Source organism: Hyperolius riggenbachi, chromosome 6 (assembly GCF_040937935.1).
Source record: "Hyperolius riggenbachi isolate aHypRig1 chromosome 6, aHypRig1.pri, whole genome shotgun sequence".
NCBI lineage: Eukaryota > Metazoa > Chordata > Amphibia > Anura > Hyperoliidae > Hyperolius > Hyperolius riggenbachi.
This window is the reverse complement of record NC_090651.1, coordinates 352025395-352268598: the sequence shown is the minus strand read 5'-3', so window position 1 is coordinate 352268598 and position 243204 is coordinate 352025395. Positions and strand designations below refer to the sequence as shown.

Genomic DNA, 243204 nt, shown 5'->3' with positions numbered 1-243204 from the left:
TGACACAAATAACTAGGCTGTGTTCCTTTTTTTCTTTCTCTGGCCGAAATAGTTAAATATCAGGTATGTAAGTGGATGACTCAGTCCTGACTCAGACAGGAAGTGACTACAGTGTGACCCTCACTGATAAGAAATTCCCCTTTTTACCTCTTTCTTGTTCTCAGAAGCCATTTTCTGCTAGGAAAGTGTTTTATAGTTGGAATTTCTTATCAGTGAGGGTCACACTGTAGTCACTTCCTGTCTGAGTCAGGACTGAGTCAGCCACTTACATACCTGATATCTAACTCTTTCAGGCAGAGAAAGAAAATAAAGAACACAGCATAGTTATTTGTGTGCTAGGCACTGTACATACACATGTCTATCTCATCGTGTCACATGTCACCTCGGGTATCCTTTAATTGCATATGGGCTAGGTGTGAACGTAGCCTGAGTGTCAAACTGATAAGTTCTACTGAAGGGACAGGATTATTATTATTGTGACTGATTTATAAAGCGGCAACATACAGGGCCAGTTCTAGACTTTTTGCTGCCTGAGGCAAACTTGTAAGGATGCCCTCCCTCCTGAATTGGAATGATCACACAGCACCCGACAATTTGCACTGCACGTTATAGCTGCAATGAGCCCTCAGTATAGGTAGGCAGCCAGGTATAGGTGCCCCCAGTATTGGTAGCTAGCTACAGTTGCCCCCAATATAGGTTAGTCAGGTACAGTTGCCCCCAGTATAGGTTAGCCAGGTACAGTTGCCCCCAGTATAGGTTAGCCAGGTACAGTTGCCCCCAGTATAGGTTAGCCAGGTACAGTTGCCCCCAGTATAGGTTAGTCAGGTACAGTTGCCCCCAGTATAGGTTAGCCAGGTACAGTTGCCCCCAGTATAGGTTAGCCAGGTACAGCTGCCCCCAGTATAGGTTAGCCAGGTACAGTTGCCCCCAGTATAGGTTAGTCAGGTACAGTTGCCCCCAGTATAGGTTAGTCAGGTACAGTTGCCCCCAGTATAGGTTAGTCAGGTACAGTTGCCCCCAGAATAGGTTAGCCAGGTACAGTTGCCCCAGTATAGGTTAGTCAGGTACAGTTGCCCCCGGTATAGGTTAGTCAGGTACAGCTGCCCCCGGTATAGGTTAGTCAGGTACAGTTGCCCCCCAGTATAGGTTAGTCAGGTACAGTTGATCCCAGTATAGGTTAGCCAGGTACAGTTGCCCCCAGTATAGGTTAGCCAGGTACAGTTGCCCCCAGTATAGGTTAGCCAGGTACAGTTGCCCCCAGTATAGGTTAGTCAGGTACAGTTGCCCCCAGTATAGGTTAGCCAGGTACAGTTGCCCCGGTATAGGTTAGTCAGGTACAGTTGCCCCCAGAATAGGTTAGCCAGGTACAGTTGCCCCCGGTATAGGTTAGTCAGGTACAGTTGCCCCCGGTATAGGTTAGTCAGGTACAGTTGCCCCGGTATAGGTTAGTCAGGTACAGTTGCCCCCCAGTATAGGTTAGTCAGGCACAGTTGCCCCCAGTATAGGTTAGCTAGGTACAGTTGCCCCCAGTATAGGTTAGCCAGGTACAGTTGCCCCCAGTATAGGTTAGCCAGGTACAGTTGCCCCCAGTATAGGTTAGTCAGGTACAGTTGCCCCCGGTATAGGTTAGTCAGGTACAGTTGCCCCGGTATAGGTTAGTCAGGTACAGTTGCCCCCCAGTATAGGTTAGTCAGGCACAGTTGCCCCCAGTATAGGTTAGCTAGGTACAGTTGCCCCCAGTATAGGTTAGCCAGGTACAGTTGCCCCCAGTATAGGTTAGCCAGGTACAGTTGCCCCCAGTATAGGTTAGCCAGGTACAGTTGCCCCCAGTATAGGTTAGTCAGGTACAGTTGCCCCCAGTATAGGTTAGCCAGGTACAGTTGCCCCGGTATAGGTTAGGCAGGTACAGTTGCCCCGGTATAGGTTAGCCAGGTACAGTTGCCCCGGTATAGGTTAGGCAGGTACAGTTGCCCCGGTATAGGTTAGTCAGGCACAGTTGCCTCCCAGTATAGGTTAGCCAGGTACAGTTGCCCCCAGTATAGGTTAGCCAGGTACAGTTGCCCCCAGTATAGGTTAGCCAGGTACAGTTGCCCCCAGTATAGGTTAGCCAGGTACAGTTGCCCCCAGTATAGGTTAGCCAGGTACAGTTGCCCCCAGTATAGGTTAGCCAGGTACAGTTGCCCCCAGTATAGGTTAGTCAGGTACAGTTGCCCCCAGTATAGGTTAGCCAGGTACAGTTGCCCCGGTATAGGTTAGGCAGGTACAGTTGCCCCGGTATAGGTTAGCCAGGTACAGTTGCCCCGGTATAGGTTAGGCAGGTACAGTTGCCCCGGTATAGGTTAGTCAGGCACAGTTGCCCCCCAGTATAGGTTAGCCAGGTACAGTTGCCCCCAGTATAGGTTAGCCAGGTACAGTTGCCCCCAGTATAGGTTAGCCAGGTACAGTTGCCCCCAGTATAGGTTAGCCAGGTACAGTTGCCCCCAGTATAGGTTAGTCAGGTACAGTTGCCCCCAGTATAGGTTAGCCAGGTACAGTTGCCCCGGTATAGGTTAGGCAGGTACAGTTGCCCCGGTATAGGTTAGTCAGGCACAGTTGCCCCCCAGTATAGGTTAGCCAGGTACAGTTGCCCCCAGTATAGGTTAGCCAGGTACAGTTGCCCCCAGTATAGGTTAGCCAGGTACAGTTGCCCCCAGTATAGGTTAGCCAGGTACAGTTGCCCCCAGTATAGGTTAGTCAGGTACAGTTGCCCCCAGTATAGGTTAGCCAGGTACAGTTGCCCCGGTATAGGTTAGGCAGGTACAGTTGCCCCCAGTATAGATTGGCCAGGCACTCTCTTCACTTTCTTTTTCTGCCTAGTGCTGCCCCCAGACTTCTGCCGCATGAGGAAGACGCCACTCTTGGCATCATGGACGGACCGGGCCTGGCAACATATACCGTGGCACTGTACAGAGTAAGAAACAAACGTGGGATACATAATAATACAATAGTATAAACCAAATATAGACACTGGTACAAAATACACAATTGGTAGATGTAGTAATTACAGTGACAAATGTAACATGATGAATAAAATGTATAACATTCCAAGATGCCCTGGTGAGCTTACAATCTAAAGGAATAGGAAGGAAACAAGAGGATGTGACATAGCACAATAAATGCATGCCTCATGTAATGCAGTGTACTATCCCCGCCCTTCTTCAGCTCCCAGGACTTCCTTTTGGTTGTTACAATGGAAGTTGCTCATTGAGGCCGGTCTCACACTGCAGTTTGGCGGCAGCAGCGGCCCACGCACTACACTGCCAAACCTCCCAACTTTTTGAGATCAGAAAGAGAGACACTTAAAGTGAACCAGAGACGAAGCACCCTAATGTATTTTACCATATATATCAGTGGGAACATTAGAGAAAACACCTACCTTGCTCTTTGTTTAATTCTAATTGTTCAGCTTGCTTCTTATCAGCCCTGATAAGACTCCCCGACTGAGCATTTATTCTGTCTTTGCTCAGGAATCATTATAGCGGAGTCTGTCTTCTCTGATGTCTTTTCAAGCCCAAGCCTGCCCCCTTCTGGCTCTGCTCAGGAATCATTATAGCAAAGCCAGACTGAATGCTCAGTCAGGGATTTTATCGGGGCTGCTAAGAAGCAAGCTGAACAATTAAGAATGAAACAGAGAGCAGGGTAGGTGTTTTCTCTAATGTTCCCACTGATATATATGGTAAATACAAGAGGGTGCTTCGTCTCCCCTGCCACACCTCTAACCACGCCCCTGACACACCCCTTGTCATGCATACTATAAAGATTTCATGAGAAAAATATGTTGTTTTATAATTCAAACCACACTGGCCCTGGTTCATTTCCCTTTGTGTTAACATTGAAAATAAGATATATATCAATTTATAGGATAGGAACAAAGTTTAGTCAATTAAACTATTTTTTCAGTAGAACGATACACAAATCTGTACATGAGTCCTGAAAGAGGGACAAATGAGGAATAAAGAGGGACAGGGTTCCCAAAGAGGGACTGAGGAACAGTTGGGAGCTATGTACTGCACAGGCAAAAACAGGCCTTCAGCGATTACAGCGTTAGTAGGCTGTAATCCCTATCTGGCATTCGGCTAACAGGAAGTGACGCTCACTTCCTGTTGGGTAATCAATGACGTGCGCGGAAGCATATTTCTAAAATTTTCTACCGCGCATGCACAATGTCGAAAATTGCGTTGCATTTTTAAAAGACAGGTGCATTGCCATAGACTTACATGACTTCCGGTTTGACGCAAATCGGCCCAGGGTAAGGTGGGTTTGCACGCGTGTTAGATAGGGCACTTCCGGCGCAGCGTACCACAACGTGGGGAGTGTGAACTCTTCCATAGACTTTCATTCCCTGGGGGTGTGGAGTGGTAAATGTATTGCACCGCAGCGCCCCAGTGTGAAAGGGCGCAGAGGGTGATGAAATGTCTCCAGGAATACACAGGGGTGTTTAGCTGCAGCTGCCTCATTTCTTATTACATCCGTATTGCTGACAGGTGAGCTTAGCACTGGGTCTGAGCCACATAGCGCCTGCTTTGATAGACCGTAATGTTATTACGGCTGCATTAATTACTATTTCTCCTCCAGGTTGCTGTGGAGTAACGCGTAATTTGGCTGCCAGCTGCTGCTGGCGCCAAATTACGCTGTTTTAATTGTAATTTGGGTTCCTTCTCTTCACGGAGCCCAAATTACTGCCTGAACACTGCTATAGCCGTGATGCCTATTACTCATGCGCCCAAATTTCCTGCGCCGTGTTTGACTGACTCGTTTTAGGAATCAGGAATTCTTTATTTCGCCAAGCATGACTAGGTCATGCCCGGAATTGGTTTTGGCACAGTACGTATAGCTCAAGGAGAGAAAGAAGAAAACAGAGGACAAGAAATTACATTTACATTATATCACACTTAACATTTGCGTTACATTACATTAGCAGCAATTTTGCATCACCAGTGACAGTACTGAAAAAGTCCTAGAATGGCCTAAAGTCCTAGAATGGCCTATTATCAATTAGTTTTTGTGTCAATTGATTTGTGTGCTGATGGGAGTATGTGGAGGGAATTAAGGAGGCTGACGGCCGAGGGAAAGAAAGAGTTACTGTGTCTGGCAGTCCTTGTGGAGATGGCCCGAAGTCTCCGTCCTAGTGGGAGCTGGCAGAAGTAGCGATGGTCTGGGTAAGTAGGATCGTTAGCGATCCTCAACGCCCTCGATCTCAGCCTTCTCCTGTGTAGGAGGTCGAGTGAGGGGAGAGGTCTTCCAATGACCCTCTCCGCTGCCCTGATGACCCTCTGAAGTGTGAGCCTGTCGCTGGCGGTGGCGCCGGTGTACCAGACCAGGATGGAAGAGCAGACGATCGATTCAATGGTGGCGGGGTAGAAGCTGATCAGAATCTCTGGTGCCATGCCAAACTTACTTAGCTGACGAAGGAAGTAGAGTCTCTGCTGGGCTTTCCTTTGGATGGCAGTGATGTTAGGTCTCCAGCTAAGGTCACTGGAGATGGTAGTGCCCAGGAGACTGGCACAAGGCACTCTAGCCACTTCTGTACCCTCAATGTGGATTGGTGGTGGGGTGGGTGCGGACTTCCTGAAGTCAATTATTAGCTCTACAGTTTTTGTGGTGTTGAGCACTAGCTTGTTCTCCCTGCACCATTGGGAGATTCTTTCCACCTGCTGACAGTACTCCTGGATGTTGTCCTTGGTGACGAGACCGACAATGGTGGTGTCGTCGGCAAACTTGATGACCTTGACTGAGTCTGCCTTGGATCTGCAATTGTTTGTGTAGAGGGAGAACAGCAGTGGAGACAAGACGCAGCCTTGGGGGGCACCTGTGTTCGTGGTCATGGTTTGTGAATAGATATCACCCAGCCTGACAGTTTGAGAGAAAGTCTGTGATCCAGATGCGTAGGCTTGGGTGAACACCAAGTGTGGCTAGTGCTTCTTGTAGGATGCGTGGACAAATAGTGTTAAATGCCGAGCTTAAGTCCAGGAGTAGTACTCTGGCATACGTGTCTGGTCTGTCAAGATGGTCATAAATGGACTCCAGGCAGATGTTTATAGCATCATCAGTGGACCTGTTTGCCCTATACGCGAACTGGTGGGGGTCCAGAAGGGGCAAGGTGGAGATCTCGAGGTTGGATAGGACCACTCTCTCTAGAGTTTTCATTATGATGGACGTAAGGGCTACCGGCCTGTAGTTGTTCAGGTCAGAGACTCCGTTTCTTAGGGACAGGTATGATGGTCGACCTCTTGAAGCACCCGGGGACTATTCTTTCACTTAGTGATTCGGCGAAGATGGCAGAGATGATGGGAGCGAGTTGCCTGGAGCAGGTTTTTAGGCACTGATACACCCTAGAACCTGCATAACTTAGACATGTCAGTATGTGATTTGGTAACCCTGCTGCTATCTCTGGTTGCCTGAGTGTATTTGTACATTATGTAACCTGTGTGCATTTATCACGCAGCTAGTAGAGGCTGAGGCTCCTCTAATACCTAGTTTCTCAACGTGCGGTACGCGTACCCCAGGGGGTACTTCTGATGGTTCCAGGGGGTACTCAGGCGTGATATACTTAACCAAGAATAACAAATTTAGAGTTTTAGAAAATGATACATCTTATTTAAACAACACCAAATTAGTATATTAGCTATTTAAAAGTAATAGTAAACATTTGGAAATTGTTTAGAACCAATTATCACATACTATGATAAAATATACATTTGTCGAGGGGTACTTGTGATAATGTTTACTATGCTAGGGGGTACTTGGTGAGTACAGGCTTTTAAAAGGGGTACATACCAATAAAATGTTGAGAAACACTGCTCTAATACACACAATACAATCAGGAGGCCGCCATGCCTCAATTCTACAGGGGGCGTGGCTTAGTTTCCTTGGTGGGCCGAAGTCTGGATCTGTTTCCCGAGTCATGGAGTCATGGAGTCATTTCCGGTAGTGTTGTCCGGATCATGAACGATTCGGATCTTTGATCCGAATCTATTTTATGAGTCGATCATCCGAATCATCAAAATGAACGATTCGGATCGCAAAAGGGGCGGGGCCAGGAGCGACACGCCCCCTCTCAGCGGGCAGCGGGGTCCTGGAAGCAGAGCAGAGATGGATCGCTCTGTTGGATGGGAGGCAGCCTTGCAGGGAGACAGGTAGAGAGAGAGGACATCGGTGACACTGCCAGTGCCAGATATGTGTAGAGCACACATACTGGCTGCAATGTGCTGCCTATTATAGGCTGTCTGTTCCGTAGTGCTGCACAGTGAACACATGGGAAGCTTTTGGCTCAGCACAGCTCAGTAACTTTGCAGACACTGTGATTGAAAGGCAATATAATCCTCCTGCACTCGGCACTAAACAGCTGCACTTATCTTTGGGGAATGCTTTCTTTCACTGTGCGACCTTTTCTTTCAAAGTGTACAGATGAGCATATAGGTGAAATATATGTAAAGCATATGACTTCAGCATGTGGGTATTACGTGCAAACATTTCTGCTCTCTGCTCGTCCCTCCTCCGTCCACTGACTCCACTCCCTGCCCTCTGTCCATCTTCTCCCCTTCTCTGTGTGTCCACCCCCCTCCCTCCCCTTCTCCTGTCCACAGACCTGTCCTGCTTGCTGTTCATTTCACCCCCGAATGCTTCTGGTAGTAAAATGATCCGAGATTCGGATCAAAGATCCGGATCTCTTCAATGATCCGATTCGAATCATCCGGATCATTGAAAAGATCCGAACTTCCCATCTCTAATTTCCGGTGCCGCTAGAGGGAGACAGAGCTCCCTCCTCATTCCATCAACCGAAAGAAGCCGAAGCCGCAATCTGGCCACGCCTTCTTCCCAATCAGCGCTTTGCCGGCTAGTCCGTCCCTTTCGTCAGATCTGCCCGCGGTAACCACGCCTCTTTCCGAAGCCTTCCGAGCGTACGCAGGGATGAGGACGATGGTAGCTCCTCCCCCCTGCAGGCCGATGTCTGTCACAGGAATGCTGGTCTGAGCTCTGTCGTGTGATTCGGCGGCGCGGCCGAAGATTGCCGGGTGTATCCGGAGACAGCACCGACTTCAGCCGAAGCTTTCCGGAGGTTGCCGAACGCCGTATCCGAGACGCTCACTCTCTTTGCGAGATCGTTCGGAGATTGCCGAACCCCCTTGTTCTGGACTCCGCCCTCTCCGCGAGCCCGTCCGAGGTTCTCCGGAGATTGCCGAGCGTCCGTCCTGCCGGACTGCTGGAGGCGGACGCAGCGCCATGTTGGATGCTCCGGTCTGTGAGTGAGGAAAAGCTACCGGCGTTCCCCCCCGAGCGGCTCCCATGACGAGCAACCCCTGAGCCCGCTGCGGCAATGAGTCTCCCGCACAAAGCGGCTCTCAAAGCCGCCGCCACCCCCCCACCTCCCCCTCCCGCCAGCGGCCCACCCGCTGCACCAACCGCCCACCCTGCCGGGATCCGGGCCCTGCCGCCCGCCGCGTATCCTTCCTGCTGCCGGGGGGAGCGGGGAGGGGGATGAGACATGTATAGATTATATAGACTGACATCATCAGCAGCACAGAGCTGCACAGCCCATCATACACAGAGTACATTATATACTGTATATTATATGCAGCAGAGAGCTGCACAGCCCATCATACAGAGTACATTATATACTGTATATTATATGCAGCAGAGAGCTGCACAGCCCATCATACAGAGTACATTATATACTGTATATTATATGCTGCAGAGAGCTGCACAGCCCATCATACACAGAGTACATTATATACTGTGTCTGTATATATCCTACTATATGTAATCATATACAGCAGAGAGCTGCACAGCCCATCATACACAGAGTGCATTATATACTGTATATTATATGCAGCAGAGAGCTGCACAGCCCATCATACAGAGTACATTATATACTGTATATTATATGCAGCAGAGAGCTGCACCGCCCATCATACAGAGTACATTATATACTGTATATTATATGCAGCAGAGAGCTGCACAGCCCATCATACACAGAGTACATTATATACTGTATAGTATATGCAGCAGAGAGCTGCATAGCCCATCATACACAGACTGCATTATATACTGTGTCTGTATATATCCTACTATATGTAATTATTATATACAGCAGAGAGCTGCACAGCCCATCATACACAGAGTACATTATATATATACTGTATATTATATGCAGCAGAGAGCTGCACAGCCCTTCATACAGAGTACATTATATACTGTATATTATATGCAGCAGAGAGCTGCACAGCCCATCATACAGAGTACATTATATACTGTATATTATATACAGCAGAGAGCTGCACAGCCCATCATACACAGAGTACATTATATACTGTATATTATATGCAACAGAGAGCTGCACAGCCCATCATACACAGTGCATTATATACTGTGTCTGTATATATCCTACTATATGTAATTATTATATACAGCAGAGAGCTGCACAGCCCATCATACACAGAGTACATTATATACTGTATATTATATGCAGCAGAGAGCTGCACAGCCCATCATACACAGACTGCATTATATACTGTGTCTGTATATATCCTACTGTATGTAATCATTATATACAGCTCAGAGCTGCACAGCCCATCATACAGAGAGTACATTATATACTGTCTGTATATATCCTACTATATGTAATTATTATATACAGCAGAGAGCTGCACAGCCCATCTTACAGAGAGTGCATTATATACTGTGTCTGTATATATCTTACTACATGTAATTATATACAGCAGAGAGCTGCACAGCCTATCATGCAGAGTACATTATATACTGTGTCTATATAGCCTACTATATGTAATCATTATATACAGCAGAGAGCTGCACAGCCCATCATACACAGAGTGCATTATATACTGTGTCTGTATATATCCTACTATATGTAATTATATACAGCAGAGCTGCACAGCCCGTCATACAGATATAATGCATTATATACTGTATACCCACTCAATGTGTATATGCCCCACTACATAATACTTTATCTATCCTACTACATATAATCATTATATACACTGATTCCATCATATACAGCATAGAGGTGCACAGGCCAGTATACAAAGAGTACTTATAATACTTTATATACTGTATACATCCTTCTACATATAATCATACACACAGATTCCATCACACAGACATATACAACAGAGAGGTGCACAGCCCATCTTACAATGAGTACATAGAATACATTATATACTGTATATATCTTACTACATGTAATCATTATATACAGCAGAGAGGTGTGCACAGCCCATCATACACTCAGTATAGAGAATATATACTGTATACCCACACACTGCGTATATCCTACTACATGTAATCATTATATACACCGATTCCATCATATATACAGCATGTAGGTGCAAAGCCCAATACAGAGATTACATATAACATTATATACTGTATATATCCTACTACAATTATATACACTTATTCCATCACACGTAGATATGTACCTCTTATATACAGCTCTGTATCTGTCTGCACATCCCATTATACAGAGATTACACACAATACATTCTATATCCTACTAATATAATAATCATATACACTCATTCCTTCACACACATACAGCATATAGGTCTGCACAGTCCATCATACAGAGAGTACATGTAACATCATATACTATATATCCTACTACATATAATAATTATATACACTGATTACATCACACATCTATCTCTGTATCTACATCTGTCTGCACAGCCCATTATACAGAGTTTACATATTATATTATTATACAGTATAAATTATATACTGTATATATCTTACTACATATAATAATCATATAAACTGATTCCATCACACATACATATTCAGATACACCTGCAACTGTCTGCACAGCCCATTATACAGAGATTACATATAATAAATTATATACTGTATGTATCATGTGGGCAGCACGGTGGCATAGTGGATAACACTCTCGCCTTGCAGCACCGGGTCCCTAGCCGAGGCACTATCTGCACAGAGTTGGTATGTTCTCCCCGTGTCTGTGTGGGTTTCCTCCAGGTACTCCAGTTTCCTCCCACATTCCAAAAGCATACAGATAAGTGAATTAGCTTCCCCCTAAATTGACCCTAGACTACGACACATGCACTACACAATACATATGGATTACCGTAGATTGTGAGCCCCTCTGAGGGATAGTTAAGTAACAAGACAATATACCGCTGTAGAAGATGTTGGCATACATATATAAATACTAAATAATAATATTACATCTAATAATCGTATACACTGATTCCATCACACACAGACATATACAGCATATAGGTGCACAGCCCATCATATATTACCAGTGTTCTCCCCAGGCTCTTTTAGCCGGGTGCTCCACCCCGCTAATTTTGGTGAGCACCCGGCTGTCATCAGCTCACCTCATCTTATGCTGTAAGCAGAGGTGCACCGGCCCTGCATTCCCCCATCGCGCCCCACCCAGCTACTTTTTCATGCCACCTGGCTGGAAAAAAAATTCTGGGGAGAACACTGGAGTATATATAATCAGGGCCGTGGAGTTGGCACAAAATTCATCCAACTCTGACTCTTCAGTTTATGAAATCTCTTACTCCGGGTACCCAAAATTGCTCCGACTCCACAGCCCTGCATATAATGCATTATATACTGTATCCTACTACTGATTCCATCACACATAGATATGTACCTCCTATATACAGCTCTGCATTTTTCTGCACATCCCATACATACAGAGAGAACACACACGTACACACGCACACGTACACACACACGTGTACACACGTACACACGTACACACATACATACACACACACATACACACACACACACACACACACACACACATACATACACACACACACACACACACACACACACACACACACACACACACACACACACACACACACACACACACACAACACACAAACACACACACACACACACACACACACCTATAGCTATATAGCGGATTACGGTACATACAAAATTATAAATACAGACACAGTGTGTATGTATATGTGTACACTCAGTACAAATGATACTCATCCTATCTATATGGTCTGTACAGGCTGTGGACACTTTGCACATACTGTATACTCGCAATGCAGAATGCATACTATCTGTACACTATATACACTAGCAATATGTACCTATTAGGCACAGCACATTTCAGACACTGGCACGCTCTGTATATTATATAGATTATATACACACTTTTTATATAAGGTACAGTCACTGTATGCTGCGCGCATGGATATCAATAATTCTGCTGCATTTTTACTATTTGTTTTTTGTACAAGTTGTGCTACGTGTATGACACTTAAAGGTAAACTGTCTGTGGTTCCCCCAGCAGCCGTTCACATTTGTTGCGGGAGGGAGGGAGAGACTGGGCGCTTTGTAGGTTATGGACCTGTTCACAATAGAAAATGCTTTAGGGTGCGTACACACAGCCAATATTGATTGTCTAGTGACTGACCAATTTTACCACCTCAGTGTCCTCCGTTCACAATGAGTTAGACGTTGTTCACATCTAAAATTGAAATCGCTGATGGCAGCGATTTTTGATTTTTTGCGGGTTTCTTTTTCTCCTCCCGGCGCTTAGCTGCACGCTGTGATTTTGTATGAAGCGCTTATCAAAGTGCAATTTGTTTTTTCACTTCCTGACGCAAGTCAGGAAGTGAACTCTTTGACCCGGAAAAGAATAAATACAATGTATTTATTCTTAAAAGCGCTGGGGAAATCGCTATACCAAGAGCTTTTTCCAGCGCTTTGCGATTTCCCTATACCTTCCATTGAGCAAAAGCGCTCAGAAAATGTTACAGGCATCGCTTTGCTGAGCGGATCGGAAACGAATCGCTCATATGTGAACACTCTCATAGGGAAGCATTGCACAAGCGCTTTTAGGGCGATTTTGAAAATCAACGGCTCTTAAAAGAAACACAAAACGCCCTAGGTGTGAACAATACCTTACCGCATCCAGTAATGAAAATTACCGACTGAAGTACGACCATGTTCACAATGTTTTTCGTCTGAAACTACCGTTTGCAGAGAAAGTGCGGGAAAAAAAAGTGATAAGTGCGCTAACATGTGGGTGAAAAATTATTTTAGACGGAAATTTTGCACACAAAAAAAATGGAATTCATAATGAAAAAAAGTACTCCTTGTCTGATTAATTATTTTTTTTTTATCACCTCTAAGTACCTGGTGCTATTTTTCACTATACATCCAAATACATGCAGTCTAGAGCCTCATTACCTGTGTGTTCTGGAACTTTGGAAGTTTAGAGCAGCAAATGATAGTCCATTCACTTATTCCACATTTTTACAGAACGTTTATCGCATTTTTTTTCACTATTACAGTCGTGTTTTTACCAATATATTTTAACAATCTTTATTCTCACTGCATAACATTTTTGTGAACGTGGAAAAAAATCGGTAACTTACATTAGCTGTAATTTTCCAACTTAAATTTGGTTATCGCACATGATATTGTGAATGGAGGCCAATGTAGTATGGAGCGCTTACCTACAAAATCTGTTCATAGTATTCACAATCTGTTGGTTCTCATAATATATGGATGGGGTAAAATGGGTTAATTATCAGCCAGTTAAAATTGGATGTGGTTAGGCACCCTTAAAGGACAACTAATGAGGGATATGGAGGCTGCCATATTTCCTTTTAACCTGCCTGGGCGTTCTATTAAGATCGCCAGGGAGGCTGCGGGAGGGTTTTTTTTTAATAAAAAAAAAACTATTTCATGCAGCCAACTTAAAGTTGGCTGCATGAAAGCCCACTAGAGGGCGCTCCGGAGGCGTTCTTCCGATCGCCTCCGGCGCCCAGAATAAACAAGGAAGGCCGCAATGAGCGGCCTTCCTTGTTTTGCTTACATCGTCGCCATAGCGACGAGCGGAGTGACGTCATCGACGTCAGCCGCCTCCGATCCAGCCCTTAGCGCTGGCCGGAACTTTTTGTTCCGGCTACGCTTTGCTCAGGCGGCTGGGGGGACCCTCTTTCGCCGCTGCTCGCGGCGGATCGCCGCAGAGCGGCGGCGATCAGGCAGCACACGCGGCTGGCAAAGTGCCGGCTGCGTGTGCTGCTTTTTATTTGAAGAAAATCGGCCCAGCAGGGCCTGAGCGGCAGGCTCCGGCGGTACTGGACGAGCTGAGCTCGTCCAGACCGCCCAGCAGGTTAAACAATACCAGTTGCCTGGCAGCCCTGCTGGTCCTCTGCCTCTAATCTTTTTAGCCATAAACTCTGAACAAGCATAAAGCAGATCAGGTGATCTGACAAGATTAGCTGCATGCTTATTTATTTATTTTAATTATTTTTATTGAATTTTAAAACATACACAGCAAAAAACAAACAAGGTCAGTTGACAGTGGAGACCAACATTATCATATAAAAGTGTTGCCGTACGCATGCTTATTTCTGATGTGATTCAGACACTACTGCAGCCAAATAGATCAGCAGGACTGCCAGGCAAATGGTATTGTTTAAAAGGAAATAAATATGGCACCCTCCATTTTCTCAATTCAGTTGTGGTACACACATCCAATTTTGATTGGCCAATTATTGCCCAATTTTACCACCTAGATGTTTGAGACCTTACTTACACACTCTATTCATAGTATTAAAAATCTGTAGGCCCTCGTACTACATGGAGGTGGTATGATTGGTCCATCAAAATTGGATGTGTGTACTAATCTTTAAGATAGGGACACACCTTCAATTATAATTAGCCAATCACTGATTGATTTTACCACCTCAATGTATTAGGAGGCAGTGTTCTCCCCAGAATTTTTTTTCCAGCCGGGTGGGGCAATACTGAGAGAATGCAGGGCTGGTGCTTCTGTGAGCAACTCTGCTTACAGAATAGGAGGAAGTGAGCCGATGACAGCCGGGTGTCCACCAAAACTAGCCGGGTGGAGCACCCGGCTAAAAGTGCCTGGGGAGTACACTGGGAGGGTTTACCTACACAGCTTGTTCATAGTTTTCAATATCTGTTGACCCTCATAGTAGAGGCCTGAATCTAATCTGGTACCCGCAGATATCCGCGGGTTACCCAAAATGTGAGTCTGGTTCGGGTACCCGTTTTTGTTTTGTGTTCAGTGCAGGTTGGGTTGTGGGTAGATGTGATCGGAAGCCAGAAGAGGATATCTGGAGTGCAGCTAAAAAGCGTTGTTACGGATCGGGTGCGGGTATCGGAATGCCCAGAAAGCAGGTGGGGTGCAGGTAGCAGGGATGCAGGTCTTGAAAAGTAGACCCGCGCAGGCCTGCCACATGGAGGTGGTCTGTGATTGGCCAATTATAATTGAAGGTGGATACCAGGCTTTAGCGATGCATTGGTATACTCGATCGAGGTTTGCGTGTATTTGCATGTATTTTTGCAGTGTATTTGTTTACCACTACTGAAGTGCAACAGCGCATTGCGCCAAAATGTAACATGCTGCACTTTCCATAGCATGTTGCATAACGACGCACAGCGTGACCGACGTCCTGGGATTTCCATACGATTGGGCATATCACTGTGTATAAGTGAAACCAACACATTCGGAAAACCGCGCTGGAGTTCCCATAGTGTGATCAGGCTCAGTGGAGGCAGTCAGGTTCCTGTTTGTATACATAGAAAGTGAATGGCCACACTGGGTACTGGTTTCTGTATCTGGTGACGTACACATCTTATGGTGATGTTCACAGTGGGGTGTCGCGGTTCGTGGCTACGGACGCATTTTAAGGCGCAGTATCGCACTGTAATTGTAAGTCTGTGCAACATTCAGAGAGCATCTGGTGCAATCCAGCAGACTCCAGTATCCCAATGTGGCGCATGCAGTGAGTTCCAGCATAACGGTGAAGCAGAGCTCATGTGCCGGATGCTTCACTGTATGCGGGATATGTAACATGCAGCACCATTTCACCCTTCCAGTGCGTTCCACTTTTTACAGGGACCTTAACCAGCCCTCCCAGTGTGAACTTAGCCTAACAGTATCTGAAGGTTGGGATGAGGATTACCGGTATCTGAGGAACTCCAGTGAAAATAATGTAATAAAAAAGTGCTTCATTTTTACAATAATTATGTATAAATGATTTAGTCAGTGTTTGCCCATTGTAAAATCTTTTAAATCCCTGATTTACATTCTTACATTTATTACATGGTGCCATTTTTACTGTTGGCAGGTGATGTAGCTGCTGCATGTTTTTTGGCAGTTGGAAACAGCTATTTCCCACAATGCAACAAGGTTCACAGACAGGAAACTGCCAGAAGTACCACGGTCCTCAGAGTTTCTTGTGGGAGGGGTTTCACCACAATATCAGTCATACAGCGCACCCTGATGGTCTGTTTGTGAAAAGGAATAGATTTCTCATGTAAAAGGGGGTATCAGCTACTGATTGGGATAAAGTTCAATTCTTGGTCGGAGATTCTCTAAGTTGCACTAGAAAAGCAGCAGGTGATTGGGTGCCGCCGAAACACAGACAGTTCTCCTTTCTGATACTTTCAGGTTTGGAAATCTGATTGGTGCACTGTGCAGATTTTCTGGTTAATAAATGGGAAGACATGGGGAACGGTCCATTAGTTGTACGACAAGACAAATGCCATGATTATCATGCTTTTCTCCTGCTGGACTCAAAGCGCTTGAGCTGCAGCCACTAGGATGTGCTCTGTAGGCAGTAGCAGTGTTAGGGAGTCTTGCCCAAGATCTCCTTACTAAATAGGTGCTGTGTTACTGAACAGGAAGAGCAGAGATTTGAATCCGGGTCTCTTGTTTCAGAGCCAGAGCTCTTAACCAGTACACTATCCAGCCACTGAAAGGGCTGTCAGCATGGAAAACGTGGCATCTGGTTACTATGGGCAATGGCAGCATTTGGGCAACGGCAGAATCTAAGTATATGGTGGTGAATACATCCATGTACACACCATCACCCTCCTACTTCCAACTCCTATTCTACAAGAACTCTCCTCCAGGAGAACTCGCGCAGAGGCGTGTGACTGGGCTGTGTCTTGATTGGCTGGTAACAATCATGTGATCACATCTGACTTGTGCTTCCTGTGTGGGCCAGAACAGGAAGCGGAAGTCAGCTGTCACCAAGAACAGAGATGAGCCAAAAATTTCCTTCTATGCAAATTTACATGTAAGAAGAAACCGATAAATGCAGGGCCTAATCCGAATCACAACTCCATGATCAACTGATCAGTAGCTAATGCGTTTACACTGGCTGCTGGTTAATTGGTGAACAGTACACAGCTCTGATTAATTGCCAGCATAGTTCCATGTTCTTGTTATGTAGAGATTTGCATAGAGCGAGGACCCCGGTCACCCCTCGCTCACTGAGCTGCTGCTTTTCAGGCTGTGAAGAAAGTGGGTTGTTGTTGCTCATAGCAACCAAGCTGTCAGTTTCCGTGAACGAGAAGCTGGCTGTAGTTGTTTGGTTGCCTTGGCAGTGCAGACGCTTCATGTGTGTCATAGCTTAAAGGACTACTGAAGTAAGAGGGATATGGAGGCTGCCATATGTATTTCCTTTTAAGCAATACCAGTTGCCTGGCAACCTGGCTCCTCTGCCTCTAATACTTTCAGCCATAGCCCCTGAACAAGCATGCAGCAGATCAGGTGTTTCTGACATTATTGTCAGATCTGACAAGATTAGCTGCATGCTTGTTTCTAGTGTTATTCAGACACTACTGCAGCCAAATAGATCAGCAGGACTGCCAGGTATTGTTTAACAGGAAAGAATTATTTGGCAGCCTCCATATACCTCTCACTTCAGTTGTCCTTTAAGTGGTGCTCAGGATGGTCAGTGAGGGTAGGAACACACTAGGGAGATTTGAATATCCATTTTCCACTATCTGCAAACTTGGCCCTCCAGCTGTTAAGGAATTACAAGTCCCACAATGCATTTGTCTTTATGAATCATGACTGTGGCTGTCAGACTCCTGCAATGCATTGTGGGACTTGTAGTTCTTTAACAGCTGGAGAGCCAAGTTTGCAGATCACTGTGCTATGGAAAACGCATATGCGATTCTGCCTAGTATGTTCCTACCCTGAGACCTGCATGCAGAATAAGGGCTGGTGCACACCAGAGCAGTTCTGGAGCGTTTTTAAAAACGCTAGCGGTTTAAAAACTGCTTGGGTAACGTATTTCAATGGGCTGGTGCACACCAGAGCTTTTTATTTTTTCCACGAAACTCGGGGGCTGCAGCATTTTTTAGATTTCTGAGGAGTTTCTGCCTCAATGTTAAAGTATAGGAAAGTGGAAAAACGCTCTGAAAAATGCTAGATCAGAGCGAATTTCCAGGCGTTTGTTACAGAAGCTGTTCAGTAACAGCTTTTCTGTAACAATTTGTGAAAACTGCTACACAAAAACGCTCCAAAAACCGCTAGGCATGTTTAGAAAACCTCTCTTAGGGCTGGTTCAGACGGACGTTTGGAGGCGTCGCGTTCATTGGCGTCGCGGCAGCAATGCGTTCGGGCTTTAAGCAGCGTTCGCGTTGCGTTCGGATGCGGTCGCGTTTTTCTTCCCCTAGGGGGACATTACCCATCGCGGTTAACTGCCCCTGGAAGCTACATGTAGCTTCCAGGGGCTCCATGAACGCAAGGGAAAATCGAGACGCAAACGCGCGTGAAAGCTTGGTACAAACGCTCCCATTCACTTGAATGGGAGCGTTTTTAACGCCAAGCCCCGAACGCTGGCGGTAAACGCTCCGCAAGTGTCCGTCTGAACCAGCCCAAACCTGACTAGAATCGCTCTGAAAATCTGCTTCAAAAACCTCTAGCGTTTTGCGGATCTGCCGGCGGTTTTTGGTGTGCACTGGCCTCACTGCAGATGGTTTCAGCCACATCCACTGCTGATTCTCTTTGGCTCATTTGCAAGCTGAATTCAGTTTGCATTATATTTTCATGCAAGTTGGTATAATTCGTTCCTCACTGCCCAACTCTACGCTCTGCAAGGCATCAGGTGCAGAACCGGCTTCACCCGGCGCCACAGAACCTTCCGGAGCCGTTCCGCCCGCCTGTCAACCGCAAGGTAGGAATGTGATTGTAAGCTCTTGGGGCAGATTTACATTCATAGAGAACTTGCTGTGCGTTCTCTCTGAGGACAAGTTTTGCGTTTGTTACATTTCCCTGAAGTTATTTTGTACATGCCTGCTAGGTCTACGTTCTGACGTTGGCTTTTATGATTGTGTATAAATGTGATCGGAATTCCACCAATCAAAATGGACAGGAAGTGCTTGTGATTGGCCAGAGCCCAAGCAGCAGACAATATGCATGGGAGCTGCAATGATTGGGACGTCATTGGCCGCCTCTTCCCCATAGATGGGTGAATTGGTACAATGTTGGGGGTTTCAGTCATTGGTTTGATGTTGTGGATTCTCTTGGGAAGAGTTATAAGTAACATCAGATCAGCACACCGATGTCTCAATGCAGTATTCCATTTATTGTATAAGTCAACACTGAAAGTGTACAATGTATGTCTGCACTTTTGGCCCGAAACAATTGTCAAGTTGGTGTTGACTTATGCAATAAACTGAATACTGCATTGAGACATCAGTGGGCTGACCTGATCTTACGTATGCTTCATTAAGGTGACGTGGCTTAGCAAGGTCAAGCACCCAACGTGTGGGCAAGAAGTGCCATTCCAAAAACTGATTGTTGACTCTTGGGAAGAGTTGTTCTGTGCTGTGGAAAGGTTTCATGTGATCAGAGTTGTGATGTGAGAAGAGGCTGGCAGATCTCTCCATTGAAGCATAGATGGCTCAGTGGAGACAGATTGGAGCAGTCGGTATTAGTGTATTGGCAGTGTGCGTGGGGGTGAACAATGCTGGACCATGGCCTGTAGGTTTGGATCTCATGTACTATGTAAGGTGCGTACCACATCCAATTGTGATCGGCCTTTCACTGGTCAATTTTACCACATCGATGTATTAAGGGGGCCACTAACAATACAATTTGGTGAACAATCGTTTATGAACGATTATTCGTATGAGCGTTTGGGGCCACTAACGGACAAAAATCAGTCCCAAACGTTCATTTCCAATCATGAATATGAATAATCACTCAAACGATTGTTTGGCAAATTGTATCATTAGTGGCCACATTAAAGGACAACTGAAGTGAGAAATATGAGGGCTGCCATATTTATTTCCCTTTATACAATACCAGTTGCCTGGCAGTCCTGCTGGTCAATGCAATAATTTACTGAATAACACCAGAAACAAGCATGCAGCTAATCTTGTCAGATCTGAAAATAATATCTGAAACACCTGATCTGCTGCATGCTTGTTCAGGGGCTATGGCTAAAAGTATTAGAGGCAGAGGAGCAGCAGGAGTGCCAAGCAACTGGTATTATTTAAAAGGGAATAAATATGGCAGGCTCTATATCCCTCTTCCTTCAGTTGCCCTTTAAGAGTTTATTTACACAATTTGTTCATAGTATTAAAGATCTGTTAGCCCTTATACTACATGGCAGTATTAAAATTGGCAAAGAGTTACCCAATTAAAATTGTATGTGTGTACCTGGCTTTAGTCCTACCCATAGTGCTATATCAGTCCATACATTACACTGAGGAAGTAGAACATCAGTCTGCAGGTCCGGTTATGTCTCTGCATAATCCACAGGCTACAGGTGTGATATAAGCCACGCCTCTGCATGCTCATCTGGTTTTTATGATTTGCATATTCTCTTGCTGCCGTGACGTGATGCATTGTGGAAGTGCTCTGCTGATGTAAAGCTGAGTACTTGTAAAGACTGTGTTTTAATCTGGCCATACACAGCGCAACAGTCACATGATCGTTGTCTTCCAACAGGAAATGATTGAATGGGGAACAGTGATCAGATTTGCCACCTTATGCCTTATGATGCACATGCTGGCGCTGCTGTAATGGTCGTAGTACAAAGCTTTGCAGCCGGCGGTTCATTAGCACCAGCATCTTCCACAGCACTTTACAGAGTATATTGTCTTGTTACTAACTCCCCCAGAGGAGCTCGCAGTCTAATCCATACCATAGTCACATGTCTATCATAGTCTAGGGGCCTATTTAGGGGAAGCCAGTTAACTTCTCTGTATGTTTTTCGGGTTGAGGGAGGAAACCCGAGTGCCCGAAGGAAACACATGTAGACACGGGGAGAACATACAACTCTGTGGAGATAGTGCCCTGGCTGGTATTCGAACTGAGGACCCAACACTTCCGCAATTTCAGAGCAATTGCATTCATCGCTTTATTAGTACTGTACCGCGATCGCTCCAGAAACGCTCCAAAAATGCTGCAGGTAATGCGTTTGCGATTGGCGCTAATCCCAAAACGCCCCTGTTTGGTGCCGATCGCGGCAGTGCGATGGGTAGAATAGCACTAGCGCTTTTAAAAAGCACTTTGGCGATTTATCGGGAATCGCCCAAGTGTGAATGGGCCCTGAGGGGCAGTTAATAAACACTCACTCTCTCTCTCTCTCTCTCTCTCTCTCTCTCTCTCTCTCTGTACAGCGCTGCGGAAGATTTTGGCGATATATAATTACTATACAATAATAATTACGGTGCAGCGTGATTGTTCTTCAATCACATGGCAATGTATCTGAACAGTTGCATCGCGTTAGTAGTGCAACCATACAGTGAGGCATACGGTGCAATCAAAGTATGCTTCACTGCCACTGTAAATGCACACGTTACCCTGTAAGCACACAGCATGCAGCGCGTTATCTTGAAGAAACCCCTGTGCATCGCACCGCAATCAGCCCATAGTAATGTCATTACCTCTGCGTTGTGCGATGATATTGTCGGTTGCGGTGTGAAAGGACCCTTAGCTCCCTACAAAGTAGGAAACAAACATGGGGTACATAATAATACAGACAATAGTGTACACCAATATACAAAATAGTTAGTAATAATTACAGTGACAAAAGTAACACGATGAATAAAATGTATAATTAATTCCAAGACACAAAGGGTGAGAGAGCCCTGCCCTTGCGAGCTTACAATATAAAGTTATAGGGGGGAAACTACCAGAACTCTAGTGATTTTGGTTCTTTATGATGTAAATGAGTAAACAAAATAGTGTCTGATATGAAAGCCACACTCCAGTCAGATTTATGGCTGGTGGAATGTGGAAGTTTGCGTGTATGGGTGGGTTGGACGCATGTCCATGGTTGCGTGTATGGGTGGGTGGGACGCACGTGCATGCAATGCCACTGAGAACTTGATGCGGACCGTGGTCTTGTTGAATTGATAGGTTGTAGCTCGTGGTCCTGGGAAAAATGCACCATGTGGTCTTGTCACAGCGTATGGTCTTTTGATACAAGTAATGCATGCAGCATTCAGTCTTGTTGCAGTGTGTGGCCTATAGACGCAAATAATGGATGCAGCGGGTGGTCTATAGTCGCAGGCAATGGATGCAGGGTGTGGTCTATAGTCGCAGGTAACGTATGCAGCGTGTGGCCTGTATTCAAAGGTAATGATGCAGTGTGTGGCCTGTAGTCACAGGTAATGGATGCAGCGTGTGGCCTGTAGTCATAGGTAATGGATGCAGTGTATGGTCTTGTTGCAGTGTGTGGTCTGTAGTCACACATAATGGAAGCAATGTGCGGTCTGTAATCGCATATAATTGATGCTGCATTCGGTCTAGTTGCTGTGTGTGGTCTGTAGTCGCATGTAATGGATGCAGTGTGTTGTCTGTGGTCACACATAATGGAAGCAATGTGTGGTCTGTAATCGCATATAATTGATGCTGCATTCGGTCTAGTTGCAGTGTGTGGTCTAAAATCGCACATGATGCATGTTAGGCCTGAACGATTTTAGGAAAATATTTACTTGAGTGATTTCTGTCCAAAATCGTGATTTCGATTTGATTCACGCTCTGTGTTGCTCTCTGCCCGCTCTGTCTCTCTGTGTGTGTCTCTCTCTCTCTGCCCGCTCTGTCTCTGTGTGTCTTTCTCTGTGCCCGCTCTGTCTCTCTGTGCCCGCTTTGTGTCTCTCTGTGCCTCCTCTGTTCCCCAAGCTGCTGCAGTACTGGACATATCTTCCAGCAAGAGTCTAGCAATGCCTGTCTATCCACTTCACCTCCTGGAAGCTCTAATGCACAGCATACTTCCTGTATGTCATGTGACATACAGGAACCAGGAAGTATGCCAAGTTTTTGCAGTGTGTGGTCGCCGGTAATGGATGCCGCATTCATTAGTGTTGCAGCATGTGGTCTGTAGTTGCAGGTCATTGTTGCAGCATGTGGTCTATAGTCACAGGTAATGGATGCCGCATTCATTAGTGTTGCAGCATGTGGTCTATAGTCACAGGTAATGGATGCCGCATTCATTAGTGTTGCAGCATGTGGTCTATAGTCACAGGTAATGGATGCAGCATTCATTAGTGTTGCAGCATGTGGTCTGTAGTTGCAGGTCATCGTTGCATCATGTGGTCTATAGTCGCAGGTAATGGATTGAGGGTAGGAAACACTATGCAGAAACGATAGTTTTTGCGGAAAATGCACATAATGCAAGTCAATGGGCTGCATGAAAAACGCATGTTTGTGTTCTGCAATGTGTGTTTTTAACCATTTATTGACAATGGCACGTATTAAAACGCCAAGCTTTAGCGTGTTAACAGCAACATGACGTTTTAATACGTCATGTGTTCCCGCCGCCGCTCCACACGTGTGCGCACCGCTACCACCGCTGTTGCCGTCGGGATCCCGTGCTAAGTGATTGGGGAAGAGGACCGCGTGGTCCTCTACCCAATCGCAATGCCTGGAGTGAATGGACGTGACCGCGAACAGTGGCCACATCCATTTACAAAAACAGGAAACTGTCACAGTTTAAAAAAAAAAATAAAAAAAAAATCACTTCCTATAACTGGAGTGTTCACTAGCGCCATCTTGTGACCAAAAAGTACATTACACATATAGGCACATACATACCATGTACATACACAATATTAATAGATTACACTTCCAACACCCCCCCCCCCCCCCCCCCCAAAAAAAAAAAAACTTGTAAAAAAAAGCTTAAAATAAATATAGTCGCCTTAGGGTCTCAGCTTTTTTTATTCCATATTTTATAAGGGAAAATTAGTTTTACTTTATTACATAGGGGCTTATAATTATGGCCTGCACACAAAAAAACAGAAAAATAACACCTATATTTCAAAATAATATATTGTCACCATACATTGTGATAGGGACATAATTTAAATTGTTTAATAATCGGGACAACTGGGCAAATAAAATGTTGGTTTTATCCACAGGAGAATGTTTAATTTTAAAACTATCATGGCTGAAAACCGAGAAATGATGATTTTTGTTCCACTAGTTTTGTATTTTTCCCATTAAAACGCATTTAGAATTAAAAAAATTCTTAGCAAAATGTACTACCCACAGAAAGCCTAATTGGTGGCGAAAAAAACGAGGTATAGATCGTTTTCTTGTGATAAGTAGTAATAAAGTTATTGGGGAATAAAAGGGAGGAGCACTGACAGGTGAAAATTGCTCTGGTCCTTTAGGGTAAAAACCCTTTGGGGTGAACTGGTTAAAAACGCTGGTCTTGCTGCATATTTTTCCAACATGCATCAAAAACGCACATAATGAAAGTCAATGGTGACGCAGAGGTATTGCGTTTTAGTGTGTTTGTTTAAAAAAACAAAAACAAAAAAAAGTTTGCTGTATTTCAGCTTCCTGTTGACTTCCTAGTGATTTGCATAAAAAAGCTTGCAAAACACATATGCGATTTATATACGTGTGCTGTCACAACAGCCTCTCTATGTTATTTAACATTGTTTATATTCCTACAATAGTATGTTCCAGTTTCTCCTGCTAGATGTAGCTAGTTAGGTTATCCCAACTGTCACTCCCTGCTCAGCAGCCATTTCTAGGTCATTCTGTTATGGAGTGGAGTCAGTTGGTGAGGTAATCCTGTATGCACCTTGCAATCGCATCGGCTTTTTTACCTATGAAAAAGCTTTAAAAACCATCCCTGTATGCTTTAACCTCCTTGGCGGTAACCCCGAGCTAGGGTTGGGGCGGAAAACCGCGGCTCAGAGCGGTAATCCCGACCTCTGCTCGGGGTAGCTGCTGGTGGCTCTATGCAGAGCAATGCGCACAGCGGGAGCGTCTCTACATACCTCCCAGGGATCCCGACGTCGGCTGGCATTCTTCTTCCTTTCTCCTGGGGCTCTGCTTCCTCTGAGTGAGATCGCCGGCAATCTCACTTTAGAGTTGCAGCGCCACCTGGAGGATGGAGGCATAACTGCAGCGCTGGAGCCAGGGTGGTAAGTGGGGCTGTGCAGATCTCCCTGGCAGCAGGATTTTTTTCCAGGTTTTAAGGTCTGAGACCTGTTGCACACCAAGCATTTTTGGTAGTGTTTTCAAAACCGCTGCCGCCTGTGAAAACGCTTGGCTAATGCATCTCAATGGGGTGGTGCACACCAGCGGTTTGAGGTTTTTAGCAAACAGCAAACGTGGCTCCTGCAGCATTTTTGCGGTTTTGCAGATGTGTTTCTGCCTTAATATAAAGTAGAGGAAAAGCTCAAACCGCTCTGAAAAAACGCTAGATCAAAGCTGTCCAGGTGTTTTTGTCACAGAAGCTGTTCAGTAACAGCTTTTACTGTAACAATATATGACATCTGCTACACAAACGCTCCAAAAACCGCTAGGTATGTTTAGAAAACGTCTCTAAACCTGCCTAGTATCTCTCTGAAAATCTGCTTCAAAAAGCGCTAGCGTTTTGCGGATCTGCTAGAGGTTTTTGGTGTGCACTGGGCCTCAAAAGGTGGAAAATAAATTGTACCACTTTTAGACCCTAAAATGCGGAAAGAATCATACCGCCAAAGGGGTTAAAAGCAAGTAAAGATACTTCGGATTACACTGGAGTTTTATTTCATCGAGTTAAACTGCCTGTGGAGGTTTCTGAATCAGTGTGGAGTCCTATTCCTAAACAGACTGGGTCTTCTGAAGTGTGCCTCACACATAAAGCGGGAATCGAAACAGAACAGTAAAAACCTAGCAGGGGAAACTGGAATGTACAATTGTAGAAATATAAACAATGTTAAAGAGACTCTAAAGCGATTAAAATTTGCCATTTTTACCTTGTTGTTCACTTCAGTAGTCTCATCAGAAGTAAAGCGCCACATCCCCACCACAAAACGAGGGGTTTAGACCCCCCAAATCCCTGTGCAAAGTCCACGACCAATCTGGTCGTGGATTTTGTTGCACTGAGAGGCAGAGCTTTCAGCTTCAGCTCTGCCTCTCCTGACGTCAATCGCCGCACGGATCTCCGCCTCTCCCCGCCCCTCTCTCTGAAGGAAGACAGAGGGGCGGGGAGAGCCGGCAATCCACCGCGATTGACAGCAGTAGAGGCAGAGCTGAAGCTGAAAGCTCTGCCTCTTTCAGGAAGTGCCGTCCGGATGCCCCCCTCCCCGGGGATTTGGGGGGTCTAAGGCGCTTGTTTTGCGGCAGGGATGCGTCGGTTTACTTCTGATGAGAGTACTGAAGCGAATTATAAGGTAAAAATGTCAAATTTTTTTCGCTTCAGTCTCTCTTTAAATAACATATAGAGAGGCTGTTGTAACAGCACAATACGCAAACCCACAAACTCATTAAAACGTACGTAAAGCACAGGAAAACACAAACAGAAAATGCACGGAAAACACACTAAAAACATATATGCAGCAAAACACTATTTTTTACCGCACTTCCTAGTGTGTTCCCACCCTCAGTCTTTTAGCAGTGTGTGGTGTATAGTCCCAGATAATGGAGTTAGTGTACATTTTTGCAGTGTGTGGTCTTTAGTCACAAGTAATGGATGCATTGTTGGGTCATATTGCAGGTGTGGTTTAAAGTTGCAGGTAATTGGTACAACGTGTGGCCTATCGTTGCATGTAATGGATGCAGTGTTAGGTCTTGTTGCAGCATGTGGTCTGTAGTCGCAGGTAATGGATGTGGCCTGCAGTCTTGTTGCAGTGTGTGGTCTGTAGTCGCAGGTAATGGATGTGGCCTGCAGTCTTGTTGCAGTGTATGGCCTGTAGTTGCAGATAATGGATGTAGCCTGCAGTCTTGTTGCAGTGTGTGGCCTGTAGTTGCAGATAATGGATGCAACCTTCAGTCTTGTTGCAGTGTGCAGTCTATAGTCGCAGGTAATGCATGCAGCATTCAGTCTTGTTGCAGTGTGTGGTCTGTAGTTGCAGATAATGAATGCAACCTTCAGTCTTGTTGCAGTGTGTGGTCTGTAGTTGCAGATAATGGATGCAGCCTTCAGTCTTGTTGCAGTGTGTGGTCTGTAGTTGCAGATATTGGATGCAACCTTCCGTCTTGTTGCAGTGTGCGGTCTATAGTCACAGGTAATGCATGCAGCATTTAGTCTTGTTGCAGTGTGTGGTCTGTAGTTGCAGATAATGGATGCAGCCTTCAGTCTTGTTGCAGTGTGTGGTCTGTAGTTGCAGATATTGGATGCAACCTTCCGTCTTGTTGCAGTGTGCGGTCTATAGTCACAGGTAATGCATGCAGCATTTAGTCTTGTTGCAGTGTGTGGTCTGTAGTTGCAGAGAATGGATGCAACCTTCAGTCTTGTTGCAGTGTGTGGTCTTTAGTTGCAGGTAATGCATGCAGAATTCAGTTTTGTTGCAGTTTGTGTTCTATAGTCGGAGGTAATGCATGCAGCATTTAGTCTTGTTGCAGTGTGTGGTCTATTGCTACGTACACACATGCGACAACGATCGTTCGTTGAGGACGACGAACGAACTTTTAATTGACGAAAGAACGACCGAAGTAAAGTTAGTTGTAAAAAGTGTGTAACGATCACATCGTTAGAACGAACGTTACACCACGTAAAAGCACTTAATGCGCCTGCGCATAAAATTGTAAAGTTCCTTGGAGAAAAAGTGAAGTACGCATGTCCAGCCTGGTACGAACGATCGTTTCCAACGATGTACCACTTTTGCTAACGATCGTCGGTGGTAAAAATCCGCCAAGACAGAACTTTGTTTTGTAGCGATTTGCCTCGTTCATCGTTTGCCTTAATAGTCGTTGGTTCGTTTTTTGTAACGATCGTCGTTGGTAAAGATCGGGGAACGATCGTTACAAACGACTATAGTCGCATGTGTGTACGCACCTTATGGTCGGAGGTAATGGATGCAGAATTCAGTTTTGTTGCAGTTTGTGTTCTATAGTCGGAGGTAATGCATGCAGCATTTAGTCTTGTTGCAGTGTGTGGTCTATGGTCGGAGGTAATGGATGCAGAATTCAGTTTTGTTGCAGTTTGTGGTCTATAGTCGGAGGTAATGCATGCAGCATTTAGTCTTGTTGCAGTGTGTAGCCTATAGTTGCAGGTAATGCATGCAGCATTCAGTCTTGTTGCAGTGTGTGGTCTATAGTCTGAGGTAATGGATGCAGCATTCAGTCTTGTTGCAGTGTGGTCTATAGTTGCAGGTTTTTGCAACCTTTAGTCTTGTTGCAGTGTGTGGTCTATAGTTGCAGGTAATGGATGCAGTGTTGGGTCTTGTTGCAGTGTGTGGTCCATAGTCGCAAGTAATTGATGCAGCATTCAGTCTTTTTGAAGTATGTGGTCTGTAGTTGCAGGTAATGAATGCAGCATTCAGTCTTTTTGCAGCATGTGGTCTATAGTCGCAGGTAATGCATTCAGCTTTGTTGCATTGTGTGGTCTATAGTTGCAGGTAATGGATGCAGTGTTAGGTCTTGTTGCAGTGCGTGGTCTGTAGTCGCAGGTAATGGATGCAGCATTCGGGTTTGTTGCATTGTGTGGTCTATAGTTGCAGGTAATGGATGCAGCAATCAGTTGTGTTGCAGTGTGTGGTTTGCAGTTGCAGGCAATGGATGCAGCCTTCAGTCTTGTTGCAGTGTGTGCTCTATAGTTGGATACTATCGATGTAGTGTTCGGTTTTGTTGCATTGTGTGTCTATAGTCACAGGTAATGAATGCAGTGTTTGTGCTTGTTAGTGTGTGGTCTTAGTTACAGGTAATGGATGTAGCATGCAGTCTTGTTGCAGTGCATGGTCTGTAGTCGCAGGTAATTGATGTAGCATGCAGTCTTGTTGCAGTGTGTGGTCTGTAGTCGCAGATAATTGATGTAGCATGCAGTCTCAGGTAATGGTTGTGGCCTGTAGTCTTGTTACAGTGTGTGGTCTAGATTCAATTCACTTTGTCATTGTGTAACACAACGAAATTACTATAGTCACAGGTAATGGTTGTGGCCTGCAGTCTTGTTGCAGTGTGTGGTCTATAGTCACAGGTAATGGTTGTGGCCTGCAGTCTTGTTGCAGTGTGTGGTCTATAGTCACAGGTAATGGATGTAGCATGCAGTCTTGTTGCAGTGTGTGGTCTATAGTCGCAGGTAATGGTTGTGGCCTGCAGTCTTGTTGCAGTGTGTGGTCTATAGTCGCAGGTAATGGATGTAGCATGCAGTCTTGTTGCAGTGTGGTCTATAGTCACAGGTAATGGATGTAGCATGCAGTCTTGTTGCAGTGTGCGGTCTATAGTCGCAGGCAATGGATGTAGATTGCAGTCTTGTTGCAGTGTGCGGTCTATAGTCGCAGGTAATGGTTGTGGCCTGCAGTCTTGTTGCAGTGTGTGGTCTATAGTCGCAGGTAATGGTTGTGGCCTGCAGTCTTGTTGCAGTGTGTGGTCTATAGTCGCAGGTAATGGATGTAGCATGCAGTCTTGTTGCAGTGTGTGCTCTATAGTCACAGGTAATGGATGTAGCATGCAGTCTTGTTGCAGTGTGTGCTCTATAGTCACAGGTAATGGATGTAGCATGCAGTCTTGTTGCAGTGTGCGGTCTATAGTTGCAGGTAATGGATGTAGCATGCAGTCTTGTTGCAGTGTGCGGTCTATAGTTGCAGGTAATGGATGTAGCATGCAGTCTTGTTGCAGTGTGCGGTCTATAGTTGCAGGTAATGGCTGTGGCCTGCAGTCTTCTTGCAGTGTGTGGTCTATAGTCACAGGTAATGGATGTAGCCTGCAGTCTTGTTGCAGTGTGTGGTCTATAGTCACAGGTAATGGATGTAGCCTGCAGTCTTGTAGTGTGTGGTCTATAGTCGCAAGTAATTGATGCAGCATTCAGCTTTGTTGCATTGTGTTGTCTATAGTCATAGGTAGTGGATGCAGTGTTTGTGCTTGTTGCAGTGCATGGTCTGTAGTCGTAGGTAATTGGTGTAGCATGCAGTTTTGTTGCAGTGTGTGGTCTGTAGTTGCAGGTAATGGATGCAGCATTTATTAGTCTTGTTGCAGTGTGGTCTGTAGTTGCAGGTAATGGATGTAGCATGTAGTCTTGTTGCAGTGTGCGGTCTATAGTCGGAGGTAATGGATGTAGCATACAGTCCTGTTGCAGTGTGTGGTCTGTAGTTGCAGGTAATGGATGTAGCATGTAGTCTTGTTGCAGTGTGCGGTCTATAGTCGGAGGTAATGGATGTAGCATACAGTCTTGTTGCAGTGTGCGGTCTATAGTCGGAGGTAATGGATGTAGCATACAGTCTTGTTGCAGTGTGTGGTCTATAGTGGCCTGCGGTGTGTGGCCTATAGTAGAAAGTAATGTGGATGTAGTGTTCAGTCTTGTTGTAGCATGTGGTGTAGTCGCAGGTAATTAATGCAATGTTTGTGCTTGTTACAGTGTGTGGTCTTAGTTACAGGGAATGGATGCAGCATCTCCTAAGAGGCATTGCCAGCTTATGCCCCCTCATGTTCCCAGCAGTGCCTCCTGAGTGTTGGCTCTGTACTCTGGTTCTGGTGCAGGCAGGCTTGGGGTGATGCAGTGCTGGTTCTGCACTCTGTCATACTCTGGTTGTGGTTATGCAGTGCAGGCTCTGTACTCTGTCATACTGGAGTTGGGTTGTGGTGCTGGCAGTGTTGGGATGATGCAGTGCAGGCTCTGTACTCTGTCATACTGGAGTCTGGTTGTGGTGCTGACAGTGTTGGGGTGATGCAGTGCTGGTGCTGTACTCTGTCATACTGGAGTTGGGTTGTGGTGCTGGCAGTGTTGGGGTGATGCAGTGCTGGCAGTGTTGGGGTGATGCAGTGCTGGTTCTACACTCTGGCATACTGGAGTCTGGTTGTGGTGCTGGCAGTGTTGAGGTGATGCAGTGCTGGTTCTGCACTCTGGCATACTGGAGTTGGGTTGTGGTGCTGGCAGTGTTGGGGTAACACAGTGCTGCTGGCTCTGTACTCTGTCATACTGGAGTCTGGTTGTGGTGCTGGCAGTGTTGGGGTGATGCAGTGCAGGCTCTGTACTCTGTCATACTGGAGTCTGGTTGTGGTGCAGGCAGTGTTGGGGTGATGCAGTGCTGCTTCTGCACTCTGTCATGCTCTGGTTGTGGTGATGCAGTGCTGGCTCTGTACTATTGTCATACTGGAATGGGGTTCTAGTTCTGGTGCTAGCAGTGTTAGGGTGATGCAGTGCTGGTTCTGGCAGCGTTGCAGTGCTGGCCCTGCTGTTTCCTGTATTCCTATTTGTCATGTGGTGTCACTGTGTGTTGATCTGTCACTGTGCGGCTCCTCTTCAGAATAGGCTGACTGTGCAGAGGGGGCTTCTGAGTCTTTGCCCTGAGGGGGGGTCTCAGCCCTGGGTGTGCGAATCTCTGAATGGAAGCTGAGAGGCGCATCATGTGACTGCAGCCAGCTCCACATTAACCCCTCTGTGGCTGCAGGAATACGGCAGACTGGCAGCGTTAGGGATGGTTCCCTGCTGCGGTGGGAAATGTCACTTGCACACCCCCTGGAGGTACGGCCTGCAGGCTGCAGATTACCACGGTGCTCCGTGTAGCAGATGTACAGTGTGCAGCATAGACAGGCCCCCTCTCCTGCTCTGGCCTGGAATGCAGCAGGAAGTGGCGGTGCGCAGACAATGAGCAGCTTGTGTGATGCACTGGAGACCGCCGTGTCACATCCCTTTCATTCCTCCGCCACCTGGTGTATGCAGGAAGGGGGGACTCTGCACCAGGCGACATGTAGAATGCTGGTACTTGTAGTTCCACTACCGCGACATTTCCAGGGGCAAGTGATGTTGCCATATCCTTCTCTTGCTTGACAGCCACCAGTCAGATATTCCAGCCATAGTTCCTGGCTCTGCTTCTGCCCACTTTGGGGTGTCACCTTCCCCCCCCCCCCCCCTCCTCTTCTTGCAGTCTTGACCATAGAATGGCAATAGAAACCATCAGCGGAATGAAGGAGCTGTATGAAATGGACATGGGAAGTGTACAGATCTCAATTTGTACAGCGCTACAGAATATGTAGGCGCTTTATAAATCAATAATAATCTGGGAACTCAGGAGGGCAGAGATAACTGCACCATGCTCCATGAAAGATAGAGGACTCTAGAAGTGTAGAGATTTCTGCAGCACTGTTCCCCTTCTCTCCTCCTGATACAGCCAACACCAATAGTGGATGAAATGCAAAACGCAATGATCTGCCGATCCAAGCCGGTACAGTCGCATGTGACCTGTGGTTTAACTGCGGCTGTGTCGGGGTTTTCCAAATGCTTCACTTTCTACTGTCTTGTTTCTATCACCCCCCCCCCCCCCCCCCAGTAAGCCTCACTGTGTCCTGTCCCCTACCTCCCCCCCCAACGGGCCTCGGTGTGTCCTGTCCCCTTTTTTCTCCTTTTCCCCCCCAGTAAGCCTCACTGTGTCCTGTCCCCTATCTTCTCCTATTACCCCTCCCCCCAACAGGCCTCAGTGGGTCCTGTCCCGTTCTTTTGCCTCCCCCCCCCCCCTTCCCCCAGCAATGTCCGGTTCCCATCTTTCTCCCAGCCCCAAGCGGGCCTCGCTGTGTCCGGTCCCCTTTTTTCTCCTGTTCCCCCAGCAGGCCTCACTGTGTCCGGTCCTGTCTCCCCTTGCGATGGGCTTACATGACAAGGAAGAATTCTCTGTACTCTGCATTAGTGGGATCATGTTAGGTAGTTGCTGAGCTATCAGTAAATGGCACGTTCAGCGTTTCGCCTCTCGGTGGGGGTGGGGGGGGGGGGGGATGGAGACAGCTGGGAGAAGAGGAGGGGGGTGAGTTGGTTCCTGGTGCCTCGCACTGCCTAGGAGGCCTCTTTGTGTGCTGAGCTGTGTTCGCCTGAATGTTGGATCACTGCTGGTGAATTGCAGAGGGCTGCAGGCCTTTCTCCCATCACATACATCCCACAATGCATTGTGCTCTTGCCAGTGGCCTGAGAACCTCATGTGTGGTTCCTCTGGTTGCTGGTGCACCCCTCTGTCCCCCATAACAGCACATGCCTAACAGAGGTAACAGAGGTACACACCTAGCCGCTCACTCCGCTCTTCCAATGAACTCCGCCTAATCGCCCCCCGCATCACCCAGTCTCATGCACGCCTCCAGGACTTCTCAAGAGCTGCTCCAACACTATGGAACTCCCTACCTCCACCCATTAGGGCAGCCCCTCCTTCAACATCTTCAAGAAAGCCCTCAAAACTCACCTTTTCACTCTGGCCTACTAACCCTCACAAGTGCTCTAAACCTACAGCTGAACTCTGGTCCCTTACCATTCGTGTCCTTACCTCTCCCTCTAGGTTGTAAGCCTTTGGGCAGGGTCCTCCTCCTTTTGTGTCCTACCTGATCATGCACCTCCATTACTGTGCACCAATGCTATGCATCTGAGTGAACCTAACTTGCCTAATCTCCATGCTCCATCCAGTGACTGACTAAGCATTACCTTGTACTCATACTGTGCTGTGTGATCTGGTTTTCTTGTATTCCTGTATTGTCATATTGCTGTATGTCACCCCTAAATATTGTCTGTAACCTAAATTAATGTTCAGCGCTGCATAATATGTTGGCGCTTTATAAAAACAATAAATAAATAAATGCCTATGGAGAGGGGGTATAAATGGCATCACTTGTGAACTGACAGAGATAGTCCAGGTATGTTGTCTGTGCTCTAGAATGATATCCTGGGAAGCCAGGCAGCCCCACAATCTCCGGTACTCACAATGGAGAGGAACTGTGCTGCATTACAGCGCAAAGGCATAATGTGCTGCATACATTTCTCTGTCAGTGTGATAAGCACATTGTTGTACATTATTACTCTTTTTTATTTAGATAGTGCCAACATATTCCGTAGTGCTGTACATATAACAAACATTTTGGGAAGCATAGATACATGAGGCTCAAAACTCTGTACACCAGCTCATCCAGCAATATTATTATTTAGTATTAATATAGCCAGGGCTGTGGAGTCGGTACAAAAATCTTCCGACTCCTCAGTTTATGAAACCATGACTCCAACTCTGGGTACCCAAAATAGCTCCGACTCCTCGATTCCGACTCCTTAGTCAAATACTTAACAGGGCTGTGGATTTTGTACAAAAATCATCCGGCTCCGACTCCTCAGTTTATGAAATCACCGACTCCAACTCTGACTCTGGGTGCCCAAAATTACTCCGACTCCTCGACTCCAACTCCACAGCCCTGAATATAGCACCGACATCCTCTGCGGCACTGTACATCGTCTTGTCACTTGACTGTCCCTCAGAAGGACTCACAATCTAATCCCTACCATAGCTATATGTCTATGTACTGTATGTATCGTGTAGTGTATGTATCATAGTCTAGGGCTAATTTAGGGGGGAAGCCAATTCACTTATCTGTATGTTTTTGGGATGTGAGAGGAAACCGGAGTGCCCGGAGGAAACACATGTAGACACGGGGGGAACAAACTCGATGCAGATAGTGCCTTAGCTGGGATTGAACCAGGGACCCAGCGCTGCAAGAGAGTGCTAACCACTACGCGATCGTGCTGCCCTAGTAAATGCATAGTTGTGTGGTTTGAGACATTACCACTTGTAATGTGCGGTCTTTTGGCCTCTGTACCAGCGCAGCGGCGAGTCATATGCGGCAAGAGGGCAGGACCAAGATTCCCAAAACCAGGATTTCCTCTGCTGAAGGGGGTGTGGTAGAAGTCAGCAGAGCAACAAGTCCCAGAACTGATGCCAGGAAGTGGATACTAGGGATGCAGGAAACACAAGATTGGGTGTCTGGGGCACTGTAGTGCCTGGATGATGTAATAGTTAAGGGCTCTGCCTCTGACACAGGAGACCTGGGTTTGAATCTCGGCTCTGCCTGTTCAGTAAGCCAGCACCTATTCAGTAGGAGACGCTAGGCAAGTCTCCCTAAAACACTGCTACTGCCTATAGAGCGCGTCCTAGTGGCTGCAGCTCTGGTGCTTTGAGTCCGTCAGGAGAAAAGCGCAATATAAATGTTATTTGTCTTGTCTTGTGACATAAAGGAGAATGCAGTAAATGATTCAGGATACCCTCTGTTACGTTATTTATCCTGTTCTTAGCATCATAACCACTTCCTATATCTATTTATTCCTGTATATTGGTCTGTAGCCCCGCCCTCCCAGTGATGTTGAGCCTAGGTTAATAAGATATGTGGAATTCCCACCCCAGAGCATTCTGGGAAACCAGGTATATTTTATACAGGTTTCGGAACTCTCCGTAAACAAACATTCCGCAGTGACGCACCTGACAGGACTGAAGATGTTGCCACCTGTGATAAATTTCAGAATGTAGATCAGGATGAGGAAAGATTTGACAATGAGCAAACTCTTAACTAAATAATTTATAAATTAATATTGTAAAAAGAAGAAATTGTATTCATTCTGTTATTTTGACCACAGGTCCTCTTTAATCTCATGCCCATATCCTGCTGTGTAAATGTATCACACCTCAGATCTGCTGGTTGTGTGGCGTGAAGGACAACTGTAACTAGAGGGATGTGGAGGCTGCCATATTTATTTCCTTTTAAAGGAATACTGTAGGGGGGTCAGGGGAAAATGAGTTGAAGTTACCCGGGGCTTCTAACGGTTCCCCACAGTCATCCTGTGCCCGCGCAGCTACTCCCCAATGCTCCGGCCCCGCCTCTGGTTCACTTCTGGAATTTCAGACTTTAAAGTCTGAAAACTACTGCGCCTGCGTTGCCGTGTCCTCGATCCCGCTGATGTCATCAAGAGCGCACAGCGCAGGCCCAGTATGGTCTGTGTCTGCGCAGTACGCTCCTGGTGACATCAGCGGGAGCGAGGACACGGGCGTGCAGGCGCAGTGGTTTTCTGACTTTAAAGTCAGAAATTCCAGAAGTGAACTGGAGGCGGGGCCGGAGCATCGGTGAGTGGCTGCGCCAACACAGGATGTCTGCGGGGGACCATTAGAAGCCCCGGGTAAGTTCAGCTCATTTTCCCCGACCCCCTACAGTATCCCTTTAAGCAACACTAGTTGCCTGGCTATCCTGCTGATCCTCTGCCTCTAATACTTTTAGCTATAGACCCTGAACAAGCATGCAGCAGATCAGGTGTTTCTGACATTGTGAGATGTAACAAGATTAGTTGCATGCTTGTTTCTGGTGTGATTCAGACACTACTGCAGCCAAATAGACCAGCAGCGCTGCCAGGTAACTGGTATTGCCTAAAAGGAAATAAATCTGACAGCCTCCTTATCCCTCTCATTGCAGTTGACCTTTAACTGTGTCATTTCATGTTGCTCTTTGCAGTTGTGTATTATGTCTGTCCTGCATTGTCACTGTATCATGGGGTGTGTGTGACGTGTGTTATATGGTATACTGTTGTCAGTCTTGTAGAATTGTCTGATGACGTTGCAGATTGCTGTAATGCGCCGGTATTCTCTTCTGAGCGGCGTTGTGTTGTTGTTGCTGCGATGGTGCGGTTGTGCAAGGTCTATATATAACACAGGCAGTCATGTTTTCGTTGTGCGCACAGTGTTGGCAGAGGAGCTGCTGTTACCCAATCCCTGTGAGTCACACCACTTACTTTCTGTTTTCCTTTTCCACTCAGTGACCTTTTCCCGAGTTCAGTAGGAAGCTGTTTGTTTTGTGTGCGTGTTGGAGGTGTTATCTCCCAGTTCAGAGGTCAAATGTGTCTGCTACACGTCTGTCTCCCCACTGCTTGTCTGTCACCCCTAGCCTACAGGACAAACGCATGGCAGCTCCTCTGTCTCCCCAGATCTCTCCCAGTGTCCCCAGCCCAGTGGTCAAACTCCTGGCTGCACCCTCATCTCACTGTACTTCACCCAGAAAGTCCCTGAGAGTTTATATAGTCTTCTCTTTACTGCGGTGTCCAATGAAGAGTAGCAGATTGCACCTGCTACATGTATGTTCCTCTGACATACGAAAAACAAAAGTTTGCTTTCCTAAAACAGAAAGAATTTGCGATAATTCAGGTTGGAGTGAGCTTGAGATGTCTCCCAGTGCATCACTGCTGAATATATGCAAATTAACCATTGTACCCTTACGGTAACACATAAGTGACTACAGTGACAACATATAACATTTGTAAAGTGCTTTTCTCCCGCAGGACTCAAAGCGCATAGGCATGGCTCAGACCAGTAATTGGTAAATTGTGGTAGAGAGGAAGACTTCTATAAGTCCACAAATGCCAGCTCGGCATTTCAGTCTGCATTTGAATAACTTCAGGGAAGGGGGCTGTCTTTACTTGGTGTGGTAGGGAATTCCAAGGGGTAGGGGCAGCATGACAGGAAAGCTCTGGCTCCAAAGGTTTTGAGGTGCACTCTGGGAGTGACAAGGTTTATGGATCTTGCTGACCTGAGGTTGTGAGAGGTGTGGTGCAGCTTCAGCAAGTCCTTCATGTATCCAGGGCTCAAATTGTGTAGGGATTAGAATGTCAACAGTCCAATCTTGAAGAGTATTCTCCATTTTGCAGGTTACCAGTGTAGTGAGCGAAGAATCAGTGTAATGTGGTGAGGACACTAGCATGTCTTCATACAATGTCGTCATATAATGAGGGCCCTGTCCTGTCTGATGTAAACTGTTTTGCTTCATTTCTCTGTTCTAGAGGCTTTTCAGGTTCTCCTACGGTCCATTGATCCATTGCCATGCACAAGTGACTTGCTTCTACTGGGCATGTGCAGACCTTACACTTCCTTGCTAAGCACAGGCCCACTCGTCCATGGGCAGGGACACAGCCAGAAGAAACCTATTCAACTCACGCAGAGTCATATAAGTAAAGATAGTCCCTACACTTCAGTGGTGGGCTGCAGGAGGTTAGTATGTTACTACCTCTTTTACACTTCAGGCGTCCTTTAAATATCAGTTAATAGTCTTGGTTCCAGAACATCCTGTTCTGTTGTAATGGCTGGGTAAATAACCGGCAGCAGTTTCCTCTAGAGTTGCATAGCAGCCAGCTGGAGGTACACAACAACGCAGTATGAGTGTGCCCTGGACACATGTTATGCTGTCTGCTACTTTCCTTGCCTTGAAGAAGGAACTTGTCCTGGTTCTGAAAATGCTGAATATTAGAGGACTGAAGCGAGAGGGATATGGAGGCTTCCATATTTATTTCCTTTTTAACAATACCAGTTGCCTGGCAGTCCTGCTGATTCTCTGCCTCCAATACTTTTAGCCATAGCCCCTGAACAAGCATGCAGCAGATCAGGTGTTTCTGACATTGTCAGATCTGACAAGATTAGCTGCATGCTTGTTTTTGAGGTGATACAGACACTACTGCAGCCAAATAGAAGAGCAGAGCTGCCAGGCAACTGGTATTGTTTAAAACTTTGTCCGGCAGACCCGAGAAAATTGAGCATTTCTGCGTCCCACTGGGCGGAACGAATCCCATAGCAGAGCGAGGCGTCCGTACCGGTGCAGAATGATGCTATTGTCGGGCCCCAATGAACTCTGTCAGCCGCGAGGGGTAGCGGGGTGACCCCATAGGCCCAGCGTCACCCAGAGATGTCGGCATTCGTTGTGCTGCAGCATCTCGGCATTGTGGGTAGTGGAGTTTGTGGAATTTTAAGCAATACCAGTTGCCTGGCTGTCCTACTGATTCTCTTCCTCTAATGCTTTTAGCCAGGGCTGTGGAGTCGGTACAAAAATCTTCCAACTCCGACTCCTCAGTTTATGAAACCTCCGACTCCGGGTGCCCAAAATGGCTCCAACTCCTCGACTCCAACTCCTTAGTCTAATACTTAACAGGGCTGTGGACTTTGTACAAAAATCATCCGACTCCTCAGTTTATGGAATCAACGACTCCCACTCCGGGTGCCCAAAATTGCCCCGACTCCGACTCCACAGCCCTGCTTTTAGCCATAGCCCCTGAACAAGCATGCAGCAGATCAGGGGTTTGACATTGTGAGATCTGATGGCATTAGCTGCATGCTTGTTTCTGGTGTGTGATTCAGACACTACTGTAGCCAAAGAGATCAGCAGGGCTGCCAGTCAACTGGTATTATTTAACCATTTAAATATGGCTCACGTCAGTTGTCCGTTAATCATCGTTGACCAGGAAAACAATTTTTATAATCCATTGTGATGGATCGATGGTACAGATTTGTTGATGGGTTTGGGTTCAGGGATTGTGAAAGTACACTGTCCACTTTCAGTACGCAGGAGGCTTATTTCCCCCCTGCAGGGATTCCCCTTCTGAATACTTTATTTCCTGCTGCCATGCTGTGGAATGGAGTCGGTGGTTATTTATACTCTGGTCATGTGGCTGCCCTCGGGGGTCCGGCATCAGAAGCCGTGGCTGTAGATGGTATGCTGTGGAATGGTGTCAGTGGTTATTCATGCTCAGGTCCCGTGGCTGCACTCTGGGTCTGGCATCAGAAGCCGGGGCTGTGGATGGTATGCTGTGGAATGGTGTCAGTGGTTATTCATGCTCTGGTCCCGTGGCTGCACTCGGGGCTCCGGCATCAGAAGCCGTGGCTGTAGATGGTATGCTGTGGAATGGTGTCAGTGGTTATTTATACTCTGTTCCCGTGGCTGCACTCTGGGTCCGGCATCAGAAGCCGTGGCTGTAGATGGTATACTGTGGAATGGTGTCAGTGGTTATTCATGCTCAGGTCCCGTGGCTGCACTCTGGGTCTGGCATCAGAAGCCGGGGCTGTGGATGGTATGCTGTGGAATGGTGTCAGTGGTTATTCATGCTCTGGTCCCGTGGCTGCACTCGGGGCTCCGGCATCAGAAGCCGTGGCTGTAGATGGTATGCTGTGGAATGGTGTCAGTGGTTATTTATACTCTGTTCCCGTGGCTGCACTCTGGGTCCGGCATCAGAAGCCGTGGCTGTAGATGGTATACTGTGGAATGGTGTCAGTGGTTATTCATGCTCAGGTCCCGTGGCTGCACTCGGGGGTCTGGCATCAGAAGCCGGGGCTGTGGATGGTATGCTGTGGAATGGTGTCAGTGGTTATTCATGCTCTGGTCCCGTGGCTGCACTCGGGGGTCTGGCATCAGAAGCCGGGGCTGTGGATGGTATGCTGTGGAATGGTGTCAGTGGTTATTCATGCTCTGGTCCCGTGGCTGCACTCGGGGGTCCGGCATCAGAAGCCGTGACTGTAGATGGTATGCTGTGGAATGGTGTCAGTGGTTATTCATACTCTGGTCACGTGGCTGCCCTCGGGGGTCGGGCATCCGAAGCCGTGGCTGTAGATGGTGTGCTGTGGAATGGTGTCAGTGGTTATTCATGCTCAGGTCCCGTGGCTGCACTCGGAGGTCCGGCATCAGAAGCCGTGGCTGTAGATGGTGTGCTGTGGAATGGTGTCAATGGGTATTTATGCTCTGGTCACGTGGCTGCACTCGGGGGTCCAGCATCAGAAGCCGTGGCTGTAGATATTATGCTATGGAATGGAGTCAGTGGTTATTCGTGCTCTGGTCCCATGGCTGCACTCTGGGGTCCAGCATCAGAAGCCGTGGCTGTAGATGGTATGCTGTGAAATGGTGTTAGTAGTTATTCATGCTGTGGTCACGTGGCTACACACAGCGGTCCAACATCGGAAGCCGTGGCTGTAGGTGTTACACTGCTATGCGGTGGAATGGAGTCGTAATGGAATAAATGTGGTGGCACCCCTTCCCCTTCTTTCTGGCCTCAGATCAGCCAGTCATAGACATGGCACCCCTCACCTGGCATCATGGTCGCACCCCTTCCCCTTCTTTCCAGTCTCCTATCTGCCATTCATAGACTTGGCATCCCCTCTCTGGCATCAGGGTGGCACCCCTTCCCCTTCTTTCCAGTCTCCTATCTGCCATTCATAGACTTGGCATCCCCTCTCTGGCATCAGGGTGGCACCCCTTCCCCTTCTCTCCAGTCTCCTACCTGCCAGTCTTAGACATGGCACCCTCCTCTCTGGAATCAGGGTGGCACCCCTTCCCCTTCTCTCCAGTCTCCTATCTGCCATTCATAGACTTGGCATCCCCCTCTCTTGCATCAGGGTGGCACCCCTTCCCCTTCTCTCCAGCCTCCTATCTGCCAGTCTTAGACATGGCACCTCTCTGGCATCAGGGTGGCACCCTTTCCCCCTCTCTCCAGTCTCCTATCTGCCAGTCTTAGACATGGCACCCTCCTCTCTGGCATCAGGGTGGCACCCCTTCCCCCTCTCTCCAGTCTCCTATCTGCCAGTCTTAGACATGGCACCTCCTTTCTGGCATCAGGGTGGCACCCCTTCCCCCTCTCTCCAGTCTATCTGCCAGTCTTAGACATGGCACCCACCCTCTCTGGCATCAGGGTGGCACCCCTTCCCCCTCTCCAGCCTCCTATCTGCCAGTCATAGACATGGCACCCCCTCTCATGCATCAGGGTGGCACCCCTTCCCCCTCTCTCCAGTCTCCTATCTGCCAGTCATAGACATGGCACCCCCTCTCATGCATCAGGGTGGCACCCCTTCCCCCTCTCTCCAGTCTCCTATCTGCCAGTCATAGACATGGCACCCCCTCTCTGGCATCAGGGTGGCACCCTTTCCCCCTCTCTCCTGTCTCTATCTGCCAGGCAGACATGGCATCCCCTCTTTGGCATCAGGGTGGCACCCCTTCCCCCTCTCTCCAGTCTCCTATCTGCCAGTCATAGACATGGCACCGCCTCTCTGGCATCTGGGTGGCCTGTGCCGTGCTGTCAGGGTTGCTTTGGTGATGGGAACTGTGTGTTCTCCCGGAAGAGCAGAGAAAGAAAAGGGAGTATAGAATGTGCCAGCACAGAACAGGATGTTTGATGTGTGAATCATGGAGGGGGGGGGGGGGGGGGGGGATGATTCAGACGAGAATTGGAGCGTTCGGGGACATTCTGTATTTACAGTCTGTGTATGTGCGAGTACCGTATATAGCAGAGAGTAACCTGGTTCTGTGAATGAGCCTGAGCTGTCATTCATGCTGTCTTCCTAGCCTGATCTCACAGCGACTAGCTCAGCTGCTGGTTGAGAGAAGGACAAAGACCCCATTCAGCAGCTGGTATGTCACCCCCCCTCCCCCCCTTCCACGCTCACTGCCATTGTTCACAGCTCCAGTGCCATAATCTGCAGGAGGCACACGAGTTCAGCCTGACAGACAATCTGCACATTTATTACTGAGTATAATCTATACAATCAATATCCCCTGTGTGCCGGGGTCAGCCAGCGTGCTTGGCTTCCTGCAGGCCCCCCTCTGTATCGCTATCTCGCAGGGCGAAGGTTCTCTTGTGCAATGTATGCTGCTCGTGGCCAATTGCAGGCCAGCCCGTGTGTTGCTATGTGGCTGCGTAGCACCTGACAAGACGGCATGTTCTGACCTCAGGTTACCCGTCCTGTGTGTCTGGATTATGTGTCTCTCTGTAGGCAGTGTTGAGTATACACAGAGCTGTGATTGGTGCTCAGCTTGCCATTCTTCTTCTATGCACAGAGCGAGCGTTGCTCAGTTCTGCAAACAGATTCCAAGAGCTCCCTGATCCTCTCCCTGAAACCACTTTCCTTCTCAAATCGGATTGCAACTTCAGAGTCCTCTGATCCAATCCTTTCAGATCTGACCACAGCTTCCGAGAACTCCCTGATCCCGACAAAGCTCTCAGGTCCTCTCAGATCTGACCACAGCTTCCAAGAACTCCCTGATCCCAGCAAAATTCTCAGGTCCTCAGATCTGACCACAGCTTTCGAGAACCCCCCTCTCAATTCCTTAGATCTGACCACAGCTTCCTAGAACTCCCTGATCCTGACAAAGCTGTCAGGTCCTCTCAGATCTGACCACAGCCTCCAGGGATCCTAGATCTTGACTCCATTTTCCACTTCTCTCTGATCCTACCACAGCTTACAAGGGCTTCCTGATCCTTGCACAACTTCCAGGAAAACAACTTCCGAGTCCTCTTATGTCTGACCACAGCTTAGAACACCTTCCTGATATAGTTTCACAGTCCACTTAGATCAGACCACAGTGTTGAGAGCTCTTTAGAACCTCCTGATCTCGATGCAACCTTCCGGTCATCTCGCGTCTGACCACAGCTTCTGAGACCTCCCCTCCTTACAAATTTTTCCCAGATTTGACCACATTTTCTGAGAGTTCACTGATCTTTATACCCCTTGAGGGATCCCAGATGTGGACAACTTTTGAAAGACCTCTCAAATCTTTCCACAACCTCTTGGAGACCACCTAGATTCGGACACAACTTTTGCCAGCGATCCCTCACCCTGATGCTTTCAGCTTTTTCTGGAGTCTAGAGCCATCACGATTCCACGATGTGAGGAATTGGCCTTTTTTTTAGTGACTTAAGCCTGATCACTCCTACGTTATACTTCATCATTTTGTGGCTGACGAGGACCACAGGATCAAGACTACATTAGGAAGCTCTAATCTGGGTTCCACAGATTATTATAGCTCTGTGTTAATTGATATGGTGTCCATCAAGAAGTCCTCACTCCCCAATGTTGACCATTCGTAACACTCCTGACTTGGACTTTAGTGACCTATTTTTAACACCGGAAACCAGGGTGGAGAGTTGTGGGAATCTGATGGGAAAACCAGGAGTTTACATCCAGGTACGAGGAACAGCACTGGATAGAAATGGCGGTATAGTGTTGTGGTTTGCTAAGTAGAGTTTCTTGTCTGATACCAGTCACGGCATTGATCATTTGTTACATATCTACATATCCTGTCATACATGTTGATCTGCTCTCAACATGATCCTCTCCTAAGGCTGTTGTGTCAGGGAAATGAAGTAACTGAAGAGTGAGGCGCAGGGGGCGTGCATGGACAGTATGGCGGGAGGCACATCTCGTGCCCGTTAACAGAACGGGCATAATGACGAGTAATTTATAAAATCACTGGGGGCGATGGAATTAAATACGCACTTTCTTAGTGTTGCACTTTCATAAAATAAATTTTCTGGTGATTGACATTGGTTTCCAGTTTAATGTTGCTACAGAAAAAGTTAGAGGAACTGCCGCGAAAATCTTAAAACTTAAAACACATAAAAATAAGAAGTACATTTCTTCCAGCGATAAATGAGCCATATATTTCTTTTCTCCTAGGTTGCTGTCTCTTACAGTAGGTAGTAGAAATCTGACATTACCGACAGGTTTTGGACTAGTCCGTCTCTTCATGGGGGATTCTCAGCATGGCCTTTATTCTTTATAAAGACATTCCCTGTAAAAAAAAAAAAACTATACAAAGATGCTGGCCAGCCTCCCTGCTCGCTGCACAGGTTTTTGGCAGTTGGACAGAGCAACTGCCATTCACTAAATGCTTTTAAAATTAAAGAAAAACCTAAGTACCCCCTATGAGAAGATGGGCTAGTCCAAAATCTGTCGGTAATGTCAGCTTTCTACTACCTACTGTAAGTGACAGCAACATAGGAGAAAAGTAATTAATGGCTCATTTAACGCCGGAAGAAACGTACTTCTTATTTGTACATTTGTAATCTTACATTTTAAGATTTTCACAACGGAGGAACGTGATAAATAAAATAGCTTTTTTTAATTACAATATTCAGTTATAAATCATTTAGCTGATGTTTGCCCATTGTAAAAATTTTCCTCACCCTGATTTACTTTCTGACAATTATCACAGGTGGCCCCATCAACTTTACCATCTCCATGTAGTACGAGGGTTTACTTACACAGTGTGTTCATAGTATTCAATATCTGCTGACCCTCATACTAAATGGAGGTGGAAAAAGTGGTCAGTGTTTGGCCAATCATAATTGGAAGTGTGTACTTAGCTTTAGTCCTGTCAGGTGCTGCTCTGCGGCATGTTTGTTTAAGAGCTCTAAAGTTAGTATAAAATACACCTGTTCTCCCAGAATGCTCTGGGAGTGAGAACTTTGCATATCTAATCAGCCTAGGCTATGATATCACTGAGAGGGCGGGTGTTACATAGCAGTATACAGCAATCTATAGATAAAGGAAGTGTTTCTGATGCTGAAACCAGGATATTTCATGTAAGAGTCAGTATCCTGGATAATTTCCTGCATTCTGCCATATGTCACTACAGTTCCTCTTTAAGAAGTAATAAACAGTTGCACCATCCGCCTCTGGTAGACGTCCCAAGTGTTGTGACGGTTTGTTTACCTCCGCGTCCCTGTTGCGCAATCTTTGTCACATGTTGTCCTGAGCTGTGTACCTCGTGTGTTTGTTATCACCTGTTCTGCCTGGCACTGTGAGTTTCCATCACCCACTTCTGATTTATGTATTCTCTACAACGCTGTGATACAGTAACGCTGCATGTACAGTTCATGCTCATTTATCCAGCACTGACTGGGATCGGCTCGGGGATTATTCGTTATGCCACATTGGATGGTGATCTATGTTTGTATGGACAATTGTAACGAGAGGGGATATGGAGGCTGCCATTTTTGTTTCCTTTTAATTAATACCAGTCGCCTGGCAGCCCTGCTCGTCTATTTGGCTGCAGTAGTGTCTGAATTGCACCAGAAACAAGCATGCAGCTAATCTGACAATGTCAAACGCCTGATCTGATGCATGCTTGTTCAGGGTTTATGGCAAAGGATCAGCATGGCTGCCAGGCAACTGGTATTGCTGAAAATGAAATATGGCAGCCTCCATATCCCTCTCACTTCAGGTGTACTTTAAAGTGAACGCAAGGAGGCAGGACAAAAAAAGTTTGATACTTGCCTAGATGGAGGATAGCTCTGGATGGTTCAGGGGCTTCCCTTGTCCTCTCCCCCACCACTGCTACGTACGGACCCTGTGAACATATCAGAGAATAGATTGTTGTACATGATCTAGTGATGGTGATACAAGCCCAGCCATATAGTGTCTCTGCGTTAGTGCCGCCGCGGCTGAGCAGTAAGGAAAACCGCTCCTCCAGAAGTGGCTTGCAAGTGCCAATTTATTTTAGCATATTTTTGTATTTCTTATTTGTTCATTTCCTTGCTACTAATTAGTACTGAGGTAATGTGTATTTTATGTCCACGTGTCACTAGGGGGCAGTGTGAGACAATAATAGAGGACTTCTGCTTTCAGTTTCTGTATTTTCTGTTAACAGGGAGAGATCAAAGCATTCCAAGACATTTACAGCACAAAGCAGTGCACTGATCTCAAACAAGTGAAATGAAGTGGGAGGGATGTGGTGGCTGCCGTGTTTATTTCCTTTTAAACAATACCAGTTGCCTGGCAGTGCTGCTGACCTCTGGCTGATCTCTAAATCACACCTGAAACCAGGGCTGTGGAGTCGTGGAGTCTGAGTCGTGGAGTCGGGCAATTTTGGGTGCCTGGAGTCGGGAAAAAATGCACCCGACTCCGACTCCTTATGAATTTGTAACTGTAATTAAAATAGAAAATATGATAAAATGTTCTATTTCTCAGATAATAGTCATTAAAAATAATGTATATATACAGTATATATACAGTAATAGCTGTGCTTAGTCCACAAAAATGAAATAAACCAATCAAAATTAGTTACTTGTGCTGCTTCAATAAAGCAGTCCCCGTATTTTTAAGGTCAGATATACATATCTGATTGTGACTGTATATATGATGTGTACACAGGAATCTCTTATATATACTAAATAACATCTATGCTGTAAGAATAAAGCCTGATGTGTAGCCGTGTCACTAATAGAGATGGTCAATGAGATGGAAATAATTCTGCATTGATGCTGATTTATGCAAATGTATGCACTCCCTTTGCTGATGAAATCAAATAATTTGATATGTTGTTAAAATTTGGTTTGGTGACTACAAATTAAAGGGTAACTAAGACGGATGAAAAGTAAAGTTTTATACATACCTGGGGCTTCCTCCAGCCCCCTTCAGGCTAATCAGTCCCTCGCTGTCCTCCACCACCCGGATCTTCTGCTATGTGTCCTGGTAATTCAGCCAGTCAGCACTGTCCGGCCGCATGCCGCTCCCACAGCCAGGAACATTCTGCACCTGCGCAATAGTGCTGCACAGGTGTAGTATGCTCCTGGCGGCGGAGTGTGTGCATGCGCACTACGCCCGACTGGCTCAAGTACCTGGACTCATAGCAGAAGATCCAGGTGGTGGAGGAGGACAACGAGGGACTGATTATCCTGAAGGTGGCTGGAGGAAGCCCCAGGTATGTATAAAACTTTAATTTCATCTGTCTCAGGTTTACTTTGTTACACAGTAGTACTATACTCTACATATGCACTCCCCACAGAGCTGCAGGGAATCCAATGAGAATGCTGTGCACATTGAACACAGAGGTGTTGTCTGTTTACAATCTCCTCATTCCCCTGCAGAGTACCTGCACATCATTATTACATGTACCCACACTTACATTGCCTAGGGCCTGATAGATGTTCTTTGTTCCGGTTTGTACCTTTTACAAGTACTCTTACCAAGGACTAGTTTTAGTCTAAAGGGAATAAATATAGTAGTCTACATATCCTTCTCACTTCAATTGTCTTGTAAAATTCCTAAGCGTTGGCAGTTAAGAGACGAATTTCATGTTACATACTTTTAATCAACAAAATTGTAATATGCAAATTAGAGGAGTCGGAGTCTAGGAGTCGGAGTCGGTGAAATCCTAAACTGAGGAGTCGGAGTCGGTGGATTTTTGGACCGACTCCACAGCCCTGCCTGAAACAAGCATGCCGCTAATCCAGTCACACTAAAGGCCCATACACACGTCTGATTTTTTGGAACGACGGGTCGTTTGAACGACCCGTCGTTTAGACGTCTGCCCGCTAAATCGGACGTGTGTACAGACTGTCGTTCGCGTGATAAGGCTGAGTCAAACTCAGTCTTATCACGCCAACGACAGTCTGTACACACGCCCAATTTAGCGGGCAGACGTCTGAACGACGGGTCGTTCAAACGACCCGTCCCAAAAAATCAGACGTGTGTATGGGCCTTTAAAGAGACTAACAAAATTTTCAGCCTTAATTCTTCTATCCTATAAGTTCCTATGCCTGTTCTAATGTGCTCTGGCTTACTGCAGCCTTTCCCTTATTGCACAGTGGCTGTGTTATCTCTGTTATATGATCTAATCTGTTTTCTTCTGTCGGGCTAAGGCTGGAATGTGTGGAATGTCCAGGGCTGCTTGTGATTGGATAGAAGCAATACACACCCTCTTCAGGCCCCCTGCAGGCTTTGTATGACTCACACAATCTGCTTATGTGAGCCTATCACAAGCTGGTTAGTTTGTTTGTAAACACTGCCTAAAACTGTTAATTACAAGCCAGGATTGCAGCAGAGAGTGGCAGAAACAGTACAGAGGAGTCCAGGAGAACATAATGAATAGAATAGTATGCTTTTTGCTATAAAAAATTTAGAGTACAGATTCACTTTAAGGTGGCCATACACTGGTCGATTTGCCATCAGATCGACCTACAGATAGTTCCCTCTCTGATCGAATCTGATCAGAGAGGGATCGTATGGCTGCCTTTACTGCAAACAGATTGTGAATCGATTTCAGCATGAAATCGCTTCACCATCTGTGAAGCTGCCGCCTCTTCCCCCCCCCCCCCCCCCCTCCTTGAAAACATTACCTGATCCGGCCAGCGCGAGTCCCTCGGTCTCTACTGTCTTCTTCTCTGCTCTGGGCTCCATTGCTGCAGCTTCACTGTACTTCCTGTCCGGAGAAGTTTAAACAGTAGAGGGCGCTCTACTGTTTAAACTTCCTGTCGGGACAGGAAGAAGTGAAGCCTGCCGGAGCCCTGCGGAGAAGGAGCAGCGGTGACAGCGGGGATACACGCCGGCCGGATCAGGTAATGTATAGCCGCCAGCGTCGGTCGTCGGACACTCGAAAGCCGCTATCGACGCACTCCCGACCCCCAGCGATCGAGCGAAATCTTCCGCACAGATGGATTAACGGGAGCGATCGATTTCGGACGGAAATCGATCGTTCGGTCAGCATTTGCGCAACGATTTCACAGCAGATTCAATCACAGTGATTGAATCTGCTGTATTTTGGCAGGAAAATCGTTAAGTGTATGGACCCACTTCAGTCAGAGCACCTGATCTGCATGCTTGTTCAGGGTCTATGGCTAAAATGTTAGATGCAAAGGATCAGCAGGACAGCCAGGGAATGTGCATTGTTTAAAAGGAAATAAATATGGCAGCCTCCATATACTGTACCTGTCTTTTAATTTGCCCTTTAAAGTGGACCTGAACTCTTTCACAGGACACTAGGAAAACATAACAGACATGCACCCTGTATGTATTTAAAGCGTTTAGCCTGTGTAATTCCCCCTCATTTGTGTCTAATCACTAGTTGTAATTTGATCCTCCCCTGTGTCACATGACTGCCTATGGCAGATAAGCCCATTTGAAAGCACAGGCTGTAAACAATATGTCTGCTTCCATGAATCAGAACGTAGAAACTGTGCAGATTTATTTTAGGATTTGTATCAGCTGTACAGACATGTTTATTGTTTAAAGGTTATTGTGTTGTTGTGTATCTTTTGGAGCAGAGAGGAGTTCTGAGTTCAGGTCCACTTTAAGCATGGTCGATGAAATGCTAATAATTTTGAGTTGCTGTTTAGGGAGATCACCATTATTAGTTTGAGCATTCAGTAGTTATAACACCAACATCCTTCAGCTGCTTATACTAGTGACGGACTGGTAGGTTGTCTATTTACTTTCACCGACAGCAGTTTTGAGGGTGGTTAAACACCCTCTGCTACAGTCAGACTGAATATTAGACAATTGCCCACACTCTGAGTTGTGGGCCGACGCAGCAGAGAGGAGGTAGATGTTAGCGTCAAGCATGGGCAAACTTGGCCTTCTAGCTGTTGAGGAACTACAAGTTCAACAATGCATTGCAGGAGTCTGACAGCCCGAGTCATGACTCGTAAAGGCAAATGCATTGTGGGATTTGTAGTTTCTTAACAGCTGGAGGGCCAAGTTTGCCCATGCCTGTGTTAGCTGGTGCTGATGGATGAACTCTGCAGCACCGGGGATGAGCAGGACACCTGATAGTAGCCCCCTGTGCCTCTCCCATAATCCTCTGCAGCACCAGTTATGAGCTGGACACCTGATAGTAGCCCTCTGTGCCTGCAGCCCTGTGCCTCTCCCATAATCCTCTGCAGCACCAGTTATGAGCTGGACACCTGATAGTAGCCCTCTGTGCCTGCAGCCCTGTGCCTCTCCCATAATCCTCTGCAGCACCATGGATGAGCTGGACGCCTGATAGTAACCCTCTGTGCCTGCAGCCCTGTGCCTCTCCCATAATCCTCTGCAGCACCAGGGATGAGCTGGGTTCCTGATAGTAGCCCTCTGTGCCTGCAGCCCTGTGCCTCTCCCATAATCCTCTGCAGCACCAGGCATGAGCTGGGTTCCTAATAGTAGCCCTCTATGCCTGCAGCCCTGTGCCTCTCCCATAATCCTCTGCAGCACCAGTGATGAGCTGGACACCTGATAGTAGCCCTCTGTGCCTGCAGCCCTGTGCCTCTCCCATAATCCTCTGCAGCACCATGGATGAGCTGGACGCCTGATAGTAGCCCTCTGTGCCTGCAGCCCTGTGCCTCTCCCATAATCCTCTGCAGCACCAGGGATGAGCTGGGTGCCTGATAGTAACCCTCTTTGCCTGCAGCCCTGTGCCTCTCCCATAATCCTCTGCAGTAGCGGATGGGGACTGACTGGCCTCTCTGTTCCTGCTGAGCTCAGCCAAAAGCCTCCTCAAACAGGCACCCATGTGATGGATATAAAGGATCGGTCCTCTTTGTAATGCCTGACTGCCCCTTCTCCACCCCCCAGGCTGAAAGTGGCATCCCCAGCACGTAGGACAAGTTCTGTCCTGTCCTTCAGTCACTCTGCAGGCCTCACCTCACTCAGCTCTGGGATTTTCCTGAGACACCCCAGAGTGTGGCCAGCCTTCCCTAGCTCTGGGATTTTTCTGAGACACCCCAGAGTGTGGCCAGCCTTCCCTGCAGCTGTGTCTTTATATCTTCCTTGCAGAAACCACACTCCATATCCAGTGAGTTATACCGTAATTATGTATTTATGTAGCAATGACATCTTCTGCAGCACATTACAGAGTACATAGTCATGTCACTGACTGTCCTCACAGGAGCTCACAATCTAATCCTACCATAGTCATATGTCCTACCATATTATTATTATGTATTTATACAGCACTAACATCTTCTGCAGCACATTACAGAGTACATAGTCATGTCGCTGACTGTACTCAGAGGAGCTCACATACTAATCCTACCATAGTCATGGTCTAATATCCTACCATATTATGTATTTATACAGCACTGTGAGGAGCTCACAATCTAATCTTTGCCATAGTCATAATTGAATCTCCTACCAGATTATTATTGTGTATTTATATAGAACTGACATCCTCTGCAGCACTTTACAGAGTACATTGGCCTCAATTCACTAGGATTATCTCCTGTCTTTAAAAACTCTTCTAGAGTTGTTACCATGGAAGGCATGTAGTATTCAGGAAACCTTTTACCTCAGGCAAACCTAAAGTTAACTCTTCTGTCTTTAAGTTAACTCTCCAATCCTTAAAATAACTCCATAGTTAAAGACAGGCTGTTAATTAACTGCATGTGAAAATAACTACAGAGGAGGTAACTTAACTACAGAGGGGGTAAATTAACGACAGAGGAGGTAACTTAAGGAATGAAAAGATAACTCTCTCACTGTGTGGAGGTAAGTTTTCTCTTGCCTTATTATCTCCAGTATGATCTTAGTGAATTGAGGCCATAGTCATGTCACTGACTGTCCCCAGAGGAGCTCACAATCTAATCCCTACCATAGTCATAGTCTAATGTCCTACCATATTATTATTATGTATTTAAAAAGCACTTTACAGAGTACATAGTCATGTCATGCCAAAACGTTGCTGACACAGCTCTAGTGGTTCCCAGGCCTAAAGCAGACTACACTTTTCTCTTGAGTTGGGTACGAAGTCGCTGTACTGTCCAGTAAAGGTAGCCATACATCTACTGATTTTGCTTCAGTTGACAACATGATCAACTTTATTGGGTGATCAACATCAGTATGATTGATAAAGTCGATTGACTAGAGGCACACATACTGTAAGCGATATCCTATGTGTTTCATCTTCACTGATCGATCTGACTGATGTCTCCATGCTCTCAATGCAAAAATCGATTGCGTGGCGATCGAATGATATGAGAACAGCAGATTCCTGTGCAAGCAACATCTTTCATTCTGCTTCATGAACAGAGTTGGCCGATTTGATATATCGGCCATTTTTCATAGATTAGGCCTTCTGGAACACACTATATTCTCTCTACTCGATAAAATCATGAAATGGTCCTTCATACAGCCAAATCGCCAGATGTATGGCCACCATAACTGTGTGAGACTTGCAGGCCGATGCACCTCACAGAGCTGACCCTGCAGGGAAGCCACACGCAGGCTCTTGAAGTCACTGTACAATTTCCGTGAGATCTTCCAGGAGAATTCGTATGTATGTTAGGCCATGCTGGGCTCCAGGGAGGGCTTGTGTGTCTCCGCTGCATCCTCAGTCCCTGATTGGTGGAGCTTGTGTCTCTGCTGCATCCCCAGTCCCTGATTGGTGGAGCTTGTGTGTATCCGCAGCATCCTCAGTCCCTGATTGGTGGAGCTTGTGTGTCTCCACAGCATCCTCAGTCCCTGATTGGTGGAACTTGTGTGTCTGCTGCATCCCCAGTCCCTGATTGGTGGAGCTTGTGTGTCTGCTGCATCCCCAGTCCCTGATTGGTGGAGCTTGTGTGTCTCCGCTGCATCCTCAGTCCCTGATTGGTGGAGCTTGTGTCTCTGCTGCATCCCCAGTCCCTGATTGGTGGAGCTTGTGTGTCTCCGCAGCATCCTCAGTCCCTGATTGGTGGAGCTTGTGTGTCTGTGCTGCATCCCCAGTCCCTGATTGGTGGAGCTTGTGTGTCTCTGCAGCATCCTCAGTCCCTGATTGGTGGAGCTTGTGTCTCCGCAGCATCCTCAGTCCCTGATTAGTGGAGCTTGTGTGTCTCCGCAGCATCCTCAGTCCCTGATTGGTGGAGCTTGTGTGTCTCCGCAGCATCCTCAGTCTCTGATTGGTGGAGCTTGTGTGTCTGTGCTGCATCCCCAGTCCGTGATTGGTGGAGCTTGTGTGTCTCTGCAGCATCCCCAGTCCCTGATTGGTGGAGCTTGTGTGTCTGTGCTGCATCCCCAGTCCCTGATTGGTGGAGCTTGTGTGTCTCTGCAGCATCCCCAGTCACTGATTGGTGGAGCTTGTGTGTCTCTGCAGCATCCCCAGTCCCTGATTGGTGGAGCTTGTGTCTCCGCAGCATCCTCAGTTTCTGATTGATGGAGCTTGTGTCTCCGCAGCATCCTCAGTCTCTGATTGATGGAGCTTGTGTCTCCGCAGCATCCTCAGTCTCTGATTGGTGGAGCTTGTGCATCTCTGCAGCATCCTCAGTCCCTGATTGTTGGAGCTTGTGCATCTCTGCAGCATCCCCAGTCCCTGATTGGTGGAGCTTGTGTGTCTCCGCAGCTTCCTCAGTCCCTGATTGGTGGAGCTTGTGTGTCTCCGCAGCATCCCCAGTCCCTGATTGGTGGAGCTTGTGTGTCTGCAGCATCCTCAGTCCCTGATTGGTGGAGCTTGTGTGTCTCCGCAGCATCCTCAGTCCCTGATTGGTGCAGCTTGTGTGTCTCCGCAGCTTCCTCAGTCCCTGATTGGTGGAGCTTGTGTGTCTGCAGCATCCTCAGTCCCTGATTGGTGGAGCTTGTGTGTCTCCGCAGCATCCCCAGTCCCTGATTGGTGGAGCTTGTGTGTCTGCAGCATCCTCAGTCCCTGATTGGTGGAGCTTGTGTGTCTCCGCAGCATCCCCAGTCCCTGATTGGTGGAGCTTGTGTGTCTGCAACATCCCCAGTCCCTGATTGGTGGAGCTTGTGTGTCTGCAACATCCTCAGTCCCTGTTTGGTGGAGCTTGTGTGTCTCCGCAGCATCCCCAGTCACTGATAGGTGGAGCTTGTGCATCTCTGCAGCATCCCCAGTCTCTGATTGGTGGAGCTTGTGTGTCTCCGCAGCATCCTCAGTCCCTGACTGGTGGAGCTTGTGAGTCTCCGCAGCATCCTCAGTCCCTGATTGGTGGAGCTTGTGTGCTTCTGCAGCATCCCCAGTCTCTGATTGGTGGAGCTTGTGTGTCTCCGCAGCATCCTCAGTCCCGGATTGGTGGGGTGGATTTGGTGACGCTCAGTCAGTGACACTGATAAGTGATTCCGGGATTCATCGGTCGTTGTTCCGTCCTATCCATTGTGAGAGGGTTTCAGTGGCCGGGGACAATGCCAGCTTTGTTTGCCAGGATAAGTTGGCGCCTGGCTCTGCATTGTGTGTGTCTGATTTCCTCCTTTGTGTGCTAGCATCAGGAGTGTTCTGCTCTGGCACCTGGCGCTTGTGAGGGCCCAGTACCAGCCTTCCTGGGGCCTGCCGCCCTGGGCAGCGCATGAGGTGAGTGCAGCATGGGGGGCTTGGGGGGTTTGTTACTCTTGTAGTTGTCAGGACGCTGTGATGTAACACGTAGGCATGTTTGTGGGAATGCAGTGAGCTACAATCTTCATTCTCTCTCCGTTTTAGCAGTTTGTTGCTGGAGCAGGGTCTTCCTCATAGAGGACAGGTCTACCTAGCCACACCTACTTAAAGGGGCCCTGTAGTGACATATAGTAGACTGCAGTTCATTATTCAGGATACCCACTTTTACGGTCATTTTCTGGTTTCAGTATCAGAAACACTTCCTATACCTATATATTGCTGTATATTGATATGTAACCCTCCCTCCCAATGATGTCACAGCCTAGGCCAGGCATGGGCAAACTCGGCCCTCCAGCTGTTACGGAACTACAAGTCCCACAATGCATTTGCCTTTATGAGTCATGACTGTAGCTATCAGACTCCTGCAATGCATTGTGGGACTTGTAGTTTCTTAATACCTGGAGGGCCAGGTTTGCCCATGCCTGGCTTAGGCTGTTTAGCTATGCGGAATTCTCCTCCTCCCGAGCATTCTGGGAGACCATGTGTATATATATTTTCTTTTTTTATAAATACTTTATTTCAGGGTTTTGTTTTGTTTTTTATTTTCTCCGAAGAGAAAAATAAGTAAAACAGTTGACAATATGAAACCTTCACAGTATGTAGTCCTCTAGCCACATCAGACATTTGTAAAGAACATTTTGCTTAGAAAATAACTAAAACACAGGAACCCCCCCTCCCCCCTCCATGCTCCCTTCCCACCCACCCCCATGCCATTGTTTCCTTCTTTATAAAATGCCATTTTACCAATGTATCTGGAAGGCCTGGGAGAGTGTATGTGTTGAACAGAAAGTACGGCCTTTGAAAAGACGTAGAGTTTTTCCTTAAGGTTTTTAGCCTCCCTGGCGGTATGATTATTTCCAGATTTTAGGGTCTTCTCTGAACATTCAGACCCTAAAATCAGGAAACAATCATGCTGCCAGGAAGCCAGCAGCAGCCCCTGCTCTCACTCACCTCCCTGTGCTCCAGCGCTGCAATTTTACCTCCATCCACCAGGTGGCGATGTAACTGTGGTGAGATGAATGACGGTGATCTCACCAGAGTTACTCAGAGCCTCAGAGGACCGGAAATAGAACCGCTATACATCTGGATCGCCCGGGAGGTATGTAAAGGCTCCCTGCTGCCTCCATTCACTTCCATTAAGCCTCCAGTGGCTAGCCTGTGCTCAGCTCGGTATTACCACCAGGGAGGATAGAGTTCCTTGTAGATCCTGTATTGCATACCAGGATGTGTACGGTACTTATTAGGTCAGGTTAGCTATTTCTTGTTGGTTGAAGGTTACAAGTATGAAACGTTGTATATATATATATATTTTCAATGGCTTTAGGACTCTCCGTAAATAAACATTCTGCAGATATCACCTGACAGGACTGAAGATGTCACCACCTGTGATGCATTTTAGAATGTAAATCAGGGTGAGTAAAGATTTTACACCGGGCAAACGCTGGCTAAATCATTTATAAATGACTATTATTAAAAATGACCAGATTTAGGCGTAGTTCACATTATAAATCGCAAGCGCTAAGTGCTTTTCAAAGCAATTTTCAAAGCGATTTCCAGTCGATTTTTTTTTAAAGCAATTAGTGATTTTCTCAAGCATTTTTTTAAGCACTTTTGTTTGGCAATTAGCGGGGTGTTTTTTTTTTTTTTTTTTTTTTACCACAATCAGGAAGTGAACTCTTTGACCTGGAACGGAATCTATTTATAGAGGAACTCCAGCCTAAACAAACATACTGTCATTAAGTTACATTAGTTATGCTAATTAAAATAGGTAATGTCTCTTACCCACCCTGTTTTAAAAGAACAGGCACATGTTTGATTTCATGATGGCAGCCATCTTTTTGGTTGAAAGGAGCTGACAGGGAGCATGAGACACAGTTCCAACTGTCCTGTGTCCTGAGCACCTCTCCCTGTTGCTAGGCAACGTGAATAGCAACATAGGAAATCTTATCATGCTCTGCACAGCATCGGGAAAAAAGCCCGGGCTTTTTTTCTTTGATGGGTGGAGCTTAGGTAAAAATGCAGCTAAAAATGATGCTTTGGTAAGAAAAACAAAGTTCTGATGCTGTGAAACTTTTAAAGAAACATCAAGCCTTTTCAGTTCTGCTGAGTAGATTTTTAGTCCGGAGGTTCACTTTAATGTTTTTTTACAAAAGCGCTCACGAAATCGCTTTTTCAAGCACTTAGCGAATTTCCTATACCTCGCATTGAAGCGCAAACACTCAAGAAATGGAGCAGGACCCGCGTTTGCAATTGGAAAGAAAGCACATCGCTCATGTGAGAACACTCACATGTAAGATCATTGCTCAAGCACTTTTATTGCGCTTTTTAAATCACAAGCTCAAAGCGCTCATAGTGTGAACAAGCCCTTATTGATTATTTTGATTACAGTTCCTCTTTTATTCTTGCGCTGGGCACTCGCACATTGTAGAATTAGACGTTGCTGTCGGCACCAGTAGGGGGCAGTGGTTGGTTCTGACAAGTACTTCAGAGATCGACAGACAGGAAAAGGTAAGTGCCGGTTCAAGAAAACCTTGTGAGGGTCTGCTCTGATCCAAAGTTGGATGGTGTGTTCACGGCTGTCACATATTGATGGCGCAATGGTCGCAAAACTGAAAATAGACTGCTGAGATAATGAATGGGTATGCAGCACTGATGGTAAATAGGACATTGGTAGGATAGAACGGAGTCTCATGGTTTTATTTTCAGTTTAACATATTAATTTTTAAAAGAGTTATCAGGGGAAAAATTATTAAATAAGTGCTACTTACCGGGGGCTTTCTCCAGCCCCAAGCTCCCAGCATGTCCCTCGCCGCAGCTCTCCCCGCAGCCGTTCGCCGCAGCTCGCTCTCGGTCCCAGGCAGTCCGCTCCGGCACACGTTGCGGTGATTGACAGCGCCGCTTGCGCAGGCACAGTACAGGTCGACCTGGAGGTCGGCCTAACGTCATCGCCGGAGACCTGAAGCGAGCTGGGGCGAACGGCTGCGGGGAGAGCTGTGGCGAGGGACATGCTGGGAGCTTGGGGCTGGAGGAAGCCCCCGGTAAGTAGCACTTATTTTATTCATTTTCCCTAATAACTCCTTTAAGACTGAATTCAGCAGCGGCAATGACAGTGTGATTTAAAATCTGTTTCATTCGGCTGCAAAACTGATAGAAATAATGACCCTTTTAACTTTCTAGTACTTAAAAGGGAACCAGAGATGTGAGACCTATGGAAGCTGACATATTTCTTTCCCTTTAAACAACACCAGTTGCCGGTCAGTCCTGTTAATATTTCTGGTCAGTAAGGTCTAAAGGTGCATACACACGCACTACCAGCAGCAAGGGTCTGACGGAGTCGTCGTTGCTGCTGGTAGTGCGTGTGTACGCACCTTAGATCACACACCTGAAACTTGGTCAGGGCCTATGGCTTAAAGTATTAGAGGAAGAGGATCAGCTGGACAGCCAGGCAATTTGCATTGTTTAAAAGGAAACAAACATGTCACCCTTCATATCCCTCTCACCTTCTATTCCCTTTAAAACCTTCTCAGCAGTGTTTCCACAACCAGAAAAAAGTGTTTTGCCTTCTATTTTCTTTTTAAGGCATCTTGTTAAACTCTAAGTTTACTTAACTTGAATAGATAATAAAACTAGCTTTTTAACACTTGCACTGCAGGAATACGGACCGCAGACAGTTTCTTAGTAGGGCTAGCTCTACATGTACCTATGTTTATCTCCTGTCACTTCAGGTATGCTTTAAGCCAAGCAGCGTGGAAACAATATAAAATGTTGCTGCCTGGTAAAGTCAGTAACGAGAGGGCCCTGGAGCATTGGGTCTCTGCAGTGTCCTCTCTCCTATGTAATTTCTGATACATGCACATCACTGGCCCAGGGTCTGGGCACAGATCATAGCTTCAGTGTTACTGTGTCAGTGAAGGCCAGTGCAGCATTGTCCCTGACTTATGTAATGTTTACCTCACAAATCAAGCTTCACTAAATCTTCCTTAACTGCCGAAATTAGACTGTCCCGGGGAGCCCTGCCGCAGAGCCTTGATGATCGAATCTTCCCTTCTGCGGTGTCGGCCGTCTACAGCTCGGTGAGTGCGACCCTTCCCTGGCCTTCCGACTCTGCTGTTCTTTCTGTAGCATCCACTTCCTGTAGAGTCCACTTCCTGTGAGTGCAGCGCTCATGCTGTGTTGCACATAAGGGCCAGCAACAGCCGTATAAAAATGTAACTTTTCCAATGTATCTTTATAATTCTGTTGTTTACTGACCCTGATGATTCCAATTACCGGTAGTACCCAATTTAGGACCACTATCGCAATTTTTTTTTAAAAAAAATACATGTTTAAAACCCATACAAAAAAGAAGTGCACATATTCCAAAGTAAAATGAGCTATAAATTACTTTTCTCCTATGTTGCTGTCACTTACAGTAGGTAGTAGAAATCTGACATTACCGACAGATTATGGGCTAGCCCATCTTCTCATGGGGCCTTTATTCTTTATGAAGACACTCCCTGAAAAGGATTTATACAAAGATGCTGGCCAGCCTTCCTCTTCACTTCACACTTTTTTTTTGGGGCAGTTGGGCTTTTGAAATTAAAGAAAACCCTGACAACCCCCCATAAGAAGATGGGCTACTCCAAAACCTATCCATTCTGTCAGATTTCTACTACCTACTGTAAGTGATGGCAATATAGGAGAAAAGTAATTTATGGCTCATTTTACTCTGGCGGAAATGTACTTCTTATTTAAATGTGTTTACATGTATTTTAAATGTTACGATTTTCGCGTTGGTGGTCCTTTAAAGGGATACTGTAGGGTGGTCGGGGGAAAATGAGCTGAACTTACCCGGGGCTTCTAATGGTCCCCCGCAGACATCCTGTGTTGGCGCAGCCACTCACCGATGCTCCGGCCCCGCCTCGAGTTCACTTCTGGAATTTCTGACTTTAAAGTCAGAAAACCACTCCGCCTGCACGCCCGTGTCCTCGCTCCCGCTGATGTCACCAGGAGTGTACTGCGCAGACACAGACCATACTGGGTCTGTGCTGTGTGCTCTTGATGACATCAGCGGGATCGAGGACACGGCAACGCAGGCGCAGTGGTTTTCAGACTTTAAAGTCTGAAATTCCAGAAGTGAACCGGAGGCAGGGCCGGAGCATCGGTGAGTGGCTGCGCCAACACAGGATGTCTGCGGGGGACCATTAGAAGCCCCGGGTAAGTTTAACTCATTTTCCCCTGACCCCCGTACAGTACCCCTTTAAGGTGTGACACCAGAGTCACTTCAGATCATAGGGAGCGTTTCTAGACGGTGAGTGGAAAAGTGGTTATGTGATTGGTGTAGTGAACAAGCACCCGCAGAGCCGTATTTATGTAATAACTCCAAGGGGTCCCGGATTTACTGGATCACATGGTCACTGTAGGTGGGCTTGCTACTTCAGTTATTTTTCACTCGCCAAAAATCATTCTAAAAACTATGCCTAAAATGAATCTGTGGCAAATAAGAGGGAACCCTCTGTATCCTCCATTGGCTTTTCTCATCCTCCTGGCCACCACCCTTGCTGTGCAATGACCCCCGAAAGAAGTCTGACAAAAGTTTGTCAGAAATGTTATTGTGGTCACACTCCTCTTTATCCATGAGTGTGACTGTGCCTGTGCAGTTAGCAGTACAGCTATGCTTGAGCATGAAGAGAAGCTGGGTCGCACTCATAAAGTGGGCCCCACACAGCGGTGCTGCTCTCCAGGAGGGGCTTACCTCTTCTTAGGCAAGTATCTTTTTATTTTTTTCCCCTGCCTTGAGTTTGTTTAAAAAGCGGTCTGAAATGCTGACATAACATTCAATAAAAATGTGTTTTCCTACTTTTTATTACTCATACAGTTATCATATTTGCCTTTGTGCGTAAGTAATATTGTCTGTTTGCAAATTACACGTTTCCAAAGTGTAGTTTATTGTGCCCTAAAAACTGTCATTGCATTTTATTCAAACTGCTTTTTATTATATATTAACATCTTCTAATTAGCTGTTCTGAGCTGTTTGTGTGCTTGTTACACTGTGTTTACACACATTGTAACAACATTGTAATGTAAACAAAGATACTGTTATCTCCAGTTTGGATGCAAATTTGAAGCTGAATAGCAGGACAAAGTGCTTTGTTTAACCATTTCAGTGATGTTCTGCTAAAAAAAAATATTCTGGCATACTAGCTTTCAAGCTGTGAGGAATTTTTTTAGAGCAAAGTAGAAATGCTGGCTTTCAGACCACTTTAATATGAATTTACCTTTCCAGTCCCTTTGAACCCATTCTAATGTCCTAATGGTTCTGGGTACTGTATAGCTGAAGTCTGAACTATAAATGTTCTCTTTCTAATGCTTTGCAGTACTGTAGGAGGGTGGTGTCAAAAAGTACATACCAGTCATGTGATAATTGGAGTCATGCGATAATTACCTAACCAATAGAATGCTTGTATTTCTGCAGGTGGCGGCACAGGTAGCGAGGCAGTCAGGACCTCCTGCCCCCTCCCCATATTCTGCACACGATTTAAGCAAGGGGCACCCGAACTTGGCAGCAACCCCCCCTGGGCATGCTTCGTCCCCAGGACTGTCACAGGTAGGATCTGCTTGTTCTTCCTATGGCTCTGGGGTTTCCAGGCGGTTCTCATGTGAATGTGTGCATTTTCTGTCGGGACAGCTGTATGTACAGCACAGGCTGAGAGCTGTATATTCTGGCATGCAGGTCAACTGTATAATACCATTTCTCTTTGCTGTGTAATGAGGTTGATGATGGGCAGGACTAACTTATGTTTGCTATATTTTTGTCGGCTAAGCTTTTTATGTGTTGTTGCATTTCACCGTATTGAACTGTTGGCTGACATAGTGCCAGCAGGGAACTGCTTCTGCCTGTCCTCCCCTCTCCATACTACAGAACACACTGTTTGCTAGAAGGGCATACAGTGACCAATGAGGGGGAAGTAGCCGGAGTGGCCAGGCAGCCACAGAGGGGAAGGAGACTGTCAGCAATACAAGGGAAGGAGCCAGGCAGTCGTAGAGGGGGAGGGGCCGGGCAGTCGTAGAGGGGGAGGGACCGGGCAGTCGTAGAGGGGGAGGGGCCGGGCAGTCGTAGAGGGGGAGGGGCCGGGCAGTCGTAGAGGGGGAGGGGCCGGGCAGTCGTAGAGGGGGAGGGGCCGGGCAGTCGTAGAGGGGGAGGGGCCGGGCAGTCGTAGATGGAAAGGGGCCGGGCAGTCGTAGATGGAAAGGGGCCGGGCAGTCGTAGATGGAAAGGGGCTGGGCAGCTGTAAAAGGGAAGGAGCTGGGCAGCCACAAAGGGGGAGGAGGCAGGTAGGCAGAGAGGTGAACACTGTAGAAGGGCTGCTTCATGCACACATAGCACTAAGTAATGAAGCGGATGACATTTCTGTACTGTATATAAGCTGTGCTGGATGCTTCTCCCTGTGAAGCGCAGGCGGTGTTTCGGCTCTTCGCACGGCTCTCAGCGCTCTGTTATGTCTGACGGCTTTACACAGTTCTGTTCTGTAAAACATTTACCAGTGCGGAGACTTTCCCTGCAAGGGTGTGAAATGTCATTAACATTAATTGTGAGCCGGTATCTGTAAACACTCGTCATGAGAGTGCACATTACCTCCCCCCCCCCCCCCCCCCCCCTTTCGTCTTCTCAAGATAGACGGATATATTTAGTCGCGTGGCGGCGATGTTTAGCAAACAGGCAAAGTGCCGAGTCACGGTTCCCGCAGCTCACCTTCCTCATACAGAACATGCTGAGTCATTCCCCAGTGTGTCTCCTGCGTCACTGCCAGCTGATGCGAGACCACCAGAGACCCCACTGCTAGCCTTGTGTGTGTGTCCTGCCAGAACAGCCCCCACATTCACATTACTGCTGCTTCATGCAGACAGTCTGAGACTGAAAGCAGCAGAAGTGCTACTGTGCACTGTGTGTACATACAGAATAACAGCAAATACTGAGAATAACGCCCAGCATAGAGGACAGGAGAAGCCATACTGTGCAGCCTCCATACATACAGAATAACAGCAAATACTGAGAATAACGCCCAGCATAGAGGACAGGAGAAGCCATACTGTGCAGCCTCCATACATACAGAATAACAGCAAATACTGAGAATAACGCCCAGCATAGAGGACAGGAGAAGTAATACTGTGCAGCCTCCATGCATACAGAATAAGAGCAGATACTGAGAATTACACCCAGCATACAGGACGAGAAGTAATACTGTGCAGCCTCCATACATATAGAACGAGCAGATACTGAGAATTACACCCAGCATACAGGACGAGAAGTAATACTGTGCAGCCTCCATGCATACAGAATAAGAGCAGATACTGAGAATTACACCCAGCATACAGGACGAGAAGTAATACTGTGCAGCCTCCATACATATAGAACAAGAGCAGATACTGAGAATTACACCCAGGATACAGGACTAGAGAAGCCATACTGTGCAGCCTCCATACATACAGAATAAGAGCAGATACTGAGAATTACACCCAACATACAGGACAGGAGAAGCCATACTGTGCAGCCTCCATACATACAGAATAAGAGCAGATACTGAGAATTACACCCAACATACAGGACAGGAGAAGCCATACTGTGCAGCCTCCATACATACAGAACAAGAGCAGATACTGAGAATTACACTCGGCATACAGGACAAGAGAAGTCATACTGTGCAGCCTCCATACATACAGAATAAGAGCAGATACTGAGAATTACACCCGGCATACAGGACAAGAGAAGCCATACTGTGCAGCCTCCATACATACAGAATAAAAGCAGATACTGAGACTTACACCCGGCACACAGGACAAGAGAAGCCATACTGTGCAGCCTCCATACATACAGAACAAGAGCAGATACTGAGAATTGCCCCAGCACACTAGGCAGTTGTAGAGGGGGAGGAGCGAGGCAGCCACAGAGGGGGAGGAGCGAGGCAGCCACAGAGGGGGAGGAGCGAGGCAGCCACAGAGGGGGAGGAGCCAGGCAGCCACAGAGGGGGAGGAGCCAGGCAGCCACAGAGGGGGAGGAGCCAGGCAGCCACAGAGGGGGAGGAGCCAGGCAGCCACAGGGGGGGGAGCCAGGCAGCCACAGGGGGGGAGGAGCCAGGCAGCCACAGAGAGGGGAGAGCCAGGCCGCCACAGAGGGGGGGGGGGGGGACGAGCCAGGCCGCCACAGAGGGGGGGGGGGACGAGCCAGGCCGCCACAGAGGGGGGGTGGACGAGCCAGGCCGCCACGTGGGGGAGGGGGGGAATGAGCCAGGCCGCCACAGAGGGTGGGGGGGAACGAGCCAGGCCGCCACAGAGGGGGAGAGCCAGGCCGCCACAGAGGGGGAGAGCCAGGCCGCCACAGAGGGGGAGAGCCAGGCCGCCACAGAGGGGGAGAGCCAGGCCGCCACAGAGGGGGAGAGCCAGGCCGCCACAGAGGGGGAGAGCCAGGCCGCCACAGAGGGGAAGGAGCCAGGCCGCCACAGAGGGAAGGAGCCATGCAGGCATAGGTTGAAGGATCCGGGCAGCCACAGAGGGGGAGCAGTCAGCTAGTTCTATACTGGCAGTTTTATGTTCTCCTTCTCTTGCAGGCCTCTTATGCCACAGGACAGAACGCCAGTGCGCCCACACTGGTGTATCCTCAGCCGCCACAGACTATGACTACCCAGCCTCAGACTCGCTCTCCGGTAAGTAGAAACCATCTTGCTGTATATGGAGAGGTACTTGATAACAACGGATATAGGAGAGATAATAATTGCTGCCATGTGTATAACTGGTACACCGACACACCGAGGGAGAGATCCTAGCCTGCAGCTTATAGCCATTAGGCTTTGTTTTGGATATAATTAATGGATAAACTGTACTTATAAAGTTATAATTAATCAGTGTCCCTTATACTGAGTATTTACAAACTTAATGTACAAAATATATATTCTTGTCACTTATAGGAACACAATATACAGAGTACTGGAGTCATGTCTGTGTTAGTTTATAGTGTAGCCCCATTACACTGTCCTATCTGTGCACTGGTGAGCACACTCTACGCAAACCACTGCAGGGAACTCTCACCATTGTGGGCGGGGACACAGACCACTGCAGGGGAATCTCACTATTGTGGGAGGAGACACAAACCACTGCAGGGAAATCTCACCATTGTGGGCGGGGACACAGACCACTGCAGGGGAATCTCACCATTGTGGGAGGAGACACAGACCACTGCAGGGAAATCTCACCATTGTGGGAGGAGACACAGACCACTGCAGGGAAATCTCACCATTGTGGGCAGGGGACACAGACCACTGCAGGGGAATCTCACCATTGTGGGAGGAGACACAGACCACTGCAGGGAAATCTCACCATTGTGGGCAGGGGACACAGACCACTGCAGGGGAATCTCACCATTGTGGGAGGAGACACAGACCACTGCAGGGGAATCTCACCATTGTGGGAGGAGACACAGACCACTGCAGGGAAATCTCACCATTGTGGGCAGGGGACACAGACCACTGCAGGGGAATCTCACCATTGTGGGAGGAAACACAAACCACTGCAGGGAATTCTTTCCATCGTGGGCGGGGACAGAGACCACTGCAGGGAAATCTCACCATTGTGGGCGGGGACACAGACCACTGCAGGGGAATCTCACCATTGTGGGAGGAGACGCAGACCACTGCAGGAGAATCTCACCATTGTGGGAGGAGACACAGACCACTGCAGGGGAATCTCACCATTGTGGGAGGAAACACAAACCACTGCAGGGGAATCTCACCATTGTGGGAGGAGACACAGACCACTGCAGGGAAATCTCACCATTGTGGGAGGAGACACAGACCACTGCAGGGGAATCTCACCATTGTGAGAGGAAACACAAACCACTGCAGGGAATTCTTTCCATCGTGGGCGGGGACAGAGACCACTGCAGGGGAATCTCACCATTGTGGGAGGAAACACAAACCACTGCAGGGAATTCTTTCCATCGTGGGCGGGGACAGAGACCACTGCAGGGAAATCTCACCATTGTAGGAGGAGACACAAACTACTGCAGGGAAATCTCACCATGGTGGGAGGAGACACAAAACACTGCAAGTAGATATCACCATTGTGGGAGGAGACACAAACCACTGTAGGGAAATCTCACCATGGTGGGAGGAGACACCGACCACTGCAGGGAAACCTCACCAATGTAGAAGACACAAACCACTGCAGGGAAATCTCACCATTGTGTGTGGAGACAAGAAACACTGCAGGGAAATCTCACCATTGTGGGACGGGACACAAACCACTGCAGGGAACTCTCACCATTGTGTGAGGAGACAAGAAACACTGCAGGAAAATCTCACCATTGTGGGAGGAGACACAAACCACTGCAGGGAAATTTCACTATTGTGGGAGGGGCAATAAGACAAACTATTGCATTGACATCTCACCCGGGGACAGAGACATCAGTGGTGATTGATTCGGCCTTCTGATACCCACTCAGAAGTGAATTGGCATATTTGGCATTGCCCACCCCTCTGCATTATATCCAGATGTCTAGTAGAATTCCTGCCATTTGTGCGTTGCTGTATCCTGTCTGCTGGCTTTGTGCAATCTGTCTCGTCTCTCCTTTGTGATTGTCTTCTCGCTCCTTCCTATAGTTTGCTACTGGACCTCGGCCGACTCATCACCAGGTACTGTAACTGTCACCACCCCGTGTCTAACACTCACCTGTCTCCATGCCGCCCACTAACCCTCTGTGTCAGTAGGACCCGCCTCCATGCCACCCACTAACCCTCTTTGCCAGTAGGACCCGCCTCCATGATGCCCGCTAACCCTCTGTCAGTAGGATCCGCCTCCATGCTGCCCACTAACCCTGTCAGTAGGATCCCCCTCCATGCCGCCCACTAACCTTCTGTCAGTAGGATCCGCCTCCATGCCGCCCACTAACCTTCTGTGTCAGTAGGACCCGCCTCTATGATGCCCGCTAACCCTGCCTTCATGCCATCTGCTAACCTTCTGTGTCTCAGTAGGACCCGCCTCCATGATACTCGCTAATCTTTTGTATCAGAGGTCCCAGGTCCGTGCCGCCCACTAACCCTCTGTGTGTTAATAGGACCCGCTTCCATGATGCCTGCTAACCTTCTGTGTGTCAGTACGACCTGCCTCCATGATGTCCACTAACCTTCTGTGTCACTAGGACCCTCACCAGTGCCACCCGCTAACCACCTGAGTGTCAGTACGACCCGCCTCCATTACACCTACTAACTTTATGTATGTCAGTATGACCCACCTCAATGCTGCCCGCTAACCACCTGAGTGTCAGTACGACCCGCCTCCATGCCACCTACCAACTTTATGTATGTCAGTATGACTCACCTCAATGCTGCCCGCTAACCACCTGAGTGTCAGTATGACCCGCTTCAATGCTGCCCGCTAACCACCTGAGTGTCGGTATGACCTTCCACAATGCCACCTACTGACTTTATGTATGTCAGTACGACCCACCTCCATGCTGCCCACTAACCTTCTGTGCCACTAGGACCCTCACCAGTGCCACCCGCTAACCACCTGAGTGTCAGTACGACCCGCCTCCATGCCACCTACTAACTTTATGTATGTCAGTATGACCCACCTCAATGCTGCCCGCTAACCACCTGAGTGTCAGTATGACCCGCCTCAATGCTGCCCGCTAACCACCTGAGTGTCGGTATGACCCGCCACAATGCCACCTACTGACTTTATGTATGTCAGTATGACCCACCTCCATGCTGCCCACTCACTCTCTGTATCAGTAATCCTGCCTACATACCACCTACTAACTGGGACCCACCTCCATGTTGCCCACTAACCTTCAGTGTCAGAAGTACCCAGCTCCATGCCATCCACTACCCCTCTGTGTCAGTAGGACTACCTCAGAGTGCCCAGATCATACCTATTTCACATCAGGAACTGTTTTGAACTGTTAATGAAAATGAAAAGAAAATCTCCCTTTTTACATACACCGGATATTATTACTTATTCTTTTGCTGTCCGGTTGGCTCCCATCTCTGTCATCTATTCAGGGGCATAGGTCTAGGTAATATATACTTCTAGGGTAGATACTTCCAATAAAGTGTACAAAATCATCTCTCAAACAGATCTGAGCTCGCAGTCACTCTTGGATCCTCCTGTCCCCCGCCGCCAGCTACTTTCTTTTTGGCCGACAGGCTTACTGCGCCTGCACATGTCTGGCCACATGTCTCCTATGCGTTTCCATCCACACTAGAACCCTGCACAGGAGCTGGACGCTATTGCGGACGGGAACGCATAGACGGCTAAGTGAAAGTAGCGGGTGACAGGAGGATCCGAGCGAGACTGCATGGGCACAGGGCGGCTGCAGGAGGCTGGTAGAAGCCCCAGGTGAGTAAAACAGTTTTTTTCTTAGGCTTAAAGTGTACCAGAGATGACATGTGACATGATGAAATAGACAGGTGCATATACAGTGGCAAGCATACAGACACTCGTGCTGTGCTCCTTCTCTTTTTTCCCTGCCTGAAAGAGTTTATAATTAGCCATGGAACTGACAGTTTTTTCCAGACAGGACCCATTCGGCTCACTGTTAACATTACAGCTATAAAACACTTTCCTAAGCAGATACCTGGGCTTTTTACTGTGAGAGGAAAATATAAAAAGATCAATAGTTCATGTATTTTTCACTCTGGGACTCTTGAGACACTGCAATTGAGCAGAGACTATGAAACATTAAATCTGCTTTGTACATGTTTATTAATAAAATAAAACCTCGAGATATGTAAAAGAGTTTATTTTCATCTCTGGTTCACTTTAAGTATCCCTTTAACCTCCCCCCTAAGGGAGGCGGATAAATGGTGGGGGGGCAAGCATCAGTTTAGGGGACAGTTCCCTAGCCTCCGTTTATACACTGTCCTCCATTTTCAACGCCCCTGCTGCTGTTTGAAGTACTCACAGTGGTAGCACACAGCCCCGGCTGCTGCAAGGCATGGCGGTAAATGTAGTGCATTCATTTTTCCACCTACATCTCCCAGCTTGCATTGCGAAGGCCGGGGCTGCGTGCTGCCACTGCGGGCACCTCAAACAGCAGCAGCTGGGGCAGGGATTCTGAAGGTGGAGGACAAGTGTGTACACAGCAGCTAGGCAGAAGCCCCCCCCCCCCCCCCCCCCCCGAAGGCAATTATAGCCTCCTGACCCCACCCTCCAACATCCACACCATTTACAAACCTCCTTTAAGGGGTAGATTGTTATGAGAGCGAATAAGATTTGTAACATTGACGGAAGAAAAACATTCTGGGGTGTCATTTTTCATTTTCCGACTAATATTAGGAATAGATGGAGTAACACTTTAATCCTGCAGGCCGTGTAGATTGTAATTGTTGTGTATTATGGCTGAATCCCCTAGGCTGGTGATAAGTTTCCTTATCAGATCAACCGGTGTCTCCTTCCTGCAGCATTATATTCACACTCCCCTCCCCCTCCCCTGCATGCAGCATTATAACCCCACCACTCCTCCCCTTCATGCAGCATTATAATCCCATTTCCCCTCCCCTACCTGCAGCATTATAATCCCCCTCCCCTTCCTGCAGTATTTTCTCAGCCCTTCTCCCCCACCCCACCCCTCCACAGCAGCACTATAATCTCAGCCCCCTCCCTGCAGCAGTATAATCACAACCCCCCTCCCTGCAGCATTATAATCTTACCAATCTTCCCCTTCCTGCAGTATTATAATCCCATTTCCCCTCTCCTTCCTGCAGCATTATAATCCCCTTCCTGCAGCATTATAATCCCACTCCCCCTCCCCTTCCTGCAGCATTATAATCCCCCTCCCCTTCCTGCAGCATTATAATCCCCCTCCCCTTCCTGCAGCATTATAATCCCCTTCCCCTTCCTGCAGCATTATAATCCCCTTCCCCTTCCTGCAGCACTATAATCTCAGCCCCCTCCCTGCAGCAGTATAATCGCAGCCTAGTGACAGCAGCTCTTGAGTGCCCGGGGAGGAGGGGCGGGGAAATTGTCTGTGTGTGTTGTTGTTGTGTTACTGATTACTGTGTAACATCCAATTCGCTTCCCCTTGTCTCCGCTGCCTTCACTCAAGGGAGGATTCAGACCCATCCAGGTAAGATAATCAGCGTTTTCTCAGTGGACTGACAGGGAAAGGCGCTGGGCCGCCACTACAGCTCTGAGCACAGAAAACTGGAGACAGCTTAAAGTGTTTGTGCAGAGATGCCATCCTTTCGCGACCCTTCAGTCAGCAGGAGCAGCAATCCCCTCAAAGCTGGCCGGTCGTGGCCAATCACAGGCTACTGCGCATGTGTGGCACCGAACTTTGCGCATCCTGATTGCGCTCCTGCTGCTGGGAGCATTCTGCGTATGTGCAGTAGCGATTTTCCTGTACTGTGCATGCGCAGAACGCTGCCGTGTACAGGAGCACGTGATAAGGAAGGCGCATGACCGGCTAGCTTTGACTCTGCTGAGGGAGGGTCGCGGAAGAACATTGCTTTATTTTTATTCTTTTTTTTTTACTTAAAGGGACTCTGAGCAGTGCAGAAACTATGGAAAGATGCATATCATTTTAAAGCTCTCTTTCTCCTCTTTCCAATGATATATAAACCGCTGCCCTACGCCTTTTAGTTTTCGCTATTTTCGCGATTGAAATTGCCGCGACCGCGATTTCAATCGCGAAAATAAAGAAAACTAAAAGGCGTAGAGCAACGATTTAGGTGTCGCCAGAAAGAGGAGAAAGAGAGCTTTAAAATGATATCCATCTTTCCATAGTTACTTGTATTACACAGGACGACACTTTCCCCAGTGTCAGCAGCTCCATTCAGCAGAAAAAGTTGGCCTGTGTAATACAATGTAACTATGGAAAGATGGATATCATTTGAAAGCTCTCTTTCTCCTCTTTCTAGCTACACCGAAACCGCCGCCCTACGCCTTGTAGTTTTCTTTTCGCGATTGAAATCGCGGCCGCTGCAATTTCAATCGCGAAAATAGCGAAAACTAAAAGGCGTAGGGCAGCGGTTTATATATCATTGGAAAGAGGAGAAAGAGAGCTTTAAAATGATATGCATCTTTCCATAGTTTCTGCACTGCTCGGAGTCCCTTTAAAGCGGACCCAAACCAAACATTTTTTTAATTCAAAATATTTAGTTGCACAACTTTGACACATACAAAGATAAACACACACTCCTTCAAGCTTATGAGCATTTCAGTGCATGCATTTCACCCTTCTCTTTGCATAACTAGGGTTATACAGGTGGCAGCCATTAGCAATTCCTCCTTTGCTGGACACCTCCTACTCCACCAGACTGCCGGATTATTTGCCGGCAATATGGAAGGGAGGGGTTTCTCCAATAAATGTAAAATGTTTTATATTTGACATCATGAAGCTGAAATAAGGCTGCTATTTATTATTATAATTTAGAAAATAGATGTTATTTCTGAAATCTTGTATTTTTAGTTTGGGTCCACTTTAAGATTTCCTTTAACTTTAACCACTGAAGTCTATCTGGACGACTGTAGTCCAGATAGACTCCGCTCAAGTCTAACTGGATGCGTATGTGTCCAGTGTTTTTTTTTTTTTTTACAGTGGTGGGTGCGCACGCATGCGCGCGACTGCTGCTAATACCTAGTTATACAGTTTAGTTGACCTTAGTATGTCATGAGGGTATATTACTGTTATTTTAGTACATAAGGGCTTGCAATTGACCAGACACAAGAAACCCCAAAACAGAAAAAGTACACCTTTACTTCCAAATATTATACTGCTTTCATACATTGTACTAGGAATGTAATGTAAATGCTGCAATAGCCAGGACTAATGGGCAATTAACCACTTGTGTACCAGCAGTCTCTGCTCCCTTAACCACTTGTGTACCAGCGGTCTCTGCCCCTTAACCACTTGTGTACCCTTCGTTCTCTGCCCCTTAAGGGGCAGAGACTGCTGGTACACAAGTGGTTAAAGGGCAGAGACCGCTTGTACTTAAGTGGTTAAAATGGATAGGTTTTATTTATAGTAGCATTGCTTATTTTAAAACTATAGGGGATAGAATTGGAGAAATAATGTATGTTTTCATTTTTTTTTCTTGTTTTTGCCTATAAAATGCATAAAAAAATAAAGTAATTCCTGAAAACAAGTATTGGCCACAAAAAGCCTAACTTATGGCAAAAAAACAAGATAAAGATCATGCAGGTGTGAGAAGCAGTGATAAAGCTATGGCCAAATGAATGGGAGGAGCGCTGACAGGGGAAAATGGCCTGTAGGCTGAAGTGGTTAATTAGCCTAGCGCTTTTGGAACCAGCTGTGATTCTAATGCATGGCTGAATCTGCTCCTGTGGGCCCCAGGCCTCCAGCAAAGCTGTAGTTGGGAGGACACTAGGGACTTACCTTAGTTATGGGAATCCTGTGAATGGTCAGGAGGCTTCCCCAATCCTTGTAGGTGCAGTGCAGTGTCCCCCTTCATCTTCTGAACGCTCTCCCGGCTGTGAACGATTGCATCTGGACTAAGCATGTGCAAGTAAAGTCCGCACATGCCCAGCCGAACGAAACCGCTCGTACGCAGTGCTTCATCGCACTGAGCATGTGCGGACATTGCTTGTGCATGCCCAAAACAGATGTGCTCATCCGTGCTTGCGCCACAGGAAACCAATTTAATTCATTTTCTAGCGGGACCTGCGCTAGAAGTAGTAGCATAATATGGGGTATTTATGAGAAAGGCAGGAATTTATCCAGTTGACTATTTATGCTGTGTTCTGAAGTATAGGCGAACTAACACTTTAATTCTGACTGTTTGGTGCAAGTAAATATTCCGCCTTTCCTCCAGTTTTCTTTGCAACAATCGTATTGAATGTCCCCAGCAGAGCGCTGCAACCCATAGCGAGCAGCCAGATGTCACCTGCTGTGGTGTACACAGTGGGGGTGATGGACAGAAATGCGAATAATTGTTGTGACCTGCCTGCAAATTCAATGCAAACTGTATGCAGCTGAGAATTGGTTTAATCGGGTGTACCACCTACCGGTTCTGATCGGCACAGTTCCATGTTGCATTAAATTTGCATGCAGATTAGAATGAATTGCATCTCTAGTGAGGAGTCTCGGGGCTTTGCCTTGTTTAGGTGGATTTGCAGCTGTAACAATTGTTTTGACCTTGCATTGGGGCACAGACAGCAATAAACCATCTTCGCTTTAGTATCTGAGTGAGAGCCTCTGCTTGCTTTCTCTGCTCACTCAAGCTTGCTTGCAGTGGCCCCCGGCGATCAGCCTGGCGGATTGCTTCGGCCGAGAGCATTGTTCTCCCTGGTCACCTTGCTGGCCTCTTCTCTTCACTCCCGCTCCACTCTGTCCACCCTCGCATAGCAACAGAACATGCCTCGGCTGTACAATGCCGCCCAAGAGGTCGGTTGCCAATCCTCACCAGGCTATATGCCTTGTACATTTGTATGTGACCTTAAAGGGAACTAAGCACCCTTTCTTTCATTAGAATTTCTCCTGGCATAGAAGCTGCCATGTTTTCCCCTCGCCTTCTCATGCTAGGTACACACGATACAATTTTCCGGCAGATTTGCCTGCCAGATCGCTTTTTTCCAACATGTCCGATCTGAATTGTGATCGATTTTCTGATCGATTTCCATATAAATGAATGAAAATTGATCGAAATTCAGATTGGACATGTTGGAAAAAATCAATCTGGCAGGTAAATCTGCCAGAAAAATGTATGGTGTGTACCTAGCAATTACAGTCCTTAAAGAGAACCAGAGACGAAGCACCCTCATGTATGTTACCATATATATCTCAATGGGAACATGACCGTAAAAACCTACCCTACTCTTTGTTTCATTCTTCTCTGCTAAATCTGCCCGTTAACAGCCCTGATAAGAATCCAGACTAAGCATTCAGTCTAGCTTTCATGGGAATGATTATAGCTGAGTCAGTCTTCTGTGATGTCTTTTTAAGCACAAGTCTGCCCCCTTGTGGCTCTGCTTTCCTGCTATTTATCCTTGAAGCAGCAAAGCAGAGCCACAAGGGGGCAGGCTTGGGCTTGAAAAGACATCACAGAAGACTGACACAGCTATAATCATTCCTGTGAAAGCTAGACTGAATGCTCAGTCAGGGATTCTTATCTGGGCTGATAACAGGCAGATTTAGCAGAGAAGAATGAAACAGAGAGCAGGGTAGGCATTTACTGTCATGTTCCCATTGATATATATGGTAAAATACATGAGGAGGCTTCCTCTCTGGTTCACTTTAATTACAGGAGTCAGAGATGCTATCTTGCCACATTCACGCTAGATGATCTCTTTGAAGAAACTGTCCTAATTACCCACCCCCTTCTGTTGATGGAAAGGTACTGTTTACTCCTTGGTAATGACTACAATAAAACAATTAGCTTCCTGAAATCTCTGTGGCCAGGGATGGACGGGCAGCGCTGCTGAAGTAGGCTAATAAAACATTAATTGCTTAACATTGAATGTAAAATAAAAGGTAGAATTGGAGTTTATTTTAATAATGAGACATATTGTTGGCATGCATTTTTCATGAGCTATTGAGATGCCCTGGGTGCTAAAAATGGTGCTTGGTTCACTTTAAAGGACAACCGAGGTGACATGATGAGATAGACATGGGTATGTACAGTGCCTAGCACACAAATAACTATGCTGTGTTCATTTTGTCTCTCTCTCTCTGCCTGAAAGATTTAAAAATCAGGTATGCAAGTGACTGTTTCTGTCCGGGTCTTACTGGGTCAGACTACAGCATAACCCTCACTGATAAGTAATTACATCCATAAAATACATTTCTGTCATAAATGGCTTCTGAGAGCAGGAGAGAGATAAAAGGGTCAATAGTTTATAAATTTGAGCTCTGTCATACTTCAATTAAGGTGTCATTAAGCAGAGACCATGAAATGGTGAAAGCTTGAAAACTAGATTTAAATATAAAAAAAAACTGGGGTATATCTAAAATAAAAGTCATTTTAAGGAGGAGGAGGATGGATACAATTGTTTCTCTCATCAGTTTATTTTCACCTTTGATGTCCTTTAAGCAACACAAGTCTTTCCCCCCTCCTACTCCCCCCCCCCCCCCCCCTCCTCCCGTTTCCCACGAACAGAAGCAGCAAGCTAAGGTGCGCAGAGAAAGCTAAGCAGAAGATCTCTCATCATGGGAGAATTATCACATGACATTAGGTAATACATCTACCTCTGTGCCCAGAGATGGGCTAAAGGTGGCCATACACTTCTAGATTTGCAGCAGATTTGACCGTCAGATAGATTTCTGTCAGATGCCTGTCAAGTCGAATCTGGCAGGAATCTATCTGATGTGTGCCACACACTAGGAACAGATTTCCAATAGATTTCAGAATGACATCTATTGGAAATCTTTTGAAAATCGATCTAAATGCATTATTGCACCATTAGATCCAATGCAACTCTATGGGCCATTGATTAGCTTAGATTTTCCATCCTGACAGATCAAATTGATTGATTTGGTGATTTGAAAGAATCTATTTCTGATCGATTCTATAGAATCGATCGATGGCTGAAATTGGCCAGTGTATGGGCCCCTTTACAGTCATTTGTTGTTTTCCTGTGTCTTAATTTAGAGAAAAAATGATGAAAAACATCATGACAAATATTTAAAGTCATATGATAACCATCTATGAATGTTTTTATGTAATACAGCACCACCCCAGGTGAGATGCAGAGGAATCATATAGGATAGCCCTACTGCCTCATCCAGCACTCCGTTCACAAAGTCCTCATTGCATCTGATGTCAGCATGGCACACTCGGCATCCCTACAACACTTGTTTGCACCATCGCACACACCCACACACACAACGTCACTACAACACGCATGATGTCTTTACAGCACACCACGTCACTAAAACACACATGGCGTCTTTAAAACACACATGATGTCAATACACCACATCGTCACCACTGCTCGCACGTCACTGAACACGCATGACGTCTTTACAACACGCACGCATGGCATCTGTACAACACGCATGGCGTCTGTACAACACGCATGGCGTCTGTACAGCACGCATGGCGTCTGTACAGCACGCATGGCGTCTGTACAGCACGCATGGCGTCTGTACAGCACGCATGGCGTCTGTACAGCACGCATGGCGTCTGTACAGCACGCATGGCGTCTGTACAGCACGCATGGCGTCTGTACAGCACGCATGGCGTCTGTACAGCACGCATGGCCTCTGTACAGCACGCATGGCCTCTGTACAGCACGCATGGCCTCAGTACAGCACGCATGGCCTCAGTACAGCACGCATGGCCTCAGTACAGCACGCATGGCCTCAGTACAGCACGCATGGCCTCAGTACAGCACGCATGGCCTCAGTACAGCACGCATGGCCTCAGTACAGCACGCATGGCCTCAGTACAGCACGCATGGCATCTGTGTAACATGCATGACATCTTTACAACAGTAATGGCCTCTGTACAACGCGCATGGCGTCTTTACAACTGCACACAGGCCATGACTACAACACACCTGTCGCCGTGGCTCGCTCAACATCATTACTACAGGCATGATGTCACCACGGCACGCTTGACATGACACGGCACACATGGCAACATTACAACATATGCATTGATACCATGGCAGATACGATCTGTTCAAATTGAATCCTATAATGAGATTCCAATGTCTTTTAGGGCTGGTTCAGACGGACGCTTGTAGAGCGTTTACAGCCAGCGTTTAGGGCTTGGTGTTAAACGCTCCCATTCAAGTGTATGGGAGCGTTTGTACCAAGCTTTCAAGCGCGTTTGCACGAACGCAGCGTTCGGGTCCCGATTTTCCCTGGCGTTCAAGGAGCCCCTGGAAGCTACATGTAGCTTCCAGGGGAGGTTAACCGCGACGGCTAATGTCTCCCTAGGGGAAGAAAAAACGCGACCGCATCCAAACGCACACGAACGCTGCTGAACGCGACGCCAGCAAACGCAACGCCTCCAAACGTCCGTCTGAACCAGCCCTTATATAGAGCTGACACATTATACATCACTTACAGAATAAGTGCAGCATTCTCATCATTCCCCATCTACAAAGTGCCCCCTCGCTGTCACTGGCCAGTGGGGATACATCCAGTGTGTATGATCTGGAGATATCAGCAGCTCATAGCCTATCCCATATCCCAGCTTCTGCCTCTAGGTGGTGCTGATTTACATGTTAGGGGGATAGTTTGCTGACCACTTATCCTGACATAAGGAAATGCTGATCAGTCTCTTATTCTCTTGTGATGATGACATTGCTAGTATATGTAGTTCCTCTCCTGCCGTTGGAGAGATTCACCCCTTGTCTCTTTTCTTTTTTTCTTTGTTTTGTGCAGTTTTTCCAAAGGCCTCAGATCCAGCCTCCACGAGCAGCCATACAGAACAGCACCCCCTCCATCCGACCGGGTGCGCAGACCCCCACCGCCGTCTATTCAACCAACCAGCACATCATGATGGTCAACCATCTCCCGATGTCATATGCAATGCCCCAGGGTCCTCAGTACTGTATACCACAGGTATTGCCCCGCCCCCTTCCCTCCTCTGACCCAGATCCCCCTGCTAGCTTTATTTCACTCTGACGCTCCTCCCTCTCTCTCTCCAGTACCGGCACAGTGCGCCCCCTTATGTAGGGCCTCCGCAGCAGTATCCAGTGCAGCCTCCCGGCCCCAGTCCCTTCTATCCCGGCCCTGGGCCCGGCGACTTCCCTGCACCGTACGGTAAGTTCACTGTGCTGTTTGTGGGCAACTCTGCAGAGTATTAAAGGGTGGAATTGTTGTTTGACTTTTGTGGTGTGTGTGTATTAATGCATCTCTGTCCAGCTTCTCCGAAATTGTGTCATTCAAAATATGTGTTCTGTCTGCATTTTACTACTATACATTTTGTGATGAAAATACTGCCATAACAGTGAGCCTCAGAAATGACCCTACTTTGGCCCTGAAACTAAAACACAATATAAAAGGTTGCCTTTAAGCGGACAAGGAAAACAGAAATCCACCCTGTGTGTATTTAGAGAGAACAGCCTGTCTAATTCTCCATTATCTGCATGTAATCACAAGTGTAATTTGAGCTTTCAGCTGTGTCTGATCTGTGCAGACGTGTGTGCCAACTCTGTGCTAATATATAAACACAGGAGGTTAACTCTTTCTGTGCTCGCATGAAACCAGGAAGTAGGCACTGCAGATTTATTGTAGGAGTTCTGTACGCTGTAACAAATGTTTTTCTTTAAAGGCTATTATGTTTTGGCCCGCTTTAAAGGGAACTTGAAGTGAAGGATATGGAAGATGACATATTGATTTTCTTTTAAACAATGCACATTCCCTGGCTGTCTTGCTGATCCTAAGCCTGTAATATTTTTAGCCATAGACGCTGAACATGCATGCAATCAGGTGCTCTGACTGACCTCTGACTGCATTAGCTTGCATGCTTGTATCAGGTGTGTGATTCAGACACTACTGCAGCCAAAAAAGATTATCAGGACAGTCAGGCAACTGGTATTATTTAAAAGGAAATAAATATGGCCACCATCTTTTGCCTCTCACTTTCGGTGTCCTATAAAGTGGACCTATCAACACTGTTACTGAGCACTTACAGGTCCACATTAATGCACCTGGGTCTGGTGGGAATATTTTACATTACAAAATGCATACTTACCTGACCAAACCCATCATCATACCTTATAGCTGCAGCCATGGCAGTAAACAAATGGAGACCGAGAGCCCAATATAGTGTAGTATGTTTTGGACAAAGAAATAATAATGAAACGTAAGTAATATACTTACAAACCTGGGTTACCCTTTAGGCAACCACTGAATATGCAGGTGGGGAGATTAGGCCTGGCAGTGGTTGTGCACCCAGGATCTGCGTCCCCTGGTGCGTTCCACTCTGAATCCTATGCTGTGGCCTCCACCGACACAACGCATTTTCCTGCCTTCCGATTGGTGTAGAGTGTGTTGCGGAAGTGTTGGAACAGTCTGACGCGACATGCTGTTCTTGTGTGACCTGCGCGATGACATCACGCATCAGTGATCTCCCCAAAAATATTTTACAGCCAGGTGGCATGAAAAAGTAGCTGGGCAGGGCGTATTGAGAAAATGCAGGGTCAGTGCTTCCGTGTGCAATTCTGCTTGCAGCATAGGAGGAGGTGAGCTGATAACAGCTGGGTGCTCACCAAAACTAGCCGGGTGGAACACCTGGCTAAAACAGCCTGGGGAGAATACTGCGCATGTAAATTACCGTAGAGACTAGTAGGGCACAGCAAAGGCCCATCCCTGCGGTAGGTGGCTCTGAGTTTTGGTAGTACGGGTGCTCAGGCTGCTGCAGTCTTACTGTCCCTGTATGTTAAATTTGGCTCTTACTAACCCACTTTAGAGCCCAGGCAAACACAAATCCTAAAATATGATTTGTTCATCTGTTGTTAAGTGTATTGTGGATCATTTTATCACGGCTCTCCCAATGCCTACGCTAAGTTACGTCTCGTCAGAGTGCGGTTCCAAGAACATAAGAGAACCATTGAGTCTGGACATGGGTGGATGAGACTAATTAATCGTATTAGAACCGTCTACAATGGTGACACCTCTGTAACGATGGGCATGGGAACGTGTGTGGGAAGGGGTCCCACGGGTGGCAATAAAGATAACCTGCTACTCATGATAGGTGAAACTAAGGCTAGGTTCCCACTTGTGCCAGATCACATACAGCCAGCGGGAGTGGGCAGTGATTGCATTATAATAGGCTACATGGGGGAACGCATCCGCCTGCCCGGATTATTGCAGACTGCCAATAATGTCTGTTCTCAGCTCAAGTGGATACCCGAAGTGACATGTGACATGAGATAGACATGTGTATGTACAGTCCCTAGCACACAAATAACTGCTGTGTTCCTTTTTTTCTTTCTCTGTCTGAAAGAGTTAAATATCAGGTATGTAAGTGACACAGTCCTGACTCAGACAGGAAGTGACTACAGTGTGACCCTCACTGATGAGAAATTCCAACTATAAAACACTTTCCTAGCAGAAAATGGCTTCTGAGAGCAAGAAAGAGATAAAAAGGGGAATTTCTTATCAGGGAGGGTCACACTGTAGTCACTTCCTGTCTGAGTCAGGACTGAGTCAGCCACTTACATACCTGATATTTAACTCTTTCAGGCAGAGAAAGAAAATAAAGAATGCAGCATAGTTATTTGTGTGCTAGGCACTGTACATACCCATGTCTATCTCATCATGTCACATGTCACTTCGGGTATCCTTTAAGGGACACATCCAAGGAAAAAAAAGGATCTACTTACCAGGGGCCCTGTCCCTCGTTGCAGCTCCGGTGTCCCGGGGTCCCCTTTATTGCAGATGCTGACCTCACAAGGACCTCATCTTCTGTGCCTGCTCAAGCGTGCGGCCACGCAACCCGCAAACACGTAGCCTGGAGCGCTCTGCGCAGGCACAGTACCTACCGATCGGCTGCCAGGGGCTGGAGGAAGCTTCAGGTGAGTAGATCTTGTTTTTTCTTCCTTGGATCTGTCCTTTAAAGTGGACCTGAACTCTTGCACAGGACAGAAGAACAACATAGAGGAATGCACCCTGTATATATTTAGCGTTTAGCCTTTAATTCCCCCCCTTTATCTGAGACTAAGCACAAGTTGTAATTTGATCTCTCAGCTGTGTTAGCTAGCTGTCTCGGCAGAGCAGCTAAATCATAAACACAGGATGTTAACTGTCTGCTTCCATGAAAGTATGAAGCAGACAGATTTATTGTAGGGTTTGTATCAGCTGTAACAAAGAAATGTTTTTCTGTAAAGTTTATTATGCTGTTGTTTATCTTTTAGAGCAGAGAGGAAGTTCTGAGTTTAGGTCCGCTTTAAATCCCAGTGTAATTAAGGATTAAATGATGGCGGTGGTTATGATGTGTGCACACTTTCTGAGGTGTTCCTGTTACATCTCGATATTTCCTGGAAGCTGTTTAACGTTAACTGAGCATTATTTATTATTAAAAAAAAAAACTTGTTTAATGAACCCTTCCTAAGGGAGGTACATAAACTGTGTAGGCTTTTAATTGCCTACAAGGGCTGCTCCATAGCCCCCACCCAATATGGACGCATCCATTTTCTATTGATACCAAGCTGTCCACGTCCGCCCGTTTGCCTGGTGCTAATCCAGCGACACTCTGTAAAGTGCTGCAGAAGATGTCAATGCTATATAAATATGTAATAATAATAAGGCAGGACATTAGTCTATGACTATGGAAGGGATTAGATTGTGAGCTCCTCTGAAGGACAGTCAGTGACATGACTACTCTATAAAGTGCTGTAGAAGGTGTCAGTGCTACATAAATATATAATAATAATATGGTAGGACATTACACTATGACTATGGTAAGATTAGTAGCTGGATAGTATACTGGTTAAGGCCTCTGCCTTTGAGATGGGAGACCAAGGTTGGAATCCTGGCTAGGGGCAGTACCTATTCAGTAAGGAGTTCTAGGCACCACTCCCTAACACTGCAGGGTGGCCTCTTGAGCGCACCCCTGGCGGCTATAGCTCTTGAGCGCTTTGGGTCCAACAGGAGAAAAGCACTATAAAAATGTACTTTCTCTTCCTTTTTAGAGTGTGAGCTCCTCTGAGGACAGTCAGCGACATAACTATGTACTCTGTAAAGTGCTGCAGAAGATGTCAGTGCTATATAAATACATAATAATAATATGGTAGGACATTAGACTATGGCTATGGTAGGATTAGATTGTGAGCTCCTCTGAGGACAGTCAGCGACATGACTATGTACTCTGTAAAGTGCTGCAGAAGATGTCAGTGCTATATAAATACATAATAATAATATGGTAGGACATTAGACTATGACTATGGTAGGATTAGATTGTGAGCTCCTCTGAGGACAGTCAGTGACATGACTATGTACTCTGTAAAGTGCTGAAGAATATGTCAGTGCTATATAAATACATAATAAAACGTGTTCTTGATCTGGCAATGTTGTGTTGCAGGAACCCCATTTTACCCCAGTCAGCCGGTGTACCAGTCAGCGCCAATCCCCATAGTGCCTCCACAGCAACCGCAGCAGCCCCCGCCTCCCGCCAAGAGAGAGAAGAAAACGGTGAGGACGGCACGCCAGCCGCTCAGCTCATTGGGGGGGGGGGGGGGGGGGCGTCTCTTAAAGCTCAGCTTGACTCAACATTTCCAGTTCTTTTTCCAGATCCGAATCAGAGACCCCAATCAGGGCGGCAGAGACATCACCGAGGAAATAATGTCTGGTGGGGGCAGCAGGAACCCAACTCCCCCCATCCTCCGCCCCAGCTCCACGCCAACACCCCCTCAGGTAAGAGATGGAGTAGGGGCGTGGCTTTACCCCGGGGGGTGTCATGAGGTCAGAAGTCTGTTAGTGGGGTCCCTGGAAGTTACATGACTGGTGCCTAAAAAGTGAGAAAAGACTGCATGTGATGGGGGCAGGGTAGAGTGCAAGCTCTTCTGCATATTGAAAAAGAAATCGGCATTTGCGATTATTGTAAAAACGACACTATTTGCTGTATTTATGTTCATGGATTCAGAATGACACAGGTGTGTGTACAGGTCCTTCTCAAAAAATTAGCATATTGTGATAAAGTTCATTATTTTCTGTAATGTACTGATAAACATTAGACTTTCATATCATTTTACATTCATTACACACAACTGAAATAGTTCAAGCCTTTTATTGTTTTAATATTGATGATTTTGCCATACAGCTCATGAAAACCCAAAATTATTATCTCAAAAAATTAGCATATTTCATCTGCCCAATAAAAGAAAAGTGTTTTTAAAACAACAAAAGTCAACCTTCAAATAATTATGTTCAGTTATGCACTCAATACTTGGTCAGGAATCATTTTGCAGAAATGACTGCTTCAATGCGGCGTGGCATGGAGGCAATCAGCCTGTGGCACTGCTCAGATGTTATGGAGGCCCAGGATGCTTCGATAGCGGCCTTAAGCACATCCAGAGTGTTGGGTCTTGCATCTCTCAACTTTCTCATCACACTATCCCACAGATTCTCTATGGGGTTCAGGTCAGGAGAGTTGGCAGGCCAATTGAGCACAGTAATACCATGGTCAGTAAACCATTTACTAGTGGTTTTGGCACTGTGAGCAGGTGCCAGTTTGTGCTGAAAAAGGAAATCTTCATCTCCATAAAGCTTTTCAGCAGATGGAAGCATGAAGTGATCCAAAATCTCCTGATAGCTAGCTGCATTGACCCTGCCCTTGATAAAACGCATTGGACCAACACCAGCAGCTTACATGGCACCCCAGACCATCACTGACTGTGGGTTCTTGACACTGGACTTCAGGCATTTTGGCATTTCCCTCTCCCCAGTCTTCCTCCAGACTCTGGCACCTTGATTTCCGAATGACATGTAAAAGTTGCTTTCATCCGAAAAAATTTCTTTCTGTGTCTTACCCTCTTGCTTGAGGGTGTCAATGATGGCCTTCTGGACAGCAGTGAGGTCGGCAGATTGCGGTTTTGAGTAATGAACCAGGCTGGGAGTTTTTAAAACCCTCAGGAATCTTTTGCAGGTGTTTAGAGTTAATTGGTTGATTCAGATGATTAGGTTAATAGCTCGTTTAGAGAACCTTTTCATGATATGCTAATTTTTTGAGATAGGAATTTTGGGTTTGGGTTTTCATGAGCTGGATGCCAAAATCATCAATATTAAAACAATAAAAGGCTTGAACTACCGTACTTCATTTGTGTGTAATGAATCTAAAATATATGAAAGTCTAATGTTTATCAGTACATTACAGAAAATAATGAACTTTATCACAATATGCTAATTTTTTTAGAAGGACCTGTACGTCTGACCTCTACTTCCTGTTGTACACAGGAAGCAGTAGTGAGACCAGCCAATCAGAGACTTGCAGAACAACAAAGTAAAGAGCTGGCACATCCAAAGTAAATCTTTTATGGTTCCATGTAAAAGCACATGGCCAACGTTTCAGAGCCATGTAGGGCCCCTTTACCAAGGCAATATTTGCTCGGAGGCAAAAATCTGGCTGCCACTGCAAATGAGTTCCTGTAAGAGAGGTGGGAGTCAGGCTTCTCTAAACACTCACGTCCAGCAATGTGTCTTCAGCAGGCAGCAGCAAAGATTTGCCAGCTCTTTACTTTGTTGAATACGGCATAGAGGGGTCATCCCTCTTTTCCAGCTGTTGCGCTCCCCCTTGAGACCACGGGTTGGATCCTTTAGTGTGTGCGAGACAACACTACAAATATGAGATTTGCAGAGCAGTCCCATTCACCTCTGTATGTATGTAGAATAGATAGCAGGAGCTGCACTGGATGGAGTCAGCTGGAATGGAGAGTATGAAGGCTGTTGCCCTGTGCAGGCAGATTATTGGGGCAGCAGAAGGTGGGAAGTCCCTCGGGGTGTGGTCTATTTCATGTGTTTACTACATAATGACGAGCCCTTTACTGCTTGAGTGAGGAATGAGTGCAAGCTCTTGTGCCCAGCCTAGATCAGGAAATACTGTGCTTATGTGTGTGAATTTGTTGTTTCTGATTGTAATGTGTCTTTCTTCTCCTTCTTCTGCTTTGTCTTTTTGTTTTTCTTCTCTCACCTTAAATTTACTTAAAATGGATCCTTTTTATTTGTAATTTCTGCTTTTTTGCTCAAATTTCTCCTGCCTTTCACAACATGCTGATTTTCTCTCACCACCTTTTTGTACCTCTGATTTTTCCCCCTGCCCTTTCCTGTCCCGTTTCTACCACTTCCTCTTCTGTCACTGCCCCTCCCTCTTTTGTCCCTGCCTCTCCCTCTTTTGTCCCCATCTCTCCCTCTTTTGTCCCCACCACTTCCTATTCTACCACACTTCTCCCTCTTCTGTAACACCCTTCCTTCTGTCCTTGCCCCTCCCTCTTCTCTCCATGCCACTCCCTCATCTGTCACTGCCCCTCCCGTTTCTGTCCCCACCGCTTCTTCTTTCCCCACCTCTCTCTTCTGTGCCCACCCCTTTCTCTTCTATCCTGCCCCTGCCTCCTCTGTCCTTGCCCCTCCCCTCTTCCCTCCCCTTCTGTTTTGTAATATTTCTGTTGTGCTCTTCGTGCCTCTGTTGCTTTGTTTTTTACACCTTTCTGTTAGTTTTTCTGTTCCCGCGCTCATTATCACCCTCTTTTGTACTTCAAATCCCAGCAGCTACCTAGCCAGGCTCCTGAGCACAGCCCAGTGGTGTATGGGACTGTGGAGAGCCCTCATCTCTCTGCCACCAGGGAACCCAAAATAGGTGGGTATTGTTGTTCATGCGTAGTGTGACATCACCTTCAGAGACCGCCACCCACAGGTTACGGATTACTGCATAAACTTCCTTAGATGACAGACCAGTGTTGGAAGGCACTATGTAGGCTGCTCAGCAATTCCCAAACAGACAAGGATGTTCTGATCTATGAAGACGGGAGAGGAGTAGTTCGTAACCTTCTACTGCTGGGGCATACAGTAGCCACCAGATAAGAAAATCAAAGCAGTAACTGCAAAGCATTGCTGGCAGCAGAAGAGGGAATAAGCCGGCAAAGGCATCAGACTGTCACCTGATCTGATGGCAGAAGGAACATCCCACGTTGCATGGAAATATTATTTCTTAGAATCAGTTTTAAGCCTTTTCTCATGTTGCTTATATCTTCTAAATAATTGTTTAAAGTGTACCCGAGGCGACATGAGATAAACATGGACTGTATGTGCAGTGCAAAACATTAATAACCAGACTGTTTTACTTGCTTTATTTGCTGATTATAGTAAACCTCAATGATGAGCTAATTGCAGCCATAAAAGTTTTCCTGGAAGTATTCAACTTCTGAGGGCAGGAGATAGATAGAAAAAGGTCAATAGTTCCTGTATTTTCACTCTGGGACACTTAATAGTCTGCTAATGATTAGAGACAGTAACATTCAACCTACTTTGTGAATGCTTAAATATAAAAGAAAATCCCTGGGGTACTTAAAGTCATTTTTAGGAGTAGGAGGATAAGTATAAGTGTTTATCTCATCAGTTTTTCACATTGTGTTCAATTTAAAAAAAACAAAATTTTGCCCCTGAAAAGTTTGCATGTCAAGGCCTGAGTTTAAATGGCAGTGGCTGGAAAGTGTACTGGTTAAAGCAGTAGGATCAGCCATACTATGCCAGGGTAAAAAAAAACATAAGTAGATAAATACTTGATCTACTTACATAACACATGTATTGTACTGTCCACGTTTTGATTTCAGTGAATGTTACATAGTAAATGAAAAGAATTCTGTTAGTGGTGGGGGCCATGTCTTTTTGCCCACAGCTTAGGCTAAATCCTGATGACATTTCTGCCCTTTACTTTTTTTTTCTTTTCTCCTCCAATCGCTGAGTCACCTCAGCCTTGCTTGTAAACACAAGTGAGCAGGGGAAGCAAACACAAGTGAGTAGGGGATCGTGTTTCAGATAAGCAGCTAGACAGGGAAATAAATGGAAGAGGAGGAATATATTATAGATACAAAGAACCCCCAGCATGCAACTGTTTGGCACTGACTATTAAAGGGCCAGTGGTCCTTAAGTATGTGATAACTCCAAATCATAACTGCAGAAAAAGTTTTGAAAGTTTTGAGTGCAGGATTAGCATCTTTATCAATTAATACACGCAGACCAGTTGCTGTTAAAGTTTGATTTTTATGGTGACAATCCCGCTTTAAGGACTCCACTCCTGGCTTATGAGACCAGGGCTCGAATCGAATGCTTTTCCTATTCAGTAAGCCTATCTGTCTTCCGCTTCCTCACCCGCTGCTAATGTGATATCACATGTGCAACGTGCTATGCAGCGTGAGGCGCAAATAGAGCAAGACTGATTGCTACATCGGCTGGTGACAGTGGATAGGTAAAGTATAAATGCACGCATTGGGGGCACATTTATACTGGAGCGGGGCAGTAATGGAGTGGCAGATGCGGTGTCATGAGTTCCTGATAGATTTCATGCTGAATCTGCCTGCTGTGTATGGGTAGCCAGCTGATCTCTCTGCAATCGGAGAGAGATTTGTCGCTTAATGGAATCTGCCTATTATCGCTAGATCTGTGAGCACCTTAAAGAGAACCTGTACTGAGTAAAATTATTTAAAATAAACACATGAGGTAACTTCAAATGAACATTACATAGTTACCTTGCCATCAGTTCCTCTCAGAAGCTCTCCGTTTTCTTCTGCCAATAATCCCTTCCAGTTCTGACAACATTTTGTCAGAACTGAAATATATCAGTTGCTGTCATTTACAGCTGAGAGGAGAACTGATGTGTCCATGTTTCCCTATGGCTCAAGTGGGTGATATTACAGTTCAACTGTGTGCTGACCAGAAAGCTGTTATGGTGTAATGGCCATTTTCAAAATGGAGGACGGAGAATTCCATTGATCACAGTGGACAAACAGGACGCAGGAGAGGAAAAAGATTGAGTAGACTACGCGGGAGGTAAGTATGACCTGTGTATGTTTATTTTGACTTTTTTAATTTTCAGTTCAGGTTTTCTTTAAATATCATGTGTTATTGATCAAGGCCCCGTTCAGCATTGTAAGCACACAATGATTACTCTTCCAGCAGCTTTTGGTATTTTGAAAGACATGGAAGACTTTTGGAGGGTGAAATGATAGAAATAGCTCAGCAGTGCTTTAGCCTCTGGCAGAATTGGCGTCTCAGCATGGGCCTAGCCAACTAAGCTCTGTGATTCCTAGTTCTGGCTATAGGCTGCTTTTTGCTTCATAGTCTTAAGGTCCATACACACACTAGATTAAAGTCAACGCGAAACATCGCGCAAGTGTCATTCCCTATGACAAATACAGACGTCTTTCAAACGATGTTGTCCACACACTGACCAGTGGCCTGCAGCCAATTCTGAATGAAGAAAGACCGGGTCTCGACCTGGATTTTAGGCCAATTGGCCAATTTTTTATTTGCAGAACCACAGTGCACTGTGGTTCTGCAAATAAAAAATTGGCCTAAAATCCAGGTCGAGACCCGGTCTTTCTTCATTTGGACTGTTGTTGCACCCTTGGTGGATACGGGTGTGGACTGGTTGACTCCCTGGTGCTGTATTAAGAAGTGGGGTTGCAGCATCAAGGTTATACCTATACCCTGCAGCCAATTCTGGCCAACACAGCTATTAAATTTGGCCTGCAAGTGGTTTCCCTATTTTGCATTGTGTATGGCCCACTCTATACCTCCAGGGAAGCTATATAAGAGATCTAGATCACCAGGGGACCCATATGGGGAGGGAGAAATGACTACGCACCAGGAAACTGCATAAGGGAGAGAGGGGGGCCACTAGACACCAGGAAACTGGATAGGGGAGGGAAAGGGGCCAGTAGACACCAGGGAGCTGTATTGGGAAGAGAGGGGCCATAATGCTGGGCATACACGGCGTCGAGGGAGGCTTATCAATCGAGCCTGATGGCTCGATTGATAATATCCGACGTGTCCGATCACAGCGGGGATCGATTCCGCACTCGATACCCGTGGGCAGACAATAGAGACAAATCGAGCAGAAGATAAGAAGCGCCGGCGTGGACGAGCGGGAATCGATCCGGGCGCACACGCGGACGAGCAGGGACGTGGCGGGAGTCGATCTGGCGGCTAATCGGTCGCGGGATCGACCCGTGTATTCCCAGCATTAGACACCATGGAACTGTATAGGGGAGGGAGAAGGCATTAAAGGGACACTTAAGTCAAACAAAAAAAAATAAGTTTTACTCCCCTAGGGCTTCCAATAGCCCCCTGCAGCTGTCCGGTGCCCTCGCCGTCTTTCTCCGATCCTCCTGGCCCCACCAGCAGCCACTTCCTGTTTCGGTGACAGGAGCTGACGCGAGGGACGCGAGTGATTCTTCGCGTTCCCAGACACATTAGCACCCTCTATGCTGCTATATGGTATATGATATATGCTATAGCAGCATAGATGGCGCTATTGTGGCCAGGAACGCGAAGAATCACTCGCGTCCCCAGCCTGTCAGCTCCTGTCAGCGAAACAGGAAGTGGCTGCCGGCGGGGCCAGGAGGATCGGAGGGAGATGGCGAGGGCACCGGACAGCTGCAGCGGGCTATTGGAAGCCCCAGGTGAGTAAAACTCATTTTTTTTGTTTGACTTAAGTGTCCCTTTAAGCACAAGAGAACTGTATAGGAGAGGGGCCAGTAGACACCAGGGAACTGTATAGGGAAGGGGGGGGCCACTAGACAACATGAAATTTTGTAAGGAAGCCATTAGACATCAGGGAACTTTATAAGTTGGCCACTAGACATTGTGGTTGACCCGCGACTTGGTTCCATTGTTCAATTTCGGCCCACTTTGTATCTGAGTTTGACACCCCTGCTGTAGAACAATGTGGTTTGAACGACATTGTACATACCTGGCCGACTGCACGATAGCTGCCCAACGGTCGTCTGAGGCCATTCGTTAGAAGTTTCCAACGACTTTTGAATTGCGTGTACATAGCTTTACACAAAGAAACTCACAATTACTTAGCAGAAACAGTTTCTTTGGTCTCACAGCGCCCTCTAGCTGTCATACATAGCATAGCATGTGAGGAATTTCCTGGCACTGAATGTGTGACGTACTGGTCCTGTGTTTAACCATAACTCTCCTGTGTTCCCCTAGAGGAGAAGCCAAAATTGGAACCCGTGGTGAAATCATCTCCTCCCGCCCCTCTGCGACCAGAGCCGACCCTCTCCGGAAAGAGCGCAGCACCAGAGCCGATCCCTGAACCCGCCGCCGTCTCACGAGCCAGTCCAGACCTCCTCCCTACGCCAGGAATTTTACCCGGAATTACCGCAGCCACAGCTCCCGTTGTTGCCACTGCACAGGCTTTTCCTTGCCAACTGGGAGACACCAGCGAGGGCGAAAGCACGATAGAGGAGTGCACGTCTCCGGAAGAGGCCGCCACCGAAGACGTGGAGGAGGAGGAGCTATGCAAGGAACCGCTGGGCCCCTCCTTAGCCGCTGACCCCCCAGCCACCGCTCAGGAAGTGAACGGTATAAGCTATGAACATTCTGCCGTGGACATTGCTGTGACTGAGAAAGCTATGCTGGGAGAAGAGACTTCGACAGACGTGCCAGAGGTGGAACTGGCGCCCCCTGTGGATACAAACGTAGAATGCACTTCTCCTCCAAATGTGCCTCAATCATCGCCCGTACAGCCAGACTCACCCCCTCCTCCTCTCATCGCTGCTACTCAATGTACCACTAAGACCTCCTCTCCTGCCACTGTTCTTCCAGCCGTGGTGCCCGACCACGTGGCTGAGCAGGAGGACCCCAGAACTACCATCTTAGATGGGACAGTGGACTCTGCAAACACAAGAGCGGCAGAGGCCGACTCCGAGCTCGAGCCAAGTGTGACTCTCCTCAGCTTCACCTCAAGAAAAAGCCCTGTGGAAGGTAAGAGTGGGGGTGCCACGGGGTAATGAAGGCCAATGTTTGCCAATAGAGCTTTGCCGTGCCAAGGTGAGGCTCCTGTGCTTAAAAAGTGTGTTCTGCAGGAGAATGTATGGATCAATACACCATCAGTTTAATTGGAGGAGCAGTTTGTACTTCACTGATTGGCTGACCACAGTTTTGCTGTCAAATCGTTCACGCTAAACGCTAAATTTCGATCGATTTTGTCCCGAAATAGATCAGTCCCGTCGATTGCTGCGTGCGGGAAATTACCGTTGATCGCCCGCGGGTAGGGAGCGCATCGCTAGTGGCGTACGATCAACGCAGGTATACATTACCTGAAGCTGGCTCCCGGTATCTTCTCCGCATCACCTCCCGGCTGGCATCTTCTCCGCATCACGGCATCCGTGTATAACTTCCTGTGTCACTGCAGTGACAGCGGAAGTACAAATAGGGGGGGGGGGGGGGCGAAAGCGGCAGCTCAGCAGATGGTGAATCGGTTTCAGGCTGAAATCAATTCACAATCTGTTTGCAGTAAAGGCAGCCAAACGATCCCTCTCTGATCAGATTTGATCAGAGAGGGATCTGTCTGTTGGTCGAATCTGATGGCAAATCGACCAGTGTATGGCTACCTTTACTCCAGGCTACGACATCGCTCCATGGAGAGATGATCCTCTGGGCACAGTGGTAAGCAGCCAGTCAGAGAAGTGTGAAAGGATCACCTGTTCTCTTATGCTGGGAATACACGGTTCGTTTTTAAAGCACATAGATCATTTCAGATCTCCCGTTCGATCGTTTGGCCGCTTGATTCCTGATAGAAGTGAATGGAAAAAGATAAGAAAAACGAGCAGAAGATAAGAGAATCAACTGCAGAATCGAGCGGCAAAAATGATCCGTGTATGCCCAGCATTAGGAAAGTGGTTTCTCTGTTCTCTGTACAGTGCGAATCTACACTATTCTGTATGAGATCCAACATGAGTCACATTCTTATGAACAAACAGCTTACGCCTGTGGCATATCCTGATTGGGCGATGCAGAGCTTGCCAGTGTGGGGACACCGAGCTTGCCAGAGGGGGGCGGAGACTGCAAGAGGAGGAGGCGGAGACTGCAAGAGGAGGAGGCGGAGACTGCTGGGGGGGGCGCACGGAGACTGCCAGAGCGGGGACGCAGAGAGGTTCAGAGGGGGGATACAGAGGCTATGGGGGGGGCACAGAGACTGCCAGAAAGGGGGCACAAAAGGGTCTGGGGATGCAGAGACTGCTAGAGGGGCGATGTAGAGAGAGGTGACGGGGACGCAGGGACTGCCAGAGGGTGGGGCACAGAGGCTTCAAGACAGTCAGGCACAGAAACGGTTGGAGGGGTGCAGAGACGGGCATAGGAGTCAGTGCCGTGCTCAGCATTGATCTTCAGTCCACAGACCATGCTGTGAGCATTCCTTGGATGGGGTCCAGCTTAGAATATTGCTGAGTAATTCTGGTTGGCATCTCGTCTTTTCATGCCAGATTTTCTCCCCCCTCAGCAGACTGGATGAGATGCAGCCTCGGTAACATGAAACAATGCGATTTATCTCCAGACTTACTGAGGCTCCTGTTCCTTTATAGATTGCAGAGAGTGAATCCTGTCCTCTGATGATAAGTTACCAAGTCACGCTCTCCCTTTCTCTCAAAATGCCCGGCTGTGTCTTTATCCTGCAGATCCTAAGCCCTGCTGGAGGGAGCAGGGGGCATTCATGTGTGCTGTGTGCCCTGCAATGGTGGGATCAGTGTGTCAGTCATGTGATGCTGTGATGTCACTTCCTCCCTTTCTCGCACGCTCTCTCTCTCTCTAGAAAGCATTTCTTCTGTAACATCTGACTTTTATGCAATATATATAGTAGCTCAGTAAAGTTATCCATGTTGCTGTATAAATAATGTTTTACGGTCAGATACAGTGACCATGTTACAGTCCGATTCAGTGACATGACTATGTACTCCGTGAAGTGCTGCAGAAGATGTCAGTGCTTTATAAATACATAATAATAATATGGTAGGACATTAGACTATGACTATGGGATTGTGAGTAAAAATCTCACAGGTTTTGGACTACGCCATCTCATTTAGGTGTCCTAAGTAGGGATAACGTTATGGCTGATTAAATAGAGACATTGCTAAAATGCTCTGGTCCATAAGCGTAAAAACCAGGTCTAGATGCGAAGTGGTTAAGCAAGTGTGGTCCCAGCCTTATTCTTTACCAACACACTCCTTAGAAAAGATGCCAGACAGCCTCCCTACCGGATGCAGTTGGACTGAGAAACCCTTGCTGTCTCCCCGGGCCACTCTGATCCCCCACAGGATGGCACGGTACATGGCAGAAGCCATGCTTAGCTGCACTTGAGCAGCCGTGCTTCCATGCCTGAGAGTGTTCTGCTCATGTGCAGTACTGTTACACTAGAGCAAATGCTGCTGGACTGCACACTGTAGATTTACCATGCTGCCTAGCGGAAGTTCGAGGCGGCCTGGGAGGATGGCCAGGGAACGATTGGCCTGTAGGGTGCTGGAGGAAGCCCTAGGTATACTGTTGTTTTTTTTCCCCAGATATCAGGTACACTTTAAAGCGGATCCAAAATGAAAAACTAACTACCGTATAACAAGTAACTTGTCTGTATATCTTATCTAAAGTTTAGATAGTTTACACAGCAAATCTAGCTGCAAACAGCTTCAACAGTTTGATTATTTATTCCTGTGATACAATGAGAGCGGCCATGTTCTGTTTGTCACATTACACACAGCCAAGCTGATCTGCATCTCCAGCCATCAGCCTGTGAAAACTTCACCCCCCTCTCCTCCTTCCTCCTCCCCTCTGCCTCTGAAATCTCTGGCTAGTAACACCTCCTTTTTCCTCCTGCCCAGACTGAGCTTCCATAAGCCCATGCTACATGGATCTGAGAGTGCCAAGGCACTCTGGAGAAGCTGTGGGTGAGGCTTGTTTAGTTTATAGGGAATTTGTGTATTAAAACAAACAAGCAAAAAAAGTATTTGGCTTGAGGAATGCCCTTTAAACTATATTAGAAGGAACACAATTCTGCAATGAGTAAAAGTTTATCTCGGATCCACTTTAACCACCCTGCCGTTCTATTAAAATCGCCAAGGTGGCGGCGCAGCTTTTTTTAAAATCATGTAGCTACTAGCCTAGCACTTGCAGGCTGCGCAAGGGGTCGGGGGGGGGGGGCCTGTAACGCGGCGAGTAGCGGCGCATCGGTTGCGAGCGGCGGCGATCGATTACAACATGCAGCTAGCAAAGTGCTAGCTGCGTGTTTTGAAAAAAAATTGTGAAAATTGGCCCACCAGGGCCTGAGCAATCCACCGCGCGGCGGTCATGGACGAGCTGAGCTCGTCCATACTGCTAAGGTGGTTAAGCAGATTGGTTGGGTGACAGGCTGAGTCTGTACAGACACATCACTAGTCTTCCGTCACAATGCAAGGGGATGAAGTCTGACAGCACGGCGCTTGGAGTAGGAGGGGCAATTGAGGGACCCATGGTATTGACCAGCCCTCGGTTGAGTTGATCTGCTAGCTGGATCGAGCAGCCACCTTGCACATGCTAGCTAGATCCTCAGCAGAGGCAGCCCCAATTAGCCACCTCAGCCGGGAGCAGTCTAGCGTATGTACAAGGCTGTACACACAAAACTACACTTCCCATGATTCCTGGCGGTGGCTGTTAGCTGCTGTTACCATGTTCTCAGAGGGGAGTGTCAGAGAGGAATTGGGGATTGGCTGAAAAGTGGGCGTAAAATGTAGGTGGGGATTCCCGATGCTCAGTATTCATTTATTTGCGATCCCACGGGCTGTCTAGAGGAAGTAACTAAATGGCATTGTCATCCCAACACAGAAAGTGCAGCCATGATTATTTCCTCAACGTCTTCTGCAAGGAAACCCAAGCGATAACCTCAAACTTAACACAACAATACCCTCATTTTATAGCACACCTGAAGCGACATAACGATATGAAAATAATTACTGTACATATGATACCAATCCTGCTCACAACTTTCCTATGTTTACGTTAAATGTAATTTTTTTTATTTTTTATTCCAAGGGTTAACAAACTAGTAGTTCACTTATGCAGCCAGAGAAGGCCAGCTATAGCAGCTCTCCTGAATACTAATTAGAGGCCAAAACACTGTCTATCTGCAAATATTCCTGATAACAGGATGGTACTGGTGAGGTCAAAAGGTCACTATTGGGAGCTGAATGAACAGTATTTAATGTCACACTGACATGGCTGCAGTTCACTTATATTGAAACAAAAAAGAAAGCAAGACTCTATGAATGTTCAATTTATCATTACCACTACACATAGAATAAAGAATTAAAGACTACAATAAAGAATTTCAGAAGTTTATTTTCCACCTCAGGGTTGGTTGCAGCAGTGTCTTATTAATCTTGCACAGAGATCCTCTGTAAGGCCGCATTCACACTTAAAAGCGCAGCCGGTGTTTTGCGGGAGCGATTTTTTTTCCGCGATTACACGTGGAAAAATTAGTGGACACTGCGGCGATTTTTCCCGCGATCGCGTTTAGCGCTTCTATAGCACTGAAACGCGATCGCCGGGAAGTCGCCTGAAAATGGTGCAGGCTACGCACTTGTGGACTTGCGATTAACGCAAATCGCCTAAGTAAGAACGGGCCCATAGGGTTTTATATATCGCTTGAGCGTTTTGCCGAAATCTCCGGCAAAACACTCTAGTGTGAATGGGCCCTAAAGGGAACATGAAGTAAGAGGGATATAGAGGTGCCATATGTATTTCCTTTTAAGCAATACCAGTTGCCTGGCGGTCCTGCTGATCTCTCAGGCTGCAGTAGTGTCTGAATCACACACCTAAAGAACCATGTGGATAATCCAGTCAGACTTCAGTCAGAAGCACCTGATCTGCTTGCTTGTTCAGGGTCTATGGCTAAAAGTATTAGGCAGGCTCACTTGAGTCTGGAAATAATGGCAGCACATTTCCGCTGACGAATCTGCAGTGTTGGCTGGCAGCCAGCTGAGACCAGTTGACCGTCGTCAGTAGTGAATCACACACAGTGTTGTGTGGTACAGAGCAGCCGTGCCGGCGGGTTTCCCCTGCAGCCGTGCCGGCGGTTTTCCCCTGCAGCCGTGCCGGCGGTTTTCCCCTGCAGCAGGAAAATGCACATTTCTCCCACTTCTCTGCGATTGTGCATTGAGGGCTTGTTCACACTAGAGGTGTTTTGGGGGCTTTTTTAAGAGCAGGCAATTTTCAAAATCGCCCTAAAAACGCTTGTGCAATGATTCTCCATGAGAGAGTTCACATCTGAGCGGTTTGTTTCCGATCCGCTCAGAAAAGCGATGCCTGGACCTTTTTTGGGGCGATTTTGGCTCAATGGAAGGTATAGGGAAATCGACATACGTTTGTTAAAGCGCTTTGCATAGCGATTTCCCAGCGCATTTAAGAATAAATACATTGCATTTATTATTTTCCGGTTCAAAGAGTTCACTTCCTGAATGACGTCAGGAAGTGGGAAAACGCAATCGCTCTGCAAAAGCGCTTAGAACAGCGTTTTTACAGAAATCGCAAAAAAAGCGGCAAACGGCCAAAGCGATCGGAACGTAATGTGAACGAGGCCTGAGAAAGCATGTGCGTTTTCTCTCTGTGTGTTATCGCTGTGTGTGAAAATGGCTGTCATTTTGGCAAGTGTAGCCCCTTCCTTAGAGGCAGAGGATCAGCAGGACAGCCAGGCAATCTGCATTGTTTGAAAGTAAAATAAGTATGTCCGCCTCCATATCCCTGTCACCTCAGGTCCTGTCCCCCGGTGCTGAGTAAACCCCAGTAAAAGTTTAGCGTGTATTCGGGCTGTGATTAGACAGGAAGTCCACTACAAATCACGTGCTGATCATGTTTTTGCACAGTAATTGGGTCACATGGGGTAGAATAATCAGCGGCTGCCTGGCCCAGATTGCATTAGCGTAGTACAGCCGGACTGGGGGGAGGGACCCGGACTCGCTCAGACTCTGCTTTGAATGCTCTGAATTTTGCATGACCCTGATCCCAGGATAGACCCTGAGCCACCCCTGTGCCGCAGCAGCCTGTGTGTATAAATAAAGGTGATGTCCGGCTGCTGGAATCACAGATTAAATTAGAGCGTCTCGCTATCATGTGCCGCTGCTGTGATCACGGGAAGAGCCTAATTCAGGGCCCTGCGGATGGGAGGGGAGCTCAGAGTATTCACATCACTGTGTCTTCTCTCCACAGCACAGACTGCTGCAGCTGCACCAAAGATGTGGCAGAGACCAAAAGACGAGAGCCCGGAGGAGGTCCTGCCATCGAATGTTGAGGTACGTTCCATATTGGTGCGCACTGGGACCGCTGGGTTTCCAACCGCTGCACTTTCATATGATTATACCCTCTAATAACTCACTCCTCAGTGTGATCAGTGATTTCCTTGTTTTGGACTGTTATCTTGCTGATTGGACTGCAGGGGGGCGGGGCACAGGTGGGATCAGTCTATGAATATTGCAGTGGGGGTGTGTGGTATCTGGGTGGTTGCCATTGCAGGCGGGCGTGTCTCTTCAGTGATTGGCCTCTTGAATTTTCTGTCACAGCTGCAGGGTGAGGGTGACGCCGAGGAGGAGAAGGCTGTGGAGGCGGAGCCAGAGGAAGGAAGCGCTATCAGCACTGAATCGGATCACCTATACCTTAACTGTAAACTCCTGGAGGAGAACGGTGAGACGGAACCCCTGCGCAACGGTGCGGACACCATCTCCGAGGGGGAAGCGGGAGACGCCACGTTAAGCCCAGAGGAGGGGTACCCCTATAAATCAGGTAATGTCGGCACATCCAGCACAGCCCTTTCTATAAGCATTTAAAGGGGTTTCTGTGGAGTGCTGAAATAAACAAAAACTGACACTTACCTGGGGCTTCTATCAGCCCCCCTGCAGCTGTCATGTCCCGTGCTGTCTGTCATGATATAGCAGCTGTTTGTGATATTAGGATAATACAGAAGCATATTTTTCATTTTTCTGTCGGCTGTGTACTATTTCAGGGGTGTATGTGTTCAGAAGCCACCTGGCTTTGGGGTATAGTTGGGCACCAGCCTGAAGGAAGCTGCTAATTGGATTGTCTGCATGGCCATGTAAAGTACATTAGCATTCAGTGTCCTCTGGACACTGCGGCCTCCAGCAAGGAAACAGGTAATTAGGTAACGCCCCTCTATTCTGTCCTGAATCTGCTGAAAAGGTGTTGCATTGCTTTGAACTTTGTGTATATGTAAACAGTCAATATATAGTTAGGCTGACTGAAGTCTGCAAAGTTCAAAAGTGGGACAGGAACCTTTGAAGTTTGCATATCATAGCCAGCAAGGATATGACAAGCGTTCTGTGCAAACAATCTGGAGTCTGTCTCTGGGAGCTTACTGCGCAGGAGCAGTACAAGAAAACCTTAGCTTGCGCAGTAAGCTCCCGGAGACGCGAGCGCACTCTATTCGTCTTGTTAGACGAATTATTGACTGGTGGCGGGAAACGGGTGATCAGAGGAGGACGGCATGGGACATGACAGCTACAGGGGGCTGATAGAAGCCCCAGGTAAGTGTCAGTTTTTGATTATTTCAGCACTCCACGGAACCCCTTTAAAGAGGAACTGTAGCGAAAAGTGAAAAAAAAATAAATCCATACATTGCAAATTGAGAAGTTAAAAAAATAGGCGAGATCAAGAAATTATTGATATTTGCCATGTAATTTGTTCATATTGTCTTATCCACAATCAGCCTGCAAATCGTCATCTTTACTACTGGTAGACATGAAAAAAAAGGCACCAACTGTCATTTTCTATAACCACACCCCTAACAATATGTTAGGCTAAAAGGTTTTTTTTTTTTTAAATAAATAATCATATGCGCAGAGGGAGATACTGATTGCTTGGAAGTTGGAAACAGCTGTTATTTCCCACAATAAAGCAAGGCTCCCACAGTGTGATGTCACTACCATGGTCCTGACATCACACTGGGGGGGGGTTTACTACACTGTCAGCCAATACAGCTCCCTGATGTGAAGCAGAACATTTTGGCGCCAGCAAATTTGGGCGCACCACAGACAGTAATGTGAATTAAAGCTATAGCAGCTCTCAGAAGCTAATTTCGGCACTGGTGAAAGACGGAGGCCAAATTGCTAAAAAAAAAAATAATTAATTTTAAAAAACCCGGTGTAATGATGTCTGTCCCCCACTATTCATGGCGGCCTGGAGGGGAATAATGATAAATACTGCCAGGACTGGTTCAGGACCACATTAAGCCGGTTATCTGCTTCATCCTGCGCCCACATCGGTCGGTGCCGTTTTTACATGTATCCATGTGGTGATCTATTAGAGAAAAGGTGAAGATTTCTCATGGGAAGGGGGTTCTCCGCTATTGATTGGGATGAAGCTCAATTCTTGGTGCAGTTCCTCTTTAAACAAAAAACATTTCTTTGTTACAGCTAAAATAAATCTGCACTGTGTCTACTTCCTGATTCATGGAAGCAGACATATTGTTTACAGCCCGTGCTTTCAAATTGAATTATCTGCTAATCTGCCATAGGCAGTCATGTGACACAGCAGGGAGATCAAATTACAACTTGTGATTAGACACAGATGAGGGGGGAATTACACAGGCTAAACTTTTTAAATACATACAGGGTGCATTTATCTGTTTTTCTTCTGTCCTGTTCAAGAGTTCAGGTCCACTTTAACACACGTCACAGTTTGGTGATGGTAGCATATAAGGGGCTTTGCTATTAAAGTGAACCAGAGACGAAGCACCCTCTTGTATTTTACCATATATATCAGTGGGAACATTAGAGAAAACACCTACCCTGCTCTCTGTTTCATCCTTCACTGCTCAGCTTGCCTTTTATCAGCCCTGGTAAAATCCCCGACTGAGCATTCAGTCTGTCTTTGCTCAGGAATCATTATAGCAGAGTCATTATAGCAGAGCCAGAAGGGGGCAGGCTTGGGCTTGAAAAGACATCAGAGAAGACAGACTCAGCTATAATGATTCCTGAGCAAAGCCAGACTGCATGCTCAGTCAGAGATTTTATCAGGGCTGCTAACAGGCAGGCTGAGCAGTGAAGGATGAAACAGAGAGCAGGGTAGGGGTTTTCTCTAATGTTCCCACAGATACATATGGTAAAATACATGAAGGTGCTTCGTCTCTGGTTCACTTTAACTGCTAAAGTCGGCTCAAAATTAAGCGAAAATTATGCTGAAAGCCACAAATCTATGACCCTGCGGCAGAGTCCTCAGACGGTCATGTATAGCACCTCCCCCCACTCAGTGACGTACTTCCTGCCAGACAGGAAGTGAGTCACTAGGATTCCCGAGTTTCCCTGTCATATTCCCGTCCATGCGCACCACACCGCCAGGGCCATAAGAAATCAGTGGCTGAACTTTGTTTTTCCATTGAGCAGAATGATGTGATGCCCCTCCCCCTTACATGTGGTACAACCTTCTCGATGCTTCCTCATGCAGGCGTGAACCCGACAGAGCCGCCCACAGATGAGTCCGAGGAGGCTCCAGCAACGCCGTCATCCTACGTGCCGCACGATGGAAAGCGCCAGTATGACCGGGACTTCCTGCTGGGCTTCCAATTCATGCCGGCGTGCGTGCAGAAGCCAGAAGGCCTGCCGCCCATCAGCGATGTGGTCCTGGACAAAGTGAGGAGAGAGGGAGGTGTCTAGGTGCAAGTCTGCTCTGTGTTTCAGCTGGTGGTAGAGATGGGCGCATTATTGGGTGTTTGTCATGTGTGTCTCTCCGTGTGTTTTTACAGTCACAGCAGTAGTGTCATGTGATATCTGGGTGCTCTGTGTGTCTTTATAGTCACAGCAGTGGGGTCATGTGATATCTGGGTGCTCCTGTTGTCTTTATAGTCACAGTAGTGGGGTCATGTGATATCTGGGTACTCCTGTTATCTTTATAGTCACAGTAGTGGGGTGTGTTCTCTCCATTGTGTCATCATTTCCTTGTGGCCTCCACGCAGCGTCCCCTCCATCCACTGACTGCCAACATCATGTCACAAATGTCAACATTTCTCTACCCATTTACAGATCAATCAGCCGAAGCTGCCCATAAGGACTCTGGATGCTCGCATGCTGCAGAAGGGGCCGGACTTCACCCCCGCGTACGCAGACTTTGGCCGCTTAGCTCCAGGAGGGCGAGGGGTACCAGTGAGTATATTGGATATTTCTGTGGAGTATTGACTTCAAGGTAGATAGTTAAAGCGGACCTGAACTCAGAACGTCCTCTCTGCTCTAAAAGATACGCAACAGCATAATAACCTTTAAAGAAAAACATTTTTGTTACAGCTGATACAAATCCTAAAATAAATCTGCACAGTTTCTACTTCCTGCTTCATGGAAGCCGACATGTTGTTAACAGCCTGTGCTATCAAATGAGCTTATCTGCCTTCTCTGCTGTGGCAGTCATGTGACATAGGGGAGATCAAATTACAACTTGTGATTAGACACAAAACAGACTAAACTCTAAATACAACATATTATAAATTAAAGGAGCGCTGCACATGAAAAGGATCATAGAATACTGCTCATTTTTATTTAAGCAAAGAATACAAGTTAACCCCCTTGGCGGTATGAAAAATACCGCCAGGGGGCAGCGCAGCAGTTTTTTAAAAAATTTTTTTTTTTTTTAAATCATGTAGCGAGCCCAGGGCTCGCTACATGATAGCCGCTGCTCAGCGGCATCCCCCCAACCCCGCCGATCGCCTCCGGCGATAGGCGATCAGGAAATCCCGTTCAAAGAACGGCATTTCCTGGAGGGCTTCCCCCGTCGCCATGGCGACGGGGCGGAATGACGTCAGCGACGTCGGGACGTCATTGGGAGACCCGATCCACCCCTTGGCGCTGCCTGGCACTGATTGGCCAGGCAGCGCTCGGGGTCTGGGGGGGGGGGCCGCGCGCCGCACCGGATAGCGGCGATCGGGCGCGTGGCGGCGGCGATCGGGGTGCTGGCGCAGCTAGCAAAGTGCTAGCTGCGTCCAGCAAAAAAAAAATTATGTAAATCGGCCTAGCAGGGCCTGAGCGGCACCCTCTGGCGGCTTACCCCGTGTCACACACCAGGTTACCGCTAAGGAGGTTAAAATACAATACCCATACACACAGTTTGCCTTTTCACACCACACACGCTTAAGTTTATAATATATTGTTTTGTCCTAAGATGTAGGGTTCGGGTACCCCCCACCTAATTTTAAGGTAGCAGCAAGAAGTTTTGAATCAGGATGATACAGGAAGACATTTTGGTGGATGCTCTGGCGGATATAGTGTTCGAGTGCAAACAAATTCCCACTTATTGACTAGATTGCTATATATCAGTGCAGCACATCCTTCAGTATAATAAACTCAAAATACATACAGGGTGCATTTCTCTTTGTTTTCATTCTGTCCTGTGTAATAGTCCAGGTCCACTTTAAACTGATTCAGCCAATCACATGGCATCCTCCTCTCTGCAGAGGGAAGTAAAATATGAATGCCAGAATCTGATTGGCTGTCAGTCATGCCTCATCCTTCCATTTATTTATTTAATTTGGGTCATATTCTGGGGATTTCTAATTTAGCTGCCTTCTTTACAGGTCTCCTGCGCACTCCAGTTTAAAAGTGCGCAATTGCTGCTGAAGAAAATAGCAGTAACCATTTCATAAAAGTTAGCTGGAAAAATAAACGTTAAAGTGGCAAGGTTAAAAAAAAAAAATGGTTTCTTTGCCCAGTAAACCCATACTTTCCCTATTAACCCCTTTAATATCTATAATCAGTTTCTACACCTTTAAAGGGGCACTATAGCGAAAAATTGTAAAATATGTGCCAACATAGACAAATAAGAAGTATGTTTTTTCCAGAGTAAAATGAGCCATAAATTACTTTTCTCCTATGTTGCTGTCACTTACAGTAGGTAGTAGAAATCTGACAGGTTTTGGATTAGTCCATCTCTTCATGGGGATCTCGGGGATTTAATTATTTTCCAAATGTAGGGCTCATTTTACTCTGGAAAAAATGTACTTCTTATTTGTCTCTGTTTGCACATATTTTACATTTTAGAATTTTTCGCCATAGTGCCCCTTTAATGACTGCCGCCGGTAGCAGTCGGATGCAATCGCAAGGGTGACAATTCCGGGGGCCCAGTGCTGTACAGATACATAGCTCTGGCATTACCTAGCGGTGCATCTGTACAGCACTGGGGCCCTAGAATCCCAGTCTGATCGCTAGAGATGTGCATGGCTGGGTATAGTGGTCCGTCTCAATTCATTGCTGTAGAGTCTGCACAAAAATACTCCCAACTCGGACTCTGACAGACACAGAACATTTATATTGCGCTTTTTTCCTTGTGGACTGAAAGTGCCAGAGCTGCAGCCACTAGGGCGCGCTGTATAGGCAGTAACAGTGTTAGGGAGACTTGCCCTACTGAATAGGTGCTGGCTTACTGAACAGGCAGAGCCAAGATCTGAACCCAGGTCTCCTGTGTCAGAGGGAGAGCCCTTAACCAATACACTATCCAGCCACTCCTCAGTTTATGATTCCACTTCTCCGACTTTTCTAATTTGCATATACCTATGTCTTGTTGATTGAAAATATGCAACCTAAAAGGCATTTCATCACTGCCAAAACTTAGGAATTTTACAGCTATATTAAGTTGGCATATGCTTTTAGGAACAAGAAACTCCTGGCCAGGAAGCTGACACTGTGCTATGTCAGCCATCTGGTCCAATCGAACTTGTGGGTACATCTAAAGCTCAACACACACCATACAATCTTCGTTGTACAGATTTACCAAATCTATGTTGTATAAGGGCCAGCAGATTGAAAATACCTTGAATGATTGATTGGATAAGCCCTTAAGCCTCCTCTACACGATACGATTCTTTGTGCGATTAGATTACGATTCTATTTACGATCCAATTAAATCCGACCTGTCCGATCGGGATTCGATTCAATTTGCCATTGTTTTGCAATGGCAAATTGAATTGAATCGAATCCTGATCGGACATGTCGGATTGAATCGAATCAATGAATCGAATCAGACAAAAAATTTCATGGTGTAGATGGGGCTTTATACTACATGAAAGTGGTAAGATTGGACAACCAAGATTGTATGGTGTTTGTTGAGCCTTAAAGAGACTCTGAAGTCTCTTAAAAATCCTTTTTTTATTACAAAATCCTGTTTAACATGTTAGCCCTACCTAAACCGCCACATCCCCGTGGCTGTAATCTATCTAAATCCCCCCAAACTTCCCCCTCCCTCTCCCCCGCAAAATCCACGACTTTCTTGGCCGTGGATTTTGCTGCTGTTGGAGGCAGAGCTATGAGCCGCAGCTCTGCCTCCATGCCCGTCTATCAGCGGCGGATCTCCGCCTCTCCCCCGCCCATCTCAGTGAAGGAAGACTGAGAGGGGCAGGGGAGAGGCGGCGATCCTGGCTGACAGACACGCTGAGAGGCAGAGCTGCGGCTCATAGCTCTGCCTCTCACGGAAGTGCTGCCCGGATTGCCCCCCGGGGAGTTTGGGGGATTTAGTTAGATTACAGTGGTGGGGATGCAGCGGTTTAGGTAGGACTATTATGTTAAACAGGATTTTATAATAAAACGAGGATTTTTAAGAGACTTCAGAGTCTCTTTAACCCCCCTGGCAGTATGAAAGATTCCGCCAGGGGGCAGCGCAGCAGTTTTTTTTATTTATTTATTTTTTTAAATCATGTAGCGAACCCAGGGCTCGCTACATGATAGCCGCTGCTCAGCGGCATCCCCCCAGCCCCGCCGATCGACTCCGGCGATAGGCGATCAGGAAATCCCGTTCAAAGAACGGGATTTCCTGGAGGGCTTCCCCCGTCGCCATGGCGACGAGGCGGGATGACGTCACCGACGTCAGCGGCGTCGGGACGTCATTTGGAGTCCCGAACAACACCTCGGCGCTGCCTGGCACTGATTGGCCAGGCAGCGGGGGGGGGGGGGGCGCGCGCCGCATCAGATAGTGGCGATCGGGCGGGGGCCGGCGGCGATCAGAGTGCTGGCGCAGCTAGCAAAGTGCTAGCTGCGTCCAGCAAAAAAAAAATTATGAAAATCGGCCCAGCAGGGCCTGAGCGGCACTCTCCGGCAGCTTACCCCGTGTCCAGCACGGGGTTACCGCTAAGGAGGTTAAGCCCCATCTACACCATACAATTTTTTGTTTGATTCATTGATTTGATTTGATTCAATCCGACATGTCCAATTGGGATTCAATTCAATTTGCCATTGTTTTGCAATGGCAAATTGAATCGAATCCCGATCGGACATGTCTGATTGAATCGAATCAGACAAAAAATGGTATGGTGTAAGATGGGGCTTTAGAGTGATGATCCAGGTCTTGTACAATCTGAACCTGGTTTACAGGTGATAGACAACACCTCTGCGATCAGTGTGCACAACATTCTCAGTGGATTCACAAGAGCTCTGCAGGGAGTGCACATATATATACATATATAGTACTACTGTGTAACTTCATTTGTAGTCGCCAACCTCAAATTTAACAGCATATGAAATTATTTATTTTATGAGCAAAAGGAGTGCATACATTTGCATAAACTTGCAACAGCGCAGAATTATTTGTATCTCATTTACCATCCCTACTAGTGACACAACTACACATCAGGCTTTATTCTTACAGCAGAGATGTTATTTATATGTTATTGCGGTCACAATAGCGACAGTTGTAATGCCAAAATTGTCAGGAACTGGTTGAAGAAGTATCTTCAATCCACAGAGCATCAACCTACCAGCTTGTATAGCTTTGTGATGTGGGGTAACCCGGAGAGCCTGAACCAAACACACAGTGTCCGCACAGATGTGTCCAGGACTGTAGCGCTTGGTGAAGGTGCAGGCCGCTACCCCACCATGCTGCAGCGGTAATGGTCACACATGATGATGGTATCCGTGCAAACGTTTCTGTCTTCCAGCTGCTGAACGTGGGTGTTCCCAGGCGGTCCCAGCCAGGCCAGAGGAGGGAGCCCCGCAAGATCATAATGAACATTTCCGTGACGGACGATGTTCATCTGAAGAAGTCAGAGAATGCCTGGAAGCCGAACGTGAAGAGGGACAGCCTAGTGGAGGACCCGGAGACCATCCGCACCCAGGTGAGTGCAGGCAGCGCGGCAGCCTGACTTACACATATGCGCTGGAGACAGAGAACACTCAATTGATGCAAAGTTATACATTTCCAGAACTAACTGTAAGCCCCAGTTTGTTTTCATATATACTCTGGAATCTGTAGACCGTGCTGCACTGATTTTCAGACAGCCCTGGTGCTTTCACTTTCCTGCGGGTGCAATCAGCTGTACAGTTGTTTCTTGTTTCTCCACACCTGCCCCAAGTGAGTAAGTGTGAGAGAAGAAGCTCCATACATTGTAGAGAATTGTTGTGACAAGCCTAGTTTCAGCGTGCTTACATTAATATAAACAAGAATTTTGGAATTGGGATGATACCATTTATTGGCTAACTTGGAAGTAAATAAAAAGTAAGCTTTTGGCTAATAAGCCTTCTTCAGACTTAGTTCCTGTATATTAACAAGATGTTTAACCCTCTGGGCGATACAATTATATCGCCCAGGAGGTGGCGCAGCACTATTTTTTTAAATTTTTTATTTTTTAAATCATGTAGCGAGCCCAGGGCTCGCTACATGATAGCCGCAGCGCAGCGGCAACCCCCCACCCACTCCGATCGCCTTCGGCGATCAGAGTAAGCAGAACGGGATTTCCTGCTGGGCTTCCCCGGTCGCCATGGCGACGGGGCGGGATGACGTCCTGACGTCAAAGGGAGTCCAGATCCACCCCTCAGCGCTGCCTGTCACTGATTGGCAAGGCTGCGCAAGGGGTCGGGGAGGGGGGGCTGCGCGGCACGGCGAGCGGCCGAGATCGGAAGTTACATGCAGCTAGCAAAGTGCTAGCTGCGTGTAACAAAAAAAAATTATGCAAATCGGCCCACCAGGGCCTGAGAAATCCTCCTGCGCGATATACCCTGAGCTCAGCTCGGGATTATCGCTCAGGAGGTTAAACACAGCTTTTATGCACTGGACATTCAGAGTAGAAACATTCTGTTGTAATCATAAATAGATGTCAGTAGATGTCATCAGGCATCTAATATATATTTATTTTTTGCAAAAGAATGCTTCTCCTCCAAATGTCCATTGCATATTAGCTGTGTGTTTAACCCTTCCCAACCGCCTAACGGCGATTGTCGTCAGGTCCTTTAGGCAGAGATTAGCGGGGATCGCGCACATGGATGTGCGTGCCTCCCCGCTGAAACAGCCTGACAGCTGCGATCGGAGCTGGCAGGCTGTTAGGAGGAAATAAACAATCATTTTCTTTTGTACAGTGCTGCGATCTAGCGCATCGCTGTACTGGGGACAGTCCTGTCACTTGGCTGTCCCCTGGAATGGCTCACAATCTGATCCCTCTCATGGGCATCAGCTCATGAGATCATAATGGTGGATCTCGGGGGGGTCAGTGGAATAAACAAAAACATTTTTTTTTTAATTAATTAAAAAACATTGCAGCAGCAAACAGATCCCACCAACAGAAAGCTGCGCATGCCCATGACATAATTGTGACATCATGGGCATGTGCAGAGCGCTCCTGGCTGCTGTGGGTTGCAAGCAGCCGGTCGACATCTGTGCACTGATGGTGACTCCCGACGACCCGGAAGTGAGCTGCAGGGGGGTGTTTAGGTAAGTAAGAGGGGTGGCAGAGGGGAACAGGGGGGGGAGTGGTGGGCATCATTGTTTAATAAGGTGAGTTGTCTTTGGGGAATCATTTATTGAAAACACTGGAAATCTTCGTCCTGTTTACGATTGGGTGAAGGATGCTGCCTCATTATCACATGACACGTGTCAGCTCTCAGTTTTTCCTCGCAGGCTCTCTTCCGGAAAGTTCGGAGCATCCTGAACAAGCTGACGCCACAGATGTTTAACCAGCTGATGAAGCAGGTGACGGACCTGACGGTGGACACGGAGGAGAGACTGAAGGGCGTCATTGACCTGGTGTTTGAGAAGGCGATCGATGAGCCCAGCTTCTCTGTAGCCTACGCCAACATGTGCCGATGCCTTGCCACAGTGAGTCAGCTCACAGGGAATGTTATTCACAGATATACTGGAGGGAGAAGGGAGGGTCTCTTGTTTTTTGGCACCAGTAGAATCCCTTTATAGTAAACTCCAAGGGACAAGAATGGTCATAATTAAGTGTTTCACTTACCTGGGGCTTCAGCCAGCCCTGTGCAGCCTTCCTTTCCAGCGCCAGTCCTACAAGATCCTCCGTTCTCCCGCCGCCAGCTACTCAGTTCGGGCATACCGTCGACTGCATCTGAGCCATGCGTAGTTTTCTGCGCTCTGCGGCCTACAATAGCGTCCTGCGCAGACGCTATAGAGGGTGGGAACGTGAAGAAAGCTACGTGTGGCCCCGGGGCAAGCAGGTGCAGTTGCCGTTTTGATCGAACCGAAAGTAGCTGGCGGCGGGAGAATGGAGGATCTTGTAGGACCGGCGCTGGACAGGAAGGCTGCACGGGGCTGGCTGAAGCCCCAGGTAAGTGAAACACTTTGTTTTGTTTTCTTTTTTGTTTTTTTACTTTCAGATCCACTTTAAGCACATAAAGTATATATAGTACTGTATCTTTATTTAGTCAGTAATTGGGAGTCATTTTTTCTTTTCAACGCTACATTCGATTTTCCCGATTAGACCAAAATGATCGAATAGAGTGTAAATGGAAAATAATCCTTTTTTTCTAAATTTTTCCGACATGTTGGAAAATTGGGGTGATTGTGAAATTTTATAGTGTATGGTAGGTTGTACCATACAGCGTGCTGTCGTCTATCTGCCAGGGTTTGAAGCGGTTGGCTGTACCGCTGACATGCGAGTTGTTTATCTTATTTTTGTAAGTATAACTTATATTTGCGAATAAAGTCACCCCTTGATAATGCGCTATGGAACGCTCCATTTTTACCTAGATCTACCTCAGCAGAACATACTGGTACTCTGCGCCGCCTCCTGGGCAGAGTGCGTCTACAGAAGGACAAAGCACAATCCCACGGCCGGAGCCTTAGGACCCTATTCCACTGTGAATTGCAATTGCACTACAACGCTATTGCGTTTCACTCCTTTTCCACTACCACGCAGCTCCATTTTTGTGCAGTCTGTCAGGTGTATGGCGCTTTTGTGGTTGTGACGGGATAAAAACAAAAAAGGGAGAGGGGAAACATTTGATTTGCCAGATCACAAAACATTGCGTAGCAACACAATTGCTATGTGATTTTCCTGCGCTACTATACTTTGTACAGGAGCTCAAGTGCACGAAAAATGCAGTAGGGCCGACATTTACATCTGGGAAAAATGATATTGCAAACACATTGGACAGATACAAACATTCCTGCACAATCTCCATTTGTAGAACGTAGAGCTTTGAGATCCGCTAGGAATTGAATCCCAAAATTCTGCTGGTCTAAAAGAGCCTCTACAGCAGCTCTGCAGTGCACACACCCCCTCCCCCCTTCAGTATTCTGCAGAGTAGGTACATGGCTTCACCAACTCCCCCCCTCCCCCCAACACACACCCCATTGCTAATTATGCATAGTGCATAGTTACCTGGCCCTCCCCATTACGCAGGGTAGTTACATGGCTTCCCCCCCCCCTCCCCCAATATTCCGCATAGTATTTATAGAGTAGTTACCTGGCTCTGGTCTCCACCCCCCCTTCCTTTCTGTATTCTGCAGAGTGTCTACAAAGTGGTTACATGGCTGGCCCGCCGCTTCACACCATCATATTCTGCAGAATGCTATAGTTACCTGCTCCCCCCCTTGTATCTGAGAGTTTGGGTTGTCCCGTGCCATTATCTGAAGGTCGGGAAGGTTCTAGTTACAGACCAGATAAGAGCAGCAGATTCTGTGTTAGGTGTCCTCCCATTGGTCTCGCTGTCTCTTGTTGGAGCCTAGCAGTTGGCTGGATAGTGTAATGGTTAAGGGTTCTGCCTCTGACACAGGAAACCTGGGTTTGAATCTCGGCTCTGCCTGTTCAGTAAGCCAGCACTAATTCAGTAGGAGACCTTTGGCAAGTCTCCCCAACACTGCTACTGCCAATAGAGCGCGCCCTAGTGGCTGCTGCTCTGCTCTGGCGCTTTGAGTCTGCAAGGAGAAAAGCTCAATATAAATTATTTGTCTTGTCTTCATACGACTTATCCATCTTCCTTTTCTTCTAGTTAAAAGTGCCGATGACAGATAAGCCCGGGAGCACAGTGAATTTCCGCAAGCTGCTGCTAAACCGCTGCCAGAAGGAGTTTGAGAGGGACAAAGTGGATGACGATGTCTTTGAGAAAAAACAGAAGGATTTAGAGCTGGCAAAGACGGTAATGCTGAAATCTCTGTATTAGAGGGTTGGTTGCCGGTTTCCCGGACGACTGTGGTGGAGCCATCAAAGGAACAGCTCCTCTGCAGCAGAGCGCAGTGTGAGGGAGTGGCTGTGCTGTGGGATATTTGTGTGTCATGCAAATAGCGTCTCCACAGCAACCGCACCCGTGTCTGGTATCAAAACTGCTCCAAGGTGGGGTGACTGGTGCACTGTCATTAGGGACATGGGCCCCTGTGGAGTGATGTACATGACAAGTGAATGGGCACCTGTGGAGTGATGTGTGGGACAACTACTGAAAAGTGTAGCTCCGTTGGGTTTGGAAGTCTTGCTACCAGCTACACTTTTCAGTATTTTCAGTTTTGAGGCCATACTAACAGGAAGTATTGCAGACGAACGAAGCTGCCCCGGAGAATGGCGAGGGAGCCCACGAAGTTCAAGGGGGTGGAAGAAGCCCGAGGTAAGTAATTCTTCTATCCTCTTTCTTTCAGGTTTCTATTAAATTACCCATGAACTGAGGGGTTGTTTGCATTTTATTTATACCACTGTATTTGGGGTGCTGGGACATATGTCCATCCTTTTTGTCTGGTGCCCCCTGTGGTCCCTGCTCTACTCAGTCAAAATGTTCGACTGGTTAAAGGGAACCAGAGACGAAGCACCCTTGTGTATTTTACCATATATATCAGTAAGAACATTAGAGAAAACACTTACCATGCTCTCTGTTTCATCCTCACTGCTAAAAGTGTCTGCTCAGTCCGGGATTCTTATCACAGCTGATAACATTCAGTCTTGCTTTGCATTGAATAATTATAGCTGAGTCATTATAGCACAGCCACAAGGGGGCAGGCTTGGGCTAGAAAAGACACCAGAGAAGACAGACTCAGCTATAATCTTTCCGTAGCAAAGCTAGACTGAGTGCTCAGTCAGGGATTCTTATCAGAGGTGATAACAGTCAGATTAAACAGAGAACAATTAAACAAAGAGCAGATTAGGTGTTTACTGTCATGTTCCCACTGATTTATAAGGTAAAATACAAGAGGCTGCTTCATCTCTGGTTCTCTTTAAGAACATCATATATGCGGGGAGGAAGTGTCAGTTCGTTTCCTAAGAACGCCCCTTCCTCCCCTGACCATGCCCACTTGAATCGCACCTCCTGCTTCATTATTAATAGCCTGTTAAAAAATAAAGCCACTGTATAAAATCACCTACTCCAGGTTCTCATTGCTGCTTCTTCCATCTTGTCAGCTCTGCTGATCCGCCGCAGCATTCTTTTGTAAATGTCGGCATCTTCACAACAAAAAGGCCGCTGACCCGGAAGTGCTTCCGGCATACTTCCTGGTCAGTGCTATTGCTGTGGAGATGCCGGCGTTTACGAAAGGATAGTAAGGTGGAGCTGACAGGATAGAAGAAGGGGTGATGGGAACCCACAATAGGTGTTATGTATGTTTTTTGTTTTGTTTTTCTTTCTTTTAAATGGCCCTGTAAAATAAGAATCAGGAGTACTTTAAGCAACTACATGTGAAATAAAGACTTTTCATTGTGCGCTGTGCAAGAGTTCAGGTCTGCTTTAAAGTGGTATTGTCATCAAATTGTATCTACAGACTGTTTTACAAGGGTTAAAACTCATGCTTATTACACTTCATTTAGCTGCTAATTGATAAGCCTGACATTACCCAGCAGAACAATCCGATTGTGCTGGAAGTGTTATATACTGTGTAAACAAGGTAGAAAAGCTTCTGCTGTATCCAGGGGGGAAACTGAGAACTTTATCTCCTTTGTTTGCTCACCGATTACTTCTCTGTGAGTACATCTGATAATTTGTCCTGCAGCCTGCAACAGATATCGGTTAGCTTCAGCAAGGTGCAAAGAAGCAATCAAAAGACAGCAGAGCAAGTGTTTTATATTCTTTTTTTACTGTTTAATACTTTAGAGGAAAAACAAATTTTGATGACCATTCCACTTTAACCGGTTCTAGTCCGGCTGTAGTAAAAACTATGCTGCAGCTGTGGCTGCCTAAGCCTGATGCCTGATCGTTTTAACGCTGCTCGATTCCATCAGCACAGAACTGAGTTCTGTACATTGGTCAGGAGCCGTTTTCATTGGCTCCTGAGCCCCTGATCACTGAGCCAATCACCGTAATCAGGAAATATCAAAATATAAAAAAGGCTCTTTTTTGGTTGAAAGGAGGTGTCAGGGAGCATGAGACACAGTTCCAACTGTCCTGTGTCCTGATCACCCCTCACAGCTATGCGAGCTAGGCAACGAGAACAACATCAGAAATCCCATCATGCTTTGCACAGCATCAGGGGAATAACGCCCGGGCAGATTTCTTCTGTGCAGCTAAAAACTAGGCTTGGGTAAGAAAAGCAACGTTCTGATGCTGTGAAACTGTTAAAGCGGTATTGTCACCATAAAAATCAAATTTCAACAGCAACTGGCCTGAGTGTATCAAGTGATAAAGATGCTGATCCTGCATTCAAAACGTTCAAAACTTTTTCTGCTGTTATGATTTGGAGTTATCACATACTTAAGGAGCACTGGCCCTTTAGTAGTCGGTGCCAAAGAATTGCATGCTGGGGGTTCTTTTTATCTATAATGTATTCCTCCTCTTTCCTTTATTTCCCTGCCAGCTGCTTATCTGAAACCTAATCCCCTACTGACTTGTATTTATAAGCAAGGCTGAGGCGACTCAGCGATTGGAGGAGACAAGAAAAAAAGTAAAGGGCAGAAATTACATCACGAGTTGGCCTTAACTGTGGGCAAAAGACATGGCCCCCACCAGGAACAGAATTCTCATCATTTACTATATAACATTCACTGAAATCAAAACGTGGACAGTATAATACATGTGTTATGTAAGTAGATCAAGTATTTATCTACTTATATATGGTTTTTTTTCCCTGGCATAGTATGGCTGATCCTACTGCTTTAAAGAAACACCAAGCCTTTTCAGTGCTGCTGAGTAGATTTTTAGTCTGGAGGTTCACTTTAAGGAGGTAGTGTTCTGGTTTGGTTGACCAGTGTACAGGCAGTTACTCTACTGTATTAGCCTTTGCAAATAGAAAGAAACAGGAGGTTGGCACTACATGACAATATGGTAATAAAGTCATATACAAAGCGGGGACAGTAGTCTTCGGCACCCAATGGGTCTGTTCTGCGTGCTCAGGATGTCTACAGGTAATCCAAGTACTCAGAAGAGAAAGTCCGGCACTGCAGTATGCCAGTTGTGTTTATTCCATATAGGACTGCATAGGTTATGCAGTCCTCTACTGTATAATACACATGGTGGTCTTCTCTCACTGACATTCTTGCTCTGTGTCCACAGCCTGAGGAGAAGACCCGTCTTCAGGAAGAGTTAGAGGAATCCAAAGACAAAGCTCGACGGAGGTCTATCGGGAACATTAAGTTCATCGGTGAACTCTTTAAGCTGAAGATGCTGACTGAGGCCATAATGCACGACTGCGTGGTGAAACTGCTGAAGAACCACGATGAGGAGTCCCTGGAGTGCCTCTGCCGGCTGCTCACCACTATCGGTAAAGACCTGGATTTCGAGAAAGCCAAGGTGAGCGCGAATCGCAGGTGGTCACCATTTCCCAGGGATACCGAGTTGCTGTTGGTCCAGCCCGTGGAATTCTGTTCATACAAGCTCTAACTGTTCTGTATTGCAGCCTCGCATGGACCAGTACTTTCACCAGATGGAGAAGATCGTGAAGGAGAGGAAGACCTCATCCAGGATTCGCTTCATGTTGCAGGACGTCATAGACCTGAGAATGGTAGGAAGCATCTCTGCAGTCTCATCCTTCATGTGATAAAACTGTTGTGTCCTTATATAGGATAGGAAGGCTGCTATTGTTGGCTTGTTTGTGCTGGCTCTTTCTTTAGCTTAAAGTGGTCTAAAACTCTACTTTTTATTACTCATACAGTTATCATATTTGCTTTTGTGCGTAAGTAATATTGTCTGTTTACAAATGACAAGTTTCCAAAGTGTAGTTTATCATGCCCTAAAAGCTGTCATTGCATTTTATTCAAACTGCTTTTTATTATATATTAACATCTTATTAGCTATTCTGAACAGTGTGTGTCTCTGGAGCACAGAGTTCCTTTTCACTTGTTACACTGTGTTTGTTTACATTCCAATGTTGTTACAATGTGCGTAAAGATACTGTTATCTCCAGTTTGGATGCGGATTTGAAGCTGAATAGCAGGACAAAGTGCTCTGTTTAACCACTTCAGTCAGTGGCGTAGCTAAGGAGCTGTGGGCCCTATGCAAGTTTTACAATGGGGCCCCCCAAGCACTCTATACATAGCAATTGATACGGCGCACCAATGGCAATTGCAGTGTCAGAGGTACATGAAGGGGATGGGATACAGTTTGTTAGCAATTACCACAATTCAAAGTATCTATAGAAGTGATTATTATGAGCACAGGACCAATAGAGAGCTAATATTGTAGTTGAGGGAGGGCCCCTCTGGCCTAAGGGCCCCGATGTGGTCGCAACCTCTGAACCCCCTGATTTCAGTGATGATCTGCTAAAAAAATGTCTGGGATAGTAGCTTTCAAGCTGTGAGGAATCTATTAGAGATGTATTATTATTATTATTATTATTTATTGTATTTATAAAGCGCCAACATATTACGCAGCGCTGAAGATGTAGAAGAAATGCTGACTTTCAGACCACTTTAAAGTGAATCTGTAGAAAAAAAAAGTTCCCCATGGGGAACTTAACTCGGGAGGGGTAAACCTCAGGATCCTAATGCCTTCCCCTGGCCTCTTGAGCCTCTGAGATCCAGCACTGGCTCCCCCGAAAATCCCCCGACAAGCACCAACAAGCTGTGCGCAGGCACAGTAGCGCGTGGCATTATTTATAATCTTCGCTCCTGTGCAGGCGCAGTATCAGCTTTCCGATCGACTCGGGTGTAAACAACTGAGCCTGATTGGGTCCGCTCTACTGCGCCGACGCAAGAGACCTGCTCAGTATAGCGGATTCGATCGGGCTCGCCTATTTCCGCCTGAGCCGATTGGAAAGCTGCAGCTGCGCAGGAGCGCAAATTGTAAACCATGCCACTCGTGGTGTTCGGGGGCTGACAGCGCTGGATCCTGGAGGACGAAGAGGCTGGGGGAAGCCTCATTCGGATTTAGAGGCTTCCCCCTCCTGAGGTAAGTAACCCCCAGGGGCAGTTTTATTTTATTACAGATTTCATTTAATTCAGCAGAATGAGCCATTCTAGTCTGGGTTAGTCACTATTTGTCAGCCATCAGCTTGTGCGTGTAGTATTAGATCTTTTGTCGCATCAAGAGGTGGTGGCAGTGGCTATGATGGGAGTGGAGTATGTAGTGGTTTCTTACAAGCTCAGAGCTCAAAAGCCAGAATTATGACAAAGTATGCAGCAGCCTAAAAATCCCCCACCCCCTCTCCCCGTTCCGAGCGTGAAGCAGATGCAGGGCTGCTCACATGTGCCCTGCTCCTATGTGTTTGTCATTTGAATGGAAAGCCAGAGGAGCTTTGATCATGTGATCAGTTCAGTAATCCATCAGTATAGATCTGTACCTGCTTTATTATAGCTGAAATGTATGGCAATACATATGGTAATGGTTAGAGATGTGATATGATTCCTAAAGAATGTCAGGTATGTTTGTCATGACTGAATATATCTTTCCATCAGTGCAACTGGGTTTCCCGGAGAGCTGACCAGGGGCCTAAAACCATAGAGCAGATCCACAAAGAGGCCAAGATAGAAGAGCAGGAAGAGCAGAGGAAGGTCCAGCAGCTCATGACCAAAGAGAAGCGAAGACCAGGTAAGACGCTTGCGCCCCCTGTCTGGCAGCTGATATATTGCACCCGACGTGTACCTGTGCTGATGGGCTGTGTGGGGTTTTTCTCAGGAGTCCAGAGGGTGGAGGAAGGAGGCTGGAATACAGTGCAAGGAGCAAAAAATAACCGAGTGCTGGACCCTACCAAGTTCCTCAAGATCACCAAGGTAAGGAACAATTCCTCGGCAGTGTCTCATGTGGACTTCTATGTGGACCCTCGCCAATATGCATTATCATTAAACTTTGTTTGTAAAGCACTACTAACATGTTACGCAGGGCTGTACAATAGATAGGAGAAACATTACCACATTAAAAACTAGCACAAGTAATGTAACAATACACAATGATGCACAGATTGCAATAGGGGTGAATATAGCAGACAAGTCACTGAGTCCATATAGTGGTGGAGAAGAGCACATGGGGTGGAGAGCCCTGCCAGATAGGCTTACAATATAAGGAGGAGGGAAGCGTCTATTATACTTAAAGCGGACCCAAACCAAACATTTTTTTAATTAAAAATATTTAGTTTGCACCACTCTGACACATACAAAGATAGATAAACACTCCTTCAAACCTATTATCATTTCAGTGCATGCTTTTCACCCTTCTCTTTTCATAGCTAGGATTATACTGGGGGCAGCCATTAGCAATTTCTCCATTGCCAGACACCATCTACTCCACCAGTTTGCCGGAAAAATTTCGGCAATTTGAAAGGAAGGGAGGGGTTCCTCCAATAAATGTAAAATATTTTATATTAGTCATCATGCAGCTGAAAAAGGCTGCTATTTATTATTATAATTTAGAAAATAGATTTTATTTCTGAAATCTTGTATTTTTAATTTGGGTCCACTTTAAATAGGTGTTCCTATTGGTCGCTCTTTGTATACCGTCACATGGTCTTAAAATGCAAGTTATGGTAAAGAGACCTAAAGCTTCACTGAATATATAGGCCCTGCCCGTTCCTGACCTTCACAACCAATAGGCACACTCTGACCCGAGGAGCCCTCGCCAGATGCAAGTTGGTGGAAAATAGGGCAGAGCTTATTTTTTTTATCTTTGTAAATTTCACCTTCTTAGCCCTTTAATTATGTTTTTTTTTTACATAAAGAAAAAATTATATATGAATGCGATGCAGCTACTAGTCGAAAATCACCAATGAGGCTGATGGCTGCATAGTGTACTAGCTAAGGGCACCGCCGTTGACACAGGAGACCTGTGTTCAAATCCCTTCCTGTTCATTAAAGTGTAACTGTCGGGCATAAAATCAAAAATCAATTCTTTATTTTTATCTGGTAAATAAATGATATGGATGCGCACCAGGCAATCCAAAAGTTAAAATCTCTATTACTTTTCTTGTTTATAAATGATCATTCCCCAATTTACCTGACTCTTATTTGGTACGTTGCCGCACAAAGGAAGTTGCAGGGCATGCTGGGTTGTCTTTTTTTTTTTGCTTCTGTACATTAGTTAAGTCTGAGGGGAAATAAAGAAGCAAAAATAGACAACCCAGCATGCCCTGCAACTTCCTTTGTGCGGCAACGCACCAAATAAGAGTCAGGTAAACTGGGGAATGATCATTTATAAAAAAAAGAAAAGTAATAGAGATGTTAACTTTTGGATTGCCTGATTAGTATCCTCATTACTTGTTTACCAGATAAAAATAAAAACTTGATTTTTTTATTTTATGCCCGACAGTTACACTTTAAGTCTGTACCTATTTAGTAAGGAGTCCTTGGTTTAGACTCCTTAACACTGCTACTTTCTGCAGAGCGCGTCCTAGTGGCTGCAGCTCTCGAAGAAAAGTGCTATGCAAATGTTGGAATTATTATAATTTGCCTGATTTTTATCTTCATATACACAAATCAGATTAGGGCGTAAGAAGGTGAAATTTACAAACCTAAAAAAATAAGCTCCACCCTAATTGTGGGGCAATGAAAGAAACAGAGGCGCCAACAGGATAAAAATGATGCCAATTAAAACCAAATAAAATGTAGGCGGCACTGGTGGATTCGCCTCCCCTACAAAAACAGTCAACCACTGTATATGGTAAAAGATATAAATTTTTAATCAATTTCAAGCTCCCAAAGATAATTAATCTGCAACGCGTTTCACGGGACACAAGCCCGCTTCATCAGGCAAAACACATAAAAAGCAGGAGCAACTGAAAATAAAAGACAATAAAAAAACACACATGTAATAATAAATAAAAACCTAAAAAAAAGGGGGGGGGGAAGGGGAATGCATAAAAACAAGTGCAAATGACAATGTGCAAAGAGCAATGACCAATCATGATCAGACACAAGAACACTAGTTCGAGTTGACAACATAATCTAACCGCATCATGTTGGCATCTTGGTAGCCAAAAACGGCCATGGGTAGTAGCTTTGCGCCCAGCTACGCCAATCTGGGGCCTACTTGAAACCATCTACATTTACAATAACAATCCCTTTCGAGAACACCTTGTGCTTTACAAACGGTACATTGATGATTTGGTATTTATTTGGCAGGGCGATACATCACTCATCCCAGACTTCCTCAATTATCTTAACTCTAACAGGGCTAAACTTTCCTTCACCTCACAATCTAGCAATATATCTCTGGAATTTCTGGACCTAATCCTATTTCATGATAAAGGAAAAATCAAGACCAAAACACATTTTAAACAGGTCGATTCCAACAGCTATATTCATTTCAATAGCTTTCATTACAAACCATGGACTATCAATACTCCATACAACCAATTCAAACGGATACGTAAAAACTGCACGGATATACAGGACTATGACATACAATCGAAAATCCTAGTTGAAAAATTCAAAGAAAAGAAATACCCCAAAAAACTTATACAGAACGCAAGATTTAGAGCTAAACACCCCTGGACTCCAAAAGCTCAGGATACCACACTGTCAAATAGCTCAGAAAATACACTGCGATTTATCACCAAATACAACGCCCAACACACAAGTATAAAAAACATTCTAAACAATAGATGGGAAATATTACAACAAGATCCATATTTGCGGGAATGTATTCCCAATAGACCCATTATGACTTTTCGCAGAGCCCCCAACCTTTGCAGTCTAATAGCACCCAGCAAAATTAGGGGTGACACCAAGACACCACCTTTACCAGCAGGATCGGGTGCATGCAATAAAACACGCTGCCTAGCCTGTACATTCATAATGAATACAGATCACCTGATAGCTTTTAGCAACAAGATTCTCCACCCAATTAGAAAACACATCAACTGTGACTCGAAATTGGTTATTTACGTAGCCACCTGCCCCTGTGGGCTACAATATGTAGGACGTACTAGCCAACAATTACGAGAGAGAATTGGTCAACACAAACGCAATATTCTGAAGGGCCTTGCCACACATGGCCTATCTAGGCACTTCGATTTATTCCATAATAGAGATCCGACAGGGGTCTCTTTTATAGCTTTAGAACACATCAACCCCCTGACACCTAATGCGATCCAGACACTCAAAAATAGAGAGATGTTCTGGATCCAGACCCTGAAAACCCTGGTTCCCTTAGGCCTAAACGAACAACTGGAGAAAACGTTTTAGGAGGATCCTTATCGGTCATCCTATAGCTATCATCAGTCAAATGCAATACTCCATACTGCATTTCTGATCACAGCTCTTCTGAGCCCCGATACAATAGAGGGTCACCTAGTTCTATCTCAGAGATTTAGAGATGAGTGTTGCACAGACACTGATTGGCAATTGTGCACACTCTGTATATTGGCACAGTTTTCTTCAGGGCAGGTCTCTCTTTTTTATTTTTTCACCCAGTTGCTCTCTTTTTATCTTTTTTTATTATTATTATATATTTATTTTCTATATATATTTTTATTTTATTTTTTAGGCTTCTATTGATCTAGCCTATACTGTGTGTATGTTCATATACTGTATGTATGTTCATTGTATTTCCTATCTCCTATCTCCTACCCATCTGTGTCCCCCTTTTTTTACATAAATGGTTATTATTCCCTCCGTACCCACTATGCACTTATCTAGCCCCACACGGGCGAGCATAGAGGGATGTGTTCTATATTCCACACATTAATTATCCTATATTATTGTATTTAGATCCAATTCAGTAGCATATTGCATAGAAAGTAGCAATATTTAATTTGACCACTAGATGGGGTTACATGGAATATATTACACACACCGTCATACTTAAATCTTTTTAACTTCATAATTTCATCATTTAATTTATATGTATGATTTAAGGCTCCCCTTGTCAAAAAATTCTATAAAAGGTTCCTTGAACCTGCAATTATTTAACATCATGGGCTCTACAACATGCCGTTCAGGCATTAGCCCTTGTGTGACGTCCTTTCCGCCCATATGCGGAATAACAGCCTCAACTGACATGGCTGCTTGAGGCACATGCCCTTAGATGACATACATCCGCCCAGAGCCAGGAGCCAATGGCTGGGCGGATGTCAGCGTCCATTTCCGCATACGGCGGTGCACACCCACTTGTGGCTGCCGCCATCCTCCGCAATTGAAAGGGTATTTAGAAGCTAGCATGCCGCCCGTTCGTAATAGAGGCGCCACGCTAGTGCTGACAACTACTTGGGTAAGCCAATCATCTTCATTGTTCCCTACTTGCTGCTCATAATATAGCTTACATCTACCACACTTATGGCAGCTCCCTAGCCACGACTAATTTGCCCTCCCTACAACGCAGGACTTCTCTTTGTTGCAATCTTCACCTTTCTTCCCCAGGAGCTAATCCTCCCCTCCTCTTTCTAGTCTCAGTCTCCTTCCCTTCTGAGCCCATAAATACTTTCCTCATAAGCCAATTGACATTTACTATTTAGTTATGAAATGGCATACAATATAATGGATATTATGTTGTCACCTATTGTTATTTTAACCTCTATGTGTATGTGGACATATAATTGGTCTCTCTTATTCACCTAGCCAAAACAACCTTTCCCTTATGTTAATGATTGATTCTCCAAGAACTAAGTAAATGTAAAGTATTATTTACTTTATGACATGAAAGAAGGTATACCAGTCGTCAACTAATTTAGATAAAAGGATTGACCAGCTGTATTTTTTTTTTATATATATATATATATATATATATATATATATATATATATATATATATATATATATATATATATATATAGTTTTTGGCTACCAAGATGCCAACATGATGCGGTTAGATTATGTTGTCAACTCGAACTAGTGTTCTTGTGTCTGATCATGATTGGTCATTGCTCTTTGCACATTGTCATTTGCACTTGTTTTTATGCATTCCCCTTCCCCCCCCCCCCCCCCCCCCCTTTTTTTGTCTTTTATTTTCAGTTGCTCTTGCTTTTTATGTGTTTTGCCTGATGAAGCGGGCTTGTGTCCCGTGAAACGCGTTGCAGATTAATTATCTTTGGGAGCTTGAAATTGATTAAAAATTTATATCTTTTACCATATACAGTGGTTGACTGTTTTTGTAGGGGAGGCGAATCCACCAGTGCCGCCTACATTTTATTTGGTTTTAATTGGCATCATTTTTATCCTGTTGGCGCCTCTGTTTCTTTCATTACGTGATCATCCACCTGGTGGATAGGTGTGGACACCTTTTCTTCTTCTATACAGAGAGCGACTTTTCAGCCTGAGCGGGGACAGGCCTAATCTCCCCGTCTGTGCTATAAGTGGTTGCCTGAACGTGGCAACCCACACTTGTGAGTATATTTCTACTTTTTTCATTTGACGTCAACTGTTTTACAATATTACACTATCGGGGGCTCTCGATTGTTCTTTTCTTCTCTCCCTAATTGTGGGGCGGGTATATGGAGCTTTTTAACCTCCTTGCCGGTTTTCCCGACCTGAGCTCGGGGTAGAAAAAAGAAGCTGTTAGCGGTGATCCCGAGCTCAGGTCGGGGTAGGCATTGCAGAGCTTTACCTGTAGTTTTGGAGTCCCGCGCGCGATCTCGCTGCACAGCGGGACTCCAGCCTCTCTCCCCGGCAGTGTGGGGTCTTTCCCTGGCCGCCGGGATCCCCCATGTCCCCGCTATTCTTCCGGGGACCCGGCAGCCAGTTGGAGCAGCGCAGCCGTGGTGGCAGCAGCAGAGCGGTGGTGGCAGCGTGACGTCATCGGGGGCGGGGCTAATATTAAAAACGAACTTCTCTATATTAGAGAAATATAGAGAAGTTCGTTTATATGTATATTAGCGCCATCTTGTGGGCAAAGAGAAAACTGCAGCACAGAAGCCCAGGAAGGTACTTTTTTTTTTTTTTTTTTTTTTTTTGCTGCAGATCTCCCTGCCAGAATGATTTTTTTCAGGTTTTAGGGTCTGAAAGAGTGGAAAAAAATTGCACCGCTTTTAGACCCTAAAATCTGGAAAGAATCAGACCGCCAAGGAGGTTAATAGATACCAGTGGGTAACATTTATTGCTACTTGTACAGTACTTTCTCTTTACAAATGCTGCCAGTGAAACCTCATCATAGTCAGCACACAGTCCTGCACTAAGTACTTTTTCCTATGTTGCTGTCACTTACAGTATTTAGTATATATTTAGGTTTTCAACTAGTCCATCTCCTTATGGGGGGACTCTCAGATATTTATTTATTTAGAAAAGCACTTTTGCAATTGCTCAGTCCAACTGCCAAACCAGTGTGCAGCAAGTGGGTAAGCTGGCCCGCCATCTTTATATAGATCGTTTCCAGGGAGTGCTTTTATACAGAATAAAGTTAATTCTGAGAATCCCCCATGAGAAGATAGACTTGTCCAAAACCTGTCAGATCTTTTGCCACTTCCGCCGCCGCCTGCCTGGCCGCTCCTCCCAATGTAAAATGTCAGTTCCCGTAGGCTTGCAGTGGTTCCGCCGGCATTACCATCATTTGTGGGATCCAGAACAATCTCGCCAGTCGCGGTTGTGAGTTCCGCTCCTGGATCCATTTCTACATACGTTTCCCTCCCAATGGATCGGAGCGTTTATTTGACAAGTGTGAATGGGACGTTATGTAATAACAATGTACATTTTGTGTTCCTCCTCAGCCCACCATTGATGAAAAGATTCAGCTGGTCCCCAAGGCTCAGCCAGGCAGTTGGGGGAAGGGGAGCAGCGGAGGAGCCAAAACCACTGAGACAGGTGATGCGTCTTTTCCCAGCATTCAGGAACAAATGGACAAACGCTGGCGGCTTCCTGTGACGTCATCCTCTGACCATTGTCCGCAGATAAACACCTAGAGAAAGCCCATTCCTCATCTCTTGTATTTTCTGTTACAGAGTCATTGCGGCCCGGCGTCCCCAGCCTGAATCGCTTCTCAGCCCTCCAGTCGTCTGTCTCATCGCCTGTTACTTCCTCTCCGTCTGAGCTGGAAAGCCGCAGGATACTGCCAAGGTAGGAAACGGTTCTCTGAGGTGATGGACGGAAGGCACCTGGGATGTCTCTCTCCTTCTGACCTCTTTGCGTTGGTTTCCCCAGCCATGGAAACGTGGGACGCGAGAAGAACGACAAGCCTGCTCCGCCTTCCACCTCTGCAGCCCGGCCAACCAGCTTCCTGAGGGGCAGCAGTGCCAAGGAGCTCATAGACAATCAAGAAGATCAACGGCGAGAGGCTCTGCACACGGCCAAACAGCTGAGCTCCTCCACCGAGCAAGAGAAGGCCTCAAGCCTGGAGCGGAAAAGCAGAGAACCTGGTGAGGGACTGTGTGTGTGTGTGTGTGCATGCGTGCCCCTATCATAACAATTTATGTGTGTGCGTGCGCATGCCTATCATAACAATCTACTTTTACATGAGCCAGTAGACCGCATTTCAGTAGTCCAAAAAATTGTCAACATTGAAGTAAACCCGAAGTGAGATTTTAAAGAGAATCTGTGCTCTAATATTCTTACACTAAAAAGCATACCATTCTATTCCTTATTTTCTCCTGGGCCCCTCTGTGCTGTTTCTGCCACTCTCTGCTGCAATCCTGGCTTGTAATTAACAGTTTTAAGCAGTGTTTACAAACAAACTAACCAACTTGTGATAGGCTCACATAAACAGAGTGTGTGAGCCATACAGAGTGTGCAGGGGGCCTGCAGAAGGTGTGTATCGCTTCTATCCAATCACAAGCAGCCCTGCACATTCCACACATTCAAGCCTTAGCCCAACAGACACGACAGAGGAAAGGAGATAAGATTTATTACAGAGACAGTGCAATTAGGAAAGGCTGCAGTAAGCCAGAGCACATTAGAACAGGCAGAAACGAATAGGATAGAACAACTAAGGCTGAAAAATTTGTTACAGAGTCTCTTTAAAGCTAGATGCTCACCTATTTAGAGGGAAGGCTCTGGAGGCCATAGAGCAGGGGTCTCAAACTCTCGGCCCGTGGGCCATTTGCGGCCCTCGATACAATATTTTGTGGCCCCCACCGGCAAAAGCAAAAGAGACACGGAAGCGAACTATTTTTTGCCTATTTTACCTTATAGTTCGCTTCAGTGCTCCCAAGTAATCCGGCACATCCATCCCTGCCGCTAAACGAGGGCTGCAGAGCCCCCAATTCCCCCGGGCAAACATCCACGACTGCGCTGAGGGGCAGAGCTTTCAGCAGTAGCCCTGCCCCTCCTGACGTCAATCACCGCACGGATCGCCGCCTCTCCCCGCCCCTCTCTGTGAAGGAAGAGTGAGAGGGGCGGGCAGAGGCGACGATCCGCCGCGATTGATGTCAGGAGGGGCAGAGCTGAAGCTGAAAGCTCTGCCCCTTCCAGGAAATGCTGGTGGGTTGCCCCCCGGGCGATTTGGGGGCTCTGCAGCCCTCGTTTTGCGGCGGGGACACGTGAAATCCCTTATGCGGCCCAGCCTCATCCTGACTTTGCCTCCTGCGGCCCCCAGGTAATTGAGTTTGAGACCCCTGCCATAGAGTCTTCCCAGTTCTTACTCCGTGTCCCTTGTTCAAAATTCAAACTTCTTGGAAGCATCCTGCAGTGCTTCCGAAGATGGGTTGCCAAAGGAATTTAGGGTTAATCCTACAAGAACGTAAAGAGTCCAAATGCCAATGCCAGATGTGTGTATTTTTAACACGCGTGGAATTCTGATACCCGTATCACATGAGTGACTTATCCCAAGCTTAACCGATTCCAGAATTGAAGAATCTATTGTCTGCGTTGATTATTATAATCCAGATGACATCTCCTTTGGGTGTGGTCTCCGGATTCTGTCATCTGACCTGTGTAGACCAATCATCTCATCACATCCTATGCTACGGTCTACATTACTTCCTATGGTTCCACCTTTCTGCAGTAGGTCCTTGTCCTATTCAAATATTCGTTTCGTTCTCTGCACACGTCTCCCTGTTTGCACTCTGCTCTAAGTGTGCACACGATTCTTTCTGCAGACATCTTGAGTTTCTGTATGATATCATCATATTGGTATTTCCTATGAAGAGATAATGCTCTGACCAGTAACCAGCCCTAATAAATGTTACACAGTATCTGTTTTGGCTTCATACTAAATTAATGTATAATTCTTAAAGCTATAGCATTATATAGGTAAAAACTTCCACAGGGCACATCCATAATGCGCATAGCACACAGCATGGATCCACTCGTCATCGGAAGTACTCTGGGACACAAGTACTTCCGAACGCGGCCCAGGGGGGAAGGGGAGGTTGGGGCGGCAGCAGGGAAGTAATTTTTGTTTGTAAAGCTCCCTTCAGGTTCACTGTAATTAATGGACTCTGTTGTCCTCAGTGCCTGGCATTCCAGGTGTATACTATAACATACTATACTTACTATAACAAGTAACGTGTCTATATATCTTATCTAAAGTTTAGACAGTTTACACAGCAAATCTAGCTACAGACAGCTTCAATAGAATATGATTATTTCTTCCTGTGATACAATGACAGCAGCCATGTTGTTTGTAAACATTACACAGAGGCAGGCTTATCTGCATCTTGAGCACTCAGCTTGTGAAAAAAAACTAATTCCCCCTCCTCCCCTCTGCCTCTGAAATTAATGGCTAGTAACACCTCCTCCTCCTCCTGCCCAGACTGAGCTCCCATGAGCCCTTGCTACTGCCAAGGCTCTCTGAAACCTGTGGGCGTGGTTTATTTAGTTTATAGGGAATTAGAGTATTAAAACAAAAACAAAAAAGTATTTGGCTTGAGGAATGCCCTATAAACAATTGGAAAGGAACACAATTATGCAATGAGTAAAAGTTCACCTCGGATCCACCCAAGTACAGTATCCTAACTGAAGCTGGAATTCATGCAGTGAAATTAATTCCTCCCAGATTTTTTGTCTGTGGCCTCAATTCACTAATGGCAGTTTGGTAAAATAATTTAGGGCGGTAAAATACCACATTTGATATTTTACATGTGGGTTGTTTTTTTTTTTTTTTCAAAATTCACTAAAATTTCCAGCATGCTGTAGAAGTTTGGTAAAATAAAGAAAAACATGCTTCTCTTACAAGTCTGTGCATTAGCCGTACTATTTTCTATCCAGTGCAGCCTCCGGTATCCTTTGTGCATCTGTGCTAACTAGAGAGAGCTCTTCTGTGTATCAGTATACAGATATGCACAACTAACCAGATACAGAAAAGCCTTTTTCAATGTCTCCTGCTCTGCCTTTCTAAAGTCCCGCCCGCCACAGTATCAGATCAAGCGGGGTGAGAAGCAGGGCTGTGTGGCTCTCCCTATTGGCTGTCCGCCACATCTGTCAATGTTACCGCATTGATATTGTGAGTTACCGGCTGGTCAGAGCTGGAGATAAATACTGAATACTTTTCCTTGATTTACCGAATGCTTTAAAGGGACTCTGAGCAGTGCAGAAACTATGGAAAGATGCATATCATTTTAAAGCTCTCTTTCTCCTCTTTCCAATGATATATAAACCGTTGCCCTATGCCTTTTAGTTTTCGCTATTTTCGCGATCGAAATTGCAGTGCTGCAAAAAAAAAAGCTAAAAGGCGTAGAGCGACGATTTAGGTGTCGTCAGAAAGAGGAGAAAGAGCGCTTTAAAATGATATCCATATTTCCATAGTTACATTGTATTACACAGGGCGACTTTTTCTACTGAATGGAGCTGCTGACACTGGGGAAAGTGTCGTCCTGTGTAATACAAGTAACTATGGAAAGATGGATATCATTTTAAAGCTCTCTTTCTCCTCTTTCTGACGACACCTAAATCGTCGCCCTACGCTTTTTAGTTTTCTCTATTTTCGCGATCGAAATCGCGGCCGCAGCAATTTCGATCGCGAAAATAGCGAAAACTAAAAGGCGTAGGTCGGCGGTTTACATATCATTGGAAAGAGGAGAAAGAGAGCTTTAAAATGATATCCATCTTTCCATAGTTTCTGCACTGCTCGGAGTCCCTTTAATCTGAATGTCAATTTCTTGAGGTATTTCCCGCACAAGTCGGTCATTTTACATTTCAGTGCGGTTATAGGTTTAGTGAATTGGCATTTGGCACGGTGATTGATAATAACGGCTGTTTTCTGCATTACTGAATGGGGTAATGCTTGGAGAATTGAGGCCTAAGTGTCTTTATATCACTCCCGTCTTCCTGATATTCATGTCCTTGGCGCTTTCCTTTGTCCTTCCATATCTATCAGTGACTTTTCTTCAGTCTTATCACCTTTGGAGCTCTGATAGCTGTAAACCAGTCATTTCTTTCCTTGCAGCCAAGAGTGAGACGACAGAACCTGACAAGTCTCCGGTGTCAGAAGAAGAGCTGGAGAGGAAGTCTAAGGCCATTATTGACGAGTTTCTCCATATAAACGACTATAAGGTGAGAGGAGTTTCTCCGGGCCTCGGGCATCGTGCTGTAATGAGGTGTAACGTGTTTCCTCCTCTCTCCCGGGTCTCCAGGAAGCCATGCAGTGCGTGGAGGAGCTCGGAGCTCAGGGTACGCTATCTGTCTTCGTACGGGTGGGAGTGGAATCCACGCTAGAGAGAAGTCAGATCACCCGAGATCACATGGGGCAGCTGCTCTACCATCTGGTGCAAAATGGGAAGCTCAGCAAGCAGGACTTCTTCACAGGGTGAGAACTGGGGACCCACCAGAGGGAGGAGCAAGGAAGGGAACCACCAGAGAGAGGAGCAAGGAAGGGAGTCACCAGAGGGAGAAGGAAGAAAGGGAACCACGAGAGGGAGGAGCAAGGGAGGGACCCACCAGAGGGAGGAGCAAGGAAGGGACCCACCAGAGGGAGGAGCAAGGAAGGGACCCACCAGAGGGAGGAGCAAGGAACGGACCCACCAGAGGGAGGAGCCAGGAAGAGAGCCACCAGAGGGAGGAACAAGGGAGGGACCCACCAGAGGGAGGAGCAAGGAAGACACCCACCAGAGGAAGGAGCATGGAAGGGAGCCACCAGAGGAAGGAGCATGGAAGGGAGCCACCAGAGGGAGGAGCAAGGAAGGGAGCCACCAGAGGGAGGAGCAAGGGAGGGACCCACCAGAGGGAGGAGCAAGGGAGGGACCCACCAGAGGGAGGAGCAAGGAAGGGACCCACCAGAGGGAGGAGCAGGGAAGGGAGCCACCAGAGGGAGGAGCAGGGAAGGGAGCCACCAGAGGGAGGAGCAAGGAAGGGAGCCACCAGGAGGAGCAAGGAAGGGACCCACCAGGAGGAGCAAGGAAGGGACCCACCAGAGGGAGGAGCAAGGAAGACACCCACCAGAGGGCGGAGCAAAGAGGTTACCCGCCAGAGGGAGGAGCAAGGAGGGGACCTGCCAGAGGGAGGAGCAAGGAAAGTTAAAGCCTCATCACACGTGTACGGGGCATGTTGCCTGGCTGGGATCTGCACCTGATCCCTCGGGCGACATGCAGGGCTGAGGCTGTACAGGAGCAGTACAGACATCACATGGCGGGTAGGGTAAGCCGTGAAAACAATTCTCTCTGCAGGCAGTTTGCTGGGTGAGAGGGGGGGGGGGGGGGGGGGGGCGAGGCTTCCGTACAAGCTGGATTCTCTGCAGAGACATGTGACCAGCGCCTAGAGAAAAAGGAGGGAAGGCTTTTCAGCTTTTTGTTACAAAAGAAAAAATGCTTTTTCAATGTTGTTTTCTGCTAAAGGAAGCACAGGAGTTTTAGAAATAAGTCCGTGTGGCCACTCTAGATGGCCAACGATGTGCAAATAATTCTGGCTGGCATGCAAATGTTATGCAGCTTGGAATTGGGCCAATCAGGGGCCTTCCTTGCTAAATTTGGCTGGCCTGGTTCCCATCTGCCTGTAATATGCATGTATGCTGAACATGATCTGCTTTATTCCGAATTTCAGGCTTTTAGGGTCGGTTCTCACTTGTAAATTGGTAAAAATCACTGTACACTCTTGTGATTTCTGAGGGATTGCAATCAGCGCTTTTTTAGCATTGCAATCACTCTTAAAATCATGAGAAAATGCTGCGGTATCGTGTTTTGCTACCACCGTGAATTGCCTGCAATCTCGGCGTGACATCACTGCCATATAGTTACTATTGTGCTTTAAAACGCTCTAGCAATCGCTGGCGTTATCGGTAAATGCCCACTAATTGCCCAGGTGAGAATAAGCCCTTAGGCCTCGTTCAAATCATTTAGCGGAGATGGCTGTGCAATCGGAACGCAACACGTACGATCGCACGTCATCTGCGCTACTATGCACTGCGCTGCAGATCCCATTCACTACAGTGATTGGATTTGCGCTGTGATTCCCCAAAAAATGCAGGAGTGCGATAACGCGTTGCACTGATGTGCAGCGCATATGATGGGAGCGGTAGAAGGGCTTTCTATGCCCTTTTACCATTCTTGTGTGTCGCACACTATACTGTACAGCGTTATCACTGGCTGCCTGGAGGGGGCGCTCTTCAGATAATCCTTGTACAGCAGTCATGTACCTCTCTGCTGGGTGTGCCAAGCTCTGTGCTTATCCCAGGATTGGCTCATTGGATAGATCCGCCATGATTGCCTCAGAGTAACCGCTCTGTCGTGTTCAGGTTTTCAGAGACGCTGGAGCTGGCGGATGATATGGCGATTGATATACCGCACATCTGGCTGTACCTGGCGGAGCTGGTCACCCCCATGCTGAAGGAAGGAGGTCTCTCGCTGAAGGAGCTGATCACGTGAGTCTTAAGAACAGGAAGCAGGAATACCGCTAGCACTTTTCTAGTCTTTGTCCCCACTGAGGGATCTCTTCCTTCCTGTTGTATGACTGAGGTCACAGGGCAGTGGTTTATGTGAATCCTTACAGATAAGAGTTGGGGTTCCTCCCTCCCCTTAAAGTGGACCCAAATTAAAAATTCAAGATTTCAGAAATAAAATCTATTTTCTAAATTATAATAATAAATAGCAGCCTTTTTTTAGCTGCATGATGACAAATAAAAAATAATTAACATTTATTGGAGGAACCCCTCCCTTCCTTTCATATTCCCGGGACAGAATCCGGCAAACTGGTGGAGTAGGAGGTGTCCGGCAAAGAAGAAATTGCTAATGGCTGCCACCTGTATAACCCTAGTTATGAAGAGAGATGAAAAGCATGCACTGAAATGCTCATAGGCTTTAAGGAGTGTTAATTTATCTTTGTATGTGTCAGATTGGTGCAACTAAATATTTTGAATTAAAAAAAAAAAAGTTTGGTTTGGGTCCGCTTTAAAAGGAACCTATACTGAAAGCAAAAAAAAAAGGGTTTCACTTACCTGGGGCTTCTACCAGCCCCCTGAAGCCGTCCTGTGCCGTTCTGGAACTATCCTCCAGTCTCCGTAGCGGCTCAGTTTCGTTTTCGGCAATTGGGGCAGTCGATGGCCCACTGTGTCTGCACGGCCCTTGCTGCCTCCTTGCTTACGCTCCAGTCACCGGGAGTGTCCTGCGCATGCGCAGTAAGAGATTTGCGCAGAGGGCTTCCAGCAGCGGGAGTGTGGCAAAGTACACACACGGCCAGGGCTGTGCAGGCACAGTAGGCCATCAACTGGCCCAGTCGCTGAAAACTGAACTCAGCCGCTGTGGGGGACCGGAGGATTGTTCCAGAAAAGCAGGGGCACAGGGCGGCTGCAGGGGGCTGGCAGCAGCCCTAGGTAAGTGAAACGCTTCCAATAAAAATAACTTTTTTAATACTGTATATCAGGGTACACAGTACCACCAGCAGTAGAATCAATTTCTTTCTCCCCTTCTGCTTTCAAATCATCCTTCACTCCTCAACCTGCTTACAAAGTCATTACCCTTGTGACTGAATCATTTCCTTCTCACATTTTTACTGTTGTGGGAAAGGAATAAAGATTTGGAACAAAGTGAAATGTATAGCCCTGACTGCAGGCAAGCTTATAGTGTGGCGCAGGCTGCAACTGTGCATTATTACCATATTTTGTAGAGGATGACCAGTCCAGGAGATGTCCTGCCACAGCCCATGGCGGTAATTACGATAGCGGTGGGCCGAGTAAGATCTAACTCAGCTGTTTGCTGAGGGGAAGACCCCCGATATCAGAGGATATCCGTACTAGATTTTCACCCAGAATGCTTGAGTGATCAGTTGTGATAAAAATATATGCATAGCTTTGGAGCGGTTGAGTTGAGGGCTGCATATTACCATGTGTTTTCTGAGCCATTTTATGGTTTTGTCCCTCTCTGATGATGTCACTGCAAGGGGGGAGTGTTTGTCACCAGTTCTTATGTATTGACCTCTGGCTTCTTTTTTTTTTTCACCAGAGAGTTTAACAAGCCTCTCATCTCTGTGGGAAGCGGAGGAGGAGTGTTACTGTCAGAAATATTGCACCTTCTATGCAAACAAATGGTACGTGACGCTTTTCCGTACAGCTGTTGTAAATGTGGCTGAATATTAACCGCCGGGTACACAAATAACTTTTCCGTCTCTCCTGACCTATTTCAGAGCCATAAGAAAGTGGCGGCATTGTGGAGAGAGACTGGACTGCGATGGAGAGATTTATTACCAGAAGGGGAAGATGTACAGAGCTTCGTGAGTGAAAAGGTGAGCAGGAGGCGGTCGTGTGACCTTTACGTCACGCGCTTGGCGTGCTGCCAGACTGTCTGCGACCTCCGAAGCCACAGCTAAGACAGATTGCGTTTTCTTCCATCAGAATTTAGACTTCACTTTATCGGACAGCTCCAGCCCTACTGAGAGTCTTTCCAGGAAAGAGATGACGGCGGAGGAGCTAAATAAGCGACTGGAACAGCTCATCATTGAGGAGAACGCTAGCGACGAACACATATTTGATTGGGTAGAAGTATGTACCGCTCTGTTATAACTACATATCTTATTCAATTCCAGGTTAAGAAGGAGCACCACAGTGAGAGTAGCGGTGTGCGACGACCCCAGCTGCTGTCCCTGGGGCTTTCAAGTAGTCAGAACACAGATAGGTCGGCACCACTAAGTAGTATAAATAGATGTTTTATTCCATCACACAGGTTACAGTGACAGACTGCTGTTTCGGGAGGAAATGCCTTTTTCTGCCCGAAACAGCAGATTCACTGTAACCTCTGTGTGATGCAATAAAAGAGCTATTTATACCACTTGGCGGGTGCCGATCCATCTGTGCTCTGACCTACATGTCTTATTTCCTTACCGGCGATGTATTTACATCTTCAGCTTGCGATTCAGACGACAAACCTGGTGTGATAGATGATGCTGACTCGCCTACTTGTCCTTGTCTTCCAGGCCAATCTAGACGAAAGCCAGATGACTTCTCCTACATTCCTTAGAGCTTTAATGACGGCAGTGTGCAAGGCGGCGATTATAGGTGAGCGCTAACAACCGGCCAGCCGTACTACCTCTGCCCAGAGTATGACGGAATGTCACATGTCCCTCTTCCTCTCTCCAGGGGACTGTTCTTCATGCCGTGTGGACACTACCTTTCTCAAACAGAAGGTTTCAGTCTTACAAAAATACATGGACACCAATGTAGAGAGGGAACTACAAGCACTTTATGCACTTCAGGCATTGATAGTAAAACTTGATCAACCTCCCAGTAAGTATGACCTCATGATGTCACCTGACTCCGCCCTATGACCCAGTGACCTCCAGTACCTGGAGACGTGATGAGTGTTGTCATTCTGGGGGATAGCTTATTGCAGCGCTCACGCCAACGCCTTGAGTGTTACTTCAACTCACAGCAGGGGCAGGAAGTAGGCTGAATATCCTCAGACCTGCCAGAAGAGGCGCTCCAGCGCTAACGGTCGTCACAGGAGCTGCGGAACGAAACTCACAGAATTAACTTTCTGTTATTGAACAACATCCATCAGCAAGAAAGGTTTTTTTTCATTAGCACCGTATTCAGTCATTGTCACTGAGGACACTGCTTTGTAAAACATTTGCCTTTTATTCCCTAAAATTTGAGTCCGTTTCTATATTCGGTGGAAATACGACTGTGCCATTAGCAGCAGGGGAGACTTGTGGTGATTATAATTTTTAATTTTTTACATCTGTAGAGCCATTTGTAAAAAAAATGTAATAACAGAAAACTGGAAAAACACTGATGGAGTGTATGTCTTACCTTCTCAGAAGAACAAACCAAGAGAGGATTCTGAGGTGCTGGAGATGGTTACATTTCAGCACTTGTATTGACCTGAGGAAGCAGGGAAGGGCCTGTGAAACGCTTTGTCCTAACATGCATGAATAAATATTCTTTTCCATTACACTTGGTTTGTTCCACTGAGAAGGTAAGACATACACTTCTCACCTATACTCCAGCATATAGTTAGTAATTCATGAAGGGTACCTCCATCAGTGCTTTTTCCAGTTTAGCTTATACTCTTCGAGGCTTTGTTGTGCCTCTAAACTATCTAAGGAGAGCGACCAACCAGCATCTGCCGCAACAAACCTGGGATACTGAACGGGAGACGGTTTAATTTTCTCACCCACCTTTGCGAGTATATACACATACACTTATCTCACATACCAACCTATCCAGCGATACTGCACCATCCGGCTCCTGGTTTCTCTCATCTTACAGATACTTGGTGGTTATGGGTGTCCATCAAGAATCAAAAATCCTAGCTTATAACAGCTTTTGTTAGTGCCTATATAAAATACTACCTCAACTAAAGAGGCACTGTAGTGACGTATAGGAGAAATATATGCAGTAAATTATTCAGGATAACCACTTTAACAGTCATGCAACTGTGGAGAATACTAAACTCAATTAAAGGGGCACTATAGCGAAAAAGTGTAACATTTAAAATATGTGCAAACATAAACAAATAAGAAGTACTTTTTTCCAGATTAAAATGAGCCATAAATTACTTTTCTCCTATGTTGCTGTCACTTACAGTAGGTAGTAGAAATCGGACAGAAGCGACAGGTTTTGGACTAGTAATTTATGGCTCCTTTTACTCTGGAATGTTTGCACATATTTTAAATTTTACAATTTTTCGCCATAGTTGAGTTTAGTATTCTCCACAGTTGCAGGGCTGCGGAGTCGGTAGAAAACTCATCCGATCCTCAGTTTATTAAACCACCGACTCCGACAACAGGTATCCAAAAATTGCTTCCGACTCCACAGCCCTGCATAGTTGGTTCACCTATATTATATAGGCACTAACCAATTTGTTTCCTTTCATATAAAAAAGGATTCTTGTATGTACTGTAAATACAAAAATTACATAGAACAGGGCTATAACAAGTATTCAAATAACTTAAAAAAATAAATCATAAAACAGCTTTGATCATGTGAAGAAATTAAAGTCATACTTTGCCACCATCTCCTGGTGAAAGGGAACTGTAGTGACAATAATGTAAAAAAAATTTTTTGCAATCGGTTTTTATAAATTATTTTAGTCAGTGTTCGCACACCCTGCTTTACATGCTGACATTTTTCCCAGGTGGTGACATTTTTAGTCCTGTTTGGTTACTCAAAATTCCAAGTCCAGTACAAAATATACCAGGTCTCCCAGCATGCTCATGGAGAGAATTCAGAATAGCTAATTAGCCTAGGCTAAACATCACTGGGAAGGCGGGGCCACATACATTAATACAGCAATATATAGATATGGGAAGGGATTATAATGCTGAAACCAGGATCATTACCATAAAAGTGGGTATCCTGGATAATTTCCTGCATTCTATTATGTCACTACAGGGCCTCTTTAAGTGGAGGCATACAATAAAGGATGCTTATGTGTGTGTCTATGGAGCTTATTGAGCTTATATTTATACACAGGGGTTTCTTATTTGTGTGACATTCACATGAGTCTCTGACGTCCACATTGGGAAGACGCGTGCTTCCCAGCTGCAGACGTGCTTGTCTATGAATTAGCGCATACATGTCAAACTCCGGCCCGCGGGCCAAATCTGGCCCTCAAGGGGTTTCCCCACTTTGCATTATGTTTGGCCCACTCTACACCACCAGAGAAGCTATATTGGAAGTGAAGCCCTAGATCACCAGGTAAGCCATATGGGGAGGAAGGGGAAAGCACTAAACACCAAGGAAGTGTATAGTGGAGGGAGGAGGGCCACTAGACACCAGGGAACTGTATAGAGGAGAACCACTAGACACCAGGGAAGTGTATAGGGGAGGAAGGAGGGCCACTAGAAACCAGGGCGCTATATAGAGGAGGGAGGAGAACCACTAGACCCCAGGGAACTGTATAGAGGAGGGAGGAGAACCACTAGACACCAGGGAATTGTATATTGGAGGGCGGAGGGCCACTAGACACCAGGGAGCTGTATAGAGGAGGGAAGAGAACCACTAGATTCCAGGGAACTGTATAGAGGAGGGAGGAGAACCACTAGACACCAGGGAGCTGTATAGAGGGAAGAGAACCACTAGACACTAGGGAACTGTATAGGGGAGGGAGGGGAAGTCACTAGACACCAGGGAACTGTATAGTGGAGGGAAGAGGGCCACTAGACACTAGGGAACTGTATAGGAGTTGGAGGGGGCCACTAGACACCAGGGAACTGTATAGTTGAGGGAAGAGGGCCACTAGACACCATGGAACTGTATAGAGGAGAACCACTAGACACCAGGGAAGTGTATAGTGGAGGGAGGAGGGCCACTAGACACCAAGTAACTGTATAGAGGAGAACCACTAGACACCAGGGAAGTATATAGTGGAGGGAGGAAAGCCACTAGACACCAGGGAGCTGTAAAGAGGAGGGAGGAGAACCACTAGACACCAAGGAACTGTATAGTGGAGGGAAGAGAACCACTAGACACCAAGGAACTGTATAGTGGAGGGAAGAGGGCCACTAGAGATTAGGGAACTGTATAGGAGTTGGAGGGGGCAATTAGACACCAGGGAACTTTATAAGGTGGCCAGTAGACATTGAGGTTGGCCGGCGATTAGGTCCCAGTGTTCAATTTCGGCCCACTTTGTATTTGAGTTTGACAGCCCTGAATTAGAGCCGACACTGGGCACACAAGCTACAAGATATGCCATGTCTAGATTACAGGTGCAGACATCCTCTAAAAACTTACCTTGATTCAAGAGAGCGCTACATAAGGATTCTGGAGTCCATGAGACATTTGTGTACACAGTCAATGCAAACAGTCACCGGGGTTATGAACCACACTAGAACGAAATACTTGTATGTGATTATAATACTTGAGGCTTATATACACACTCAGGTAATGTTGCCTGATGGGGGTTGGGACCCATTCGCCCGGACGATATTTCAGGGCTGAGGCTAGGCAGATGTGTCGCTCTCTTGCATAGAGGTATAAAGTGGAGGAGAGCAATGCCGTCGTTCATTGCTCGGCCGAAGTGATCCGCTAGGGTAGATTGCTGGCCGAGGGGTCCAGGGCTGCCGTACACAAACTGAATTCTCGGCAGAGGCGGTCGTTATCAACCACCCTGGCCCGAGTTTCATCTGGCGGGTGTATGGGCCTTTAGTTTCTTGAGATAATGTAAAAACAATGACATTAGATAATAAAGAGATACTAATGCAGCTTGTCTACACCTAGCAACAGGTGGGCAGGAAATTGTTACCAAACTCTACAACTGCAGCTCTGTGATCCCTACCACTTGTTGTCCTTTTCATCTGTCCCCCCCTCCCTGCTAATGGTACATCCCCTTTTATACTTATGTCTTTGCGTAGGAAAAGCGACTGAAAGATTTTAGAGCATAAAGGCATATATTTAACAAAGCTGTGTCCTCTGTGATTGTGATGGTAACAGTATACTGAACTAATGGAAAGAACATTTTTTTTTTTATTTTTTGCAATAAATGTCCTTTAACCTCCTTGGCGGTCTGATTCTTTCCAGATTTTAGGGTCTAAAAGCGGTGCAATTTTTTTCCACTCTTTCAGACCCTAAAACCTGAAAAAAATCATTCTGGCAGGGACATCTGCAGCAAAAAAAAAAAAAAAAAGTACCTTCCTGGGCTCCTGTGCTGCAGTTTTCTCTTTGCCCACAAGATGGCGCTAATATACATATAAACGAACTTCTCTATATTTCTCTAATATAGAGAAGTTCGTTTTCAATATTAGCCCCGCCCCCGATGACGTCACGCTGCCACCACCGCTCTGCTGCTGCCACCACGGCTGCGCTGCTCTAACTGGCTGCCGGGTCCCCAGAAGAATAGCGGGGACATGGGGGATCCCGGCGGCCAGGGAAAGACCCCACACTGCCGGGGAGAGAGGCTGGAGTCCCGCTGCGCAGCGAGATCGCGCACGGGACTCCAAAACTACAGGTAAAGCTCTGCAATGCCTACCCCGACCTGAGCTCGGGATCACCGCTAATAGCTTCTTTTTTCTACCCCGAGCTCAGGTCGGGAAAACCGGCAAGGAGGTTAAAGAGTAACTGTCAGGCTGCAGAAGCTAATTTAAACCTCTATTCTCCTGTGTTAAACAGTTTAGAAGGAAGCCCAAAAGCCATTAGTGAAGATAAAAATCTCAGTTACCTTTGATGTGTGCTTATCTTAAAGGCTGTTATAGACCCATAAGGACGCAAGCCGCATACTAAACTGCAAAGCATTCTGGGGCCCTCCCCTCGGCTGCTAATGAGACGTTACAGCAGCTTCTAATCAGTCCAGCGCGTAGCACTGATAAATCTCCGGGCTGGGTACACTGCAGGAGTCAGCTATTGTTCCTAGCCACATGGCTCATTAATATTCACTGCACACTGTGTTGTTCAAGTACCAGCTTTTCTGTGATCAGGAAGCAGGCAGGACACGATGACACATTTGACAGAAAAACATGGAGCCTGCCATGAGCTGTCAGGAGCATCTATCTCTGCATATACTATATACAAATTCTGTGAAATCCAAACGTAGACAGTGAAATGCATATGTAATGTAAGTACAGCCAATCTTTAGCTACTGATATATGTGTTTATTTTCTCTGAGACCTTATACCTAACAGCTCCTCTTTAAAGGGAACCTAAACTGAGAGGGATATGGATGTTTCCTTTAAAGCAATACCAGTTGCTTGTCAGTCCTGCTGATCTCTTTGGCTGCAGTAGTGTCTGAATTGCGCACCTGAAACAAGCATGCAGCTAATCCAGTCTGACTTCAGTCAGAGCACCTGATCTGTATGCTTGTTCAGGGGCTGTGACTAAAAGTATTAGAGGCAGAGGATCAACAAGACTGCCAGGCAACTGGTATTATTTTAAAAGGAAAAATCCTTAGCCTTCTCAGTTTAGGTTTCCTTTAAGATCTGTGAGGCTGGGTTCACTCTCACGACGTATCCGACCGGTGGACATTCACAGCAGATCTGCTGTACAATGCGCTATCCATCATTCTCATTATGCCTGTTGTTATGCTCATGTCATACCCGGCATACTATATGACACGGCACATATCCGCCTGGCATCCGGCAAGGTCGGGCAGGATAGGACTTTGCACTCTGGCACTGCAGCACACGTTTATGTACAGCTCTGTCGTGGTCGTTGCAGCAAGTGGTCCAACAACAGGCATAGTGTGATCTTAGCCTCTGGGTGCAATACAGTGGAGGAAATAATTATTTGACCCCTCACTGATTTTGTAAGTTTGTCCAATGACAAAGAAATGAAAAGTCTCAGAACAGTATCATTTCAATGGTAGGTTTATTTTAACAGTGGCAGATAGCACATCAAAAGGAAAATCGAAAAAATAACCTTAAATAAAAGATAGCAACTGATTTGCATCTCATTAAGTGAAATAAGTTTTTGAACCCTCTAACAATAAAAGACTTAATACTTAGTGGAAAAACCAGAAAGGTAGACAGGAGTACCGCTACACCGTACTGGGTGGGACAGTGCATTTTTATCCGCTGACTGCTAGGACGTCTCCTGTAGAGATCTTTCAAGACTTAGTAGAGAGGGAACTTATTGAGCTGGCTGGCACTGCCAATCAACGGCAGAAGCCCAATTTGTCTAAAGCGGAGTTTGGGGCCATTAAGAGTCTGCAGAATAATAGGGAAGTGGTTATACGCAATGCGGATAAGGGGGGTGCAGTGGTTATCCTCAATATTACAGATTACAAGGCAGAAGCCTTGCGGCAGGTAGGGGACCCCCTGACATATCTCAAGCTACCCAGGAACCCCACTTGTGAATATCAGAAACAGCTTTCTGACCTTCTTAGCTATGGCAGGAGTCTGGGGGTGCTGGACCATAGACTGGCGGTCTACTTGAGAGTTGATCGTCCTATAATCCCAGTTTTCCATCATCTCCCCAAGATTCATAAGCCGGGGGCTCCCCCGAAGGGCAGACCTATTGTTGCGGGTATCGGCTCTCTGGGTGAGCGCCTTAGCGAGTGGGTGGATTCCATGCTGCAGCCCCTGGTTAGGAGACTGCCGGGATATCTTAGGGATTCCAAGCACTTGCTGGCCAGTATGGAGGGTTTTGTGTGGGACGACAATTGTAGTTGGCTCACCATTGATGTTAAGGCCCTATATTCTTGCATTCCACACCATCTCGCTTTGACTGCCTTCCACTTTCATTTGACCAGGTACTCTGGCTACTCTTCTGACTTGTGTGTTTTCATCTCTGCTGCTACCGAGTATCTCCTAACCCGCAATTATTTTATGTTCGATGGAGCCTTCTACCTCCAGAGGTGTGGAGCCTCCATGGGGGCCAAATTTTCCCCCTCCTTGGCCAACCTCTACATGGGGTGGTGGGAGGAGTTCCACATCTTTGAGGGTGTTGGGCGCCATCTGGAGCAGGTAGCGTGGTATGGGAGATTCATAGACGACATTCTAGTCGTCTGGAGGGGTGGTCCTGATTCGGTACATCAGTTTGTGGATTGCCTTAATAAACAATGAATGTAACCTGAAATTTACTCATGTTTGGCAGGCCAGTTCTATTGTAGATCTGACCTTGGAGGGCAATCCTACTTCGGGGGCTGTCCAAACCAGGACGTACCGGAAGCCTTGTGCGGGAAATTCTACATTACAGGCAGCTAGCTGTCACCCTGTACACACGATCCGGGCGGTCCCGGTGGGCGAATTTATTCGGGCCCGCCGTAATTGCTCGGATCGGGTGGCCGAAAGACGAGAGTTTGATGTGGTAGAGGGACGTCTCAGGGAGAGAGGATACCCTAGGTGGATTATAGAAAGGGGCAAACAGCGGGCAGCCTCCATCCCAAGGGGTCAGTTGATACGGGCCAATGCCTCAGGACGCGATTTCGGAGATAGGTCCGCATTTAGCTCGGAGTTTCAGGAGGTTAGAAGTATCATCACCAAATACCTGCCTATCTTGGAGGGTGATGAGGACTTGCGGCCCTTTCTTCGCAATGGCGTCAGTTTTTCCAGTAGGCGGGCCCCCACACTGGGCGGTATGTTGTCCCCCAGCCTTTTTAGCACACATACAGAATCACTGACGTGGTTGTCTGCTAAAGGCTTATACAAATGTGCAATACCAACCTGTAACTATTGTGCTTTGCACACTAGAACAAAAATTGTGGAATCATTACATAATGGATATAGATCTAACATCAGGCATTTTATTAACTGCAGCTCCAAAAACGTGATATATTTGGTGACATGTCATATCTGTTCTCTCCAGTATGTGGGCTGCACCACCAGACCCCTTAGAGCCAGGATATTGGAACATTTCTTGGGGGCTGGGTGGTCCACACAAAATATCTCCAATGTTGCCAGACATTACCGACAGGCTCATGATGGTGATATGTCTGGCTTCTCCTTTCATGGAATAGAGAAGGTCTCCTTGCCTAGGCGAGGAGGTGACCTTCAGGCTCTAATACGTAAAAGGGAGGCACTTTGGATTTTCCGTCTCGGTACTAGATCACCTAAGGGTTTGAATGCGAGGTGGGATCTGGCTTTGGTGACAGGTTGAGAATAGGGTGGCCTTCTGAACCTTGTATATATTCCTCTGATTACTTTTGCTCCTCACCTGTATGTGTTTTTAACTTTTTCAATGTTTAACCTTACATTTTTAATGAGGTGTTTTTGGTGGGCTGTGGCAGGCAATTTGCTCCCTCCCTTGCTTGGGTGGGGTCGGGCCCCGCCTCTTACTACCCTCCCTTTTTAAATTCACAATCAGAGTGCTATGATATGACTATGATTAAGGACTTGGAGTCAGAAACATGTTAGTCTAAGTGTTTTACCTGAACTGGATATGTCCTGAATAAATTACATTGGAGTGGAGACATCAGTGCGGACCTTCCTTTACTACTCTTAGTGGAAAAACCCTTGTTTGCAAGCACAGAGGTCAAACGTTTCTTGTAATTGATGACCAAGTTTGCACACATTTTAGGAGGAATGTTGGTCCACTCCTCTTTGCAGATCATCTCTAAATCCCTAAGGTTTCCAGGCTGTCTCTGTGCAACTCTGAGCTTGAGCTCCCTCCATAGGTTTTCTATTGGATTAAGGTCCGGAGACTGACTAGGCCACTCCATGACCTTAATGTGCTTCTTCTTGAGCCACTCCTTTGTTGCCTTTGCTGTATGTTTTGGGTCATTGTCGTGCTGGAACACCCATCCACGACCCATTTTCAGTTTCCTGGCAGAGGGAAGGAGGTTGTCGTTCAGGATTTCACGATACATGGCTCTGTCCATTTTCCTGTTAATGCGATTAAGTTGTCCTGTGCCCTTAGCAGAAAAACACCCCCAAAGCAAAATGTTTCCACCCCCATGCTTGACTGTGGGGACGGTGTTTTGGGGGTCATAGGCAGCATTTTTCTTCCTCCAAACACAGCGAGTTGAGTTAATGCCAAAGAGCTCTATTTTGGTCTCATCAGACCACAGCACCTTCTCCCAGTCACTCACAGAATCATTCAGGTGTTCATTGGCAAACTTCAGACGGGCCTGCACATGTGCCTTCTTGAGCAGGGGGACCTTGCGAGCCCTGCAGGATTTTAATCCATTGCGGTGTAATGTGTTTCCAATGGTTTTCTTGGTGACTGTGGTCCTTGCTAATTTGAGGTCATTCACTAACTCCTCCCGTGTAGTTCTAGGATGCTTTTTCACCTTTCTCAGAACCATTGACACCCCACGAGGTGAGATTTTGCGTGGAGCCCCAGAGCGAGGTCGATTGATGGTCATTTTGTGCTCCTTCCATTTTCGAACAATCGCACCAACAGTTGTCACCTTCTCTCCCAGCTTCTTGCTAATGGTTTTGTAGCCCATTCCAGCCTTGTGCAGGTCTACAATTTTGTCTCTGACATCCTTGGACAGCTCTTTGGTCTTTCCCATGTTGGAGAGCTTGGAGTCTGCTTGATTGATTCTGTGGACAGGTGTCTTTTATACAGGTGACTTGTTAAGACAGGTGTCCTTAATGAGGGTGACTAATTGAGTAGAAGTGTCTAACCACTCTGTGGGAGCCAGAACTCTTAATGGTTGGTAGGGGATCAAAAACTTATTTCACTCAATGAAATGCAAATCAATTGCTATCTTTTATTTAAGGTTATTTTTTCTATTTTCCTTATGATGTGCTATCTGCCACTGTTAAAATAAACCTACCATTGAAATGATACTGTGAGATGTTCTGAGACTTTTCATTTCTTTGTCATTGGACACACTTACAAAATCAGTGAGGGGTCAAATAATTATTTCCTCCACTGTATGTGTCTTTTAGTCACAGGAAGTTGTTGCATTCATAACAAGGGCTGCGGCCATTTATGTATGCGGCGGTATATTCATGATTATTGAAGATCCCTCAAATCTTTCTTAAAAGGTACCTGTAACTTTAAAGGGACTCAGAGCTGAAACCAATAAAAAGATTTAAACATACCTGGGGGCTTCCTCCAGCCCCATCCGCTCGGATCGCTCCCACGCTGCCGTCCTCCGCTGTCTGCAGCTCCAGATCGGCTTACAAATCTATCAGCTAATCAAACTGATCATGTGCTTCTCCATGAGTTCTCCAAGGCTGGGCCATCTCTACGCTGCAGTTCTCCCTCCAGGTGGCGCTGTAACCTTATAGTGAGATCGCCGGCTATTTCATGATAGACGGCGACCTCAACTGGGGCAAGCAGAGCCTCGGAGGAGGGGAAGAAGAATGGGGGCTGAAGTCGAGAGGTGAGTAAAAACGCCCACTGCGCACATTGCTTTGCGTAAACCTCCCGGTGGCTACCACGATTTCAGCTTGGGATAACCGCTCCTAGCTTGATAAACGCTAAGGAGGTTAAGGAAGCCCTAGTAAGTATGGGACCCGAGACGCTTCTCATCTCAGGTTCTCTTTAAAGAGGAGCTGTTAGGTATAGGGTCTCGGAGAAAATAAACACATATATCAGTAGCTAAAGATTGGCTGTACTTACATTACATATGCATTTCACTGTCCACGTTTGGATTTCGCAGAATTTGTATATAGTATATGCAGAGATAGATGCTCCTGACAGCTCATGGCAGGCTCCATGTTTTTCTGTCAAATGTGTCGTCATGTCCTGCCTGCTTCCTGATCACAGAAAGCTCGTACTTGAACAACACAGTGTGCAGTGAATATTAATGAGCCATGTGGCTAGGAACAATAGCTGACTCCTGCAGTGTACCCAGCCCCGAGATTTATCAGTGCTACGCGCTGGACTGATTACAAGCTGCTGTAACGTCTCATTAGCAGCCGAGGGGAGGGCCCCAGAATGCTTTGCAGTATAGTATGCGGCTTGCGTCCTCTTGGGTTTTAACAGCCTTGCTGATAAGCACACATCAAAGGTAACTGAGATTTTTATCTTCACTAATGGCTTTTGGGCTTCCTTCTAAACTGTTTAACACAGGAGAATAGAGGTTTAAATTAGCTTCTGCAGCCTGACAGTTACTCTTTAAAAAGACTATAAAGTCTCAAGAAAAACATCTTTTTATTTAACTAACATGTTTAACATCTTTGCCCTACCTAAACCGCCGCATCCCCGCCGTTGTAATCTAACAAAATCCCCCCAAACTCCCCGGGGGGCAATCCGGGCAGTGCTTCCGTGAGAGGCAGAGCTATAAGCCGCAGCTCTGCCTCTCAGCACGTCTGTTAGCCCGGATCGCCGCCTCTCTCCTGCCCCTCTGCCTTCCTTCACTGAGAGCGGCGGGGGAGAGGCGGAGATCCGCTGCTGATAGACGCGAATGGTGGCAGAGCTGCGGCAGAGATGAACCTAGACAGGAAAATGAAAAAGCTTTCATACATACCTGGGGCTTCCTCCAGCCCCATACGCTCTGATCGATCCCACACCGCTGTCCTCCGCTGCCCGCATCTACGGGAACCGGCTCCCGTCACTGACGTCATCGGAGCCAGCTACGCAGGAGAAGTGCGCCCTCTACGTATCTCTCCAGCGGCTGCTGCAGAGATACGCAAACAGCGCACTTCTCTTACGCTTAGACTGTCTCCGACTGACGGAACAGCGGGGAGCCGGTTCTCGTAGTTGCGGGCAGAGGAGGATGGCGGCGTGGGATCAATCAGTATATGGGGCTGGAGGAAGCCCCAGGTATGTATGAAATCTTTTTGCTGTTCATATATGGGTTCCCTTTTTATGGGTACCTTGAGAATGATGATGTAGCTCTTATCCCCTCCAGGTGGCACTGTTGCCCAGTTTTTCCTTAGTGCCATGATGGAGTGGGGATAAATGATAGCAACCATGTAAGTATCATGAAAGGAAGTTTAACAACTTAATCAGATTGGCTGTGCTTCTTTCGGCAGACTTGCTCCGTATGTTTTTCGACTGCCTCTACGATGAAGAAGTCATTTCCGAGGACGCCTTCTACCGATGGGAGAGCAGCAAGGACACGGCGGAGCAGGACGGGAAAGGCGTAGCACTAAAATCGGTCACTGCCTTTTTCACGTGGCTGCGGGAGGCCGAGGAGGAGTCGGAAGATAACTGAAAACAAATAGATAAAACTTAATCAAATCACATTCTAAAGTCCCTCATGGCAAAAGACGGACGCGACGCCGCAAGGGCCACTTTCTGCATCTTTTTACCTTTTGTTTGTTTTTGTTTTGTTTTTTCTCCTTCCGTTCCTCTGTTCGCCAATCAGGGTACAGAAAATGGATAAACACGAGTGTGAAAGGATTTATCGGAAACTCGCGCTTGGGTGATGAAAAGGGTTTCCCAGTCCCAAGAAAAAAAATTTGAGTTGTTTGAGGTGATCTTGGAGAGTGGAGAGCGATTGACGCGTTTCAGGGGGGGTGTGGGGAAGAAGGTCACCCCAGTGCATTGTGGGGAGAAAGCTCCTCCCTCACAGAATATTTATAGAAGTATTTTTTTGTTTTAATTCCCCCTCATGATGTTTTTTTTTTAAAAGCAGAAGCATAGTAAAAAGAAACGAGGAAAGACTTGCCCTTGAGAAAACAAAAAACAAATTCCACAATTCATTTCAGAAAGAGATAAAATAATTTATTATCCACGGACTACGGCAGCCAGGACTTCCGCTATCGGGTGAAGCAGAGTGTACTGTAGAAGATGGGGGTCCCTGGCCTCTTCCTTGCATTGTAGCCTGCCTTTTATATGTAAAAAAGAAAAAAAACAAAAAGATATAAGAGAGAATGTTTTATGACAGGTTTGAGCTTTGACTGTCGAGTTACAGCACTAGTTGGTTCAGTTGGAATGAGCTAAAAAAAAAACACAAAAAGGAAAAAAAAAATTGAATTGAGATTTCCAATTCTCCTTCTCAACGATAAGCCCCTCCCCATGCGCATTCTGCGGCCAGCGGGAGGCGGTAGAGAGCGGGGGGTGTGACTGATGGCGTCTGGAGTCCTGGAGCGCCGCCAAAATACAAAGGGCCCTCTGCAAAATGATTCCACAGTCCGATTTGCTACTTTTAGTTTGCCGGAATCTGTTTCTCGGTGAAGAAGCACGGTTATATAACACAAAATAAACGACAAGTATGGAGATTTTGCAATTCAGTATTTTAAAGGAAAACAAACAAAAAAAATGAATCGCAGCAAATTAGAGGAAATAAAAACGACAAGTTACAGAAGGCTTCCAACGCTTGGCGTAGAAGGAACGCAGGAAGGGGGAGCGACTGTGCGCCTGTGTGAGCTGCAGCCACGGCCAGCGCAGCTTTCCAAAATAACGGCACATGCCACTGTGCTACGCTTTCTCTTATGTTGTATTTCTATTCATTTTAGCCTGGTTTCCTATGGAAAGAAAGGCTAATAAAACTCTGTACCCTGTATTGTCTGTGTCTGTCCATGGGGGGGGAGGGGGGGCTGCTCCAGTGGTTATTAGGAATCTGTTCTATCAGCTGTCATGTGACTTAGCCAAGGGTGCCACCCTGTGGTAAAACAGTCTTTGGCAGCGCTGGTTAGTGGTTTGTCAGAGCCACCACTGGGCTGGTGGGAGCATTACTTATGCTGGATATGGTTGATGCTGAATATGGCAGGTTTTTTTTTCAAAGGGTAACCAAGATGACATGATGAGATAGACATGTGTATGTACAGTGCCTAGCACACAAATAACTATACTGTGTTCTTTTTTTTCTTTTTCTGCCTGAGAGTTAAATATCAGGTATGTGAGTGGCTGACTCAGACAGGAAGTGACTACAGTGTGACCCTCACTGATAGGAAATTCCAACTATAAAACACTTTCCTAGCAGAAAATGGCTTCTGAGAGCAAGAAAAAGATAAGGGTCAATATTTCACTGATTTTTAGCTCTGGCATACTTCAATAAATGTGTCATTGAGCAAAAACAATAAAACAGTTAAAACTTAAAAAGTAGATTTAAACATAAAATAAAAATGTGGAATATCCTAAAAAGTCATTTTTAGGAGAAGGAAGATAGATACAATTGTTTGTTTCATTAATTTATTTTCGCCTCGGGTGCCCTTTAAAGTAAAACTGAAGCAACCTGAAAAAAAAAAAAAGATACGCATGTCCCACAAAGAGCCTTCCCAGGCCTCTCTCTATGTCCCCATTCCACCGCTGTTTCCTGTTAAATTTCTGCGCCTTCAGAACTCCTTGAGGCTTCGTGTGGCCGAGTGCTTCTGGAAATGGGCGGGGCCGGACTTGGCTCGCGCATGCGCAGTACAGATGCGCCCATCTTCGGAAGTACTCGAGCAAACGAGTGTTTCTGAAGCCTTCCGCACACTCCCGAACAAGGAGACAGACAACACCCAGAAGGTTCTTCCCTTTACATAGAATATCTACATTTTTTTCCTTTAAGGTCGCTTCACATTTGCTTTAGAGAAATAGGTTTAAATCATGACTGTTACCTTTGGAAATTAATTTTGCAAGCATAGTGAATAGAGTTGGTGAATTAAAGGACAACTCAAGTAAGAGAGATATGGAGACTGTCATTTTTATTCCTTTCCAGGCAGCTAAAAAAAATTAGTTACTTACCTGGGGCTTCCACCAGCCCCTTGCAGCTGACCTGTCCCCTCCGCTCCCAGCCACCGGTACAGAGGCTGACCTCGCGAGGTCGTCCTCTACTGTGCCTGCGCAAGCCTCGCTGTCAATCACTCGCATGTGGTGTGGAGTGTACTGCAGAGGCGCAGAACTACTGCACACAGTAACTACCGAACGCCTGTGCAGTACACTTACCACGTGCGAGTGATTGACAGTGGCGCTCGCGCAGTAGAGGACAACCTCGCGAGGTCGGCTTTTGAATCAGCGGGGACCCCAAGCTGGCGGCTGAGAGCGGAGCTGCTTCGAGGGACATGTCTGCAGCCTAGATATTCTCATTTTCAGCAGAGCCGGTTTTTCAGCACATAAACCATCTTAAAGTGAACCCGAGATGAGTTATATGGAGGCTGCCATATTTATTTCCATTTAAGCAATACCAGTTGCCTGGCAGTCCTGCTGATCCTCTGCCTCTAATACTTTAAGCCATAGACCCTGAACAAGCATATGCAGCATATCAGGTATTTCTGATATTGTCAGATCTAAAAAGATTAGCTGCATGCTTGTTTCTGGTGTGATTCAGACACTACTGCAGCCAAGCATATCAGCAGGGTTCCCAGGCATCTGGTATTGTTTAACACGAAATAAAAATGGCAGCCTCCACCATATTCTTCTCAATTCAGTTGTCCTTTAAATGCTAATATTTCCAACTTTTATGGATATTTAACTCAAATTGTATGCAGTGAAGAACTGGCTTAATCTAATGCTCCTGGCTATACTGATTGCTCAGTAGGGACACTAGGTGAGATGCAAATCATTTCGAGTTGATGCAGCATTATGCAAATTTTGCATGCAAGTTTATGCAGCTTGAGCATGAGCCAATCAACTCCTGCTGAGGTAAAGTTCAATTGGTCTATTTTCAAGCTGCATAAATTGGCATTCAAAATTTGCATAATCCTGCAACAACTCGAAAATATTTGCATCTCACTGACCATTGCTCAAGTCTAAGGCTACATGCACACTTGAGATAAAAGTCTTTGGAAAAGGCAAGATCACAGACCAATTTTACCCCATTCCATGTAGTATGAGAGCCATACTCTACAGTCTATTTTATGGAGCTGCACTCCCCATCAGACAGAAATCTTTGCAAGATGCTGCACACAAAGATGCTGTACACATTCAACAGATCAGTTTCTGCAAAAGATCTGTTCCTGCAAAATGCATTCATAGTCTATGATATCTGCAGATCTCGTACACACCTTGTTTAACAGACATTCATCTGCATATCTGACAATCATCTGAAGATCCATCCTGGTGGATCTGATCTGCAGATCAGAATGTCTGTTAACCACCCTGGCATTCTATTAAGATCGCAAGGGTGGCGGCGCAGCAGTATTTTTTTTATTTATTTTTTTAAATCCTGTAGCTAGCCTAGCGCTAGCTACATGATTCCCTCCTCCCGGCGGCGTCTTACTCACCTTTCCGATCGCTTCCGGCGCATTAGCCCATCCAGAAATCCCGTTCTGAACGGGATTTTTTGGAGGGCTTCCCCCATCGTCATGGCGACGATTGTGATGACGTCGTGACGTCATCGGGAGTCCCGATCCACCCCTCAGCGCTGCCTGGCACTAATTGGCCAGGCTGCGCAGGGGTCTCGGGAGGGGGGGGGGGGGTCCTTACGCGGCGGGTAGTGGAGCAGCGGCGGCGATCGTCCACCACATGCAGCTAGCAAAGTGCTAGCTGCGTGTTTTAAAAAATGTGTTTAAATCGGCCCAGCAGGGCCTGAGTGGCGCCCTCCAGATACCGCCAAGGAGGTTAAACAAGGTGTGTATGAGGATCTGCAGATATCATAGACTATGAATGCATTTTGCAAAAACGGATCTTTTTCAGGAACAGATCTTTTGCAGATACTGATCTGTTGAATGTGTACAGCATCTTTGTGTGCAGCATCTTGCAAAGATTTCTGTCTGATGGGGAGTTCAGCTCCATAGAAAAGACTGTGTAGAGTATGGCTCTCATACTACATGGAAGGGGGTAAAATTGGTCTGTGATCTTTCATTTTCCAAACACTTTTATCTCAAGTGTGTATGTGGCCTTAGCTGCGTTTGGTTAGCATAAGAAAAGGGGGACTTGATGAAACAAAAATTGCTATTTTTTTTATGATATTTAAATTTATTTAAACAGAAAATCAGCGCCAGGGGAATCAAGTAGTTGATCGCTGCTGAAGAAAGACAATGTCCAAACAGTCCACACAGATAAAACTATTAAAAAATCAGCTCAGATCATGAGTGAATCCACGGTTTCACAATCAGCTGTATTTCACCACAGTGGTCATCCAGTTTATGCATCGAAGGAGCTTACCAGCTGCTGATAACCCACATTATAAGGTTGTTATCTCGCATTCAGTGGTAAGGAGGACCAGGAGCCGACCAAGATCCAAACTTCCAACCATCCTTATTTCAGTTTAGTTCCGGCATACCATCCGGAAGATCAAAACGTGCAAATAAACGGCAGATCTAAGTGTAAACCGTTTATTGGTAAAACATAGCACATAACTATAAAAAAGAGGAATAAAATTTAGTAACACTTACATACGGGGCCCAAGCAATGAGAACCCTGAAAAAATGTTTGCGCTTGCTTGCTGGTCCACAACCAGTAAGAGAGTACAAGGTGCCTTCCCAAAGGGGAAATGGGAAGGGAGACAAGGTGGCACCTTTTACTGTCTTACTGGTTGTGGACCAGCAAGCAAGCGCAAAATTGTTTCGGGGTTCCCATTGCTTAGGCCTCGTATGCAAGTTTTACTAAATTGTATTCCTCTCTTTTATGGTTATGTGCTATGTTTTACCAATAAACGGTTTACACTTAGATCTGTCGTTTATTTGCACGTTTTGATCTTCCGGATGGTATGCCGGAACTAAACTGAAATAAGGATTGTTGGAAGTTTGGATCTTGGTCGGCTCCTGGTCCTCCTTACCACTGAATGCGAGATAACAACCTTATAATGTGGGTTATCAGCAGCTGGTAAGCTCCTTCTAATCCTTTGGGTGATGGTTGACCACTTCCATGCATAAACTGGATGACCACTGTGGTGAAATACAGCTGATTGTGAAGCAGTGGATTCACTCATGATCTGAGCTGATTTTTTTTTTTTTTTTTTTTTAATAATTTACAGTTGTTTAGGGCCTGAACACACTTCTCTGCATTTTCAGCAACACATCAAGGTTACAGACTGACTAGCAATGCTGAGAACTGCACAGAAGGGCACCAGCGTACACCGGCTCTAAGTTGCGTGCAGTGTGCAGCGCAGGTAGCCGTGGAAACACAACACTCGCATTGCTTTGCAATTCTCCCCAATGCAGCTGCGATCGCATTTATTTATGGGATTGGATCGCATTATTACTATGCATTGATTCTATGGCATGTCAGACATTCTATGTGATTCTGATGTCAGGCGTGTCGCTCACACTGCGCATTGCTGGAAACCCGATCAATGCACAAGTGGAGAGAGGGTCTGCCTATTGTAAAATGTTACCTTACATTGATTTACATTTCTCACAGGTGGCGGCATCTTTACTGCTGGCAGATGTATCACTGCGCAATTTGTTGGTGTCTAGTGAGCTAATTGTAATTTTACCTTCTTCAGGATGAGTGGTTTCTGTATAACTCCAAGAGGCAATCCCTAGATACAGAGCTGCAGGTTAAAGAGGCACCCAATCAGTTCAGGGGTTTTTTTTTTAACCTGAAGAAATTTAAGTGACTCCTTAAAGAGAAGCCGTAACCAAGAATTTAATTTCATCCTAATCAGTAGCTGATTCCCCCTTTCCCGTGAGAAATCTATTCCTTTTCTCAAACAGATCATCAGGGGGCGCTGTATGGCTGATATTGTGGTGAAACCCCTCCCACAGTGTGATGTCAGGACCATGGTTCTGACATCACACTGTGGGAGCCTTGTTGCATTGTGGGAAATAACCGCTGTTTACAACTACGAAAAAAAGCAAGTAGCTTCTCCTTCCACAGACATCACCTGCCAGCAGTAAAAATGTCACCATGTAATAAATGTCAGAATGTAAATCAGGGAGAGGAAAATTTTACAATGGCCAAACACTGACTAAATCATTTATACATAATTATTGTAAAAATGAAGCACCTTTTTTATTAAATTATTTTCACTTGAAACCCTCTTTAAAACTGCAGCTCTGCATCTATGTACGTCTCTTGGAATATGCACTCTGTATGGGCCAGTTCACACTTACTTAAAAAAAATACTAATTTTGGACGTTTTTTAAAGGGGCACTATGGCGAAAAATTTTAAAATTTAAAATATGTGCAAACATATACAAATAAGAAGTACATTTTTTCCAGAGTAAAATGAGCCATAAATTACTTTTCCCCCATGTTGCTGACACTTACAGTAGGTAGTAGATATCTGACATTACCAACAGATTTTGGGCTAGCCTATCTTCTCATAGGGGGGATTCTCAGTGATTTATTTATTTTCAAAAGCACTTAGTGAACGGCAGTTGCTGCATCCAACTTCCAAAAAAGTGTGAAGCAAGCAGGGATCCTGGCCAGTATCTTTGTATAAATCCTTTTCAGGTAATGTCTTTATTATTTACAAAGGCCATGCTGAGAATCCCCCATCGGGAGATGGGCTAGTCAAAACCTGTCGGTTTTGTCAGATTTCTACTACCTACTGTAAGTGACGGCAACATAGGAGAAAAGTAATTTATGACTCATTTTACTCTGGAAAAAAACACATACTTATTTGTTTGCACATATTTTAAATTTTACAATTTTTTCGCCGTAGTGCCCAGCTCAGAGTCCGAACTTGTCACATTTGACCGGACCGGACAATGTATGCAATGAAAGCCCATGAGAACGGACAGTGTCTAGTCGCCGCGTCCGCCGTGACGTAATACTCGTGTCCCACCAATGCTCAGCCCCTGTACACAGGTTGGCAGAAGCATGGGCATCTCCATAGGGCTGCAAAAGACCAATGGGAATCCTCAGCAACAGGGAGAATTCTCATTGCTTCATGGTGGACCAATGAAAATTCTCCCTGTTGCTAGGGAGAATCAGCCTAATGCAGCCTATGGAGAGCCGCATGCTTCTGCTGCCCTCCAAGCTGAATATAGACAGACCGAGGGACGGTGGGACAGGTGAGCAGCGACGTGGATGTGATCAGGGCGGATGCAGAGTGGATGGGAAATTGCTGCAAGCGGAAGCAGAACGGACAGAACCGTGTCTGTTTTGCATCCACTCTAGTGTGAACTGACCCTTACTGTTCAGAATGATTTGTGCTACGCAAAATTACGTTTAGCACTGCCTTTTTAATACAGGGTTTTTGGTCTCTTTGGGCTCCTTTATATCTTCCAGGTGGTTCTGAGTCATGGTCCCCGTCTGGGTATTCCTTTGTCTGAACAGGAACATCACATGATATCCCAGAATGCCTTAGGGCAGTGATGGCTAACCTTGGCACTCCAGCTGCTACAACACTACAAATCCCATCATGCCTCTGCCCCCCTTAGTTATGCTTACAGCTGGCAAGAGTATTGGAATGCCTCATGGGACTTGTAGTTACATCACAGCTGGAGTGCCAAGGTTAGCCATCACTGCCCTAGGGCAGAAGGCTGCACAACATCGTAGCCTAGGCTAAACATCACTGGGAGGGCGGGGCTAGATACAAATATACAGCAATATACATTTCGGAATGGAAATCATGGAGAGCAAAGATCTTACAATATAATCTATTACCCACCCTGTTTTAAAAGAACAGGCAAAGGTTTGATTTCATGAGGGCAGGTTGAAAGAAGGGGACGGAGCAATGAAACATAGTTCGAACTGTCCTGTGTCCTGATCACCCCTCCCAGCTGCTAAGCAATGAGACCAACAACATCAGAAATCCCATCATACTTTGCACAGCATCGGAAAAAATGCCCAGGCAGTTTTCTTTGATGGGGCGGAGCTTAGCTTCTGTGCAGCCAAAAATGAGGCTTGGATAAGAAAAACAAAGTTCTAATGCTGTGAAAATGTTAACGAAACACCAAGCCTTTTCAGTGCTGCTGAGTAGATTTTTAGTCTGGAGGTTCACTTTAAGTTTTGTATGGAAGTCGGAAGAATTATATCTTTCTACATCTGGTTGTAGATCTCTACGCAGACCTCTACGAGGTGGGTAGATTCCTGTAAGCAGATTGGGGTCTTTTAGTCTGTGTGCTCACATGGAGAACACATTTTCTGCAGGGATGCTGGAATGTGTAGTCTGGAATCTCTTCTGCCTTCCTTGGGTGTCACATGGCTGCCTTTAATAGACCTGTTCACCAGCTGCATGTAGGGAGGAGAGGATGAGAGCTGCAGTGCAGTTTTGGAAGCCTGCCTGTGTTCAGGACCCTCAGCCAGGAATCTACATGTGTCCCTTGACTAGGAATTGTCAATGAGATGCAAATACAGAGTTCGTGGAGGCTTATGCAAATTTAGGTAGCTTGAAAGAAAATGTGCCAATCAAGTTCCACCTTGGCAGGATTCAATTGGTCAATTTTCAAAGCTGCATACAAAATTAGCATAATCCTGTATTAACTTGGAATAATTTGCACCTCATAGACCATCCTTACTCCCAACGACAAAGATGGGACATGGTGAATATTTCTTCCTCACGCTACTTGCAGGAAGCTGCTCTCCTTGTCCTCTGCCTCTCCTCTCTTCATAGAAATAAGAAACAGACACATCCATCAGCTGTAGCTGTAGGACACCTCTGACCTAAGGATTGAGGTCAATACTGATGGTTGACACCGATTGAGCGTGTGTAAAGGTGCGTACACACGCACTACTGTCGGCAGAACGCCCGCCCAACAGGAGGGTCTGACGGACCTGTCGTTCATTACAGTAGTGCGTGTGTACGCACCTTAAGGATAACTTGCCTCTTAAAGTGGTGAATAAAGATTTATTAGAACACATTAAGGTGGCCATACATCTCTCGACTTGGCCGATCGATAATTTGATAATTATTATTGAGTGGCACGCCCAGTTGACGATGCAACCAATTTCTGTCTAAAATTGGTCAAATGTATAGATAGGACTTGCTGCAAGATGTCGTGGTTGATCAGGTGGGCAGCGGTGACGCCAAGCAATATTGGGAGTAGCGACCAATACGATAAAACCGTGCTTTTCCAAGCGCTTTCTGATCGATTTTTCGCTTCGAAAAGTACTTTTATTCGCGCTTTTGTGCAGCGATGATTTTTTTTTCACTTCCTGACGTTGGACAGGATGTGAACGCTTTGACCCGAAAATGAATAAATATATCGTATTTATTCATAAAATCGCTTGGAAAATCGCAATTCAAAGTGCTTTTTCAAGCACTTTGCGATTTCCCTATACTTTCTATTGAATTGCAAACGCTCAGAAAATCCTGCGGGAGGCGTGTTTGAGAATGGATAGAAAGCTCATCGCTTATGTGAGAACACTCATCTAAAGCAACATTGCACGAGCACTTTTAAGACGATTTTTTTTTTAAATCGTTAGCACTATAAAAAGCAAAATCGCTCTTGGTGTGAATAAGCCCTGTGTGTTTTGTGGTTGTGTACCACCTTCTCTGGGCTTTGGGTGCCAAGACAGTGTAATGACTTCTCAATGACCCTAGAAGTGGTGGAAATACATCTCATTGTCGTCACAGGAAGTGGTCTCTGCTTTGGCTATCATTCATAAAGCATTCCCGCATGCGGAAATGCTGAAAACAGCTTAATTTACCGAGCACTTAGCAAAGTGTCCATTCATAAAAGCTGTTTCCGCATGAAAAGCTACAATTACCGAGCAGTGCCATAAATTACTGCCTTGTGCGGTGATTATGCTAACATATGTCAATTCATAAAGATTAGAGCAAGTGGTGTTAGCACGGAGAATACCGCTTCCTTGGCAGAGCCGATAAGCCAGCGGATAACAGCTAAGTGAATGGAGACAGACCTCCCAGGCGGCAGCAGTGAGAGCAGAGCAAAAAAAGGCATTCCGGAATACCAAGGTGAGTTTTTTAACCCCTTGGGTACCTGTTTTCAGATTTATTTCACATCACAAAGCCTGCATGTGTTACATTTTTTTTGAAGTTCTAAGCTGTGGCAATTAGATTGTTTAGAAAGACTAATAGACAGATTCAGGGCAAACAGAGGCAGTTTAAAAAAAAAAAAAAAAAAAACACATGTAAAGGGATGCTGGGGCTGCCTCTTCTATAGTTTGCTGTCTCTGGAGGAGAAAATGTATCAACTCGACAGCTTCTTGTGTTTCCACAAGCCTACCGCCTGCCTAGTTCGGGATAATACCGCAGTGGTATCGCAACTGAAAACATTTTTATGAATGAGCACACAGAAGTCTAAAATACCGAATGCTGTATTTTCCCGCACAGATTCTTTTTACTGCACTGCTTTTAAGAATCATAGCCTTTGTGAGTTCCCTGCTCTCTTCTCTACATACTGACATTCGGCCTGGAACCCACTAGCAGTATGTTACTAAGCCATTTCTTAGCGCTTTGTGATTTGAAAAGCTCTAGCTAATGAAATGCTGAGTGTAATCCCACTTGAGCGATGTGATTTTATAAAAATCCCCCATAGCATTAGCAAGAAATTTACAACCACTAGAAAAGGCCGCAAGTGGGTTTGAGCCCTTCCACTGGTTGACCCGCTACAGTGTATCGGCTCCTGTCCGTGACCTGTCTATTAGGGTGCGTTTCCACTGGTGCGGTGCGGAATTGTTGCGGATTCCCCGCAGACGAATTCGCATGCAGGAGCGAAATCGCATGCAGTTGTATGCTAATTTTACCGCGAATTCGCATACGATTTCGCATGGATGATGCTGTGTGCGAATTTAACCATGTTAGTGCCTGTGTGCTTTTTCATTGATTTCATGCAAAATCGTATGCGAATTCGCATGAAACTTCGCATACAAAACCGCCATGCGAATTCCCTATTAAATACATTGTATGCGAATCGCATGCAGTATGTGCGGTGTCCAAATTCAAATGGCTCTGCTGTGCAGATTTTTCCTGCACAAGAAAACGCTCTGTTTTCCTGACAAGTGGACACAGGCTCATTTACTTTTATTGGTTATGCGAATTCGCATTAGTGGAAACGCACCCTTACTGAGGTTCATCATGAAAAATCTATCCCCGCTTCTGCCTCACCCTGGTTTTGGCTTCTTGTGGCATTTGTAATTCCCGGTGGGGGTCACACATGCCGCTATGCATCTTGGGAGATGTAGTCTGTGAATGTGAGAGCAGCCTCTGTATTTGCATTTAGGGACGGTCAATGAGATGCAAGTAATTTCGAGTTGATGCAGCCATAATGAAAATTTTGTATGCAAATGTATGCAGCTGAAAAATGAACCGATCGAATCCTGCTGAGGTAAAATTTGATTGGTCCATTTTCAAGCTGCATACATTTGCATTTCAAAATTTGCATGATCCTGCATCATCTCAAAACTATTAATATCCACCAGTGGCGTAGCTAAGGAGCTATGGGCCCTGATGCAAGTTTTACAATGGGGCCCCCCAAGCACTCTATACATAACAATTGATATGGCGCACCAAAACCTGCCAATGGCATCTATAGTGTCAGAGGTGCAAGAAGGGGATGGGGAGCAGTGTGTTAATGATTACCACTATTCAAATCATCTATAGAAGTGATTATTATGAGCACAGGACCAATAGAGAGTTAATACTGTGGTTGAGGGAGGGCCTTTCCGGGCCCCGATGCGGTTGCAGCCTCTGCAACCCCTATTGCTACTCAAATATATTGGTAGGTGAAGGGGTGATCTACCCCCTTTCTTCCTATCTACAGAGAGCGACTTCTTAATCCTGAGTGAGGACAGGTCTAATCTCCTCACCTGCCTAATGAGTGGTTACCTAGGTGGTAACCCGTGTTTGTGAGTATTACCATCTCACTGTTTCATTTATCCAATCAATTTTGACATACTACACCATATTGGGCTCTCAATTTCTCTTCAACTTTAACCCCTATTGCTACGCCCCTGGTATCCACAGAGTACATCTCCTAGCATGTGGCGTGCGTGACCCTGCCGGGATTTACAAATGCCGCCCTCCAGAAGCTGACGCTCGGGTGGAAAATGGTGCATGTCATATGGACCGGGGGACAGAGAAGCAGCACCTCATAGGCAAGTAATGGTACTTCCCCCAACAGCACGCACCATTTCTAATCTCCCTTTTGGGGAGGTTTGTTTTTACGGGAAAAAAAAAATTAAATCCAGAGCGATCTGCAAAAAAGAAAAAAAGAGATACTCGCCTATGGAGAGGAAAGGGTCTGACACCCATAGAGATTTTCTAGTTCTATGCAGGATTGGGAGTGTAAATGTTAGGTTTATCTTATCCTATCACGTCAGCTCAGATACCCTTAAAGTGAACCAAAGACGAAGCAACCTCATGTATTTTACCATATATATCAGTGGGAACATTAGAGGAAACACCTACCCTACTCTCTGTTTCATCATTCACTGCTCAGCCTGCTTGTATTAGCATCCCTGATAAAATCCCCGACTGAGCATTCAGTCTGGCTTTGCTCAGGAATCATTATAGCTGGGTCATTATAGCAGTGCCAGAAGGGGGCAGGCTTGAGCTTGAAAAGACGACAGAGAAGACATACTCAGCTATAATGATTCCTGAGCAAAGCCAGGTTGAATGCTCAGACAGAGATTTTATCAGGGATGATAACAAGCAGGCTGAGCAGTGAAGGATAAAACATTGAGCAGGGTAGGTGTTTTCTGTAATGTTCCCACTGCTATATATGGTAAAATACATGAGGGTGCTTCGTCTCTGGTTCACTTTAAGGTGGCCATATATTTGGCGGCCGATCGACCATCCGATTATTATTATAATCGAATTGGAAGAAAGTCGTTGTTGCTAAGTGCATGCAACCAATTTTGTAATAAAAATTGGTCGCATTATCGATCGTGCATGCCGCAAGATGTTGGGCAGGAACGGTGTGCGATATCGGGACCTTCGGTGATACCTCCGATGCTGTCCCCTTATGTAAAATGCCCCCCCCCCCCGATGCGCCGGGGTAAAGTATACATTACCTGTCCACAGCCTGCGCTTGTCCCTCCGCTGCTACGGGCGCTTTCCCCTTTCCATACACGCATGCCCCACGTGGTTTCCTATTAACTTTTCCTTTACTAAGAGACCATGTGGGACCATGTGTATGCAGGAGGAATCCCAGAAGCCAAGGGAGGGACAAGCAGAGGCCACGGACGGGTAATGTGTACTTTACACTGGGCACTGGGGGGACATTTTACATTAGGAAACCGCAGCAAGGTGGCCAGATATGGCGTGACAAGGTGTTGTATGGGCAGCTGGCAGATCTCTCTCTAATCAGGTTCGATTAAAGAGATGTATGGCTACCTTTAACATGCCAGCCAAGTACATCTGTAGGTAACTTTTCTCCCATAATAGCACCATCATCTGGACAATCTGATCTGCTCAAAAGCCTTTGAGTTCTGTTTGTGATGTTTACATTTGGTGCCTATCGCTGCTGAACTAGTTAGCCTTCATTTTATCACCAGGCAAAAAAGATCTAAAGTTCACCATACAAATATTGATTTTGATCACCCAAATGGGCCCCACCGGTCAACCATCGTGCCTCTTTGTGCCAACCCATGAAATTGAAGCTGGAGTCGCCACTGTGTGTAATGAAGGTAAAGAGAACATGCAGCTGCTGACACAAGGAGTTACTTTGCTTACATTTTATTAACCTCCTTAGCGGTAACCCCGCTACACACGGGGTAGCCGCAGCGGAGGATCACATGGCCCCAGGACTTTTTTTTAAACTGGTGCAATATGCTTTAGCTAGCGGTTCGCTAGCTAAGCTTATGCACAAAGTTGCTCTGCTCTCCCGCGATCGCCCACAATTACTTGCGGTATACGTACCCCCCAGCGTTCCCACGCCGGCGCAGCCGCCCAATCGGCCCCAGGCTTAGCAATGACGGCGATCGGGATTGCGGATGATGTCATCTCCATAGCAATGCCGGAAGCCGATCGGGAAACTGCCCTTTTCGTGCGCTCGTGGCGAGGTACGTATAGCCGGCGGCGATCGGCGGGCATGGGGGGGACTGGAGCAACCTTGTACATACGCTTAGCTAGCGAAATGCTAGCTAAAGCGTTTAAAAAAAAATTGGGGGCAAACAGAATTTGGGCCACATTTCAGCAGAAATCAAACGCAATTAGGGCCACATTTCAGCAGAAATTAAACACAATTTGGGCCACATTTCAGCAGAAATCAAACGCAATTTGGGCCACATTTCAGCAGAAATCAAACGCAATTTGGGCACATTTTCAGCAGAAATCAAACGCAATTATGGCACATTTTCAGCAGAAATCAAACGCAATTAGGGCCACATTTCAGCAGAAATCAAACGCAATTTGGGCACATTTTCAGCAGAAATCAAACGAAATTAGGGCACATTTTCAGCAGAAATCAAACGCAATTTGGGCACATTTTCAGCAGAAATCAAACGCAATTTAGGCCACATTTCAGCAGAAATTAAACGCAATTTGGGCCACATTTCAGCAGAAATCAAACGCAATTTGGGCACATTTTCAGCACAAATCAAACGCAACTATGGCACATTTTCAGCAGAAATCAAATGCAATTAGGGCACAGTTCAGCAGAAATCAAACGCAATTAGGGCACATTTCAGCAGAAATCAAACGCAATTAGGGCACATTTTCAGCAGATATCAAACGCAATTAGGGCACATTTTCAGCAGAAATCAAACACAATTAGGGCACAGTTCAGCAGAAATCAAACGCAATTAGGGCACATTTTCAGCAGATATCAAACGCAATTAGGGCACATTTTCAGCAGAAATCAAACACAATTAGGGCACAGTTCAGCAGAAATCAAACACAATTAGGGAACAGTTAAGCAGAAATCAAACACAATTAGGGAACAGTTCAGCAGAAATCAAACACAATTAGGGAACAGTTAAGCAGAAATCAAACACAATTAGGGAACAGTTCAGCAGAAATCAAACACAATTAGGGAACAGTTCAGCAGATATCAAACGCAATTAGGGCACATTTTCAGAGCTGCAAAAAGAAAAGAATTTACTCACCTGGCACTGGCAGAAGTCTTCTCTCCCCGTCTCCTCTCCTGGCCGGCTCCTCAGGCGCGCAGTTCCCACGGAGCTCCCTCCCTCCTCTAATCTCCCGCGCTGATTGAATCAGGACTACGGGAAGATGGCCACCCGAAGTCCTGTACTGGAGGCATAGTCTCCAGAGCAGGGCTTCGGCGGCGGCCATCTTCCCGTAGCCCTGCCCTACTCTGCTCTGCCAGCCGAAAACAGTGATGTCACGCCGACGTCACTGAGCCGCCGAGGCCCCAACGATCTTGAGGCCCCAAGCGACCGCTTGGTTCGCTTTATGCCTCGCGGCGCCCCTGTTTTTAACAATACCAGTTGCCTGGCAGCCCTGCTGATCTCTTTGTCAGAAGTAGTGTCTGAATCACACCAGAAACAAGCATGCAGCTAATCTAATCAGACAGTCAGAGCATCTGATCTGCATGCTTGTTCAGGGTCTATGGCTTAGAGTATTAGAGGCAGAGGATCAGCAGAGCTGCCAGGCAACTGGTATTGCTTAAGTAAGTGCAAGAGGTAAAGCCTCATACAAATGCTAGATGGAATTTGTCTGATAGCCACCACCTCTAGAGATGGCCCGAACATCCAATTTTCGGTTCGCAAACTTTCGCGGAAGGTTCGGTTCGCGCGAACTTTCACGAACCACAATAGACTTCAATGGGGAGGCGAACTTTGAAAACTAGAAACACTTATGCTGGCCAGAAAAGTGATGGAAACGATGTTTCAAGAGGTCTAACACCTGGAGGGGGCATGGCGGAGTGGGATACACGCCAAAAGTCCCGGGGAAAAATCTGGATTTAACGCAAAGCAGCGTTTTAAGGGCAGAAATCACATTGAATGCTAAATTGGAGGCGTAAAGTGCTTTAAAACATCTTGCATGTGTATACATCAATCAGGTAGTGTAATTAGTGTACTGCTTCACACTGACAGACCAAACTCACTGTGTAACGCACCGCAAACAGCTGTTTGTGTAGTGACAGCCGTGCTGGACTGGTGCGCAACATGGCCAGAGTGCAGGCCGTGGCGTTTTCAAGCCCATATGGTCGCCGGGCTGTGGTAGCTCAACGATAGAACAACAGTGACTGTCCAGCTGATCAAATTTGGTCTGACCACAATGAAGCAACGACCTTATTATCTTTGGTGTGCCCCCCCCTACCCGAGACACTCGTATAGCCGGCAGTCATTGCTTCATTGTGATACGCAAGCCCCTTCACCGCGGCAAGGTAATGATCACGAAGGGGAATGGGTACATGTACATGCCTTATGTTATGTTGGTGCAGCCAGAAAAATTAGGCAGGCATGTACACGCACTAGAAAAATTAGTATAGCGGCCTTAAAAATTCAGGAATCCGCCTAGAGTCCTGGACCCTGTTAGTGGTGGCGGAGAAGGCAAGCGGCCTGCAGGCAGAGATGCTGTGTGTGGGGACTGACTTAGTCTTCGGGCGGGCAGTAGCCCTCCGGGATCCATGCCTCATTCATTTTGATAAAGGTGAGGTACTGAACACTTTTGTGACTTAGGCGACTTCTCTTCTCAGTCACAATGCCTCCAGCTGCACTGAAGCTCCTTTCTGACAGGACGCTTGCGGCAGGGCAAGAGAGAAGTTGGATGGTAAATTGTGATAGTTCTGGCCACAGGTCAAGCCTGCGCACCCAGTAGTCCAAGGGTTCATCGTCACTGCTCGCGGTGTCTACATCCACAGTTAAGGCCAGGTAGTCGGCTACCTGCCGGTCCAGGCGTTGGTGGAGGGTGGATCCGGAAGGGCTACGGCGAGGCGTTGGACTAAAGAATGTCCAACATCACCATGAGATTGCTGGAGCGTCCTGTCCTTGCCTGCGTGGACACGGGAGGAGGATTACTGGCAGTGGTACCTTTATTGCGTTGTGCTGTCACATCACCCTTAAACGCATTGTAAAGCATAATTGCCAGCTTGTTCTGCATGTGCTGCATCCTTTCCGCCTTGTGTTGAGTTGGTAACAGGTCCACCACTTTGTGCCTGTACCGAGGGTCTAGTAGCGTGGCCATCCAGTACAAGGCATTCCCCTTGAGTTTTTTGATACGGGGGTCCCTCAACAGGCTGGACAACATGAAAGCGGCCATCTGCACAAAGTCGGATCCAGACGTACTATCCATCTCCTCTTGCTCTTCCTGAGTGACGTTACGAAAGTCCTCTTCCTACCCCCAGCCACGAACAATACCACGGGAACGTGGAGCAGCACAAGCCCCCTGTGACGGCTGCTGCGGTTGTTCTTTTGCCGCCGCCCCTTCCTGCTCCACAGAAACACCTTCCTCATCATCCGAGTCTGACTCCTTCCCCACACGACTCCTCCTCTTCCTCCTCCCCCCTCTGTGCTGCCGCAGGTGTTGAGGAAACATCTGGTTCGGATGAAAATTGCTCCCACGACTCTTCCTGCCGTAACTGTTGTTCTTCATGCTCCTCCACAGCTTGATCCACCACTCTACGCACCGCACACTCCAGGAAGTAAGCGTAGGGGATCAAGTCGCTGATGGTGCCTTCAGCGCGACTCACCAGGTTGGTCACCTCCTCAAACGGCTGCATGATCCTGCATGCATTTCGCATCAGTGTCCAGTTCGGTGGCCAGAACATCCCCATCTTCCCAGATTGTGTCCTTCTACTGTAATTGTACAGGTACTGGGTGACGGGTTTCTCCTGTTCTAGCAAGCGAGAGAACATGAGCAGGGTCGAATTCCAGCGAGTCGGGCTATCGCATATCAAGCGCCTCACCGGCAAGTTGTTTCTCTGCTGAATGCCTGCAAAGCGTGCCATGGCCGTGTAAGACAGCCTGAAATGCCCACACAACTTCCTGGCCTGCTTCAGGACGTTCTCTAAGCCTGGGTACTTTGACACAAATCTTTGAACGACCAGATTCAGCACATGTGCCATGCAGGGTACATGTGTCAGCTTTCCCAAATTCAAAGCAGAAAGGAGATTGCTGCAGTTGTCACACACCACGTTGCCGATCTCCAGCTGGTGCGGGGTCAGCCATTGCTCCACCTCTTTGTTAAGAGCAGCCAGGAGAGCTGGTCCAGTGTGACTCTCCGCTTTGAGGCAAGACATGTCTAAAATGGCGTGACACCGTCGTACCTGGCATGCAGCGTAGGCTCTGGGGAGATGGGGCTGTGTAGCTGGAGAGGAGGAGATGGCAGCACCACTAGAGTTGAACTGCCACTCGGGGAAAGGAGGATGAGGAGGATGACAGCGAAGAGGATGTAGCAGGAGGAGAAGGAGAGGAGGTGGCAGGAGGCCTGCCAGCAAACCGTGGAGGTGTCACAAGTTGGTCCGCTGCGCAGCCACGTACTCCCTGCTTGCCATCGGTCACCAGGTTGACCCACTGGGCTGTGTACGTAATGTAGCGGCCCTGCCCGTGCTTGGCAGACCAGACATCCGTGGTCAGGTGGACCCTTGACCCAACACTCTTTGCCAGAGATGACACCACTTGCCTCTCAACTTCACAGTACAGTTTGGGTATGGCGTTTTTAGAAAAATAATTGCGGCCTGGTATCTTCGACTGCGGTGTCCCAATGGCCACAAATTTATGGAAAGTCTCAGACTCCACCAGCTTGTATGGTAATAGCGGGCAAGAGGGTGACTGGCAGAAATTGGCTTCTTCCGCTTAAAGACTTCCTTCACTGACACCTGGCTGCTGTGGGCAGAGGAGCAGGAACCGCTCAAGGGCAGAGGCGGTGTGGAGGAGGGTGGCTGTGAAGGTGCAAGGGAGAAAGCAGCTGAAGATGCTGCACCTGAAGGAGGAAGAGGAGGCGGAGGGTGGCTTGTCTTTTGGGTGTTGCTTTTCCTCAGGTGTTCTTGCCATTGCTGTTTGTGCCTTTTCTCCAGGTGCCTTCGTAAGGCACTTGTCCCTACATGAGTGTTGGCCTTTCCATGGCTTAATTTTTGGAGGCAGAGACAACAGATGGCTTTGCTCTGATCTGAGGCACACACGGTAAAAAATGTTCAAAATGCTGAGCCCCCTGGGGTGATGGCACTATGGTGGCATCAGCAGTTGATGTTGAAGGGCATGTTGGCTGGCTGTCCATAGCTGGCGATACATGGCGCCTGACACTGTCACCAGCTGTTTCTGTGGAGCAGCTCCCTCTGATTCTTTCAGGGACTCATCTCCTCCTACTCCTCTCTGACTCACCCTCTGAACTGTCCCCCTGGTCATCTCCTCTATTGGGAACATACATGGCATCCGTATAATCGTCATCATCATCCTGCCCAGCTTCGCTTTCCTCAAACACCTCCAAAACTGCACCAACACCAGGTACTTCATCATCCCCCTCCTCACAAGTTACGTCCATAGTATCGCCACCTAACTCAGACGTATGAGGTGGTGTAACTTGCTTAGCGCCTTCATCTTGTTGTAGCAGTATTGGCTGTGAATCAGTGATTTACACACAAAATTACTCCTGCGAAGTGTCAAATGCAGCGGATGTGGTGCTTGTAGTAGCGCTGGTTAGAGTTGGGCCGAACGGTTCGCCTGCGAACGGTTCCATGCGGACTTCCGTGGTTCGCGTTCGCGTCCCGCAGGCGAACGTTTGCGGAAGTTCGGTTCGCCCCATAATGCATCATGGAGGGTCAACTTTGACCCTCTACATCACAGTCAGCAGGCCCAGTGTAGCCAATTAGGCTACACTAGCCCCTGGAGCCCCACCCCCCTTATATAAGGCAGGCAGCGGCGGCCATTACGGTCACTCGTGTGCCTGCATTAGTGAGAGTAGGGCGAGCTGCTGCAGACTGTCTCTCATAGGGAAAGATTAGTTAGGCTTAGCTTGTTCCTGGCTGCATAACTGTTCTGTGAACCCACCACTGCATACCTGTACTGTGAACCTACCGAACCCACCACTGCATACCTGTTCATTGAACCCACCACTGCATACCTGTTCAGTGAACCTGCCACTGCATACCTGTTCTGTTCAGTGGACCCGCCACTGTAAACCTGTTCAGTGAACCCGCCACTGCATACCTGTTGTGTTCAGTGAACCTGCCACTGCATACCTGTTCTGTGAACCCGCCACTGCATACCTGTTCTGTTCAGTGGACCCGCCACTGTATACCTGTTCTGTTCAGTGGACCCGCCACTGTATACCTGTTCTGTTCAGTGGACCCGCCACTGTAAACCTGTTCAGTGAACCCGCCACTGCATACCTGTTGTGTTCAGTGAACCCGCCACTGCATACCTGTTGTGTTCAGTGGACCCGCCACTGTATACCTGTTCAGTGAACCCGCCACTGCATACCTGTTGTGTTCAGTGAACCTGCCACTGCATACCTGTTCTGTTCAGTGGACCCGCCACTGTATACCTGTTCAGTGAACCCGCCACTGCATACCTGTTGTGTTCAGTGAACCCGCCACTGCATACCTGTTCTGTGAACCCACCACTGCATACCTGTTCTGTTCAGTGGACCCGCCACTGTATACCTGTTCAGTGAACCCGCCACTGCATACCTGTTGTGTTCAGTGAACCCGCCACTGTATACCTGTTCTGTTCAGTGAACCCGCCACTGTATACCTGTTCTGTTCAGTGAACCCGCCACTGCATACCTGTTGTGTTCAGTGGACCCGCCACTGCATACCTGTTGTGTTCAGTGGACCCGCCACTGCATACCTGTTGTGTTCAGTGGACCCGCCACTGTATACCTGTTCAGTGAACCCACCACTGCATACCTGTTCTGTTCAGTGGACCCGCCACTGTATACCTGTTCTGTTCAGTGAACCCGCCACTGTATACCTGTTCAGTGAACCCGCCACTGCATACCTGTTGTGTTCAGTGAACCCGCCACTGTATACATGTTCTGTTCAGTGAACCCGCCACTGCATACCTGTTGTGTTCAGTAAACCCGCCACTGTATACCTGTACTGTTCAGTGAACCCGCCACTGTATACCTGTACTGTTCAGTGAACCCGCCACTGTATACCTGTTCTGTTCAGTGAACCCACCGCATCAGTGCGCATACCTGTGCAGTTAAGTGAACTCACCTACCTACGTGAGTGCACGCAGTGTGATATACCACTCTGTGCATACCCGATATGGACAAAACAGGTAGAGGAAGAGGTAGTGCCAGAGCCAGAGGAAGGCCACCCGGCAGGTCTGCGCGAGGTCGTGTAAATGTAATTTCGTGTGGACCTGGCTCACAGTACAGTGCTCGGAAGAAGGCACGTCCCATCACCTCCCAAGATTGTCAGGACGTGGTTGAGCATTTAGCGACACAGAACACCTCATCTTGCTCAGCCACCAGCGCTACTACTAGCACCACTTCCGCTGCATTTGACACTTCGCAAGAATTATTTAGTGTTGAAATCACTGATGCACAGCCATTGTTGTTACAGCCAGATGAATTTTCACCAGCTCATATGTCTGAGTTACGCGGCAACATTATGGCTGTAACGAGTAAGGAGGATGAAGGACCTACTGATGGTGCATGTTTGGATTTTTCTGAGGCAAGCGAAGCTGGGCAGGATGATTACGATGATGACGATGATAGGGATCCTCTGTATGTTCCCAATAGAGGAGATGAAGAGGGGGACAGTTCAGAGGGGGAGTCAGAGAGTAGTAGGAGGAGAGAAGTTGCTGAAAGAAGCTGGGGCAGCTCTTCGTCAGAAACAGCTGGTGGCAGTGTCCGGCACCATGTATCGCCACCTATGTACAGCCAGCCAACTTGCCCTTCAGCATCAGCTGCTGAGGTCCCCATAGTGCCCACATCCCAGGGTGGCTCAGCGGTGTGGAAATTTTTTAATGTGTGTGCCTCAGATCGGACCAAAGCCATCTGTTCGCTCTGCCAACAAAAATTGAGCCGTGGAAAGGCCAACACTCACGTAGGGACAAGTGCCTTACGAAGGCACCTGGAGAAAAGGCACAAACAGCAATGGGATGGCCACCTGAGCAAAAGCAGCAGCAGCACACAAAAGAAAAGTCACCCTCCTTCTCCTCTTCCTCCTTCAGGTGCATCATCTGCTTCTGCCGCTTTCTCCCTTCCACCTTCACAGGCACCCTCCTCCACTCCGCCTCTGCCCTTGAGCGCTTCCTGCTCCTCTGCCCACAGCAGCAGTCAGGTGTCCGTGAAGGAAATGTTTGAGCGGAAGAAGCCAATTTCGGCCAGTCACCCCCTTGCCCGGCGTCTGACAGCTGGCGTGGCGGAACTGTTAGCTCGCCAGCTGTTACCATACCGGCTGGTGGGCTCTGAGGCCTTCCGTAAATTTGTGGCCATTGGAACACCGCAGTGGAAGATGCCAGGCCGCACTTATTTTTCGAGAAAGGCCATACCCCAACTGCACCGTGAAGTTGAGACTGAGAGGCAAGTGGTGTCATCTCTTGCGAAGAGCGTTGGGTCAAGGGTCCACCTGACCACGGATGCCTGGTCTGCCAAGCACGGGCAGGGCCGCTACATTACGTACACAGCCCATTGGGTCAACCTGGTGGTGAACGATGGCAAGCAGGGCGCAGCGGACCAAATTGTGACACCTCCACGGTTTGCAGGCAGGCCTCCTGCCACCTCCTCTCCTCCTGCTACATGCTCTTCGCGGTCCTCCTCCTCCTTGGCTGAGTGGCAGTTCTCCTCTCCAGCTACACAGCCCCAGCTCCGCAGGGCCTATGCTGCATGCCAGGTACGACGGTGTCACGCCATCTTAGACATGTCTTGTCTCAAAGCGGAGAGTCACTCTGGAGCAGCTCTCCTGGCTGCTCTTAAGAAACAGGTGGATGAGTGGCTGACCCCGCACCACCTGGAGATAGGCAACGTGGTGTGCGACAACGGCAGCAATCTGCTTGCCGCTTTGCATATGGGGAAGCTGACACACATACCCTGCATGGCACATGTCATGAATCTAGTGGTTCAAAGATTTGTGGCAAAGTACCCTGGCTTAGCGAATGTCCTGAAGCAGGCCAGGAAGTTCTGTGGGCATTTGAGGCGGTCTTACACAGCCATGGCACGCTTTGCGGAAATTCAGCGGAAAAACAACATGCCGGTGAGACGCCTGATTTGCGATAGCCCGACTCGCTGGAATTCGACCCTGCTCATGTTCTCCCGCCTGCTAGAACAGAAGAAAGCCGTCACCCAGTACCTCTACAACTACAGTAGAATGAAACAGTCTGGGAAGATGGGGATGTTCTGGCCCAACAACTGGACACTGATGAAAAATGCATGCAGGCTCATGCGGCCGTTTGAGGAGGTGACCAACCTGGTGAGCCGCAGTGAGGGCACCATCAGCAACTTAATTCCCTACGCTTACTTCTTGGAGCGTGCTGTGCGTAGAGTGGCGGATGAAGCTGCGAATGAGCGTGACCAGGAACCGTTACGGCAGGAACAGGCATGGGACCAATTTTCATCAGACCCAGCTGTTTCCTCAACACCTGCGGCAGCACAGAGGGGGGAGGAGGAGGAAGTAGAGAAGTCGTGTGCAGAAGACGAGTCAGACTCAGAGGATGATGAGCAAGGTGTTTCTTTGGGGGAGGAGGAGGAGGAGGGGACGGCGGCAGGAGAACAACCGCAGCAGGCGTCGCAGGGGGCTTGTGCTGCTCAACCATCCCGTGGTATTGTTCGCGGCTGGGGGGAGGAGGTTGACTTACGTGACGTCACTGAGGAAGAGCAAGAGGAGATGGAGGGTACTGGATCCGACTTTGTGCAGATGTCGTCTTTTATGCTGTCCTGCCTGTTGAGGGATCCCCGTATAAAAAACCTCAAGGGGAATGAGCTGTACTGGGTGGCCACACTACTAGACCCTCGGTACAGGCACAAAGTGGCGGACCTGTTACCAACTCACCTGAAGGTGGAAAGGATGCAGCACATGCAGAACCAGATATCAACTATGCTTTACAATGCCTTTAAGGGTGATGTGACAGCACAACGCCAGCAAGGTACCACTGCCACTAATCCTCCTCCCGTGTCCACGCAGTCAAAGACGGGACGCTCCAGCGATCTCATGGTGATGTCGGACATGCGGACGTTCTTTAGTCCAACGCCTCGCCGTAGCCCTTCCGGATCCACCCTCCACCAACGCCTGGAACGGCAGGTAGCCGACTACCTGGCCTTAAGTGTGGATGTAGACACTGCTGTTAACAGCGATGAGGAACCCTTGAACTACTGGGTGCGCAGGCTTGACCTGTGGCCAGAGCTGTCCCAATTTGCCATCCAACTTCTCTCCTGCCCTGCCGCAAGCGTCCTGTCAGAAAGGACCTTCAGCGCAGCTGAAGGCATTGTCACAGAGAAGAGAAGTCGCCTAAGTCACAAAAGTGTTAAGTACCTCACCTTTATCAAAATGAATGAGGCATGGATCCCGGAGGGCTGCTGCCCGCCCCAAGACTAAGTCAGTCCCCGCACACACAGCATCTCTGCCTGCACGCCATGTGACTGGCTGCCTGGCCTGCCCCAAGAAGACTAAGTCGCTCCCAGTCCCTCCACACAGCATGTCTGCCTGCAGGCCGCTTGACTACCTTCTCCGCCACCACCAAAAGGTCCGGGACTCCAGGCGGATTGCTGAATTTTTTAAAAGATAGAAGACCGAGAGCCCAATATAGTGTAATATGTATTTATAGGAATGGAAGTTTAAATGACATGTAAGTAATATACTCACAAACCAGGGTTGCCACTGAAGCAACCACTGTAAAGGCAGGTGGGGAGAACAAGCCTGTCCCCACTCAGGAGTAAAACGTCGCTCTCTGCGGATAGAGGATTTTTAGGGTGGGTCACCCTTCCACCAAGGGTGGACTTCTGAATACTTGCAGGTGTACAGAGGCGCCGGGAGTATAAAAATGGCTAAAAAGTTTAAAATGTTTTGGTTGCGGCGGTGGACCGACTAACCACAAACGGACAACAAAGCTGTTGATTTTCAAAAATAGATATACATAATTTATTCAATTGCTCCCAATAAAGTCGCAACGCGTTTCACGGGCAAAGAGACCCGCTTCTTCAGGCAATAAAAGACAGGAGCAACAACACTGAAAATGACAGAGATACAAAGCAGACATCAGTATACTGTGTGTGGTACAGTTGTATGGGTGTATTGAATTGTATGCATATATAGTTTCTAAGGTATAAATGATGCTATCACAACAATACTATTACTGGAGTGACTGATGTTCAACCTATTGGTACCAGGGTATGTGTAAAAATAGTGTGCCTCAGTAGTAATATTACACGTGGGAAAAAAAAAAAAAAAAAAAACTATTCGTGGGCTTATGCTGTTTGAGTGGGGAATCAAATTGTTCAATGTTGGAGTGACTTATAGCAAGATGAGGTGAAACAAGTGTCTAAAACTGATGATAAAGAGTAAGAAACTTACCAGCGTCTGGTCTGGTTGATGCTTGGCACCTCTGTGCCGGTATGACATGTTTGCGGGGTTTATAAGTGAACAGGGCTACGGAGGATATGAAGGGGGTGGGGCTGTGGGGGCTGTTTGAATTATGTGGCCAATGCGGAGGGGCTGGGCGGGGACCTGATGACTGATGTGATGAGCGTGCTGTGTGATTCGGATAGGCGGAGGTGTGCGGGGAATTATGGGGCGAGTGTGACGTGGCAGGGTAGTTGTGCGCATGTGCGCATTACGTTCCGTTACGTTATGCGGAGAGTGTGGAGCGCATCTCACACTTCCGCATGTAACGTGGGGAAGTAAACAGAGGGGAGGGGCGAGGGTGGAGTAGAGGGCTGATTGCCCGATTACAATACATATGCGTATTGTCCATTGAGGATTGGCTATTTTGTAAGGGATATGCGGATGAATGAAATTAAAACTTCTAAGTTGCGTATGAAGCTTTCCTATCTAGTGGTGCTGTCTGGAGAGCGTGGCTGCCCTCCAGTGATTGTTCCATGCAATAGTTTATAACAGACATATATTTATAAATATAAATATTAGTATAAAACAGAATCACTGCTGTATAACAATAATATATTAAAGCAAAAATAAAATATCCATAGTGACAATTCATTCTACAGGACTGGAGTCGTGTATATTTGACACTAGCAAACAGAAAAAGTATACATATGTGTGCACCTCAGTATCAAATTACATTTGGGTACATCTGTGTGTTGTTTATCAGTTAAAAGACATCACCATAACAGTGTTCTGATTATTATGACCATAAAACTGTCTACAATAGGCTAGCATTTTTGATTAAAATATGACATAAAAATCATATGAACATAAATATACAGTACAGTTTACATTTAAAAGTCAGGATGACTACTTCATAAAAAGAGAGGACGGCTAAAAATTGAGATATATAGAGGGGTGGTATATTAATAAATTTTTTCCAGCTGTTCATTAAGGCCTCCTGGAGAGATTGATTTTAGGATTTGAATCCAGTACATTTCCCGTGCTTTGAGGAGCTCAAACGAGTTGAATCGGTTATGTGGAATTGTGTCAATGAGTGTAATGTGAAAAAGTTCCGGAATGCTGTCGTGGTGGGTGGTGAAGTGTCGTGATACGCTGTGTAGAGGATATTTTTTGATTATATTCCTTTTATGTTGTCCAATTCTTGATCTCGCTAGTTGAGTGGTTCTGCCCACATACTGGAGCTGGCATGGGCATGTGATGATGTAGATTACATATTTCGATTCGCAGTTAAGATGATGTTTGATTTGGTACTCTGTTTTAGTGACATGGGATTGGAATATCGTGGTCTGATGAATAAAACTACAGGCTAAACATTTTTTATGGTTACAAGGACCTGATCCCATAGGGGAGTCTATTGGGATGTGTGGCAGGGGGTTTTGGGGTGTGCGTAACTTGCTCGGAGCCAAAATACCCCGCAGATTAGGGGCCCGTTTGTAGGTGACAGCTGGTTTTGGGGTCAGGATGGGACGGAGGTGGGGATCCTGTAATAGGATTTCCCACCTCTTATTAAGTATGTTACGGATGGACGAGTGTTGAGCACTGTATTTTGTGATGAACCGAGGTACATCGCAGGTCTGGGAGTTAGTGGTGGGGAGTGAGGGTTTATGAATCTTGGCTTTCTGTTGTGCATCTCTCAGTAGTTTTTTGGGGTATCTGCGGTCTGTGAATTTTTTGGTTAGGATTTTTGATTGGGTATTATACATCTGTATCTCTGTACAATTACGGAATATCCTTCTATATTGGCTATAAGGGGTGTTTCTAGTCCAGGGGCGATGGTGAAAGCTATTGTAATGTATGTAGTTATTAGCATCAACTGGTTTAAAGAACGTTTTGGTTAATATGCGGGAGGAGTATGTGTATAGAACAAGATCTAAAAATTCTATGGAAATGGGGTCAAAGTGAAAAGTGAACTGTAGGCCTGCTGGATTTGAGTTGAGGAAGTCTAAAAAGGACGGGATCAGGTTGCTGGGGCCTTTCCAAATAAAGATTAGGTCGTCGATATATATATCTTTTGTAAAATATGATGTTGTTAGTGAAAGGGTTATCATTGTACATTTTTAACTGTTCCAGGGATAATGTACAATGATAACCCTTTCACTAACAACATCATATTTTACAAAAGATATATCGACGACCTAATCTTTATTTGGAAAGGCCCCAGCAACCTGATCCCGTCCTTTTTAGACTTCCTCAACTCAAATCCAGCAGGCCTACAGTTCACTTTTCACTTTGACCCCATTTCCATAGAATTTTTAGATCTTGTTCTATACACATACTCCTCCCGCATATTAACCAAAACGTTCTTTAAACCAGTTGATGCTAATAACTACATACATTACAATAGCTTTCACCATCGCCCCTGGACTAGAAACACCCCTTATAGCCAATATAGAAGGATATACCGTAATTGTACAGAGATACAGATGTATAATACCCAATCAAAAATCCTAACCAAAAAATTCACAGACCGCAGATACCCCAAAAAACTACTGAGAGATGCACAACAGAAAGCCAAGATTCATAAACCCTCACTCCCCACCACTAACTCCCAGACCTGCGATGTACCTCGGTTCATCACAAAATACAGTGCTCAACACTCGTCCATCCGTAACATACTTAATAAGAGGTGGGAAATCCTATTACAGGATCCCCACCTCCGTCCCATCCTGACCCCAAAACCAGCTGTCACCTACAAACGGGCCCCTAATCTGCGGGGTATTTTGGCTCCGAGCAAGTTACGCACACCCCAAAACCCCCTGCCACACATCCCAATAGACTCCCCTATGGGATCAGGTCCTTGTAACCATAAAAAATGTTTAGCCTGTAGTTTTATTCATCAGACCACGATATTCCAATCCCATGTCACTAAAACAGAGTACCAAATCAAACATCATCTTAACTGCGAATCGAAATATGTAATCTACATCATCACATGCCCATGCCAGCTCCAGTATGTGGGCAGAACCACTCAACTAGCGAGATCAAGAATTGGACAACATAAAAGGAATATAATCAAAAAATATCCTCTACACAGCGTATCACGACACTTCACCACCCACCACGACAGCATTCCGGAACTTTTTCACATTACACTCATTGACACAATTCCACATAACCGATTCAACTCGTTTGAGCTCCTCAAAGCACGGGAAATGTACTGGATTCAAATCCTAAAATCAATCTCTCCAGGAGGCCTTAATGAACAGCTGGAAAAAATTTATTAATATACCACCCCTCTATATATCTCAATTTTTAGCCGTCCTCTCTTTTTATGAAGTAGTCATCCTGACTTTTAAATGTAAACTGTACTGTATATTTATGTTCATATGATTTTTATGTCATATTTTAATCAAAAATGCTAGCCTATTGTAGACAGTTTTATGGTCATAATAATCAGAACACTGTTATGGTGATGTCTTTTAACTGATAAACAACACACAGATGTACCCAAATGTAATTTGATACTGAGGTGCACACATATGTATACTTTTTCTGTTTGCTAGTGTCAAATATACACGACTCCAGTCCTGTAGAATGAATTGTCACTATGGATATTTTATTTTTGCTTTAATATATTATTGTTATACAGCAGTGATTCTGTTTTATACTAATATTTATATTTATAAATATATGTCTGTTATAAACTATTGCATGGAACAATCACTGGAGGGCAGCCACGCTCTCCAGACAGCACCACTAGATAGGAAAGCTTCATACGCAACTTAGAAGTTTTAATTTCATTCATCCGCATATCCCTTACAAAATAGCCAATCCTCAATGGACAATACGCATATGTATTGTAATCGGGCAATCAGCCCTCTACTCCACCCTCGCCCCTCCCCTCTGTTTACTTCCCCACGTTACATGCGGAAGTGTGAGATGCGCTCCACACTCTCCGCATAACGTAACGGAACGTAATGCGCACATGCGCACAACTACCCTGCCACGTCACACTCGCCCCATAATTCCCCGCACACCTCCGCCTATCCGAATCACACAGCACGCTCATCACATCAGTCATCAGGTCCCCGCCCAGCCCCTCCGCATTGGCCACATAATTCAAACAGCCCCCACAGCCCCACCCCCTTCATATCCTCCGTAGCCCTGTTCACTTATAAACCCCGCAAACATGTCATACCGGCACAGAGGTGCCAAGCATCAACCAGACCAGACGCTGGTAAGTTTCTTACTCTTTATCATCAGTTTTAGACACTTGTTTCACCTCATCTTGCTATAAGTCACTCCAACATTGAACAATTTGATTCCCCACTCAAACAGCATAAGCCCACGAATAGTTTTTTTTTTTTTTTTTTTTCCCACGTGTAATATTACTACTGAGGCACACTATTTTTACACATACCCTGGTACCAATAGGTTGAACATCAGTCACTCCAGTAATAGTATTGTTGTGATAGCATCATTTATACCTTAGAAACTATGTATGCATACAATTCAATACACCCATACAACTGTACCACACACAGTATACCGATGTCTGCTTTGTATCTCTGTCATTTTCAGTGTTGTTGCTCCTGTCTTTATTGCCTGAAGAAGCGGGTCTCTTTGCCCGTGAAACGCGTTGCGACTTTATTGGGAGCAATTGAATAAATTATGTATATCTATTTTTGAAAATCAACAGCTTTGTTGTCCGTTTGTGGTTAGTCGGTCCACCGCCGCAACCAAAACATTTTAAACTTTTTAGCCATTTTTATACTCCCGGCGCCTCTGTACACCTGCAAGTATGCTGAATTTTTTAGGCCGCTGCTAGCAGCGGCCGCTGTAATAATTTTTCTGGCTGCACTGCGGGCAGCTGCAACAACAAAAGAAAAGTCATGTACATGCGCCCATTCCCCTTCGTGATCATTACCTTGCCGTGGTGAAGGGGCTTGCGTATCACAATGAAGCAATGACCGGCGCCTAGATAAGTGTCTCGGGGGGCACACAAAAGATAATAAGGTCGTTGCTTCATTGTGGTCAGACCAAATTTAATCAGCTGGACAGTCACTGTTCTGTCATTCAGCTACATCAGCCAGGCGACCATATGGGCTGTAAAGCCACCAAAACCTGCACTCTCGCCATGGTGCGCACCAGTCCAGCATGGCCGTCACTACACAAACAGCTGTTTGCGGTGCGTTACACGGTAGGTTTGGTGTGTCAGTGTGAAGCAGTACCTTAATTACACTACCTGATTGATGTATACACATGCAAGATGTTTTAAAGCACTTTAGGCCTGTCATTTAGCATTCAATGTGATTTCTGCTCTTAAAACGCTGCTTTGCGTCAAATCCAGATTTTTCCCGGGGACTTTTGGCGTGTATCCCACTCTGCCATGCCCCCCTCCAGGTGTTAGACCCCTTGAAACATCGTTTCCATCACTTTTGTGGCCAGCAAAAATTTTTTTTTACAAAGTTCGCCTCCCCATTGAAGTCTATTGCGGTTCGCGAACTTTTCCGCGAACCGAACGTTCCGCGGAAGTTCACGAACCCGGTTCGCGAACCTAAAATCGGAGGTTCAGCCCAACTCTAGCGCTGGTGGCTGTGGGAGATGTGTTCTGTGTTAAATAGTCAACCACGTCCTGACAATCTTGGGAAGTGATGGGACGTGCCTTCTTCTGAGCACTGTACTTTGGGACAGGGCTGCACGAAATCACATCAACACGACCTCGCACAGACCTGCCAGTGCCAGGTGGCCTTCCTCTGGGTCTGCCTCTACCTCTTCCTCTACCTGTTTTGTCAGTTTTGTCCATATCGGGGGGGGGGGGGGGGATGAAGTGGTAGATAGGTAGCTGCCCCCCAGTATAGGTTAGATAGGTAGATGCCCCCCAGTATAGGTTAGATAGGTAGATGCCCCCCTGTATAGGTTAGATTAGGTAGCTGCCCCCTCAGTATAGGTTAGATTAGGTAGCTGCCCCCCAGGTTAGATAGGTAGGTGCCCCCCAGTATAGGTTAGATAGGTAGCTGTCCCCAGTATAGGTTAGATAGGTAGCTGCCCAGTATAGGTTAGATTAGGTAGCTGCCCCCCAGTATAGGTTAGATTAGGTAGGTGCCCCCCAGTATAGGTTAGATTAGGTAGGTGCCCCCCAGGATAGGTTAGATAGGTAGCTGCCCCCCAGGATAGGTTAGATAGGTAGCTGCCCCAGTATAGGTTAGATTAGGTAGGTGCCCTCCAGTATAGGTTAGATTAGGTAGGTGCCCCCCAGGATAGGTTAGATAGGTAGGTGCCCCAGTGTAGGTTAGATTAGGTAGGTGCCCCCCAGTATAGGTTAGATTAGGTAGGTGCCCCCCAGGATAGGTAGGTGCCCCCCAGGATAGGTAGGTGCCCCCCAGGATAGGTTAGATAGGTAGGTGCCCCCCAGGATAGGTTAGATAGGTAGCTGCCCCAGTATAGGTTAGATTAGGTAGGTGCCCCCAGGATAGGTTAGATTAGGTAGGTGCCCCCCAGGATAGGTTAGATAGGTAGGTGCCCCCCAGGATAGGTTAGATAGGTAGTTGCCCCAATATAGAATAGGTAGGTGCCCCCCATGATGGAGGGGGGAGCTGCAGCCGCAGGGAGGGCAGCCCGACCTCTCCCTCCCTTCCATTCCCCGGGCCGCCCTCCGTGCGATCTACCCTCGGACTGCAGAGTAATGCAACAGGGAAGCGCTATAGAAAACTACTCACCTCCCTGGTTCCGATCGCTTGTCTCTCGCCGCCAGTCTCCTCTCTCTGCATAGACGCTGATACATACACACGCTGCTTCCTGTTTAGCCGGAAGCAGCGTGTGTGTGTATCAGCGTCTATGGAGAGATGAGACTGGCGGCGAGAGAGCAGCGATCGGAACCAGGGAGGTGAGTGGTTTTCTATAGCGCTTCCCTGCTGCATTACTCTGCAGTCCGAGGGGAGATCGCACGGAGGGTGGCCCGGGGAGTGGAAGGGAGGGAGAGGTCGGGCTGCCCTCAACGCGGCTCCCCCCTCCATCACAGCGCCCCCTCCCAGCAGCGCTCAGGGCGGCGGCACGGGCTGCATGGCCGTAGAAACGGCCCTGGGTATATGCTGTGATGAGGTGGTTTCACTGAACACAACAGCTAGGGATATGCTGTGAAGAGGTGGTTTCACTAAACACAACAGTCAGGTCTATGCTGTGATGAGGTGCTTTCACTGAACACAACAGTCAGGTATATGCTGTAATGAGGTGGTTTCACTGAACACAACAGTCAGGTCTATGCTGCGATGAGGCGGGTTCACTGAACACAACAGTCAGGTCTATGCTGTGATGAGGCGGGTTCACTGAACACAATAGTCAGGTCTATGCTGCGATGAGGCGGGTTCACTGAACACAAAAGCTAGGTATATGCTGTGATGAGGTGGGTTCACTGAACACAACAGTCAGGTATATGCTGTGATGAGGTGGGTTCACTGAACACAAAAGCTAGGTATATGCTGTGATGAGGTGGGTTCACTGAACACAACAGTCAGGTATATGCTGTGATGAGGTGGGTTCACTGAACAAAACAGTCAGGTATATGCTGTGATGAGGTGGGTTCACTGAACACAACAGTCAGGTATATTCTATGATGAGGTTCTTTCACTGAACACAACAGCTAGGGATATGCTGTGAAGAGGTGGTTTCACTGAACACAACAGCTAGGTATATGCTGTGATGGTGGTTTCACTGAACGCAACAGTCAGGTATATGCTGTGATGAGGCGGGTTCACTGAACACAACAGTTAGGTAAAGGTATATGCTGTGATTAGGTTGTTTCACTGAACACAACAGTCAGGTATATGCTGTGATTAGGTCGGTTCAATGAACACAACAGTTAGGTCTATACTGTGATGAGGTGGGTTCACTGAACACAAAAGCTAGGTATATGCTGTGAAGAGGTGGTTTCACTGAACACAACAGCTAGGTATATTCTTATTTCAAAAGCTATACAGTGTATGTGTATATATATATATATATATATATATATATATATATTATATATATATATATATATATATATATATATATATATATATATATGCATGCTTATTTCAAAAGCGGTCCATGATTGGCCTGGGCTGGCAGTGGCACACAGACAGTATGAATTACAAAAGCTGTCTATACAACAACACAAGTGTCACAGTGACACACAGAAAAAAAAATCACAAGATCAGGACTAGCTCTCAATAGAGCTGTTGTGGGGTGCTATTATAGCAATAAGATTCAGCCAGGAGCAAGCTAACAAGCCAAGAGCCTAACTAATCTTTGCCTAGGAGAAACAGTCTGCAGCAGCTCTCCCTACTCTCACTATTGCAGGCACACGAGTGAGTGTAATGGCCGGCCGAGCCTGCCTTATATAACGGGGGGAGTGGCTCCAGGACTGAGTGTAGCCTGATTGGCTACAATGTGCCTGCTGACTGTGATGTAGAGGGTCAAAGTTGACCCTAATGGAGCATTATGGGGCGAATTGAACTTCTGGGAAAGTTCGCCTTCGCCGGCGAAGGCGAACCACCCAAAGTTCACCTGCAACCGTTCGGACCATCTCTAACCACCTCTGCCAATAATCTAGCTTGTGTACAGTGCCAGCGTTCAGCCTAATAAATCGATTTGACTGAGAGCCAGTGCTGCTCGGACACCCCTTTTCAAAATCCGAGTCTGATCCGGATACCCAGATATCCGATCAGGGTCGGATATCCGAGTTCAAACTTTTGCAATCTGAATCGGATATCCGACCTCAGTATCCGGGGTATCCAGCCGGATTCGGATATCCGGATAGCAAAACCGGAAGAGGCCTTTAAATTGCTTTTAAAATGTTTTTTTTTTTTTTAGTGTAAATGAGTTATGTAACATCATTTTTTTTAAAAAAGGGAAACACTGATGATGTGGGGACTTAAAATACCCCCCCCCCAAAAAAAAAATGTTTGTCAATTAACATCAGGACTAGGTTGCAGACAGCGCTCGTGCAGCCCACATTGTGTCCAAAGTCCAACCGCACAACTGGGACATGGCTATTTTCAGCCCAGACACCTCAAAAAAAATTACATAGCAATTGTGTTTTGGGTTAAATATAGGTGGTATCAGCACAGCAGCAGTGGCCTGAGGCACCCTGGTGGTGTGAGCAGCACAAGCAGCAGGAGTAAGGTAATGCAGCAGCAGCAGCAGGTGTAACGTCTGCCTGACTTGGCACTTTGCACCTGGAACTTTGCATGTGGCACTTGTCACAAGCCAAGTGCAAAGTGGCAAGTGCAAACTGCCATGTGCAAAGTGCCAAATGCAAAGTGTGGAGTGACAAACAGCAGAGGAGAAGACACTATTGCACACTAACTGTCACACTGGCACTGCTCACAGCACAGCAGTTCTGTAGTAAGCTAACACAGTAGTACTACTACTCTAACAACTACTAGCACTGACTGCAGTACTACAGTACTAACTACATAATAACACAGTAATCCTATTACCTAACCTAACCTATACTGTAGCTAAGGCTGGCTGGCCGGCCGGCCAGCAGGCAGCAGCTGGCAGCAGCTGGCCTGGTCTGTGCACAGCACGCAAAGACACATAGCAGCTGCCGCACACACTCTGACTGTCACTGAATGAAATCAAGCTAGCTACCTAATCTATATATACTGTAAAATCGTGTGTGCGCGCGCTGCGATCACTCAAAAAACGACTTGACCGATTTGAACGAAACTTGGTATACAGATCCCTTACTACCTGGGATGATATGTTCTGGGGGTCTTGCATCCCCCCTGCACACCTGGGCGGAGCTACAAACAGCAAATCAGATTTCACCCATTCATTATTATTATTATTATTTGTAATGATCAGTGATGTATCTGATAAACAGAACGAGCTCTAACAGCACAATAGTCAGTACTTCCTCATACCGTGCGGCGGCAAAGTGGTAGCTGGAGGACCAGCGACGCAGATCTGCATCGCCAGGTGCCTCCCTAATGAATCAGGAAAGGCCGCTCGCGCGAGCGGCCGTTTCCTGTTAGATCACGGAGCGGGTCTCCGTGAATAGCCTGTGAGCAGCTGATTGCGGCTCGCAGACTAAATGTAAACGTAGGAGACATTTGTCTCCTTTGTTTACATTGTACGGCGCTGCTGCGCAGCAGCGCCGTAAGGCAGATCGGCGATCCCCGGCCAATCAGTGGCCGGGGATCGTCACCATGTGACAGGGGACAGCCTGTCACTGGCTGCACAGGACGAATAGCGTCCTGTGCAGCCCGGATCACCAGGGGTGAGAGGGAGGAGAGGGAGGGGGGAATTTCGCCGCGGAGGGGGGCTTTGAGGTGCCCCCCCCCCGAAACATGCCAGCCAGGAGGAGCGATCAGACCCCCCTGCACATCATCCCCATAGGGGGGGAAAAAGGGGGGTGATCTGATCGCTCTGCGCAGAGGCGGGACAAGGTCCTCCAGCACCCAAGGCTGAGACACCAAAGTGCGCCCCTCCATCCCTGCCACCCCAGCCGTCACACACTGATTGCAATTAGACTAAGAGGTGCCACAGGGCCCACAACCTCCCCAACACCTTAATATCTAGTTATCTGGCTTGCAGTCACTGCTATGTATCCCCTTTTCTTATTTCTTTCTGCTTCCAACACAATTAGGAATGACAGCTGAATGAATTGTGTGCCCCCTCCTACACTGCGCCCTGAGGCTGGAGCCTCTCCAGCCTATGCCTCGGCCCGGCCCTGACTCTGCGTGCCAGCTGATCTGTGCTGGGGGCTGCAGAGCCCACCCAGCACAGATCACAAAAAATAGCGCTGGTCCTTAAGGGGGGGTAAAGGCTGGGTCATCAAGTGGTTAAGTGTGATCACACGTGATTTGGTGCACAGTAATATTCCGGAATATGTGCAAGTGATAGCCCTTAGTGACAGGGGCTATCACTAACAGAGAGCGAAGTTGTACAGGCAATGTCGTAACAGATCGGTCAGTATAGGTACAAAGTCGAGAGGCAATAACAGAGTCAGTATTCAGGCAGTAGTTGGCAACAGATCAGATTGGCAGCAGTACAGAATCGTGAGACAAGATCAAGGTAAGTATTCAGGCAGAAGTCAGCAACAGATCAGATTGGCAGAGGTACAGAATCGTAGGGCAGAGAGTAGTCAGAAGCAGCCTCGGACACGCCCACCAAACCACCGATGGTCCCATCGGTGGGCCCCGGCCGTCCCGCCTCTTGGGGGCCCCAGTGCTAAAAAGGAGGGGGGCTAAGCGCAGGAAGGGGGGACATTGTGCACAGATCGGCGGGGAGGGGCGGAAGCCCCCCCCCTCCCTCACCTAGGGGCCCCCCTTCCGCGCCCCCCCCCCCCCCCCAGAATTGCAGCCAGCGGCAGCACCGGGGAAGAATCACTTAACGGTATGACGGAGATCCGTAGCTCTGCGTGCCGCTGGCTGGTCTGTCTCTGTCTCCTGAACTGACTGTCCAATCACGCTCTCGCAGGAAGTACTGCGAGAGCGTGATTGGACAGTCAGTTCAGGAGACAGAGACCAGCCAGCGGCACGCAGAGCTACAGATCTCCGTCATGCTGGTAAGTGATTCATCCCCGGTGCTACCGCTGGCTGCAATTCTGGAGGGGGGGCCCCTAGGTGAGGGAGGGGGGTGGCTTCCGCCTCACCCCGCCGATCTTTGCCCGCCACCATCCTGATTGCATTTTGAGGGGGGTATCTGCCACCAACCTGCCCTCATTACGATTTTCTGGTGTCTGCTGCCCACATTACGATTTTTTGGTCACTGCTGCCCACATTGCGATTTTCAGGTGTCTGCTGCCCACATTACGATTTTCAGGTGTCTGCTGCCCACATTACGATTTTCAGGTGTCTGCTGCCCACATTGCGATTTTCTGGTGCCTGCTGCCCACATTGCGATTTTCAGGTGTCTGCTGCCCACATTACGATTTTCTGGTGTCTGCTGCCCACATTGCGATTTTCTGGTGCCTGCTGCCCACATTGCGATTTTCAGGTGTCTGCTGCCCACATTACGATTTTCAGGTGTCTGCTGCCCACATTGCGATTTTCAGGTGTCTGCTGCCCACATAACGATTTTCAGGTGTCTGCTGCCCACATTACGATTTTCAGATGTCTGCTGCCCACATTACGATTTTCTGGTCACTGCTGCCCACATTGTGATTTTCTGGTCACTGCTGCCCACATTGTGATTTTCTGGTCACTGCTGCCCACATTGCGATTTTCTGGTGTCTGCTGCACACATTGTGATTTTCAGGTGTCTGCTGCACACATTGTGATTTTCAGGTGTCTGCTGCCCACATTACGATTTTCTGGTGACTGCTGCCCACATTACGATTTTCTGGTGACTGCTGCCCACATTGTGATTTTCAGGTGTCTGCTGCCCACATTACGATTTTCAGGTGTCTGCTGCCCACATTACGATTTTCTGGTGACTGCTGCCCACATTACGATTTTCTGGTGACTGCTGCCCACATTGTGATTTTCAGGTGTCTGCTGCCCACATTACGATTTTCAGGTGTCTGCTGCTCACATAACGATTTTCAGGTGTCTGCTGCCCACATTACGATTTTCAGATGTCTGCTGCCCACATTACGATTTTCTGGTCACTGCTGCCCACATTGTGATTTTCTGGTCACTGCTGCCCACATTGTGATTTTCTGGTCACTGCTGCCCACATTGCGATTTTCTGGTGTCTGCTGCACACATTGCGATTTTCAGGTGTCTGCTGCACACATTGTGATTTTCAGGTGTCTGCTGCCCACATTACGATTTTCTGGTGACTGCTGCCCACATTACGATTTTCTGGTGACTGCTGCCCACATTGTGATTTTCAGGTGTCTGCTGCCCACATTACGATTTTCAGGTGACTGCTGCCCACATTACGATTTTCAGGTGTCTGCTGCCCACATTGCGATTTTCAGGTGTCTGCTGCCCACATTGCGATTTTCAGGTGTCTGCTGCCCACATAACGATTTTCAGGTGTCTGCTGCCCACATAACGATTTTCAGGTGTCTGCTGCCCACATTACGATTTTCAGATGTCTGCTGCCCACATTACGATTTTCTGGTCACTGCTGCCCACATTGTGATTTTCAGGTGTCTGCTGCCCACATTACGATTTTCTGGTGACTGCTGCCCACATTACGATTTTCTGGTGACTGCTGCCCACATTGTGATTTTCAGGTGTCTGCTGCCCACATTACGATTTTCAGGTGACTGCTGCCCACATTACGATTTTCAGGTGACTGCTGCCCACATTACGATTTTCAGGTGTCTGCTGCCCACATTGCGATTTTCAGGTGTCTGCTGCCCACATAATGATTTTCAGGTGTCTGCTGCCCACATAACGATTTTCAGGTGTCTGCTGCCCACATTGCGATTTTCAGGTGTCTGCTGCCCACATAACGATTTTCAGGTGTCTGCTGCCCACATTACGATTTTCTGGTCACTGCTGCCCACATTACAATTTTCTGGTCACTGCTGCCCACATTGCGATTTTCAGGTGTCTGCTGCCCACATTACGATTTTCTGGTCACTGCTGCCCACTTTTGGGTGGGGTTTCTGCCACCAACCTGATTGCATGTTGTGGGGGTATCTGCCGCCAACCTGATTGCATGTTGTGGGGGTATCTGCCGCCAACCTGATTGCATTTTGTCGGAAAATCTGCAGCGATTTGACTACTTGATGAATTATCATGAGGCATGTAACTACTTGAATATTTTATCTAAAATGTATCTGGCCGGACCTAATCTCTGTGAATAACACCGCTACTTATGTTGTGTTTTTTTTTTTTTTTAAGTCTGTCCATGACTCATCGTGACCACGCCGATGTTCCAGTGCGTGGTGACACCCATTTACTTTCGCTGCGCGCGCCGCATGTGGACATATCCCTATTGGAGACTGTCCTCAGAAGTGCTCACGATCTTTTCCCTACCATAAACTCATGCAAAATTTCTAGAGTACATGTGTATGTGAGCCCAAAATGGGGGGAGGGGAGGAGGAGGAGGGGATCGGGGGGGGGGGGGGGGGCCCAGGCTGAAACTTCCTTGGTGGGCCCTAGGCTGAAACTTCCTTGGTGGGCCCTTAGTGTCCCAGTCCGACCCTGGTCAGAAGAACAGGCAAAAGGTCATACACAAAATATTCAATAACAGTAATAATATATTTTCCTGAGCTAAGTGTGAATCCCCGGGGTCCTGCCGGATCAAGCACACACGGATCTGACTAAGGTCTGAGAGCTTTCACTGCGAAGTTTCAGCAACAACAGACAAAGAGCAAATGACCCGCACATCCTTAAATACAAATGGCAATTCCCAGAGCTGCCCAGAAGGCCCAGCCAATCAGAAGACCGGCTGCTGTCAGCCGACCTCCGGGTCAGCTGACATGTCTCCGCAGCCCATAAAGATGCTGGCGCTACGTGCACATGCGCGCGAGCCAGCCGCCCTCTATGCGCCTCAGACAGCCCGGACCTCCCAGAGACCGCAGGGAGGCCCGGAGACGCCACAGCAGTGACGTCAGACGCTGAAGATGTGGACGCGCCGCCATCCGCGCGGAAGGTAATTCCACCATCCCTGACACTATTATTTATTGTATTTATAAAGCGACAACATATTACGCAGCGCTGCACAATAGATAAATGAGTTAACATACAAGGTAGAACATACGGAAACTCACAACAAAACAAGATCATGCAGATGATTTGATAACAATACAGTGTCATAGGTCAAAATAGAGACTGTTCCAGTCCACAATATGGGTGATTGTCAGTAAGATTGCATAATCAAGCTGGAAACACTAGGGAGGAGGGCCCTGCCAGAGGCTTACAATCTAAAGGGTGGGGGTGGAGACAATAAGTACATTCATGTCAATGGAAAAGGCTGCCATTCTCACAGTAATCAAGCCAGAGTCCCCACACTTGGCACATTTGGTCACCTGGTGACCGAGGTTACAAATCCAGGAAAGTGGGCGGAGCATAAAATAGCCAATCAAATTTCAGCCATTCATTTTAAATGGGAAAATGTAAACTGCAGCCATTCTTAGGGTTCTCAAACTTGGCACAGTTGGTCACTGGGTGACTGAGATTAGGATTCAGGAAAGTGGGTGGAGCCTACAACAACCAATCAAAATTCACATATTGTTTTTCAAGGGGAATATTTAAACTGCTGCCATTCTTACACTGTTAATGGTAGAGGCTTCAAACTTGCTACAGTCGGTCAATGGGTAACTGGGGGTCCAAATTCACTAAAGGGGCGGAGCCACAAACAGCCAATCAGATTTTCTTGGTGGTTAAACTGCTTCTATTTTTGATGCCAGGAACCTGAAAGCTTACAAACTTGGTCATTGAGTGACTGTGTGTCAAGGTTACAAAAAGTGGGCGGAGCCAAAAACAAATTTCACTGGGAAAATGTAAACTGCAGCCCTTCTTCACTGTTAAAGAGGAACTGTAACGTCAAAACGTCCCCTGGGGAGTACTCACCTCGGGTGGGGGAAGCCTCCGGATCCTAATGAGGCTTCCCACGCCGTCCTCCGTCCCTCAGGGGTCTCGCTGCAGCCCTCCGTGCAAAATGACGTCATTATTTACCTTCCCGGCTCCTGCGCAAGCGCTCTGACGGCTGTCGGCTCCGAAGTAGGCGGAAATACCCGATCGCCGTCGGGTCTGCTCTACTGCGCAGGCGCAAGTTTCCGGCGCCTGCGCAGTAGAGCAGACCCGACTAAGATCGGGTATTTCCGTCTACTTCGGAGCCGAGAGCAGCCACAGCGCCCCCGCTGGAGCCAGCAAAGGTAAATATTGAATTTACAGTAGGATCTGTCGCCGGCTGTTTGGAGGGCTGCAGCGAGACCCCCGTGGGACAGAGGACGGCGTGGGAAGCCTCATTAGGATCCGGAAGCTTCGCCTACCCGAGGTGAGTACCCCCCAGGGGATGTTTCTGATGTTACAGAGTCTCTTTAATGGCAGGATTCTCAAACTTTGCACAGTTGGTCACTGGGTGACTGGAATTAAAATTCAGGAAAATAGGTGGAGCCTACAACAACCAATCAAAATTCACCTGTTGATTTTGATTTTCAAGGGGAATATTTAAATTGCTGCCATTTTTACACTGTTAAAAGGCAGATGCCTCAAACCTGGTACAGTTGGTGACTGGGGTTCAAATTCAGAAAGGGGGCAGGGCCACAAACAGCCAATCAGATTTGTTTAATTTCAATGGTATTATACAAATTATTGATACCAATGACCCCAAAGCTCATAAACTTGGTAATTAAGTGACTGTATGTCAAGGTTAGAAAAAGTGGACGGAGCCAACAACTACATTTTTTTACATGAGAAAATATAAACTGCAACCATTCTTACATTCATTTTCCGAGTGGTTTTGTAATTTACTCCCTGACGCAAGTCAGGAAGTGAACTCTTTGACCAGGAAAAAAATACAATGTATTCTTAAAATCGCTAACGCAAAAGCGGTTTTGTGAGCATTTTGCGTTGCTCCTATACTTTCCATTGAGGCGGAATGGCCTCAAAAATGTTACAAGCACCTCTTTACTGAACGGACAGCGCACGACCCGCGTTGATATGAACTGTCTCATAGACATTCATTGTCCACGCGGTCAGGGGACGTTTTTAAAACCGCACGCGGGGGGAAAAAAGCCGAAAACGCCTGCAGTGTGAACAAGCCCTTAGGGTTGTGAAAAGATGGAGTATAAATAGGAAATGAATCCACCTTCTAGAGGTGTGTGTATACACCAATGCTCAAAGCCTTGGGGAGGCTCCATTTGAGGGAGTTGGGAGTGATCGCAGAAAATGAAAAATCTGCAAAGCGGAGAAGAATTCTGATGGTGGGAAGGAGGTTTTCTCTTTAAATTGTGCCCAGGTAGGACATTTGTCATTAATTAGAAATGCGTTAAGAATGGAATAGCCATTATACTAGGGGCGTTTTTGACAATTTTTAAATGCTGTCAATTTTTCAAAATCGCCCTTAAAGGGAACCAGAGAGGAATGATTTTTTAAAATAGAAAAAGAGTTTATACATACCTGGGGCTTCTTCCAGCCCCATAAGCCTGGATCGCTCCCACACCGCCATCCTCCGCTTCCTGGATCCGCCGGTACCGGGCCTGTCACCTACGGCGGACACGGCCAATTGTCCGCATCACAGGGGCTCCCTCCATACCCGTACGCATGCGGCTGCGCAGTAGGCAGCCACACGCGTACCTGTATGGAGGGAGCCCACTGTGATGCGGAGAATTGGACGCGTCCGCCGGCCGACTGACGGTAATGACGGGACCCGGTATCAGCGGTTCCAGCCAGCGGAGGACGGCGGCGTGGGAGCGATCCGTGTGTATGGGGCTGGAGGAAGCCCCAGGTATGTATATTTGATCCTCTCTGGTTCCCTTTAATGCACTTGTGCCGCCATGATTCCCTATGAGGGAGTTCACATCTGAGTGGTTCGTTTCCGATCCGCTCAGGTAAAAGGTGCTTGGGCCATATTTGAGGTGATTCCACCTCAATGGAAGGGATAGAAAAACGCAAAACGTGATGCTCACAAAATCACTTTGTGCAGCGATTGCGTTCGCGTTTTTAAGAATAAATACATTGTATTTATTATTTTCCGGATCAAAGAGTTTACTTCCTTACTGATTATATCCATATGCTACCCCCCCCCCTCTATACAACATACTGTATATACTATCCCCCCCATACATCATCACCCCAAGTGATGATGTATGGGGGGATGGTATATACAGTATGATGTATAGGGGGGGGATTAGTATATGGATATAATCAGCACACTATAGGGATAGGGGTGGTGGTGTGTTTGGTATAGGGGGGGATAGAATACACATTTAGCATCATAATATTGAATGATGTTAAATGATTAGTGGAGCACCCAGCCCCGCCCCCTCCGCGGGCTCCCCCCCGGATCACCATGGAGACGACGCGGCGGACGTAGCCGCGCTCGTGCCCGCGGAGGGGGCGTGTCCAGCAGTCGGGAGAGCGCGTACGGTGTTGGAGCTGCGGTCGGAGCGGGAGGTGAGTGGTTGGCGGGTGATCGGTGCGGGGGGCGGGCGCACGGGCGGGCACAGGCACAGGGCATGCATAGATGCATGCGGGAGCCGCCATGGCGTGCAGCTGCGGGGAGCGCCGCCATCTTCTGTGAGGGGGAGGCGGGGATGGATGCCGGGAGGGAGCGCAGCGGACACCGGGGCCGCCAGAGGGCAGAGGCACCCCGGGCTGCAGCGCCCGCCGTCCCCCGCTATCGTTGTTATTTATTATTATTTAGAAAGCCCCATTATTCCCATCCCCCAACTGCTCTCCCCGCGCAGGCGCAAACCACGCCCTCCAGCTCGCTCCGTTTAAAAGATGCTGCGTCCGCTGATTGGCCGGAGCTGGCCACGCCCCTTGATTTCTGCCTCTTTGTTTTGTGTTCGCCGTGTGCGCCTCCCGCCTCGTTCTGATTGGTGGAGCGCTGGATGAATGGCAGATCGGGCTGTACTGACACGCACGGAGCATAGAGGGCGCTGCTGCAATACACACTGTGCATAGAGGATAGGGGGCTGTACTATATATACACTGCATAGAGGAGAGGGGGCTGCACTATATATACACTGTGCATAGAGGAGAGGGGGCTGCACTATATATACACTGTGCATAGAGGAGAGTGGGCTGCACTATATATACACTGTGCATAGAGGAGAGTGGGCTGCACTATATATACACTGCATAGAGGAGACGGGGCTGCACTATATACACACTGTGCATAGAGGAGAGGGGGCTGCACTATATATACACTGTGCATAGAGGAGAGAGGGCTGCACTATATATATACACACTATGCATAGAGGAGAGGGGGCTGCACTATATATACTGTGCATAGAGGAGAGGGGGCTGCACTATATATACACTGCATAGAGGAGAGGGGGCTGCACTATATATACTGTGCATAGAGGAGAGTGGGCTGCACTATATATACACTGCATAGAGGAGAGGGGGCTGCACTATATACACACTGTGCATAGAGGAGAGGGGGCTGCACTATATACACACTGTGCATAGAGGAGAGGGGGCTGCACTATATATACACTGTGCATAGAGGAGAGGGGGCTGCACTATATACACACTGTGCATAGAGGGGGCTGCACTATATACACACTGCATAGAGGGGGCTGCACTATATATACACTGTGCATAGAGGGGGCTGCACTATATACACACTGTGCATAGAGGAGAGGGGGCTGCACTATATATACTGTGCATAGAGGAGAGTGGGCTGCACTATATACACACTGTGCATAGAGGAGAGGGAGCTGCACTATATATACACTGTGCATAGAGGAGAGGGGGCTGCACTATATATACACTGTGCATAGAGGAGAGGGGGCTGCACTATATATACACTGTGCATAGAGGAGAGTGGGCTGCACTATATACACACTGTGCATAGAGGAGAGGGAGCTGCACTATATATACACTGTGCATAGAGGAGAGGGGGCTGCACTATATATACACTGTGCATAGAGGAGAGGGGGCTGCACTATATATACACTGTGCATAGAGGAGAGGGGGCTGCACTATATATACACTGTGCATAGAGGAGAGGGGGCTGCACTATACAGGATCTTCTCAAAAAATTAGCATATTGTGATAAAGTTCATTATTTTTTGTAATGTACTGATAAACATTAGACTTTCAAATATTTTAGATTCATTACACACAAGTGAAGTAGGTCAAAGCCTTTTATTGTTTTAATATTGATGATTTTGGCATACAGCTCATGAAAACCTAAAATTCCTATCTCAAAAAATTAGCATATCACGAAAAGGTTCTCTAAACGAGCTATTAACCTACTCATCTGAATCAACTAATTAACTCTAAACACCTGCAAAAGATTCCTGAGGCTTTTAAAACTCCCAGCCTGGTTCATTACTCAAAACCGCAATCATGGGTAAGACTGCCGACCTGACTGCTGTCCAGAAGGCCATCATTGACACTCTCAAGCAAGAGGGTAAGACACAGAAAGAAATTTCTGAACGAATAGGCTGTTCCCAGAGTGCTGTATCAAGGCACCTCAGTGGGAAGTCTGTGGGAAGGAAAAATTGTGGCAGAAAATGCTGCACGAGAAGAGGTGACCGGATCCTGAGGAAGATTGTGGAGAAGGATCGATTCCAGACCTTGGTGGACCTGCGGAAGCAGTGGACTGAGTCTGGAGTAGAAACATCCAGAGCCACCGTATACAGGTGTGTGCAGGAAATGGGCTACAAGTGCCACATTCCCCAGGTCAAGCCACTTTTGAACCAGAAACAGCGGCAGAAGCGCCTGACCTGGGCTACAGAGAAGCAGCACTGGACTGTTGCTCAGTGGTCCAAAGTACTTTTTTCAGATGAAAGCAACATTTGCACGTCATTCGGAAATCAAGGTGCCAGAGTCTGGAGGAAGACTGGGGAGAGGGAAATGCCAAAATGCCTGAAGTCCAGTGTCAAGTACAGGTCAGGCGTTTCTGCCGCTGTTTCTGGTTCAAAAGTGGCTTTATCTGGGGAATGCGGCACCTGTAGCCGATTTCCTGCACACGCCTGTACATGGTGGCTCTGGATGTTTCTACTCCAGACTCAGTCCACTGCTTCCACAGGTCCCCAAAGTCTGGAATCGGTCCATCTCTACAATCTTCCTCAGAGTCCGGTCAACTTTTCTCGTTGTGCAGCGTTTTCTGCCACAATTTTCCCTTCCCACAGACTTCCCACTGAGATGCCTTGATACAGCACTCTGGGAACAGCCTATTCGTTCAGAAATTTCTTTCTGTGTCTTGCCCTCTTGCTTGAGGGTGTCAATGATGGCCTTCTGGACAGCAGTCAGGTCGGCAGTCTTACCCATGATTGCGGTTTTGAGTAATGAACCAGGCTGGGAGTTTTTAAAAGCCTCAGGAATCTTTTGCAGGTGTTTAGAGTTAATTAGTTGATTCAGATGATTAGGTTAATAGCTCGTTTAGAGAACCTTTTCATGATATGCTAATTTTTTGAGATAGGAATTTTGGGTTTTCATGAGCTGTATGCCAAAATCATCAATATTAAAACAATAAAATGCTTTGAACTACTTCAGTTGTGTGCAATGAATCTAAAATATATGAAAGTGTAAAGTTTATCAGTACATTACAGAAAATAATGAACTTTATCACAATATGCTAATTTTTTGAGAAGATCCTGTATATACACTGTGCATAGAGGAGAGGGGGCTGCACTATATACACACTGTGCATAGAGGAGAGGGGGCTGCACTATATATACACTGTGCATAGAGGAGAGGGGGCTGCACTATATATACACTGTGCATAGAGGAGAGGGGGCTGCACTATATATACACTGTGCATAGAGGAGAGGGGGCTGCGCTATATATACACTGTGCATAGAGGAGAGGGGGCTGCGCTATATATACACTGTGCATAGAGGAGAGGGGGCTGCGCTATATATACACTGTTCATAGAGGAGAGGAGGCTGCACTATATATACACTGTGCATAGAGGGGGCTGCACTATATATACACTGTGCATAGAGGGGGCTGCACTATATATACACTGTGCATAGAGGGGTCTGCACTATATATACACTGTGCATAGAGGGGGCTGCACTATATATACACTGCATAGAGGAGAGGGGGCTGCACTATATACACACGGTGCATAGAGGAGAGGGGGCTGCACTATATATACACTGTGCATAGAGGAGAGGGGGCTGCACTATATACACACTGTGCATAGAGGAGAGGGGGCTGCACTATATATACACTGCATAGAGGAGAGGAGGCTGCACTATATATACACTGTGCATATAGGAGAGTGGGCTGCACTATAAATACACTGTGCATAGAGGAGAGGGGGCTGCACTATATATACACTGTGCATAGAGGAGAGGGGGCTGCACTATATATACACTGTGCATATAGGAGAGGGGGCTGCACTATATATACACACTGCATAGAGGAGAGGGGGCTGCACTATATACACACTGTGCATAGAGGAGAGGGGGCTGCACTATATATACACTGTGCATAGAGAAGAGGGGGCTGCACTATATATACACTGTGCATAGTGTAGAGGGGGCTGCACTATATATACACTGTGCATACAGAAGAGGGGGCTGCACTATATATACACTGTGCATAGAGGAGAGGGGGCTGCACTATATATACACTGTGCATAGAGAAGAGGGGGCTGCACTATATATACTGTGCATAGAGGAGAGGGGGCTGCACTATATACACACTGTGCATAGAGAAGAGGGGGCTGCACTATATACACACTGTGCATAGAGAAGAGGGGGCTGCACTATATATACACTGTGCATAGAGGAGAGGGGGCTGCACTATATATACTCTGTGCATAGAGGAGAGGGGGCTGCACTATATACACACTGTGCATAGAGAAGAGGGGGCTGCACTATATATACACTGTGCATAGTGTAGAGGGGGCTGCACTATATATACACTGTGCATAGAGAAGAGGGGGCTGCACTATATATACACTGTGCATAGAGGAGAGAGGGCTGCACTATATATATACACTGTGCATAGAGGAGAGGGGGCTGCACTATATATACACTGTGCATAGAGGAGAGGGGGCTGCACTATATATACACTGTGCATAGAGGAGAGGGGGCTGCACTATATACACTGTGCATAGAGGAGAGGGGGCTGCACTATATATACACTGTGCATAGAGGAGAGGGGGCTGCACTATATATACACTGTGCATAGAGAAGAGGGGGCTGCACTATATACACTGTGCATAGAGGAGAGGGGGCTGCACTATATACACACTGTGCATAGAGGAGAGGGGGCTGCACTATATATATACACACTGCATAGAGGAGACGGGGCTGCACTATATATACACTGTGCATAGAGGAGAGGGGGCTGCACTATATACACACTGTGCATAGAGAAGAGGGGGCTGCACTATATATACACTGTGCATAGAGGAGAGGGGGCTGCACTATATACACACTGTGCATAGAGGAGAGGGGGCTGCACTATATATACACTGTGCATAGAGGAGAGGGGGCTGCACTATATACACACTGTGCATAGAGGAGAGGGGGCTGCACTATATATACACTGTGCATAGAGGGGGCTGCACTATATATACACTGTGCATAGAGGGGGCTGCACTATAAATACACTGTGCATAGAGGAGAGGGGGCTGCACTATATACACTGCATAGAGGAGAGGGGGCTGCACTATATATACACTGTGCATAGAGAAGAGGGGGCTGCACTATATACACTGTGCATAGAGGAGAGGGGGCTGCACTATATACACACTGTGCATAGAGGAGAGGGGGCTGCACTATATATATACACACTGCATAGAGGAGACGGGGCTGCACTATATATACACTGTGCATAGAGGAGAGGGGGCTGCACTATATACACACTGTGCATAGAGAAGAGGGGGCTGCACTATATATACACTGTGCATAGAGGAGAGGGGGCTGCACTATATACACACTGTGCATAGAGGAGAGGGGGCTGCACTATATATACACTGTGCATAGAGGAGAGGGGGCTGCACTATATACACACTGTGCATAGAGGAGAGGGGGCTGCACTATATATACACTGTGCATAGAGGGGGCTGCACTATATATACACTGTGCATAGAGGGGGCTGCACTATAAATACACTGTGCATAGAGGAGAGGGGGCTGCACTATATACACTGCATAGAGGAGAGGGGGCTGCACTATATACACTGTGCATAGAGGAGAGGAGGCTGCACTATATATACACTGTGCATAGAGGAGAGGGGGCTGCACTATATATACACTGTGCATAGAGGAGAGGGGGCTGCACTATATATACACTGTGCATAGAGGAGAGGGGGCTGCGCTATATATACACTGTGCATAGAGGAGAGTGGGTCTGCACTATATATACACTGCATAGAGGAGAGGGGGCTGCACTATATATACACTGCATAGAGGATAGGGGGCTGCACTATATACACTGTGCATAGAGGAGAGGGGGCTGCACTATATATACACTGTGCATAGAGGGGGCTGCACTATATATACACTGTGCATAGAGGAGAGGGGGCTGCACTATATATACACTGTGCATAGAAGAGAGGGGGCTGCACTATATATACACTGTGCATAGAGGAGAGGGGGCTGCGCTGTATATACACTGTGCATAGAGGGGGCTGCACTATATATACACTGTGCATAGAGGAGAGGGGGCTGCACTATATATACACTGTGCATAGAGGAGAGGGGGCTGCACTATATACACTGTGCATAGAGGAGAGGGGGCTGCACTATATACACACTGTGCATAGAGGAGAGGGGGCTGCACTATATATACACTGTGCATAGAGGAGAGGGGGCTGCACTATATACACTGTGCATAGAGGAGAGGGGGCTGCACTATATACACACTGTGCATAGAGGAGAGGGGGCTGCACTATATATACACTGTGCATAGAGGAGAGGGGGCTGCACTATATACACTGTGCATAGAGGAGAGGGGGCTGCACTATATACACTGTGCATAGAGGAGAGGGGGCTGCACTATATATACACTGTGCATAGAGGAGAGTGGGCTGCACTATATACACACTGTGCATAGAGGAGAGGGGGCTGCACTATATATACACTGTGCATAGAGAAGAGGGGGCTGCACTATATATACTGTGCATAGAGGAGAGTGGGCTGCACTATATATACACTGTGCATAGAGGAGAGTGGGCTGCACTATATATACACTGTGCATAGAGAAGAGGGGGCTGCACTATATATACACTGTGCATAGAGGAGAGGGGGCTGCACTATATATACACTGTGCATAGAGAAGAGGGGGCTGCACTATATATACTGTGCATAGAGGAGAGGGGGCTGCACTATATACACACTGTGCATAGAGGAGAGGGGGCTGCACTATATATACACTGTGCATAGAGGAGAGTGGGCTGCACTATATATACACTGTGCATAGAGGAGAGGGGGCTGCACTATATACACTGTGCATAGAGGAGAGGGGGCTGCACTATATATACACTGTGCATAGAGGAGAGGGGGCTGCACTATATACACACTGTGCATAGAGGAGAGGGGGCTGCACTATATATACACTGTGCATAGAGGAGAGGGGGCTGCACTATATACACACTGTGCATAGAGAAGAGGGGGCTGCACTATATATACACTGCATAGAGGAGAGGAGGCTGCACTATATATACACTGTGCATAGAGGAGAGGGGGCTGCACTATATACACTGCATAGAGGAGACGGGGCTGCACTATATATATACACACTGCATAGAGGAGACGGGGCTGCACTATATATACACTGTGCATAGAGGAGAGGGGGCTGCACTATATACACACTGTGCATAGAGGAGAGGGGGCTGCACTATATATACACTGTGCATAGAGGAGAGGGGGCTGCACTATATACACACTGTGCATAGAGGAGAGGGGGCTGCACTATATATACACTGCATAGAGGAGAGGAGGCTGCACTATATATACACTGTGCATAGAGGAGAGGGGGCTGCACTATATATACACTGCATAGAGGAGAGGGGGCTGCACTATATATACACTGTGCATAGAGGAGAGGGGGCTGCGCTATATATACACTGTGCATAGAGGGGGCTGCACTATATATACACTGTGCATAGAGGAGAGGGGGCTGCACTATATATACACTGTGCATAGAGGAGAGGGGGCTGCACTATATATACACACTGCATAGAGGAGACGGGGCTGCACTATATACACACTGTGCATAGAGGAGAGGGGGCTGCACTATATACACTGTGCATAGAGGAGAGGGGGCTGCACTATATACACACTGTGCATAGAGGAGAGGGGGCTGCACTATATATACACTGTGCATAGAGGAGAGGGGGCTGCACTATATACACTGTGCATAGAGGAGAGGGGGCTGCACTATATACACACTGTGCATAGAGGAGAGGGGGCTGCACTATATATACACTGTGCATAGAGGAGAGGGGGCTGCACTATATACACTGTGCATAGAGGAGAGGGGGCTGCACTATATACACTGTGCATAGAGGAGAGGGGGCTGCACTATATATACACTGTGCATAGAGGAGAGTGGGCTGCACTATATACACACTGTGCATAGAGGAGAGGGGGCTGCACTATATATACACTGTGCATAGAGAAGAGGGGGCTGCACTATATATACTGTGCATATAGGAGAGTGGGCTGCACTATAAATACACTGTGCATAGAGAAGAGGGGGCTGCACTATATATACTGTGCATAGAGGAGAGGGGGCTGCACTATATATATACACTGTGCATAGAGGAGAGGGGGCTGCACTATATATATACACTGTGCATAGAGAAGAGGGGGCTGCACTATATACACTGTGCATAGAGGAGAGGGGGCTGCACTATATATACACTGTGCATAGAGAAGAGGGGGCTGCACTATATATACTGTGCATAGAGGAGAGGGGGCTGCACTATATATATACACTGTGCATAGAGGAGAGGGGGCTGCACTATATATACACTGTGCATAGAGGAGAGGGGGCTGCACTATATATACACTGTGCATAGAGGAGAGGGGGCTGCACTATATATACTGTGCATAGAGGAGAGTGGGCTGCACTATATATACACACTGCATAGAGGAGACGGGGCTGCACTATATATACACTGTGCATAGAGGAGAGGGGGCTGCACTATATACACTGTGCATAGAGGAGAGGGGGCTGCACTATATATACACTGTGCATAGAGGAGAGGGGGCTGCACTATATATACACTGTGCATAGAGGAGAGGGGGCTGCACTATATATACACTGTGCATAGAGGGGGCTGCACTATATATACACTGTGCATAGAGGATAGGGGGCTGCACTATATACACTGTGCATAGAGGAGAGGGGGCTGCACTATATATACACTGTGCATAGAGGAGAGGGGGCTGCACTATATATACACTGTGCATAGAGGGGGCTGCACTATATATACACTGTGCATAGAGGAGAGGAGGCTGCACTATATATACACTGTGCATAGAGGAGAGGGGGCTGCACAATATATACACTGTGCATAGAGGGGGCTGCACTATATATACACTGTGCATAGAGGGGGCTGCACTATATATACACTGTGCATAGAGGGGGCTGCACTATATATACACTGTGCATAGAGGGGGCTGCACTATATATACACTGTGCATAGAGGGGGCTGCACTATATATACACTGCATAGAGGAGAGGGGGCTGCACTATATACACACTGTGCATAGAGGAGAGGGGGCTGCACTATATACACTGTGCATAGAGGAGAGGGGGCTGCACTATATATACACTGTGCATAGAGGAGAGGGGGCTGCACTATATACACTGTGCATAGAGGAGAGGGGGCTGCACTATATATACACTGTGCATAGAGGAGAGGGGGCTGCACTATATATACACTGCATAGAGGAGAGGAGGCTGCACTATATATACACTGTGCATAGAGGAGAGGGGGCTGCACTATATATACTGTGCATATAGGAGAGTGGGCTGCACTATAAATACACTGCATAGAGGAGAGGGGGCTGCACTATATATACTGTGCATAGAGGAGAGTGGGCTGCACTATATATACACTGCATAGAGGAGACGGGGCTGCACTATATATACACTGTGCATAGAGGAGAGGGGGCTGCACTATATACACTGTGCATAGAGGAGAGGGGGCTGCACTATATACACTGTGCATAGAGGAGAGGGGGCTGCACTATATACACTGTGCATAGAGGGGGCTGCACTATATATACACTGTGCATAGAGGAGAGGAGGCTGCACTATATATACACTGTGCATAGAGGAGAGGAGGCTGCACTATATATACACTGTGCATAGAGGGGGCTGCACAATATATACACTGTGCATAGAGGGGGCTGCACTATATATACACTGTGCATAGAGGGGGCTGCACTATATATACACTGTGCATAGAGGGGGCTGCACTATATATACACTGCATAGAGGAGAGGGGGCTGCACTATATACACACTGTGCATAGAGGAGAGGGGGCTGCACTATATATACACTGTGCATAGAGGAGAGGGGGCTGCACTATATACACACTGTGCATAGAGGAGAGGGGGCTGCACTATATATACACTGCATAGAGGAGAGTGGGCTGCACTATATACACACTGTGCATAGAGAAGAGGGGGCTGCACTATATATACACTGTGCATAGAGAAGAGGGGGCTGCACTATATATACTGTGCATATAGGAGAGGGGGCTGCACTATATATACACACTGCATAGAGGAGAGGGGGCTGCACTATATACACACTGTGCATAGAGGAGAGGGGGCTGCACTATATATACACTGTGCATAGAGGAGAGTGGGCTGCACTATATATACACTGCATAGAGGAGACGGGGCTGCACTATATATACACTGTGCATAGAGGAGAGGGGGCTGCACTATATACACTGTGCATAGAGGAGAGGGGGCTGCACTATATATACACTGTGCATAGAGGAGAGGGGGCTGCACTATATACACTGTGCATAGAGGGGGCTGCACTATATATACACTGTGCATAGAGGAGAGGAGGCTGCACTATATATACACTGTGCATAGAGGAGAGGAGGCTGCACTATATATACACTGTGCATAGAGGGCGCTGCACTATATATACACTGTGCATAGAGGAGAGGGGGCTGCACTATATATACACTGTGCATAGAGGGGGCTGCACTATATATACACTGCATAGAGGAGAGGGGGCTGCACTATATACACACTGTGCATAGAGGAGAGGGGGCTGCACTATATATACACTGCATAGAGGAGAGTGGGCTGCACTATATATACACTGTGCATAGAGAAGAGGGGGCTGCACTATATATACACTGTGCATAGAGGAGAGGGGGCTGCACTATATATACACTGTGCATAGAGGGGGCTGCACTATATATACACTGCATAGAGGAGAGGGGGCTGCACTATATACACACTGTGCATAGAGGAGAGGGGGCTGCACTATATATACACTGTGCATAGAGGAGAGGGGGCTGCACTATATACACACTGTGCATAGAGGAGAGGGGGCTGCACTATATATACACTGCATAGAGGAGAGTGGGCTGCACTATATATACACTGTGCATAGAGAAGAGGGGGCTGCACTATATATACACTGTGCATAGAGAAGAGGGGGCTGCACTATATATACTGTGCATATAGGAGAGGGGGCTGCACTATATATACACACTGCATAGAGGAGAGGGGGCTGCACTATATACACACTGTGCATAGAGGAGAGGGGGCTGCACTATATATACACTGTGCATAGAGGAGAGTGGGCTGCACTATATACACTGTGCATAGAGGAGAGGGGGCTGCACTATATATACACTGTGCATAGAGGAGAGGGGGCTGCACTATATACACTGTGCATAGAGGAGAGGGGGCTGCACTATATATACACTGTGCATAGTGTAGAGGGGGCTGCACTATATATACACTGTTCATAGTGTAGAGGGGGCTGCACTATATACACACTGTGCATAGAGGAGAGGGGGCTGCACTATATACACACTATGCATAGAGGAGAGGGGGCTGCACTATATACACACTATGCATAGAGGAGAGGGGGCTGCACTATATATACTGTGCATAGAGGAGAGGGGGCTGCACTATATATACACTGTGCATAGAGGAGAGGGGGCTGCACTATATACACTGTGCATAGAGGAGAGGGGGCTGCACTATATACACACTATGCATAGAGGAGAGTGGGCTGCACTATATATACTGTGCATAGAGGAGAGTGGGCTGCACTATATATACACTGCATAGAGGAGAGGGAGCTGCACTATATATACACTGTGCATAGAGGAGAGGGGGCTGCACTATATACACTGTGCATAGAGGATAGGGGGCTGCACTATATGCACTATATACACTGTGCATAGAGGATAGGGGGCTGCACTATATACACTGTGCATAGAGGAGAGGGGGCTGCACTATATATACACTGTGCATAGAGGAGAGGGGGCTGCACTATATACACACTATGCATAGAGGAGAGGGGGCTGCACTATATACACTGTGCATAGAGGAGAGGGAGCTGCACTATATATACACTGTGCATAGAGGAGAGGGGGCTGCACTATATATACACTGTGCATAGAGGAGAGGGGGCTGCACTATATATACACTGTGCATAGAGGAGAGGGGGCTGCACTATATATACACTGTGCATAGAGGAGAGGGGGCTGCGCTATATATACACTGTGCATAGAGGGGGCTGCACTATATATACACACTGCATAGAGGAGAGGGGGCTGCACTATATACACACTGTGCATAGAGGAGAGGGGGCTGCACTATATATACACTGTGCATAGAGGAGAGTGGGCTGCACTATATATACACTGTGCATAGAGGAGAGGGGGCTGCACTATATATACACTGTGCATAGAGGAGAGGGGGCTGCACTATATACACTGTGCATAGAGGAGAGGGGGCTGCACTATATATACACTGTGCATAGAGGAGAGTGGGGTGCACTATATATACACTGCATAGAGGAGAGGGGGCTGCACTATATACACTGTGCATAGAGGAGAGGGGGCTGCACTATATACACTGTGCATAGAGGAGAGGGGGCTGCACTATATACACTGTGCATAGAGGAGAGGGGGCTGCTCTATATATACACTGCATAGAGGAGAGGGGGCTGCACTATATATACACTGTGCATAGAGGAGAGGGGGCTGCACTATATACACTGTGCATAGAGGAGAGGGGGCTGCACTATATATACACTGTGCATAGAGGAGAGTGGGGTGCACTATATATACACTGCATAGAGGAGAGGGGGCTGCACTATATACACTGTGCATAGAGGAGAGGGGGCTGCACTATATACACTGTGCATAGAGGAGAGGGGGCTGCTCTATATATACACTGCATAGAGGAGAGGGGGCTGCACTATATATACTGTGCATAGAGGAGAGGGGGCTGCACTATATACACTGTGCATAGAGGGGGCTGCACTATATATACACTGTGCATAGAGGAGAGAGGGCTGCACTATATATATATACACTGTGCATAGAGGAGAGGGGGCTGCACTATATATATATACACTGTGCATAGAGGAGAGGGGGCTGCACTATATATACACTGTGCATAGAGGAGAGGGGGCTGCACTATATATACACTGTGCATAGAGGAGAGGGGGCTGCACTATATACACTGTGCATAGAGGGGGCTGCACTATATATACACTGTGCATAGAGGAGAGAGGGCTGCACTATATATATATATACACTGTGCATAGAGGAGAGGGGGCTGCACTATATATATACACTGTGCATAGAGGAGAGGGGGCTGCACTATATATACACTGTGCATAGAGGAGAGGGGGCTGCACTATATATACACTGTGCATAGAGGAGAGGGGGCTGCACTATATATACACTGTGCATAGAGGAGAGGGGGCTGCACTATATATACACTGTGCATAGAGGGGGCTGCACTATATACACACTATGCATAGAGGAGAGGGAGCTGCACTATATACACACTGTGCATAGAGCGAACACGGTAAATCCAGCGCTGGAGACTTGGGCGCAGCAGCGCAGGAGACTTGAGCGCAGCCGGCGCCACCATAGGCCGTAATAGGAACTACGGCTATCGCAGGCACAGGGAGTAACTTCAGCGCCGTCAGAAGACGGATCTGAAGTTGCTTTTAAAACAATAATTCGGCTTCCAGCTATTGCTGGAAGCCGAATTATTTCATTCCCCCACTATCCATGTCGGCCTGGAGGGGGAATAGTAATTAAAACGGCCCGGACTTGTGCGGCAGCAGGATTAGCCATATACTGGCTGTGTCCTGCGCCCAAGTCTCCGGCGCCGTTCTCTCTCGTACGCGCATAGAGGGGGCTGCACTATATACACACTGTGCATAGAGGAGAGGGGGCTGCACTATATATACTGTGCATAGAGGAGAGGGGGCTGCACTATATATACACTGTGCATAGAGGAGAGGGGGCTGCACTATATATACACTGTGCATAGAGGAGAGGGGGCTGCACTATATATACACTGTGCATAGAGGGGGCTGCACTATATACACACTATGCATAGAGGAGAGGGGGCTGCACTATATACACACTGTGCATAGAGCGGGCTGCACTATATATACTGTGCATAGAGGAGAGGGGGCTGCACTATATATACTGTGCATAGAGGAGAGGGGGCTGCACTATATATACACTGTGCATAGAGGAGAGGGGGCTGCACTATATATACACTGTGCATAGAGGAGAGGAGGCTGCACTATATATACACTGTGCATAGAGGGGGCTGCACTATATATACACTGTGCATAGAGGGGGCTGCACTATATATACACTGTGCATAGAGGGGGCTGCACTATATATACACTGTGCATAGAGGAGAGGGGGCTGCACTATATATACACTGTGCATAGAGGAGAGGGGGCTGCACTATATATACACTGTGCATAGAGGAGAGGGGGCTGCACTATATATACACTGTGCATAGAGGAGAGGGAGCTGCACTATATATACTGTGCATAGAGGAGAGGGGGCTGCACTATATATACACTGTGTATAGAGGAGAGGGGGCTGCACTATATATACACTGCATAGAGGAGAGGGGGCTGCACTATATATACACTGTGCATAGAGGAGAGGGGGCTGCGCTATATATACACTGTTCATAGTGGAGAGGGGGCTGCACTATATACACTGTGCATAGAGGAGAGGGGGCTGCACTATACACACTGTGGAAAGAATAAGTTACTTTGTTTTATACTATTTGTGCCAATAAAGTTTGTCCTTGTTTTATTTTATATCTATTTATAAGAATGTTGCAATAATTATGCACACTATAGGAAGCTGCCCCAGTAAAGCCAGTATAGATGCCTCAGTATATTTAGTAGCGGCCGCCGTTGTGTTACCTTAGCTGGCGGCCGCTTCCTCTTTAGATATCTAGCTCAGCCCCTCTGCTCGTCTTCTCTCACAGCAGCGCGTCTTTTGACTGCTATGAAGAGGCAGGAAGCAGGGCAGCGGTTCCCATGGTAACGGCGATATGCAGCTCCACTACAGGAAGCCGCTCTCCTGCGTCTGCCTATTCACAGCACCCGGGAGACGCGCTGCTGTGAGAGAAGTCGAGCAGAGGGGCTGAGCAAGATATCTAAAGAGGAAGCGGCCGCCAGCTAAGGTAACAGTGGCGGCCGTGGGGGAGAGGACAGACCCGCTGCCCAAAGGCAAATGGCTCAGGGACCAGCAGTGGGCCGGGGGTTGGGGAACCCTGAGCTAAGAGACATGGATTTAAAGGCAAATGAGCACCCAGGAGGTTCTTAATGCAGTGTGCTATTGAGGGGCAGGAGTGCCATTGCTTATGTATAGGGGGCTGCTCCTCTAGTTATGTAGAGTGCACTGCAGCTAGCGTCAGATGCTCATATGCACACATGGTGAAAGGTTTTTAGGTTGTGTGCGTTTGGGTAGGTGCACACATAACGTGGAAGGCTGCGTTTTATGTCATGTTTTATTTTATGTTGTGTGCGTTTTTACAGTTTGCGTTTTTTTTTTTTACCAGAGATGCGTTTTTTCAATATTTTTGCGTGCGTTTTAATGAGTTTGCGGTTCACATATACAAAACGCATATGCATTTGTATGCATTTTACACTTGCGTTTTATGCAAATTAATGGGAAGACGACAGGAAGCGGAATTACATCTCAAAACAATTTTTTTTACAAAAATGCATACCATTGCGTTTCTATTGACTTTCATTATGTGCGTTTTTGATGCATTTTTGTATATTATGCGTTTTATCCCTGCGGCCTATAGACTTCCATTATAGGCAAAAACGCAGCGTTTTCTGCTAAGTGTGCCCCTAGCCTTTGTGGTTTTTCCGCAAACACATGAAAAACGCATATGCGGTACACATATGCGTTTTGTATGCAATTACCAAATGCATTTTATGCAACTCACTAGAAAGACAACAGGAAGCAGAAATGCATCACGAAGCAATTTAAAAAAACGCATATACAAATTGCCTTGAATTATGTGCGTTTTCGAAAAATATGCAACAAAACCAGCGTTTTTAAAAACGCATACATGTTTTTTTATGCAGCCCACTGACTTGCATTAGCAGGAAAAAAAGGCTATGTTTTCAGCAACACTAGCATTTCTGCTGTGTTCCCAGTCTAATGGACAACTGTAGCGAGCGGTATGTGGAGGCTGCCATATTTATTTCCTTTTTAAAGAATACCAGTTCACTGGCAGCCCTGCTGATCTATTTGGATGCAGTAGTGTCTGGATAACACCAAGAACAAGCATGCAGCTAATCTTGTCAGATCTGACAGTAATGTCAGAAACACCTGATTTGCTGCATGCTTGTTCAGGGTCTATGCCTGAAAGTATTAGAGGCAGAGGATTAACAGGATAGCCAGGCAACTAGTATTGCTTAAAAGGAAAAAAAAGTCAGCCTCCACAATACCTCTCGCTACAGGTGTTCTTTAAAGTGAACTATAGACAAAGCACCCTCATGTATTTTACCATATACCGTATATCAATGGGAACATGACAGTAAACACCTACTCTGCGCTTTGTTTCATTCTTCTCTGCTAATCTGCCTGTTATCAGCCCTGATAAGAATCCCTGACTGAGCATTCAGTCTAGCTTTTACAGGAATGGTTATAGCTGAGTCAGTCTTCTGTGATGTCTTTTCAAGCCCAAGTCTGCCCCCTTGTGGCTATGCTTTCCTCCTATTTATCCTCGAAGCAGCAAAGCAGAGCCACAAGGGGGCAGGCTCTGGCTTGAAAAGACATCACAGAAGACCGACTCAGCTATAATCATTCCAGGCAAAGCTACACTGAATGCTCAGTCAGGGATTCTTATCAGGGCTGATAACAGGCAGATTTAGCAGAGAAGAATGAAACAAAGAGCAGAGTAGGTGTTTACTGTCATGTTCCCATTGATATATATGGTAAAACACATGAGGGTGCTTCGTCTCGGGTAAATAGGGCTTGAGGGTGAACAGACTGAATACTATGAACCAATTGTGTAGGTAAGCTCTCATATTACGTTGATGTGGTAAAATAGGCCAATCAGATTTGGATATGTCTACCAGGATTTAGTTGACGAGAGTCCCATGAGCAGGCAGGAGGAAAAGCAGCTAATGGCCAGTGTTTCGGGATATATGCATGGTTTCCTCCAGACACTCCAAAATTTCCTCTCACTTACTAAAAACATGCACTTGGCTAATTGCTCCCCTCTGTCCTCCCGCCCTGGTAGTCGCTGACTGCTGCACTTGCGTGGCCGTGCTTGCGTGCCTCCTCAATGGTTGGGAGCATTCTGTGTCTGCACAGGTTAGTCTTGTAATTGTGCAGGCGCAGAGCACCCCCGGCTGCAGGAGCACAATCAGGGGGTGCGCACAGACAGGACACGCATGCCCAGTAATCCTCGGCTGGCGCAGCCAGGGCCTGTTTCCACTAATGCGAATTCGCATGTAGATTCGTATGACAATACAAGTCAATGGGCCTGTTTCCATTCCAGGTGAAATTCGCTTCTCCCTACAGGTTAAAAAAAAACAGTCTGCCTCTGCAACAATTTTCCATGCGTTTTTTGCATCAACACGTACGCATTTAAGCGTATGCATTTTCACGTGCAGAAGTCAATAGTAATGAATGGCGACGGAGAAATAGAAAAAACGATTTAAAAAAAAGCCCGTTAAAGCATGCAAATTCACGTACACATGCGAATCTGCAAGCCATTTGTTTCTATGCGGATTTGCCTAGTTATAGTGGAAATGTAGCCTCATGGGCTTCTCCGGGGCTGACTGCAGGAGACCGGACGGACACTGAGATGCCCACAGATTATCAATGGCTGGAAGAAGCCCCGGGGCTCGGCCACACATGATATAATGAAAAGACAACAATCAGGTGTACAGAAAAATCGAAAGCTTTATTTACAAAATATGGTAGAATTTCCTGTTTTGTTCTTTTTTTCTGACGTGTTAATCAGGAGTGGTGAATTATCCTGAATATGTTTTTTTTCTAGAAAATTGGAAGGTGCATGATTATCAATTTTTGATTGGCTCACTTTTTTTTTTTAGAGTTTTCAATAATTCTTTTTCATAATCGAGGGTAAATCAAATGCGTGTGTTATATTGTTCCAATGTTTAAAAAGTAAACCTTGAGTTCCCCCCCGAAAAATCCTATTGTGTGGCCACCCTACAGGGACCCATACCCTGGTCGATTTCAGCGATCAATTCTATAGAATAGATTTGAGGCCGATTTCGATGGATTTGATCTGTCTGATAGGATGGAAAATCTAGGTCAATCTGCTGCTGGCAACAACAGATCGATGGCCCATAGAGTTGCATAGGGTCTAATGGTGCAGTAATGCATTCAGATCAATTTCCAATAGATTTCATTCGGAAGTCTATTGGAAATCTGTTCCTAGTGTGTGGCACACATCAGATAGATTCCTGTCAGATTTGACTTGACGGGAATAATCTGTTTAAAGGTCGAATCTGCTGCAAATCTATAAGCGTATGGCCACCTTTAAGGTGCCCATACACTCGTCAGATTGGCAGCAGATAGATAAGAAATGCATCTGATGAACTATCTGATGCCTTTTTAGAACATTTTTTACCAGGATAGAATTCCAATAGATTTCAGTTTGAAATCTATTGAAATTCGATCTGATGGCATTTTTTTGCCATCAGATTTCCATTAAGGCCAATGCAAAATGATAAGCAATCTCATCAGATCGACCTAAATTTTCCATCCTGCCAGTTCGACAGAAATCCATCGAAATCGGCCATCGATCGGTCGATTGGCCAACCGATTTTCAATCGATCGATCTGGATCGATCGGTCGGCCAGAAAATCGGCTCAGTGTATGGGCCCCTTTAGACTGCAATCAGAACATAATACAATCATAATACAAGCGCTGAACGATTTATTGAGTTTTTTAAGCGCTTTTCCCTTCGCGTTGCGTGTTTGCAGAGCGATTCGTTTTTACACTTCCTGACGTCAATCAGGACGTGAACTGTTTCACCTGGAAATGAATAAATACAATGTATTTATTCCTAAAAGCGCGTTGGAAATCGCTATGTAAAGCACTTTTTCAGGCACTTTGCGATTTCCCTACACCTTCCATTGAGCCAAAGCGCTCAGAAAATTGAACATGTAGCGCGTTTGCGATTTCAGTGAAATTGAAACGCTTACATGTGAACACTGTCATAAGGAATCATTGCACAATCACTTTTGAGGCCATTTCTAAAGTCGCCAGCGCTTAAAACTCCCCACAAACGCTCATAGTATGAACAATCCCTTAAATTGCACCTAAATGGTGCTCGTGGCCATTAGCCTGGACCTGAACTGTCCAACAAGTGCTCAGCCTCCTATGTGAAAGAGGCCTTACACTGCTTTTACTATACAGAGTACATAGTCATGTCACTGGCTGTCCTCAGAGGAGCTCACAATCTAATCCTACCATAGTCATAGTCTAATGTCCGACCTTATTATGTATTTATATAGCAGATACATCTTCTGCAGCACTTTACAGAGTACATAGTCATGTCACTGGCTGTCCTCAGAGGAGCTCACAGTGTAATCCTACCATAGTCATAGTCTAATGTCCTACCATATTATTATGTATTTATACAGCACTGACATCTTCTGCAGCACTGTACAGAGTACATAGTCATGTCACTGACAGAAGAGCTCACAATCTAATCCTACCATAGTCATAGTCTAATGTCCGACCTTATTATGTATTTATGTAGTAGTAGTAGCAATATGGTATTGTACTGTTTTAGCCATCAGTAAAAGCAAGACGTTTTGAATGAATAAATGGTATCATTCTGATTTAAAACTTCTTGCATTTATATAGCGCTAACATCTCCTGCAGCACTTTACAGAGTACATGACTGTTCTCAGAGGAGCTCACAATCTAATACTACCACAGACATAGTTTGTCTACTTTATTATTTATTTATATAGTGCTGACATCTTTTGCAGCACTTTACATACAAACCTTCAAAAGTGTGCACAATTTTAAGTGGAGTTTTATTTAAAGTAAACAATTTTTTAGGGCCGTTTCTTTTCTAATCTGTCAGTTGTTCAAGTTTGAGGGTGATTAATACCTTTGAAGGAGAACTTAAAGCACACCTAAAGGGAGAGAGATATGGAGGCTGCCATATTTTTTTATTTTTAAATGATACCGGTTGCCTGGCAGTCCTGATCTTTTTGGCTGCAGTAGTGCCTGAATCACACACCTGAAACAAGCATGCAGCTAATCCAGTCTGACTTGGGTCAGAAAATATGATTTGCTGCATGCTTGTTCAGGGTCTGTGGCTATAAAGTTGGCCATACACTAGGCCGATTACCCGCCGATTGACAGCAGATTCGATCACTGTCAAATCGTTCACGCTAAACGCTATATTTCGATCAATTTCGTCCCGAAATAGATCGGTCCCGTCGATCGCTCCATGCGGGAAATTACCGTTGATCGCCCGCGGGTAGGGAGCGCATCGCTAGTAGCGTACGATCGACGCAGGTATACATTACCTGCAGCTGGCTCCCGGCATCTTCTCCGCATCACCTTCCACATCATGGCATCCGTGTATAACTTCCTGTGTCACTGCAGTGACCGCAGAAGTACAGATAGAGGGCGCTCTCTTTGAACTTCCGCTGTCACTGGAGTGACAGAAAGTTATACGCGGATGCCGTGATGTGGAGAAGATGCCCGGGACCAGGCTTCAGGTAATGTATGCGGGGGGGGGGGGGGGGGGGGTGAGAACAGGCGACAGCGGCAGCTCAGCAGATGGTGAATCGGTTTCAGGCTGAAATCTATTCACAATCTGTTTGCAGTAAAGGCAGCCATACGATCCCTATCTGATCAGATTCGATCAGAGAGGGATCTATCTGTAGGTCGAATCTGATGGCAAATCGACCAGTGTATGGCTACCTTTAGTATTATGCCTTGTACACACCATGCAATTTCCTGTCAGACAGATGGGTAGAATTGATTATTTCCGACAGTCTGATTTCCAATCATTTTTCTGTTTGATTTTGTATAGAAGTAATCGGAAATCAAGATCGGACCCGTTGGAAATAATTGACTTGACCAGTCTGTGTGATAGGAAATTGCATGGTGTGGTTAAAGCATTATGCTAGGTACACACCATACACATTTTCTGTTAGATTTTCTGTTAAAGAGACCATGAAGCGAGTCTAAATTCATGTTTTTAACTTCTATTTATGTTAAGCAATATAGCAAGTGCTAAAAGGCAAAACAAGGGGGTTTATACCCCCCAAATCCCCTGTGCAAAATCCACTACTTTCTTGGTTGTGGATTTTGCTGCCCATGGAGGCAGAGCTTTGAACTGCAGCTCTGCCTCCACGCGCTTCAATCTGCCCGCGGATCTCTGCTTCTCCCCGCCCCTCTCAGTGAAGGAAGATTGAGAGGGGCGGGGAGAGGTGGTGATCAGCAGGGATTGACGCAGGAAGAGGCAGAGCTACAGCCCTAAGCTCTGCCTCTATCAGGAAGCGCTCCCTGGACTTAGCAGAGGGGAATTGGGGAGTATAAACCCCTCATTTTGCTGTGGGGATGCGGTGGTTTAGCACTAGATACAGTGCTTTACAGAAATAGAAGTTAAAAACGTGGATTTAGACTCGCTTCAGATTCTCTTTAAGCCCCATCAACAACATACAATTTTTGGTGCGATTCAATTCAATCCGACATGTCCGATCGGGATTCAATTCGAATCTCGATCGGACATGTCGGATTTAATGGAATCGTAATCGAATCGCACAAAGAATCATATTGTGTAGATGGGGCTTAACAGAAAATGAAACAGAAAATTGTGTGGTGTGTATAGGCATTAGAGGCAGAGGATCAACAGGACAGCCAGGCATTGTTTAACCACTTAAGGACCAGGCCATTTTTACCTGATCTGTGCTGCGTGGGCTCTTCAGCCCACAGCACAAATCAGGATAGAGCCAGGGCGACCAGATTCCCCCCCCTCCCCTTTTTCCCCACTAGGGGAATCTCCTGCTGGGGGGGTTCTGATCGCCGCCGGCTATTTTCGCCTTGCGGGGGGGCTCCTCAAAGCCCCCCTCCGCAGCGATTTTCGGCCTCCCTGTCCTTCCCTCCCTCCCCTCTTTCCCCTGGGCGGCGCAGGACGGAGATCCGTCCTGCACCGCCTCTAATAGGCTTCAGCCTATCAGACTGCGGCGATCCCCGGCCTATCAGAGGCCGGGGATCGCTGGACTTCTTTACGCGCCGTATGATGTAAACAGCTGGGATTTCTTCCCTGCATGTTTACATTTAGCCTGCGAGCCGCGATCAGAGGCTCGCAGGCTGTTCATGGAGACACCCTCCGTGAACTGACATGGGGCCGCTCGTTTCCATGTAAAACCACTTAACACCTAGGTCCGCCGATCGGCTGACCGTGGTCGTTAAGTGGTTAAAAGGGATTACATTTCAGCCTTCATACTCTCTCACTTCAGATTCCCTTTAAACAACAAAATTTAAGAATTATTGTTTCTGTCCAGTGACAAATCTGAGTTCCCCTTTAACCACTTGACCACTGAGAGTTTTTACCCCCTTAGGACCAGAGCAATTTTCACCTGTCAGTGCTCCTCCCTTTTATTCGCCAATAACTTTATTACTACTTCTTATTATTATTATTGTATTATTATTTATTGTATTTATAAAGCGCCATCATATTACGCAGCGCTGCACAATAGATAAATGGGTTAACATACAAGGTAGAACATATGGAAACTCACAACAAAATAACTTTCGCCAATAACTTAATCACAATGACATGATCTATATCTTGTTTTTTTTTCCGCCACCAATTAGACTTTCTTTGGGAGGTACAGTATGCTCAGAATTATTTTATTCTAAACACGTTTTAACTGTAATAATAAGAAAAAAATGGAAAAAAAATAATTATTTTGCAGTTTTCGGCCATTATAGTGTTACAATAAAACGTTCTACTGTGGGTAAAACCCACACATTTTATTTGCCCGTTTGTCCCGGTTATTGCAACGTTTAAAATATTTCCCTAATACAATATATGGCGGCAATATTTTATTTGGAAATAAAGGTGCATTTTTTTCCGTTTTGCGTCCATCACTATTTATAAGCCCCCAAATTAAAAAATAACAGTTATATACCAAAATCAAAACCACATTATCAGCGCAACCAAACAATCATGAATTTGTGGAACAATATATGTGTGTCGCAGCCAAAGTCCAACACTTCAGTACAGCGTTTGAGTCAGTATAGAATAAAACACTTCAGCGCAGGCTCACTTATGTCCACCACCGAGAACACCATAAAAACATATGCGCTTACCAGATCCTTACAGACCTTAACTACAGGGTCTGTAATAAAGCTTTATGAGGTCAGCAGCAGGTGTCTTCACAGCCGGCCTCCTCTCCAGTTTGGACAGAATAACTCAAATCCTCATATGCAGTGTTTCACCAAAATTAGAGGCATGCAAAAAAACAATGCACATCTAAGCGTATCTGTAGCAATTTTAATGTAGCGCAGTAAAAAACAGCATAAAAAGTTTTAAAAGGGGTCACTCACATCAGGGTCCTTGTTACAGGGACCCACAGAGAAGACTAGCTTCTAGCTCCTGAGGAAACTTTAATAGTGAAACCGGTCGAGTGAGGCGGACGTGTGGCTGGACGGCGTCCTATGATTTATGTGCTGTCTTCTCTGTGGGTCCCTGTAACAAGGACCCTGATGTGAGTGACCCCTTTTAAAACTTTTTATGCTGTTTTTTACTGCGCTACATTAAAATTGCTACAGATACGCTTAGATGTGCATTGTTTTTTTGCATGCCTCTAATTTTGGTGAAACACTGCATATGAGGATTTGAGTTATTCTGTCCAAACTGGAGAGGAGGCCGGCTGTGAAGACACCTGCTGCTGACCTCATAAAGCTTTATTACAGACCCTGTAGTTAAGGTCTGTAAGGATCTGGTAAGCGCATCTGTTTTTATGGTGTTCTCGGTGGTGGACATAAGTGAGCCTGCGCTAACAGTTATATACCCCCTTGACATCAATATTAAAAAAAAAAGTTCAGTCCCTAAGGCAACTATTAGTATGTGTGTATATGTACATTTGTTCTCTGGTTGAACTCGATGGACGTATGTCTTTTTTCAACCAAAATAACTATGTAACTATATATAAAATGTTTGGGTACTATGGGGGAGTGTGGGAGGGAAATAGTTAATGTTAGATGTAAGTATAGGTATTTTTATTAAATAAAATATGTTGTAACGTAGTTTTACTATTTGACCACAAGATGTCCTCAGTCATTATTTCCGATTCGCGAACGTAAGGATGTGAATCGGAAATAATGCATGGCAGTGTAACAGCCGGAAGATACAATGGGCCTGATTCACAAAGCGGTGATAACTCCGTTATCACGCCTAAAAGACTTAAGGCATTATAACCTTTGCACTAGCAGAGTTATCACAGCTTTGTGCTGCTGATCGCGCGAAACTCCCGCACGCGCAGGCGCGCGCGCAAAGTCCCATAGGGCTTAATGGGTGCCGCGCGCGCAAAACTTTGCGCGAGTTACTAGAGATCACGCCTAAACTAAGTTTAGGCGTGATAAAGGGCTTTTCACAGGCGTGCAAAGTGTTTGCACCGCTTTGTGAGTCAGGCCCATTGACACAGGTATCTAATAGATGCCAGCGTTCATTGACTCGAGGACTGCGTTCCCATTCATTCATATCCCCGGTAACCAGCGGTAACGGCAGTGCGCGCCACTGTGCACGTAGGAGCGGGTGGCGTCCGCCCGCTCCCATTGACTAACTTTTGCGGCCCTTGAACTTCAGATGAAGTTTCCCAGGGGGTGATTATACTGCACCTGGTGCAGTAAGAAGTTAAGGTGTTCTTACAAAGTTGTCTGTGATGATGTTACACAAAGTGGAACATAGAGAAATACAACACTGATAGCCTATTTCACTGACAGTGTTACAACACTGCTGGGCAAAGCTCTCTCTCCTATTGTTTCCTCAGATTGCTGTACATCTCTGTACTATAGGCCTGTTGCTTGTCATGTATATATTGGCTGTGTTCTCCCCAGAAATTATTTCCAGCCGGGTGGCATGAAAAAGTAGCTGGGTGGGGTGAGATGAGAGAATGCAGGGCTGGTGCTTCTCTGCACAACTCTGCTTACAGAATAGGAAGAGGTGAGCCGATGACAGCCAGGTGCTCACCAAAACTAGCCGGGTGGAGCACCTGGCTAGAAGAGCCTGGGGAGAACACTATGTGTAGAATGCTTTAGCTGTACGTTGCCACAGAAGATGGTGGTAGTAATAAAATAGGGGAGGATAGAATAGCTTTAGCAGTCACAGCTCCATCTCACATTCTGTTTTTCTCTTGAAGGTTACATTTCTTTCACCATGCCGATCCGTCGTGCCGTCAACTCCTCCACCCAGGAAACTGCCCCCAAGAAACGCCCCACTGAACCCGAGGACAAGAAAGCAGGTGAGTCCTGGGGGACTGGCAGGGACACATGGCCTGAGGCTGCAGGGATAGGCTGGCAGAAGTCAGCTGGTGGCACAAATACTACTGAGAAAAACTGTCATGACTTTTAGGGTAATTGAGAAGTGTGTGTCATTTCGTCATGCTGCTCCCAACCTATGGAACAACTTACCACACTCAGTCAGGATGGCTCCATTCCTGGAGGTATTTAGATCCATACTGAAAGGCTAGCGGTTTAGCCTGGCATTTGCAGACATGAAACATTTTCTCTGTGACATTACCCACCCCAATGACTGGTCTGGAACATGCAATGCCATTTAAATATTAAAGTGGTATGAAACTTGCCATTTTCTCTTTGTTCTAAAAGATTATTTACAGCATAAAGTCTACCACTTAAAAAAAAGTAACAGAACGGCATTCAAACAGTTAAACACAGCGCTTTGTTCTTCAGTGGGCAGCTTCTGGCCACATCTGAAGAGGTGATAACATTACCTATTGTTTACATTCCTTTGTCAGATACATTTAGTGAACATTAGAAAAATGCATAAACTGAGCTGAAAAGTGATCACTAGATAGAGTTTAATATTTACATACAACAGCTGTGCTATAAAATGCAATGGCAGTTTTCAGAGTCCGTAAACTGCATGTTGGGAATTGGTAAATAGACAATAATATTTGTGCACAGAAGCAAATATGGTAACAGTATGGGTAATAACATTTTTTATTGAATGTTATGTCAGAGTTTTATCCCACTTTAAATTGAACCCGAGGTGAGAGTGATATGGAGGCTGCCCTATTTGTTTCCTTTTAAACAATACCAGTTGCCTGGCAGCCCTGCTGGTCTATTTGGCTGCAGTAGTGTCTGAATAATACCAGAAACAAGCATACAGCTAATCTTGTCAGATCTGACACTGTCAGAGACATTTGATCTGCTGCATGCTTGTTCAGCGTCTATGGCTAAAAGTATTTAAAGAGAACCCGAGGCGGGGTTCTCACAACGAAATCCCCATACAGAGGCTGGGTCTGCCTATAGAGCCCAGTCTCTGTTGCTATTTAGATCGCCCCTAAATCCCCCCCTGTGCTCAGGGAGACTCCATAAATCACAGCCGCGCTGCGCGGGCTGTGTTTACCTTTGTAACGTCAGTCTCCGCTCTCCCCCGCCTCCTCCATCGCTCCGGTCCCCGCCCATGTCCCTTCCCTCCAATCAGTGGGGAGGGAAGGGACGGGGGCGGGGACCGGAGCGATGCAGGAGGCGGGGGAGAGCGGAGACTGACGTTACAAAGGAAAACACAGCCCGCTCTGACAAGCTGCGTGTCAGCAGCGCGGCTGTTATTTATGGGGGGATTGCAGAGTGCAGGGGGGGCTTAGGGGCAATCTAAATAGCAGCAGAGGCTGGGCTCTATAGACAGACCCAGCCTCTGTATGGGGATTTCATTCCTAGAACCCTGCCTCGGGTTCTCTTTAAGGCAGAGAATCGGCAGGACAGCCATGCAATTGTTATTATTTACAGGGAACCTAAACTGAGAATGATATGGCTTCTTCCTTTTAGAATAATACCAGTTGCCAGAATCTCCTGCTGATCCTGTGTCTCTAATACTTTTAGCCACAGCCCCTGAACAAGCATGCAGATCAGGTGCTCGGACTGAATTAGCTGCATGCTTGTCTCAGGCGTGTGATTCAGCCACTATTTCATCCAAAGAGATCAGTAGGACTGACAAGCAACTGGTATTGTTTAAAAGGAAACATCCATATCCCTCTCAGTTAAGGTTCCCTTTAAAAGGAAATAAATATGGTAGCCTCCATATAACTCTCATCTTGGGTTCACTTTAAAGAGGAACTGTAACGACAAAACGGCCCCTGGGGGGTACTCACCTCGGGTGGGGGAAGCCTCAGGATCCTAATGAGGCTTCCCACGCCGTCCTGCGTCCCTCGGGGGTCTCGCTGTAGCCCTCCGTGCAGCGGTGACGCAATATTTACCTTCCTGGCTCCTGCGCAGGCGCTCTGATGCCTCTCGGCGCCGAAGTAGGCGGAAATACCCGATCGCCGTCGGGTCTGCTCTACTGCGCAGGCGCAAGTTTCCGGCGCCTGCGCAGTAGAGCGGACCCGACGGAGATCGGGTATTTCCGTCTATTTCCGTGCCGAAAGTCGCCACAGCGCCCCCGCTGGAGCCAGCAAAGGTAAATATTGAACTGACAGTCGGCACAGTCGCCGGCTGTTCAGAGGGCTGCGGCGAGACCCCCGTGGGACAGAGGACGGCGTGGGAAGCCTCATTAGGATCCGGAGGCTTCCCCCACCCGAGGTGAGTACCCCCCAGGGGAGGTTTTTGTTGTTACAGAGTCTCTTTAAAGGACTTACGAGGCGAAACACAGAAAAAAAGTTAATTACCTCACTGTAATAGCAGACCTCAGGGCAGACGATCTGCGGCTCCCTTGCACTTTCCAGCTGCTCTGTTCTGTAAATCCAGTTATCATTAGAGGCCCCGACCCAGCCCAGGGTCGCCTTATCTCAGGGCGATTAGAATCGCCGCCTTAAAAAATCCTCTGCCTGCGCAATTTGCATAGCCGCTACTGTGGCTGCGCAGGATTACAGCTCTGCCCGCGGCACATCGCCGCTCTGTATACTCTGTAATACGTCATGAGGGCGTCACCACATGACTGACTGCACGTCAAGGCAGCCGCTCCCCCTTAGCAGAGAATACCAGCGCTGAGTTCAGCGCTGGTATTCTCTGCTAAGGGGGCGCGGCTGGCTTGACGTGCAGTCAGTCATGTGGGCGGTCATGTGGTGACGCCCACATGACGTATTACAGAGTATACAGAGCGGCGATGTGCCGCGGGCAGAGCTGTAATCCTGCGCAGCCGCAGTAGCGGCTATGCAAATTGCGCAGGCAGAGGATTTTTTAAGGCGGCGATTCTAATCGCCCTGAGATAAGGCGACCCTGGGCTGGGTCGGGGCCTCTAATGATAACTGGATTTACAGAACAGAGCAGCTGGAAAGTGCAAGGGAGCCGCAGATCGTCTGCCCTGAGGTCTGCTATTACAGTGAGGTAATTTTTTTCTGTGTTTCGCCTCGTAAGTCCTTTAAGGAAGAAAGGTGCGTTTCAAATGTTGTCTCCACAGCAGCAGTACTTCAGATACAGTTACAGTACAATGTAAATAGACGTGTAACAAAGAAAAAACAGGTACAGATATTTAAAATCATAATTCACCATTATGGCACAATTTTTGCCTTTATTCAGCTGTAAACGCCACCGATCACTGAAACTAGCTGCCTGATCGCAGGCCACAGTCAGGGTTGTTCTATACTACATGCGATTTCGCTGCGTTTCCCAATCACATGCAAAATGCTGGGCCATTAGCAAAGTAATGACAATCACAGGCAGCGGTTTATACTAGTGAGATGCAAGTTTGCCTGATCGCAAAAGTCCTGCATGCTGCATTCTCTCCTTGTGCTCCTAGCACAAATCGCAGCAAAATCAAAGTGTAAAATCACATTGCAACCTGCAGCTAATTGCGTGGCAACAACACAGTGACATAAAACCTGCATCACGCAGCATAGGAGTGGTTTGCAGGGTTTCTCAGAGGCTCGGCCAGTGTGATGATGTACCGCATCAGATAGTATTGTCTTCTCGTATGTATGGCGTTCCATACAACTGTGTTCTGTTACAGAGCCTGACGCCAGCTCAGAAGAGTCTGCTTCCACCGGTGAGGAGCAAGAGACGGAAACCCCTCCAGCCACTTCCAGCGAGACCGAGCAAGCCAAGGAGGCCGAAACAGACGAGGAGAAGAAGACAGATGGCCAAGGAGACGAGGATGCCAAAAAGGAGTGAGTAGACACAAACTTCACCACTGAATGGGCGCCCATACGCAGGCAGCTTGTGCACACTTACATATGTAGCCCATGGTAAGCTGCATCGGTGTGTGTTGTGCACAAGCCCAGAGCTCCTGCTACGTGGGGCAGTTCTTTTGTGAATTTCTGCTGAGCCACCACTGAGGGGCAAATCACCAGAATGCTGCTACATTAGAGTCAGTATGAAATCCTGCTAAACTTAAACGTACCCCTTGACCACTTAAGTACCAGCGGTCTCTGCCCCCTTAAAGAGAAACTCCGACCAAGAATTCAACTTTATCCCAATCAGTAGCTGATACCCCCTTTTACATGAGAAACCTATTCCTTTTCACAAACAGACCATCAGGGGGCGCTGTATGGCTGATATTGTGGTGAAACCCCTCCCACAAAGAAATTCTGAGTACATACACTTGGCAGTCTGTGAACCTCGTTGCATTGTGGGAAATAGCAGTTTACAGCTGTTTCCAACTGTCAAAACAGCAAGCAGCAGCTATATCACTTGCTAGCAGTAAAAATGTCACTATGTGATAAATTTCAGAATATAAATCAGGGATTTAAAATATTTTACAATGGGCAAACACTGACTAAATCATTTATACATAATTTTTGTAAAAATGAAGCACTTTTTTAATTACATTATTTTCACTGGAGTTCCACTTTAAGGACCAGAGACCGCTGGTACCAGAAACAACGGACTAGCGATGAATACCGACAAATCGCCGTCACCGCCGCACGTCAGGAACCTGGGCCACCCACTTTGCCATCTTTATGACGGCAGAGTTCCTGTGAGTGGACCTGAACTCTTGTTCAGGACAGAGGAAAAACAAAGAAATGCACCCTGTATGTATTTAGAGAGTTTAGCCTGTCTAATTCCCCCTCATCTGTGTCTAATCCCAAGTTGTAATTTGACCCCTCAACTGTGCCAGCTGACTGCCATGGCAAAGAGGCTAATTTGAAAGCACAGGATGTTAACAATATCTCTGCTTTCATGAAAGCAGGAAGTAGACACACTGCAGATTTATTGCAGGATTTGTATCAGCTGTAACAAAAAAGTTTTTCTTTAAAGTGAACCTTAAGCCGACCAAAAAAAATGAGTTGTACTCACCTGGGGCTTCCCTCAGCCCCCTGCAGCTGATCGGTGCCCTCGCCGTGTCCCTCCGATCCCCCTGTCCCCGCCGGCGGCTACTTCCAGTTTCGCTGTCACTGGCCGTCAGGCTGGGAACGCGAAGAATCACGTTCCCAGCCACAATGGCCTCAATTCACTAAGCTTTATCAAACACTTTATCAAACGTTTGATAATTTACCTCATGGGTAAAATCTAATTTTGAATTCAATAAGGTGTTATATATTTATCGAATGCTTTATTGATAAAACGTTCAATATATCTATAACACCTTTGTGAATTCAAAATGAGATTTTACCCATGAGGTAAATTATCAAACGTTAGATAAAGTGTATGATAAAGCTTAGTGAATTGAGGCCAATATCTCCCCCTATGCTGCTATTGCGGCCTTCCTTGCCGCAATAGCAGTATAGGGGGCGATATTGTGACTGGGAACGCAAAGTTATTATGCTGTCGCTTATCTTTTAGAGCAGAGAGGAAGTTCTGAGTTCAGGTCCGCTTTAACTACCTCAAGACTACGTCATGCCAATTGGCATCAAGTCCTGGGGCTTGGCTACTGCAGGAGGCTGCGCGCGCATCTCCTGCTTGGGAGGCGGAGCTCCACCCTGCCCCACCTTCAGTCTCCAAGCGGCAATCGGGAGACTGTTAGACAGCGTCTTTTTACTAAGTACAGCGCTGCGATCTGGGACACAAGAGAGCGATCGGCTCTCACAGGCTGAAGCCTATGACAGCCGATCGCCATGATTGTCTGACTACGGGGAGGGAGGGGAAAAAAATACAAAATTAATTATATTTATTTAAAAATAAGATAATATTCATAAAAAAATACACAAGGGGGGAGGGGGGGGTTCGGAGCAGACCCCACTAACAAAGAGCTCTGTTGGTGGGGAGAAAAGGGGGGGGGGGGATCGCTAGTGCGCTGTGTTGTGCGGCACTGCAGCTTGGCCTTAAAGCTGCAGTGGCCTATTTTGAAAGAAATAGCCTGGTCTTTAGGGGGGTTTAGCACTGTAGTCCTGAAATGGTTAAAGGATACCCGAGAGGTAAACAATGTGTGCCATATTTATTTCCTTGTATTCAATGTCAGTTGCCTGGCAGCCCTGTTGATCTTCTGGCATAAGTAGTGTCTGAGTCAAAACCCTGGAACAAGCATGTGGCTAATCCAGTAAAACCTGAGTCAGAGTAGCTGATCTGCTGCATGCTTGTTCAGGGTCTGTGGCTATAAAACTATTAGAGACACAGGGTCAGGAGGATTGCCAGGCAACTGGTATTGTTTAAAAAGAAATAAATATGGCACCTTTCATTTACCTCTCACCTCGGGTGTCCTTTAACCCATTCGCGTTCCGTCGTTTTCACTTGAGAAATGTTCACCTCCCATTCATTAGCCTATAACTTTATCACTACTTATCACAATGAACTGATCTATATCTTGTTTTTCCCGCCACCAATTAGGCTTTCTTTGGGTGGTACATTTTGCTAAGAGCCACTTTCCTGTAAATGCATTTTAACAGGAAGAATAAGAAAAAAACGGAAAAAATCATTATTTCTCAGTTTTCAGCCATTATAGTTTTAAAATAATACATGCCTCCATAATTAAAACTCACGTATTGTATTTGTCCATATGTCCCGGTTATTACACCGTTAAAATTATGTCCCTATCATAATGTATGGCGACAATATTTTATTTGGAAATAAAGGTGCATTTTTTCCGTTATGCATCTATCACTATTTACAAGTTTAGAATAAAAAAAATATAGAAATATTTCATCTTTACATTGATTTTTTTTTTTTTTTATTGTAATGTTTTTTTTTGTTGTTGTTTTTTTATATTAAACATTTTATTTGGATAGTTTTGGGAGGGTGGGATGTAAACAGTAGGTTTATAATGTAAATGTGTGTTGATTTTTATTTTTTTTTACTTTTAGTTGTAGTATTACTTCTTGGCCATAAGATGGCGGCCATGAGTTTGTTTACATGACGTAATTCTAAGCGTAACTCACGCTTAGAGAGACGCATGCGGGAGGTAACAGCCAGAAAAGGCGCAGCTTCCGAGAGAAGCTGTCGCTTTTTCAGTGGGGGAGAGGAATCAGTGATCGGGCACCATAGCCCGATTCACTGATTGCCTGGCTAACGAACCGCAGGCCGGGAGCGCGCATGGTTCCAGGACGTAGTTTCTACGTCCAGGAACCAAAATAGGTTAAAGGAGTTATCGGGCAAAGTTTGTAAAATGAGCTTTACTCACCTGGTGCTCTCTCCAGCCCCTTGCAGCTGACTGTCCCACGCCGACCGATCCGCTCCCCGCTGCTCTCCTGGGCTCCGTGATCGGTATTCAGGCTGAAGCGTCGCTGTCAATTGTGGGCCGCGGCGAACTGCGCAGGCGCAGTAGTTCTACACCTGCGCAGTTTGCTGTGGCCCAGGTGGCAATGATTGACAGCGGCGCTTAGCGCAGCCGCAGTACGGCTGACCCCCGCAGTCGGCCTGAATACCGATCACGGAGGCCGGGACAGCAACGGGGAGCAGAACGGTCGGCGTGGGACAGTCGGCTGCAAGGGGCTGGAGAGAGCCCCAGGTGAGTATAGCTCATTTTACAAACTTTGCCTGATAACTCCTTTAAGGGCTTGAGCCCACTGACGCAGTTGTGTCCGCTTTTCAGCATCTCTAACTTTGGTGTGTTACTGAAAAGCGGGCACAACTGCGTCACTGGGCTCAGTTAGGGCGGTGTTCTCTGTACTTGCTGCCACTGGTGGGGCGTCTCCTCAGAAATAACAAGCAGTCTCTTCTCATGTCTGGCTGAATAATAACAGAGTTCTGTTTGGCGTTCCCTCTGAACACAGAAGCATGTGATTCTGGCGGTCTGCACAGCGCTGATGCTCCGCACTCACTGCCGCCACGTTTTATCTTTCAGTGGCGAGAAGGAGCAGTCCAAAGAGAAAGAGAAGAAAATAAAGAAGACCATTCCAGCATGGGCAACCCTGTCTGCCAGCCAGCTGGCCCGGGCACAGAAACAGCCACACGCCGCTTCCTCCTCTCGGCCCAAGATGGACGCCATTCTGACTGAAGCCATCAAGGTGTGCTCTCGTGCTTTGCAATCAATATAACGCAAAAAAAGCATGCTGTTTGGGAATAGTCCATCACCTCATGAGGGATTGTCAAGGTTTCCTACGTTTTCAAAAGAATTCCCTGCTAAGTCTAACTGCCAAAATAGTAAAATACCAGCCAGCCTCCCCACTTGCCTGCACACTATTTGGTCAGTTGGACTGAGCAACTGCCATTCAGGAAATGCATTTGAAAGCAAAGGAAACCCTGAGGCAGGGAACACACTTGACAGTTTTCGTACGCGGTTTCTGCACAGAAAAACTGAGAACTCATGTTAATCAATGTGCTAGTGCACACTTACTGTGTTGTTCGCACGCAGAAAAAAAACTGACATTCTGCATGATGACTCTGCACATTTTGGCAGTTTTCTCTATCAATTACATCAGCTGCTGTGAAAAAACGCGCGCGTTTTCCTGCATGGAAACACACTTGGTGTGCAGAAAAAGTATGCAGAAAAACGCGCGCGGAAAACTGAAAGTCAAGTGTGTTCCCTGCCTGAGAATATTCGAAACTAGTCGGTTCTGTCAGATTTTAACCACTTCTTCCCATAGGGGTTTTTACCCAAACGGACAAGAGCAATTTTCTCCTGTCAGTGCTCCTCCCTTTTATTCGCCAATAACTTTATTACTACTTATCACAATAAAATGATCTATACCTTGTTTTTTTCGCCACCAATTAGGCTTCCTGTGGGTAGTACATTTTTCTAAGCATTTTTTATTATTCTTTATTTCTCAGTTTTCAGCCATTTATAGTTTTAAAATAAAACGTTCTCCTGTGGATAAAACTCACACATTTTATTTGCCCAGTTGTCCCGATTATGAACCATTTAAATTATGTCCCTATCATATTGTATGGCGACAATATATTATTTTGAAATATACGGTAGGTGTTATTTTCTGTTTTGTTTTTTGTCCGGTCCATAATTACAAACCCCTATGTAGTAAAGTAATAGTAATATTCCCTCATAAAATAGATTAATTATTATTATTATTATTATTTAGCATTTATATAGCGCCGACATATTACGATTAATAAAGCTGAGTCCCTAAGGCAACTATTTTTGCAATTTGTTTTTTAAATTTGTAAAGTGATTTTATTTCTTCTTTTGGGGGGGTGGGGGGGTAGAAGTGTAAGTTATTAATTGTATTAATATTTAATAAGTGTATGTGTATGTACGGTATGTGCCTCTGTGTGTAATTTTACTTTTTGGCCACTAGATGGTGCTAGTAAACACCCTCCTGTTTTATAGGAATTTTTCACTTTTTTTTTATGAATAGACGTGGCCGCTGATCGTGGTCATGCCCATTCTTTCCAGGCATTGAGATTGGGTAGAGGACCGTTCGGTCCTCTTCCCCAGTCACAGATCACAGTGTCCCGACAGTTAACGGCGGCAGGGGAGTGCGCAAATGTGCGGGGCGGGAACGAGCGAGTTAGTAATTAAAATGTCCTGAAGCAATTACCTGGCTCAAACAGGATGTTTTAATAAGTCAGCATGTCATAAAGTGGTTAACTTCTTACTTTTTTTTTGCTGTAGGGGGCCTTTAACCTGAACCCTTTCTTAAAGGGGTTCTGTGGGGGATTCTGAAGAGAAAAACTGCTACTTACCTTGGGCTTCTATGAGCCCCATGCAGCGGTAATGTCCCACGACGTCCTGCTCCCATCCGCCGTTCCCCGCAGCCGGCACCGGGCTATTATTCGTCTGACATACAGACGAATAATGTGCGTTGCCGTGCCTCCGCTCGCGTCATCTGAGGCTTACTGCGCAGGCGCAGTACAACGGAGCCTTGTACTGCGCTTGCGCAGTAAGCTTCAGATGACGCAGGCGGAAGCGAGCGGGTGCGCGGCCACTCTAGCGCAGCCGCAGTTGGATCCCATGCCGCTTAGACCGGGGCCGGCGGCGGAGAACGGCAGATGGGAGGAGGACGGCGTGGGACATTACCGCTGCACCGGGCTGATAGAAGCCCAAGATAAGTGGCAGTTTTTCTCTTCCACAACCCCCACAGAACTCCTTTAAAGGGATACTGTAGGGGGGTCGGGGGAAAATGAGCTGAACTTACCCGGGGCTTCTAATGGTCCCCGGCAGACATCCTGTGCCCACGCAGCCACTCACCGATTCTCCGGCCCGCCTCCGGTTCACTTCTGGAATTTCTGACTTTAAAGTCAGAAAACCACTGCGCCTGCGTTGCCGTGTCCTCGATCCCGCTGATGTCATCAAGAGCGCACAGCGCAGGCCCAGTATGGTCTGTGTCTGTGCAGTACACTCCTGGTGACATCAGCGGGAGCGAGGACACGGCAACGCTGGTGCAGTGGTTTTCTGACTTTAAAGTCAGAAATTCCAGAAGTGAACCGGAGGCGGGGCCGGAGCATTGGGGAGTGGCTGCGCCAACACAGGATGTCTGCGGGGGACCATTAGAAGCCCCAGGTAAGTTCAACTCATTTTCCCCCGACCCCCCCCTACAGTATCCTTTTAAGTTAAAACAGCTATAGTCCCCAGTTAATTAACGAGATAAAGACTATACGTTCATTCTAGTTTCCCCCTTCCCCCATATAGCTTCCCTGGTGATCTTAGTGGGCTCCCTGCTCCTCCCCCATGTTCCCCCAGGCAAGCGTATATTGCAGGGTTTCTGACACATTGGAAGCATTGCTTCTCTCGCCTCCTGGTCCCTCCAACAAGGATGGGCAACCCCCTCTCATTCTCACCGCGCGCTCTAGTGCCCAGCATCTCGCTCTCCTCACGCAGCATTTAATTACACGATGCCAGAGAAACAGGCACTGGAGGGAGTGGTGAGGGTGAGAGGAGGTTGCTCATTGCCAGAGGCACCAGGAGGAGGCGAGAGAAAAGCTGCTTCCACTGTGCCTGAACCCTGCAGTATAAACTGGCCTGGAGGAAGGGGCGTACGCTGAGATGACGAGATCGGTGGATTATTCAAGGTCTGAGACATTTGTATTTGCGAGGAATGGTGTACACACTAATGGCCCATTCACACTGGGGCGATTAACTAGTGTGAAGTATATGGCAGCGATCTCACTGCCGCGATTCGTGGTAAACACAAACAGGGTGATTTTTCGTGATTTTTGATCAATGTTAAATGTTAAAAAAGCATTAATCGCAATCGAAAATGTACAGCTAAAAATACAAGTTTTACTGTGAAAATCTCCACCGCAAAGTGCTTGCGCTAATCGCTATAGTTTTGTGATCCCCAGGGTGAGTGGGCCCTTAAATTAGGCTGACGCTGAATGTGGCAGATTGCAACTTCACCCAGTCTCCACTAGAGGGCAGAGTCTCTTTAAATATGAGTTGCAGTGCTGTAAACATACAAGCATGGCCTCTCACGGATCTCATTTTGCTTCACATGCAGGCTTGCTTCCAGAAGTCAGGAGCCTCCGCAGTGGCCATCAGGAAATACATCATCAATAAGTACCCATCCCTAGACCTGGAGAGGAGGGGCTATCTGCTGAAACAAGCACTGAAGAGAGAGCTGCAGAGAGGAGCCATCCGCCAGGTGAGAGCACAAACCGCAGCCTCATTCATACTCTATACGGCAGGCGTCAAACCCCCGAATCTGCCCCTCCCCGCTATTTTATGTGGCCCTCAATAGCTTCAACTGTGCATCATTGTAAGCAGTAAAGGAGTGACAGCACACTGCCTTTCCCTCCAGGGGAGCACACCGGTCACACTGTTTGTTTTTTTTTGAGCCGGAGTAAAGCAACAACTAACGGGGCCACCTAGCAAAATCAGCAGCAGCCAGTAACAGCCACTGATTAGCAGTTGCCGTTGTGCCAGCAGCAGTAACAGCCACTGATTAGCAGCTGCCATTATGCCAGGAGCAGTAACAGCCACTGATTAGCAGCTGCCATTATGCCAGGAGCAGTAACAGCCACTGATTAGCAGCTGCCACTGTGCCAGCAGCAGTAACAGCCACTGATTAGTAGCTGCTATTATGCCAGCAGCACTAACAGCCACTGATTACAGCTGCCACTGTGCCAGCAGCACTAACAGCCACTGATTAGCAGCTGTCTATGTGCCAGCAGCAGTAACAGCCACTGATTAGCAGCTGCCACTGTGCCCTCAGCAGTAACATCCACTGATTACAGCTGCCGCTATGCCAGCAGCAGTTACAGCCACTAAATAGCAGCTGCCACTGTGCCAGCAGAAGTACCAACCACTGATTAGCAGCTGCCACTGCCAGCAGCAGTAACAGCCACTGATTAGCAGCTGCCACTGTGCCAGAAGCAGTAACAGCCACTGATTTGCAGCTGCCACTTCGCCAGCAGCCAGTAACAGACACTGATTAGCAGCTTCCACTATGCCAGCAGCTGTAACAGACACTGATTAGCAGCTGCCACTGTGCCAGCAGCAGTAACAGCCCCACTGATTAGCAGCTGCCACTGTGCTAACTGCACACAGTAAATAGGTTATTTTCTGTGGAAATGTTTTATTTGTCAAAGTGTCACAGGCATAGTGTACCCAACGGCAATTAGCAAAAATTGTGCTTCACTTTGTTAGTTCGGCCCCCTAGCACTCTCAAAAACAGTGATATGGCCCTTGTCCTAAAAAGTGTGGCCACCCATGCTCTATACAAATGATGGCTAACCTTAGCACTCCAGCTGTGACAAAACTACAATTCTGATCATGCCTCTGCCTCCCTGAGTTATGCTTAGAGCTGTCAGAGTATTGCAATGCTTCATGGGACTTCTGTAGTTCCACCACAGCTGGAGTGCCAAGGTTAGCCATCACTGCTCTATGAAACTGGTACCTTCAGTGCTAATGCAATAAACTACAATAGAAGGCATAGACTGACCACCTGTTATTGTGTGTTAATTCCAGATAAAGGGAAAAGGAGCGTCTGGCAGCTTCGTAGTCGTGTCGAATTCTGGAAAATCTTCATCAAAATCCAAAGACAAGAAGGTTTGTGGCGGCCGTGTTGCTGGTGGTCGGGGGTGGTGGGAGGTAAATGTCTGTTCTGTAGTGACCCGTGTCTTCCTTTCACAGAAAGCTGGTCCAGCAGGAGATCAAAGCAACGTCAAGCTGGTGGACATCCTGCCCCTGGCATTCACCCGGCTGTGCGAGCCCAAGGAAGCGTCCTACAGCCTCATCAAGAAATATGTCTCGCAGTATTATCCCAAGCTCAAGGTGGAGGAGAGGTGAGCTAGCTGTATACATCTGCAGATCAGATGCCGTGACACTGGCTGCATGCTTGTTCCAGGGCTGTGACTCTACTGGCTGCATGCTTGTTCCAGGGCTGTGACTCTACTGGCTGCATGCTTGTTCCAGGGCTGTGACTCTACTGGCTGCATGCTTGTTCCAGGGCTGTGACTCTACTGGCTGCATGCTTGTTCCAGGGCTGTGACTACTGGCTGCATGCTTGTTCCAGGGCTGTGACTACTGGCTGCATGCTTGTTCCAGACCTGTGACTCTTCTGGCTGCATGCTTGTTCCAGGGCTCCGACTCTTGCGGCTCAACGTTCGTTCCAGGCCTGTGACTCAAAAATGACTAAAGCTAAAAACTTAGCCACACAACTGCCATTGCTTCTAAGGGAATAAATATGGGAGCCTCCATATTCCTTTCAGGTTCTCTTTAAAGGAGTGATCCAAGCAACTAAAAAAAAAATCCACTTACCTGGGGCTTCCTTAAGCCCGTGGCAGCCGTCCTGTGCCCTCACCGCAGCTTCGGTGGCTCCTAGTCCCCTTTGCTGGTGCAGCCGACCTCCCCAGCTCGGGTTCCGGGTCGGCTTCTTCTGCGCTCCCCGCGTGGGTTACGTGGTCTCTCCGATGTCATCAGGACAGTACTGTGCAGGCACAGTAGTTCTGCGCCTGCACAGTACAGTCCTGATGACGTTGGAGAGACTACATGCCCCGTGCCGTGGAGCGCAGAAGAAGCCGACCCGGAACCCGACCCGGCGAGGTCGGCTGCGCCAGCAGAGAAGACCGGGAGTTATCGGAGCTGCGGCGAGGGCACAGGACGGCGGAAGCCCCAGGCAAGTGGATCTTTGCTTGGATCACTCCTTTAAAGGAACCTGTAATCACCATGGGGAAAAAAAGTTACATAATGACCTAAGAGGGAAGGCTCTGGGTCCCTAAGGCTCCGTTTACGCTCACACTGGTCCGTTGTGTTACCCAAAAACGCCACACCCCGTCGCAGAAGTATTGATAGCACTACGGGGTTATCACACTGAAGGTGGCAGAGCCTCTTCTTAGGTGAGAATGTAACTTTTTTGCCTTGGTGGCTACAGGTATCCTTTAGGATAAGCGTTAAGGGCTCATTCACACTATGTGCTGCGCTGTAAGTTTTGACGCAACGCACATAGTGTACGATTTACATGGCAACATGAAAGTCCATAGACTTTCATGTTACCATTCACACTACAGGTGTGCGTTTCCATGCGTTACGAAGTAACATTTCTGGGGACATAAAATCGCACGACGCACACGTTTCCCGACGGGTACGGCTGCCGGCGTCTGCGCTCTAGCGCTCCCCGACGTGCATTCTGTGCGTTGACTGTGCGATGGCAACGCAAGCACGAAATCGTGTTTGTACTTGCGTTGTGTAGTGTGAATGAGCCCTAAAAGTTATCAGTTCTGATCATTTTCATTCAAATAAATAATTTTATTGATTGGGAGAACCTGAACAAATTATACATATTTGTTTGACCTGAACCATACATTCCAAAATAAATGAGAGCCAGAACAGCCCTTCCCATGACTGTCCCCCCTCCCTCTCACCCAATGCAGCAGCAGGAGATGGCTTCTGTATTCGGCAGCATGGAAGCCTTGCAGCAGCTCTGGAAGGCCTCATACCGTGGTTGGCTTTCCACATCTCCTCCCTCCGCCCCTATCTGTAATAGGCTGGCTGAGTTGCACAGTACTTCTTAAGCCACACCTCTGAGCCACCTATGGCGCAATCTCCCAGCAACCCTAGCCAGGACAAAGGCTAACCATCTGTTTTCTGGAATTTTGTGGCACTGAAGGTCAGTTTTTAAATCTGTATTCACTCTTTTGTGGCCCCCGCTGCATGTTGTCGTTACACTTCAGGTCCACCTGAAAGCAAATCTGCACTGGAAATAAACCGACTGTATCTATAGTACTACCTCTAAATAGAACTTTCATGGAATACCAGTCTTATTTTGCATTTAAAGGCAAAAACTAGCAGTATTGAACTGTTGACCTTTTTTTATCTGTTCCCTGCACTCAGAACGGTTTAGGTACACACACACATACAACCGTTGTTACCCGAAGGAAATCTAAATTGTCTACCTTGCAGTAGGCTTAGCCATGCGAGTCAGACTTCAATGCTGTTCTGGCAGCCCAATTATTATTATTTAGTGTATATACACATATATATAATGTGTGTATATATGTATATGTATATATGTATATATATATATATATATATATATATATATATGTATATGTATATATGTATATATGTATATATATATATATATATATATATATATACGCACACATATATATACACACACACACATATACATCTTACACAGCGCTGTACAGAGCACATTGTCACTTCACTGTCCCTCAGAGGGGCTCACAATCTAATCCCTCCCATAGTCATAGGTCTATGTATGTATCGTGTAGTGGATGTATCATAGTCTAGGGCCAATTTAGGGGGAAGCCGATTAACTTATCTGCATGTCTTTGGTATGTGGGAGGAAAACAGAGTATTCGGAGGAAACCCACGCAGACACGGGGAGAATATACAAACTCCTTGCAGATGTTGATCTGGCTGAGATTTAAACCGGGGACCCAACACTGCAAGCATTTTATTCTGGGAGGAATACACTTCTTATAAATATGAATTGTATATTTTACAATTTTTCACACTAGTGGTCCTTTAACCCTTTAGTTGCCAATTTATTTAGAGCATGCATGTCAAACTCCGGCCCGCAGGCCACATATGGCCCTCAGAGCCATGAAATTTGGCCCCCAAGTGGTTTCCCCACTTTGCACTGTGTTTGGCCCCCTCTAATCCACCAGGGGAGCTATACTGGAGGTGAAGACCTAGATCACCAGGGAAGCCTAATGGAGGAGGGAGGGACAAAGCACTAGACACAAGGGAACTGTATAGGGAAGGGAGGGGGGACACTAGACACCAAGGAACTGTGTAGGGGAGGGATGACCACTAAACACCAGGGAACTGTACAGGGGTGGGGGGGGACCACTAAACACCGAATAACTTTTGGAGAGAGGAGGCATTAGACCCCAGGGGAGGGAGGACAACTAGACACCTGGGAATTACACTGTATAAGGGAGACGGGGTATTAGAAACCAAGGAACTTTATAAGGGAGAGAGATGGCTAATAGACATAGACGTTGGCCCGCGACTTAGATCCAATTTTCAACTTCTGCCCACTTTGTATTTTGAGTTTGACGTCCCTAATTTAGAGGCTTGCTTACAAGTGCTCCAGGCCAGTTTATTTTAGCACTTTTTCATTTCTTATTTGTTACATTTCCTTGCTAATAGTTAGTACTGCTGTAATGTGTATTTATGGCGTCTTGTCACTAGGTGGCAGTGTGAGACCATAACTTTCACTTTCTTTATTTTCTGCTAGTGGAGAGAGAGAGATCAGAGCATTCCAAGAATTTATAACGCAACAAGTTTTGCCGGCTGAGGCATTTTTTCTCTACTGAGATAATTCCTTTGAAGCTGCTAATGGGATAAGAAGACCTCTTACTAGGCCTGAGAGATAAATCGAATTTAAACCAAAATCGCGATCACCAAGATCACAATTTCGGAATTGTCAAAGCGGCAATTATCGCGATCACGTCATTTCCACATGGGGGAAGTTTGAAGAAGTGTCTTCAAACTTCCCCAAAGTCCCGGAGCGCGCGGCACGCAGCGTTGGACATACCTTCCGCACTAGTCAAAACGCTGTCCGTCCTCTATCGCAGTCTGCGGGCTCTTGTGCTTGGTAAAACTCCGGGTTCCTGTATGTTACATGACATACAGGAAGTATTCCGTGCATTAAAGCCTGCAGGAGGCGAAGTGGATAGACGGGGATCACTGGACTCGTGCTTGAAGCTATGTCCAGAAGTGATGCAGCTTGGGGGACAGAGGAGGCACAGAGAGACACAGAGCGGGCACAGGAGACACAGAGAGAGGCACAGCGGGCACAGAGACACAGAGGGGGCAAGAGAAAGACCCAGAGGAGGCATAAAGAGGGCACAAAGAGAGACAGGGGGACAGAGGGGGAACAAACAGGCAAAGAAGGGGAACAAAGCTTAATTTGAAGGAAATCGTGAATCAAATCGAAATCACAATTTCGGACAGAAATCGCTCAATTCAATTTTTTCCTAAAATCGGTCAGGCCTACCTCTTTCATTGGTTCATGTATTTATAATTATTAATGTTATTATTTCAGTAGAAGAGTGTGTACAGTAGAATCTCATTGTAGTAAAGTCTGATATAGTAATCCTCTGGATATAGTAAATTCGGTCCTCAGGTCCCAGCAACTTCATATGTATAAAAATACGTATGACCAATTCCGATATAGTAAACCTCTGATGTAGTAAACTACTTTTTCTGGTCCCTTGGAGTTTACTATAAAGGGAGTCTTACTGTATGTGTTATAATACAGTACATACAAGTGTTTATCTCATGGTGTCCCTTGACGGTTTAGGGGAGGAGAAATCTTCACATTCATGGCCAGCATTAGCGATTTGGCACTCTCTGTGCTCGTTGTTTCTTGCTGTCTCCCCCACTGCGGCCTGTAATGTCCTTGTTTTCTGCCCCAGGCCTCAGATGCTGAAGAACGCTCTGCAGAGAGCTGTGGAAAAGGGACAGCTGGAACAGATCACAGGAAAAGGAGCGTCCGGAACATTCCAGGTGAGGAGGGGGAAAGCCTCAGAGCAACACGAAGGTCTCAGTCCGTTCATATCGAGTGTCGTGTCTAGCCTGACATACAATATTTGTATTGTTGTTGAGAGGCCTCAGAGGAGACGTATTTGAGCCGTACCACCAGATGAGGCTTTGGCTTTAGAACCATTCCAGGTTCTGGGATTTTTACCCCTTAAAGTGAACCAGAGACGAAGCACCCTCATGTATTTTACCATATATATCAGTGGGAACATTAGAGAAAACACCTACCCTACTCTCTGTTTCATCCTTCACTGCTCAGCCTGCTTCTTATCGGCCCTGATAAAATCCCAGAATGAGCATTCAGTCTGGCTTTGCTCAGGAATCATTATAGCTGAGTCATTAGAGTAGAGCCAGAAGGGGCAGGCTTGGGCTTGACAAGACATCAGAGAAGGCAGACTCAGCTATAATGATTCTTGAGCAAAGACAGACTGAATGCTCAGTCGGGGATTCTTATTAGGGCTGATAACAGGCAGATTTAGCAGAGAAGAATGAAACAGAGCAGGGTAGGTGTTTACTGCCATGTTCCCAGTGATGTATATGGTAAAATACATGAAGGTGCTTCGTCTCTGGTTCACTTTAACATTCCTGACAATTTTGGCTTTTGATACAGCAATCATTTTTTTATTACTATAATCAGTGTTCTCCCCAGGCTCTTTTAGCTGGGTGCTCCACCCTGCTTATTTTGGTGACCACCCAGCAATCATCGACTCACCTTCTCATCTGCCTCCTATGCTGTAAGTGTGTGAGTTGCATAGAGAAGCGCCGATCCTGCATTCTTCTGTCCCACCCCACCCAGCTACTTTTTCATGCCACCCGGTTAGCCAATGGGAACCACCAACTTTGGGATTAGGTCGATTTTGATGAATTGCTTCATATATATATATATATATATATATATATATATATATATATATATATATATATATATATATATTATGTCTGCTGTTGGACCAGTGTCACACCACTTGCTTATAAGCCTGTTCGCATGCATATTGGTCTGCATTCCTACAAAATTTATGGGGTGACACCATATTTGGTAGGAGACATACTTTAAACGAATTAATTACAGCAATTCATAAGTGATTTTGGTCCCATTGACTCAGTACTGCACCATCTCTCCATGTAGCGTGCATGCATATTGTTATGCGTGTTTGTGATATCTGTGGTGCAATACCAGATTTATTTGAGCCAATGTGAACCACCAAGTTTGGGATTAGGTTGATTTTGATATATATACTTTGTATCTGCTGTTGGACCAGTGTCGCACCACTTGCTTATAAGCCTGTCCGCATGCATATTGGCCTGCATGCCTACAAAATTTATGGGGTGAAACCATATTTCATTGGTCTAATAGGAGACATATTTATACGGTACTTACCATTTATATCTATTTATTGGGGATCATTGGAGCCTGGGGGGGCCACGCCTCATTGTTGTTTTAATTGTTATTAGCCAGTGCTTGTTGGTTAATAAAGTATTTGTTACAGTTTACTCAGCGTCATAAATGTATTAATTTGATTACAATTCAAGGGGAGGTTGTTTTGTTTCTTGTTTAATTGTGTGTAGTTATATAAATAGGTATAATGACCTCTACCTCTCCATTCATTTATATTCCATTTGGAATAAGGCTTGATCCATAATGATTATAGCCCCTCTTAGCTCAATTGTGTAATTTAAAATGTATTCACAGCTGAAGCGGTCAGGCGATAAGCCCCTTCTAAGTGGTGGTGTTTTTGAGGACGCCATCTTGTCTGCAATCACAGCAATGAACGAACCCAAGACTTGTTCCACAACTGCCATTAAGAAGTACGTGTTGGAAAACCACCCTGGCGTCAACTCCAGCTTCCAAGGTGAGTGTGATTGAACGTCATGGCATACAGCGGGGAGGGATGTAGCACAGCGTGCAGAGGGGAGGGCTGTAGCACAGCGTGCAGAGGGGAGGGCTGTAGCATGGCATACAGCGGGGAGGGCTGTAGCATGGCATACAGCGGGGAGGGCTGTAGCACGGAGTGCAGCGGGGAGGGCTGTAGCACAGCGTGCAGAGGGGAGGGCTGTAGCATGGCATACAGCGGGGAGGGATGTAGCACGGAGTGCAGCAGGGAGGGATGTAGCACGGAGTGCAGCAGGGAGGGCTGTAGCACAGCGTGCAGAGGGTAGGGCTGTAGCACAGCGTGCAGAGGACAGGGCTGTAGCACAGCGCGCAGCGGGGAGGGCTGTAGCATGGCATACAGCGGGGAGGGCTGTAGCATGGCATACAGCGGGGAGGGATGTAGCATGGCATACAGCGGGGAGGGATGTAGCACGGAGTGCAGCGGGGAGGATTGTAGCACGGAGTGCAGAGGGGAGGGCTGTAGCACGGAGTGCCGCGAGGAGGGCTGTAGCACAGCGTGCAGAGGGGAGGGCTGACAGCGGGGAGGGCTGTAGCACAGCGTGCAGAGGGGAGGGCTGTAGCATGGCATACAGCGGGGAGGGATGTAGCATGGAGTGCAGCGGGGAGGGATGTAGCACGGCGTGCAGCGGGGAGGGATGTAGCACGGCGTGCAGCGGGGAGGGATGTAGCATGATGTGCAGCGGGGAGAGATGTAGCACGGCGTGCAGCCGGAAGGGATGTAGCGTGGAGTGCAGCGGGGGAGGGACCTACCACAGCGGGGAGGGATGTAGCATGGTGTGCAGCAGGGAGGGACATACCACAGCGGGAAGGGTGTGCAGCAGGGAGGGACATACCACAGCGGGGAGGGATGTAGCATGGTGTGCAGCAGGGAGGGACATACCACAGCGGGGAGGGATGTAGCATGGTGTGCAGCAGGGAGGGACATACCACAGCGGGGAGGGTGTGCAGCAGGGAGGGACATACCACAGCGGGGAGGGATGTAGCATGGTGTGCAGCGGGGAGGGATGTAGCACGGAGTGCAGCAGGGAGGGACATACCACAGCGGGGAGGGATGTAGCATGGTGTGCAGCAGGGAGGGACATACCACAGCGGGGAGGGTGTGCAGCAGGGAGGGACATACCACAGCGGGGAGGGATGTAGCATGGCATGCAGTGGGGAGGGGACATAGCACAACAGTCGGGTGTGACATAGCAGGGTGGGGAGGGATGTAACATAGCATGCAGCGGGGAGGGATGTAGCATGGCTGCTCATTGGCAAGTGACTTCCTTCCTGATGATCCCCATCCCCAGTTCATCTGCTGAAGAGGACCTTGCAGAAATGTGAGAAGAACGGCTGGATGGAACAGATCTCGGGGAAAGGTTTTAGCGGTACATACCAGCTCAGCTTCCCATACTACCCCAGGTAGGTGTCCTTGCAGGATGATGCGCTGGTTCTGAGTGTTACGTGTTGTTGGCGTTTCCTGATCTCGCCGTTTTCCCATGGCAGTCCCTGCGTCCTGTTCCCAGACAAGGCAGCTCCACAAGAGGACGATGACGAGTCTGAAGAGGAATCAGAAGAGGAGGAATCATCTGAAGAAGAAGAGTCTGAAGAGGACGAACCCCCTCCAAAGAAAAGGTACTCTTCTCCGGGAGGAGATCTGCAGCTCTCATACAGATGAGGGTGTTGAGTAGCAGTTGTAGTCCTCCATGCTTACCCAGATTTATTTCCCACAAGACAGTTTGGAATTTGCTAAAAGCTTATTCGGGAAGTGAAGCAACTTGGGTCAACCAAAATAGCTGCTTGAGATCTTTTTGTTGGCCTTTTCCAATTGTCTGCTGACAACTCGCTAGCAAGTGGCCTTGCTAGAAAACTGCCCACCTGCTATAGTACTGCCATAGACTCAGGCAGCTCACAGCCACCCATCCTCCATATTGCAGTTCACACTGACTAACCAGGAGCTGTCTGTACTGCTGTCATTCCAAAACTACCACCAGGAATGATCTGTAAAGACCGTGTCAGGTGACCGGTTTAAACTGTGTAACAGCCAATCTCTGTCCAGCTGTAATGTCATGCTGGATTGCATCTAATGCTGGGTATTCGTGCGATTTTGCGACCCGATCGTTTTTTCGGCACGATTCCGTACTCGATTCTGCGCTCCAAACCTCTAGAATGTAGTGTTGTGCAGGTCGGCACCAAAAGCGTTGGCTAGTGATAAGTTCCCATAGATGTGCTCTTCATAAAGGTACTATAAATCACAGTTTGTAGAAAAGACGCTATTAAGGTTTCTTAAATGGATCAGCTAAACGGGCATACCATACAAGCAAAAGTAGAAAATACCGGCCTAACAGCTGTTTCGCGGGAAGCCCGCTTCTTTAGAGACTGACGGATTGGTCTCTGAAGAGGCGGGCTTCCAGCGAAACGGCTGTTAAAGGACAACTGAAGTGTAAAGTGTATGAAGGCTGCCATTTTTATTTCCTGTTAAGCAATACCATTTGCCTGGCTGTCCTGCTGGTCTATTTGGCTGCAGTAATGTCTGAATCACACCAGAAACAAGCATGCAGCTTATCTTGTCAGATCTGACAATAATGTCAAACGCCTAATCTACTGCATGCTTGTTCGGGTTCTATGGGCTAAACGTATTAAAGGCAGAGGATTAGGACAGCCAGGCAACTGGTATTGTTTAAAAGGAAATAAGTATGGCAGCCTCCATATCCCCCTCACTTCAGTTGTCCTTTAAGCCAGTATTTTTCTCCTTTTCTTGTACGGCGTGCCTGTTTAGCTGATCCAGTACAAGGACATTGTGCTAGCTATGAGGATGCAGCAATCTGCCAGCATTAGTACTCGTGCTTCTCCACTGGGGGGCAGTATTGAGAGCCTCATGTCAACCATCCTGCATAGCTTTCTCTTTAGTATGTAAATTTAGTTTCAGTTGTTTTAATTTAAAGAGAATCTGTACTGTGAAAATCTTACTTTAAATAAACCTACAAGTATCTTCCTTACATAAGAGTTTCGTAACAATGAGCTCACTTAGCAGGGGAAATAAAAATCCCTAGGTCAGCATGCCATCTGTCAGTAATGGGAGACACATGATGATCCGAACAGCCTGCCAATACACCATTTAAATAAGAGATCATTCCTCCATCAAGGGCAGAAGACCGGGTCCATCGCTCAAAATAAGTTGGGGAGGAGTCAGGAGACCTGGTTCCCAGGAAGCACCAGAAATGGTGGAGCTGGTAAAGTTGTAAGATCTGAGCACGGGACAGGCCATGTTGATTAGCTAATTGGAGAGGGGGGATTAATTTGCCGAAGCAAGTGAAATCAGCTAGCCCAGTGATCTGCACACTTGGCTCTCCAGCTGTTAAGGAACTACAAGTCCCACAATGCATCCCAGGAGTCTGACAGCCACAGTCATGATTGATAAGTCTAATGCATTGTGGGACTTGTAGTTCCTTAACAGCTGGAGAGCCACGTTTGCAGATCACTGAGCTAGCCTATGTAATTTGAGAGGATGCAGCCAGGAAAGATCCCCAGCCAAGCCCGGAATAAAATCTGGATTCCCTAATATTAAATTCGGTGAAGGGGAGGATTGCAATTTCAGGACAAACCTGTATTTAGTATGTAAATTTGAAGTGAAATTCCAGTTTTGGTGGCTAAAAGGCCCTTTTGAAGCACTGCACGTTGCGAAAATTAACAGCAAACCTTTTTTTTAGCTTTACACAAAAATTCCATTGAGCTTAGTGTGCTGCCAATCACCGACAGAAATGTCCAATGAGATGGCAGTTTCTTCAGCTTGTATGCCAATTGTATCCGGCGTGGAATCTGGTCAGTCTTACTTACTCAGCACTTACTGAGAAGTCTTATTCTTGCAATTCGGAGCTGCATTCAATTTGCAGTAAATAATTATTATTAGTATAGTGCTAACATTTTCCCCAGAGCTTCAAAGAGTACCTCAGACGAGCCTTGTCACTGACTGCCCTTTATACGCTATAATAATTTGCATTATATTTGCATGCCAGCCAGTGTCTATTAGCATCTTAAAGTGGGCCTGAACTCTTGCACAGGACAGAGAGGAATGCACCCTGTATGTTTTTAGAGAGTTTTGCCTGTCTAATTCCCCCTCAACTGTGACTAATTACAAGTTACAAATTTGATCTCTCAGCTGGCAGCCTCGGCAGAGCAGCTAATTTGAAAGCACAGGATGTTAACACTATGGGCTCGATTCACAAAGCGGTGCTAACCCAGTTAGAGACTTTAGGCGCGATAACCATTGCACCACGCTGGTGAAAAGCCAGTTTAGGTGTGATAAGTTTAGGGGCCTGATTCACAAAGCGGTGCTAACAGTTAGCACGCTGGTGAAAAGCCCTTGTGTGGTAAGTTTAGGTGTGATAAGTTTAGGCATGGTAAGTTTAGGTGTGATACGTTTAGGCATGATAAGTTTAAGCGCCAACTGGGTTAGCACCGCAGTGCACAGCTGATCAAAAGTTTTGCGCTAGCAAAGTCTGGTGCACTTCGTATAAAGTTTAATGGCGCTGCTTTGCGTGCGGGACTTTGCAAGCGATCTAAACTTATCATGCCTAAACTTATCACACCTAAACTTATCACACCTAAACTTATCACACCTAAACTTATCATGCCTAAACTTATCACCAGGGCTGTGGAGTCGGTCCAAAAATCCACCGACTCAGACTCCTCAGTTTAGGACTCCACCGACTCCGACTCCTCTAATTTGCATATTACAATTTTGTTGATTAAAAGCATGTAACGTGAAATTCGTCTCTTAACTGCCAACGCTTAGGAATTTTACAAGACAACTGAAGTGAGAAGGATATGTAGACTACTATATTTATTCCCTTTAGACTAAAACTAGTCCTTGGTAAGAGTACTTGTAAAAGGTACAAACCGGAACAAAGAACATCTATCATGCCCTAGGCAATGTAAGTGTGGGTACATGTAAGAATGATGTGCAGGTACTCTGCAGGGGAATGAAGAGATTCTTCCTCTATTACACATTCTTCATGCACAATCTGAACAAGGTTTATGGGTGACAGACAACACCTCTGTGTTCAATGTGCACAGCATTCTCAGTGTATTCCCTGCAGCTCTGTGGGGAGTGCATATGTAGAGTATAGTACTACTGTGTAACAAAGTAAACCTGAGACAGATGAAATGAAAGTTTTATACATACCTGGGGCTTCCTCCAGCCGCCTTCAGGATAATCAGTCCCTCGTTGTCCTCCTCCACCACCTGGATCTTCTGCTATGAGTCCAGGTACTTGAGCCAGTCGGGCGTTGTGCGCATGCACACACTCCGCCACCAGGAGCATACTACATCTGTGCAGCACTATTGCGCAGGTGCAGAATGTTCCTGGCTGTGGGAGCGGCATGCGGCCAGACAGCGCTGACTGGCTGAATTACTAGGACTCATAGCAGAAGATCCGGGTGGTGGAGGACAGCGAGGGACTGATTAGCCTGAAGGGGGCTGGAGGAAGCCCCAGGTATGTATAAAACTTTACTTTTCATCCGTCTCAGGTACCCTTTAATTTGTAGTCACCAAACCAAATTTTAACAACATATCAAATTATTTGATTTCATCAGCAAAGAGAGTGCATACATTTGCATAAATCAGCATCAGTGCAGAATTATTTCCATCTCATTGACCATCTCTATTAGTGACACAGCTACACATCAGGCTTTATTCTTACAGCATAGATGTTATTTAATATATATAAGAGATTCCTGTGTACACATCATATATACAGTCACAATCAGATATGTATATCTGACCTTAAAAATACGGGGACTGCTTTATTGAAGCAGCACAAGTAACTAATTTTGATTGGTTTATTTCATTTTTGTGGACTAAGCACAGCTATTACTGTATATACACTGTATATATACATTATTTTTAATGACTATTTAGAACATTTTATCATATTTTCTATTTTAATTACAGTTACAAATTCATTAGGAGTCGGAGTCGGTGCATTTTTCCCCGACTCCGACTCCAGGCACCCAAAATTGCCCGACTCCACGACTCCGACTCCACAGCCCAGCTTATCACACCTAAACTGGCTTTTCACCAGCGTGGTGCAATGGTTATCATGCCTAAAGTCTCTAACTGGGTTAGCACCGCTTTGTGAATCGAGCCATAGGCGTGACAAGTTTAGGCGTGATAAGTTTAGATAAGTTTAGATCGCGCGCAAAGTCTCGCACGCAAATCAGCGCCATTAAACTATGCGAAGTGCACCAGACCTTGCTAGCGTAAAACTTTTGATCAGCTGTGCACTGCGGTGCTAACCCAGTTGGTGCTTAAACTTATCACGCCTAAACTTATCACGCCTAAACTTATCACGCCTAAACTTATCACACCTAAACTTATCACGCCTAAACTGAGTTTAGGCGTGATAAAGGGCTTTTCACCAGCGTGCTAACTGTTAGCACCGCTTTGTGAATCAAGCCCTATGTCTGCTTCCATGGAAGCAGGAAGTAGACACACTGCAGACTTTTTGCATGATTTGTATCACCTGTAACCGAGAAATGTTTTTCTTTAAAGGTTATTATGGTGTTGCTTATCTTTTAGTGCCACCTCATCAGGGAAGTTAATTTGCTTATTTGGAGAATTAAAGGGAAAGTTTTAGCTAGAGTTCTACTTGTAGCCCTGAGTTGGTGATTATGTTCCAGTGTTGTAGAAGTAAAAGGCCCCCTGCTGTCATTGTCTGGAATGCAAGAGTTTTGTGTTATGAGATCTCTGGGTCAGAGATACTAATAATATTGGCTTGCATGCAGGTCAGAATTATCATTAACCTCCCTGGCGGTAGGATTATTTCCAGATTTTAGGATCCAAAAGTGGTGCAATTTTTTCACATGCTTTTTGACCCTAAAACCAGGGGGAAAAAAAATCATACCCCAGTGAGATCTGTGGCAGCCCGTGCACAGACTTCCCTCCCTGGGATTCAGCACTGCAGTTCTCCCTCCTGTTGGTGCAGCACCCCTATATTGAGATCGCTGACTGTAGTCATGTGACAAACGGCAATCTCACCTGAGGGATCCAGAGCCTCCGAGGACCAAATGAAGAATTCCAGCGTCTGGATCATGGGGGGAGGTGAGTTCTAACTGCCACCGTGCTCTCCCTATACCTCCCGGCGGCTACCCCGAGTCAGGCTCGGGATTACTGCATCTGGCTTCTTTTTTCCATCCTGAGCCTGACTCGGGGTTACTGCCAGGGAGCTTAAAAGATACCTAAAAAAAACATGACTAGTCCAGAGGCTTCCCCAATCATCCTACACCCCTCCACTGCAACCCTCTGGAAATATTCCACATTAGTATGGAATATTGTGCTTGCGGTCGTGCTCTCCTCTGTGTACAAGCGTGGCCACTTTACGCAGGTGCCAGTAGGGTTTGCGCCTATGCAGTAGTATGTGCGGCTCCTTGTTACTACGCAGGCGCAAACTCGGCTGGTGCCAGCGCAGTGTGGTCCCAGCTGGCAGCAGAGGGGTCATGAAGATCGGGAACGCCTGTGGAGTGTCTACCTTTTTTTATCCCCAACCCTTCAGGTCTGCATTAAAAAGGAAACAGACCAAAGATTTTTTTAATTCAAAATAAAAAACTCCTTCAAGCCTATGAGCATTTCAGTGCATGACTTTCACCCTTCTCTTTTCATAACTAGGGTTATACAGGTGGCAGCCATTAGCAATTCCTCCTTTGCCGGACACCTCCTACTCGACCAGTTTGCCGGATTCTGTCCCCGCAATATGAAAGGAAGGGAGGGGTTCCTCCAATAAACATAAAAAAAAATTATATTTGTCATCATGCAGCTGAAAAAAGGCTGCTATTTATTATTATAATTTAGAAAATAGATTTTATTTCTGAAATCTTGTATTTTTAATTTGGGTCCACTCTAAGTGCATTTAATTGGGCCAATTTTAAAGCCGCATTAAATTTGCTTGCCAGCTGGAATTAGTGTGTTGCTGACCATCTTTCCTCTTGGGGATATTCTTGTACTAAATCTCTTCTCCTCCTCCTAGGAGTCAGAAAAGGGCACCCCCCAAGTCCAGGTCAAGAGCTCCCCCTGCTAAAGCCAAGAAGCCAGCGCCCGCTTCTCGGGGGAAGGCAAAGCCAGCTGCCAAGAAGACCTCAGCACCTCCCCCGTCTCCTCCCCCGAGCAAGGCGAAGAAGGGAAAAGCAGCTCCACCCCCACCCCCTGCCAAGAAGGCAGCCAGCCGGCCCTCCAAGAAGCCAGCCCCCACCAAGAAAGCTGCAAAACCCGCAGCGAAAGGCAAACCCAACCCGCGGAAATCGCTGAGGTCCAAGAAGTAATCGTGAGAGTGGAGGCGGCACACCAAGATAACAAGCGGAAGAAACGGTTCACGTGTTACAGGCGACGCCGCTCCTGAAGTAGCGTGTTCATTTCAGCCTTTTCGTTTTCCTTCCAGTTTGATTTCTGTGGAGGTGCAGCATTCTCAGTATGTTTTATTTTGGTCTAGCTGTAGCCGCTGTGCACCCCCCCCCCCCCCTCCCATGTTGTCCACCAACAGAAACCAGCAGATAGTCTGAGTTCCTTTTTATCTCCAGATTCTGTTGTTCAGATGCTCCCCTACCAAATCAGTACTTGCGTTTTTAAGTTCTGATTCTTATTATTTTTATTAATATTATGTTTTTTTAACAGATACAGTTTCAGTTACTGTTGGTACTGAAATGTGATCAATAAAGGCATTGTGGGAGCGCGAGAAGGAATCCCTTAGAGGAGCATCCTCCAGATCGTTTTTTGTAATTCTTGCTGTATTTTTTGACGCCCCCATTGCAGCAGTTCATAGAATAAGCCCCATACATATAATCCTTCCCCCATGTCAGGGATTTGCGTGTGAGTTTGCAGTGGGTCGGGGATCAGTTGTCTCCACTCTGTCCGTCTTCCTTATTACCGCTGTATAAATGGTGCAGAGAGATCCGGTTGTTGCGTCAGCCGCGGGGGGAGTCCGGCCGCCATGAAGCCCCTCCCCATCCCTCACAGATGAGGCTCCGCCCACCGCCCTCACACTCTAACCTAGTGGCATCTGTATGTACACAATGAATACCCACAGCATGTTGTACAGATAAAAAAAAAACAAAGTAGGGTTTGTGTTTCCATTTTTATTTTTTTTTTAATTTTGACGCCAGTTGTGTCTTTATTTTAATGTTTGCCATTTTGTAAAGATTTGGGTAAGGATAGACAAGTGAAAAAATGGGTATTCTGCTGTTTGCTACAATAAAAGATTAGATTCTAGTATGTGCGTTTTCTGTGGTTCCTTGTCGGTCTGCGATTCATAGGTAGCAAGGACCTGGAAACAGGCCGTATTTATCAGAAGGTCCAAGGAAGATCTGTCTCAGACTGGCTAACTTAAGGTGGCCATATACTGGTCGATTTGCCATCAGATCGACCAACAGATAGATCCCTATCTGATCAGAGAGGGATCGTATGGCTGCCTTTACTGCAAACAGATTGTGAATCGATTTCAGCATAAAAACCAATTACAATCTGTGAAGCTGCCGCTGCCCCCCCTGCATACATTACCTGTTCCGGCCGGCGCGAGTCCCCGCTCTCCTCTTCTCCGCGCTCGGCTCCAGCTTCACTGAACTTCCTGTCCGGGGGAAGTTTAAACTGTAGAGGGCGCTCTACTGTTTAAACTTCCTGCCAGGGCAGGAAGTGCAGTGAAGCAG

The 243204-nt window shown here is 46.8% G+C and overlaps 2 protein-coding genes across 12 annotated transcripts; both read left to right on the top strand.

Annotated features, from left to right (window-relative positions):
• The first annotated feature begins 8183 nt into the window (after window positions 1-8183).
• Window positions 8184-145593, top strand: EIF4G3 (eukaryotic translation initiation factor 4 gamma 3). 11 transcript variants are annotated; one of them, XM_068241672.1, is made up of 35 exons: window positions 8184-8481; window positions 58638-58713; window positions 61095-61226; window positions 64225-64320; window positions 66271-66303; window positions 69720-69740; window positions 76968-77147; window positions 77234-77348; window positions 81613-81722; window positions 81822-81944; window positions 84792-84879; window positions 89241-90017; window positions 96261-96343; window positions 96611-96830; window positions 99507-99703; window positions 100082-100201; window positions 104968-105144; window positions 106920-107117; window positions 109250-109396; window positions 112721-112957; window positions 113064-113168; window positions 115060-115192; window positions 115280-115374; window positions 122232-122325; window positions 122463-122577; window positions 122662-122876; window positions 126842-126948; window positions 127029-127201; window positions 129122-129247; window positions 130824-130908; window positions 131005-131103; window positions 131213-131359; window positions 131791-131872; window positions 131954-132100; window positions 144121-145593. In XM_068241672.1, exons 1-35 carry the CDS (start codon window positions 8357-8359, stop codon window positions 144300-144302), a joined length of 5160 nt encoding a protein of 1719 aa, XP_068097773.1. In that variant the 5' UTR covers window positions 8184-8356; the 3' UTR covers window positions 144303-145593. The 11 variants fall into 11 exon arrangements, with proteins under 11 accessions (XP_068097773.1, XP_068097769.1, XP_068097768.1 ...); XM_068241668.1 differs by having other exon boundaries at window positions 84789-84879; XM_068241667.1 differs by having other exon boundaries at window positions 81810-81944.
• A 42483-nt stretch (window positions 145594-188076) lies between these two features.
• Window positions 188077-242773, top strand: HP1BP3 (heterochromatin protein 1 binding protein 3). Its single transcript, XM_068241665.1, has 12 exons — window positions 188077-188180; window positions 213605-213706; window positions 217369-217525; window positions 221575-221737; window positions 225125-225268; window positions 226594-226674; window positions 226759-226910; window positions 231519-231609; window positions 233333-233492; window positions 234823-234934; window positions 235019-235147; window positions 241536-242773. The coding sequence occupies exons 2-12, from the start codon at window positions 213622-213624 to the stop codon at window positions 241825-241827; spliced, it is 1566 nt and encodes a 521-aa protein (XP_068097766.1). The 5' UTR covers window positions 188077-188180; window positions 213605-213621; the 3' UTR covers window positions 241828-242773.
• Window positions 242774-243204: the final 431 nt, after the last annotated feature.

What these genes read in the sequence shown, in the direction of transcription:
- EIF4G3 (XM_068241666.1), top strand. Translation starts at nt 8,357, where the DNA reads ATGAGTCTCCCGCACAAAGCGGCTCTCAAAGCCGCCGCCACCCCCCCA. An exon ending in ACGTCATAGACCTGAGAATG is followed by an intron (nt 113,169 to 115,059) that starts GTAGGAAGCATC and finishes TCTTTCCATCAG; the next exon opens with TGCAACTGGGTTTCCCGGAG. An exon ending in CAAAGAGAAGCGAAGACCAG is followed by an intron (nt 115,193 to 115,279) that starts GTAAGACGCTTG and finishes GGTTTTTCTCAG; the next exon opens with GAGTCCAGAGGGTGGAGGAA.
- HP1BP3 (XM_068241665.1), top strand. Translation starts at nt 213,622, where the DNA reads ATGCCGATCCGTCGTGCCGTCAACTCCTCCACCCAGGAAACTGCCCCC. An exon ending in GACGAGGATGCCAAAAAGGA is followed by an intron (nt 217,526 to 221,574) that starts GTGAGTAGACAC and finishes TTTATCTTTCAG; the next exon opens with TGGCGAGAAGGAGCAGTCCA. An exon ending in CAAAATCCAAAGACAAGAAG is followed by an intron (nt 226,675 to 226,758) that starts GTTTGTGGCGGC and finishes TTCCTTTCACAG; the next exon opens with AAAGCTGGTCCAGCAGGAGA.